Consider the following 272,149-nt stretch of genomic DNA (forward strand, 5'->3'; position numbering starts at 1 on the left):
GCTTGGTCAATCTCCCTGTTTCTATCCCTGCAGTTAATGAGAAAATGTGCTAAACTCAGTAAGATCTAAATACAAACCGTTCAACCAATTTTTTGTCCCAGGTTCGACATTGTTAGATATGGTTTACTCATAAAAAAGAAATACCTCTATACAAAAGAGCTCTGCTAGAGTTATCTAATCTGCTTGACCCGTTTTGTAAGTTTTGATAACAATGATGTATTATCATGTTTCAAGTATGGACAAATATCCTCCTTTAAACTTATATGCTTACTTAAGATAAGATGAAGGATGTTAAAGTAATTGTAACGTTGCTTGACACTCATTCAAATGCCAAACAACTTACATATATTCACTAGAAAAGGAGCTGTGGGAAGGACGTAGCATCCTACAAATGAGTAGTGTGTCAAATTACGTAAAAAACATTGTGATTGCACCAAACAGCTTTGGTGCCCTTTGTAATCATACCATAAATTTGCAAGAGGACCAGCAACGGTTTCAATCAAGCATGTTACTGTTATGTTTTTTTTTATAATAAACGATTTTCTCAATCCGTCGACCAGAATATTTATATCTATACTAGCCATGATGAAGTGTAGGGTGAATGTGGAGTCCTAAAATGTAAATCAAAGGATATGATACGGGAGAGGATTTAAAAACCTGTAAAATGATCGTTTTTTATTAACTTTGAAATGTGAACAGGTTCTACCGTTCTCGTAGAATTCTCGTAAAAAGGAAGTGGCATATGTATAGACTGAATGTTGAGCGGAAGGTAGGTCACTGTACAGAGGTCAATAATCACCTAAACGTACAGTAACATGTGAAATATATAATGAATGAGGTAAGTCCTGATAAGGGCTGTTGTAGCCAGCAAAGGTCGACGCCGTCGTCCAAGCAGTCTCTTCGGACTGTTTTGTAGGTCGACATCCCTCGGATTCTGTCAAGACATCTGCAACTGGTCCGCAGGTACAAGTTATCGAGTTAGTTCATTTTTTTGCCAACTGAAGTTCTTCAAAAATCTTTCCTGATGTCCTATGTCTCCCAACGACGTGCATTAGAGAGAAAGGACGCGGCAGCATCATGCAGCTCTGAGGTTGAGCATTCGTACTGATGTGTTAATCTATTGATCGATATATTAAGAAGTATGCCATTCACGTAACGAAAGGAAATTAATTTAGTGACTAAACGTTGCTGGTTAGCACAGTAAAGGGGTTTTATGGTATTTTTCTTTCTAGGGTAACATGGTGCAACAGAGGGACAGTATATATATTGTGATTTACATTTTTCTTCACGCTTAAGGAGTTCTAAAGGAACTAATATAGATAAAAGTCAGAAATTAAGCGTATCGGCTATGGCTAAAACTTCCTCCCTCTAATCGAACACATAACTGATAACAACATGTCTGAAGGGTCCCCCATTAAACAAAAGAATAGTGGGAAATATCTTTTTGAAAGGTACTTTATCGGATTTTTATAATTCGCAACTGCAGGAGTCAAGTGCGTAAAAAATGCCCCGTACTTAACTTCAGTGTTGTGATATTTCTTGGATCATTGATTTCAGTACATTAAGTAATTTAGTATAAAAGGAAACAGATTTAAACGACCAGAATATTAAGATACTGATAATAACAGATAATGTTTTGAATGAATCTTCCAACATTGAAAACGATTATTTTATAATTACAGCTTTAATTACATAAAAACTTAACATGGTTTGGAATTGCTTTTATTGTGGCAATCGACTTTTTTCAAGAAATATTATCTGTATGTTATGGAAGAAGGAGTATCGGATATGGTCTATGTTCTTGATATTCCTCGCTGTTTCGGAATACTGGCATTACTGTTAGAATTTTACAAAATAATACTGATTCAAGCATTGGCTGTTAAATTAGGATTAAGTTTTAATTTGGATATATGTATGTCGAGATAATGGCAACAACAAAAAACGTTTAATGGTTAATGGTTTAAAGCATTCCAGAATCAGTATTATTTTGTAAAATTCTAAGATTAATGCCAGTATTCCGAAACAGCGAGTAATATCAAGAACATAGACCATATCCGATACTCCTTCTTCCATTCTTGAATCAGCATTATTACTCCTCTGATTTATGTCTTGTTTGTTGTTTTATACTATTATGGTGACACTTTTGTGTCCCATCTTGTCGTTTTCTCGTTCCCCCTTGTGCCCCTAATTTTTTATTTTGTTTTTTTTATCCTTGCCCGTGGTCCTGTGTTGCTGGGTCGTGTGGAGGTTGGGTTTTCCTGTTATCGGTCGTCGTCTACGTTCTTCTGTTATCGGTCCTCGTTGCAGTTCTCTTGTTGTGAGTTCTTCTATTATCGGTCGTGATCTTCGTTCCACTGTCATCGGTTCTGGTCTCAGTTCTTTTGTTGTCAGATGTTCTGTTATCGGTCCTCGTTTCTGTTGTCCTGTTGTCAGTTCTTCTGTTATCGGTCCCTGTACTGTTCTGTTATCGGCTCTCGTCTTCGTTCTGCTCCGTTCTTCTGTCATCGGTTCTCGTCTCTTTTCTTCTGGTCCTGGTCTATTCTGTTATCGGTCCTCGTCTCTTTTTTCTGTTATTGGCTCTCGTCTCCGTTCTTCTGTCATCGGTTCCCGTCTCTTTTCTTCTGGTCCTGGTCTACTTTTACTTGTTGTCAATTCCTCTGTCATCGGTTCCCGTCACTTTTTTCTGTTATCAATCCTCGTCTCCGTTGTCTTGTTGTCAGTTCTGCTGTAATCGGTCCCTGTCATGATGTTCTTCTGTTATCGGTCTTTGTCTCTGTTCGTTTGTTGTCAGTTATTCTGTTATCGGTCCCTGTCTCCGTTCTTCTGTTATCGGTGCTTGTCTCTGTTCGTTTGTTGTCAGTTCTTCTGTTATCGGTCTTTGTCTCTGTTCGTTTGTTGTCAGTTATTCTGTTATCGATCCCTGTCTCCGTTCTTCTGTTATCGGTGCTTGTCTCTGTTCGTTTGTTGTCAGTTCTTCTGTTATCGGTCCCTGTCCTGTTCTGTTATCGGTCGCTTTCTCTGTTTGTTTGTTGTCAGTTCTACTGTTATCGGTCACTTTTTCTGTTCTTCTGTTATCGGTGCCCGTTTCTCAGTTCTTGTACCCGTTCTTCCTTCTGTTATCAGTCGTCGTCTTCGGTCTTGTACTTTTGGTACGTGTTTCCTGATCCGTTAAGGTCTTTTCTTGTATCTATCGTTGACGTCATTCTGTGTCGAAGTCCTGGTTTTGTCAGTCTTGTAGTCATTCATTCGTTCAGTGGAGTAGCGGGGGATCGAACTCACGACCCCTTGATTTGAAGGCAGACAAGTGTTACCACTGCACCAATAGCGCCCGCTCTGAATAATAACCATTTTTGAAAGTCCTTTATACATTTAATACTATTTCAATGGCTAACAAAGGGTGTATTACAATTATATTTTAACACCTCTACTATGTAGCCAACCCACGTGACTTTTATATATGGTCAAAGAAAATATTACTCGATTTATTACAAGTAATATTTTTATAGATAACTTTGCTGTTACTTTAAGATATCCTGGAAATTTATTGGAGGGTACCCGGAATTCTAATGTATATCAAATGATGTAATAATCTTCTTGTAGAATTTTCTCAAAACCGTGACTGAATTCTAAAATTTTCGAGAGCTGCCACGGTAAAGCAAGCACACGTAGCAATCTGCCCTGTTTTCAGACATTTTATGACTTGATGAAAATATGGCGTGGTTATTAGTGTTGTTGTTGTTTTTTTACTTTAACTTTAAATTTCAAATTAAATCGCCACTTATTTTTAAACAAGATGGTAAACATTTGTTGTTTTCTGTATTTTTGTTAAGAATGTGATAAAGTATACACTTCTAAGTTGAAGATGACTTTTTAATACTATCGATTATCCATCGTATACCTTTATGCAGTCATAATTGAATCAAAAAATGAATTATGCAGATATTATTTTCGGCAGAAAACTGAAATACAAACAAAACAACACACAAAAAACTTACATGCAACTTACATGTGTAATGTTCTGAAAACAGCTCTTTATTTATTTCAACATTTCAGCAGGTAAAAAAAGTAAAAAAGTAGGATTTGTAAAGTTAGATATTTTCTACCTAGTTTGCTCAACACTCAATCTCGTAGATATGTCGTAGATATTTGGGTTACAAAAGGAGTTTTTGATCCTGATAATGTTTTAAGTAGGATAAACATAATACAAGCTTATATTCTTAAAATTTTGTTCTGCCTTCATTCATTTTTAAAAAAAAATACGTGCAATTATGTAATTATTATGTTTTTAGTTAGTTTCTGGAGAAAAGGCTTCACAAAGGTGCTATCTTTTATTTTATAGATACATTTTATAATGTGACACATGTCGCCTTTAAAAAGATTTTGTGCTGATTTTGCGCATACTTAATCCCGCTTTTGCATGTTGGAACAGCAATATTTTATTTGTTTGTATACACAGCCTAATTGCTTATTTTGTATAGTCTTATTTTATTGACCTGTCAATTAAGAATACATTACAGCACTCATTGAAATATTAGATTTCACTTCAATTTCGTTAGTAAAGTTTACGAGAATTAATATGGAGTATATAGAGGATATTTGTTTGTTTGTGTGTAAGATGAAATTTTATTTCATCGAGTGGGCTTAAAACAGTATTCCCACGAGTGACGTAGACACGAGCGAGAATACTGTTTTTAAAGTTCACGAGATGAAATAAAATTACATCTGATACAATAAACAAACACATTTTCTTTTATTTTATGCTTAAAAATAAGTTAAAACGAAATTTCCTTGATATCAACTTTAATATTAAAATCTGTTTTTCCCACTATATTATGTACAATATATAAGTCGAATTTCTCATAAAATACAAGAAGTCTTGGGCTTTAAAATAAGTTCGACAATCAACGATAAATGGCGATGATATTATTCATTTTATTAAAAAATATAAATGAGCGCTTATTTAAATAATAAGAACAAACAATTTTAGAAGGAGAAAAAGTCCAACCAAATCCATCCATATTTCTGTTATTTAACTGCGAAAAATTAATATTAGACCTGGCTCTGTTTAAAATGGTAAAGGAGGGTGGCCATTTTTTAAAAAGTTGTGTTAATTTTACGGGAGGAAAAATAATTGTGGTTTTGATTACAGCTAAGTTGATGATTGTCCTGTTACAATACTCAATCATTTGGAGAATTTTTGCCCTATTTCATATACACAAGCCGTGTTTTTTAAAAAAGGAAAAACTTATCTTGAGTATTGTAAATAGACAAACAAAGTATGTTGAGACAGATGGTGTTAACATTTAAGAAGTGGCCAGGAAATTGGAAACTTAAAATTGTTGAAAGGCTGCCTTGCCAACGCTTGGTTGTTTACTTATTCTTCGGGCTGATGGCTGTCATTGCTTTTCAAGTTTTCATAAAGCATACGGCATTTATTGCTCGTTGGAAACTTAAATATGCCCAAATGTCATCAAGAGATGTTTTGCATGTGGAAGAAGTGTATTTTTCAGATTGTTAAAATGAAACAAAAAAATTAAGTGACGATATTTGCTGATTGGTAATTTGGATGAACAGAAGTAAGTTTTCTTCTTTTTATTACTTTTGACATTTAAGTTATATTTATCAATTTCAGCTTTGCTTTTCTCTAAACAGCCTGACATTGTCAGAATTGTCAGCAAAAATAAAATTGAGGTACCACATGGGGAAAATCTTAAGAAAGTAGTTTCGTCATTGAAAAGTGTGAAATTACATTTTGATAAATTTCACTGTGATATTATCAAATATAATTTTCACGGATAAATCAGTAATCCACTGAAAGGCATAAAATAAAAAACTAATGTTAGTGAAAATCATATCTGCTAAAAATGTAAATGGTATCGATACTTCGGCTGTAGCACAGCCGGTTAAGAGATTGACTGATGTGTGAGAGGTCTATGGTTCGATTCCTACTGTTGCCTTTTTGCGACGGACGCGCCCTCAGGCGCGTTCAGAGCTAAGTCATCTACACATGGGATTTCGTTGGCTACACTCGCGCAATGTGTCCTAAACCAATTAACAGCCCAAGAAATAGTTCATGAATTTGATCCTTCAAAACTCCCATACTTTGTCCTGGATATCTTAATGTCTTCCATATTTAGCCTTTTCAATTTCAAATTAAGTTATCCAAGTTAAAATATGAACGTATATTATTGATAAAAACGTTGTAGTCCCGTAGTATTATTGCGCAATATGCAAATTACTGCTGAAACGATTTACCGCTGTCGAAAAAGTAGGACAGCAAATTATACTACAATAAAGGTGTAACCTCTGAGTTCCAAGACATTGTTAGTAGGAAATAAAATTTTTCTACATTATACAAAACATTATTATTAACAAATCAAAAGTTTTCCTGACTCAAGGATAACTCGCGCATTAATAAAAGAAGAACTATTTTCGTGACTCATACCGCGGGTTTAGCTGAATATTCAGCAGTGATTAATATATTAGATACAGTACAATGGCTAGTATAAATATCTATTTTTTGAAAATGCATGTAAGACACTTTACCGCCATGTAGTCTTTCATGGTAAGGAAGTTATAATATCAGTTCTACTTCCGATTCTTGTGGTTTGTTTACATATTTTTACTAGGTCATGATATGAGTTAACCTTCGCTATTCTAAAAATAGATTCTGCTTCACCGGTTCTGATTTTTGGACAGGCGATTAGGAAGTACACATTATACATGTAATTAATAAACCAGCGGATTACATGCAATACTTTAAGAAATTCTATACAATTGTAAGAAGCAAACAAGTTGAAAATGGAATTTAGTGTGAAGTTGAAAAGGACAACTAAACACTGTAGTGCTTAAGTGACATTTAAATTAAAATAAAAACGATGTGCTCTGGCCTCTACATCTTTACCTTGTAAATAAAAAAATCTAAGAAATACACTATTAATTGCTGATGATTTTAACCAATTTTTTTTTAATGAGACATATCCAAGAGAAATAAAAATACAAATGACTTATATTTTATTGTCTGTATGCCCACTATGACAATTCTAAATAGCATTCTCAAATGTATAATGTATTATGTTTGAAGTTTATTTGCCTGGATTTATTCTAGAATATTTCGTTGATAGTTTTTTTTTTCTATTTACATATCATTTCTTAGAATAAATCGATAAGGACACTGATTTACAAGTTTGACCAGAGTTTTTTTAGGCATAAATTTCATTCTGTATTTAAGTGCTTGAAAGTAGAAAATCTGAATTATATCAATTTGGGACACAAAATATATTGCTCTACAAATCTCGAACTTGTATGGAACAAATTTTCTCTGTTATATATTTGTGTGTTTTGTTTTTGTTTTTGTTTTTTCTAAAAGAAGCCTTATGTCTCTCCGGTTGCATGTCCGTCGCATTCAGTGCTGCAGCACTTTGATTTTAAGACCTACTGTTTGTTTTTTTGTTGTTTGTTTTTTGTTGTTGTTTTTTTTGGTGGGGTGGGGGGAGTGCAGTATATATTTTAAAACACTTTTTGTCTCGGTTTGTGTTGTTTTTATGGCATTGAAATCACATTTCAAAATATTTTTTTTAATATTAATTTTAAACCATAAATACCACAATAAGGGCAAAAAATATGAAAACAAAATGAACAACTTAAAAAAATCATAGCTACAAATAATGTTGAAATTACGGAACATCTGAAGTGACATTTTCCACACTTTCTCACGGAACTGAATTCGTTTTTACGAGATAATAATTCCCAATTAGAAATATTATTTCGTTTTAACGAAATATAAAATCTAAATTACGAAATATTGATTCGTTATTACGAAATATTATTCCGTAATTACGAAATATTAATTTGTTATTACGAAATATTAATTTTTGGTAATATCTATAAAGACGGATTTAAAACTAAGTTTATTGTTAAATAAAAGTCAAGTAAACAAAATATAAATTTGATGTGATTTAAGTCATATACCTTAACGCGCTTGTAAAACAGTACTGTATATAACTGTTAATTGAGCCATTAGGCTTATAATCGTTACATTTGGTGGTCAATCTCATTAAAATCTGATCATTTGATTTTGACAAGAATAATTAATTGCATCATATTGTATCATAGTTTTAATGACCTATTTTAGTATTTTTAAGCGGCCATTTTGAATTGACATTTTGAAGGTCAAGGTCAATTTTATTTTCTTGGTATCCACCCTCGTCGTCTTCAGCATACCCATATTAGATTAAAACACTCAAGATATTACTTGTACTATAAAATGCCTCTAGCATTCATATTTTCCTAAAATCAGTCCTGTCTATATTTTATGCGAAAAACTTATTTTAGAGACATCCGGACCCTGTTGTCCTAAACACAACATTAGACGATGAAAAATTGACATTGATCAATTGTTTAATGTTCAGCAAGGCTTGCATGCTTATATATATTTCTGGGCATTCGATTCATTCGATACGTAATTGAGTTGAACTAAAGACGGTGCTACGGTTGCACCTTTGACAAAAAATTGTCCGGAAAATCCAAACTCACTTGACTAAGCCCCTAAGGCTGTGTTTTCTACATATAAAAAACATCCTGGAAAATTTGGCTACCTATAGATATGGCACTGGAAGTGTTGTTGTTGTTGTTATAATAATTTTACAGTTTAGAAGTTTGGGGAATCGAAATTTAGATATTGTTGATAAATCTGTATCAAAAGTATTAATTTTTTAAGGTAAACTTGTAAATTCAAAAGAAGGTAATGCATTTGAACTGTAGCCGGATATCACATGTTCAAGTAAATCTGGGTCTGTCAAATTTTTGGTTAGAACAGAGAACTATAGTGCTCTTTGTCAATTTTACTAGGATTAACAATCAGTTCATAAAAAACGGGTACATTACCGGTATGTCAAATGTCGGCATATGAAATAAAAACAAGAACACACATACTAAACAGTAAACATTTATTATATGAAACTTCCATGTCTCAAAATGATCAAGAAATGAAGTTAACATTAATTTGTATAAGGAAAACTCTAATATATAATTAGCAATGTTAACTTAATGGCATATCTTTTCATGGTCTGTTGTGTAAACAGATTAAGGTTCAAAATAACGGAAAAAAAATAAAATTATATCTTTGATCTTTAAATAATATAAAGCAGAAGATCTTTGGCAAAATAATAATAATAATAATAAAATAATTTAGAAATAATAGGGAAGATATTCTAAAATTTCAAACTCGAAAGCTTGGTGTAAAATGGCTGTTTTTCTTTGCTTTATTTCCTACAAGTTAACACGGTTATGTATAAATGTATCAGGTATGTACATATATCATCTATGTAAAGAAAACATACATACATTTTAATATGAACTGCATTTGTACACGTATACAACAAAATGAACGTAAACTACAAATGATCACGTGACCTTTTCTCTTAAATGACGAAGTGCGCCATGACTCTGGGTGTCTTACCAAAATACTGGCCTCTTAAGAAACAAACAAGACAGTTTAATACAATGAAGCCCTATTTCTACGCAAATATACATTTCTAAATGTAATGGGTACATTTGAGCCGCGTCATGACAAAACCAACATAATGCGTTTGCGACTAGCATGAATCCAGACCAGCCTGCGCATCCGCGCAGTCTGATCAGGATCCATCCTGTTCGCTATCAGTATAATATCTACTTGTTATAGAGTTTGTTAGCGAACAACATGGATCCTGATCATACTGCGCGGATGCGCAGGCTGGTCTGGATCCATGCTGGTCGCAAACGCATTATGTTGGTTTTGTCATAGCGCGGCTCATTTTAATTTTGTATGATGGTTCATTGTATAAATGGCAACAACGTGATACAAGATTTTTTTTGACGAACACGCAGAAGAAAGGCTTAGAGTTGGGAAAATAATAGCTGAAACGAATAAGTCTGTTCTAAAAATAGAGACAAGTCTGTTCTAAAAATAGAGACACTGTCCATGGTGGTTCTATAAGCCCATAAGATACAATACGGCTTAACAAAAGACAAACAACATATCAAATACTTGACATGATCTGCATGTATTCCTTACATGTCGCTTTCACTAAAGTGCACGGATTTAAACGTACACATAGTTTTAACATATAACAGGGGTAGGAAAAGGGGAAAATCCCTACAGTCTACGATGAAGTAAAAATGAAAATATGGAAAAAAATTTAAAAAGAAAAAGCTAACCAAAAAGTTATGACTCTTGTCGTTTGAACTATCTTTATTCAATCTTAGCTTTTTGAACAGTTACAAGTTACAAACATTACAAAAGGAAACAATTGCAGTGGACATTTTCTTAAACTGTCGCTTACTTTTACACAGATCATTGCAATGACATACGTGACAACGGAAATAAATGAGCCAAAATTTATTCTGAGCTTCGCGTTAAGTTTTAAGAAAAAAAAATGCACACTAATTTTCTCAAAGCCAGAGGAACACAAAATAATCATGAATATGAAAATTTACAAGTTCACGACACAGGTTTTTTTTTCTTGTGAGCATATTCAAGAAATATGAAATATTTAGTATTTCTGTTTGGATATTTACCCTAACACAGATTCATACATGTATGAACATGTTTTAGTGTGTAGTCTGTTCCAGATTTAGACAATATACAATGTACATTCCTTTTATAGATTCTTAAGGGATTGTCAATGTAAAACTACTGAATATTGGTAGTCCATGCTAAAATGTGTATTTATATGTATATAGAGCACAGAAGTGCATACCGACCTAGTGCCAAGGCAAAAACTGTTAAAACGTACATTGTTTTTGACCAAAAAAATGTAATGTTTACATTGTAATGACGTATATTACAATACTGACGGGGCTGCTAAATCAACACGTAAGGCTTAAAGCGTTTAAAAACTTTCATTTTTGCTGCAAATATAATGTCATAATTGCAGTAGGTTTCAAAAGTGCTGCTAAATTGACATGGAAGCTTTTTAGTTATTTTATTGTCTACTTTAAAGGAACTCCACTGAGGTCTAAGGACTAAAACCAAGTGAAGCACTGAAAAATGGCAAACTGTGCTAAACAAAACTCAGAATTTAATTGAAAATCGATATGCAGAGCGATTCTTAACCGATCAGAGTGAAAAGCGTTGCAATGCTTTTCATTTTGGGGATATTGTGCACAAGAAAATGATTATTCTGGAAAAACGAGGTAAAAGAATGACCCGAAAATCTGCTCACAAGTTTTTGGTCCAGACCTTCAATACGGTAATTGGTGCACAAATCTTTGGCATATTTCGAGTCCAACCATGTCACAAAACCTCAGTGAAGTCCCTTTAATAACTATTATTTGGTTAACGCAGAGCATTGCGATGAAAGAAAGTATAAGACTATCAGCCAAGGGTAAACAAAACAATCCCTATAGATCACGTGGATGTTTCTTGTATGAAATATTACAAATGATGAGTGTTGATGTATACATATATATTTTCTCACAAATATTTTTAAAAATATGGCAGTTTTAAAATGCGTAAAAAACGAACTTTGTATGACCGAGGTATCATGTTTCTTAAAAACTCTGACTAAAAATCAACATTTTCCTACGCAAAATTTCTTGCAAAAAAATCCGAAGAAAGACAAGAAAAATATATGACCATAGATCAGTAGATTTCACCGTTAACAAGTTATATTATTGAACGAATTAATTACTTTTATTGCTGAAACGTAGGTATTTTTATACAGGCTTTATTGGTCATATGGCTCACAGATAAGCACAGTTTGAGTTCCTTAGGTGAATCATTCTAAGAGACGTAGGTTCTATTCAGATCGAATTCCATCAACAACAAAAAAATCTGTACAACAAAAATAAAAAAGTACATTTTCATATCTGAAAATGGAAGAGATTGTTAAGATATCATAACTATATACACGTATAAAAACATAAATATTTCAAAGTTATAATTTACTGTGCATGAACTAAAAATATTCAAATTTCATTGAAACTATTTTACAATATGTTAACAGTATTTTACTTAGTATACTTCTCACAGTTACTATCTCTATGATATAAGAGTCAGTTCACAACACTATAAACAAATTTCTGTTAGCTTTTCATATCTCCGAGAAAGAGCTAGTGTCAAATCATTTCAAAAACTTAACCTTTTATTGTTTCTCGTTTCTTTGCACAGCAATTTTCCAGTCAAAGAGTCGCGCATTAATTTCAGCGTCCATTTTTCAGATTTGCTGTGCACACTGACACAAAGCTTCTCACCTCCTTTTTATATCAAAACCACTTTTTCAAACTCTCAGTTCATAGCTTTTTATGCATAATTAGTAAAGTGGTTATTGCCATTTGCAGTTTTCCGGAATAAACCGGATGACGTAGTTAGCGATTTTTTTAAAAATAGTACTAAATAAACACAAAGTTCAATAGTGGGCATCGAAATTATCGTTTATCACAATTGTGTTTTTTTACATCAACACCGTTTACAGCCGCACTTCCGGATAACCGGAAGCTCATAAATATAATTCGAATTATCTGGGCAATATAACCGTACTTTTCTGTTTTTAATTCTAATCGGACTACAGCAATCAGAATTACAAGTACCCTCGCACCTTCGATACTTCAACTTCCGCCTCGTGCGACAACTGGTCTTTGGATCAACATAAATATCCTTAAAAACTTTGCTTTGGCATGTAGATACTGTAAAAGAAAGGTACAAAGTTTTGTTGTAGTATTGAATAATTTACCAGACATTGAAAATATTCCTGGCTCAATTTACAAGAAACATTTCTTAATTGCTAACTTACAAGAACACAATTTTAATGAAAACATAAAACTAAAAACAAAAATACTTTGAAATTCAGTTTTGGATCGTGCACTTACAGGGAAGACAAAAGTAGGTCCTACAAAGAACATAAAGAGAAAAGTCAAAGGAAAATAATTATATGATTCCCTCGAGAGCAAAATGAAAGCATTTAAACACACAATAAGCAAAAAAGCAACATAAGGCCGCACATTCATATAGAAGGTTTTTGAATATTTTTCATGCAAAATCATTAAAAATGATAACTAAAATTACTAAAATTAAATGTGCAAAATTTTGTGACTCATAAAATCTCTATTTCAAGGTGTACAAACTAACAAAAAGGTATTTAAAATACATTGCAAATAATAGAAATATTATATAAGGTATTGTTTCCATATAATCCGTTCGACCTATAACCAATAAACAAGTATAGTACAAATACATGAATATGTGCTGTACTTAAAACCAAATATTTGTTCAACAAAGACATATACTGTAAAGAAAGTGTTGTTTTTTGTTTGTTTGTTTCTGATTTTTTATAGAAATCGAAGAAGAAGAAGCAGTGCAAGTGCGGCAGTTGAGAAAACCATTACTTCTATCCAGGAATGATAAACACGAGAATCAAGCGAGATAATAATCAATGGTTGGTAAGTGAAACTTAATTGAGTCGTTGCATTTAAAACTGAGATAATTTTGAATATGACCATAACTATGTCGATATTACTAAATTTGAAATTTACAAAAAATACTAAAATGATGCAACAAAATTACATTATGATTGAACATTGTATACCCGAAATTAAATTTTAACAAATTTTGTATTTATTTAATTTTATTTTAAGAGTATGCCACCACTTGGGTACAATGGACTACAAAGGCAGGTAATCCACGCAAAGAATCGAACAAGTAGTAGCTTTATGTGATATTTGTGAGTTATCATTCCTGTGTAAAAAAGTAAACAAAACAACAAAAGAACAAAACTTACTATAGCTACTATCAGACGGATATTCACCTAATTCACAGTGCTGACCTCCGTACCCCGCCCTACACCGGCAAGTGTAATCATCACCGCTCGGACTGCTTCTGCACTTGCCGCGATTTAAACATTTATGATTCCTGCATGGATCAGGGTTGCTGCAACCCGGTGTCATTTTGTGATTACGTTTCGTGACCATAAAGTCGAGGGGCTTTCCGTTGATAAGCACTTGTGAAAAACAACCTGAAAATGGACAATACAAATGTATATTTTACTATTTTATTATTTTATTTTATTACGTGTATTGTTGTCATTTATGATTCCTGTATGTACTGGCAACTGCAGTCCAAAGACAAATAAATAATCAGCTAAAATTCCGAGGCGTTTAGAGTAAAATCAAGTGTCAAATCAATGAAAATTAAATCAAATTCTTTAATGCAACAGTCAAAATAACAAGGTATTCTCGTTTTGAATACTAGTTATCAACAGAAAATCAAAAGACAAAGCCTTTTACTAATATTACTAAGTTTTCTTAACCATTTTGCTTTCAAAATTCAAACTAAGGCTTAAACTAACGGTATACCAAACCAAACAATATATAGAATATTGAAGTATAAAGAGGGTTAGGCAGACCTTTAAAACTGGAGCCATCACGAATGTGGAACTTTCTCTCGGCTCTGGTACTGATGTGTCTAGGAACTCCTCCAAGGAACATGTCATCTTCCACTTCTAGATACTTGTGTGCACCCTCATTAATTACTGTTCTTGGATAACCATTATCTACACGCATTGTAAAATTTCTCTGACTAATAAGGAGTTCAATGGTATGGAATTTTTCGTCGTCCACCTTTGTAAAACTAAACATATAGCTGAACTGCGAAGGAATATGTTCTTTTCCGACATAGAAACTGACAGCAACACGGCCTTTGTACAGCTCGATTGCCAAATGCTCTTCTACACCGGTGTACATCAATAAACCAGAACTGGAATTTGTTTTCATCACTATGGTGATGTTAGAAAATGCTTGGAAGTTGAATTTTGGTAGCTGGATGTAGGAGTCTACCGCCATAAAAGCGAGACTAGCAAGTTTCTCACATTTCTTGCCGACAAAGCCGGCTACACATTTGCAAGTGTAGTCAGAGGATTTATTCTCTTGGTAGCATACCCCGTTATTTTGACACTCGTGGTTTTCACATAGACCAGCCCCTGGTATTGGAAGGTCGAGATCCACAGGCGCTATCTCACAGAACCTTCCCGTGTAACCTCGTTTACAAAGACAGCTGTAACAGGCAATGATAAACAATACAACATTAAAATTGGTTACCTGTGATTTTTTTATTCATGACAAAAGAAGCCAGACTTAGCAAGAAGAAACCTTTTTAAATAAATGTAGTATGTGCTAATCGCATGAACTTAATGGAAGTTAACGGTTGAACATTTAACTTGAGTCAAAATCGCGAATATATCATTGTAGTTTTAAATAACATACGGACTGTGGCATAATTTGACACAAAAGATGTAAGTGGCTTTCCAATCAATTACTAAAAAGGCAAACAAAACACTAGCAATGTTTGCAAAAGTGATGGGTGAAAATCAAAAGCTAAAGGAAGCGTCATGGTGTATAAGACTGAAATATAAAGTTGGACTGGACGTGAAAATTACCTGTAAGAGTCCACTTCGTCCACACAAGTGGAGCCGTGTTGACAAATATGTTCCTCGCATTCATTTATATTGGTACTACAGTTTTTGTCCGAGTAGCCTGCCGGGCACTCGCATCTGTAAACAATAAATACATTAAGTCTCCTACTTTTAACCTCAGGACTTACAGGATGCATTTTAAGTGTAACAAATCAAACTTTATTATTACTGTAACTGGGCACAATAAACTTTCTAGATATAAAAAAAACGAATGTCCTCGAATGTCATGTTTTGTCTCGCATTTCATAACTTATCAAGTCACAAATCTTAATCGGCTGTGGAGAGTATTGTTATTTTGTAACGCTATGATACAGCGAATCATATATTATTCTGTTTTATTTTTAAATGTGTAAAGTTCATACCTGTAGTCAGTTGATAGGTCAACACATTTGCCTCTTTCACAGAAGTTGTATGGACCAGAGCAGAACTCTATTTTATCCGAACATTTCTCTCCTATACGAATAAAATATAAATATGTTATAAAAAGTTTGACATTTAGCTCACAATTAATTACTTTATTAACACACATAATGTTTATATTGTTCGATTGGGTTTTACGTCACACCGAAATAGTTATGGTTATATAGCGACTTTTAGCTTTGCTGGTGGAGTGCCCTTCCGTGCATAATTTCAGTCACGAACGGGCACCGGAGTTAAACTACCGACGTTCCGTAAGCTGACAGGATAGTTTTCTTCAACATACATTACCTCACACATTTGTCGTTCTATAGATATTTAATATTTATTTAATTAATTAAAATGTTTCTCTATTTTTTAACAAACCTGTAAAACCAGGAGCACATTGACACGTGTATGATTCAACTCCATCAACACAAGTAGCTCCGTTTTGACATGTATGAGATTTACAATCGTCAATGTTCACTTCGCATCGCTCCCCTTCGAAACCTCCCAAACAATCACACCTACATAATGGATATAAACAATAATGTTGATATGAAAGACGTCTTTGATAATGTACATCGAAATCAAATTGTTTCTGTTACAAATGATAATTTAGGTAAATTGTTTAAACAAGAGTTATCTTTTCTTGAATACATTTGCCATCGAAACGCAACTGTTCAATGTCGTGTTTTAATCTAAGATTTTAACATTTTGAATGCCAATCTTTCAAAGGTTTAATTGAATATTATATATTTACAGTATATTTATAAACTGTACATGTAAATGAGTGATACATTGAATAATAAAAATATATTTTACGAGTACATGGCTAGGACAAAGATTCAAAGATTATTTATATATTAATATTTGCACAAAAAAGTAGATTAATCATTTTCGTAGATTTAGATTATGTAAAAAAGACGTCCGCTAGGATTTTCCCAACACGTCATTTTTTTACAAAATTAATATTTATGTAGTTATTTTTCTTAGATTTAGTTGAAACGGTATTAAATTTAGTTCGAATTTGGAGGCAGCTGAAAGCTAATAGACAAACTCTCAAATACGTTCCTGGAACCAACCAGTAGTTAGCGATGTGTGTTAAGTTTTTTGCAAGGAATCAACGGCGTGGCCGCGTCGAGGTTTTCAACCCACGTGGCTTTACGTTATTATATTTCTAGTCCGACGCATAAACCACTCGGCCATGCCGTTACGAAGGTTTTTTCAGATTTAGGCAACATATAAAAATAACAGGATATTTCATCTGCTAAAAGCTTCAATAAATGAAAATTGCAAAACTAATCAAAAAAGGTTATAACTTTCATTTCTAAGCTTTTAAAAGTAAAATAAGTATGCAAAATTAATTCTAAGTATCAAGGCAAATGTAAAGACAAAATTTGAAAATAAAAAATATAATAACATTGACAATCTGATTGAAATCAGCTCCTAAATAACGCTACGCATTAGGATCTGATGGGCACCAATAGGAGGTCACCTTCTCGTGACATTTTAAACAGCCAATCACCGGCGAGCTTACACAATTTTGAAAGGGATGTGGTTTGTAATTTGAAACGCTGGAACACCAATAGTGAGTAGGTAATATTCCAATTTCTGGAACAAATATGGCTTTGTCCATATAGCACAACTATCTTGCCGAATTGAGTCTACCTTTTCCAGTTTATTTGTATCAAATTACTTCAAACAAATTTTTTTTTTCTAACAAAAATCAACAATCCATGGACAGCGATATTTTGATATTTTGTCTAATGCCTATCTGTAAAGGACGATTTGATTACATGTCTAAAAATAGCTTTCTCGGGAAATCCGGATTAAAATAAAGCGAAACAAATCCGGTGGCAATCAGATCTACATGCAAGAAAATAACTTAAGTAGATCTGAACTTTAGTCAGATTGTATAGTAACATTGATAACATTATTGCACATATATAACAATAAACTAGTTTTAATAAGTGACTCGTAAAACAGCATCAATATAACATAATCAAAGCCGGTAAACTGTTTGAACTTACCAAATCCTTAGTTGCAAGAACAACAAATCACATGGTCATACAATTTCAAATTTGAATCTTTTGTATAGAAATGATTTTTTTTTCCCCTTTTATTCAATGATAGCTTATTTCCATTTTACTTTTCTTTAAATTTTGACCAAACTGAAAATTTTGTTAGGTAATTTTAAAAATCCAGCCTTAAAGAAAGATATTTTCATTATTTCAATATTACTAATGGTTTGGATAAGAAAAAAAACACCTGCATCAGTGTAAAATTGTGTTTTATCTTTTGATATATTACAAATACAATGTCATCTGACTTTATCATCCGATTTTATTGCATTTATTCATTGCCTTTTCTAGATTCATTCTGTCGAAAAACGTCGGACAAAGATCAATCATCAGCAAACAGGAATATAAACAATAACTCTTTTTTTTCACATTTGTTTTAACATAAAAAAATTTAAAAAAAAACTCATATTACAACTTTATAAACTTACATGAAGCTTCCAAAGAGGTTTCTTCTATCTTTAATCTTGCAAACACCATTATTGTGACAAGGATTGCCAAAACATGCATTTATTTCCTCCTCACATCCTTTGCCATGGAAACCAGGGGTGCAGTCGCATTTAAAGTCTCTAAATCCGAGAGCTGTACATACACCGCCATGTTGACACGGGTTCTTGTAACATACGTTACATTTAGCCTGCACCTCGGGATCTGGCTCACCTGTAATTGACATTTGCTCGTTATGTATGTGCCTTTAAAATCAGTACTTTAAAACCTCGCCGGTAACTGAAAGCAGTGCTTTAAAACCTTTAGATTATTAGAAATTCTTCCGATAAAAAGCAATGGTTGAACAGGCATGTCATTTTTTCTTACTTTTTACACACAAGTTCTTTTTTGTGTGATTAGATATTTGATTGTAAAATATCGTTATTCAATACCAACATAAACGTATTTGTTACATACCACTTAAATGTATATACATGTAATTTAACTCCTTTTCTTCCATTATTTTTCTAAATCTTGTAAAAGTTTTCAATTCATTATATGTTTAGCAAGCATAATTCAAAATGCACTTAGTCTTCATTTCATGTAATATCAACACTTTATGTATGGACAACTTACTGTTGCATTCGAAGTAGCTCGATGGAGTTGTCAACATCAGTTTGTTCATCATACTTTTCGGACCGACGCATGCTGCAATACCCGACTCCACATACTTCTTCTTAACCCAGTCTGACAGCCACTTGAGGCCACAATCACAGTACAAGGGGTTACCACCTAGTGCTCTAAAATATTAGTATAAAAAAACACAATATCAATAACATCTGAAAATGCTAAAATATACTCTACTTGCTTTATTCCGCGAAAGCTATTTAAAAGGCTCGTTATGCAAGAAACGATTTTAATCTATATATCAACTTATCTGAATAACAGCTTTTAATGATAATTATGTCACTTTTCGTAGAGTTTCCAAAAAGTTATTATTGGCAAAAAGGTAGCGTGAATCTCATCTTATTTCTGGTTGCTAATTTTGGTTAACAAAAAATTCGTTTCTAAAGCACAAATGTCCACTAACGAATCTGTCATGAAATCTAAACGTTTTATTGTTAATAATACATTACAGTTATCAAACTTAAATTGGGTAATTAACAGTATAGTTTAGCAAGAATACGCATATTATTATGCTGGCCAAACTTGTTATGACAGTGTCATTAACCGAACTCAGTAAAAATATATGATATATGCGCATATCGTTATTAAAACTGTAAAGCGTCTATATGCGCATATCGTTATTAAAACTGTAAAGCGTCTATATGCGCATATCGTTATTAAAACTGTAAAGCGTCTATATGCGCATATTATAAAATGTAATTAAGACTGTTTCATGAGCTTGACTTCCTCACGATTAGAAAAAGAGAAACGTTAAAAGGCACTTAATGTCTCAGAAACATTTTTTTTCTTTCTTTAGAAAAGGCAGACATGAGTTTTAAAATGATAAAATTTTAAATAATGGTTGTAAACATGCTTGTCACCTAACGAAAAAAGTGCTTAATATATAATTAGTTGTCATATAAGTAAGAAAATATAAACAAAGTTGTTTTTTCACTTCCATACAAAGTACCAAACATAATTGATAAAAAGCAACGGAAGCAAAAGATTATTGTTTTGGAAACTATAACAGAACATCAAAAATAAAACGTTTTTGAGAAATAGAAATAGTGGGCCTTGAAAGTTTTACAACGATAATTGTAATTTATGGCACTATTTCAACATATACTTTGTTTAAATGAAAAAAAAAACGGATACAAAGTTAAGAGAGACCCATTTAACAATAGTGTAAGCAAGGATGCTGACTGTGACGTAACTGCTAAAAGAACAACATAAACACCATTGCTGGTGTAAAACAGTGCAATAAAAAAGATTCACAAGCATATAAACCATCTTAATTTTACTTTTTAATGTACTGACAAGGTGCATTAACAGTTTGAAAAACTTTTTATATATCATAAAATTCCATGAGGTCGGCAATGGTTCAAGTTAAGAGTGATTTGTTTAATCATATAAACAACGCTCAAGTGATATTTTATCCTTCATTTTTAAAAGTTTTAGCACATTAATCTTATCAATATCTGCATACGTGCTGAGTCTTAAAGTTCTAAAGTATACTTACAGATGTGTTAAGGAAGTTAAATCATCAAAAGTGCCGAATGGAATAGAAGACATGTTATTCCCATGTAGAGACCTGCAGACGAAGACAAAAGATGTAACCGCACAATGTTTATTTATTTTTTTTTAAAGAATATTTCTTTAAGTTTAAAACATTGACATATTCTTTATACTGGTATAAAAATGTTTACACAATTTCTTTGAATGATAGAACTCATAAATGAAACAATGGGAGCGGTGGTCAAGTGGTTAAGGTGTCTGCCTCTCAACCAAGGAATTATGGGTTCCAGCCCTAATCTGGTCACGCCCATGTTTCTTCATATGACACTACTGCTGTATGGTTCCAAGGAGCGGACTCAATAATGATTAATATAAGTTGCAAGTACTTGTTCACAACCGAGCTTAAATACATATATTTAAACAAATAAATGAAACACACTACGTTTGATAGAAAAGTTTTTCTCCAGTTGTTTTCACCAGAAATGATAACAAATCAAACCAAAGACTTGTTCAAATTTGAAATCCGAACTGTCCATTGTAAAATTTATGAACTTGAATATAAAAGTAGGCCAACAGTATAGAGGCTGGTCAGGCGGAAGTTTGGTAACATAGAAAATTAATCATTGGTGCTTGTACTTACAATATTCTGAGTTCATTTAAGCCACTAAATGAGGTATCTGCCACGCATTGAAGTTTGTTATAACTCATGATCCTGCAAAGAAATAATACGTGTAGTTGAAACTTTATTGCTAAATAATGATTATATTTTAGTTTACTGTCATTAAATAAATAATGTTAATAAACGTGTTCTTTCTAATAAAACTTGATTGCTAAATATATTCTTGAATAATGTTTAGCTACATTTGACATTTAGCCCCATCCTTGTATACAAATAATTTGCAGTGTTTGAATATTATTATTTTTTTTATTATTTCTTTTTATTTATTTATTTATTTATTTATTTATTTATTTATTTATCTATTTATTTATTTATTTATTTATTTATTTATGTTTTTATTTTCTCTTTTTTCTTCTTTTTTTTTGGGGGGGGGGGGAATGTTTCGTTTTGTTTTATTGTTAATCAAACTCCTGCAGGCTATACAACACCTTCACATTATAAAAATTGTGTCATAGTTTAAAAATACTTGTACTGACATACGCTAGACAATGACGATATTTTATTTCTACATGTATATATTAAAGTATTACTCTAGACTCTTTGTCTCTTAAACGATTCCTGCCCACATTAACTGACAAATTACTATATTTCAGACATAATTGATAGCATCAGCGTAAAGCTAGAAATTTACGTATGGCGTCGTGTTGTGCCCTCCTTGAATTCTTAGAGCAAAGATTAATGGGAAAGAAATTATCTCGTGACATAACAATTTACAATGAAAATTGTTCCCATTTTCCATGCTAACTAACTAGGGAAAGCAAAAAATGCCAAAAAATGATATTTTATGCACTGTAGTAATACATGTCACGTGAATAGGAACGCGATGTGTTACGTAAGAAACATATCTTACATAAGACATTGGTGTAAATGTCTCGTTTCATGAATAAAGTAAAAAGAAAAACGTTATCTTTTTCATCTACAATAGCTAAAACCAAAACAAACAACAAAAACAAGAGGGCCATGATGGCCCTGGATCGCTCACCTGACACAACCGCATTCAAGCAATGTCTTAAACAAGCATCATGACCAAGTTTGATGCGACTGAGTCAAACATGTGACCTCTAGTGTGTTATAAAGATTTTTCCATATTTGGGCAATGTGACCTAATTTTTGACTGGACACGACCCATATTCAAACTTGACCTAGAAATCATCAAAACAACCTTCCTGACCAATTTACCAGGAAATTTGGATCAAAACTGCAGCCACTAGAGTGTTAAAAAGATTTTTCCATTTTTTAGCTCCTGTGACCTAGTTTTTTGACCAGACATGACCAATCTAAGCACTTGACCCAGAAAACATCAAAACAAACATTCTTGACAAATTTCCTGAATATTTGAATAAAAACTGCAGCCACTAGAGTGTAAACAAGCTTTTCTATTTTTAACTCCTGTGACCTAGTTTTGACCTGAGATGGCCCATCTTCGAACTTGACCTAGAAATCATCAAAAACAACCTTCCTGACAAATTTCCAGAATATTTGAATCAATACTGCAGCCACTAGAGTGTTAACAAGCTTTTTCTATGTTTAGCTCCTGTGACCTAGTTTTTTTGACCGGAGATAACCCATCTTCGAACTTGACCTAGACATCATCAAAACAACCTTCCTGACAAATTTCAAGAATATTTGGATGAAAACTGCAGCCCCTAATGTGTTAACAAGCTTTTCTATTTTTAGCTCCTGTGACCTAGTTTTTGACGGAGATGACCCATCTTCGAACTTGACTTAGATATCATCAAAACAACCTTCTTGACAAATTTCCAGAACATTTAGATGAAAACTGCAGCCATTAGAGTGTTAACAAGCTTTTTCTATTTTTAGCTCCTGTGACCTAGTTTTTTGACCTGAGATGACCCATCTTCGAACTTGACCTAGAAATCATCAAAAACAAAACTTTTTCTGACAAATTTCCAGAATGTTTGGATGAAAACTGCAACCATTAGAGTGTTAACAAGCTTTTTCTATTTTTAGCTCCTGTGACCTATTTTTGACCAGACATGACCCATCTTCGAACTTGACCTAGAAATCATTAAAACAACCTTCCTGACAAATTTCCAGAATATTTTAATCAAAACTGCAGCCACTAGAGTGTTAACAAGCTTTTTCTATTTTTAGCTCCTGTGACCTAGTTTTTGACCGGTGATAACCCATCTTCGAACTTGACCTGAAAATCATCAAAACAACCTTCCTGACAAATTTCCAAAATATTTGGATGAAAACTGCAGCCACTAGAGTGTTAACAAGCTTTTTCTATTTTTAGCACCTGTGACCTAGTTTTTGACCGGACATGACCCATCTTCCAACTTGACCTAGATATCATCAAAACAACCTTCCTGACAAATTTCCAGAATATTTGGATGAGAACTGCAGCCACTAGAGTGTTAACAAGCTTTTTCTATTTTAAGCTCCTGTGACCTAGTTTTTGACCGGACATTACCCATCTTCAAACTTGACCTAGATATCATCAAAACAACCTTCCTGACAAATTTCAAGAATATTTGGATGAAAACTGCAGCCACTAGAGTGTTAACAAACTTTTTCTATTTTTAGCTCCTGTGACCTAGTTTTTGACCGGAGATGACCCATCTTCGAACTTGACCTAGATATTATCTAAGCAACCTTCCTGACAAATTTCCAGAATATTTGGATGAAAACTGCAGCCACTAGAGTGTTAACAAGCTTTTTCTATTTTTAGCTCGTGACCTGGTTTTTGACCAGAGATGACCCATCTTCGAACTTGACCTAGATATCATCAAAACAACCTTCCTGACAAATTTCCAGAATATTTGGATGAAAACTGCAGCCTATAGAGTGATAACAAGCTTTTTCTATTTTTAGCTCCTGTGACCTAGTTTTTGACCAGACATGACCCATCTTCGAACTTGACCTAGATAAAATCAAAAACAACCTTCCTGACAAATTTCCAAAATATTTGGATGAAAATTGCAGCCACTAGAGTGTTAACAAGCTTTTTCTATTTTTAGCTCCTGTGACCTAGTTTTTGACCAGACATGATCCATCTTCAAACTTGACCTAGATATCATCTAAACAACCTTCCTGACAAATTTCCAGAATATTTGGATAAAAACTGCAGCCTATAGAGTGTTAACAAGCTTTTTCTATTTTTAGCTCCTGTGACCTAGTTTTTGACCAGAGATGACCCATCTTTGAACTTGACCTAGAAACCATCAAAACAACTTTCCTGACAAATTTCCAGAATATTTGGTGATGAAAACTGCGGCCACTAGAGTGTTAACAAGCTTTTTCTATTTTTAGCTCCTGTGACCTAGTTTTTGACCGGAGATGACCCATCTTCGAACTTGACCTAGATATCATCAAAACAACCTTCCTGACAAATTTCCAAAATATTTGGATGAAAACTGCAGCCACTAGAGTGTTAACAAGCTTTTCTATTTTTAGCTCCTGTGACCTAGTTTTTTGACCGGAGATGACCCATCTTCGAACTTGACCTAGATATCATTAAAACAACCTTCCTGACCAAATTTCCAGAATATTTGTATGAAAACTGCAGCCTCTAGAGTGTTAACAAGCTTTTTCTATTTTTAGCTCCTGTGACCTAGTTTTTGACCCGAGATAACCCATCTTCGAACTCGATCTGTATTTCATTGAGACAAAACATTCTGACAAAGTTTGATGATGATCCAATCAAAACTGTGACTGCTAGACTGTTAACAAGCTTTTTCTATTTTTAGCTCGTGACCTAGTTTTTGACCGGAGATGACCCATCTTCAAACTTGACCTAGATATCATAAAAACAACCTTCCTGACAAATTTCCAGAATATTTGTATGAAAACTGCAGCCTCTAGAGTGTTAACAAGCTTTTTCTATTTTTAGCTCCTGTGACCTAGTTTTTGACCCGAGATAACCCATCTTCGAACTCGATCTGTATTTCATTGAGACAAACATTCTGACAAAGTTTGATGATGATCCAATCAAAACTGTGACTGCTAGACTGTTAACAAGCTTTTTCTATTTTTAGCTCGTGACCTAGTTTTTGACCGGAGATGACCCATCTTCAAACTTGACCTAGATATCATAAAAACAACCTTCCTGACAAATTTCCAGAATATTTGTATGAAAACTGCAGCCTCTAGAGTGTTAACAAGCTTTTTCTATTTTTAGCTCCTGTGACCTAGTTTTTGACCCGAGATAACCCATCTTCGAACTCGATATGTATTTCATTGAGACAAACATTCTGACAAAGTTTGATGATGATCCAATCAAAACTGTGACTGCTAGACTGTTAACAACCCAATTGTTGACGACGAACGACGCACAACGCACGACGCACGACGCACAACGCACGACGACGGACGCCGGACATAGCCCCATCACTATACCTCACCATGACCACTTCGTGGTCAGGTGAGCTAAAAAACAGAAACTAATCGAACACACACAATCAAAAGTTCTCTTTTTTTAGAAATTAAAGCATTTGAAATCTTTTATTCAATAGTTTGTTTTTTCATCTTTCAGAGATCATCATATTGCAATGTGGTATAAATGACAGCAGAGATGGCATAATTGGCACCAGAGTAACGAGCAAACAAACGCAAAAATACATGTGGGAAACCACTAAACACTGCAAATATTTAACTAACAAACCCCCGCTTAATTCTGCAGAAATGTGACAGGTACTTACAGCGTTGACAGATGCGTCAAATTAGCAAACAATTTCGGAGGCAGGCTCATAATTCGGTTGTTGCTCAGATCCCTGCAAAAATCATTGTCGAATATTACAACAAATAAGAACATTTGAGAAATGCATCAATTATAAAACAAGCCCAGCTGTCGGAATATTCATTCCATTTTGACAGGCCTGTTTATGCCGTTAATTAGTAAAAATCGCACAAAAATCATATATATTCAGTTTTTTATATAATTTTATAATGATATCAAAATCGTATGTCTTATTTCTACACCATGCCGATGTTTCGTTGTCGGATTCACGAGAATGATATTTTTATGTAATCTTTCACAATATTGTTTATCAGATAGTGCTGGAAATGTCATAAGTTTAATATAGTTTAAAGATATATTCTAAGATAATATTATTCAAAGTGGTAAGTGTAACTTTGACAAAATTTCAAATTATTTCTGAATTACAAATCATTGTGTATCAAGTATTTATTTGGTACGCAGTTGGTATAAAATAAACTTCTCTTACAGTCTTGTAAGACGTGTAAGTCTGCCTATTTCACTGACTATATCGTCTGAGGTGCTTTCTACTTCCTCTATACCATTGTCATCAAGGTATCTGAACAAAGAAATTGTACATGTATACAAAGCAACTACAAAAAGCGATTGCAACATTTTCAGACAATGCCAGAGTGAAAACACAGATTTCACCAGTATCTGAACAACGATCAAAAAGTATACATGTATGCAAAACAACTAGAAAAAGCGATTGCAACATTTTCAGACAAATGTGGTAGTGAAAACAAAATGCATTCATCATTATACAAGATATAAAAAATAATCATCAACAAGCTTCTAGTATTTGATGAGTAGAAATTATTTTTGAAATTCGTTGTTTTGTTTTGCTTTGTTTGTCTTTTTATTTATCTATTTTTACTTATTCATTTTTTTTAGGGGGGGGTGTATTTGTGTTTTCTTTGGCTTTATTTTCAAAATGAAGATAAACTTTTAAATATTAAATATTAATATCATACTTATAGTGAGTTTAAATGTAAATATTTAAACTCGAAATGTTCTAAAACTTACAGTTCAGTTGTGTCTAGTGGAATGCCTTTCGGTATTGTTTTCAGATCCTTTCTACTGCACCTTACAACTGTACCAGTACATGTACATTTGTCCGGACAATGTACCCGAGGATCACAGTTTCTCTGGATCAAGTCTGCAAAAAATGTGAACGTATTTCTTTACAAAGATAAATTAAAATATTTAAACTATATAAGCCCGATTCAAACATCTTAAAAGTAAACAAAAGCATTCCTAAAAAGTTTCACACTATGTACAATATAATTTTCTAATATTTTTTCAAAAGTTTTTAACATACGCGCGTACTTTATGCTCCCAAGACATTTCGTCGAAAAACATCTCATGGAATATGACAGTCAATCGAATCCGACATTTTATAGAATTGGAAAATTTGTAGAATGTCACAACTGATTTTATTTTATGTCAAATATCGTCGTAAATTTGTAAATTTTGTCGAAGAGTCTGTTTAAATAGACGCTAAATAGCTTAATCATTGCAATTTATATATACAAACAATCTTGGGTTCCGTTGAAAAAACGCAATATTCAGCATCATTGTTCAAATTTCAGTACACATTTTGAAAAACAATAATCATTTGGTACTTAAGATGTCGTATGCCTTAAAAAATGGATGTAACAGTTTTATTTTTACCCCCTGCAGGTTGATCGGAGCAGCATGGCGGGATTCCGACATTACACCCAATTTCGTTATTCTCTGAAACATAATAAAAACGTCAATTAATATCACAGGAAAGAAACAACAGCATACGGTACTAAATCAAACTGTTTCCATAAAACTGCAGACACAACCAATTTGCTCGACGGTAGCTAAGTACACTGCACTTTGCTTTGAGTAAAAAACACCAAACAATAATCTAATTTCACCAGAAGATTTTAAGTATCGAGTAAGAATAGTCGTAAAATATTTGGAATGAAAAATAATACATTGAAATTTTCTTTTCGTATATTTAAACAACGTATTTTTCAGTGACATAGTATTCGATTATTATTGTTCTATAAGTAAACAAGCAATTATCATAGTATTGCAAGCAATCCATAAGTCCCCTACCGGTAAGAGCCTAAGCAACATTTTGAAGGGCCATTGGCCATTCACTAAGGTTCCTAATTTGTTGAAAAAGTTCTTTAAAAGTGATCACCAGGAAACAGTTTTTATGTACAGACAGACAGACTGAAGGACACTCTAAAGTTATTTTTTTAAACATCCCTGTTATCAAAATATAACATCTTTTAAAATCCTATCATGATTGAGAAGTTGGAGTAAAAAAAATACCAATTTTCTCAAAAAAAAGTCTAAGTTTCAAAAGGGGCCATAATTCCTGGAAATCGTCTTGCTAGAGTATTTGAACACTCACAAATGTTGAGTGATAAATATGAAACATTTATATGAAGTTTGAAGTAGATACATTCAGAAAAAGAAGTTATTAAAAAAACAATGTTTTTTCATGAAAATTTTAAGTTCAAGGGAGGTAATTCCTGATAAATTTTTGTGCTAGAGTTGTAAACCTGGTCACATAATGATGTGGTTGATGACAAGCAACTTATATTTAAAGTTTGAAGAAAATACCTTAAGAAATAAAGAACTTATAGAGAAAAAACTTAAAAACTAGAATCAGAAATCTGTGAAATTTCAGTCTATTTGTTGCCATAGCAACCAGAATTTTCAACATAGGAAGATAAGAAAAGAGTGTGCATAATTTCCATACTGCCATCTACCCATATGTCAAGTTTTAATAAACATATTTTCAGTACTTTTTGTGTTATCACTGGATCCAGGTTATGTGTAAAAGTTTGCCATATTTTCAGTCTATTTGTTGCCATAGCAACCAGAATTTTCAACATAGGAAGAAAAGAAAAAAGACGTGCATAATCTCCATACTGCCATCTATCCATATATCAAGTTTCATAAAAATATTTTCAGTACTTTTTGCGTTATCGCGGGATCCAGGTTATGTGTAAAATTTGCCATATTTTCCGTCTATTTGTTGCCATAGCAACCAGAATTTTCAACATAGGAAGAAAAGAAAAAGACGTGCATAATCTCCATACTGCCATCTATCCATATATCAAGTTTCATTAAAATATTTTCAGTACTTTTTGCGTTATCACGGGATCCAGTTTTGTGGACGGACGGACTGACGGACGGACAGACGGACGGACGGACGGACGGACTGACGGACGGACAGACAGACAGACAGACGGACAGACGGACGGAGGGTAAACCTAAAGTCCCCTCCGGTAAACCGGTAGGGGACTAACAATATTTGAATCAAACTTGTTCTATAAATAAATATTTCAATCAAACTCACCTTCACATATCATTTCTTCCGTATCAACGTCCAGGAATGGCGTATCGCGCACTTTGCGCGGGAAATAGCACGTGAGGCTTCCAACAAGAACATCGTGTGTTGACAACCATTTTGAAAACCATTTAAGATGACAATTACACGAGAATGGGTTGGACATGAGATTCCTGCAAGGAAGTAAATTGGTCAAACGTATTTTACAATGATGTACACGTAAAATGAAATATTAAAATACAATTTTCATAGAAAGTAGATTCAGTTAATTACATGTCATTCATGTAACCCAATGATCGTTAGTAAAATTGTGTCTTCATATCAAACCCATTGTCACTGCTGTTTGCCAAAGTATGGACAAACAATATGTAGTTCAAGACTGTATAAATAACATGTGTTTCATAACAGTAAAAATAACCCAATATGTCATATTAACTAACTGGGCATTGGGAAAGAGAAAAAAAACACACACACACGTCTAAACATTTGGCTTCAGATCGTTGAACCATCAAGTAAATAATTATTGTATGTAGTTGTAATGATTCTGTTCTGTAGAATTCAATATGCTTTTCTCTGATTTGCGTTAAATAAAATCATTCTGTGCCGGCTGTTTTCGATATGATCGGTATCAAATTTTTTACAGTTTGTTTTAAATACAAGTCAATTCTTACAATGATGAAAGTTCCGTTGTTCTGTCAAATGCACCCTCTTGAATACAGCCTATCTGGTTTCCGAAAAGATCTCTGAAACAGATATATTAAAAATCAGGTGTGCACGAATATTATCTGATAAGGTCGTTTCATATCTCTTTCTTGTGTCTGTAGAACATATTCCATTCTAATTTACCAATCAAGTACACCATTTTTTTCTATTTTTAGAAAATTGCGCTTATCGGCTACAAAAACCGTGAGATATTGTTTATATTTATTCTATAATGATTAGATCTTATTATAGGAAATTTAAAAGAAACCGAAGATACGATATCGAGAGCAATTATGTAATTTCCTGCGTACGAATTTCACTTTATCATCTGCCATTAATAAAACGAAACTGTTTATTCCTGAAATATCGTCTGCAAATATTTTTTAACAAAAGATTTTATCTCCTTTTTTGAAAATATGTGGTATTTCATAGACTCACAAAATAACGCTAAACAGACATGTGCACTTCAATGCACCTATAACAAAATCATGACATTTTAAAATTGTATGTTAGAAGCTAAAATGAAATGAAAAACAGATATCATTTCATTTTTTTTTTTATATGCGAAACAACTAAGAGTTAAGATCTACTATATCAAGATGACGTGAAAAGATAATAAGTTACTTACAGTTTTCTTAGATTGACGGTATCTTTGAAAGTTGTATTACTTAAACACGTCAATCGGTTACTGGTCAATGAACTGGAAATGAAAGAAATGAAAGCTTTATGATTTCTTTTATCGTGCTTTTTTTTAAAAAGAAAATGAAGAAAACGTATGAACGATTCTTTTATCTATAGCCGAAGTTGATCGGAATAAATTCTGACAAATTGGTAAAAATTGCTAAAAATTATACAAAGTGATTAATAACGTTTTTATTTCAATGTTATTTTCTGAATTGAGTCTTTATTTGTGGAATTATGATTACTTATTAATTCTACAAGAAAATGGAAAATCAAAATTGAAATTCATAAGGCGTGTTTAGTGTATGACACGTTTTTTTTTGTACAAACGCAACCAGCATTTTTCTTTTTCTTTTTGTTCCATTTATGTAACCTAAAATAACATTATGTCTTACATGTGATGAACTCCTGTCAAACCCACCATCATTCTTCCTGATACCTTATCCAGTCTGTTATTGGCCAGATTTCTTTAAAGAATAAGTATGATACAATAAATAATTGTAATAAATCAGTCAATAATTATTATTGATTACATACACATAAAACAAATTGTTGATCACCAAAATAGTTGCAATGCGTTCAGAGTAATCAAATACGTATATGAATGACATGGCATTATTGCAATTTATTAATACTTTACATGGTATTTCATAATGTGATGATATTTTAACTTTATGCTAATAGTAATTATAGTCATTAGAAACTTATTGCACGATGACATATTTTTCAACATTATATCTTACAGGATCATTATGTCTCAGGAATGATGTCATTTTTATTTCTCAAAAACTGATTATTTTTCCTATATCGTAACAGAGTCCAAAATTATACGCAATAGCATCTATAGCTATGTTGTCAATTGGCTGAATTATAGTGCATTAGTATTTTGTATGGAAGTTGCATGTTTGGCGCACCTTTTTCAGTTGTAAAATATTTAACATGCTTTTAATCTATTATTTAAACATTATTAAACACATGTTTGGCATCTTCAAAGAACTTAAAACAATATATATTTCTTAGTTATAATGTGCCTTTAAAACAAAACAGGTATCAAATTTACTTTTTTTAATGAGTGGTTCCTGAAAATACAGTTTTACCCGAGACTTAAAAAATGATGTTACTTACAATTCAACAAGTTTTTCTAAAGTACCAAATGTGTTGTCTTCAATAATTTCCAGAAGATTATCGCTCAAATCTCTGAAATGGTATAAATGTGAATAAATAATTCCCTAACTAGAAAAAAAGAAATGTCAATGAAAGTATCTCTACATTGCAAAAATATTAAGGTTTATTCTGTTAAATCTATCTATCCTCTAGATTGAATTTCTGCATTCAAACAATCTAAGTTTATATAACTATTAAAAGTCATGTACTAAACTTGATTTGAAAACATAATTTTATACTTACAGAATTTGTAAATTTGGTAGTTCGCTAAAGTCCTCCTGGGATAATTTAGATATTTGATTATCTTTAAGGTTCCTGCAATTGAGAAATAGGTATATTTAAGATTTCAGAATACTTTATACATTTTTTTATCTTTTTTATAATAACTGTATTCTTGTTCAAATCAGAGGGTCATACTGAAAATAAAATAAGTATACGTGTTCTCTTTTTGTAAAAAGTTTGTAAACTAATTTAACCTTCTCTAAATAAAGATATTATTATAATGTTGTACAGACAGTTATTATAAGGAGGAAAACAGTCCTCGCTATATTTTTCTTTTGAATCTCAAAAAAGTGTCTTATATTATGTAATAATCATTTCACTTACAGTTGCGTGATGTATGACGGTAGGTTTGTGGGCACTGACGTCAGACGCCGCGATGAGCAGTCAACCATGGTACCGGAACAGTCACACTTCAGTGGACACGTGTTGTCAATGGTGCAGCTTCCGGCGTTCCTGGTTCGATATTCCTCCGTACCTGAATAATCATAATGACAATAATAATAATATTTCTAAATATAAATTTAATATACATGTATATTATGAATAATGAATTTAAGATATTTAAAACCAATGTTTCTTTACAAACTTTTTATATCATGATATACCAAAATCAAGGTATAATTGTATTAGATATAATGAACTTGCATGCTAGGGATAACAATTGACTCATGCAACATAATAAATTCCATAAAATAAGATGGCAATAATGTAAAGTGAATACTTTCTTCATACAAAGCATTGAATAATACAATAGTAGAATGATTTTATAAACAGTTAATTAAAGAAATATTATTATCAAGCCATTCTCGTTTATTTTAAATAAATTATTAAAATATTGATATGTTCATTCCAGGGATATACATATTTACAAGCTACAAAATAAAGTGTAAAATTTAGTAATTTATTGTATATAACTGTACAATAAAATTATATACAAACACATGCATGGAAAAAATTGTTCTCAATTTTGAATATCCAACTTTATATAACTCATTCAATACAATGTTTGGTAAGCAAATAGAACAAATATCTAACATTCGTCAAATAATAAAGAAAATATAAAATATGAACATTTAAGAAATAAATAAAAATGAAAATAAAATTATACAAAATACCCAAATTAGTTGTCACAACATCTAGCATGCATAAAATTAAAATCACCTTTACATTTGAACTTTGAAGATTTTGTGCCACTAATCTTTTTCCGCTCCATTCTCTTAGGTCGGACACAGCGGGCACCGCTGGTCTCGATGGGGTTTGTTTCCAGGTAGTCCGACAGCCAGGCTAGGTTACAGTCACAGATGAACGGGTTACGACCAAGATGCCTGAAATACACGTATACGAACAAGTTCAAAGCCCATTTCGCCCAAGATATGTTATTATTTTTAGTTTTTAATTTTTTTTTTATTTTTTCATCATGTTGAAGTGTCTAAAAAGTTACTCTTTGGCCAAAGATCTGAACCATCTTTAGCTTCTGTTGCCATCTGGCAATGGCTGTTACTATAGTATAGGGATTTAGTATTTTGTATGGAAGTCGAAAAACTACTCTAGTTTACATTTTGCTACTTTTATGATAAATAATTTCACTTTTTGGCGCTACTTTCTACAGGTGATAAACATTTAATATACTCTAAAATCATTATTCAAACGTTATTAAACTCATATACATATATGTCCTTCCTAAGGAGGGAAAATTTATTTGTTTCTAAGGCACAATATAACGTTACTTAAGAAATAATATATCCCAAACAGTGATTTTGTCGCTCAATAACATCACTGATTGGAGTTCGGATGCGAGGAATTATATCACGAGGGCGTAGCGGTAACAAAATGTTGTTTTTTCAACGAAAAGGTGATGCTTATCATGTAGCATTAAGTCTACAATACATGCTAAAAGAATCCTTGTTAAAACGTCAGGTAATTAAATATAAAAAAATGCTAACTCTCATCCTTAAGAGATAGGCACGATTACGATGATTATTAACTGTCTGTATTAACAAAAAATTTAAAAAAATAAATAAAAATTAAAAACCACGTTTCTTTACTTTAAGGCATGATACAAATGTGATCAAATAAAAGTTGAAGTGATACCGCTATATAATGATGAAAGAAAATTTGAATCAACTAAGAAAAACTTTTATGAAAAGTAGTGTAAGAGTTATTTCCCTTACTTTCATTTCTAGCAATTAGCTGAAGATTAAACTTACAGTGTCTGTAAATTAACCAGTGGGGAGAATGTATCGTTTGCCAGTGATTCTATTTTGTTGTCATATAAAGACCTGAAAAAGAAAAAGAAAATGTACATCATATAGATTAAAAAAGAATAAAGATTTGAACAAAAAAGAATGAATCTTACAATATGGTACTGAAAATAAAACAATAAAGAAACAATAAAGAAGAAAAGGGGCGTATAATAGGAATTCGAAAAAAAAAGATAATGATGATGATGATGTTGATGATGATAATTGTGATGATGATGATAATTGTGATGATGATGATAATTGTGATGATGATGATGATGATGATAATTATAATTATATCGATGATGATGATGATGCAGGCATATACACTTTAAATCAAAGACTGAGGAATCTTTAAAAAAAACAGCAACAAATATTTAAGTGATATTTTTGAACAGGACTGTAACCTAATTTTTTACAAATGCATCATCAATACCATTGTTTAACTACAAAGTAAGTGTTCTCCGCCCACTATTGTTTCTAATTGCTAGTACATACCACTCCACCAACCCTTATAGTATTGTTTACACACATTATTCATATCGTACAATTGTTCAAACCATTTCCTACTTTCGTATACCATGGTCAGATAAAAACGGAACTGTATTTTAATAAATTCCATTCAATTTGTCAATACTAAAATCTGATATATTTTTTTGTCAACTGCATAACCTTTTGAGACACAGCGACAATAATATCTGTAAATACTATTCTTTGATTGTTTATTTATTTTTTTTTCGTTTTGTTTATTTACTGACAAATTTTTTGGTTGCCCGTATTTGCAACGCCCCCGAAGAGGCGTGGTTATTTTTGGGGTAGTGATTAGATACAATAGTAATGTTGTCCTCTTCCATAATATGTAGTTTAGAAGACAGGTGCGCGTGACCTCGAGTTTGATACTGTTAATGGGGGAAGGGGTGTTTCAACCTACGACCCATGAATTACTAGTCCAGCGCGTTGCCACTACACCACGGACCTGATCCACATTGGTTGCTTATAATATCGAACATCTTATTAATTAATATTGATTTAATCGATAATTCAAAATTAAAAATTGGGCATGCCCCTTTAATAATTTAAGGAATGTCGTCCATTAAATGAAACCTATGAAGATTGGGTGTAATCACTGTAACTTTTAAAACATTGAGAAGATAATTTTTCAATTGACATGCTTCCTCGAACCTTTCTGCAAAAATCAAAATTATCACCGCTGTCTATTGAATGAAAAGTTTTTTACGATTACAAATATGTTGATATTTTCATTGGCATATCTTGGCAACATTCCTGCCTCTTATCAGGTTTTCTTTCTTCAGTATATTTACGATTGCTTTTATTATTGAGAAGGACTGAAAGGTCTTTAAGTTTATGATTTTATTTTATCACTTTAAAATTGAAAATATGTTTAAAAACACTCCGAGCTTTTGATTATTGCAGGTGTCTGGGTTCAGGTTCTATCGTTGGAAAGCAAAGAAATTTTCTTGGTATTTGGTAACATAATTCCCGATGTTCTCTGCAGATAGTAATTCTAGAAACGTTTCAAATTAAAACAAGCGCTATGAAAGAGAGGCCGCGGCGCTAGGAACATCTGGAAATTGTTTATTTAAAAACGCTGTGAAAAAACACCAAGAATATGTCAAATAATAAACATTGTAACATCACTCAACGGATTCTATGTGCAGGTTTTTCTACGAAAGTAAATAAAGATGTAAACAGTTATAGAAACCATTTACACTTTCTTACGTTCATGTGTATTTCTTGTCTAAACATACCGAGTTTTACAACGCGGAAATATGCGAAACAAAATCTAAATGTTAAAAAAATTAGAGTTTATGCTGATTGTTGAAATTTATTCAAATGTATCTCATTAATTCGGTAACTTATTTAGATCAGTACTCTTCATTTTCGCATGAAACGAGTTAATCAACCCAAAGATGTAATTCTCCTGAAACTGGTTAATAAATCCAAAGATGTAAATATAATATGGCACATTGAGAAAATAGCTAATCCATATCATGAAAGCCTTTTATATATAAATTATACATGTTGAAATTTCATAGTGGTGACCTGATATTTAAAGTGTCTACCTTCTAACTTAAAGAAACTTCACCAAGGTCCAAAAGCCTAACAAACATAAAATTTGAAGTTCGTACATAATTAAAATGGGGGTATTTAAACAAAAAGATATACAAAGACAACATGAAAAATAAACTTGGAAATAAACTAAAAATTGTGTTTTTCTTAGCTCGATTTGAGCAATGCTTTGCAATTTTTTTTGCCATTTTTTCACAATGAGAATAACTATTCTGGCAAAAACAGGGAGAGCGAATGATCTGAAATCCCAGAAGCGGACACGGCGAGAGGTTCTGATAGGGTCAAAACTTTCTACACAATCAAGCTAAAAGTCATATGTTAAAATTCAAATAACTTTTTATGTTATAAGAAAAGGTTTTACTTACAGCAAATTAAGGCTTGTCAAATCTTTGAATGTTTCTACAGGTACACACGAGATTCTGTTTCTATTTAATAATCTGGAGGAAAAAATACAACAAGAAATGAATAAAGTATGTAGTGTTATAGAAGGTTAGAATTAATATAGCAAAATGGCCATCTTCTGTAAAGCCCATCAAAACTATTGTTGTTGTTGTTGGGGAGGGGTATCAAAAAGTTATTTTTATCAATGTTCGTTCATCAGTGTTCACAAAGAAATTCATGGTAATAATTAATTGAAAATCATATTATTACACGCATATAACTCAAATCTAGTATATGAATACAATATTATTTTAGTATATGGTAACATACGTTACAGAGTTATTTACGTTACTTACAAAAGCTGCAGAGAAGATAAGCCGTCAAATACACCTAGTGGAAGTTCTGTTATCTTATTTCCATAGATAACCCTAAAACAACAACAAAAAACAACAACATTATTATCAAGAAAGAAACACAAAAAACATGTATATATCTATATCAGCGAAGTGTTGTTCGGCAAAGTTTAAGTACATCTTGCTATTGAAAACACAACTTGTTTTGTTGAAGAATTAACAGCAATTAATGACACAATGTATTTATAATTCGTTGGATTTTAAATGATAGGAAAAAGTACGGAAACGAGTCAGGGACATAAATTCATAAGTTTAGAGTATGAAATGACTCCATTGAGTCATATGGCAATATCAATCCCAATAATTATTCGCCCGGAAGAAAGATAAAATATTCTAGTTGGTGTATAAATGAGAGAACATAAACTAGATCTATACAAGTACTTACAACGTATTTAAAGATGAAAGGCCTGCAAATGCTTCAGAATCTATAACCACGATTTCATTATTACTTATATCACTGAAAAGAAAAATGAAAACACTCAAAACATTATGGCAGTAATTATAGGTAATTAATATGGATACAGGTAATTCAGAGGTAATTATATGTGGTAAAGTCGTAAATCTAGTATGTATATGTATATGCGTGTACTCGGAAATATAAAGATTATCTAAGAAATTGGTATTCATTTTGCTGTTCAGAAGCCTTAATTATAGCTATTCACAATATATCAATACATGTAACTGTTCTTTTAAATCATATAATTCTCAATTCAAAGTTTCCTTCATTATCAAATACGAATAAGTTTCTATTCAAAAGAAATCCCAATCGAGAACTATATTTGTATTATAGAGAATACACTCTCTTTAGTAAAATGTCTATAACTTTTTGTTATATCTAATCAATTAGAAATTACAGATATGCGCTTTTTATGTTCTTTTAATATAACAATGGCTTTAAATTTGAATTCGAGACTTTGGAAAGACAACTAAATTTACGTCTGAAACACTATAACTGGGCATTGTCCATTTCAAGATTTTGCTGATGAACGATTTTTTTCGTTCCGACAAGCATTTATCCACTTGGAAGATAAGAAATTTGCCCATGACAAAGTTGATTTGATTATTTGCGCATTGAATCAAGTTGATTCTATTAGGCGCGCCTCTTTTTGAGGATAAAGCTTTTCGAAATGACATTTTTGTGGCCAATTTGCCAGAATCTATTGAGTTAAGTAAGGCTTCATTTCCCAATATGTCAATTTAGAATTTCATTCTAACTGCTGCTCTTGTAGCGAAGAAATTGAGTACACAAGGGGAAAATGAGTCTGGAATTTTTATAAGTATCATCCATTTAAACAGACACCATTTAGTGAAAAATTCATGGTATAAAGAAGTTTATGTGCGTCAATAAACTGCAAAACAGAGAGTAAAGAAAATGACAGAGGATAATTTAGATTACCAATGCGCAGAGATGTGTCATAGGTCAAGGTCAATGGTCAAAGGTCAAAGGTCCTTTAAAGATGAAAAAAGTAAATGATAAAACACATTCACGCATAATATTATGTACCAAATATTAATTTATACTATTTTAAAAGTTGGTTTGCTTGTTGTTGTTTTTTCTGTTTTTACGCCGATTTTTTTCCACTTCTTTGGTTCGATCCACCTAAATGACTTTCCTGGATACCTAACCAGTAATAACCAATGAAAGTGGTTGGTAACCTAATCACAATCTGAGTTCAAAGTCACTAAGACATGTACTAAACAGAAATCATGTTTTCTAAAGAATGTGTCTGATATATGTAAACGGTATGTTCTCCATATTGTTGCAACCATGCCATTAATCGCTTTTATGGTCATAAGGTTCAATAAATACAATAAAATTCATGTTTAAATTGCATAACTGTGTTCATTACTTAGAATTATAAACGTTACTTTTTCCATATTTTATTGGATACTTTATTGACTTTATCAAAAGTTTTCACAGATACATCTTCTACACGTATCTGGATACTTAAACGAACGAGAATTAATTTATTATTTGCTTACATTCTTCTAAGCCTGTGCATGTTTTCAAAACTTCCGGCTCGTATTCTGGTTATCTTGTTTTGTTCTATCCGCCTGCAACAAAATATAGTTCAATTTCTTAATAGTTAATAATAATATATTTTATATTCAATACACTCTATTGTAGTGGTTTGATCACCGCACCTAGATTTTCATCAATATTAATTAAGGTGACATTATCATATTCTATAAGAATTTCAAATACGACGTCATGAATAAATAGTAGAACTTAAAAAATGGAAATTGAAACTTGAAGATAGCTGTAGGGAAACTAAACCACACGAAAAAAAAAATAGATTGCTTTATGCTAGAAATGTCGTAAAATTAAATACGACAGACCAAATTAAGATTTATCATAATAAGTTATAACACACCTTCTCTTTTTTATTTTGGGTGCAAAAATAATTGCGCATAAAAAGGCTACAAGCACACTCCCTGTATATATGAGAATATTTTGATGGATGAACTGTCATATTGCGATGATATCAGATAGAGCCGGCAACACCATTTTTCATCTAGAATTCACCGATTAATCAACACGGCTGATAAGGAAATAGATTATTATATTCTGCCTATTAGTCCCCCAACATGGTACATTCTGAGTGTATTTCCCACAGGAGTTTAAATGGCGGACTATCTAGCGATTGAAAATAATGTTCGTCTCAGGAATAGTGTCCCGCGGCAGAAAAACAGCATTGTTTTGCCATTTAATTATGTTTATTGTATACATGAGGACTTTAAATCGGAGAGCATCGGATTTTTCCCAGATTACTATATAAAAATGTTTTGTTTTCACATCTACAGATCTAACCTACTTTAGTTCTTACTAAAATGACTAGAACAATATCCAAAATACGGTTAATTAAATAAATAGATAAATAAATAAATAGCTCTTAATTTTATGTATGTATTTCCCTTTGTAAATAACCTGCATGCCTGCAACAATGTATGTATGGAAGAAGAAATGAATTAAAGAATCAATAAAATATTTTGCCAATTACAAATCAAAAGTGACATTTCCTGGTTTAGGTTAAATTAGATGTTTATTGCACGATTTTCTCGTATTTTCACCTGTTTACGTTGTTCGGTCACACAATTTCGGACACTTACAAGTGAAGAAAAGTACCATGTATCTATAAAACTATTATCGGTTATTGTAAGAACTTGACACGTGTATAACATTTCACGAGAAGATGTTGATGGATCAGGCTGCGATATGCCACATGTCAAACTATTCATTTACATGAACTATCTAATATATCAAAAAAATGCTTTGATGGGTTTAATGAACAATAGGACCAGCGCTCATTTTGTTTCAAAAACCACTTAGTGTACTGACCAGCCTTTTTATCTCAAATTATCTCTGATAGCGGTCATAAATCATCTTTTAATCGGTAGCCCGTATCATTTTTATGAAAAGGTCATTTTAGGATAATTCGTTTATCATTTATATTAAACATATTATGATTTATCCCAGGCCGTAAGCCGTCAAATGTTATCAGAATATATTAATTTTATACCCTATACAATGTGAACCGTGTGATTCTCATGAATGTATATTAGCACGCTGCACTGATAATTGTTGAGTAGTAACAGGGTGCAGCTGGTTCGGAGAAAAAAATAAACAAAGTTCGGATGTTCTGATTTTAAATCAACAACAGTTAAATTTATCACGGTAATTATGCAACAGCGTAACTCATTTAAAGACTTCCTTTGAAATCTTTGAGAACATGGCAACAAAAATTTGAAACAGTAATATCAATTTCAAAATTGTACGGTTAATTCGAATATATGGCTTACTCGATGAATGAAATTGAATAAACCTACAGATGAAGGAATAGCTATATAAATTCAGTAAAAACGAAGTTGTAAATTTTGAAATATTGAATATGTATGTACTTTTTACTAGTACTAAGTGTGTCTCTGAACTTACACTAGAGTCTCATACCATAATCGCGTGTGAATAAAAAAAATCACATAAAAGTTCTGACCATGCGTTCAGGTAATACATTCAAGAAAAGGGGCGTGGTGATAATATCGTATACTTATTTCATTTGATACATCCGGAAAAAACAACCAACATTTAGACTGTTTTAACACGCGCAAATCATTTTAATTGATTGTTATTGCAGAATTTAATTACAGCCTCCTTTACAGATGGCTAATGATTTTGAAGTTATTACGTCGGTGCAACTCTCTTTTACAATCTCTCTTTTACAATCTCTCTTTTACAAAAGGTGCAGTAATTGGCATGAAAAGCAAACAATATTATCTATTGTATTTCCGATTTATCAGTTGTTAGTGAACCAAATTGAGAAAGAAAAAAAAAAGATTTATATTCGTATATTTCTATCTACAACAACAATGTTCTTTAAATAAAATTAATTGCTAGGATATAATGCTCTTACAATTCCGTTGCATCTATAGGAAGAACTTCGGGTATTTCCGTCAAACCTCGGTCTCTGCAGTCGACAAACGAACCGGTGCACGTGCATTCCTCGGGGCAAATAGATTCTTCTTCACATTGAGATGATGCTGAATCTACGTCTGTGTAAAATGGAGAATATCACAAAATATAAATGAACTTGTCTATAAGTTAAGTTCTATCTTCTACTTAATTAAACAAGCTGAAATTTCTTCTAACAAAATTACGTAATGACTTTCAAGATGCGTTTTCAAGTTATTGAATTAAGAAGACATATTCTCTCATTATCTTTGCTTTAGAAAGAGACATTTTTAATTTCATAAAATAAAAATGCTTCTCTCAAAATTCAAAGAAGTAATTTCTGAAAAAAAGGCAATCGTGTTTTCCATTAGTGCGATGCAAGAAATTACTAAAATGCAAGCAAACTCAAAGTTCTTCATAAAGGCAAATAAAAACGAACCGTTGCATTTGAGATCTTGGTCTTGAATCCTGCTGAAAAGTTTTCCCCGGAAGTTTACTGGTGCGAAGCACGTGAAATGTTTAGCTAACCGTTTTCTAGGTCGCAGCCATCTTGAGAGCCAGGACAGATGACAATCACAATAAAATTTGTTCTCACGTAATCTCCTGAAAACGTCACAATAAAACGTCATAATTAAACACATAAATAAAGCAATTAATGTGATTTAATGCAAAAAATAAATAAAGTGCTTAAGCGTTTATCAACAAAGTACAACAAAACATAACCATGCAAAATTGACTGCATTTTGTAAGATTTTATCAGAATTATTTTCTTTTATTTACTTAGTTTTGTTTGTTTGTTTCATTTTACGCCTTTTTCCAACAGTATTTATTTACTAAGAAACAACATACGCGTTAATGACAAGGTAACATTTTATTCTTGAAACACTCAATAAGGAAAAGGTTAGATATATATATGGCCATGTGGAAAGAATAACATATGCATAAAGTTTTCTTTCAAGGACATTACGGATATAAAATCACTTTAAACTGTCAGTAGTATAAATAAGAACACACATTGAAAAAATTAGTGGCGTAATGCCTTATTTTCCCTGATATTATTTGGTTGTATGCGACCTTAACAAAAATGTGATTGCCGCTTCAAGCAATGATTGGCTGACCTGATAGTGGAACAAAATCGTTTTATTAATAATATTAACAATGTCATATCCCTAGATGATTATCTATAATTTATATCATAATATGTTTAATATGTGGATAGGAAATTCCTGCCTTAGTTCTTTTATTTATATATATTTATATATGCCAACTATTTATATTAATTCCATACGGGAAATACAATCCTGAATTCTATGGCTTTAATTAAGAATTTTCTATCTTGTAACATTTTCCGCGTTCTTTTTTCTTCACTAGATCAAAAGGAAAAGTCGCCGCATCATTTTAGTAAGTACTGGGTTAAGAATTATATACTAGGCCTGGGATTATATACTGGGTCATTATCCTGCTGATAAGCCATTTGTTATTAAACTATATACTTATATACGACAAATAATATTTATAGAGTATACAAATTTAATGCTGAAATTGGAGTGCAGTAAGGGCAATGACCTTAAAATTGGAACTGGTCTGTGCTGATGTATGTAAAATGGGACAGAACTAATAATAATAATAGTAATAATCGATGAAAAAAGAAGAAGAACAAATGAAACTACGCCCCTCCCCATCTAAAACAAAACATTTATTATTAATAAAACGAGCGATTGCTTGATTGTGATGAACAATTTCAAGTTCTCTAACTTTAAAACTCTTGATATTTATACTGCAAATTTATATAGCAAAATCAAAACAGGGCACTTACGTTTCATAGACTTTGGGTTGTAAGGGCTAGATATGATTAAATCACAAACACTAAAAATGCTCATTATCTTACTGTACTTACAAAACTTTTAAACGAGTCATTCCGGTAAATATATTTTCGGGTAATGTAGTGAGGTTGTTGTTGTTCAAAGTTCTGAAAAATAAAACAACAACAGATTGTAATAGGCATATAAAAGTTAACAATATTCAAGTTTTACATTTCAAATACCACTGTGTCATTTAATGCTAAATACCATACATCATATAAAAATATTTCATTTACACTAACATTTTATTTGTAAAACACTTAAGGTATGTTGCGATAATGAAATTTGTAATCAGTCAAATTTTATGTCATTCCGTTTTTAGTATAAAGTTTTTTTTTTCTGTATCTAAACTTTACAAGCAACAAAAACCCAACAACGGCAAAACATTACACAAACACGCCCACGTATTTAATTATATAATTATAATTATTGCAGATTCAGACTCCCAATGCCTCACAGCTCGTATTTTTCCGGCCAACTTCGGCACTCCGTATTTGGTATCCAATTAAAGAGCCAATCAGACGACATAGATTATTAAAGTTTTCTTAGTCACACAGACGCATTCGGAACTGCCTCGGCCATTATCTACAATATTGACCTCGGAAACAATACGGATTGAAAGTAGTTCTACCACGTGGTTTACAGATGTAAACAGAAACAGAGATAATGTAAAACGAATGTATATATTTGACATCTAATGTCTGTTCCGGTACTCATATGCTTGAAAATATGTCTGGCAACAATTTGTAATTTAAATATGCCCACTGATATTAAATTTTAAATAAATCCGACCAAATGTCAACAGGTTGGTTTTTTGTACTTTCGGTTTCTACAGCCATATTAGTAAATATATAAATAATGTATTGTTTGCTTTTGTACCTATGAATTCACTTATTTTAGGTGGACTTTTACTACATATATTGGAAATAAACGTGTCAACAACTCCTATCATTAAATTACTATTTGTTTACATGTTTAGTTTCTTAGCGTAGGTTAGACCGGAATACCGCATCCGTTCTGTGTATTCATACTATTGTGTTCGAGGTCCTTATCCGAAGACTGACGGAAAGGGCCGAGTAGTTGCGATTGACACAGACGCTCATCTGATCTTTATAAGACACGGAAAGTTCCGAAAATTACGGAAAGAGTCAAAAGTATACGGACTGTTCACGATATATAATCAAATGTTATCGATCATATTTTAAGATGAATATGCATGACATTAATCAAGGTATCTTTTTCAGTTTTTAAAGATAAAATAACACTTACAAGTAAATCATCTCGTGAAGTTCGGAGATTGTGCCCTCTGATATACAAGATATTTCATTATGATCCAGTTGCCTGCAATTTTCAAACACAACTTTGATATTATGTCTGTATATCAATTATGATAAAAGTTATACTTTAATTTCAATATATTTTCATGGTGTAAGAATACAAACTTATTGCATCGGTATACTCGAGGTTTGGACAGAATTGAAATCATTCGTAACTTATGACTTAAAATATAATGGTGGTCAAAAACGAAAGAGCATCATTCCTTGCACTTATTCATTAGGTGAAATTGTAGATAAGTTTGGGTGCCAAAGCATAAAAGAAGAAAGACATACCAAAAACAATGTGGATAAGCACAAACAGTGTATACGGGTGTGGTATGTACGTAAAATTGTGACATGCTTATATTAACAAGAATAGTGGTAATATCTCAAAATATCTAACATTTCATTTTCGTCAATTTCTATTCTTATTAAATCACTAAGAACTTAAACTTTGTTAGTTTAACATTACCACATACCAAAAAGCATTATTATTAACAATTATTTAGTAAAAAAGTACAATTACTTTTGATCAGATATAAATCAAATTTCTTCATACATTTAAAAATTTGATATTTAAACAAGAAATGGTGTCAAGCATTTCAATATAAAAATTCTTTCTTATTCAAACCTTAATATAAAAAAGAGTGGATTCTTCATTGATAAATACATTGAACCGTCATTATCTGACAAATAAAAGAAAATTTGACAATAACGAAGGATGATCATTTAATTGAATATTTTCGATTTTTTTTTTAAGAAAAAGTTCTTTGGGGTTTTTTTTGCGGTGTTTAAAGGGTAAGTCTTCTCTCAGGTCAGATATCACACATTTATAGAGGCGTGCTCTAGGAGGCTCATTAGTTAAAGATTAGATATACTATAACAATAGGAAAGAAGAAAGCAAAAACCTCCTTAACCACTTTAATGATTTTCAAATTTCAAGATTACTATCTACTTGACAAATGAATAATTTTTAGCCATTGAAAACTTTGAATGACTGTATTTAAGGGTGAATTTAAAGCAATGGGGTTCTGTTTATTGAGATATTCGAAATATGTATCAAAGTGTTTTTGAAAAAATTGAAATTATGTAAACCATTTTTTTCCCATACAGATTAACAGATTGTCCTATTTGATTTATAGGTGTGGCTTACAGACCACCGGCAAACCAGGGTTTTTTGGTATTTATATAGACACATTTGATAATTAATAAGTACGTGTACTCTATTCGAAATCGCATATAAGACAACCATTTATTTTGATGTGACTTAAAAGATATTTTGTTGTCAAGGAGACTTCACTCTAGCGTTTTGATAATATACCAGAAAACGTGTTACAATGTTAATGTAATGTCTCGCTTTTCTATTATATTGCATTTGTAATGCAAAGTCGAATCTGTTTTTCTTTTTTCTTTCTATATCGCCTACGTCCAGAGTGTGTTTTATCAGTATATGTCGTCAATTAGTCTGACCACGAAGCACCCGGACATACGTCTAACCATATCGCACTAAAACACCAGTACAACTGCACGAGTTTTTCATGACACGTGAACGTTTCTCTTGATACCATTCTCATTGAAAATCTAACTTGGACGTTATCATCTTCATGCATAGGTAAAAACATTTGACACTATTCCAAGTATTTAACAATTTAACTTCCATTCCGGTGACTCTTTTATTCTTTTCTTACATCTCTCCAAAGAGGCCATCTTATTTCCGTCATAAACACATTTTCTGAGTTAACCTCTTTTTAAGTACATCTTAAGTACTTAATTTAAATCGTCTGACTTTTGACCTTGCACATTTTGCTTATCTCCCCTTATCAGAATCAAGTTCCCAAACGTAATTTCGAAATTCTTTCAAGTTCGGCCTACCCTTTAAATGTTATGCTAAATTTTCGCCAAGACTTTCGGCTGGCAATCAAGATTGATCGTAAATTTAACAAGTTTTCCCTACTTTTAAGAGTTTTGCTTATTTCTTTCAATATTTTGTGATGCAATTTGCATCCCGTGCTTCAAAGTGTTCCACGTCTTCAAAGTGTTTCATTCATATGAACATTTGATATTATACATTTTAAACAAGACTTCCTTAATTTCTCGTCTACAGCGCCTATTCGAAAGCATGAAAATACAACTTGAATGTTCAAAAGATTTCCCTTTTAATGAATATATCCTTTAAGTATCAAAACAGGGCCTTCCGTTTTAAAATAATGTAATTAACTTCTATCAGAAACCGTATTAAAATAATACGGTTATTTACCTTGGTATATCAAACAAATCTTAATAATTTCGATACTACAAGATCGAGTATACATTAATATTAGTTTGAAGATCAAAACATTAAAGCAAATGCTCAGTCATCATTTTTTAAGCTAAATCTTAGATGGAACATGCGTCATTTCCGGTAAGACATTTTTTCTCTTCAAAAATTCCGCATGGGCAATCATAAAGTCTATCGCAATGTAAAAGCCTAGGTTTCTTTTACTTATTATAAATTAGTTCAAAGTATAGTAGTTGTCGTGCCTTATTCTAGCGTATATGTATAGTATATATGATATTGCTTTGATTCATTCTTTTCATAAGAATGACACGTCATTTCACATAACGCTATGAGTGTTGCCAAAGTAGAGCATATAAGCTTGAATTGAGACACAACCTCATACAAATGTCCAGATGCTATTTTTTTAAGGTAACAAAAATTGCTTTTTTAATAATTACTACATCATTTCTTACGTCATTCACTTAATCAAAAACCTTCTAAATGGACATGGAAAAACTATTAATAGCCCATTAACTATATATGACACGGTGTCAAGTCATTTAGAAACATGTCATCATGACGTTTATTTGTTGTCAAGCAAATATTGTACAAATTATTATTATAATATATATAATGTATATTACATATGCCTGAAAATGATGGCATATTTTACTCATATGCCTCGTCAATTATTTTGAGTGACGCCTCGTCTTGTACCAAAAATAGTGTTATTAAAATACATTTAAGTAAGACGTTTTGCTGACAAGTTGTGTCTTTAAACACCTGTTTGTGATGTAATAAATTATATTTATAATATGTGCTGAGTGATTTTAGTACACTTTTATAACAGAAAAGAATTTAAAATATAACAGGATTTATTTAAGAAACATATATACACAAATAATTATGTACATATTTTAAAACCAAAGCATTATACAATCAGTGTACGATTATATGTATATGTAAAATACATGTATATATTCATAAAGCTGTGCTTAACTGTCATTTACACTTTCACTCATTGACTTAATGTGAATACAATTTTCATGAACGTTAAACATTTGTACAGTTAAAATAACCTTCAAGGCCAATACCGGCGTCCACTTTAAATATATCTTTAACCACAATAATCATATATGTCAACGATTGTACATGAACAAGGTGAATGGCACTCGAAAATTGTATAATTTATCTATATATTATCAATATTGATACACCTAGGTGGACAATGGGCAATACCAATTTTTAAACATGGCTTTTTCATTCCGAGGTTAAGATATGAAACTTTCTTAAATATGATGTACATGTACAACTTTCCTGATATATATAATACACATGTATGTATAAGTAATCACTGAAAAGATACTTACAAATTCTTTAATACTTTTGAGCCTTTTAGCGTCCTTCGGCTAATTCTTTTGATCTTGTTAAAGCTCAAATCTCTGAAAATATAGATATAATTGATATTAAGAAAAATAGAGATGATGTGTCAAACTCGTGAACTAACATTTGAAGCGGTTTAATTGGTTATAATGTAGTTTTAACGAATATTGCGGCAAGATTAGAGAGTTTAGGGGGGATCATGGTAAAATCTTAATTGAAATCTACCTACTGTCATATTGATATGTCAATAATTGTGTTTATCTTTTAATGAATATGTGATGTTGAAATATATATTGAAAAGGAAAACTGAGTTTTATTATAGATTTATGTATAATTATTTATCTTTTTTATACGTGTTTGCTTACTCATGATTATTTTAAGATATATAAGGTATAAAGTTATCTATTTAAATGAATGTCTATCTTTGTATCTATATACTGTCATCGTTAAAATGCATTTCTCTTTTTGATGCTGTTTTCGTATACAAAGGTGTTTATTTGGACGCTTAAGTACAAAATGAGACGAACTTTCTATAAATGTAACAATAGTTACGCCAGATATTGACCGGTCAAAGCACGACTTTAAAATGACAAACCCTGCGAATTTCCCATTCATAGTAGTTGAAGGTAGGTCTAAATCTAAAATAAGAAACATTTTTGCAATCTTTTCGGAATTTTGATGATGAATTAAATTGTACGGTTTCCACATAAGTATATATTGTATCAAAGATTAGTTTAGGGATGAGTTTGTATCAACCAAGACCTCTGTATATTTTAGTCTTCCATGTGTAAAATGATTAAGAGTTAGAGGCTGTATAGTGATGTGAACGTAAAATGATCAACTATTTAATGACATGAAATTATCATTCAGAGGCCACTACAATGTCCGCTATAACAGTTGACGCTAATTAACTGTTTACGTCTATGCGACGGCGGTGACCCTGTGACCACCTGTAGTGGACTCTGGTGGACAAAAACTGGACAATATAAGCGAGCAATTTTACATTCTCGCGGCGGGAGTGATAAGTAGGTTCTCGACAAGTAAACATAAATCACCGTTCTATTGTTAAATGTCAGTAGATATTTGATAATGTACGAGGGTTCTCTCCCATTACGAAGCAGAAAACAAGGGTAACCTTGTCAATATGAACATTAACCTGTGGACATTTAGTCATTTACTGAATTGGGTAATCGAAATCCTGCTTAGGTCATGGAATCAAGGAAATTGCCTCAAATCTGCTGGGGATATTTTATTTTTTTATTTTAATTTTTTTTTCTTTTATAAGCATTATTATTTGTTTTGTTTTGTTTTGTTTTTTTCATCATACACTAAGTACAGTGTTGGCGTCATTGCATTTCCAGTAAATTCATTTAGAATAATCGAGTTTGAGGGGTGAATGTTGAAAAACGTAAATGATTTACACTTTTTTTTAAAACATCCATACTGCTGAAATAGTGGTGAAAGTTTTTTGGTTTTATTACAAGAACTGATAGTTGAATAGCAGTTAGATATACAATATGTGAAAGATACGCTTAACTGAAACACCGATGAGAATCGGTGTAAAGCAATTGGGAGGTCAATAAATCATAACTATGGTATTTTTGTAATGAGAAAAAAATGTATTGACAGGAATTCATATAAATCGTTATTAGCGAATCAGTTAACTATAACTTGTGTAAATTCCCGCACATCAATCAAACAAACAACAAGAGAACGTGATAGACCTTGCAACAGTTTAAAATAAGCATATGCAAATGATCGAATGGCGGAGAAACAAATATGAGAATATATAAAGGATTTTTTTCTTTTTTTGGCTTTACGGCGAACTAACACAGATTATGTCATATGATGATTTTGGCTAATCAGTTACAAACTTTACACAACACCAGGGGTCAAAGCGACCTCACCTACTGGAGCTAAGAAATGCATACATCCAATAATTCAGACCAATTTAGTCACCTTTTACAATCAAGCAGTGTTAAAATATGGCTGCCATTCTGATGCCTCAACTTGTAAAGGCACCCCCTCAGCCACAAGGGGCAGAAATATATAAAGTCAAAGCTAATACAGTATGAAAAAAAGGTAATATACATATGTAATATTAACATTCCTTCATACAAGTGGGTAAAGAATTAGTTTCCTCGTACACATAAAGTGTTATAACATTCTTGGAGTGTTATCTACGTACAAGATGTCGGTAATAATCCGCCACACTCTTATTCACCCAAATTACAACAAAAGGAAAGAATTATGAGTTATTACTCTATGTCAGATTGAATAAGACTCCTGTATCAAAAACAATAAAAAAAGAAAGATTAATGTCTGAAGATTCTCTCATTTTCTACTTGTACAAGTTTCAAGTTTTATTGATACACTCAACATATTTACATTTATTTTATGCTTTTCAGTGGATTACTGATTTATCCGTGAAAATTATATTTGATAATTTCACAGTGAAAATTATCAAAATATAATTTCACTTTTTTCAATGACGAAACTACTTTTTTAAGATTTTCCCCATGTGGTACCTCAATTTTATTTTTACCGACAATTCTGACAATGTCAGGCTGTTAAAAGAAATAGCAAAGCTGAAATATATAAATAACTTAAATGTCAAAAGTAACACAGAGAGAAAACTTACTTCTATTCCTTCAAATTCCAATCACCAAATTTTGTCTCTAAATTTTTTTTGTTTCGTTTTTACAGTCTGAAAAATACATTCCTTCCCCATGCAAAACGGGCTCTTGATGACATTTGGGCATATTAAAGTATCCTACGAGCAATAACTGCCGTATGCTTTATGAAAAATTGAAAAGCATTGACAGCCATCACTCGTAAAATAAGTTAAAACAACCCAGCGTTCCTTCAGCAAGCTTCCAATTTTTCCATTTTCCTAGCTCCTTTTCTGAATGTTTTCACTTCTGTCAACACTTATTTTTTGTCTGTTACAATCCTCAAATAAGTTTTCTTTCTTTTAAAAAGGTGTATGACTAACAAATCCAAATTATATCCTTCTGAATCTTACACAATTATTTTCCTCCCATGAAATACACAACTTTAAAAAATGGCTGCCGTTTACATTTTAGAAAGCCAGGTCTAATATAAATTCGCAGTAAGTAACAGAAATATGGATGGATGGTTGGAATTTTCTCCTGCAAGAATTGTTTGTTTTTATGATTAAAACAAGCGATCATTCATATTTTTTTAATAAAATGAATAAATATCACCGTCATTTAACCTTGATTGGCGGACTTATTTTTCAGCTCAATACTTCTTGTTTTAAATGAGAAATTCCGTCTAAATGGGGCTCTCAATGGGGGAAACAGATTTTAATATTAACGTTAAAATTATGGAAATTTCGTTTTAACTTGTTTTTAAGCATAAAATAAAAAGAAAATTTGTCTGTTTGTTGTGTAAGATGTAATTTTATTTCATCTCGTGAACTTTAAAAACAGTTTTCTCACTCGTGGCGTACACACAAACAAACAAATATCCTCTATATGATATGAGGTGTACAATAATATATAAACAAATTTACAAAATGTGTAACAGGTTGTGTATACAAATTAAGTGAACTACTGTAGGTTTAAAAGTATTTATAACAACAATATTTCATAACATACAATGTAACTAACTATGTCATTGTACGGCAAATTTTACGAAGCAACATAAAAGATGACTTAAAAAAAACACCCAAATTATTATGCAATTAAAATAATTAAAGTACTTTAAGTATTTAGTATTGATAATATGATCGGGTGTTTTGATTTGTTAAAATTACATATAATTAAAACTTTGTAACATGTAATAATTTTAATTTAATACATGAACATGTATATTCATTCTGGCCACTTTATACACTGTCAAAAAGTATGTGTTATTTTTAACAAAACTTGTATTTTCATTTAAATAATTATGTGTTGCGAATAAAATTTAATTATCATGAATATTTTTTCAAAATTATACAATGAAATTGTTTAATATAAACCAATGGTATACATTTCTACATATAAAAAATTCTTTAGAATATCGACTATTAAAGCCTCTCTGATGATGCAATGTCTATTTCGCTTAGTTCAGCCTAAAATTGCAATATGAAAAAAAATTGACTGAAATATTTTTATATATTTTTATACATATATTTATGTTTTTGACATACGCACACAAAAAAGACAATTATGTAAATCAGAGGTTTGATTTACGCCTGTCAGTAGGTTTAAAAAACCAACCCCCCGTCAGCGCGGGAAAATGAATGTCAAGCTGGCTTTGGTATCATAAAGTATGCAAAGAATGAATTTAAAGACGTATTTATTAACTGCAAAACTTCACATATCGTAGATTTTGTTAAAAAGATAACTCAGATAGTTGGAATTCTATCTTAAAATGTGAAAAATTATCCAAAAAGAATCTATTTGTGTGAAATGTAACCAATTACATGTCAAACTTATCAAGAAGCAATGTGAATTAAAATTGATTTAAAACAATGATACAATTATGCCTTTAATCTTTGTCTAATGCTGTCAAAAAATCACCGGAGCGCAAGGAAAACCCGTTCATTTTTCCAGTCGAATGTAGTCCCTATAAAAACATGGGTATTTGGGAACTAGTGTTTTATAAATGTTTCATTGTGGATGACGTACCAATTACATGTATCATTTGTGGAGCACAAAGCACGACAAATAATCTGTGTACCCAGCTAATCGGGCATGTGGCGATAATCTTAATTAAATTATTTTCTGCCTGAACACTCCACTAAATGCCAGAACACAAGACTTGCAAAAAAAAAAATCTTACAAAACGCTATCGTGCAGTAAAAAAATTTACTCCAATACTTTGTCTTCGTTGTTTCAACATTTTCTGTTTCTTAAATCAACACAAACATATTGTCCCTCTTTCAAATCTATCTTATCATATCTGTTTAATTAATCTTGAAGTTGTATTTTGGTGTGTCGTAGTAAAATAGGCAAATTTGGCACTCGATAGACCGACCATTTAATCTTTTAAAACTTTCAAATAATAAATAATCATAACAAATAGAATTCTCAATTTTCTCTCTTATTTCACGATCTACACGAGTTTCAAGATCCACACGGAACAGTACGGCGTAATTACTTAGGTGACGAAAGCATATTATCTTGTCTAAAATTTTCAAACCAACATTCCTATGCGCAATGTTTATCATTCAGGGAGAGTATGCCATCTGATAGGGAGAAATTATTCTTCTATGATGTAGACCTCCGGATAATCATTAGATAAAATGTCGATTGTCGGAAATAAAACACTCTTCATGACTTTAATAGTACTCGAATTTATTTCTTAAAGAAATCTCCATATACTCGTCAAGCATTCGTTAGAAAACTCATTGGACTTAGAAATTATATTACAGAATTAGTTAACGTCGTAGTTAAAACATAATATTTTCTATACAGTACTAATCTGGCCGAGATCTGAGAAAAGCTTGTTAAGCACGAGAAAATCGTGCAAGATCTGATTGGAATCAGGGAAACAGCTATCCTGCATGATACGATCTTAAAACCCTCTGGTGGCGAAGCTTTATTAGAGGGTGATTTATGTTCAATTTTGATCCGTCTATTGCTGATAAAAACAGTCAAGAAATATAAATATATATGTTAACTTTGATTTAAGTACCGAAATATTTCCATGTCATGGGCTGCTTTGATCTTATACTTAATATGTTACTGTCTGACACCAATTTCTAAGGAACTACGGGAAAATAGGAAGGTATTAAAGTTGAAAACAATATATAACGAAAACAAAAATATGTAGGTTATATTCATATATAAACTTGATTCTGATATGTGCATTTTAATTGAGAATTTTTTTTATATCTCATGCAATCTTGTAATATATTCTTCAATTAAACGTAGGGATTTTAGTTTAATTATGAACGGATTTGAACGTGCTTTATGACGTTGTTGTATATAAGTATTATATAAGCATGTTATAGCTATTGGGGCTTATCAGATCTCTTACCAGCTATGTCTAATTACTTTATATATAATTGAAGACAATAAAGCAAAAGCTTACGACCGAGTTGATCGTTCTTCATTTACTAGTGGTTTATATTTAATTAAAAAAGATGGGACTGAGCAAATCTGACTAATTAATACTAAAATTTTACATTAAAAATCAGTACAATTGTTAGATGGTTAATAAGTCATCATAAAATTTACACCACCACTTCCGTTAATAAATAAAATCTCGCAAGCTAGTATATTTGATTTTCTATATAACAAAAAGAGTTTATCTTAAGCCAGGTAAATGCACTTTGTCGGTGGTCGACGAGGGAAAAAAAGTTACTATGCAACAAACAATGTAATTATGAAATAACAAACGATAAAAATCCCATAAGACTTACAGTAATTATACAATATCTTAGATATTGGTTTGTATCCAGCAATTCCATTGACCAAACTAACAATTTTGGCATCTACGTTTACAACAGACATTATGCAGATATAATATTTGACGTTGTACAGGAATTGGCGTAATCTTGAAAAGCTGAGAAGTAAGTACTTTTGACAATAACATAAAATGGTGCCAGTTTATTCTTTGTTATAGTGTTAATCCTACAACTATTTGTTTCACTGTTACACCATGTTGTCTCTACTTATATTGTTTTAACGATATATCAAAATGGTATGTTATAAAGCTTATGCTAGTTAAATTCATGTGAAATACCGGTACCCATCATTAAATGGTTTTAGTTTAAGAGAAAAAGGTCCAAAGGAAAAGTACTTACAAACTTGCAGTTACATCTAAAATAATGTTACAAATCATTTGGTAGTGCATTGTATTGTTTAATATTATATTGTAATACATTGAATAGTATTGTATTGTTATTATAATATTTATTTGTTGAATTATATAAATACATGCTCAGGAAGATTTTTTGTTAGCATCTCACGATAATATATTTATTTCGCTGAAATGTGTTTTAATTAGTTATGAAAAAACGAGTTCAAAGGAAATCTTAGTGCCTAAACAAACCGTCATATTTCAATCCAAGTTCGTTCACCTAGTAATTCGTGTGTCATATTTCGATATTACATTTTTGATATGATAATTGGACTGAAAACTCGTTTGATAAAATGTTACGTAACCATTTGGTTATATCTTTAATGAAATCCAAATGCATCTCAAAATTGTAATTTGGTAGTTTGTATCATTTCAAGATAAATATATCGCATCCGCGTCTATAATATGTTAACCATCCCCTTCAAGGTAAATACAACATATTTTTAAACATATATTAATTACAGTTTTTGTATAGTCCAATTAATTATAAAGCTGGCTAGAAAGTGAACAAAGATTCTTTGCTGTCACAAAGGTGTTGAAGTGTTACGCGGGTCGTAAATTAAAACTTTTCTTTTTCTACTTGTCTACTTGTAAACATACTGTCAACTATCGTACACCCCTAGTCATTTATTTACTTCACCCAACTTAACAATAATAATAAACGATTCATTAAGGAACTTGCTGAACTATTTTACTGACCTGTTTAAGTTAATCTATCTAGAAAGGACATAACTTTAAACGTATAATTGCCCCTCTTCCGGTTGTATTTAATATGCTATAATTCAAAACAGCAAAGAGTTAAGCGTCCAACGCAAAGAAATAGTAAATGACAAAATCTTTCATAAAAAACTGTTTTATTGAATTAATCAGATAAAACAGTGTTTCAACGTTAATAATTATACCCCCTTTAACCGTGCGTAGTATTTAACATGTTATTAGGCACTAATAAACATAAAAACAGTTTAGCTTATAAAATGTCACTCTTTTGTATTTGTGAACGGCTTTTAAACCATTTTAATACACCATTTACCCACAAGAAGGGTTCATTTTGTTAGTTTTTAACCTCATTTAGTGCATCAAATTGTCTTTGCGGGCGTTTCGGGTGGATGCGTGCTCACGTAACACGTGTGCACGTATCATTCAATCTTTCATACCTTGTTATTAAGGCAAAACAACACCGATCATATCATACAGTTATCTTAAAGTTTGTTAGGAGTGTAGGAATAAAAGAAGTTATTTTGAAATGAAAATGAACTGTTTTTTCCACAACATTTTTTACAAGAAAAAAAACCCTTAATATCCGCAAAAAAATAACAAAATGACATAATAAAAGAATATCTTTTTCTCACCCGAGAGAATTGAACAGATCTGTGATGATAGAAAGTAATAGTAAGGGTCTTTAACATTCATTTTTAGATGTTATCTTCACCCGTAACATCTGATCCTGACATCTCAACCAAGTAGTTTGTCAATATATATAAATTTATATCCCCATCATAGATGTTTATAATAATTTTATTACTGACAAGTATTAACCAAGATTTTAAATACCCTTTAAAAGGTGTGCTATTGCAAATTTTATTAGATGTTGTGAACAGAAACACGATATTGTTACTATGTATGTAGATACATACAAAATATATAAATAAAAATGCTGCTGTAAAGGCAAGGAAGAAAATAGACATGGCATCATAAACCAGTATCTGGAAACTACCCTTTTTTACATGCTGATGTATTTGAATCAAATCGCATTTAGGATGTAACATACCAACAGAGTGTTGAAATATCAACATCCACATCATTCGTCCACTATATGTATTACTTTTTTGTTTTCGTTTTACGTGGATCCAACACAGAATAGGCCATGAGGCGACTTTCCAGCTTTACTGGTCGAGGAAGACCTTCTATGTTTAATAACAGTGATTAGCCTTTAATCAGGACAGTATCTTTACTGATGAAATCTATATTTCATTTCGAAACCTCTTCACTTTGAACTGACTATTTCCAATTCGAAGCTGGGCAAATTCAATATAGAAACTAAGCTTGTTAAGAGTAAACATCTTCTTCTTTGATAAACTGATATGGAGGTATCAAGAAAATTGCACCTAAGCAGCAGACATTCTTATCTAAGAGTAATTATCCTCCTGCTTCTGTACACCAAATACCATTGTATTACAAAATACAAGAACCGCATGTGACGGGCAAGTTTATTATTATCTTGTATAGATAGAAAAAAATCTCTGCATAAGCCACCGGTATAGAACCCAGCCAGTCGTTGTATGACCGGACTATACGATATTGGTTTGCATAAGCCAACAGTTGAAAAACGTGCCAGCCGGTGCTACCGTGTTGTATGACCGGACTATACGATATTGGTTTGCATAAGCCAACAGTTGAAATCTTGTATAGATAGAAAAAAATCTCTGCATAAGCCACCGGTATAGAACCCAGCCAGTCGGTGCTACCGTGTTGTATGGCCAGACAATATGACATTGGCTTGCATAAGCCAACAGCTGAGAAACCTGCCATCCGGTGCTACCGAGCTGTATGGCCAGACTATACGATATTGGTTTGCATAAGCCAACAGCTGAGAAACCTGCCAGTCGGTGCTACCGTGCCATCTTACGAGACATTATTCAGCAGCTAGTTGCACTATTCTTGTATTAATATATTTATGTCGCTTCAACAAACAATAAACAGTTTCAATATCAAACTCGGACAAGGTGATTTTAGAATACAGAATAGCATTTGAAAGAAACAATTGCCACGTGCATGCCGGTCGTTTCGAAGATATATCATATCTTATCAGTAAAATCCTGCATCTTAACATTAGAATCAGTGGCATACGAGAACAAAATCTCTCAGAGGTACACAATGTTCGAAAGCATTTATTTATGCACGCAAAGTTATCTGAAAGTATTTGTTTCCGCGAAACCAATAATTATCACGAAAAACAAAATTAACGTTACACCTTTTTCTCACCACTAATTCATCATTTTACAACCGTAATATGTCATAATCTTATATAGAATTCATTCATTTAAATACTGAAATTTGCCAGACTCAATAAAAAGTATAATATTTGTTGTACTCAATGGTTACTATTGAAAGAAATTTCTGAATTGACAAATAATTTAATAAATAGCTATGTAACATAGACTTTGTATCAAATGCACGAAATGCGTGTGACTAAATGAACTAATTAGCAATACTGAGCTGTCATTGTTTCATATATAGATGAAAATTACTGACAAGATTAATTAATTACATACCAATGTCAAACAAATACTTTATTTTTAATACGATATATGGTCTTATGACAAATAGCATTGTGCACAATGATGTAGCAAAAATAATTTGATATTATTAAATGTCATGTTATGAATAATTCAAACAGGAACGCATACCATATATTTTTAAGAAAAGAAGGTTTGTTTGTGGTAAATTAAAAATAAAGTAACGTAATAATAATAATATCATGAATATTTTTAATTATGACAAATAGCATAAATGTCTTAAGAGCAAAAACTTAACACTAACGCGAACAAATGCAACATTACCCGATATACATCTATAGAAAAAAATAAACCAATGAAAATCACACTACCATTGTCAGAAGGCAGCAACTTATTGTTTTGTGATGCTTTATAAAAGTAGAAAAATATAGCATTCTATATAACAGAGAATAGTTGAAAAATTTGGCATTCTATATAATTATATTACTGTGATACACATAATTATATTTAAGGATAAACAAGGCCTAGGAGTCACTTCGAAGTTTAGAACCAACAATATTGTTGTCAAGCATGGAAGATGTTGCTCTTCGAGAGTATCTTCCTTATTCAATCAAATTTGTACTGTACTCGAATAAAGTGTGACGGCAGTGTTCATTTAAAAACAATTGCAAGGCACTTTTCTCTGTAACAAATGTCTTATCTGATGCATTTCATGCCTAAAGGCAGAAAAGGTGTGTAGAAAAACTCTTAGAAACCCGCAGTGTTAATATGCTGATAACTACTTTTTCCACTTGACCATAAGTATCCAAATTTACATTTGGTTCATTTTAACGACATCGAATAATATTTTACGACTTTCAATTGCTTTGAAATACGGTAATAACCACGTGCTCATTCTCGTAAATATCTTGCTTAAAACCAGACAATAAAAATGCGGTTACATGTTAATCATGTTATATATTAACATTTTTAACATCATCTTAATCCCTAAAATTTCAGGATATAATATGAAGATTCTGATCTACTTCTTTATCGTAAGAATTTTCATAAAGAACACCATTGATATACATTTTGTATATGTTACATGTACTTACTAGAGTAAACATCTAACCGGATGTCGAAATTTATCAAATGGACTAAACGATTTTAAGGTCGTTTTTTACACGAGGTCAAATTTCTTTTAAACTTTGACCAGAATATAACCCAATGGTCCAAGATTTCAACTTGCGATAAAAATCTGAGCCATTCTCTGCCAAGACCAGATGCGGCTTTGTTAGCCAAACAAACATGACACCTTATATTGTCAACGTTCTTTGCTAACATCAAATCAGCATGGCTAAATAGTCGCTAAAATACGCTCGTCAACATCCTATTACGTCCAAATTACTATAATCCTTCTCCCTGTAAGTATCAATTATAATAAATTATTCCCAAATAATATGTCAGCATGTACTTCTTACATTCAATGCTCATGTCTTAGCATCTTATGCAAAAAGATCATTGCTTTATCACCATCTTCATTCAATAGTCTTCTTGGAATAAGAAGCTATTTATAGAAAAATTATTTTCACGTGATAAAAATAAATAAAACAACAAAAGTGTAATATGCGGAAACAATTTCAGTGTGCTGACATTGCAATTGTGAATAAACACATTCATTGTTTTGCATCACTTCTTGATAATATTCGCCAATCTTCACTTTAGACAAAAAACCTGCACTCCACTTCCCTCGTTTTATTAATTGAGTTTCCAGGTAAATTGTAACGAAACATAGCCAAATTATTGCAGCAACAAAGAGCTTACGTTTCCAACATTTTCACATTATGTTGTAAGAAACTTACTACTATATCGTCTTTCTGGAAAAAGCAATGGCGTCTGCTGCCAAGCCATAAATAACACATAAATACGAAAATTTGTGAAATCTTTCCATCCAAGTAATCATTACGACACAATTTGACTGATAAGCCTATTTCTCCCCTTTCATCAGAATTTGGAACATTTGTCAAGGTGAATAATGCTCACAATTTTATAGAGATAATAACTTCACGTCGGGTCGTGACATTTGCCAAACATCGTGAACAGAATGCATATTATAGCTTGTAAATACTTTTTGGCGTCGTAAAAATGATTTCAGGTCTAAGTGGCTTCCCTAATCAAAATTACACAAAGAAATGATCGGTTTTTTGGAACACAAACTTAAAGTGGGTAGAGAAGAAAAAAAGCACACTAACTTTGATACTATTTACATTAAGAAAATTACAATTGCAGGCACACGCTCCATGTGGTGTAAAATGTTTGTTGTTATTGGCAACAAAGTGTGTGTGAAATAAGCACCAAATTTTGTGGCAGATTTTGCCTACTGCCTGTGATGGTGAATGTTTAAATAATCAATGTTTGCACTAATTGGGTAACCGGCAAAGTCAAGTTCAACTGCTCAGATGAGGAAAGCCTTTACGAGCGAGATTCTATATGAATCATAAAATAGACCCGGGTGTTTATTTCTTCTTAACTACTCCTTTATTGCAAAAGTTGTTCTCTAGACTCAATTATATCTATGTCTAAGAACCCGTCAATGCATCAGCCTTCAGATATGTCAACTATTTTATAGACACTAGTGTGCTTGTTTTGGTTAACTATCACTTTGTAAATCTGTGACTGTTTCTATCTTTATATACTCGAATTACATATTCACCTCAACAGAGCCGTCAGTGATCGCAAATCCAGCACGGTTATCTCGTGCTCGATGGTTTTACATATCTCAATGAATAACATCACTTTAACATGTTGTAAGTATTTAACCAAACATTTCCGTTATATAATTGGTTTTCAATTTCATTTTTCTCCTCACCTGTTTATATGCTATAAGAAATTCTGCCGAGAAATCTTATCTTTAACTCAATGTGAAATATTAACAAGGACGAAATGCATAAAGTGTTGATTGTTACGATAAATAAATGATTTTCAAGCAAACACTCAACGATTCGAACCAATACGTTAGAATATATTTTTCAAATCGTTGATTTTACTTGTAAATATCTTGTGTTCTTTGAGATGTTCATCTTGATACAGACCCTTACATAGATAAGAACAGAGGCAGTAAAATCAGGTATTGTAAGGTTTGAACCAGTTTCTATTATACACCATTCATTAAAGCTGCATGCCAAACATTTGAAAAAAAATCAACTTTGACAAAAAGTTCTAAGATTGTAAGAAAGGTAAAATACCCACGATTCAAGTAATAATTTACATGTTAATAGCAATAAATGACTGATTTTGCAGTATTCTACTGCGGTACTAAAGCAGTAAGGGCTCTTTTTGGTTGTTTTTACCTTTATTTCGTATTTTCTGTGGATTTGAAAGGGCCGTTTGCAATGTGTAAATTACTTTCTGTGCTCATTGACAATATTTCATTATTTTATACATTTTCAAAATTTTCATGAAAAATAGCAGGAATCTGGAGGCATACTGCTTAAAGGTAGTAATATACTGGAATCGCTACCGTTCTGCATACTGGTGTACTTGATGCAGGTAAAATACACCAAAATTTTATGAATCAAGCAAACAAAAAAGTGTAAACAGATGTAGACAATCATACAAAACATCGTCATCCCCACTAGAACAATCAAACATTAACTTAACCCAATATTAGAGGCATTTATTCTCTTCATGTTTTTATGTCACATCTTTATACCAGTGGTTGCTTCACTTCTCATATACGTACGTATTGCAATAACAAGAGACGTTAAAGCAGAAACAGCATCAATTTTCCGGACCATCATTTTAGTACAAATGTACTGTTTGTTTGTTCTCCATATAGACTCGGAATAACAAAGTTTAGATGGTTTGTAATTTAATCTATTTATGTTAACATTAATAAAAAGTTAAGTTTGCATATGTTTTAAAACAATTCAGAACATTATGAGATTAAGATTGCCTTCACCCTGAATGTTAAAGACAATCATATACCTTCATCAGACAATACTTAACAATTATTTACCATTACCCTGACTACTATACACAATAATTTACCTTCACTAAACAATCATTTACCTTTATCTGACTGTCATAAACATTTTGATTAGCAGTACTATAAACCATTGTTACCCTTTTGATTGACCATATTAATCAATTTTAACATTGTACTTGAACACTCTACTACAATATCATGCACCATAGAACAAGAAATGTACGGGAAAAAGTTTACAGAGCAAAACACCAGACTTGAACAAAAACAGCCAACAGCAAGCGATTCCATAGATTGCAGTTTGTTAATGTTTGTTTGTTTATCTCTGACATACATGACTATATAAGATTGATACGGCGTCCTATTTGCAAATTAAAATCATTGATACATATCATTTTTGACAGTAAAATTGATTGAGTTTTCATTTTATATGCAACTTTATCATTTAATGGTAGCACAGGTGTTGTGCTGTTAGTAAATTTTGATTTTGAAATGTGGCTTACTTGATGAAATCCATATAGCATACCATAATAGATTTGTTTTGCATTTTACATTTTGACTGGAGACAAATGGTTGCTTTTTTTAATCTCGAATGACAACCTATTTCTTGTTTTTTAGTCATGTAAAACATCAGTTATAAAACAGACAAAAAATCCCGTTTTCATACTGATAGCATAGGATTAAGTTTTCTGTTTCATCAAAGATAGTTTCTTTATATCTAACCTGAGGTTTGTTTTGTCAAGGAGTACTTAACCATTTTTTCTCATTGAATCCCATTCCAAGCTTTTTCCCCATTAAGTATTAGAGACCCTTTAATTTATTTTGACATTTTATAAAGGTATTCAATTGAAGTAACATAACAAGCACTTCAGTATTCAATTTCCAAAAGTGTTATGAAAGAAAACATAAAAATGTAAATTTACCCAAGATTTTACAACAAAACCCAGCCTTATCTTAACGAAACATCATGGTTTGTAAAGTGTCACAAAATTCTAAATTTCTAACTTCATTCATAGGTAAGTTTACTATTTTCTGACATGTAAAACCACAATTTGACTTTCAAGATTCAAGATTCTCTGGGTGACTGCTTTCAGCAAGAGAATAAAATTATTCTTTTATTATGAAGGTCAAAAAGATAATGAAATAACCCACATAAATGAGCAAGATTATTGAAAATGATACAATATGGACTTAATAGCATGTAAACAGACACTATAGCAGTCAAATTTCAACATGCGGACAAGAATATAATGTTCAACCACTTCACACAAAAATATTATTTTTTTACTGTCCTATTGCAGAACATCAAACATATATGTAAGGATCTAATTCTTTTTTCTTTGATCCAATCTTATATGACCAACTTTAATTCTTGAAATGTTTTATATCTTATATATTCTTTTAAGCTAAAGGAATATGGTGACTTGTTTTGAATGACTACTTTTCGTGGACTTTAAATTCTTCATCAGTGTAACATGAAATACACCTGTACGTAAGGTATGTAAATTTATGTAGGTCTAGACGGTTTGTGTTAAGATAACCTTACTAAATCTTCCTTACAAAGAAATAATCAATGTGATGATTCATAATGTCATCAAATTGTCATTTTTAAAGTTATTAAACTATCAATAATTTTACCACTGTCTTGTTTCAAATAATAAATTATTTCAATTTTATTATTTTCATAGCTTGAATCAGAAGATTTAAGATTTAATATATCAGAGTACTGTATAATTATTGTTAGTGACAAACAAGTGAAAAGTGCTTTACTTAAAAAAGGTATCATTGCCTTCTCATATAGATGTTCAGGAAAGAAAAGACTCCTCATAAGCTATGAGAACAAAATAAATACTAAAATTCATAGACTCTGTTTTACTGTCCCCGACTAAAAATTCATAGACTCTGTTTTACTTTCCCCGATACAACTAGTGTTATCCTATTCAATAAGAATAAGGTTCACTGAGTCTGTTCTGTCTACGAGAGACAATGCAGTCTATCGTCTCTCCCTTCTCTAGCACCGGTATAAGCTGTGGTAAATATTAAAAATTGAAATATTGGAAATGATGATCCCGAAGGGCCGGAGACATATCACAGCTCGGAAGCAAACATATCTTATAAACGTTTACAAAAAAAGAAGAGTTTTAACATTTTAAATTGGAAAAAAAACAAAACTATGAAGACCTAGAACATACAAGTAGCGCTGATGATACAATTACTGACATTGGTAAAACTAGAGCAATAGTTATTTTTATACCACATTCCACTAGAGTCATCATAACCTTAGCTAGCTCTAGATGTTATCATACTGACAGTACTAATTGTTTGCTTAGGTTTTCAAAACTCTCATTTTCATGATAAATATTTAACGTCGTTGATCCTTTGATCGTAAAATTAATACTTGAAATTATGAGTGGATATATACAGCCAATATGAGATATCTAACTGATACGTTTACAATATTTTGAGTCCAGTGGGAACGACACAGATAGCAGTGTTTATTTATAGACAATTCTTTTCCATATATTCAAACTTTATTTAAATCATTAAGGAGTTCACGAGAAGTCGTCACTAATTTATGATACCGCTCACTTAATGAATTGGAAAAAGAATAGCTCCAAAACAAAGAGGTTGAGTTGCAAGTGAGAGATGAGATGGAATAGGGTATCAAATTGCCGTGACGTACAACAACAGACGCAACCAAACAGATCAAACCAAATCAGAGTCTTTCTTAAGACGTTCGTTCAATTATTCAGTTTATATTACAATTATCCATTCTATACTAATTCTAAATCTGTTCTGTCATTGCGCATGATATCTTCCGTTGAACTTGTTTAATACCTTGCATTCTTACTGTCTAATTTTCAGTGATATGAGTCTAAACCCTTGTGATGAATGTTTAAAGGACGTTATTTACCTATCAAGTGGAGGGGACTCTAAATCTTCTTTTGAACTTGAGGACAAACACTCGCATGTCTTACCTGCACGCATTTTGCAATGCATTTATACAATTAATTTCAATTACTCTCTTAAGTACAGCTTGAATATAAAGTTAACGGTTGTGGTAAGCAATCGTAATAAGGTTCACCGAGAAGTACATACCAAACTTACGAAACGGAATCCTAGATTTCTACCCATCAACCAATGAAATCAAAATAAATATAAACATTGGGGTTAACTCGGGTCAAAGGGTGTAATTCAAAATCAATTTGTTTTCGCTACTTCACTTTTGATGAAAGCCATAACGGAACAGCGCAGATTAGAGATATAGTAAATTTGAATTTTATCAAACTTTGAAAATGAATCATCTTCAATTCAATTCAATTCCCATGATACAGCGGAAAATTGGATAAACTCGCTATCAAATTGTGAAGCATTGAGGAGAAATCTTGATTTTGACGCTGATATTTCTGCTTTGTTGTGAACTATCGGCATAGTGAAAAATAGTATGTGTTGATAATGAATGGAAATGAATAGAAATGAATAATTCAAATGCACCTGAGCATGGGTTTAAGGACTTCTGAGGGCATAACCTAATGACTGTAGAAGAAAAGTATCTACATAAGTGTTTGATAAAATGCTTGTAATGAGGTATTCTCTAAATTGTCCAAATGTTTGAGCAGCAAAAGGTTTATTTCAACCTTATAACCCGTATTATTTTCATATCTTATACAAATATCAGTTAAGGAATTGACTTCAAATAGAAAATCTTTCAACGAAACAAATTCAATGACTGATACAACTAAAGACATAAACTTAAATATTACAATTGTAAACGAATAGAGTTCACCCAGAACTATAACCAACGAAACAGTAAAGATCACAAAACAAACAAAATGAATTTCATCAGTATGCAGAAAAGACAATGATATAAAATTGGGAGGCAACACTATCAAGAAAATAAATTGAAGGAAACTTAAGAAATTTTGTGGTGACGTCTATAATATTTATTGGGTCGCCTCTGTTTAGGAATTGTATCATGAAATTCAGGTGCATGAAATATTTTAGAGAGAAAGTAAAAAAACAGATAATGATATTAATATGTATGACAAGTAGGCACGTCAAAAATGAATAATGTTGGACGGGGGTCTCATGACAGGTCAACTGATTTACATACATGCCTTTGATCTTTACCGCCTTTTACCTACAGTTTGTCAAATCAAACAGCAAATCAAATCAGTGGCGGTACACTAAACACCTGGAAAGGTGAAAAAAGGAGCGAATGATGCATTCTCATACTTTCTGTCACAGTAAACACGTGTGTGCTTTAGTCACTTGTCTTGTGCCAAATTTTCTGCAGTTCTACTCGTATGTCATACATTTCTTACTGTTATAATTAATGGCAAATTTTGTATTTACTACGAAATTTAAAAAAGAAAACAACTTTACATAACTTATTTAACAGAACGTATCTTTTCGCAGCGGTATAGCAGTATATTTCCGGGCACATTACGAAAACCATCCTAACCATCCTAACCATCATCATCACCTTCATCATCATTATTATCATCATCATCATCATCATTATCATTATCATTAGCTATAGCAATACGGTCATAATAACACTAGAATGAACTATAATAACACTTACTTATCTATCATTAATAACAATACAGAACATATGTTTATATATATCGTAAGGTCATTTAAATTCTCCCTTTATTGGACATCTTTCTGGAATTAAATCAAATGTTGTGAAGTTCACACGCGTATCTGGTCAAGACTCGGATTAACAGCGCTTATTTATATCCCTTATATGACATTTGAACAGTCTGATATAATTTGATTAAAGTGGATTATGGTAAGTGAAGCAGCCACTTCAACGTTACTTGACTTTAATACTTAAAAACATTAATAAATGGTAAATGGCAATTTATTATAAAATCGTTCTGTTTTACAGGTTTTTCAGCCAATTCTTTATCCATTTCTTGTTTTTTCTATAATGTTATCAGTAAATTGCTCAACTAAATAACGATAAGAAGTGAAATTGAAAGGGTTTTTTATTGGATGAATTTGCTGATAAATCTTACATCTAAAAAACTTTTTAAAAAGAAAGTTTGCATACTGTAAATGATACAGTATACAGGTTAGAATTTCAAATTCGCTCTATTAAATATTTTAATGAACATAGTGAGAAAAAATAAAAATAGAATATGCTTGAACAGTTACGTAGCTTACTTGGTTTCACTTATACTTAGTGTGTAGGAATATCACATTAATTGACCTTTATTTTCAAATATGTATATACATACTATGAACACTCTGACAGCCTTCAAAGAGTGCGTTTTTTTGCACCACATACAAACTATGCAACTTCTATTCAAAAATATAATTAACCAAACATTAAGGTTCATTCAGTATCAAATTCGCTTCTTATGAATTTAGCCTTCCTCTGTTTGCAAACTCATTAAAATAGTTTAAAGTTACTTGATTTTACCAGATGCGCGATTTTTTTATCTTCACAGGCGTTGACATTTCAATGCAGATTGATATCCGTGATAACGACGCACTAAAGCCTTTAACAGGCAGGTAGGTTGTGATTATCATCTGCCATTCTATACCCGCACACATACACATAAAACTTTTTTTTATAAAAAAAACGTAACAAGTATGAAACTAAAATATCTATAATAAATTTGTCAAATTCTAATATATGTGGTTATCTGCAACCTTCCATGATGCTTTTCATTTTTCTTTTCCGCTACACATTCTTAGTTTCACGGGCTGCAAAACCTGTCATTTTTGGATTTCACGTTGCAGGTGATTTGACAAATTCAGGAGATATGTTGTCATAAAAAAGTAAATATTTTGCCATCTTACAAATTTTCATCCTGGCCTTTGCGATTCGTTTTTGATACTTGTTATATGTTTTCACACCGCGTCTATGATATTATCTGTTTAAGTTAACGTTAACTTAATTTTGCTCCGATTAAAGAAAAGAATTTGAGATAAATCTAATGAATAACAATGGATCAAACCCATGGTAAAAATGTTCTACCTTGAAACACCCCGTAACTCTCACTGAAATACATCAAGGAAGCAACGGAGGAATTAAGGTGGTTTATTTATCATCAGGCTATTAATTTTGATAGACGCCGCGGGGGAGTTCATTCTTTTGAACATTTATTACTCCATTTTAATTAGGTTTTCGTTTAAAAACCGTCATTTCAACCATGGATGCGACAGTAACAGCGTTTGTTTTCCCCTGAATATTTCTAAGTAATAGATTTTTTTCTTCAAAAAAAAAATCGCACAATAGTTTATAATCGTATTTGATAAAGCGTAATTTTAATGTTTCAGTGAAAATTGAAGTTGAAAAAAATGAAACATTAATATAATCTGTTTATGTTGATTTATCTCTTTCATTTAGACACATGCAAAAACTTAGCGGTCCTGAAATCAATTTTGTTAGCGTGTAAGTTAGGTTTTTTGTAACTTAGAATTGCTATGAAAGTGCAAATTCAAAACATTTCAACATTTCAAGACTTGAGATGACAGCGTGGAAAAATAGAAAACAAATCCATCGCTATTTTTGCTACGTTCTCTCCAGCTAATCAACCTAATTAGAAATGGCAAATTCGAGCCATTATACTCAGTTATGAAAGAAAACCTATAAAGAACATTGACTTTTATACGCTCGCTATCAAGCAATTTCACACATTCCTCGCTTCAATATTCCGACAATTACTTGTCCTGGTCGACAGTAATCACTCTTGGTGAGTGTACGAAGAAGTATGTGAAACAAAAAACATATGAAAGAATCTCTGCGCTGATTTTACTTTTTTTTTTTTTTTGGTCATAGTCTTTCTTTTTCTCTCCTGTCTCTGGTTATATTCATTGATTTTGTCATGTTTAGACCTTGAAGATCATAGAAAGGTTTCTTTAACATTAACTTTAACACTGTATTTTTTGAAGCAGGTACAGAGAAAAGATTATATTCTTGTAAAGCAAAGGAGTTTCTTACAAGCGCATTCGTCAACAATCAAATATTTATAGACAAATATCAGGAACCGAAGATGAGTTTGAACATTAAAACACTCACAAGTTGAATCTTTAAACAACGCGCAAGACAAAGAAAAGTACAAATAAAAGGATCAGATGACGACATTTTAAATGAATTTGTTCTCTTTTTCTCCATACTGTATAAATCAAAAATTATTCCATCTTTACATTACAATTCGTTTAAAGGAAGCGTTATTGCGTTTTAGATTTACTGTCGTGTCATGGCTTTTAACTTTGATTTGTGTAGCAAATGACAAATATACAAATGTAATCTTTATCTAATTTAGTTACTTTTTGCTCATTAAACAACTAATGTTAATGAAATTGGCGATGCTGTTTGCAAAAGTTCGTGTGTGTTCTTAATGAAAAGCGTTTCCTGATATACTCCGCTGCACAGTAACGACATTACATTGGTTGTTGACGGACAATCATTGCAGGGTAATGTGACATTTATAACTTCACAAAACCTTGGATAACCCGTACACACGCGGTAAACCACATGGATGTTTGGTTATGCTATTATACGTATGCTTAAAAAATAGAAGATTAAAGAAAATGGGTGATATGAATGTCAGAAGGAGATCAGCTTTTCAGACGGTTTCTTTTTTTTCCATAATTATTATAAAAACGATTCGGCAGACATATATTACTAACATTGACAACTACAATTTTGTTTTACTGTCGGAAATCCTTTAAGAATAAATTATGTTTTCTCAAAATCTTGAACACGTTTCATTAAGAAATGCATCAAATGAGCATCATAAGAAGCATTTGCGAATACAATGTGAACAGTTTCAAGATTGTATATATCAACTTGTCAAACCAAATTTAAACATGGAAAGTCTTTTACAATCCTATGCGTTTATTTACATGAATAGTGTAGTAGTTTTGATAAATCATGTAAACAAAGCAGTCAGTTATGAATGCAATTTGTGGTAATTCTATATATATATACACACGCATGTTTATCTGAACGACGTATGAACTTTGTGTGAGTTGATCAAGTTATGTATTTTCCTTGATGTTATTGTTATTGTACCTGCAAATTTGTTTCCAATTCATTATATGCAATATTCTGTATCATTTTTACCATTTGTGCTTCATCCTAAGAAACTGGTTATATTTCATTATGAACAAAGTTTGAAGTGGTATCTTACTAAATAAAACAGAAGCAAAATGGAATTACAAAACTGGAATCAAAAATTCTCCATCTATGTTGATATGTATTTGAAAGTATTTACAAACATGATAGCAATGTTAAGTGTTAACTTGCAATTATTCTAAATTCCTCTACCTGCATGCAAATGAGTTTTGTACAAAAAAACTCCAAAAGACAACAAACTTTTGCTATATCTGGTGTAATATTTAGTCTGTTGATAGTAGCAGATTCAGGTTGAGTTTGTGTGTTAATGTCAACACAAGCATGTGTCTACAGTGTGATGAGGAACACTAGCTCGTGCAACATCTGCTATGTGATGAGTGACATATTCACGCAGTAATTAACTTCTAAAAAGGCCTCAGTAGTCTTGAGGAATATCAGCCAACCAGAAACAGGGAAACATCCCCAAAGACCCTTGCGAATGGCATACTGTGAGCGTTGTTTTACATGTTTGTTTAATGGAATAAGACGTTCATTTTTCCATAGATTTCTAATCCGGTAAACATGACAGTTTTATGTTGCCAACCCGTTACTGATCATTGTAGGTATTAAATACGGTTATTGTCAAGGTAAAAAAGAAAAAGGACAACAAGAAAACAAACCAGTAACATTTTGCACATTGCTTTAAATGTCTATATATTACACAAAATATACTGCACAATTGTTAATCAATCATATACAAGCTCATTCAAACTTTTGCACTTATAAATCATCCATTTCCTTTTACCAATACTCCCAAGCGTTTTCTCAAATCAAAATCAACAAAATGAATTTCTGTAGGTAGTATGAAAAGAAAGTAACACTAGTAAAAGGAAGGGTAATGTCAAATGGTAACAGCGATATGTATGAGGTCGGTAAGCTGGTTGTTAACACGCCCAGGGTTACCATATATCATGAAAATCATACAATTAGCATACCTGTGGACTCGAACAATGTTCTCGTAATTATTATGTGAACACCTTCAATCCATAAATAAGAGTTATGTGTCAGTTTAAAAGCGTTTATTCAGGGTTCATACTGGGTTTATAGGTTCATACCCGATATATTATCGAAATGCGTTTTTAATAGCATGCCTTGAACTTAATCAATATTATATCACTGTCTCAAGGATGAATGAAATGTTGACAGATTATAAGAGGATATTTTTTCGTTTGCGTGAAATATGGAATATATTTTCACGAAACATGATAAAATGCCACATATTTTCACGAGCCGGTACGGCGAGTGAAAATATGTGACATTTTATCATGTTGAGTGAAAATATATACCATATTTCACGAAAAACGAAAAAATAACCTTTTTATTTAATTTCATTATCAAAGAAAATGGTAACGAATCCCCTTGCTTGCTACCAACTGCAATTGTACAGAGCGCAGTAATTTATGCGTAAGCACGCGCTGTTTGGCGCTACATTGTGACGTCATGTAAACAACTCTTTAAACGTCTGTACAGCGTTAATTACTGAATTAAAGATATTGGTGTTCGGATTAATTTTCTTAATTAGACCATTTTCTATCATGCTAGATAGTTTTCAAAACAAAATTCAAGAAAAAGTTGTTTTGTATTTATCAGATTTTTCAAACAAAACGGCGAAAGAAGTCCCTGAAAATAAATATGAGTTTTGACTCCGCCCATTTTCATATTTATATTTCATATTTATTTTTAAAAAATATGAAATATATTTGACTGATATAGCACCATATTTCATGGGTAAAATTAAATAATGTAATATATTTTTTATTAGATATCAATAATTTAGACAACTTAACACACAATAACCATATTTTAATGTACATACAATAAACATATTTTGATGTATGTGTAACTAGATGTAAACCAAATTTGAAATTATATGTTAAAAACATAATTTATAACTAAATTTAAGTAAGAATAACTTGTAAATTGAAGATCATCAAAGAAGAAATTATTTACGCAAACGTTTGCGTTTTGTTCAACGTGAACTAGTTCTGTTTATTTTGACTATACACAAGTGTGAACTAGGGCTAAATTTTTTATTGTTTCAGTGTTACAGATCGTAAAAGCAGTAGCAAATTGTCTACTTATGTTTATCAGTGAAGCCAAATGTGATAAGATTGCAGCTTTTGATGTTTTTGCAGAGATGCTGTAACCTTGACAGAGGTGAAAATACATGTCTGCACTGTTATTTCTGACATCCAAAATATTACGTAATTCATACACGACCTTCTGACAGAAAACGGACGATTGTTTTCATAATATTTGATTTCTAATCTACTATACATGACATCTCTATGTAAACAAACGCGTATGTTGCTCATCGTTAAACAGTTTCAGTGAAACAAATGCAAGCCATCAAAACAATATTGCTGCTTGCAAAAAATAAAGCAGATTAGATTATATAGCAATGGTAACCTATAGGAGGTATAATAACGTCATTCAATATGTTAGTTAAAGTAAAACAGGGACCCGATTTAACAATTTCTACAGTTTCATTATTTTTGTAAATCCGGGTTGATTCAGAGTAATTTAAAATTATATCAGATAAGCAAAACGCTTATTGTTTGAATTGTCGTATTAAATGGCGGGTTAAGTGAACAGTTTTACTAGCTCTTAAATACTTACAACAAATATTCGATTATAAAATGCAAGAATAAAACGATGAGAATGTACTTAATATTCGTATCATAAACAATGAATAACAGTTTAACAAACAATTGGCATACTCAGCCGTACCAAAATAAATGATTACAAAGAATATATCAGGAGCAAGGTGGTATATATAACGCATGTTTTGTAGCAACCACCAAGGGGGATACAATCTTAGCATTGGTATTTTACATAAAATACCAAGACAACCACAAAGATGCTCGAAACAAAACAAACCATGATACGAAACGCTATAATACTGATAACAGAGACAAATTAGAAACGCTGATGGACAATGCACATGGCAACAAACGCTGTAGATCAAATAGTTTTTAGGACATATAACAAGGTAGGGGGTGAACATAAATACGTATGCATTGTTATAAAATAGAATGAATATACCCCATGCCGTTTCCCTTTCTAACATTTCATTTCACTGTTACTTTTATTAAGGATACACAATGAAAACGAACACGTCACACTTTCCAAAACTGGAGAAAATCGAATTAACTCAAAACTTCAAAAGGTTTCATTAGACAATTTTGTTGATAGCGCAAAGACGAGCTAATCCGGAAGGATCTCGATGAGGATTTATGCTGTCATTTCTGACTGCTACGCGCACCTGGCCATGTTCATAACTTATTACTGTCGTCAATTTGATTTGGTACTAATCTCTTAATTTGTATTCTAGTGGGGGAACGATTCAATTGAACATTTTATACAGGACGCAAACATTTTCATTAAAAACAAAAATACATGAATTTTTGTAATGAATTTTGGACAAAAGGTTTCAATGCATATTATTATGGGGGTTTTAAATGAATTGTTAGCGCAGATGCTGAGACGTTTAATTACAGTTAACATTCACTAGATATGCAAGGAAGGCGTAAGAACAAAAATATGTTTAAGTTTAATAACAGTTTAATTAAATCGTTATTAGTTGCAAAAATTGGTAAAGTAGTTTTTTGTTGCCTACTGTATGCCCTGCAAATGTGGCTGGGTTATGTCGAGGGCTAAGTTCTATAATTGTCGCCTTGCCTTGCTGATCTGCGTTCTCATCTTTTGTTTATTTAGCAAATATTTCCTTGTTATACGTTCGTTAATAAGGAAAACAAGGGTGTGATTTTGTAGCAGAAGTTTTATTATTTAAGTTTATTTAGTGTGCTCCTTGTCATGAATGCAGTTTGATACTTCTTTCTAATTGTACGTAACAGTCTATTTATTGTTATCTATTCAGTTTAGAGCATTTCTGAATTTTCAATAAACTTCATTTTAAGCCTATATTTGGTCTTTTTTATATCAAATATTATCCAACACGGGAAGCTAAGATTGTTGGCTACAAAGAGAGCATTGTATGCACGTCACTATCATCACAACTCAATGAGATTTTGGGTAGGGTTTTATTGTTATTGAAAATAACGAGGTATCAATTAACCAAACGAATTTACAAATAAGAAGGACATCCGAGATAATGGAATCTTGTATAGACGGTATGTCGAAATTCGTAAATTATATACTATGACTTATTTGTAATAAGATGGTAATTATGGGTCGCTCTCAATTCAAAATATCTAACGGGCGGTTTTATTCTTCAGTTATTCAATAAAAGCTTTGAGCTTTTTATTTCTTATATATACACACTTTGAACTATTTCTTAATTAAATTTAAGGTGACATTTTTTGTGTACTTGATCTTTAATTATACAATATCCTTTCAGTTAAAGTAACGAAATGTAAAATAATTGGTTTTAGACACAAAAGATGTCTTTAGTATTTATAGACACTCTAAGAATTTCACATTGACTAAACTTTACGATGGCCTTAAATATTTGCATCACAAAAAACGAGACAAACTGTATCTTAGTTTCTTTAAAAAAGACTGAAAAAAGACTAATGATTAATCTATTTTCAAGTATCATTTTACTTATAAGAATGCAAAAATTAATCAAATCATCGCAATTGGTTGACGTTACACAATGCTCGTATCTAAGGATCAATAATCAAGGTCAGGTGCACACAAAAGCTGGTCTAAGTCCAAGAACAAAACTATATCTGATAAAATAGATGCTAAGATAAATTAGTTTTGTTTCTCGATGCGTGGCTTACGGTGTAGAGGCCTTCTACATAATTAATGACTATAAATCAAAAAGGTGAACAAATAACACCTGGGCGTCATAAACAATAATACACCGACATATTTCACACACAAGTCTGTATGTCTTCGTCGGAAGAGAACCAAAAAAAATGGTCAAATTCTCTTTTTCGAGTTACAGTAACATTTGTAATGATAATGATGGGCTGGTTATTTAATATCAAGGTCAGAGTATTGTGACACTAGAACACGGCTGGGCTTGAGATGAATTGGTGATATTTTTTTAAACAACATCTTCTTGCAACCTTTTTACAAACTCATTGATAGTTTTTGAAATACATGTATTTGAAATAAAAATCACGTGTCGTTATTACAATTTCGTTATACATTTATTCTTCTTGTCTTCTTTGGTCACTGATTACAATAAGTTAAGTTTTGATATCGAATGTTGCATTAGACGGTGCGAGGGAGGGGACATGGACTGTGCTGCATTTTCTCTGAAATTCTTTTAAAACATCCACTGAACATAGTATTTAATTTTTTCATTGCAATATTTTCATTGTTGTCAGTTTTTCAGAAATTTTAATGTTTAATGTCAAATAGCAAAATAAGATATACTAGGATTAACAAATACAAATATTTTGTTTTACATATATAGGAGTTTTATATTGATATAATTTGGTAAGTTTTTATTTAAGGAACAGAAATGTTCTTCGACAGCTAAATGACACCATGTACAGTATATAGCATACATGATGGGTGCCTCATGTTAAATCACTTTGCCAAAATGCAGTCTTTTCTTAAAAATATTTGAAACAGTACTATTCATATAACACAGTCCGAGTAAGAATTAATGTATAGCTGGACATTATGATGTTTTCAGCCACCAGTACAGCTGGAAAGTCGCCATATGACCTTAAAAGTGTCGGTGTGAGTTTAAATCAGGCCAAAAATATAGGCAAGATATAATTTAAGCTAAATATAGGAGAGACTATAATAAACTTCATAACGGAAACACACGCTGAGTTTGTGATTGACAATTTTAGTCGTCGTAAAATATAATAAGCAGAAGTAAAAATGACAATCATATCCAGTCTGTACGAAATAGATTTTATAAAAAAGTGCATTTTTCGTGACTTCAAAATATTTGAGTGAATGTATATGTAATCACTAGCGCCGCTGTGGGGAAATATAACAAATCGTGTTGCTGAATTGTTGTATATCAAACTGGCAAAACATGAATTACATATGTATGACTGCGTGCCAACTTCGCGTACGCTACAAACTTGCACTCACGTCTTATTCTGCATGTCTGTAGTTAAATATAATTGTTCTTTAATTTGTTTTCATTTAGGTCTTATATTCTTATCTAATTGTCATGCAATTACATTGTAAAAAACGCTTGATTTTCAGGTGGGATTTTTTTATTTTTTTGGTATTTATTGCATAATGAAGAGCTTGCTTCCGCCTCAAGGCAATGGTACACCTGAATGATATAAAAATGTTAAATTTATATCGCAAAACAGCTTCATTTTGGATTTTTTCTCTTTTACTTTTATATATAATTATAAAAATTCAGTAGCAGTAAAAAGCCACGCAAATCCACTGAAGTTAACGGGGTTTTTGTTTGTTTCGTTTGAAAAAGACTTTACTTTTTACTTACAGAATGGGTATAAATGAGGAGATTGGACATAACGAGCAAATAAAATAGATTGTGACTATTGTAGTGTTAGAAAATCGACTACTGCATTACTTATAATACATGGTATTCGCTCCCACTATTTAAGTGCAGTCATTTAAGCATGTAATTTGATTTTTATGACATGGCTCATGGTAAAGATTTTGTCGATGAAGATTTATCGGAATAAAATGCAACTCGGAAAATGAAATAAACAGACACAATTTTAGCGTTACTAAATAGACTGTGAAACCAGAAAATGGTTTAAAAGTTTAGTGTCGACCAAAACTTGTATACATTTTTTTGACTATTTTTGGATTCGTTTTAATAAAAGTTTAACCTATACGAATAGTCCCCGATGCATATGACTTGAAGTTTATTATATATATTTAACTTTAATACGTATTCTTTAAGACAACTCTTATGTGCAGGACATATAACACAATAAATCATACAAAATAACAACAATTTTGGTAGTCCAACAATTAATCACGATTATTTTTGTACCGTACAACATATATTTGAAATGAGTATATTTTCATCACAATTAAAACTGTATATTATATTTCAAGTTGCAAACAATTTATCTACATATTTGTATATAAAAGAAAATGCGGAATCCAGACCCTAATGCGGTGCAACAAAATGGATACAGAGTCGCTCGCACCTTTGTCTGATAAGACGAACCACAAACTTTGATGAAAACCAGTCTGACTTTTATTGCTGGGAATTATGGGTACTCAGTGCCAAGAAGTGCACTAAAACCCATGCACACCGTATGCAAATGTCCGGAGAAACATGTTCGACTAATTATTTGACATGGTCTCTGATAATGAAGATCGAAGTGGTAATGAGAGATGAAAAGAGGCGTAGCCACAGGAATTTCATCGAGCTATTAAACGCAAGGTGGTCTATGGCGCATCTGTTAGAACATATTCCGCTGCATGAATAAAAAAAAATCAAGTTCCCATTTGAATTTGATGGCCTCTCTATTGAAATTTGTGTATCTGATGAATGAATGGAAGATGATATGCTTTAACATAAAGAAAATGACTTGATTAGTTTGGTATCCGTGGTAAGAATCAAATCATAATCATTAATGAGATAATTATTACCAATTAATTTTCTTAATTAAATGTGTATTACGGAGATAAATGCGGTGATCAGAATTATCACAAGACTAAGACACAGCAAAATAGTATTTGTAGGGAATGTAAAATATAGATAAATTAGAGATGTTTTATAACACGTATAATCATTAAAGATTAGACAGGATTTAAGCGCTTTAAAATGAAAACCAATGCATCTTTTTATTTTAATAATCAAAACAAGTATTCAACCATCGCATGCTGAATGAAAATCGATTCGTTCACACAGTGTCTTATATTCAAAGAAAATTTAAGTCATCAATAAAAAAATTCTCGTTTTAACTCGATCGTATCTAAATACAAATTTGAGCTAATATTGAGTTCCAAATAAAGAACGGAAACACGCCGACGCTTTCCTTGGTACGTTCTTGCAGACTAAAGAACGGTGCGCCGGTACAACTTGTCATTGGTCCCGTTTTAAACCATTTTAATATTTTCAGATTTAACAGTTACTAATGCATTTTCTGTCAATATTGCATTAAACATATTTACTTTTTTATCTGAAAAGTTCTTTTTTATCAATAAGACATGTTTAAGAACTCATTCAGACTCCCACTCTATTCAAATAATGCGACAGGTTTTCATGGTGCTTTTAAAGAACCTAATGGAGAAAGCCGAAGTACTACAAATGTCAAAAAATGACGTAATCAAATCAAAATAAGATGCCTGAGTTCTACTTCTGTTGAAACCTGTGGTGATATTTTATCTTAAAAGAACTTCTGAACAAATGAGGAACTAGTCCATGATATTTAAGTGCAGATTCAGATGATGAAATGGTGTTCCATGGTCACGGAAATCTGTCAGTACATGTATAATAAAACTATCGACCCTGATTTTTTTCCAAGTTTCGTATTTAGTCCACTTTGTACAAAATGATGGTAAAAAATCGAAAAAGATTCAAGCAATACATTTTAGTTTGAACATGAATAATGATGATGATGATGATGATGATGATGATGATGATGATGATGATGATGATGATGATGATGAGAAGAAAGGAAGAAAAAGAATAATAAATAAATAAATAAATATATATAAATAAATAAATGAATAAATATATAAATAAATAAATAAATAAATAAATAAATAAAAAATAGAGAAAAAGTTGTACATGAAGACATTGATGTACATTGTAAATGAGCGATAATTTGATATAAAATTCTTCGCTTACTAAAATATAAAGAAGCTCTGGAAATGGTTTTATTTGTGACCTAATGGTCGCTTTTATGGGTTTTTATGATAATAAAAATTACGCCAAAGCATCTCTCAACTTAGATTTGAACAAATATTTGCTATAAATACACAGCGTGGTGTCTTTAATACTGAAATGTTTAAAGACCTGATACGACCTACTTAAACCAGATTGAATAATTGTGGGTTTTTGTGGGTTTTTTTTATCTGGGAGAAGACTTTAAATAGCATAAAGTGAACTTTTTAGAAACACCTTTTAATGTTCCTTTATGGTGTGAAATTGTTTTTGATGTATTAAGTCATTTAAATATCAACATTTTTAAATTATCTATTATTGCCAACTGCAATCACTGTTTAAATAACTGCAAAAGAAAGCAATCGGTCATTATGGGCCTTTAAAAACCGCACATTGGTATTTTCTTTATAAATATACGTAGTGTTTAAAGTAACAACTTATCTTTATGACACGTTAAAACATTTGTTCAAGATCTTAATAATATTGAATGGCTTTCTTGTATGAAGGGGTTGGAAATATGAGGGTTCATTTACCTGTTTAAAGAGCTTTGAATAATGTTAATAAAATATTTATTTTAAACAAGTGACCCCAGATATTTTCTTCTACGAATGCGAGTAAGAATTGATATAGTAAAATAAAATCACGTTAATATATAAACGATTTAAACAGTATAAAAATGTTTACAAAAAAATAAAATTATCGTGTTCTGAAACAATGCTAATGCATGTTATAAAATGTGGACTGGAACGGGGTGTCAATGGAAGAAATGTCAATTTGGAGTGTCAGTGGAAAATCTTTTAAATCCTCCCAATATTTTCGTCACATGTACGAAACATACACATTTTTCTTACAATGTAATGTGAAGAAAACTTCCCACAAACGTCTACCATCTATATCTTAATTACTAAATTAATTCCTCATTAACCTACGTGCCCTTATACCTTAATATGTAAACCTGAAATGTAACACCAGGTTCTTTAACCAAATAACGTGATGTACTTAATATGAGCCGTGTCACGACAAAACCAACATAATGGGTTTGCGACCAGCATGGATCCAATCCAGCCTGCGCATCCGCGCAGGCTGATCAGGATCCATGCTGTTCGCTTACCAACCCTTTTACAAGTCGAGAAACTGATAGCGAACAGCATGGATCCTGATCAAACTGCGCGGATGCGCAGGCTGGTCTGGATCCATGCTGGTCGCAAACGCATTACCTTGGTGTTGTCGTGACATGGCTCATATGGTCTCAAACATACGAACGTAGATCTGATGTTGTTTGTTTGTTTGTTTAACCCCATGTTAGGCATTCTGAACTCAAAGTTGTTCGAATCGTTTCTACGAGCGTATGGTGAATATCATGAAAAAGTGAATTTCTAATACTAGTATGTGAATATAGTATATCTTAGAACGAAATTCTGAGTATAGTTTATTTTACAACGAAATTCTCGTGGTTTCTATTTAAGTATACTATAAATAGTCTACTTACAATCGTTGCAGTTCTGGCATATTTGCAAACAGGAGATCTGGTACTTTTCTTAATTTGTTACGATCCAAACGTCTGGAAAAAAAAGAGTTAAAAATTATATAGCTGCATGGTCCACATTTAAACTAGCTGGAATGACATACTCTGGTCGGAATAGTTCGTAGCATTCTTATGTCGAAACTGCTTTAAGCCGAAAATGTGTTAAAGAAACAACATGTAAAAATTTGGTGGATTGGGCGTTCACCAACAGTGTCCTTTACACGAACAAGTGCCATGATTTAATTTTAATACAATATTCAACAGTATAAGATATAATAAAAGACACGAATATGCTGAAATAAGTGAAAAGATGAAAAAAAGAGATATAAATATAAACACAGGAAAGAATTTACACATCTCTTAGAATATGAGAAATAATACAGAATTAAGTTCGTGCACTTAAAAATGATGCACTATTCGAAGGATGGGGGTAGACCATAACTTCAATTTTACGGATTATTAAGTTGTTATGCCGAGTATCTTTTATTTACGGTTTCTAAGTTTATATCGTACGAAATAAAAAAACTCTTATTTCTTTTTCAAAGTACATGAAATTATTATTTATTAAGACAGAAATATTCATTTTTATTGCGTTTCATGATTTCTCAACTTTAAGAATGAATTAATTGTTATCATTCGAGAAGTATTTTTTTACAACATTGTTGAAAAAGCCAGACGAAACGCAAGTACATACAAGTGTAGACACTTGATAAACGTGTATATTTGACTCATCAATTAAAAGTTAGACAATTTTCCATTTCAAATATTTTATCTCGAAAACGTAGACTTCTTACATCCAGGTTTCACTGCAAATTACACGTTAAAGTGAAATTCAGTCGTGAATTGATTTCTCACGTGTTTTTGGTATGAATGAATACAAAAAGTAAGAGAGGAAGATTCCTAGATTAGAATTTAAATATTAATGACATTCTCTTGCAAAATACAGACAAACCTTGTCAAAAAGACCACCCTGAATGTAGTGTTTCACAAATTTCGTGTTTAAATGTTGAATTCTAGTTAAGCCGGTGCTAGGGAGCGTGGACGGTAATTTGTACTTGCCAGTACCGTCCATGAACAGGTTCAATCAAACCGAGCCTGCAACATTGTCAATTTTGTCGTGATGAACTTTCTTTAGGGGTTCTGTTTTCTTCTATTTCAATCATAACCCATAGAAACGTTTTTGTTCCAGACCATCATTGGGTTTCCCCTTAACCAATCATAATTCAAACATATTTGTACAGTCCATTTGTTAACTAAAATGAATGGTCTCTGCAGCGGGGATTGTCTGTTATAAAAAACAATTCTCTAACGTATTTGTTTAAACAATGATGTTCATGAAGATAATTCTAAAATATTTAACAAACTTTGCTCCAAACAATCTGACATCTTTGGATAATAGAACAAAAGCCTGTGCAATTTACTCTACATGGACTATTTATCGCAAATCTTCTCACGTATTTAAAACGAATTCAAAATATCGGAGACGATACTAATTTTACATATCTATTTTTCTATTCAGGGACTGTGAAAATGATTTATATTCACTTTTCTGTTTATTTATCTCTCTATCTATCTGCTATGTGAAGACTCATTCAGTCTTTGATGCATAATCAATTCCTGTCAGAAAGACCAGCGTTACAGACTTGTTAATGCATTACATTTAATCGTTTTTTAATACAAATATTTGAAATCATTTCATTGGGGGTGTTTTGATGCAAATACATACATCTATCGTAATTGACGATTTTCCAGAATACAAATGCACTATTTCATCATCTTTGTTTGTCAATCAACACTTTTTGCATCGCTCAATAAATATATTTTTTTAACAAACAGAAGCTGGGACAAAAAGAGAACATTTGTGGTTTGGTTAAAAAAAACGTTAAAAGTATGACACTTGAAAAATGAAACCAGTTCCATTAAGAACTGAGCTTGAAAAGCTCATATTCTATGATATTATTGCAGAATGCTGGCGCTAGGAGATTAGGGATTCTGTTGTGTAATTAATTCTGCAGACACTGGAGAAAACATAAAACAAGCAGAGTGCAATCATAGTGTGCCGGGAAAGAGATATCCAAGTTCGGCTTTTACCGTACGAGGCACTTAGAAGAAAAATTAATCATATTATACCGACGAGTAATTACAAATTATGAGTGAAATATGCAAAACCCCGTGAAATACGAGGTTAGATTACGCGGTCTAAGAAATTTTGGAACCGTTTGATGTGCAGACTATTAGCAAACAAAAAAGACACTATTGCGGCAGTAAGTTGGTCGGGATAGCTGCATTAAGCATTGGGAAACTGAAAATATTGTTTAAATGAGGTGTAAAAAACTGCGATTGTTTGTAGAATTCAAGGAATTTAGTACATGTACTTTATCTCCACATCTTTCTATGTTCATTCCTTCTAAATGCAGACTCACATTATTGTATCTATTGAAAGTCGTATTCCATGGACTACCTTTGTAACTGTCTGGTAGAACGTGTGTGAGTTGAGTACATGTTTGGTTACTTTTGAAACTATACTCTTAATGCTAGACACATAACAAAGGAGTAAACTTCGTGCTGTCTTTGAAATAAATTATTCAGATCATGTAGATCTACAGACAGTAAAAAAATCAGCAAATTAGATTTAGTAGCGTTTGACTGTACATCTCGTAGTTCTCAGTGACTGCGTGGACTTCTAAAAGTGGACGATAAAAATAATACGCCAGACTATTTTTGGCGCCAAAAGTTTCACGATTTACGTCTAAATAAGGCGATAACGATGGCCCATTATCGCCTGACTCCGCTGTGTCAATAAATAAAGATGGACACTAACGCATAATTTGCATAGGTGACAACAACAACAACCGAACAAAGGGCATGCTCGGTCGCAATGTTTATAAAGTTTTATTAGATGTCATTTAAATGTAGCGCCGTGTAAATATATGATAAATTGGATGTAAAACCACGTGTTAAAAATACTATTGTTGTTGTTATTGGTGATAAAGACGGTGATTTTATACAAATAACGGATCATGAGAATTACAACATTATTAACCTCGGAACATCTCGGCTATAGAAGACTGATAAAAAGGCCGAAAAGTTGCAATTGCACTGACCTATATCTTACTTTGATGAGTTACAGAATGAGTTGGTCAAAATTTATTTAAAAGAAAATAATTTGAGAATTTTACGTTGCTAGATCTATTGTAATTATTCCAATCATAGGCTCGTGGACAGTACGCAAAAGTTGTATTTGCAACTTTCCATTCAAGGTTATAAACTCTATAAACTTTATATCAAAAGAAAAAATATGTATAAATAAACAAAGTAAGAAAACATGACCTAATGTCCTAATACTACGAGTATTTTAAATAAATAAGAATCATTAAATAAACCTTTTTACAGTAAAAATATTCTCAAACGCTATGCTTTATAACTGTTTTTATTTTTCTAGTTTAGAACTGCCATGTGACGGTTTTATGACATTTTCTGTCCGCGTTCGCTCTACTAATTTTAAGATTTGGGGGTAATTTACTTATATTTATTCATAAAAATGAAGTTAAACCCACTTTAAGGCCCATAAATGGTATGCGTCAAATTTTTATTATGCCAATTTAGGTTAATATTTTAGAGATGAACTGCTGCGGACACTTTAGAGACGAGTAAAAAACCTGCTGGCCTGACTGGTCAGCTATAAAACAAAAAAAAACTAACCATTTATTAAAGACACATTATGCAAATTGAGTTTTATAATTTTTAATTATGAGTTTAGAAAATATTAGATGCTTATTACCTGATGGAAGTAGCGCTGAAAGTGAATTCATTTGTCTTAAAGTATCAAAATGTATATAAAGTAGTATTTTGACTTCCGTACAATTTACTAAATTTCCATAATTGTACTAATTTTCAGAAGGCAACAGAAGAAAAATATGGTTCTGGTAATTGGCCAATGAGTAAATTCTTGGAAACTATAACAGAACACCCAATATAAAAAGTTTTTGAGAAATAAGAATTCAACTATTTTGAGGCATTTAGGGCCTTAAGTTGTCATAATACATTTCTGATACATTTGACCAAAATATTGTCTTAATAGTCAAAACAACACATTGCCGATCATGATAATAATTCCGAAGTAAAGTTAAATCACTCGCGTACATTCATTTTAAACATAGTGACGTCCAATTTACTTAATCGGCCATCTTAAATAAAAAGTCAAGGTCACTTTAGGAAATCATTGTGCTTACATCATTGTAACCTTTGGAAAAATGGAATTTTTCTATTTCTAAATGGATTTGTAGGCAAGTATGAAAAAAATGGTATGAAATCCTTGGAAAAAAGTATCTAACTTCCTTTCCCGAGAAGTAGATAATTCAACAAAAACAGTTCATAACCAGGTAAGTTCAGAACAACCTACAGACAAAAAACAAGATGTAATTCCGGACGCTAATGATTCGGCTAATTGCTAAAAACAAAAGAGAAACAAAGAAGACAGAATGAAAACCAGCTACGCAAACACGTTGCGAAATTTGATTATTTTTACATTGTATGCCGTCGTAAGTCTTACAACAGTGTTGCATACGGATAATCCTTACTCTTGTGAAGGTGGAGTGAAAAAAACGTTCCCAAATTTCGCTCATATGTTGTGATTTGACGAGGAAAACACATGCGAATTCGACATATGAACACGACACGGTTGGCATACCGGCGATGTGAAATACCTGATAATTCTTGTCGAATGCACTGATTGGCGCAGGTAAAGTCGATAATCTTTTATAAAATGGAAGCTTTTGATAGCAAATCCTATCCTGATCCGGTTATAATGACTTTGGCAGATCTTCTCCAGCATCGGTTTAATGGGAGGGGAAAATCGGAGGAGATCTATGTGATATTAAATTTATTAGAGACATTACAACATAAATAAATAGATTCCAACTGTTCTGACAGTATCCGCGAGATATCCCTTCATAATTAAGATTTCGTAGCGTAAATGTAAGAAGAACTTAAACTTAAAACTGTATCTTATATTAAATGAAAACTGTTTCATCTTTCCATATGAATATTGCACATATATTTACAGATTATTAATTGCTACAGGTTATTTCAAGTGCAGCAATAGACATTTTACAGCTGATATGGATGGCATAGAGTTAATGTTGGTAATAAAAAACTGCGGGTTATAGATTAATACATCTGATTTTCTGTTAATGGGCGTTAATTAGAGATTTTCTACAGCATAATGTGCTTTTAGTCGTCATCTCTGAATGAAGAATAGGTCTTCGGGGGGATAAAATTAATTGTGAAGGCAAAAAAATGCATATCATTAATTGATACAAGAGGCATAGACGTCAAAGTGGCGTGCATCTGGAGAGGAATATACTGAATCCTAAGCACCCATCTCCTTGGGCATAAAAAATAAACACCCATAACAGAGTAGGAAAAGTAGATCGAAGACCCAACACAACAAAGTCGACAGTGTTTTGATATGAACTTACGATATTACATTTCATACATTAATTTAGAGAAGAAGAAAAAACATGATAAAGGGACGTGGATCTGAGACAACCGTAAAACATCGGTTCTTTCCGTATACTTCCGATAAGAGGCTATTAAGAAGCATAATAGCCGAGGAGATCAGATTGGGGTCCGAGATTTCTAAAAAGGACCCAAAGATGGTGAATGACTAGAAAATGTCCTGTGTAAAAGTCGTCCTTTCGTTTTCTTGAAGTTTGTCAAAGCTGGCAGTTTTAGTCATATAAACCACCTCCTTACTTCAATGGTGATCTGTATTTCATTTGGGACAAGTGTAGCACTATTCATCTTTTTTCTATTAGATCATGGAAACTTGCTTTATTGACACTCATCATGTAAAACTCATTTGAGAAACCCTCTGATAAAACTTCCGATCCTAATTGTTTGTAATAATGTGTTTGACAGACATGTTGATCTTATAGCACGGACAGAAAACCGCAAGATTTAGCTCACACTTGATATATGAACAAAATTGCATGTTTTATTCATTAATTAATACCGCATGGCTCTGTAATTCTTCTTTGTAAGTGGATGGGTAAGGAAATTCGTAGATTTGTAATAACTGAGTGACACAAACAAGCAGAGTTAAAGTGCATTTTTACGTCACAAATAATCCATAAATACAAACAGTAGTACTAGTTTTTATATATATATTTTATATCTATTATTATTATTATCATTATTATTATTATTATTATTATTATCATCATTATTATTATTAAAACAGGAAACATTAAACATAAAGAATGCATGTAGCACTCGAATATAGTTAAATGGTGGGCAATAGAGCTAAACATTTCAAAAGATGGTGAGTAAAAAAGACAGAGAATTGTTTAAAAGTTGTAGGGCTGCCTTAGTAATGTGCTAAAATTTGATGTTCGACATCTAAAAAATGATGTTGACTTGTTCCAATTGCGAATCGCTAATTTCAATTAACCGGGCTGTATTTAGCTCACAAAAAAATACGTAACATCTTTTAACATACTTCTACATGAAATAAATTGGAACTACTTTCTTAGCAATATGATGACGACGACGATAGTTAATAGGATGTATTCGTAAGTATATACGCAAGAATTTGTAAAATAGAAACGAGTGCTCTTTTCCGTGCTCTTGTAGTAACTTCTAAGGAGAAAATTTCTGTTCATAATTCATTTATTTGAATTGTTCATTAACAAAACACTTTGACGCCCTGTAAATTTGATAGTAAAAATCTGAAATGCTAATTATAAATAATTTACGGTAATTAGGTTCTTAGATCGTAATCAAATCTAACAGCCATGTATATATTATATTAAATCCATTGAGTCTCATTACATAGTGCTTTGTTGGTAAATTAGAGAAGTAGGAATATAAACAAAAAAGCATTTTCGTCTGCAAAGATAAAGTTCTGTGTTAAATAACTGAGTCATCTATCGATAATAAAGAAGCAAAACAGTAATATATTTCGCAAAGAACTTGGGCACACTTTAATATTATCTTCTTTACTTAATTAATGACCCTTACTGATTTTAATTAGCTCATCCGATTGTTTTTAACCATCTGGAAAAAGAATAAATTAAAAAAACAAGTTTATGACAAGACTCTGTTAGCGGAACTAGACAATAGGGTTTTAATTTGTTGTAATTTATAAGGTGGCAGAGATCAAAGAAATATAATGAATGAAGATTGATCAAATTAATTAAACAGATGGCTAATAATTACAAGTCATTGAGAATATAACTTATCTCTACGTATTAATGGATATTATATTCTTTGGGTCCGTTTTAAATCTTGTGACTCTGTATAGGAAAATCTAACCGAATTTTAATCAAGTTGCACGATTATCATTTTGAAAGGAATATATGTTCTTAGGGTCAGAACTAGCGTCTATAGAATTGATGCAATATTCTGGCACATCAGACAATATATGTAAGATCTGCATCAAACTTAATATGTATCGGTACCGGCCCATATCAAGTTACTTTGCGATAAGTTTGTTAGCCGAAATTCAATTATCCTGGATTTATTTTGAGGGTTATTTTTTTTTCTTCTCGAGAAGGGTGTGGTTAGGGATATCTTTGTAGCATGTTTTTAGCACGATTAAAAAATACAAAGCGAGAATGCATGCAGCACTATCAAGTAGCTTTTCACGTGCAGAGTGCGTGAAAAAGTTTAGCTCTGGTTCAATGAAAGCTTTGTTTTAGATTTTGACAAAATGCGTCAAATTTCGCGAGAATGATTCATATGAATCTTTGAATGAAACATTTTTATATTTTCAAACTTGTCGAAGTCAACAAAAACGGAGGCAATGTAAACAGCCCGTTATAGGGGACACAGAATATAAATTACAAAGACATTGTACGGAAATTGTCCAGATTACTGCATATTTGGTTGGGATTTTTCATTTACAGATCTGAGGGCATATACTAGTAAATGTTAAATTCCTGAAGTTCTTTCAAAGTATTTTTTAAAATCATTTTTACATAATTTCAAAGAACTTTTATCGTAGAGAAAAAAAACTAAACACAAGGAACATCGCAATGCGATGCAACCAGGTTTTCAGCAAAATATTTCACAGAAGCTTTGTCATGAAGGGGCATTTGTTTTTAATTGAATTTTTAGGAGGAATTATGGCTTTTTTAATATTCCTCAAACAAAAATGATTGAGAAATTTTATTTTGTCTATTCGCCTTTTTCCCCCAAATGTTTTAGAAAGGTAAACAGTACTTTATTTTTGCTTAATTTTTGAAGTTGCGCACTGTAGAAATTGTTCACTATATATACTGTATAAGGAAAAAATATACAAAGGGCCATAATTCGGTCAAATATTATCCAATCACAAAACCCCGACAATATGTGCCAGGCACTTGATAACAAAGCTTCTAAGAAAGTTTGGTCAAAATCCGTTGAGAAATGTAGGAGGTGTTGCGCACAGAAGAAATTGTTCACTATATATTCTGTATAAGGAAAAAATATACAAAGGGCCATAATTCGGTCAAATATTATCCAATCACAAAACCCCGACAATATGTGCCAGGCACTTCATAACAAAGCTTCTAAGAAAGTTTGGTCAAAATCCGTTGAGAAATGTAGGAGGAGTTGCGCACAGAAGAAATTGTTCACTATATATTCTATATAAGGAAAAAAAACCAAGGGCCATAATTAGGTCAAATATATACCAATTGCAAAACCCTGGCAATATGTGTCAGGGCACTTGATGACAAAGCTTCTGAGAAAGTTTGGTCAAAATCCGTTGAGAAATGTAGGAGGAGTTGCGCACAGAAGAAATTGTTCACTATATATTCTGTATAAGGAAAAAAAAACAAAGGGCCATAATTAGGTCAAATATACACCAATTGCAAAACCCTGGCGATATGTGTCAGGGCACTTGATGACAAAGCTTCTGTGAAAGTTTGGTCAAAATCCGTTGAGAAATGTAGGAGGAGTTGCGCACAGAAGGAATTGTTCACTATTCTATATAAGGAAAAAAAACAAAGGGCCATAATCAGGTCAAATATTATCTAATCGCAAAACCCCGACAATATGCGCCAGGGCACTTGATCACAAAGCTTCTGTGAAAGTTTGGTCAAAATCCGTTGATAAATGTAGGAGGAGTGGTGCACAGAAGAAATTGTTCACGACGGCCCGCCCGCCCATCCGCCCGCCCGCACGCCGACATACCTCAATTTAATAACCAGTTTTTTCCTTCGAAAAACCTGGTTAAAAATATTACTCAAAAATGTTTGTCTTAAATACATGTTTGTAGCTGACCTTTATCTTTTGTATCTTCATGTGAAATGAAATTCGTAATCTTCACAAGTTATGAAATTATATATCAGAATATTGTAAAAATATTCATAAAAACACGAAATCTCGCGAGAATATAAATTACGAGATGTCTTGCTCGATTAAATTCAATTTAGCATAAGACAATGATTGAATCTCGGATGGAACATCTTTACGATTCTCTTGTTTGATAGAATATCTTTCAGACATAATTGTTTAAAAAAACATTAACACAGAATGTTAAAGTAAAATAAGGAAATCAAAAATGAAAAAGTCCAGAAATTGCATTTAAATTAATACATTTAAAAATATTTGTTTACGTGACAGGACTGGATATATTCTTTCGAGATTTTTTTATACCATTTGATATTAGGTCTATACCAATAACGTGTGCAAAATTTCAGATCATTCACTCACTCCGTTTTTCCCGAATTATTTTTTTTTATTGAGCAAAATCAACTAAAAATGAAAATCGTTAAAATGCTTGTTACTTAAATTAAACTGTGAGTTACATTAAATATCGATTTCTAAATATAATTCGGGTATATTACCCTTTCATGACTTTGCCTTTTTTGATCTCCCCAGTTGATGTATGTTAGATTTTCAAATTTTAAATTTTAGGTTTTAAGAGGAGCTCCTTTAAACTTTTTTTAGCTACGCTTTCGAAATGTTATACTGTCTGGTACAGGACATTTTGATGTTTTATGAAAATAAAAATGACATACAAATCTGATTTCTATATCAGATGACATCATAGTATTGTAAAGTCAACAAAAAACGTCGAAGAGTTATTTTCATACAATTTTCATACAATACAATTTTCATACAATTTTCATACTTTCATACAAGCTTAAGACCAATCGAACACGTTGAATTAGTTTATCATAAAACAAAGTTCAATCGACTCTTACCACTTAAGAATATATGAGCCGTGTCACGACAAAACCAACATAATGGGTTTGCGACCAGCATGGATCCAGACCAGCCTGCGCATCCGCGCAGTCTGATCAGGATCCATGCTGTCGCTTTCAGATTCTCTACTTGTAATAGGGTTTGTAAGCGAATAGCATGGATCCTGATCAGACTGCGCGGATGCGCAGGCTGGTCTGGATCCATGATGGTCGCAAACCCATTATGTTGGTTTTGTCGTGACGCGGCTCATATCACTTAGTTATAAATATTTTTATCTAGCTCCAGTGGGGTGATAAATTAAACATCCTGTGATAGTCAATGTACTCTAGAAAGATCAATAAGCTATTTAAGAAAACAATAATGAAACTGTATGGGTATCAGAGATAGATACCAGTCAGGGCTAGTGTGTATTATAGTTTCCCATCCCTGTAAAAATAGTAAAGTAAATTCATGATAGATTCACATCTATTTAATGAGTTTGACAGTAAGGATTTCGGCGGATTTCGGTGCATTAAATTCTGACACATTGTCTTGAAACTTGAGAGAGTGGTTAGCACCTCTCAGGGTTAGTTTGAGGTCAAAGAAATATTTTGTCGAATATATACGACAATTTAGGCGATATGTAAAGATAGTGAATTCATTTTGACGTTTTTATTTCTATTTTATGGCGAATGCTTTACTTCCCATGCGCAAAGAAGGGCTGTTTAAAGCTTAACTATGTGATCGGAGGAGAATGTTATTGATAAATTCCGTTGATCCCGTTTAATACCGTGTATTATCAACGAGTCGTATCAGTTTAATAATGTAATCGCACCAAGTTTAAAAAATATTAAATTTGAAGTAAAAAGAGAACAAATATTTAAAGTTAGAGTATTTCAGAAACCCTTAGAAGTCATAAGGATGAGCGCATTTTCTCATAAACCATACTGAAAAAAACTTCCTGGATATTTCTGAAGAGGGTTTCAAGAATATGTAATTTAAAACTAAGATAGTTTAGTCTCTTGACTTAAATCATAATGACTTAAATCATAATGACTTAAATCATAATGACTTAAATCATAATGACTTAAATACGGTATTTGTTATTCTTAAACTTTCTATGTACAGATGCCATGGAAAATGATTTATTTGGAAGATGCAGTATTGAACTATAAGATAAATTTATAACTTTTAAGAAACATTTTTTTGCCAAACTCTACGCCATATGAACTCAAACAATATGAAAAAATAAAGTTTTTATGAAGTATACTTTTAACTTGAAAAATTAGATGTCGGCTGTCTTACGATTGCCCTTTTTAAGACTTGAATTTTACATAATTTAACCTTTACGGAATAAGTTAAGCCACATTTTGTCATTACAAAATGAAGTTTACTATTGACTTAAATAAAAAAAAAGAATAAAACAAAAGTAAAACAAAACCGTTTGTGAATTAAGCAGGTACGTAGCGTTACGGAATGTTGTTATTTAACTTAAGTACTTATTTCACATTTTTGCAGCATAAACTGTAAAAATCCTTAGTTTTAACAATGATTGATTGGCCGAAATTTATAAGCGTTTAGACGTAAAAGGTAATATATACGGTGCGTAAGAATGATAATTCGTCAAAAAACCACAACCGTACAGGACATGATGGTGAGCCAGTGTGAAGATTTTGTAGCCGCAAACACCTCTGCAAAGACGTTATTATAAAATAAAGAGGGGAAATTAGTCTTTAATGTCGGTGTTTAATACCGAAATATGCATAAATTAGCAATATTACATAAATTTTATTATTCAAAGATGGCGTTTATCTGCTTTTATTAAAATGTATTTTATCAACAAAAAAACAGCATGTACTTTGATGGGAACGCCTGCACTACGTTTTCCTTTTACAATAAAATGGTACGCATTTTATCATTTCATTTATTTTTCTTAAAATTATTCATCCTAAATACAATGACAATTGTAGATAATCCTTTAAGGAAATGACAAATGTGTGCTCAAGTAAGTCTGCACGTGTTAAAGACAGTCCCTCCTTTAATTCGAATGATCTTTGCTTTTATGCTAGTATACGGAAATACTCCGTCTCGGTTTTAAAATTGCCGTTTCGTTCCCCGAGTTTGCCATGTTTTTCCGATAAACAGTGTGTACCAAAATATGTAAATTTTCAAATTTAATAAGGCTTTAAGTTTTCAATTTTCGCTTAACCTTTAACAAAAAGTGGCGGTCCGATCAAATTGCTAATCTTTGTAAAATGCCACTAATTAGAGTGCGTTTTCTTGTCCTTTTAGCTACTGTACAAAAGAAGAGATCGTCGGACGTGATACTGCATAAAGATTTTCGCTTTGTTGATGACAAAATGTTGATAGACTGGTATTTTGATTTTTCACACGCATTTAAAAAGTGGGTACCATTCGTAAGTTTATTTTGGGTGAACCATTCAAATCAGTATTTTCGATACAAAGCAATTCCGATTTTGATTTCTAAATAAGACAAGAGTAATACGTACATGAGTAACATTGAAAAATGAAATACAAAATAGTTTTTGATACTTGAAAATTGAAATGAAATTATATAATTTATTAGATAAACTTATGCGAAAGATTCGGAACGAAAAACACTTCGCGTAAAGTCAATTATCTATACTTTGCTATAAAAGTCAATCTCAGTTCGTGTCATATAGTACCTTGGTTTATTAAAGGATATTTTTATTTCTATTTTATTACACTTATCAAAGAAATACAATAACACATGACCAGTCTGTAAATATTACAGGACCGGAGGGAAGATGCTAAATCTGATAAGAACGAACTACAATGGGTCGAAAGGTTTTAAGTACGATTATGTTTTCATAAATAGCCTTTAATGACATGATAAGAAATTTGATAAGCCTGCAACCTTGCCCAATAAAATCTTACTTTACGTATATAGATTCGATGATAAGATTGTAATTTTTCATAAAATAGTATGTATTTTTACTCCAGCGATAAGAACGGCAAGCCTCGTGTTTAAAAAGGCTAAGATTTTCTCACAGTTAGAAAAATCCCTGACAGATATCATGCCTAAGACGTGTTTAAGAAAGTATGAAATATTTAAGGCCTTAATTACACTTTAGCCTTACGTTGGATTTATACTAAATGTTGCGGGGGTATTGTGATTTAATGTTAAATAGCCCGTGCATAACTCGTCAACATGAGATTGAAATAAATCTTATGATTGTGAAAATTAGCAATTTATCTTTAATGTTACACTTTATTTTGATACATCAAAATTATACCGAAAATTAACTTTTGATGTTTCAGTGAATCCATTAAATATAAGAAATGTTTTCAATAGTATTCGGTAACTTTAATTTTAGATGAGATGTTAAATTTGAAAGATTAATGTGTTAATCTTAAGTGTTATTAGTTATTTAGTACTACCTTTAATGATATAGTCATAATCTATAATGATGCAAGATACGTATCGCCTATAGGTGACCTATTAAATGACCCGTGTCACGACAAAACCAACATAATGGGTTTGCGACCAGCATGGATCCAGACCAGCCTGCGCATCCGCGCAGTCTGATCAGGATCCATGCTGTTCGCTATCAGTTTCTCTACTTGTAATAGAGTTGGTAAGCGAACAGCATGGATCCTGATCAGACTGCGCGGATGCGCAGGCTGGTCTGGATCCATGCTGGTCGCAAAGCCATTATGTTGGTGTTGTCATGACACGGCTCAAATGTCTTATTTTCTTTGCAAGACTTCTTCATTTTTCAAATATAATTATACATATCAACACGTTATTTTTGTACATACGGGTAAACGTTTAAAAAGTTATCTTTCAAATTTCGTGCATGAATTAATGCCTTAATTTTTGTATCATTGCGAAATTTATTACAAGATGTATGCATCTTTAATTCCCTGTAAAAATTCGTACAAGTTTATTTATCTAAAATCATTGTCGACTGCTTTATTTTTGTATAAGTGCTCACTGACTATACTCCTGAACGTAACAAAACGCTTGGCTTTCATTTTCCAATATTAAAGGACTAGATTCGCTTATTCGCTATATTTGAGCATAAATATCATATTAATGATATCAAAGTTCAGTAGAAATATTTTTTTGGGTAATCTGCCTTTCTTTTCTTTTTTTGTCAGAATATATATTTTTACAAAGAAGATAAAAATGTTTCCCTCTACAAAAATCGTATTTTTCTTGAGATAGAAATATAGAAACTCGTCTCATAATACCCGGGGGAAATACGCATCCGAAAACTATCATATATTGACAGACGACTGTCATATTATTGATTTCTAACGTATCACAATATTGTTAATAAAATAAACAAAGATTTATCAAGCTTGATATGTATCTTTTACTGCTGTTTGTTATTTCCGCATGAAGATTTTTACACTTAAATGACCGACGGTAAAAACTGGTCACATGTGGGAACGCCAGGTTGTTTCCAATCACACATCTATATTATACCTAATATATTTGACACATTTTTTAGTTCGGTGATTTTGTGGATGTTTGGTCCTTTAAATAATAAATGAAAATGATTTCCCACTGAATATGAATATGTAATTAATCATAATCATAAACTTGATCATACACTCAAGACTGTTTTAAGAGACCAACTTTGGGAATCAAGAAAAAGGTCACATATGACAAGGGGCTTTCTTAAAACATGTATTATATGTTTGTTGCTTTGTCAATGTACAAACAAAAATTCTTCTGCTTCTTCTACGTTTCTTCTGCCAGATGTCAAACCAGAATTTTATACACGTATTTAACGCTTTGTTCCAGGCTTACCTTAAGCCCATCTGTTTTGCACTTTGGATTGGAATGTATTGTACGACAATAAAAGCGGTTACCTCTATCACAAATATACTTTGTTTCTTTTTTTCCACTTGTTATCTTTGCTTATGTTTAATGTAAGCAAAATTCTATCTTGAGTTACATGATTTCTGTTTACTATGTAAATATAGCTTTTACCTAAATACCGTATTTTCGTTCAGCCATTTAAGTATGTAAATATATACTAATGAACAAAACGGCATGCTCTCCATTTGTTCAACACACAAGCTTTAGAATAAAAAACGAAATAAAAGAGTTTTTTTTTCTTTTTTGTTTAAAATTGATGTTTGTAGGTTTACCTTCTTAAATTGTAAGCCTTCGAAAGTAATATAAAGGTGAAAGAGGTTTAACAATGGCATTTTCGATGTAGCAAACAGAACGCTGTAGAAGAATTGTATTTGAGTGTTTGCTCAAAGTTTTAACGTATACAAGACGTAATAAAAATGTGTAGAAGTAACGCTGTGATTTATCATAATAATTAATTAAAATGACGTTTTAAACCCTTTTAAAAAGACTTTAGAGAGTATCCATCATGCTGTCAGATGATAATTTTTTCGTATTTTTTTCTTCATTAGTTGTAGGCGTACCTTTGTGCATGTTTTTTTATATATTGTTTTTTTTAACATCTAGGTTAAACTATCTAGTTTGAAAGACAACAGACAGCAAACGGTGTCCTATGGTGATGACCTTATTCGGGATAATGCGACATTGAGATAATTCGCATATTTTGCTAAAACACAGGTCATTCACATTATTGGCATTTAAGAGCCAATGGACCTAAAGAGAAAAAAATAATGCCAAATGTCAACTAAACGCCCTAAAGGATTAAAACTAGAACGCCTCAACTTTTGATTCTACGATCCGAACAATCCCTTGGGAGGGACCCTGTCAACTGTTATAAATTTCTGTTTGGAAAGACTTAAAACAAAATGAGCTCATATCTAATGTACTTGGACACTGAATTATTTAATGGTACCCGTTAACGGGAAAATAATGACATAAGCGGCCAAACTTTGTATGTTTTCTATGTGTACATTGGTAATTTTGTATATATACTTTGAAACAACAAAGGAATTGAGATGACAGGTCGATGTTTTGTATATCAAATTAGTCAAGAAAGCTTTTTACGAGAAGGTTTTGTCGCCACAGTATCAAAGTGGGCATAAGTATATAAAGAACTTGACCGCCAGCTAAAGTGTGTACGATAACGATTCGGCGAAACACTTGAACATACAACATTATGATTGTATACATGTTATTTCATGTAACCGAGTACAGTACAAATGTAAGATGCCATGCCAATTGTATCTCTTAAAGTTGCATGCGTCCAGATTAGCCAAAACATTTTCAAGAAAGATGAGCCAAAACATTTTCAAGAAAATGAACTCTGAGGAAAATGACCGAGACTTTAAGAAAAATAAAAAATATTCAAGTAAAGATTTACATGTAATTTGCAATGAATAACTGATTTTGAAGAATTTATCATCATATCTCAACCGCGTGACTAACGCATTAATGGCTATTTTTGCATATTTTGACCTTTATTTGGTAATTTACGTGGACTGAAACTGCTGTTTGCAACGTGGATATTACTTTCTTTCTTCTCGTGACAAAACTTTACTTTTTAATACATTTTCAAATTTTCCTGAAAATAAGCAAAAATTCGGAGAGAGGAATGCTGCTTTTATAAGGACGCTGGCCGATTAGTTCCGGAGGTAATATAAAATTCAATGTCATTAGTATGAAATAAATGCCTAACTAAATCCATATCTTTTATCTAAATATTAAATATACATATACTTACAAACGTTTCATGTTGACAAGATCTTGAAATGCATTTTTCTCTATCGTTTCTATTTGATTTTTCATAAGATTTCTGAAACAAAAAATGTACATTTTAAATCAGCACAGTGAATACACATTTATTGGAATTTCCAGCTCAGACTTGATTAATTAAACCATACTGTATGCAATTTAAAATTTTAAACAAACATTATCTCTACCTATTTACAAAATTTCACATATCATGACCCTGGAGATTAGGGACTAGGGGTGGTGGGGGTGAAAGGACATTAGGAGATGCCCGGTTTTACTTGCATTTGATATACACCCTGTATAAAACTGTAAGCAATGAGTATATTGTTTATGGTATTTCTTAACTAGTGATATACGGCGACGTTGTCATTGGGGACCCAAACAACGATAGGAACATATAAATGTAAAATCTATCCAAACCGTTTAAGTAACGAATCCAAATAAAAACCATACAGTACTCTAATTCAAATACCGTATATAATGTATGTCTTACTATGAAAAAAAAGAAGCAATTTACGTAATGCAAAGAAAAAACTATACGTTATAATCGAATTACAGTATCATACTTTAGGTAATTCGTGCCTTCGTTTTATTTTAATTTACAGCTCTCTTTCATCTGTAATTATTTCTCGTCTAAACTGATTATAACATCTTTCTATATCGTCTGAAAATGCTCCTGTGCAATTTGATATGACTGTATTGGTATAAAGTTACTAAAAGTCTTTTTTTTTATTGTTGTCGAAAAAGTCATCATGTTCTAGCCGTGGATGCCGTAGGTAATACTGTTCGGAGCCTGGAGTCATGGTTGTCAGATACCATTGTCAAGTTTACTGTATTGAGTTAAATAGAATATCAAAGTGGAAACAGAAAGACACCATGCATTCACTTTACAATATATCAAAAATGCGTAATATATATATGTTTTGCTCTGTATTTTCACTAGGCTTTTTATTTCTTCTTTCTTCTGAATTTGGAAAGAACGCATTAAATGCAAAAACTCTTTCTGTTGAGACACATTTTCGAATTTGACGAGTCTTCAATATTGAAATTACAGTGACCGAATAAAAACCCCTGCCAATCCCTTAAAGTCCTAAAACAAAACGTTCAAACCATGTTATCTGTCCATCGGAGCAAGTGATTTTATTTTTATAATTTTCAAAACTTTGGGGTTTTACCGCACGCATTGATAGCACAAGTATCCAAACATGGCAAAAATTGTTACAAAAGGGTGTTTAAAATGTAATTTTCACAACCAGCGGTTTCATTTGTTTTAACAATTAGATGTTTAAAACATTTTAAGGTTAGTTAAACATAATTGAAGGCTTTGATGATAACTTTACATGGATACGGTCCCAGGAGTTGTTCGTTTCGAATTTCAACCGAAAACTTCTTTTTTATATATTTTTTTATATATATTTCAACTTCAAGGACAACCGTATGACTTTTTAAAAGTGCATTATTCATAAAGGAAGTAAGGCATCTTTAAATGACAGCACAATTCAGGAAGAACATTGAACCCTATTTGTTATGCATGTTTGTTTTTGGAACATGATGTTTTGTAATTATAACAGATAAAGGCATTATAAAAATGATTCTTTTTTTGTTTGTTTCAAAATCCATTTATCAGAAACGCGCGAACCAAACGACAAGTTACGTCTGCTAACACTATTCACATGACGTAACATGTCTAGCGTTTCCTTCTATCATATTAAGATCAGGTGCCACGATCTTTTATACCCCTTTCATATAACAAGCATTAAAAAAAAAACCTTTTTGCCGTGTAAATCTTCAACGAGATTTTTTGGCGGAAGGATAACTTTTCGTGAATAGAACGGTGAATCATTTTCATGCTATTTATTGAAAAACTGCTTACTGGCTTTATGCCGTCACATATTACGTCAGGAAATGTAATAAAATAAAAAGAAAATCTGGCATGCAGTGTAATTTGAATAGGTCTCCTTAGCAATGAATTTGTAATGATATAATAACCCTTTGTCAAGAAAATATGGCACAGCATCGATGCAAAAACACAAATAATATATAATACCTGGTTTATAATTGGGCTATTTTCTCTCTCTAAAATCATACAAATCTTTTATCAAATAAACGAAATCACACATTTTTTACTAGAACTAGATTTTTTTAACATTTTGGCATAAATAAACATTTGCTAGATTGCCTGGAATTAACACCGGATACGATACGTTTGAACATCTTGTTGTTGTTGTTTTTTTTTACAACTAACAGGTAGATGCACACAATTCCTACAGGTTGAAAAAAAAGAACAGTTTAAACATGTGGCGGTGTGTTATTATTGGCAATCAAACCGTTACTTAAAGATTCTGCAAAGAGATATTCATGACAATTTATACTTCATATGAGTCGCGCCATGACAAAACCAACATAATGGGTTTGCGACCAGCATTGATCCAGACCAGCCTGCGCATCCGCGCAGTCTGATCAGGATCCATGCTGTTCGCTATCAGTTTCTCTACTTGTTATAGATTATGTAAGCGAACAGCATGGATCCTGATCAGACTGCGCGGATGCGCAGGCTGGTCTGGATCCATGCTGGTCGCAAACGCACTATGTTGGTTTTGTCGTGACGCGGCTCATATTCTGATTTGTAGATACTACCAGTTGTTACGACTAAATTGTATGTCTGGAAATTTTATATGTTTTATATGTTGTACAAACTTGGTGTAAAGCAAACTATTTATTCTTAACAAAGCAGAATATTCCAGGACAAAAATTTCGCATTTTACAATAAGTTAAACAACGCCTCAATTCAATTAATATAGTTATACTGACGTCACAAAAGTTAAAGTAACCTGCTAACGTTAAACATGTAACTTTCTTCCGTGACCCAGTTTTTTATACGCTATAGAAACGTTACAAGTCTACTGTCAACTAATAACGCAGTTACCTAAATGATACTAAGGCCCTCACTAGAGTTAATTAAAATAAATATATATAGAATTTTAACCCTAACTAAGAACAGATTTTCTATAACACAACATTCTATTTGGAACTGGCAAGAAAATATACAATGCTGTATAAATAAGTATACTTACAAACTTCGCAATCTACGAAGATTTTTAAAATCTGTTTCTTTGATTTCTGTTATTTCATTACCCTGTAAATCCCTGAAAAGAAAATACAAATATATATATATATATTCATGTATGTTTTTAATAAAATCATCGGATAAATTAATATTCAGGAGCGCTGAAACAATGAACATTCAATATGTTAAGAAACGGTAAAACAATTCAAAGCGCGGGCGTTATTGACGTCACGTTATTTTTTAAGACGTAATACGGTATATTATAAAGGGAACTTTTATATATAAATGTCTAATTGATGATGTGTTTATTTATTTTGAGGAAAGTCTATCAAAATGTTCTCTAATATATTTTGTCTAGCGTGATTCAAAGTTTGATAAAGGCACGTTACGTTATGTTACGTATATAACCCGACGTTAACCGTAATAGTAAACCTGACGTCGATAATATACATATCTTTGCCGTGTATAGAAAAAAAGATATTTACATTACATTTTAATGTACATCAAAATATACAAAATGGATTCAGATAATTTGTATTTTATGGTAAAAAAGTAGAGCTACAAACCAAATTTGGGCACATTAAAATTAAAGGACTTAAACGAAATTACAAGATCTAAATTACCGCGCTCCATAAATTTATGGACATTAAATGTAATATACATGTAGGCCTACTAATGAAATACGAATAACTGAGCCTCTAATATATTCATCTCTTCGCCGCTCAATACTTTGAAGTTTTAGAGGGCTAGCCATTTTTGCATGCAAATTAATGCAAAAATGAAGGACAACAACAACAACTGAGAGGATATGATGTACGGCTATGCACCTTAACTATATTCCTTTGTCGGTCAGAAAATTATCACTCAACATATTATATGCATGTGACACCGCTGCCCCTAAGGCATAGAAAATTATTTCTTTGCCGAAAGTTATCATTAGAAGTATATAAAGACTGTATAAATTGACATAATAATTAGCTCGGATCCTTTTAACACCATATGTCAAAACTTGCTTTATTCATTTCGGCGACATATTTATATACTCAAAAAAGTCTAATTCATATTCTAACTTTAAAGAATTTGACACCTTTAATTTAAATTATATTGACATATTCGAGTAATTTAAGTCAGGAGTTCAAATATTGATACAATTCAGTCTTAAATATCTTTATGTCTTTCATATTGTGTATGTAAAAAATGAAAATAATGATAGTAATGCAGACGAGTTGTCGTGTTTGTTAACTGTGCTATACATTCTTTATCTAAAAATTACGAGATTAAAAACCTGTTCAAATTATTACTAATATTTATGACACGTTATGATGATAAATTTGACGTAAAGTTTGAACGTATTTTTCTCATTCATAATGGTTTTATGGATGAGAATTAAACAGGCCGAGACCTTATTTATCGGTTCCCTAAGCCGGGCATGTAAAAGGGCAAGGGTTGTCTATGGAACGGGACAACTGCCGTATCTATACACTACCCAGAAAATAACAACATATTCTGTTTTGGTTTAAACATATTTATTTAAGCACGATTGCGAAATGAGTTCTTGCATCTTATGTTTATCACTTTTATCACTTTCGAGTCCGCTTCCTGGAACCAACCAGTACTGGTTTCATATGAAGAAACATGGTCGTGACCCGAGTAGGGCTCGAACCTATGATCCCTGGGTTCCTGGTCTCAGACATGGGCAACCGAAATGAGACATACAAAAATGATTTAAAATTATAGCATTCTTTATCAGAAGAAAAAAAAACTTAAAGAAGAAATTTCCAAGTCATCACATGTTTGCATGTAGATTAAGAATATCAATTAATTTCTTTTTTTCATGTGTCATTAAATAATACGTGCCATCTAAATACCTAATACCTCACTCTAAAATGTAATTCTTTAATAATCCAGGTAAATAATAGATAAACTTCTAATTGCGGTTTGTCTAGACTTCATTTCACATACTCAATTTGAGCCGTGTCACGACAAAACCAACATAATGCGTTTGCGACTAGCATGTATCCAGACCAGCCTGCGCATCCACGCGGTCTGATCAGGATCCACGCTGTTCGCTATCAGTTTCTCTACTTGTTATAGAGTTTGTAAGTGAACAGCATGGATCCTGATCAGACTGCGCGGATCCATGCTGGTTGCAAACCCATTATGTTGGTTTTGTCGTGACACGGCTCAATTGCTGCAGTAGACTGCCACTGAAAAATTATCATGATTTTTTTCTCTCAAGTAAAATATAGGTCAAAATTACGTGCATTGTGAATATATATATTTTTCTTCAAATATTTCTTGAAATATATTTCTATAGTTTTAGCCGTCAATGTACAAAAAAATCGTCTGGTAAAATTTGACACTATAAGGTTAAAGATGTTAAATAGCTTTAAATTAGCATAATTTACGCGAATAAGAAGAAGTCAACGCCTTATAAAGTGTTGGTTTTGTTCGATTAAGGACCGCATATAAGTGTTTGATCCGCATTATAATAGACTTGTTGAGATCGCAACTGCATGCTAACAGATTGAAAAGTTTTGATTCGTGCCAGAAAATTATTTCAAACAATTTTGAAAATGTAAACAAAATGTCAAAACTTTGGAGTAGTTGCAATCAACATAGTTTCCTCTTTAATACATATAAGAATAGCAGAAACAAACTATGATGCAATAAAAACGCAATGTTAAATAGTCAAAATTATATCATTTGTTTTTCTTTATAAAAAAAGAGAGAGCTGGAAAGCAAAAACAGCAAGTAAAAAAGCAAGGAAAAAACACAAAACATTTGCATAAATGATGGACGATACTAACATTTAACAAAACATATTTTGTAAATGTTAAAGCTACTGTATTTCTCGAGGTTTTTGCAACGCTAACATTTCAAATGACGAAACGATGAAAATCTACTGGAACGCTGAATGTTACATTTAAAACAACCCGTTATTAAGAACACGTAAAGTAGGTGTTCCAAATTGAACGTCAAATTTTAAAGAGAGTTTTAAGCTAATTCTATGCATTAAGGAATTCGCCCGCTCCAGTGTGTTGTGAACTACACAAGGAAATAACTTGAGCACAGTGAACGTTTATCATGTAATTTGTCTAATTATGCTTAAACATGTATCTGATAAGATAGTAGGATGTCTGAATAATAAATATATCATTTAGAAACAGTCTCAAGTAAATTCTTGCTATATACATAATTACATATACATTACCAAAATAATTTGATTTTTCGACGAACGAACATTCTTTTACTTTTACTCTTAGAAAATACTATTATAAAGTTTTGTTATGGGGAAACGACTGTAAAATACATAGATCTATTTTACGACGAACGGACATTTTTATTTTACTTCTTACAAAACACTAGTGTAACTGTTATGGGAAACGATTGTTATATACATAACCAAATTATTTGTTTCACGTCGATCGGACATTTATTCATTTTACTGCATAACTTATGGGAAAACGACTGATAATGAAATTTAGACGCTATCAATATGATTTCATATTTTTGCTCCCACAGTAAATAATACGGGAACGGACTGTCAATATTACTTCATATTTTTGCTCCCATAGCAAATTAGGTGGGAATGGTATTGAACACAGGTCCTTCAGACCGCTTAACTTACTCTGTTGGGCAATGACACTTTTCTCACAAATAAAAACTTCACACCACGGGTTTAGGAGAAGTAGGGCCGGCCTTTTATACACTGTATTTAATATAACCACTTCTAAACAGTGGGTGTATAGAAAACCTTGATAATACAACAATACCCCTATCATTTCAGGGCTTAAACCTTCAAAGAGGTTTCGTCCGCAAATGTTTGTACACTAATCTAGCCCTATTCTGGCTTCTAAACTTGCGCAGACGGTGTCGCGTAATACTGTTTATCATTGCTGATAAGAGATAAAAGAGAAAGTTAAAATATTTATAACTAAGCTTTTTTGTTTGTAATAAACCTACATTACTCTACTTGTCCAATTTTGAACATTTTAAGTCTTTCACACACAAAAACGTTACTTTTTCGCCGAAAAGATTTTTTTTTCTTAAGACAAAAAATTCATGCTTTTTCGATTGATACAAATTGTCAAACACATTTCTAAATGTATCCAAACATCGTGAAATGTTGAATGATGTTGAAATTTTGAATGATGAGAAAATTTTGAATGATGTGTTTAAAACGTAATTTCAGTTGTAACTTAAATTGAACAAAAAGAGGGTAAACTTAAAAACACGTGTCTTATTAAGAGATTTCTAATATAATAATATTTTGAAATGACGTCTCTTTTATTTACTGTGATATATTTTTAAAAAATCCCCGATTCATGACGGTGCATTAAACAGATTGTGTGCAATAACATTTTCGAGCTTAAAAGTTTATGTCAAAGCAGTTAAAGCTATGTATACATTGAGACAGAAAATTAACAAATTAAAATTAAATATCTGTGATGATGCGGATATAATATCCTTTTAAGTTAATGACGTTTTCACCCGTATTATTTGACTTTAAAATATGCACATTAAGAACTATATAATCTAATCGAGATGATGTTTTTTATAAGAGAGAAAATAATAAATTATAAAAAAAACGCTTTATAAGTAACGTTATAGGATTATCTTAATACAACTAGTAACAAACATTTTAGTTATTTAATTTTAGTAGTCAAATAACCTGAAAGACATGGTTTTTGCCTCGTTAAAAAATATTTCAGGATTTTTACAAACTGAATTCCACACAAAATGAGAAACAAATATTTTTTTAAATCATATGAAATAAAAAATATTTTACGGTAGACCTTCTGTTGTATATTTTAGTCGTGACGAGTCACATAATTCATGTTTGGCGTCGATTTTTGACTGCGTTTATTTGCGCATCTCGAGTAATAACAAATTGTAAATCATTGACTGTTTTGTAACTTAGATTGTAATAAAGGAGATTATTTGCACAAATGAATGTTACAAATGATTTACGTTTCTTGCATGTTCACTATAAATTGCCTATATTACAGCGATGTAGTTAGCGAACTGGCGGCGAACGTTTGGAGAACACACGTTTTTTAGTGAGCACTGCACAATAAAAGCGAGCTGACGTAATAAAATTGCAATAATGTATAAACATTATACTCTTATACACGGCTTAATAATTACCCATGTATATAAGAAGTAACTTTCATATACATATTTTCGCATGTTTTGATTTTCTTTGTGCAGGTCAGAAGTGTCCGTATAATTTTTTTTATAGCAAAATGATTGCCAAAGAAAGAAACTTCTAATACAATGTAAGTATATTACTTAGAACCATTTACATTCTTTTAAACGAGCTGATTTTGTGTATACTTACATTTTTTTGACTGATGATGGTATTTGTGATGGAACACTTTTAAGCTTCTTAAACGAACAATCCATCCGACTACGGGTGCACGTGCATTCCACAGGGCACGCGACACCATTGGTCACGTTAATAAAACACACAATAATAAATCCAAAGTAAATCCAAGATGGTTTGGGGGCCAGAGTGCCCATTGTGAACTGATTTTTTTTAAATTATAAAAGAAATAATAATCACGAAATTATTCCTTCTGAATTCACATTTGTTCTTTTTTTTTCTTTTGTTACCTTTCAACAATAATTTTCTCCAAAAAACAAAATTTGTAATAATTTTTTTTAATATACTCTCTATTATTTTCACATATTTTTTCTATCCGAAAAAAAATCACATTTTTAATAGACACTATATTTATTTAAATCCATTCTTTGTTTAATTAAACAATTAAAAGTATTAACGAAATAGGTTTTCAAAATCAAAGGGTTAAAACTTCTTATAATATTCAGAAATACAACTTCATTCAAACAAACGGCTTCAGTGTGTATCTTTAATCCGTCCTCAAAAAGTATCTTTTTTTAAAGCACAGTTGTAAAATCCCCATATACTACGCTAGGTCTGTCCGATACACTGGTTTACGTTCAACTAACAAATCAAATTCGCCGCGTTAGGAACAGTCTACCTATAGAAGGAGGGGTGTAACACAGTATAGTCGCGGACGAGTTCTCTCCCTTGAAATTTAAGATTTTTAACGGAAAGACCAGTCACAGATTCAATCCCCGATACAACTAATGACAATACCATTGATGAGACATATAAAACCAACTTGGAAAGTTGAAAAAAGACCAGTTAATTTGGAGTATTTAAGCAGCAGTAAAGAGCCCCCCCCCCCACCAAAAAAATAATAATAATAAATAAATGATAATAATAAAAATAATTTAAAATAAAATATTAAATAAATAAATCATTTAAAAAAAAAACAAAGAAAAAACTTGAAATAAGGATAGTTTGCAATTCGTATTTATCGACATAAAATATGAGACCGGATTAAATTAATTTCATTTTAGAACAAAAACGTAAATTACTTAGAAACAGGAAAACGAACCAGCAAAAATTATTAAAATAAAAATATGGTGTTAATAACTGAATTAAGATTTTTTTCCCCATCTTCCTGCGTCGACATAGAGATTTATCTCTTATCAATTTATTTTTTATAGGCAAATTGGTATTAAATATTGGATAACAATTTTGTCTTCTTTAATTAAGTAGAAGATTAAATAATGTCACAGAGCTAAATTTAAAACAGTGAAATGTCTTGTAAATGAGACAAACTAAAATAAAATAGACAAGATTAGATAAGATGTCTTAGATACATGAATGAATGAATGAATGAATGAATGAATGAATGAATGAATGAATGAATTGAAATAAATAAATAAATAAATAAATAAATAAATAAATAAATAAATAAATAAATAAATAAAATTGAAATAAATTAAATTGAAAGTAAATGAAATAAAATAAAATATAAAATAAAATAAAATAAAATAAAATAAAATAAAATAAAATAAAATAAAATAAAATAAAATAAAATAAAATAAATAAAAATAAATTAAAATAAAATAAAATAAAATAAAATAAATAATTCACGGATTTATGTGACATTGTATAAATCCGTGAAAGAAATAAATAAATATTTGTGATTATTTTGTCAAATGGATTTTCAGCATTTATACGATGTGGTGTTTCAATAGAATACTCTTATTAATTTAGCTTCGTTCCAAAATATTTATATACAATGAATATCGTACCCCATATTATAGCATCTTTTACATAGAAATCTATACTAAATACATATCATACTCCATCTGGCCTCGTGTTAATTTTTGAGAGTTCAAAAATCAATATTAATCTTTTTTGTACTTAAAGAAACAAAGTTCTGTCAAAATGTCCAAAGAATGGTGTTGTGAAATAAGAAGCCATTATACATTGTTTAGAACAGTGGACTCGAACACAGCCGCAAACCTTTATCAGACCGGCAAGCGCATCGTCTAGGTTACATTAATAGGCGTAACTCTAGTTCTTTTTTTAAATAAAGCATACAAGTATTGTCTCCCTTTATCAGCAATCTTAATAAATATTCAAATTATGATCAGATACAGATTATATCATTAGAATATTATTATTTGTTATTAAGTAAATTGTACTATTGTTTGGTAATATTGCTGAGCACTGGCATAGGTTTGAATATTTAAAGAATATAGTACATGTAATTCTTTTTTTTCATATGTAATTAAATGTTTGTATTACTTCCCTTTAATTCTGAACGATTTATGTGTGGCAGTTTTTTTATTCTATTTTATGCACAATACTTTTGAGTAAAACAAACTTGACCGTGGGATTTAAGTTCACGACGATAACGGAAACACTAAATTTTATCCACTTTCACCATCATAGTTTTGCCAACCGGTCAAGAAAACCCAGACCGTCTGTCAGACTCACATTTTCGGCTCGGATACATACAATTTAAACAGTGCATAATTCAGACGCTTGTTTCGGTATCTTCTTGTTTTGGTAGCTCAACTGAGTCTGATTCAGAAATGAATTAAACTTGCGTATACTGTAGGTTCAATCGACTCCAACGAGAACAGTTTTACGTACGTCTGGACTGAAGGTAGCACAGACCGTCTAACGGACTGTTGTTTTCAGCCAAATTACACGAACTTATGAGCGTTATAAAGAATCCCTGTATCGTCTTGTTTTCTTCACAGAGTCAGTTATCCGAGCCGGAGCCATGAATGAATTATACATGCGTGTACTGCGGTTTTCTGTGACCATTAAACGGAGTTATTAGAAAAAAATATGCGAGAATGTACGAGTCGTAATACCGCAAATACATGCCATATATCTTACATTTTCAGACTGTTAACGTGTACTCGATGTAAGGACTAGCCTCCTCTCTAAGCACGTGCATGGCACTTTGGTGCGAGTCCTATCTTTGTGAGATAGTAAAGAAATCAAGGAGGGTTATCTTTCGAGAGTGCAAGGCTGCGAACATTGTCAGCAGTGAGTGTGTTCATGTCATACGGGACCAGACTGCTACCACTAGTTGTCTCGTTGGAAAGGGACGAGCGTTTAGTTTAAGTCGGTAAATAGCAGTTTTGTGTGGCCTTCAAACAAATTTCATAGTGAAGAAAACAAGAAGAGTTAATTTTCGAGATCTACCGCCGTAACAGAGCAAGTACAGGGTCCTTCCTCTTGATCACTTATTACATACTATATTTGAAAAATTATGCCCTTTTCAGACTTCTGAATTTCAATTGAACGATCTAACTATTATCAGACAAAATGCAAGTTTAGCTTCTCTCCGACCATACACATAAAAATACAATGTGTAATTCCAGTTTTTCACTGAAAAGATATGTTCACAAGATTTCTCCGTTGTCAGGAGAAAATACGCATCGCACAAGGGTCTAACCAGGGACCCCTGGATGCTCGCCCTATTGAGCTTAACAAGACACATTTAAACACATACACAAGTATTTGTGGTTAGAAAATCCCAGAGTACCACCACACAAACACCCACGCACACCCAAATACACACGCACGCAACACACAAACACAAAACAACATTTTAAAATCATTTCAAAGACATTTATTTGAGTTTTTCAAACATTGTCAAATCGATATCACACCAATTATGATAATAAATAGTGCATACATGTGATAAACAACAATATTCAATAAAAATGAGCCGCATCACAACAAAACCAACATAGTGCGTTTGCGACCTGCATGGATCCAGACCAGCCTGCGCATCTGCGCAGTCTGATCAGGATCCATGCTGTTCGCTTACCAACTCTATTACAAGAAGAGAAACTGAAAGCGAACAGCATGGATCCTGATCAGACTGCGCGGCTGCGCAGGCTGGTCTGGATCCATGCTGGTCGCAAACACACTATGTTGGTTTTGTCGTGACGCGGCTCATTTAATGAACTTTCACAAAATTTAAAAACATTACACCATATCCACATGATATATAAGAACACATTAACAACCTTTGATGCTTTTTTTAATACTCTTAAATACATGTGTAATGTATACATATATTACTTTTAACAGTATAATTAACAGAGTTATTCTAATTAACTTATTTTCATCATAAAAAAATCAGTAAGTATTGAACAAAAACTATAAAATATAGATCAAAAAGATTGACATATAAAACAAATAGGCAACTATTTGTTGAATAGTATTTCAAGCAATTTAACATTATATAGCTTGGGACTTTATGCATGAAATTATATATATATATATTGAAATCTTTATATTGACTGACAGCAGGAGAAAACAATCCTGAACGCCTCTACCCAACAAAATTTTGCATGGGTTGTGAAAGGGAAACATAAATATTTTTCATTTTTTGCCTCAACTATTCATATTAATATTCAACATTTCAAGAGTAAATAACTTTTCAACATAAGCATGTCATTTTTTAAATGACGTTAAGGATTCTTTTCTCATACCGGAGGTCAATTATATTATCTTTAGAAAATCAGAGAAGTCAATTTCAAGGTGTTAAGAAATATAATATAGCTATAACAGGACTTCCATTATCTGTACAGCCTAGAAAAATCCAGAGTTCAGAATATGGTACTCTTTTCACGACCTTTTTGTTATTGACTTTACCTCCACATATTTTGACTACATTAACACTTGGGCAAGTTTTGAAATAATATGTATTTCCAGAATTGTCATTTCCACGGACAGTCCACTTTCATATGTAATGCAGGTTTTCAGATTTACGACGCTGACGCCTTGGTGAATACAACAGCTCTCTATATTCTTTGAATAGTAGAGCTAAAAATTAAATTAAACATAAAACAGAATATCATAAGATATACATGTGCTCTCCTATCTAAATGAGTTTACAGTAACTAATACTCTAAACAAGCATGAAAACAAACATGTATACAACACGTAACTACATGTATATCAAAATGAAATAAATTTTCAAAAAAATATTATAATAACTGATCCTTATATTTGTTAAGAGACAATAAACAGCTCATCAACAAAATTTTAGATAAAAAAGTTTGAAGATAACACGTTGATTAAACATATTTCTTTTTTTTTCTGTTTTACGAATTTTAAAACAAGTTGCCACGCGCAGTGCAGCATTGGACAATTGATTTGTATCAATTAACTGTTCAATTCTTTTCTAACAAATTGCATTCACAACATTTCAACTACTAGTATATAGATAATTTCGTTCCATAAATATTTCAAGAAATTGACTGGTCAATATATGTTCACAATCTGATGAATGGTAAAATGTGTAAACATAAAATCATTGAATATGAAATATAATCATAGATTCTATACATCAATACAATTTTATAATTCATACAACTTTCTAAAAATTTACGTAAAGCAAAAGCACTGACTACATGGGAGATTATTTCTCTCTTTCCAATGAGGGAGGAATAATCATTCTAGGCAAGTAAAAGCTTTCTATCTGACTAGAGCTTTAAATAAGCAGACACGTTTTTTGATTGACCCTGTTTGAAGATATCAATATATTTTTTTTTTAATTTGGAGGATTTTAAGTAACACCAAAATCATGGAAATGGAAAAACCTCTAAGACTTTTTTCAGTTGAATTTTACGCCACATCAACACAGTATAAGTTATATGGCAACTTTCTAACTTTCCTGGTGGAGGAAGACCTCAGGTGCCCTTTCATGCAGTATTTCAGGCACTAATGGGCACCTACATCCACAGTTCAGCGAAATCAGTACCCATAGGTTTCGACAATAGTAAATGACATCAATGTTCCAAAATTTAAGATAATTATTATCATCATTACCCAAGCAATTTTTCATCTAAGTAATTTATTCTGCTCTTTTAGTTACTTGCTAGTTCAGGATAGCACTTAACTGCAGGAGCACCAAATGTGATCAGCCCTAGCAAAATTCACAAGAGTCAAATTTAAATCCCAGATCAATATATCATTAATTTTGTGTATTATATGATTATCTCCTTATATATTTAGTGATGAAATAAGAATATGGAATGTCACATTGACTCACACTTGTATGTAATATAATTAGTTTACACAAATTTATTTAAGTTCGATTGTGTTGGAAGCTTTAAGCTTATTGAAACACTCTCAAATCCATTCCTGGAACCAAACAGTACTAAGCAATGACTTAAAAGTTTCTTGCTCAAGGAAACAACAGCTTGCCCCTGACTGGGTTTGAACCCAGGCGGTCAGCAATCCTTAGATTACTAGTCTGGTGCATTGACCATCCGGCCACACCATCATTATTTGTAATAGCATTCTAAGCCATGTAAATTCAAGCAGTCCCAAAATGTAAACAGGTTTAAAATAAAGAGACATTCAAACAAAATATGAGCCGTGTCATGACAAAACCAACGTAATGCGTTTGCGACCAGCATGGATCCAGACCAGCATGCCCATCCGCGCAGTCTGATCAGGATCCATGCTGTTCGCTGTCAGTTTCTCTACCTGTAATAGGGTTTGATGCGAAGGCTGGTCTGGATCCATGCTGGTCGCAAACCCACTATGTTGGTTTTGTCGTAATGCGGACTCATATAAAGAGCTGTCAGTTTTACAAGTGCTCAACTATTTTCTGTGCTGGATTGTAAAACAAAACAAAAGCCTGCATAATGTAAGTTAACAAAAATGGAAATACAGAAAACAGTTCTTAGAGTTGGATATTGATCAAAGAATTTCATAACTTCACAAGGGCCAGTATTGTTTCATTCAAAATCCATGCCAGAGTTATGGGTCTTGGATGGTGACCTTCAACTATAACGCAAAGTTTCAAGTGAACACCTATAGAGGTTTTGAAAACTGCAAAATTTAAACCATGAATTTTAATAAAGGGCCATAACTCTGTCAAAATTCATGCTAGAGTTAAGGGCCTTGTGATGATCTTGAATAAGAGTGTGAAGTTACACGCTAAATACTTTCAGTGGTTGATGAGATATGATGTTGTACAAGAATTTGCATGTAAAACTTGAACCAAGGTGTAATGCCGACACTGTCACCAATGCCTTGGTAAGTAGCATAGCTCCATTATTGTTGTGAATAGTTGAGTTAAAAACTGCTTGTTTTTGTCATATTATAATATTTTTGGACCCATTTAATTAAACAATAGTCCATTAACAAAGTGATAAAATAAACACATTTAATAGAAACAGATTTCTAAAAAGAGGGAAACTGAATCAAATCTCTAACCCTTTCTGGCGAGATATTCATACTTTAATAAATAGGGTACCACAAGCTAATATCAGTGAAATTTTATTTGTTCATAAATTTGGATTTCATTTGTTAGCATACACTTTTATGTACAAGTAATTGTCAAAGCAAAAGTATAGACATCTTATATGTGATTTATAAGTTGAGATACCATTAATAGCTGATGCATGCCTCCAGATGAGCCCAAATATTTAAAGAAAATCAAATTTGAGAAAAATATAGATTTTAAAAAAAAGTAAAAAGATTTAAAATTCAAATAAATAATTTAAATGTTATAGGCGATGAAAGATTGATTTTGCAGTATTTATCACCATATTTCTACTGCATGACTAACACAGTAAGAACTATGTTTGCATATTTTGACCTCTTTGTGTTATAATTTATATATATTTGCTTAGTGTAAATTACTTTCTTTGTTCACTTCAAAATATTTTATTTTTAAAGGCATTTTCAAAATATTCACGAAAATTCACATTAATCTAGAGGCATGTTGCTTTGAATATGATAAAAAAGAAAAGCATCATGGCTTTAACACCTATACTTCAATGCCTCACAACATGGCATTTTATGAAAAAGAGAACAACAAAAAAGAAACAATAATCAACAACAAAAAAGTTCTACACATGGCCGTTTTATATAAAAATAAATAACACAAATATAAAAGAACGGAAGCCTGTACAAAATTAAAGCAATAGACAAATTAGTATTAAAATTTCACTTTGCATGTAAACATAAAAGAGAATAACTTATTTGTAAGTTTTACTTCCTTCAAATGCAAGAAACAGGTTTTTTTGGTTTTTTTTAGTAAATTAACTTAAGTAGATTATACAGCACAGAAAAAAAGGCAAACAATTTAAACAATTTCAAAATAAAATCCTTATTAAGTAACAACGTAATAAAAATAGTTATGGTAAATGTCAATACATTTTTTCAGGCATGTAACATGGGTAATATTTGTGCTAATAGCTGTCCTGACTCCATTTATATCAATGACATGTATATGACATTACACAGAGTCTAATTTTAATGTAAATTCAACATAAAGCATGTAAAAGACTGGCCTTAAAAAAGCAAACAAATTGGTCCCGCTTCAAATCATAACACTAATATAACAAAACATTCTAAAATTAATATAGTTTGAAAAAGAAACAATTTCGCAGCCGAGAAAAACTGTTTGCTATCCCAGAAAAAACAACAGATGACTGACAGATGCCCCCCATGTTCTGTACATCTACTTACAGACAGCGTGACCTGACATTGGGACTGATGGACAAATGCATATCTATATGTGCCTACCCAATTCAGGATTCATCTTTACAACTTAATTTATCTAACTGCATTTTCTTACACAACACCCATCAGCTGAATACGACACACCGGTTACACAGCTTTTTCTTTTGTTTTCTTATTTGATATAGATTTTCCATTCAAGTGATATATAATTCATGTTTTTTAATCAATAACTCTCACAACAATAACTGCAGTGCACAAATTTTTTGGACAACCCTCATACATGCGGGGCATTAAAAGGTATCCTTTACTGTGTTGCATTATTCTTGCCTAATATAATTTTCCATTTCAAGTCATTGTGCACCTGCAAAATGCTCCAAATCTGACTGTCCTTTTTTTTTTTGCAAACATCCGGTCGACTTAAAGATAAAATATGTTTTTATTCTAAGAAATCGTTGACTGTGGGTCAAAGGAATCTAAGAATATCAAACAATAATGTAGCGCATCAAAAATTGACTTTAGTACCTGATTTAATTTTAAAAATATTTTGGAGTATTTTGCAGGTGTGTGATGACGTAGTATCCTAACATTAATTTAATTTGTAACATTTCCTAATTGTAACTTACATAAATTAAAAACTAAACATTTAGCAGTATAACTTATAAAACTGGGTATAAACGAGTTACTATGACAGAATGATCACCAATATGTGGTCCAAAAAATTGTTATTAAAACACAGTACAATTCAGAAGCCAAAAATATAACTAAATTTTGTTAAGATAAACTAAATAAAATTGTCAGCGCAACAAAAATAATTACATATTATTGACTAGATGAGCTGGTATCGTCAAATCAAATTTAAAACTACTACAGGTCAAAGGTGATGATATTATTTTACAATAATGTATAAAATTAAAAGTAAAATGAACAGAATTCCTACTACATCATATACAATAGCATATTCATCATCTCAGTTAAAAGATTTTATCATCCCTGTTTCCATGATATCTAACCTAAAGAAATCTAACTTAACACCTTAAAGGCCTTTTGTATGCCTTCTCAATGCATTTTCATTTACATATGTAAAAGAAATAATTTCTTAAGACAAATTGAAAGTCATTTGAGTTTAACTTGAAATCACCCTAATTACATGACCCTGGGGTCAAAACTGGCTCCTCCCTTAGTCCTATATTGAGGTCACTTTGTTTACATAATTTTACTTTTTTGGCAATCACATCTAATGCTGGTCTTCAATTAACTTATTTGAATGTAAGACTTTTTTGGGTTTTTTTGTTGTTGTTTGTTGTTGTTTTTTGGATAACTCCTTCTTGACGTTATCTTGATGAAGGGTTGACTTTGGATCTGGGTTTTCCCTGCATCAATAGCTGAAGTCGTCGATTTTCCTGAGATAACCTGGCAATTTCTTGCCCCAAGGTGTCCAGACTCTCCTGTTGATATATACAAAACAACAAAATGTATCACAGCGATAAAATGAAATACCAGTTTCTACAATACAACAGACAATGTTTATTACAAATGTATATTGAAACTTTTTTAATTTGCTCATGCTTTAAAGGCCCATTATGCCTCAGAATTTTTTTTTAATTTTCATTTCTCAATTAACCTGACCCATCTTTTTAATGGGTTGCTTTTTGGCAGTAAATACTGTTGTAGTGAATAAGTATTTTGTATGGACATTTTTTTTTACATTTTGCTATTTTATGACAAATTGTTTCAAATTATTGCTACTTTTTTCAGGTAACAAGCATCTAATACTATCTGAAACCATTATTTAAACATTTTCAAATTCATGTTTGCCCTTTCTGAAGAAGTAAAAATGTATTTGTTTCTGAGGCATATTGTGCCTTTAAAAGGAAACAAAAATAATGGTAACATTGATATAAATGCTCTTTGGTGTCTATTTCATATACATGTAACTGAAAACATGACCTATGGAAAAGAAGGAAAAGCTATTTTTAGCATCTTAACTTTGACATTGCCATTCATTTAATCTGAAACAATACCAAATAATGATCCCACCCATAACAAGAGAATGTGAAATTAATGCAGGAATTCTGTAAAAAGTAATTCCAATTCGTGCAAATCGGAAAATGCACAAGGGACCATATATTTTACTGTCAATCAAACTGAAAGAAATGAATTAATGCATAAAGCTATTCAAACATTATACTTTTCCTGGAAAGTCTTTGCTTTTCAAGACCATTCATGAGAATGATGACCTACTTTTATTCATTTCATCATGATGAAGAACTCCATTTTAGCAAAAAGGAAAACAACAAGTCATAAATAAGAGCTGTTCGAGTGCTCAACTTTTCTCAGTGTTTGATTGTGAAACAAGAGTCTGGAAAACTTTTTCCATGTTGAAAAGGGACCATAATTCTGTCAAAATCTATGTTAAAAGTTATGAGAAACAGACAGTGACCTCCTATTATACTCTCAAATAAGTGTGTAAAGTTTCAAAACAATTTCCTTTAGTGGTTTTGGAGATACAGTAAAAACTCTGAAAACCGGACCCTCTGAAAACCGGAATCCTCTGAAAACCGGACCATTTTAAAAGTCCCGTAAATTCTCCTTATATGTTCATTGAAAAAAAATCCTCTGAATACCGGAACCTCTGAATTCCGAAAACCGGACGATTTTCTATGGTTTCTAATGCTAAACATGCATAAAAAATCCTCTGAAAACCGGACAGCAATTTTAAGTGTCAACTTTCTGTGTATTTTAATGTAGATTAAAACATAATCTCAACTGGTGACATGTTCAATTACCAATTAATGATCAACTTCTTTTTATCTATGCAGGTGTGAAAACACTTGTCAGTGTGTGTTAATTTCTTATTGGCAATTAAATTGAAGCTCTTCCATCATAATTGTGTCTTTCCCTGTATAGGCATGGTTTTTCAAAATGTTGTAAATTTGTTGTGTGATTTTTTTTTAATATAAAATGTCTAGCAGAATTGAGAAACTTTTGTTAAATGATTCCTGTTTTGCTTAAAATTTTGACCTTGAAGTTATCCTTGTTTGGATATTAATTAGACTCTATATATGCAAAATATTAATACTAAATTCCATTAATTACATATTTCAAAAGCCAATTAAAAAGATATCTTTCAGACAATATGTTGTTTTAATTTCTGATTTTCTGAACTATATACATTGAACATGGATTTGCATAATAAAATTACTTAAGACATTTATTGCAAAAAGAAATTAAAATATGACTAAGAAAAAAGTGTTGAAAAGTAAATACAAAATGATTGAACAAAGTCATTGTTCAAACACATCATAATAATCAATAATGTATAAAACCTCTGAAAACCGGAATCCTCTAAAAACCGGACTTTTGGTCAAGTCCGGACAGGGTCCGGTTTTCAGAGTTTTTACTGTACCAACTTCTAAAGCATAATCTTAAGTGTTATGCCAATATCTGGCCGAGAAATTCTTTGGATAAAATTCTGAAATAATTTTCCTTTCACTGATCTCCGTCTATTTCATATTTTCAATGCATAAAAAATCTGCCAACTAACCTTGAGTGTCATATTTTTCAGAATAAAATTTTTCTTCAGATAAAATTCTGAAATAATTTTCCTTTCACATATCTTCGTCTTTTTTAATTTTCAATTCAGAAAATATCTGCCTACTAACCTTGAGTGTCATATTTTTCAGAAGTGTATCTTCAAGAACTGCCTGCAGCTTTCTGCTCATCTCCAGTGAAAGGTCAAGGGTCATTGTCCCGTCTGTTGAGTGTGAACCGTACACGGAGCCCATAATGCTATGCTTCCTTGAAAACTCAGCCTGAAAATATAAAAATACTAGTATATTCCTATGCTGTAAAAAAAAAGAAACAGACTGGGTTATTTATAATGCCGATAACATGACATTGTTTTTTACCTTTGCTATACATGTATTAATTTATTTTGTATATGCTTGTCATAATAGATCTATGTAAAATGGGAATGATGAAAATAAATGTTAAGTAATGACTGAAAATTTTAATGTGTAACAAATGATGTATGAAAAACTATGTGAAGATCTATGTTTAAGTATTAGCATTAAAACAAAACAATCCATAATTATTATTTAAATTTTGTCACGATAAAAACCGTTACCACCATGCTGTCTTGTACAGTAAAAAGCATGCTACAAACACCTTCAAAGACTACAGATATTTTTTGTAAAGACTCATCATCGGATTGTCCCACAGACAAACCATTAACATTGATCATTTTTGATTACATGTTACATATTAATCCACCATGAGTTTCTGACGATAGGGAAGTTTATAAGACAAAATTGTTTGTTTTGTTTTTTGGGTTTTACGTCACATCGACACAGTATAGGTCATATCGCGACGTTCCAGCTTTACTGGTGGAGGAAGACCTCAGGTGCCCTTCCGTGCATTATTTCAGGCACGACCGGGCACCTGAGTAGAACCACTGATGTTCCGTAAGCTAGCTGGATAGCTTCCTCACATGAAAGAATCCAAAGTCTCAGTAGGGATTCGAACTCACAGCGGTGAGGGGCAAGTGGTTTGAAGTCAAACCACTTGCCCAAAAGTAGCATTCAATTCTCATCTTAATTTTAAGTTTATAATGAAATTACCATTTTGTATAAAATAAAAAAAATCACATGAATTCAGATTATCATTTCTTCAGGCCATTTCTTAATATACGATATAACCTAAAATTCGGCATATACAAGTACATGTACACTGCTTAAATATTTCCAGAACTAATAGGACTGAACCAGCAATGGGGTTTTACCACCACAATTCAAAACTAGCAGCAAAATCAAACTAGCAATAATTTTGTATAGCAAAAAAGTGAAATAAGCAGGAAATCTAAAATTAGCAGCAAGATCAAGACTTCAGCCTGCCAAAAACTATTGGTGAATTTCCAAAACAGGGGGCTAAATAAAAGAACAAGTTTAAACAGCAGTGTCCTAATTGGCATCAATATCAAAACTACCAACTATATTTAACACAGGTTATTGTAGAAATTGTTAGCAAGCCAGTGAAATCAAAATTAAAGACCATTTATTGACAAGAATATCCTACCAACTGACTAAAAGGTGAGGGTTAACTCAGAGCTAAGTGTGAATTTAAGCTAGCAGCAAATGAAGAACAGCTAGCAACTACAAGTAGAAAATAATATCAGAAGCAGCAAGTTTTATACTTATTGAAACTATGACATGGGTATAAAACCACTAAGTCCTTAATGAAATGCAACACAGTAAAGGATACATTTTTTTAAGATTTGAAGTTAAAATACTTATATAGTATCTGCTGTGGTCAATTTAAAACTTCAATTTACCAGGGTCCAATATTATTCAAAGCTGCTTAACCCATTACTTCATATACACGCCTTTTAACGCCTTTTTCACCCCCCCCCCCTTTTTGTTGTCTCAAATGATGAAAAAATGCCTTATTTAGGCCCCCAACACATGTTTTTGTTTGAGAAATGTTGTTAAAAAAAGTGACCTCTTTTTCGGCGCGGCCCCCCAACCAAAAGATACATCAGGGGGTTGCCAGAAGGGGGATGTGCCCCCTTCTGTTTGGGGGGTTTGAAGGGGGGCGGAGTCCCCCTCATCGCCAAGAAAAATTTTGGACTTGTGAGAGGCTGTAAACGACCCCAGATTGATCATAAGGTAACGTGTAACCAACGCTGAAAAGCATTTGACTCTATCTCAATCCATTGAGAAAGTGCAGCACTTTGAAATCAATTTTGATGGAAAAAATCAATGCAAAATAGTGATTTTTGGCAATTTTGAGATGTCCCCTCGTTGCCATGGTAACAGAAAATTTAAGCCTGAGCATGTTGTTGCAAGTGCAATGGTCCAGTCAACATTTGTGCCAAGTTTGATTAGTGTTGAAGCAGTTTTTATAGTATTATAGCAATTTGAACTTGTAACGGGAGACTTTTCAATGAAAACAGCCATTTTTCACAAAATGCTCATGAAGTAATGGGTTAATTGTGTAAATTGAGCATGCCCACATAAGTACCAATGTCACTTAATTTACAATATAAAAATTAAGATATACCCTTATCCATTCTCTCATGCAAGTAAAATGAACAAATGAAATCATGTGTAAGCAAAACTGCACAAGAGATAGAAAATCGTTTTACAAAAAATATTGCTGACACATGTAGGATGTAATAAATTTGTTTTTACTGAAGAAGTCCAGGAAATGATATTATCAGGAACCTTTGTTTGCCTACAGTACAGAGCACATTTGCCTGCTCAATTTTGATATTGAAATCCCTGAAAATATAAAATAAACCTTTCCAAAATCAAAGCCAGATATTTAGTGCAATTTAAAAGAAAAGTCTTCCTGATGGCCAGTAACATAGCCAAAAAGTAGAGCTTATGAAAGGCCCATGTTTTTCATGAATCACCCCAATATCTTCCATGAAAACTTGGCAAAAACTTCTTACAACCAACTGTAAGGAGTTCCATTATGATTCTAAATAAAATACTGTGAATTAAGTTAATTTCCTTGGCTGGAAATTTCATGGTTTTCTTCATGGTTTTTCACAAAGGAAATTTTCATGGGTTCTTAAATTTGTGAATTTTATATTTGAGCAAAAAAGAAATATACATATGTGATGTTATGCAAAATAATATTACAGCAGGCAGTATTAAATGTTTGTGGATTTTAAATTTTTGTCCATTGACTTATCACCAAAGTAGACTAAAAATTAAATTTTGTTGTAAATTAAATTCATGGACTTATCAATTAAAACCATGAAATTCAGTGCCCCATGAAAAATAATGATTTTGCAGTAAGAAGCTTCAACATATAAACAGGAAAACAGTTGGAAAATGTACAGTGACTATATAATTATATAAACAATATAAAACATATAGGGGATATATAGAGATGAGTGTGAGGTTACTATACCTGTGCAAGATGTCCTAATGAAGGCTGCAGTATATAAAGTTACATTGAAGCGGAAAAATAACACACTGATTCCACTGTTAATCAGGGTTTTACTCGATATCATACCCTTAAAATTTCATTTTGAAAATACTAGATATTAAAGGGACTCCACTGAGGTTTTTAACATGACAGGGCTGGAAATAATTTTTCAAGATTAATGTTTCATTTGATAAAGGTATAGACCAATTATTTGTGTGCAAACTTTCAGATCATTCGCTCACTCTGTTTTTCCGGAATAATTATTTCAATTGTGGAAAATGACCAAAAATTGGAAAGCATTGCAAATGCTTTTCACTCAAATCAGACCAAGAATAGCATAAAAATACAATTTTCAATTTATTTATGAGTATATTTCTTAATCATCCTTTGCATATTTGTCTGTTTTAGTGCGCAAGCTGATTTATGTTAGAAATTAAGTATTTACATAATTGATAAATAGTAAGCTCAGGAAATTTTGGAAGTCATCTGTAACATATGTTTTACAGTGTATTTTTCACCACCTTTTTTTTGAGGAATGAGCCTGCCTAGTTTAATTTTTTTTCCCTGTGAAATCTGGCTTAAGATAGGGAAAATGTCTGCATAAATGCAAGATTGTCAATTTCAATAAATTATTGTTAACAATTTAGACAATGGGAGTGGGTCCATTTACTGGACTTGTTTGAAGGAAAACTACTATGTATTTTTTTATTTCATAAGCAGCTTTCACATCTACAGAAAATATTTAAATACTTCATTAGAGTCAAAATTAAATACTGCTGGATTTCATTTAAAATTCAAAGCCCGTCTTATAAGAGATTTGTCATACAGGTGAATAAATATAAAGATATTTACACAAACTTTCCTAATAATGATATAAATTTGATGTTACCTTTAACATTAAAATAAAAATCTATTTGGTAAAATCATGATACAAAGTTATGAGGCTTTATAAAAACAACTTTAGTCTTACTATTTAATGATTCTTCAAGAAATAGTATTTACATGCATACATAAAAATATCTCTTAGTATTACTCCTTATTTTTGTTTTAACGATGTTTATGAAATAATAAACCCTGTTTAACAGTGGACCATGCAAAAGTGAACACTGGAAAATGTTAATTATGTGAATCAAAGAAAATAAAAATCAATTTCAGAGCAAGCTTTTTTATACAAAGTCTCGACTACACAGAAATAACACCGAAAATAATCCTATGTAGTTAACCTTAACACAAAAACTACCCTAAGTATTGAACCTCTAAGTACATCTTAACTTGCTTATCCTTTGCTACCAATATAGAGTCAAGCTAGCTTGCACAACCATGCAGCCTGACCAGATTCTATAGTATACTATTTGTGCATTTTCAAATACAGTAAAGGGTATAAAGCTATATCTAATAAAATATTTTCATAAAATTTAACTTAAAAACAGAAAAATGAATTTGTTTCTAAAATGATATGGTCAATTCTCATAAGACTTGTAACATAGAATGTTTCGGTTATTAACACACATGAAAAATGTGCGTAAATAGAATAAAATACAAACAAAATATTAAGCTGCTATTTCAGGTATGTTTTTTACTACATATTCAGTAATGATTTAATGAAGAATTATCCGCTCAAAGTAAATATACCAACATACATGTTTTTCTTTATAAATGGATTTTGGAATATTCAAATGTTAAATATTATCAACTGCAGGCAGCAGAGATATAGCTTTATGATACTGCACATTTGTAACATCGATTTTCATTTGATAATCGTGACGTTTATATAGTTTTATATACACGGCTGCAGTAGATTTATGAAGAAATCTCGATTTATTCCTCTAAAAATGATACTTGCTGTATTATAAATTCATTATAAATATTTCTGAGAGGTTATATGGCTGTATATAAATGGTTGTTTGTATTATAACCCTCATCTAGCAGCTTGGCTTATATTTACAAAGAACAGTTTATATAGGGCCATATAACCTGTCAAAAATCTTTATAACTACCGGTAATATTATACACTTCACCAGACTGTTCTTAATTCAAAGCAGGGCAAATTCATAACACAAATTCAACAGATTACGAGTTGCATTGCTAGCAATGCAATGACTTGTCAAGTGTATCAGTATCAAGCCAGGCAAGCATGTACAAACAGTTTGACCAGGCTCTATACTTTTGGCTGCTTAGTTTTTTTAGTCTGACATTGACATCCCTTGAACTCATAATGGACCATTCTGAATTAAAGATATGGTCAAATCTATTACATTTATCAGGTAAAATTGGTCCGAATAATTATTATCGATACATCGATAAGTCATGGTTATTGCTCTCACAATACAGTATCCTGAAACAATAAATGGAGATACATTTTTTTATTGTCCAATTGAACTGCTTGAACAGTACTATAGTATCAGAGACTTGTAGATTGATACTTTTCCATTTATTCAGGACATATCTGAAGCCATAAGACTGATGAAATAATAGTAAAATAATCATTCTGAAATTTACAGTTTCTTCCCGAAAAGATCTAACCACTACAGTGGTATAACAGAATAAACATAACTAGAACAGAACTATAATAAAGTATAAAAGGTAAGGTCTTGTTTAATATAGTGCCACACCTGCTGAAAGGGCCAGCCATTTCTGACTAATGAGACACCTTTTGCTTGCATGCCATGTTACTCCCAACTCCTACCACTATGCCAGGCGCCAGAAGGATAGAAATCGGTAAGCATTCATTTTAACTACTTCGCGGCTCAAACAGCGGCAATTTTGGAACGAGTCCCAGGAGAAACATTTATCTTTCAATTAACGCTCCCTGTGGGGCTCGAATCTTCGACCTTCCGATCTAAAGGTGGACGCCTTAACCACTAGGCCAACGGTACTGGTATAATCAGTGATTAATTACTATTGCTCATCTATAAAACCCATTCCTCTATGAACTTGTTTATTACGTCTTGAATTTGGAACTATCTTTTGTTTAGTCAAAAACATTTTAAAACAAGAACAGTCCGAACCACAACATGCTCAACTTTGCTCAGTGTTTGACAGTAGAAAAAGGCATAAATTTGTTAAACATTCCCTGAGAGTTATGAGACCTGTGCCAATCATGTTAGATAGTTTATAAACTAGAACTATCACTAAATGTTATTAATACCCCCACAAGACTGCTTCGGAAATGAGGATGTTACTAGTAACAGAATACCTTGTAAAAGAATTGAAATATAGAGTTATGGTTGTGGGCAATTAAAGATAGTTGTGGTTCTTGTATGTTGCATTTCCTTTCAATGTGGTTGGCCATTGATGAAGTTTAATTGAATTACTCTGTAATAAGTCCAGAAAGACAAAGTAAAGGAACAAAGGGCAATAACTCTATAAATACTCTGGATAGAGTTATAGTTCTTGTGAACTGCACTTCCTCTTATTGTGCTTGACCATTGTATGAAGTTGTTTTGAATTCCAACCAGTATGTTTTAAGTTATGCTCCTGACAAGGAAAAGTATCAAAGGGCAGTAACTCTGTATTTTGTCAAAAATGGAGTTATGGCTCTTGTGCACTGCACTTCCTTTTAATGTCCATGACAACTGTATGAAGTTGTATTGAATTCCAAACAGTAGTTTTCAAGTTATGCTCTGGACAAGGAAATGTAACAAAGGGCAATAACTCTGTAATTAGTCAAGATGGAGTTATGGTTCTTGTGCACTGCACTTCCCCTTATTGTGTTTGACAATTGTATGAAGTTGTTTTGAATTCCAACCAGTTGTTTTCAAGTTATGCCCCGGACAAGGAAAAGTAACAAAGGGCAATAACTCTGTAATTAGTCAAGATAGAGTTATGGTTCTTGTGCACTGCACTTCCTCTCAATGTGCTTGACCATTGTATGTAGTTATATTGAATTCCAACCATTAGTCTTCAAGTTATGCTCCGGACAAGGAAAATGCAACGGACGTCTGGACCGACCGACCGACCGACCACCGGGTAACTCCTATATACCCCCCCAAACTTCGTTCTTGGGGGTATAATAACATTTCTGAAACATGTAGTGCAGTTAAACATCATTAAACTGTTCTATCTTAAAGACCCCATTTTTTTTTTCGCTTAAAATGTTTCTGTTATCATATTCTAACAACATGCCAAGTTTAAAGAAATTCTATTGAACAGTTTTAGTTTTGCCTATATGTTTATCTGAAAACTCCCGAAAACGCCCTTAAGAATGTAAAATAACAAATGATATCGATATTGACATTTTGTTAATGTATTAGATTTTGATGGTTGTTTATTAAAAGATTATTGAGGTGCATATTTTGATCAAACAAGTCATTCAAGCTTTAGTTCCCTAGCTGCTTATATCAAGCCTGCCCATCCAACCCATTTATTTCAAAAGTCTAAATTCAAAGTATATTCAAAGAAATACTTTGATTACACTGACGAGTTGACGTAACACAATTTCTATTACAGAGGTTGAATGAAAAAACATATTGTTATAACAAAGCTACAATAAAATTTGAGCCGCGCCATGACAAAACCAATGTAATGCGTTTGAGACCAGCGTGGATCCAGACCAGCCTGCGCATCCGCACAGTCTGATCAGGATCCATGCTGCTCGCTATCAGTTTCTCTACTTGTAATAGAGTTGGTAAGCGAAAAGCATGAATCCTGACCAGACTGCGCAGATGCGCAGGCTGATCTGGATCCATGCTGGTGGCAAACGCACTAAGTTGGTTTTGTCGTAGCGCGGCTCAAATTGTTATTGACTTTAATATGATGAGGAAGGGTAAAATGAGGCAAAGCTGATAACATGGCCAAATAGAAGCTGAATGTTATAGAAGTGTCAGAATTAGTAACATCGCGTAATTTTAATCTTATCAGATATATCGTCAAAAGACTGATGAAGATGTTACGAAGATTGGAACCATGATTGTGAGGCTCACTACACGGCCTACATAAGATATGGGTGATGTTTAAAGCTGATACATGCAAGCCTCTAGCTGACCAAGATCAGCAGTAATCATACCTTTGCACGATCTCTATAATCACTTGTCATGGTGCCCGTCTCTTCCTTCAGGATGTAACTCTGTATAATTCTATAAATAGAGAAAAAACATAGAATGTTATCACCCTCAATTATGATAACAAAATGCTTCCGAAAGGCGTATGCTAGAGTTACATACAGACATCTATCACATATTTATCCGTGCCGCTTTTTTTGACTCTGTAAAAATGGTATGTTATGGCCATGCACATATTTTGAAGTAATTTCACGTGCACTATACTAGATTAGAGTTAAAGTGCATTAAAGTTAGCTCCACAGTGTGCGGGTCACTGTCAATGTGCGCATCAATGATAAAGTGATTGTTTCTAATGGAAATGGTTCATTTTTTGAGTATGTGATAAATAGAATATAATATTTGTGTAGGTTCATTACTAAATTTATTGAATTCGCCAGGGACTTGCATAATATAATTGGGTTCAACTCGTTCAATAAATTCTGTATTGAACCTACACTCATTCAATATGCCCTATATCCCCTATATAGTAGAATGAAAGCTGTATGATAGAATTTAAATTTTGTATGAATTTAAAATCCATTTAAAGTGGAAAATAAAAAAATAAATAAAAGACTGGAGGTCACGGACTAAACCTTTCATACTACGTCTGTACATGCTTCCAATATGTTCCAGCACATTTACCATCAAGAATCCTAAATTAAATATATTTACATTCAATTTCTACATATTGACAATCTGATTTTAAAAAATTTGTAAAATGTTTACGATGTTGTCTTACTTGTTTTTCTTCTGTATCTCATCCACAAGTTGACTGATATGATCTTCCATAAATTCAATTTTCTCATTTTTCCTGGCCAGTGCTCTCTGTAACTTCACAATTCTCTCTATCAGTGTCTGTTTGTCTACCTCCACCTGCTCTGTGATCACTGGATACTCCTTTACAAACCAAAAAAACTAGTTGTAGTAATTAAATCTGAATATAATTTAAAGTCAGAGATGTATTTAAATATGGCTTTATTAATTACCCTGAAGACACTCTCTTGTAGGAAAAATTTGCAGAAAATTCATCCACCAAGAATTTACAGACAATTTGTAGACAGTTCTCTCACTAAAAATGTGCAGACAGTTAATCTTTTGAACATTTTTAGACAGTTCCCAATGCAGAAAAGGTATGACATTTTATCCCTTGAGTTAAGATATTATTTAGCCGGTTATTTTTTGTAGAGTACATATTTCAAACAAAAAAACAAAAAACCACAGCCAATTCTGTAAACAAAGGCCATCTAAAGATGAGACCAAACATGACCTTTATAGACAAGTGTTTAATCTTTATTTAGAGGTAACACTATTTAATTTAATCAATGAAGGGGTGTCGAGGAGTGGCCAGTATTTACAGTGTGATCTTTATTTAGAGGTGGTCTTTTATACAGGTTTGAGTGTAATGAATATAGTGACGTTCCTGTTTTACTGGCATAGAAAGACCTGGGGCATAAAGTAATGGGACAAGCAATGCAGATTAGCACCAGGTTATGTTTTCGTCAAGTCAAATGTACTGCGACCATTTTATCATGTTAATTATTGTGAAAGAGTTTATTAGTCTGTAGTTAACAGTGCAATTATCAGAAATTTCATTAATTTTTAAGTGGCCTCAGATTCTAATAGCCTTTTTGTACATGTATTTAAATGGTTATAACCTGGTGTTATGTAAAATGTTCAAAATAATTTATTTATAATAACAGCATTTACAATATATATGATATAGATGATTTAAACACTAGGCTTATCAAGAAATTGGCTGTTAATTGGATGCCAACATTTGACCACTGATCTAGTCAATAGTTGCTTTTCCTGTTATGTTTTGTGTAGGGGAGGCCTATGGTGAGCATCATTTCAGGCACAAGCAAGCACCCATTTAGAACCACCAACCTCCTTAATCTACTAGATAGCTCCTTGCATGACTGAATCCTTTATGGCTGAGTGGTTAAGATTACTGAATTAGGATTACTTGCCCCTCACCACTGTGTGTTTGAGTTCTACCAGACCCTCCAGTTAGATACTTGGTAAACATTACTAAACAAGGTATATTCAAAAGGTATGCATCATCATATTTATCAAAACTAGTAAATTCATAAGAAAACAAAAGGCATAATAGAAACACTGGAATGTAGAAAGTTGATGTAACGAAAAAACTTACTTGCTCAGGACTGGGATTTCTATGAATGGAATTTTGTTGCCCGGCCACATGAGGCTGTACTACTTGTGTAGTTGTCTGTTCGGCTATGCTCACAGTATTTAGGGAACCATTGGAGCTAGTCCTAGACCCCATACTTATAGTGTCCTTATCACCATTTGTACTCGCCTCATAGTTTTCTAATTTTCTCCTCACCTGCTGAAGTTGCCTCGTTAAATCCTACATAAGATTAACATTATAAATCTATTAACTTCTGCCACAACATACGGTAAAAGCACTGTCAATACAAGATTTCAAAGAAAAAAGAAAAAAAAAGAAAAGAAAGCAACAACATTTAATTTCCTACCTGATCAATTTTTCACGTGATAATTAGAAGACTTAAAACATAAAACATTATTCATTAATAAGAGCTGTCAGCACGACAGTGTGCTTGATTATTCTCAGTGTTTGGATAATGTAGAATATTGCAATTTTATATCAGCATTCAGCTTTTTTTCATTTCTTTTATTGGTGTCTAAATCAACATCACTATGCATGATACACCTGTGATGAAAGTAGACTCAAACTTCTGCCTATAAAGAGTAACTCAGTCTCTGGCAGCCCACTAGAAAGCATATAGTAGCAATAACTACTTACACATACATATGTCAGTAAAACCATTTTATCAATGATTATGTTTGAAATAACATAAGAGTTTTCTGAAAGTTGTCCCGTTTATCACTTGCTTAACCCTTACCCTGCAGAAACCGGCAGTGATTTAGTCTTTGCCACCAGAAAAGAGCCGGGCAACACTACTCTGACTAGGCTATCTTTACTGTTGGTAGTTAAACTTTTTTTATTTTGAGATTTTAAAATCCCTAAATTTTCAAATGGACTATTCCAAATTCAAAGCAGGGCAAAACCATTAAGCAAGAAAATATATTCAAGGTTATTAAACCTGTAATCTGTCCTTTACATTTACAAGTTCATTTTCTTACTTAATCAGCATACCTTGATATTGTTAGCATGTTTTCGTTTCAATGTTTTAATCTCATCTTTTTCATCATCCAGTTTTCTGCTCAGATCTTCAACTGAAGGGATTAAAAGTAAATCATGTATAAATAATTTACCTTTTCTGAAACATAATCAATAATTGTCATAATTTGTCACCTTATTGCAGTAATGGGTTAACTACTATTAAATTCCAATGAAAGTTAACCCTTTATTGCACTAAGATGATAATATGTATATCTCTATGTAATTACTTTAACAGTTGAACTTCTGAAAGAAAAGAAGGGATGTAGCGCAAAAGACACCTGCCTACTCAACAAATACAATGTGGATTCTAACCTATGGGTTTGAGCCCAACTGGGGTCCTAAACATGTTACCGCCCCTATCTCATGTAACATCAGCACTAGTTAGCCCACGGAACAGGCTCAAGACTAGAAGAAAGAGATTCCAAGCTTTCATCACAAAAAAAAATTAAACAAACCTAACAGAAATATTCACATACAAGTAAAGTTTGACAAAAGTTTATACCTGCTTTACATTTGCCAGCTAATTTTGTGTTCATACTTTGCGACTCCTCTTGTCGTAGACGTTTTTCTTTTTCCAGAGAGTCAGACTGAAAATAAAACATTGATAAATGATATTATAATGTTGATAATAATTGATAAATCAGAACTATATGATACGTTTGATAAGTTAATTATTCAAATTGCAAAAGGTCACATGGCCCGTGAAGATATATAATACAACATATATACATGTATATGTAACCTAATGCAAATTTGAATGTATAGAAAAACTGTACTGCTCTGTTACAAGCGTTTAAACTTACAAGATGTTAAAATGGGCCAAGTGTGCTGGTCACTCTGACAAGACTTCGATCAGACACCACTCTGTTGCTGTGTTTTTTATCTTAATTTTTTTAAATAGACAATGGCAGTTTTAAGAGCAGGGCCAATGGCATAATACAAAGTCAGCAACTTAAGTGATTACTTATTGCAAGTATAGACATCCTAGCTGATGAGGTGTGTTCATTAAAGAATCAAGAACTATTAAGGTCATTTTCATGATTCCTCAAATGACACCAGTGCTGGTTAGTTCCAGGAATCGGATTCCAGGGTGGTTTAAATAAGCTTCATGCCTTAAAATAACTGAGCTAAAACAGATTAACTGCGCATGACCTACCAGATCTTTGAGTTTTGTTTCATTATCTTGATTTTCCATCTTAGCAGCCTGCAGTTCGCCTGTAAGATTGAGTACCTGTAAAATGCACATAGAAAATATATGATAAAACAGATGTTTCAAATATAAAAAGATTGCCAATTTGATAAAATAAGCCAATCCCAAATGCTCAGCCTCATTAAAGTGAAAATTTACATTAAAATAACACAATTCATGATGACTAATTGGGCAATCATTCATTGTTGACATTTCAATTTTATCATCTGACCTCTGTAGGTGACCTTGACCTTGGCTGAAAGGACCTGAATTTTACAAACATCACTAATGCCTCATAGTGTTCACTATTTGTGCCAGGTAATATAACAATCCAACAATGTATGTAGAAATTTCACCTTGAAACAAGTGTTTCCTCTGGCCTCTAAATGTGACCTTGACCCTTGATCTACTTCATAATGCAACACTATGTCTCATGATGGTGAATATTTATGTCAAGTTATGCTAAGATCCCTCAATACATGTAGAACATATACTCTGGACAAAAATCTTTAAATTAAATATATCCTGGTGACCTTGACCTTACATATACTGACTTGCATTATCCTTGCAATACTCAGTTTCATGATCATGATCATTTGTAATATAATCCCAAATACTAGGCAAATAAAGCAAAATTTTCCCTACACAAAATGACCCCAAAATGAAGTTTTTAAACACTTTTAACTCAAATTGGGCTAAGAATCACACAAAATCAATTTTCAATTTGATTCTGAGAACATTTCTTTATTACATTTTGCACATTTTGCCATTCAAAGTGTCCCATTTAATTTCCAAAAGCATTTCAAATAAAATGTTTAAGGCCCTTAGGATTATTGTAGCTACTATAATGTTGCAGTTTCAGACTGTTGACTGCAGTATTAATTTCTTGTGTTCACATACATTTTTTAATTTCATATAATTATAATCTTATTATCTTAAATGTCTGTAAAGTGTAGAATTATTTTACTGTTCACTTACTTTATCACTTGATGTAGTATTTTCAGACTGGAGTTCAGCATTTTTCCTGCTAAGTTTAGCATTTAGTTCCAGTTTATCAGTTTCTCGTCTCCGACAAGCTTCCATCTCTGACACCAGCTCTTTGTTGGTCATCTTTAACTCAGCAATTTCTGTATCCAGGTTCTTAATCATCTCCTGAGCACTGTAGCAAATAAGTAAATATGTCATAACAATACTAAAAACAAGAGCTGTCCGTCGACTTTTTTATTGCTTGCCAATAAAAAAAGTTTTTGCAGTAAAAGGCAATACAAGAATCTCTGTATTTTTAAAGTGAACAATGGCCATGAGCATTAAGATATTTAGTGAAGAATTATTTTATTATGACATAATTTATGGTAAAGTGAACAAGTGGATAGGAATGAATTTTTTTAGATTTTTTAAGTTTTTTAGTGCTTGCCTATAATACAAAACATTGACAGTTAAGGGCCATAATTCAAATAAAATCTTTGACAGAATTACCTTCTCCTGGACATGTTTGGGAATCATGATTGTAAACAAGTATTCCAACTTTCAAATTAATATCTCAAACAGTTCAGTCAAAAAGTGGACTGGTACTAAAAACTTAACCAAGATTCTAAGTCGATAAAAGGCCTTAATTTTTAAAACAAATCCTTGACAGAGTTACCTTCTCTTGCGTACAGATGGGGGTAATGATGTGAAATAGCATTAAAAGTTTCAAAGCAATATCTCAAAGGGTTAAGGCAATAAGTGGATTTTACCCATATTCAATGTATTTTCTAAGTCAAAAAGGGGCATAATTCTGTCAAAAACCTTGACAGAGTTATGTCCTCTTGTCTGTTGATGAAGGTCGTGATGGTAAACAAGTATGGTCAGTTTCAAAGCAATACCTCCAATGGTTTTGAAATAAAGTGAGGTGGTACAAAAAACTTAACCAAGCTCAATACACTTTCTAAGTCAAAAAAGGGCCATAATTCTGTCAAAAACCTTGACAGAGTTATGTACTCTTGTCTGTAGATGGAGGTTATGATGGTGAACAAGTATGGTAAGTTTCAAAGCCATACTTGTAATACTTCTGAAATAAAGTGGGGTGGTACGAAAAACTTAACCAAGGTGTGACGCCAACGCCGACGCCGACGCCGGGGCGAGTAGGATAGCTCCCCTTTTCATAGAAAAGTCAAGCTAATAAGTACCTATTGTACATGTATGATTACCTGACAGAGCACAAAAATAATGACCCAGTGTTTCAATGTTACACCAGTAAAGATGACGGAATGTTTCATTTTTGTTGAACACATATTATAAATTATTTAATCTGACATTGCTCTTTTATGACCGATAATATCAAATTTTTTTGTTCAATGTCAACCTTTAGTGACAAGTTTTCAGTTAGAAGTCTGAATCCATTTAATTTTATGTCCATTACATTCCTTTCAAAATTTCTACCACACCATTTTTTAAGAATTTGCGCATTGTAAAATATATCACTTAATAATCTGCATTTCAGATCTGACCAAAATGTCTCTAAAAGACCATGTTTACTTTATAAATCAACACATGTAATTATATCCCTTAACATAAGCTGTCCATTAATAGTGCGCTTGTCTATTCTTAGTGCTTAACAGTAAGAAAGGTGGCATAACTGTGCAAAAATATAACTCCTAGTTATGAAACATGTTTGTTTGTTTTTTGGGTTTTACGTCACACTGACACAGTTTAGTTCATTTGGCGACGTTCAAACTTTACTTGTGAGGAAGACCTCAGGTGCCCTTCCGTGCATTTTTTCAGGCACAAACGAGCACCTGAGTAGACCACCAACATTCTGTCAGCTAGCTTGATAGCTTCCTCGCATGAAAGAATCCAAAGTCCCTGTAGGGATTCGAACCCACAGTGTTGAGGGCCAAGTGGTTTGACGTCAACGACCTTAACCACTAGGCCACAGACACCCCTATATATGGCACATGTGCACATCATGTTATAGTTAGATAATCATATAGAACAACTATGTGAAGTTTCAACCCATTAACTCAGTAGTTTTTGGGATAATTGTACCTACTTAAACGCAAAAACTTAACCCAAGTTTAACAAATGAGTGCATTCTTTGAAAAGCCAAGGTAAAAACCATTCTTCAAAAAAGTTGAGGTGTAAAAATATACCCCCCCCCCCCAAAAAAAGAAATAAATAAAAGGAGATTTATTTACCTTATGAAATCAGTTTTAAACTGAACCAGAGACTCAACCCTCTCTCGCAGCTCTTGGACTTCTTTCTTCTGGCGCTGTATTATGTCTTCATATTTTGTTTTAGTGAGATTTAGTTGCTCTTTTTCTGCCTCTATATTGGAGAGTTTATCAGAAAGAGCAGAGAACTTTGACTGAGATTCACGTAAGTCATTTTTTACCTGTTCAAGTTCACGTTGAGTTTTAACATGTGCCTGAAAGAGTCAATATTATCTTTTGTTTGCACATTAAAACAAGAGGGCCATGATGGCCCTGAGGTCGCTCACCTGTATATAGGCCCCCCCCCCAACCCCCCGAATGTTGCAGGGCCAATTTAACCCAAGGGCTTTTATTTGCACAAACTTGGTAGACACCCATAAGAAGATGTTTCATGCTAAACATCTAAGCTCTAGCTCATTGGGCTTTTAAAAAGAAGATTTTTTTAAAGTTTTTACTATACACATATAGTTAAAAACAATGACACCCCTGGGGCCGGGCCAGTTTTGACCCCAGGGCTTTTATTTGAACAAACTTTGTAGACACTTACTAGAAGATGTTTCATGCTTAATATCTAAACTCTAGCTATTTGGGTTTTTTCAAAGAAGATTTTTTAAGTTTTTGCTATACACATATAAGGAAATTCAATGACCCCCGGGTGGTGCCAATTTTGACCCCAGGGCTTTTATTTGAACAAACTTGGTAGACACCTATTAGAACATGTTTCATGCTAAATATCTTAGCCATACCTCTTCGAGTTCTTTAAAAGAAGATTTTTTAAGTTTTTACTATATGCATATAGGGAAAATCAATGACCCCCCGGGGCGGGGCCAATTTTGACCCAAGGGCTTTTATTTGAACAAACTTGGTAGACACTTATTAGAACATGTTTCATGCTAAATATCTTAGCTCTAACTCTTTTGGTTCTTTAAAAGAGACCCCAGGCTTTTATTTGAACAAACTTGGTAGACACCTATTAGAACATGTTTGATGCTAAATATCTTAGCCATAGCTCTTCGAGTTCTTTAAAAAACGATTTTTTAAGTTTTTACTATATGCATATAGGGAAAATCAATGACCCCCCTGGGCGGGGCCAATTCTGACCCCAGGGCTTTTATTTGAACAAACTTGGTAGACACCTATTAGAACATGTTTGATGCTCAATATCTTAGCCATAGCTCTTTGAGTTTTTTAAAAGAAAATTTTTAAGATTTTTCTATACACATATAAGTAAAATCAATGACCCCTCCCCAACTGGGAAAATTTTAACCCCAGGACTTTTATTTGAACAAAGTTGGTAGACACCCATTAGAACATGTTTCATGCTAAATATCTAAGCTCCAGCTCTTTGGGTTCTTTAAAAGAAGATTTTTTAAGTTTTTACTATATGCATATAGGGAAAATCAATGACCCCCCGGGGCTGGGCCAATTTTGACCCCAGGGCTTTTATTTGAACAAACTTGGTAGACACTCACTAGAAGATGTTTCATGCCAAATATCTAAGCTCTAGCTCTTATGGTTTTTTAAAAGAAGATATTTAAAGTTTTTTTCTTTCGGTTGCCATGGCAACCAGAGTTCTACATGGAATTAAATTCTTTGAACAATTTTTAAAGGTGACCACCAAAGGAACGTTCCTGTGAAGTTTGGATGAAATTGGCTTAGTGGTTTATGAGGAGATGTCATTTAAAGTAAAAGTTTACGGACGGACGATGGACGGACGGACAACGGACGGACACCGGACGGACGGACGCCGGACAAAAAGCGATCACAAAAGCTCACCCTGTCACTTTGTGGCAGGTGAGCAAAAAATACATGCATATACTAAAAACAGAAACAAATAATAAAACAAGGAAAAAAAGCATATGATATTACAGCTGAATAAAAAAAGTCTACAGAAAGGGCAAAGGTGTGTTATAACATTTTAATAATGGATTTATAGCATGTAAGATGCTGATTGTCTTAAGAAATTAGCGCTGAATGTGGCACAATTTGTTATAAAGGTGACAAAATGGAAACAAAGCCATATTTTGAATTCAACACAAATTCTTTAATCACTATAACCAAAAAAACAGAAAGAAAAGAAAAGAAAAAATAGGATTAATGGGCCTTTAATATAAAATGTTATACATTTGTATATAATTTTATATAAATCATGAAACTTTAGGTCATTTAAACAGGTCAACACAGCTACCTAACCATGAACTTGTTTAGTCATGGACTAATTGAATACTTACAAGTTCAAAATTATTCTTTTGTACTTCTCTCTCTAGAAGTTCAGATTCTTTCAACTTGAGTTCTTTGTCCAAACTGTTAGATTTGACCTCCTCTGATTCCTGTAATAAAATAGCTGTAACAATTGATTTTTATAATGAAAGAGTTCTAACATTTGAGTTCTATAATGAAAGAGTTCTAACATTTGATTCCTATATATTAAAATAGTTCTTACATTTGATACCTACATTTGTATACTAAAAGAGTTCTAACATTTAATTCCTATAATAAAATAGTTCTAACATTTGATTCCTATAATAAAACAGTTTTATCATTTGATTCCTATATAATAATAGTTCTAACATTTGATTTCTATAATGAAAGAGTTCTAACATTTGATTCCTATATTAAAATAGTTCTAACATTTGATTCCTGTAATAAAGCAGTTCTAACATTTGATTCCTATAATAAAATAGTTCTAACATTTGATTCCTTTACTAAAATATTTCTAACATTTGATTCCCATACTAAAATAGTTCTAACATTTGATTCCAATAATAAATAGGTCTAACATCCAATTTCTATAATAAAGTAGATCTAACATTTGATTCCTATAATAAAACAGTTCTAACATTTGATTTCTATACTGAAATAGTTCTAATATTTGATTCCTATAATAAATAAAGTCTAACATTTGATTCCTGTAATAAATTAGGTCTAACATTCGATTCCTATAATGAAACAATTCTAACATTTGATTCCTATACTAAAATAGTTCTAACATTTGATTCGTCTAAAATCCAAGATCTATAATAAAGTAGTTATAACATTTGATTCCTATAATAAAACAGTTCTAACATTTGATTTCTATACTGACATAGTTCTAACATTTGATTCCCTAAATAAAACAGATCTAACATCCGATTCCTATATTAAAATAGTTCCAACATTTAATTCCTAAAATAAAATAGTTCTATCAATTGATATCATATCTAATTTTAATTTACTTCTGAACAATTGTTACAATCAAAACACTGAAATCAGTGGGTAACCATGGCAACTATGACAGCTTTCATGTGCAAGTAATACAGCAACCTAGCTAACATATGCAAGATATGGTTGCCATTAACTACATGAAATTACCCTGAATATATTACGGGTATATTACATATTATTTTACAACCAAAATATCTCCCTTACAATAATTTTATAATAATATATTTCCAATGACCACCATTACATACCTGGTAAGTTTTAATAATGGCCTGACAATCATGCCTGATCTGTTGTGTCTCCTCCTTCGCCTCCTTCAGTTTAGCCATCATCTTTTCTAACTGTACCTTCGTTTCCTGAAATACCACAACAATAAATTCTATTGTGTGATCTTTTTGTCCTCAATAAAACAATTTCAAAAAATATTCTATTCAACAAACACTGGGCAGCAGATATCTGTGATAAAGATACATGTTGTTTTACCCTTATACCATAAAATGAATAAATCAGGAAAAATTTCAGCAAACATTTATATATTGAGTTTCTGCCCATATTTGTTTTAGAAAAATCATACTGAATCATTTATTTAGAAACAAGATATGAGAGGATCTTATTTGCAACAAGAGCTGTCAGTAGGACAGCAACGCTCGACTATTCTTAGTGCTTGATAGTAAAAAAAATGCTTGATACAGTTACCTCCTCCTGTTTACAGGTTTGGGTCATGATGGTGAACAAGTGTGCAAAGTTTCAAAGCCATATGTCAATGGACTTTGAAAATATTTGAACTATTACAAAAACTTTAACGTAAATTCTAAGTCGAAAAAGGGGCATAATTCTGTCAAAATGCTTGATAGAGTTACCTCCTCCTCTTTACAGGTTGGGGTCATGAAGTTGAACAAGTGTGCAAAGTTTCAAAGCCATATGTCAATGGACTTTGAAAATATTTGAACTATTACAAAAACTTTAACATAAATTCTAAGTGAAAAAAGGGGCATAATTCTGTCAAAATGCTTGATAGAGTTTCCTCCTCTTGTCTACAGGTTGGGGTCATGATGGTGAACAAGTGTGCAAAGTTACAAAGCCATATGTCAATGGACTTTAAAAATATTTGAACTTTTACAAAAAACTTTAACGTAAATTCTAAGTCGAAAAAGGGGCATAATTCTGTCAAAATGCTTCATAGAGTTACCTCCTCCTGTCTACAGGTTGGGGTCATGATGTTGAACAAGTGTGCAAAGTTTCAAAGCCATATGTCTATGGACTTTGAAAATATTTGAACTATTACAAAAACTTTAACATAAGTGGTTACGCCGACGCCGACGCGGACGCCGACGCTCGGGTGACTGCAATAGCTCTACTTATTCTTATCGAATAGTCGAGCTAAAAAGTACATTCCAAATAACGATGTATTTTTCAACCCTAAATCAATGACTTGTCTGACTTTAGAGATAATTATGAATTTGTCAAATGTGTTTCTGTAACAGATAATTTATTTGGTAAACTGAAAATATCCGAAAATCCAAATCTGCTGAACAGCAACCAGAGTAAGTGATACTAAGACCTTACGCGAAACATATAAAAATACGGACATTGTCCGTTTGTTTGTTTGGGTTTTACGTCACACCAACACAGTATAGGTCATATGGCGACATTCTAGCTTTATTTGTGGAAGAAGACCTAAGGTGCCCTTCTGTGCATTACTTCAGGCACAAGCGGGCACCTGAGTAGAACCACCAATGTCCATTAGCTTCCTCACAAACTTTGTCCGACTGTCTTACTAACATAAATGATCCTCTAAGCACGCGAGTTTTACCTTGTGACCGTCAAGCTCAGCCTTCAGTTTATTTTGAGCCCATTTAATTCTCACATCAGATGATGAAACCATCTCTCTGTGTTTGTCAAGCTCTCTCTGTAGGTTAGACATTTCAGCATTCTAAAAGTATAAACATTGGTAGACCATATTAATAGCAGGCAAGTAACATGTGACAAAAATTTAGAGCATATGTTATAAGGCATAGTTTTATTACCTAATTAACCAAAAGCTTAATTGTGGAATATGGTGGAACAAGGAGAAAATCAGAATAATTTTTACTTCAAAATCAATGCTTAAAAAAAGATTAAATTCAATATGACACAATTGCATGTACATAATCATCATCTATAGTAAAATATAAATATAATTTACATAATGATAACATTGTAATAAATGCATCAAACTCATTCGTTCCCCTCACCTTAGCTTCTACTTCAACAGCCAGTTTAGATCTCTGTTCTTTCACAGATCTCATCCGTATTAAAAATGCATCTCTCTCTTTCTCCATTTCCTAAAATGTAACAAAATTAATACCAGTTTCCTGGGTAACAAAGAAGTTCATGCAAATTCTTAAACACTGTTTTTTAATGCCCCTGGTAATGTGTATAAATATACATTTAATAATGTCTTTTATCACATACCCATGCCGATTTTGCGACTCCGTAAAAACGGTATTGCACTGCCGTGCACTTGACATGACGTCATTTGTGTTTCACAAACATAGTGTAAAGACGCGCTCAATGTTAGCGTTACACTATAGGCGCGTCATTGAAAAATGGTTCTTTTTCACTTTCAACACTCTTTATTTTGGATATATGATTGATAGAATATTATATTCGTGCAATTTCAATACTGAATTTATTGAACTTGTTGAATAAAATAATATTATGCTCGCCAGAGGCTTGCATAATATAACTATATTCAACTTGTTCAATAAATTCCGTATTGAATTTACACTCCTTCAATATCCTCTATTTGTTCATTTATAGTTCCAAAGATGTTGAACATTTTTGCCCAGTTATATAACAATCCCTCTACATATATAGAAGTTTTACTACAGACAAGTGTATTTACTCTGAGGTTTAAGTGCCACCTTGACGACCATCTTCATGTGTGCATCACTTTGTCTCATGATGGAAAAACATTCATTTGTGTCAAGCAATATTAAAGTCAGATATGCTGCATACAAAACTAAATGCTGCCTAAACATTTCATCATTTATGGTGACCTTGACATGCATACATACAGAACAAAACTAAATGCTGCCTAAACATTTCATCATTTATGGTGACCTTGACATGCATACATACAGAACAAAACTAAATGCTGCCTAAACATTTCATCATTTATGGTGACCTTGACATGCATACATACAGAGCAAAACTAAATGCTGCCTAAACATTCCATCATTTATGGTGACCTTGACATGCATACATACAGAACAAAACTAAATGCTGCCTAAACATTTCATCATTTATGGTGACCTTGACATGCATACATACAGAACAAAACTAAATGCTGCCTAAACATTCCATCATTTATGGTGACCTTGACATGCATACATACAGAACAAAACTAAATGCTGCCTAAACATTTCATCATTTATGGTGACCTTGACATGCATACATACAGAACAAAACTAAATGCTGCCTAAACATTCCATCATTTATGGTGACCTTGACATGCATACATACAGAACAAAACTAAATGCTGCCTGGACACCATTAGCTTGTCGGGGGTAATCCCAATTAAATCAATTGAAAAAAAAAGAAACAAGAGCTGTCCGTAAGACAGCGCGCTCGACTTTTTTATTGCTTGCCAATAAAAAAAGTTTTTGCAGTAAAAGGCAATACAAGAACCAAGATTCTAAGTCGATAAAAGGCCTTAATTTTTAAAACAAATCCTTGACAGAGTTACCTTCTCTTGCGTACAGATGGGGGTAATGATGTGAAATAGCATTAAAAGTTTCAAAGCAATATCTCAAAGGGTTAAGGCAATAAGTGGATTTTACCCATATTCAATGTATTTTCTAAGTCAAAAAGGGGCATAATTCTGTCAAAAACCTTGACAGAGTTATGTCCTTCTTGTCTGTTGATGAAGGTCGTGATGGTAAACAAGTATGGTCAGTTTCAAAGCAATACCTCCAATGGTTTTGAAATAAAGTGAGGTGGTACAAAAAACTTAACCAAGCTCAATACACTTTCTAAGTCAAAAAAGGGCCATAATTCTGTCAAAAACCTTGACAGAGTTATGTACTCTTGTCTGTAGATGGAGGTTATGATGGTGAACAAGTATGGTAAGTTTCAAAGCCATACTTGTAATACTTCTGAAATAAAGTGGGGTGGTACGAAAAACTTAACCAAGGTGTGACGCCAACGCCGACGCCGACGCCGGGGCGAGTAGGATAGCTCCCCTTTTCAATTGAAAAAAAAAGAAAAAAGTAGCAAATCACTTAAATTTAAATAAATGAGAACAATATACAAGGATCTAAAGATTTGATTTTTTTCATAAGCACAGTTCATATTATTGTGGCATATCATATTATTACCTTGAGTTTATTTTCAGCTCTCTCAGCCTGTTTTTGGAACTCAAGATTTTTGTGTTCAGCTTGAGCAAATTTAACAACCATTGTATCTTTCTCCCTAGTTGCTTCTTCACTCTGTTTTGTCACCTACAATAATGAAATAACAAAAAAAAATATTGTAGGATTATAATCAATGTCTTACTATATTAAATCATACATCTGTGTTATTTTTCGCACTCTGTAAAAACAGTATAGCATGGCAGTGCACATAATATACAACAAGAACTGTCACAGGAGAAAGAAAAGCTCGACTAATAAAATACTGGACGCAGTAAGGAAGACAAAACTATGAAAGAAAAATCAATTATGTATAATAATATAATCCTAAATTCAAAGAGAGATGAATCTGTAAATATTGATCCAAGAGTTATGACCATTATCACATAAAATGTAATTGATGATAAGAAAGTTTTTTTTTGAAGTTTGAGGCAAATACCTTTAAAACTAAAAAAAGTTATAGTAAAAAATAACATTTTTCTAGTAAAAAATCTAAGTTTATGGGGAGATAATTCTTGCAATATTGGTGCTAGTGTTATGAACCTTGTCACATAAGATGTGGATGATGATAAGGTACATATATTTGAAGTATGAAATTGATCCCTGACGAAAAAAAAAGTAACAGTAATAAATAATATTTTTTAAGGAAAATTCTAACTTCAAGGGGAGATAAATCTGAAAATATTGGTGCTAGAGTTATGAACCTTGTCACATAAGATGTGGTTGATTACAAGGAATATATATTTGAAGTTTAAGCTGATAGCTTAAGAAATGACAAAGTTATAGTGAAAAATATTTTACTGCACCAAAACTTTAATCTGAAATCTGGATGCGGACGCTGACGCCGGGGCGAGTAGGACAGCTCTCCATATACTTCGTATAGTCGAGCTAAAAACGTCTACTAATGTTTGTGTCACTTTTATTTGTTGTAGCAAGGTGAAACTGATATGTTGTTTCTGCAAATTTAAAGGGTATATGATAAATACAATATCAACTATATGCAGATTACATATTAATACATTTTGTCCAATATACAAAATGTACTTTAATATTTTTTGCTATGGAACACTTGTTCCTTTCAAACAAAATCAACTGGTTAAAACTAGCTTTTACACAAAAACTGAAACAGGACCATTTTCCTGTGAAAAATCACAAAATCTTGAAAATATGTTCCAAGATATTATGTTTGTTTTCTCCAAATTTTCAATATCAGCTATGTGCAGATTACATATTACATCAATTGAACTTGGTGAATAAAGCTGTGTGCATAGAGGCTGACTTCATACAGTTTTATTTATCTTTTTCAAAAATTTCAGTAGGAGATCAACACTAGTGTAATATCCTCTACGTTTGTATATGCACAAGTTTCTTACATTGTATATTATAACATTGTCCACAATATATGTGCTGTTTTTTTTGTACTATAAATGGAACAGTTACACAGGTAATACTCCAAACAAAATCAGCATAAAAAAAACAGGATTTTTTCTGTGAAAAATTATAAGAAGCATAAAATCTTGACAAAATGCTCCAGGATACTTGGTGACATTATTAGTTTCATGAAAATTTTATTGAAAGATGTTGAAAAATGTACAAGGAAATGTGCACCTAAAAAGGAAACAGTGTATATACATGAACATTTTATTCTTACTTTATCTATTCGTAGCCTCATTTCATGTTGTAACGTGGCTATAGCTCGTTTTGCTGCACTGTCATGGGACGACAGCTTGTCTTTTAATCCTCGAATCTCATTGGTCTGCTGGGCTATAGTGTACTCTAACTATAAAAATGTAAATATATAGTTCTATAAATAATCAGGTAAATCTCAATATGATCCTGTAACTTTTCAATTATATATTCAAGATAAATTTAATGAAAGAAACTCAAACTAAAGATGACTCATGCCTCCAACAACCACTTAGCAATTCGTGAAATATTAGTGATCTGAAGCCAAAATTATACCTCACAGATCTGTAATTTTAAAATCTGTCATCTCCATGTGTATTAAAAATATTCATAATTTATTGTCTTGTCAAAGAGCAATCATCCAAAGGCCTTCCCAATGGAAATTTTCATCAAAACCATGCAGTTTTCCCAGAAAGATAAACCTGAACCAGCTTTTTTACATCCCAAATTAGCATTTCACAAAATCAATAGGTTAACTAAAGGCCTTATCCCAATTACGTGGGAAAAAAACATGACTTTCATTCTTTTTAGAAATGTATGCTTTGATACTTATAATAAACACTTATAACTATGGTGTTTCCCTGTTTCTTAGCTATAATGGTGTTGGAAGACCAAAGACTGGAGATGTGCTGCGAGTCAGAACAAGAGTGTACAATTTTTACATCAATATCTAAACTGACATTCAGTTGTATATACAGTACATGAACATACCTCTTTTAGCTGTGGTATATACAAATCATCTGAATTGTGCGATTTAAGACGTTCAAGTTCTTTTGTACTGGAATCTCTCTCAGATGTCAATGTTTCACACCTAGATTTATGATCTGACACATCTTCTTTTAACCTGCATAATGTAACATTATGATGATTTTGTTGTATAATAACTACATGTATTAACATAATTACAAATGCATATACATATTCTAAATTAAGAAAGAACATACACATGTACATGTACCTCCTGTCTTACAACTGTGCATTGTCATAACAAGTATTCCAAGTTTCATATTGATATCTTTCATAGGCATATTGATAATAAGTTAACCAATTGTAATACATATTCTAAATCAAGAAAGAGCATAACTCCAAAAATATTGCTAAAGATCAGGAAAATACCTCCTGTCTTTTAACTGTATTCCAAGTTTCATATTGATATCTTACATAGGCATATTGATAAAAATTCTTAGTTAAAAAGGGCACAACTGCATCTTGCAAATTTCGTGTTGATAACGTTTTTAAAAATATTTATATAATAGGCTACATTAAAGTTTTTGCACGACAACGGTCATGCAGTGATCATAATAGCTCAAATTTTTCTTCAAAACAGACAAACTTTAAATTGTACAAATTATATTAATAAATCATTTTTCTTGTTGTTGAAAATAACAAATATTTCGAGTATCTATCATATTTACCTGCTTATCTCACATTCACGGTCAAGCAACATCTGTTTAGCTTGATGAAGTTGCTTTTTTAAATCCTTCAACCCGGGAATGTTTGCATTACCTCCCTTTTCATGATGACTACCTTTGAAAGAACACTGTAAATTGTTTTTTAAGCATTGATCACAAGAATCTGGATTGTCTCCCTGTACAGTTTGTTCATCTTGAGATATTGCACATTTGTCTAAGTTACTACTCACACTCGTTTCAACTGAGTTACTCTTTAAAGTTGCATCTAATTCTGATAAAAGTTCATCCTCTGAATCAACTTCCACATCTTGTCTTTGACTTGGTTTCGATTCTACAGATTTTAACTGACTAGGAGCATCACTATGCTGTGCTCTGTTTTTCGGGATGGCACCTGTTTCTTTGGTAATCAAGTTTTTTGCTTCAAAGGCATTACCACTCTTATTTGCAGCAAATTCAGCTCTTTGAGTTCTTTCATCTTCTGGTTTGTTTTTATCACAGCTGTTTGAATTTGCATCTAAATCTTTATTCTCTACAGCATTTCTATCTAGATGCTTTGAATCATGTTTTTTATTTTCAGTTTCATTTCTTCTAACATTTGATGAGTTAACATCTTTACAAGTAGCTTGATTATCAAGTTGTCCATTAGATGCCCCAATAACATTAACACCCATCTGTACCTGTTGCAAGTATTTAGTTTCACTCTGATCACATTCCGGTTGATATGACTCTGGCTTTTCTGCAGACACAACACTAATTTCATCCTCTGGGACATTTTTCTCTTCACATAACACATTATCAGGCAATGTATCAGCAACCTGATCAGCTGCATTGTTTGTTTCATTAATACCTTCTGCACCATTAACTTCACCAGGATGAACATTCGGAATGTCATTTAAATCACCTCCTTCAGCACTATCTGCATGCGCTTCATGCTCAGCTTCTCTATCAGATTCAGTTGGTTCATTAACTGTTTCAAGAACAATGTGTGACCTACTTTCTTCAAGTTCACTCTCTGGGGCCAGAGAGATATCTTGCCCTGATGCTGAGGCACCATCTGCTTCACAGACATCTAAAGGATTTCTTGAAATACCATCATCTTCTACTTCTTCCTGGGATCCAGCTGCATGTTGTTGAGAAGCATATTCATCTAATTGACAGCAAGATTCAGTACGATGAGAAGTGACAGTCTCTTCTTCTAAACTTGCACCTACAGCACCCTCAGCTTCCCCATCATTTTGATCACTTACCACATTATCTCCCTCCCTTTGTAAAGAAACATTTGAATCTGCACCAGCACAAGCTAAAGGAAAGTATTGTTCATCTTCTGCAGCATATTCATTGAAATCATGTCCATCTTCTACACTGTCACCTTCAAAATTCTGGTTTTCTTCAAGATTTCCATTCAATAACTCTTCATTTCTGCGTTGATTTTGATCTCCTTCTGTCAGGGAACAGTTTTGGAAATTTGATTCACACTCTTGTCCCTCCGCTTCTACTTGGTTATCAGCCAGAGCAAACCCCTCAGGGTTATCAGAACATGCTATCACCTCATTTTCATTTATCTCTCTTTCCACCTCATTACCATTTGAAGCACTAGCAGCAATATTTACATTATTGATGCTACTTTCTAACTGAGAATTCTCAGGATAGCAATTTTGGTTGGAGTTTGCAATACTTTCAGATTCAGCATTTAGATCACCGCCACTGGCTTCAGCCACACTGTCTGATTCAGGATCTGGATTTTCCAAAATGTTCTCTTCATCCTGCTCTGCATCAGACATTTCTCCAACACTGAAAAAAGTTAATTTTGTTTGATTTGAATAAGTTTTAAAAGACAAAGTTATGGTAATATCATAGTTGATTAAAAATGTTTCAGATATTTTCCCTGACAATGATTTTTCACATATAATAATATAAAATGTTCAAGAACTAGTCTTAATAATATGACCTATACATAACATAGTTTATGATTACTCTTCATTAATCTAATATTTTATATTTTCCATAAAAAAGTCTTGTTAATATAAAATGTAAAATGTGCAATGATGAATATAAAATTTTAATTTAAATAACTAAATGCTAATTATTTGGACTAGTTCAGAAGCCTATAAAAGGGCTTTTCCCTATGTAAGTTTTCTTTAAAATCATCGGGCGAGTTTTCAGAGGAACACCTCAGTGCTTTATTTCATGCAGGTGTGGGCACCTGAGTGGAACCACCTATGTCCCATTTATACTAATACCGCAAATCCTAATACCGGTATAAGCTTGCTAAATAGCTTCCTCACATGAAAGAATCTGGTGGGATTTGAATGTACAGCGCTGCAGGACAAGTGGTTTGAAAACTTATCCCTTTTGATAACCAAATAAAAATTCCAAAAAAAATGCTTACAAGTGCAGTTATGGATAATCAGAAATTTTGATTGGCCAGATAGTTAAAAACTTGGGTTACCCTTTCAACCCCGATTTTATTTTAGTCAAGTGAAATAAAAATGATAGATTAAGAAAGAACAACGTTATAAAAAGGAGATACCGCGAGAAATCACTAAAATAAATTAAAAAAACAAAACATAGAAAATTATGTCACGAAAATGCATTACAATATCGTTTTTCTATTGATGGAGATAGAATTATATAATATGGTCGTAGTTTAATTGTTTAAAAAGCATTATTGTTGTCGATATGTGATTTACAGACCTGAAGACAATGTCCGTAAGTCAAAATCACAAATTATATTTTATTTTGACAGCCGATGCCAACATGACAAAATGGCGTCATAATTTGACAGGTCACATGATCAATATTTTCGGTGGTTATTTCACGACTTCTAAACTTGGTTGCGCTTCACTGTATCTTTATTGATCCGGGCAAAAAACTTATATATTTTACTTATAACAAGATTATGAAATCTACATGCAGTAGGGCATGGGCTTAATTAAAAGTGTGTCCGCACTCAATGTTCTCCTCCTCAGTAAGATCTATCCACCTTTCAAGTTGATAACCCAAACACTCTTTGACTTATCATCTGTAGTAGATCGATCATCTGGACAAACAAAATTAGTTATGGTCTGGTTATATATGAAAAAATAACGGTAAGTAAACACAAATAATTTGAAAAATAAAGTGTCCGACATCTCTAACAAATTTACATTCAGCCGGGAAGCTTGGGAGATTTTGTATTATTTCATTATCTCTCTTGAACTCACTTCAAATCAAACTGAGTCTGCATATTTTTATGTACATGTAGGTTCATGTAGTTTCCAGACCGGATCATCATCAAGTATGCTAAGCTGAGCTTCTTTGGTAGTTTTAGAGTGTTTTTTTCCTTCTTGTTATTATTCTTCAACTTCTTTGTGAAAGTTTATTTTGAATGTTGATATGTATTTCCATTATATTAATTTCTATATACACAAATTTCAGTTTTTACATCTTTATTGATTATATATACACATAAAAATTACTTTATAAAAATTATTGAACGTTGACCTGTTCATATACTGTATTGCTAATCTGAGTTTTCTGATCATTTTAACGTCACTGTGTTTGATAACACTAATCTTTGCATTAAACTTATTTTGACAGATCCACAGCTTATTCAATATTGTCTTAACTGAGTTCAATGATGAAGCTTCTATGACCTAGCTTAGTTTTAACTTGTTCCAAGAATCCACAGCTCTATGTTTTTTCTGGTGTTTTACTTGTCATTTGTATGAACATTTTATAGTTGTGACCTCTGGTAATGGTTTCTTCTCTAATTCACATTATTTCCTTGTCTTTTTTTTATCAATTTTGTTAATTATTTTAAAAGTTTCAATCATATATGCTCTATATTTTTTTTGTATTCTAGGGTTGGAATGCCTAAGTGAAACATTATTTCGCTATATACTTTGCCAGATATAATTCACTTAATACTCTATTAGCTCTTCTTTGGACATTTTCAATGGATAGTGCATCTTTTTAAAATGTATATGTGCCCACATTACGGAGCTGTACCCAAGATAAGGATTTACAAGAGAGTTATAAAGTTGCAGAAACATTTCTTTATTCATATAAGTAAATTTTTTGACTGAGTCCTAGGTTTCTGTTTGCCATATTTACTTTACTACTTATAAGTTATATGCCATTTTGCAATCAAAGATCACGTCCAGGTCTTTTTTCTTCTTCATTTAATTGTTGAATTTTGCAGGGATTGTTGCTTAAGTCTTTAATAAAGAAATCGCATGGTATATTTTGTCAAATATGCATATAGCCCTCCAAGAAGACCTAGATAGACTCCAGGAATGGGAACGCAAGTGGATGATGTCTTTCAATCCCAGCAAATGTGAAGTCATACACATCACCAAGAAAAGAAGCCCCATCATTTATGCTTACAAGGTCCACCAATCAACTCTTCAATCTGTCAAAAGTGGAAAGTACCTTGGTGTCAACATCGCAAATAATTTTCATGGAACATACATACAGAATCTACCATCATAAAGGCCAACAACTCTCTATCATTCCTCAGAAGAAACATCACAAGCTGCCCACAAGACATCAAGGCCCAGCCTACAAGACCCTTGTTAGACCAATCCTGGAGTACGCAGGCACAGTCTGGGACCCACACACAGCCACCAACATCAACCAGCTTGAAGCTGTCCAAAGGCGAGCTGCCCGATTTGTAAAAGGCGATTACAAAACTACCAGCAGCACCACTGCAATGATGACAGACCTAGGCTGGCCAACTCTACAGCATCGCCGCTCCAATGCCAAGCTAGTGATGGTCTACAGGATCACGCACAACCTCATAGCCATCCCAGCTGCACAGTACTTCCACCCCCTGACACTTGGTGGCCATTGCTAAGGACACAGATTCCATGTCCCATTCTGCAGAACAGACACCATATGTAGTTCTCCTTTGTACCTTCGGCCATCCGCCTGTGGAACCACCTTCCAGAGCACCTAGCCACAGCAGTCAACCTTGAGGCCTTCAAGGGAGGACTAGTCATGGGGCCCTAATATGCCGGAGTCGATTTTTTTAAATCTGCACTTATTCGCCGCACAACACTTTGTGCATACACCCTGTACGTCAATGCTCCAGAGTGGGTTATGTACAGTATTGGAAGAAGAAGAAGAAGTTTTACATTTCTTTTTGTTGAAGATCATCATTTGTCATTTCCTTGCTTAACAAAAAATGATGAAAAACCTTGGAATCACCCAAAATCTAGTTTTTCCATGTTACCATGTGGTCTTTTACCTAATTTGGGTGAAAAATTGTTGTTTTGTAACATTTATAATTTTTTTAGTTAATCACACTCTTCGAATATATTATCCTGAAGGTGACATGAGTAAGAGAAAAGGCCCTAGTACACTACCCCGAGGGACACAACAGTACTTGTAACTGTTTGTCACCCTGAAAACGTTCCGTTTATCTTTACTCTTTGTTGTCTGTTTTCCAAAAATATTTTGATCCCTACATAAATTTTGCCTCTTATACCTAAGCTCCAGACCTTATATTTAGTAGTCATCTGGGAGGGACCTTATCGAATGCAGGATTAAAATCAGTATTTAGTATTTACACACTTTCCGTTTAAAAATATTTTCCGTTGATACTGCTTACTTTTCGTAAAAAAAAATAGAGTTTGGATTACCTTGGCACATTTCCATAAACACATGGCACGACCCTGCAATAGAAAATTAAAATGCTGTAGACGCATTATTTAGTGGAATAAATGCACAACTCGCTTTTGCAACGATAAGACAACAAAGTTACAAGGTTTGTTGCTGCTTCAATTATGAACAGCGATCAAAACAACGCCTGTTCTCTTATATGGAACTGGCATTCAACATACAGTTGACATTCTAAATTTAAATGGCGGGAATATTTTGGCAAATTTTGTCAAATTATCTCATAAATAATTGGAGGGGTCAAAATGTCAATGTAAACTTAGTTGTAAAGATTTAACCGAATTTGTTCCTATTTCAGAATTGACAATTACTGCACTGATTTTATATTTGGAAACAGAAAGTAGAAATCTAGCATAAATTGATAATTTCATTGCAATCCGGTCAACTCGTCCTCTGGTCAACTCGTCCTCTGGTCAACTCGTTACCTTTTTGGTCAACTCGTCCCCTACTTTTGGTCAACTCGTCTCAAAGAGTCAACTTGTCCCTAATATGGTCAACTCTAGTCCTAATTATAAGACCTATACGTAACCTATTTCTTATTTATCATATTAATCTGATATTTTACATTTTTCATTTTCCATGTTACGTTAGGTCTTAACAGATCTTTGCAAAATCGTGTAGCAAAAAAATTGACATTAGACATCGATTTAGATCTAATGAATTTAAACAATTAAAACAGCCTGTATTTACATTAATTTTGACCTATTTATAAACAAAACTAAAAAATAAATACCTTTTAACAAAATAATTTAACTGTCACATCCGAAAAGTCATGATTAAATCCTCTCATTTAATTAAATTCCTTATACAGCCGATATACAAATGGCCGCCATTAAGTGCGCGAAATCTGATTGGCTAATACAAATGCAAGCGTTTAAATGGGTCCAGAAGTTTCTAACAGAATATTTTTTTAACGAAATAATTGCCCATGCACCGTCAGTGTGTTCGAATATATTTTTCCGTTCAAAAAATTGGAATCAATCTGTAAAACGCTTTACTTAACCAGTATGGCCGATGAGCGAAATAGACTGATATTTCTATTTTATTTTTAATTGATAAGTACATTGTTTGAAAGTTTTTGTTAATGATAGACCATGCAATTGAAAGAACAGAAGATAAGCTTTTAAATAAAGCTTGAAAGGCAAGCCAATAGACATTTTTTTAATTTTTCAAAATGCTACGCGTTTATGAGCAATAACTATTTGACGTCAGGCTTGACCAACATAAAACTATAACAAGCCTGTAACGTCTAATCTATTGGACTAGGTCAACTCGTCCCCTACTTTCGATCTATTCGTCACTATTATGTTGTAAATCAATGTCTGTAAATAGTTCTTTTATGTAAAATTAATAATGAATTTGATTGATATCGAAATATAAATAAAATAACGTCTTTTTTACGTTAAATTACTTGAAATCACAGGTCCCTCGCCGCTGTAGGTTCGATCCTCACTCGGGTCGAAATTTTTCATGAGAGGAAGCCATCCAGCTGGCTTACGGTAGGTCGGTGGTTCTACCCAGGTGCCCGCTCGTGCCTGAAATAATGCCCGGAGGGGCATCTGGGGTCTTCCTCCACCAATAAAGCTTGAAAAAATTGACGAAAAAATTTCGGCGGAACGCTTTTGGATGGCCCGACCTGAGTGTACAGTTGCCCACATGGCCTTCCGGCGGCGACCTTAAATAAACGCATTAAAAAAATAAGATTTATTCTTAAAATCACATTTGCGTTGTACGTGCATATTTCTTAGAATTCCATATTGTTGGATTATAGACTGCATGAGAAAGGTGTATGTGACAATTTTAATCGTTTGTGTTGCTGATTGTGGCTCTTTTTTGAAATATATGAAAAACAAATAATAATAAAATGTAGGGGAAGAGTTGGGGACGAGTTGACCAGGGGACGAGTTGTCCAAGGGACGAGTTGACTAAAAAGGTGACGAGATGACCAGAGGACGAGTTGACCAGAGGACGAGTTGACTCTGAATCATTTCATTGCCATCAGTTTTTTTCATTTATGTAGAAAAATCTACACATTTTTAACTTCAGAAGTAAGTGCTGTGTTTAGTCTAGACTGAGCCATGGATAGTCAGACTATTCTCCCCTTACCAGTCCCTCTAATGAGGGTTCACTGACTGTTCTCTCCCTATTTTTTGTGGAGAACTGTCTGAACACGTGTAGCATAAGGTCAACAGCGCAGGCTGGTGAAAATGCCTGATCAGGCTTATGACATAAAAATCATATTTCTAGAAAAATAATAAATATATTTCTTTTAAACTTTGTTTATTGAGCATAATATATGACATAAACAGGCTGGTGAAAATGCCCCATGGGGCTTATGACATAAAAATCATATTTCTAGAAAAATAGTAAAGATATTTCTTTTAAACTTTGTTTGTTTATTGAGCATAATATATGACATAAACAGAAAGAAGAATATTTGGCTACTGTCACTTTTGTGAGAATTATTTCCCCCTTTTCATGTTTTTGTAACACATTTTTTTTGAAGTCCTATACAAAGTGTAAAACAAAATAGGTTTAATAACTTCTTTATGCTCTAATTCATTGCACCAACACCTGCCAGCATACATTTCAATCAGTTTTCAGAGAAAACTTCAAAGTGTAATGTTCAATGTCAAAGAATTTTCAAAATATAAATGGGAGAAACAGAATATTTAATCCAAATACAGGGCTCACACTGGCTCAAATAAAATAATAGCCAATAATTTCAGCTTAAAAAAATAATAGCCAAAAGTTCAACGGACTATTCACGGATTAGCGATTAACAACATAAGCAGTTGATTAAATAAACATTACATTTATATCTTTCAGTTTTATAAGGATTCTCAAATAAACTGATACATTTGTGTATATTGATAACTACCTTTTTTTAAATAGAACCACAACTTTAATTGTTAATATAGAACAGAATAAAAACGTTATAATTAGTATACAGCGTTTTTTTCTCTACTTTGGGAATGGTGCCGGTACCAGACTGATTGGGAAAAAATGCGTTATTTTGACTAAAATTGGGAATTGTTTTAATGCATTTTTTCAAAGACATCATGAATATAGATATAGCTAACAGCTTCTACTGTCTAGATAGAACTATTGAGTGGTGATTTATATGAATATGTTGGAATTAAATGATTTGAGAAAAATCACTTTGCCTTGTGGGCATTTTGAACAGTCATTTTGGGAATTTAACATTGGAAATTGGGAATTTTAATGTCTATTTTCTATTGGGAATGGTACCGTTTTAGGGTAGTAGTTATATAAAGAAAAAAAAACACTGGTATAATTACTGTATAACAATAATATTGAAGATTCATTATAACTTTACATAATGCTGTTATCAGACAACTTTTTTTGTTTGTTCTAATCAAATTTTGTCAGCTATAACCACTGTCAATTTCCACATTTCACACAGAACTGGAGTAGATCTAGGTCATATTAGCCTATAGAAATAACACAAGTTTGCAAACTCATTCACAGAATGCAGCCTTTTTTCTGAATAATTTACTGAAAAATATTATCATCACCAATGTAATACAAATTTTCTGCCATAGTAGTAAAGATTTTTAAACAGAACATAGCTTATTACACCTTCAAATAAATATCAAAATTATCGGTGTCGCGAAAATATGTGACAATCGGATTTTTCCTGTTTTCTAAAGAAATATTCACAATTTTGGTTGTTGTGCAAATAGTTGTTTGGAATTTAATACTTTTTAAATATTTTACCATTGTTTTCCACTGGCGATTTAGTCAAGTAGCTTAAAACAAAAAAAAATAAAAATTTGCAATTACTGGAATCACGGTAAATTTTGGGTAAGTCAATATCCAGTTTATCAATTTTAAAACGATTTTTGTGGCTAATTGACGGATATTTGATGTCTATAATAAATGCTGGACAATATCTTTAAAGTACTTATACAATTATACATCTCGCATGTATTTTATCACCTCGGGCAATATAGTTAGCAGCACGTGACCGGTAAAAAGTTGACACTCAATTAAATGCACCCCGCTAGTGTTAATTGGGTCTACTGCATTCATTATCGATTTTTACACCTTATATAAACACTGTTGGAAGTAAAAAATAATCGCCAGATTTTGTAGCCAAAATGCAAAAATAATCGCCAATCTTATAAAATAATCGCAAATGGCGACCGACAGCGTGAGCCCTGAAATATATAGAACTAAGGTATTGTTGGACACATTTCTATTAAGAATTTTACATTTGTATATGTAACATATTTTTTAAGGACTTGGAAAATTATGTGTTATATAAACATGAAAAATGCAATATGTTAATCAGGGTAATTTTTTCCCTGAAACTTGCTTGGATATAAAATAACTACTGTAGTTTTGTTTATGCGTATACCATTGTTTTTGCATACTATATGCTTACTTTGGCTAATGACATCTAATTTCTTTGCAGAACAGATCAAAATGGATGCTTGGGATCCAAAGACAGAAGACTTTGAAGACAAAATTTTCAACTCCTACACAAAAGGCCCTGGAAGGAATCTGAGTGTTAAAAAGAATTATGTGAAGTAACTGCATTATTTTTAAACATTTATCTTTATCATTTTGTATGTTATTGATTGCTCTTATACAGACTTGTTTGTGGATTTTACCTATTCTAGTTTTTTTTAAGGAAATTTGGGCTAACCATTTCATTCTGGTGTTACATATATTTGTGTAGAACTGGAAGGTTTAAAGTTTTGCATGTAATATTACATGTGTATCACATTTTGTAAGTCATTGTTCAAGCCCCTTGATTTTAGCAATGATTTCTACCGAGACCAAATAAAGTTTAGTCGCATATCTTGAATATGGGGAAACTTTAGGCCTGATGAAAAAGTACCCATACAGACTTATTAGTATGCCTGAATCAGTTCATTTGTGACATTAAGTAGGAATTCTTGGATGGAAGCTTTATGTGGTGTTACTTACCCTGCTAGTTTGTGTAAGGTTGATGCTTTCTAATCTACCTAGATGCCAGACCTCCGTGGTCGAGGGGTTAGAGTCGATGACTTCTAATCCAGTTACCTCTCTGGCGTGGGTTCGATCCCCGGGAGATGCTTTGGTAGTTTAGCGCGGAGGAAGGTAGTCTAGTACTGGTTTAACTCTTCAGGAACTATGGTTAGGAAACTATCCGCCTAAATGACTGAAATACTGTTTGGAAAAGGCGTAGAATAAAACAAACAAACAAAGATGCCAGACATATTTTGTCAACGGCACAAACACCTCTATGTTTATTATGTAGATTGAAGATAAGTCGCTGTATCTTAAGCTGTTTGTCTGTGTGACTTTCACACTATATGTTGGATAGTGGGATTTAAAAAATCTGTAAATTATATTTCAGGGGTAGTGAAAGACATGTTCAGCTGTATGTTACAGGCATTCCACAAGAACTTACAGAGGTATACATTGTAATATATATGTCTTTAATGATGTCATTCTCTTTTCTTGATTTATGTTTGTATCAGGATTATTATATGCCAGAAAAAGAAATTTCAGTGTATAATGTTATACATCTGGTTGTCTGTCTTCCAGTAGTTTCCGTGTCCGCTCTGTATCTTTTGAACATTTGTGTGTATATTGCCCCACAATTGGGATGCTCTTGTTTTTTCCTTTGCATTTCCCATATTTAGAGGTAATTCTCTGTTCCTGAATTTTAAGCATGGTGATACCAGAAATTATTCACATTTTAATTGTCCTGGTTTTTACAGGAGGGATTGGAGAGTCTATTTGGACGAGCTGGCAGTGTTGTTCGTGTTAAGAAGATGATGTCTAAAAGAGAAAATTCCGGGGACACATTTGGGTAAATGTCAATTCAATTCAGTTCAGTATATTTATTGCATAAATCAGGTCATACATATTTATAGCAAGCAATGTATCGAGACAATTAAATACATGTATATATGGATGCATTGTGATCTAATAACTTCATTCTGTAATAAAGAATTGTGAATGGTATGTCCATGGCTGAATGGCTAAGGTCATATGACTTGCCACTGTTATGAATTCAAATTCTGACTGGGACTGTGGTTTCTTTTAAGTGAGGAAGCTATCCTGCAATCTTAAGAATGTCCTTTGTTCTACTCTGGTGCCCTTTTGTGCCTGAAATAATGCACAGAAGGGCACCTGAGGTTTTCCTCCACCAGTAAAGCTGCAACAAAAATATAAAAGGGAACTTGTAAGATTGTAAAGCATTTTGTGTATAAATTAATACTGATGTAATATACTGTTCAGATTTGTAACAATGGGAAGCCTGAGTGATGCTGAACGAGCTATAGCACAGTACGATGGGTTTAAGATTAACAAATTTTCATTACGTGTGACTGTCTCAATGTCTAAAGAGGAATTAGAAAAGAAGAAACAAGAAAAGCAGGTAAAAACCTTTTTCTCTGCCTGTCTTTAACCTATTAAATGTGAGTGATCCTTGGCTCCATTAATTTAATTGATCCTGGGCCTAATAAATTTTAGTGGTGTTTGGCCAAATAAATTTAAATGATCTTTGGCCCAAAAAAAAATTGAGTGATCCTTGGCCCAATAAATTTGAGTGATGTATGGCCCAATAAATTTGAGTGATGTATGGCCCATTTATGTTAAAATGATCTTTGACCAATATTTCATTTATAAGTGTGCTTTAAATTTTCCTGTGGTGTTTTTTCCCCAGGATCTTGGCCTGATGACAGCTAGAGGATTTGACGAGGGATCAAGTGACTCGGATACTGTCCCCATGGTGAGGATGAATTAAAAAAAACAACAGATTTTCCTTAAAAGATTTTCCAGCACATTGATAAAGGAGCTCCACTGAGGTCTAAAAGTCAGAAAACAATACAGTTTGAAAAACTAGCAATACACATGTAGATCAAGTGAAGCACTTAAATAGAAAAATCTACAAAAGATAATAAAGAATTGTAATAAGAATTACAATGAAAATGGATTTTTGTGTGATTCTTAGCATAATTCTGAAGCCATTTCACACAATCAAAATTATTAAGGAAAAAACAGGGGTGAGGGAATGATACGAAAATTGGCACACATGTTATTGCTCCAGACTTACATCAAGTAGTACACAAATTTCAGATTGGTATTTCCAGTCTGTTGTGTCTGTAACCCACAGTGGAGTCCCTTTAAAACTTCTTTTTACAATTTTAGAGCATATCATATGAAAATAAATATCTGATTATCAGAATAAAAAGAAAGATACTATATTGAATGATAGCAGCATTAAATAATGAGTTTTCTATGATTTTATTGCAGTCATCAAACAACAAGCCAAATGTGATAAATGGTGTAGGGTATGTATTATACAGTTTTCTTTTAATCCAAATTAATAACAATATAAAGGAATAGGAGTTTTCATCTGCCAATTCTCTTTTTAAAGCTCAATGTTTTATAAGAATGGCTTCCTCTTAGTGAATGGGTTAAAAGCAAATAGTTCATTTAACAGCATTAAATACCAATGTTCAAATCCCACAAGAGAAGTACTTTCTTGAGAGGAAGCTATGCAGAGATTTAAAAGAATATACAGTAGAACTTCGGTAAGTCGAAGTTGAAGGGACTTGGGTAAAAACTTCGACACACGGGACTTCGACTCATGAATCGCCTCTCAATTCCATGACAAAATTTCGACCCGTGACTAGTGCTAATCATAAGATCTATAACGAAACCTTTTTCATGTTTATCAATCATTAATCAGATATTTTACATTTAACTATGATAAATATAGCATGTTAGATAACGTTTTTTCACGGCTTATTATTTTGACTACCCGTTGACGTATACAATATAGTTACAAAAGGCGTAACAGTAAGAAAGGGCGATAACTAAACCGGCTTTATAGTAAATATTTCGCGTGTTATTCTCACGCAACACCGGGTCATGGATGTTTTCAAAATGAAAGTAGTTCTTACTGTTTACTTTCAAATACCACTAACGGCAATTAAAATAGTAACGATTAAAGCATTTTATCACACATTTTTATCGCAAACAAAGGCTGCTTTTGAACACGGATGTGTGTAGTTGACACCTGTCACACAAGTTGATTGGAAATCGTCTTCGCAGCCAGTATAAGGTGTGAAAAATGTCTCGAGATCGAAGGTGTCAAAATAATCGAAAGACTTCGACTTATTTGTGGTAAAATTGCACTAGATTTACTTTATACGGACCACGAAAAAAACTTCGACACATCGAAAAATTCGACACATAAAATCTCGACTCATAGATAGGTTTTTATAAGGAATATATAGGGGGAAAATCGGGACTTTCATTTTTCTTCGACACATCGAGAAAATCGACTAATCGAAGTTCGACTCATAGAAGTTCTACTGTATATGACTTTGTAGTATAATTTGTACAGATATTGACTTGTGTAGGAATTTCAGTGTTGGCACCCGAAACTTCCTTCAAAAATGCAAAATCGCCTTTACAGAGTTGATTTGACTTAATGCAACCAGGACAGTGTCTATTCTAGGAGGGGCGATGGAGGGATTCACCCAAATTTTTGAGAATTTACCTCTATTTTTCAGAGTAAGGGGGAAAATTTTACATACAGAAAGAAGGAAAAAGATAACGAATTAAATAAATTCTCACTTTTCGATAAAAATCCTACACAATATGATAAACACTAGTTTAATGTCCTGCACTATCTACAGTTATGTTCACAGCTTAGGAAAACAATTTTCAAATGACACTGTCAGTTTTTGCTTAAGGATTCTGGAAAAGTTTCCAGATTTATGTTTTAGCTTGAGAACTAGACTAATAGTGATTTGAAGATCAAATAAAATTAAACCAAAAGGTGTATTAACTCACACTTGCTTCTGGTGGATTCTTTCATCTTCTTGGTTGAGTAAGGACTTAAACTATGCCAGTTTAAAACTATGCCAGTTTGAAAAAGGGAAAAAAGATTTAATTGAATACTTTTTTTTTGTTTCCAGAAATGCAGGGGCTGCCTCAAGTGCCATTGGAGCTGGGAGGGGGAAGAAACTTAGAGAAATTACACAGGGTAAATTCATTGAATTATTATTCATATTACATAAGAATTATATGCATTTGAATTAAAAAAAATAAATGTTGGCTTGCAATTTTTGCAGATAGGTTAGACTGTAAATAAGGAAATTGGGGGTGTTACATTAAAGTGGAAGTGGTATTTCAAATAATACATGTATACATGATTTGTGTGATATATTGATTATTTATAGTCCCAACCAGACACCCATATGAATGTCTCGGCTCATATTCAGAAGTTTCTCCACTTTCAGACTAAATAAGTAGTTCTTCTGTAACAGGATTTTGCTGACATCAGAAAGAGAGATCAGTCATGTATTTATCATGAATTTTTGGATTATTTACAAAGATAGATTTTACGACCTAAATATATGAGCTGAGTTGTACTTTTTTGATTGTATTCAAACACGTAACAGAACTTAAACTATTTACAGAGCTGTTTAATCACAATATAACAGTGCCGTTGTGTCGCAAATTTCCATTGCAAAGTCCATATGTTAGTAATATAGGTAATGGATATTGTGTTGTGGATTTGAAACAGTACTGAAAACTAGCTATACGCCAACAAGTTACTTAGTTTTCTTATATTAGAACTATCATCGATATAAACAATATTGATGTATCATTAATATTTTTCTGTTGATCAACAGATACACAGTTAAAAAAATTGATAATTTTGACTTATTAATAATATGTCTAGATATTGGGAAAATTCATCTAAAACATATACAGAAGCAGGTATTATCTCATGCTACATAGTGGAAATATTTCACAGCAATGGTGACAAATATATGGTCTGGATAAAAATCATGCAATGGCTTTTATAAGCAAGACACTGAACAGAACATGTTTTTTACTGAAATCATTTTAACAGGAATAAAAGTGAATGACAGACAAGTAATTTTAGGTAATTATCAATATATCGGTGTATCGTTGATATTTGTCATCCGATATTGATATATTGTTGATATGCCTTACCTTGAATCAATGACAGCTCTATATAATATGATAGATTATTAGAGACTGAGATTATTGAGGACCAAAGAAATTGAAGAAAATGCTAGTTTTTAGGACTAGATGTATTTTCATGATTTTATTTTCTTTTGTGTACCCTTCGGTGTAAAACTTTACATATTGATAGAACTAGTTCTGCTTAAGTACAAATGGGCAAATGTTTTTAGTTACCTGTGTGATTTTAAAGGCTGTATGAAATCCAATGTTTTTATCCTGGAATGAATACATTGTAATCATTCTTACTAGATATTGTATGCTATGTTAAATGCATGATTTAGTTTTGTCTTTAAAATTTCTAGTTATTCTGTGATGTAAACTTGAACTTTCAAGTTGTCTAAACTTTGCAGTTCTTGCCTGATTCAATGGGCACATTTTCCATACAATTTTCAAATATTGATAAAAACAATAGAACTTTTGAACATTGGGATAAATTTCAGTGTTGTTACCACTTTAATTGCAATATACAGGATCTTTAACCATTTGAAATTTCTTCAAAGAGATTATGCCACCTGTGAAGAGCCAGACTATATTTAAATAAACTGTTATTGTGTGTGATATTGAATTCCCTTAAACTTTAAATAGGCTGTTCCAAATTAAAAGTAGGGCAAATCCATTACACAAATTCAGCATGTTGAGGTTAAATACATGTAATTATAATATGACTGTTTACATTATTCACTTTTAGTAAGCCCAATAGGAAATGCAAAACAGCCATCAGAGGGTCTGCCACAGGCCGGTAGCTATCCTTCAAGACTCAACAATCTTACAGTGCAAGTAGACAAGGCCGGGGGTCACACTGTGTCTCGAACTGATGCAATCTTAGATTCAATGAACATGCATACCCCCGTGGGTAGAGGAAAATCTCTTGGCCGAGGAAAAGTGAAAGACTTTGAATATGAAAGGTAATAATAGCTCTGGGGAGCTTTTGTGTTCACTAATTTAAAGCGGCCTTAATTTAAAGCAGCCTTCAGCTTTTATTAAGGTTAAATGTGTTATTTTTAGATAAATTGTTTTATATATTTGTGAAATCAAAAGGATTGAGGTGGAAAATGAAATTTGCCGATGATAAGGTACATAAACAATAAGGAAACCCCTGGAAGCCTCTATGGGTCTGCTGTCTATACTTAAAATAGTAAAGCAGACAATTCATTTCCTTATCTTCTATTTTTAGAAACAAACGCGTTTTGAATAGCTTTTGGGACACTGTTTTGAAGAAGGTTTCACAGTGATAGAATGCACTTTTTCATGATAAATTACTGAAATATTTAGTTTAAAACAACACAGAATTGTTGTTCCTCTGTCAATGATTACATAAAATTTTGGCTTATAATTGATTAAATTGCCATTACATGGTAATCGAAATCTACTGTAATTACTTGGAAAAAATGTTTTGTATTGCAATCAAGAATAACTTCATTACTGATTACTTGAATATCACTAAGTAGGATTACACCATCTTTGACTGAAATACTTAAATATTAAGTAATGTAACAGTTCCAGTTCAGATCCAAATATAATGAAATGTTTGAAATAGTTGATGTTTTATAAGATCTTTACACAATGACTGACACTACTCTGTTCACTGGGAATCACCGAAAATTTAAACGTCTTTCAGAGAAGACTATTTTCAACCTACAAGAGGGAGAGGGGGACGTGGGAGGGGTAATCGCTCTAGAGGTCAAAGGGGTCGTGGCGGTTACTATAGAGACTATTATGATAATTATGATGGAGGATATGGCGGGTACCAGCAACCGTATATGGGACGAGGAATGGGTTTCCCAGGGTATCCAATGCCTGTTTACGGTGAGTAAGGAAATAGGAAATATTAGATTGAAATGCTAAAAATGATAAGAAATTGCATTGAAAAAAAAATCGTTAGGAAAAAATATCAGATTGAATCATTTTAGATTTACTTGAATGATTGTTACATGATTTTGTAATTGTATTTGCCTCTGAAATTTTATTGGATATTTCTTTTTTAAAGAAATGTTGAATTTTCAGAAACATGTAAACTTTTGGAATATATTTCTCAGAAAGTTAGAGTGAAGTGGTAATGGTTTGTTTTGAGATGACCCATGTTTACTGACTTTTACAGTTGCAGATCCTTACATGGGGATGATGAACTCTTCACATTTACTCCAGCCTGCCTATAATCAGATGATGAATTCTACATTGATGAACGCCAGTATGCAACAAGCAGCCCTGCCACAACAAACCCCGTTGCCACAACAAACGCCCCTGCCAAAACAAGGTAAAATTTTTCAAGGAAATAAATGCTTTAAATCAAATTGTAGACAAGAAATGTACTAGATTTTCTCCAAAGATTGATATAGAATCACAGTGCTTTTTAAGAGCCAATTAAGGACGGCCAAAATACAGCTTTATTTCCCTCTCCGTTATTTATATATTCTTCACCTATTTCTGAAAAAAAAAAATTCCCTCCAGAGGAAATTTTTATCATGATGATGAGTGAGACAGAGAAAGGGACATTGTACTTCAAGAAGTTAATGGTATTGCATCACGATAAACAGAAAATGAAATCTGTTAATCCCCGCGCCTCTTCCCCCCAACGCCCACCCCCCACCCCCCTTCTGCAATGCAAAATCCCCCCCTTACAGTGGCTCTGCCACCATTCCTGTAAAAGTGAAAAATAAGCAATGTTTATATTACATCAATTTTAATGGATGTATATTAAGAAGTAATATTGTAGAATTGAAACATAAGGCAGTAATGTACATATATAACTATTTATAGTTTCACTAAATTTGTATATGTTGTACTCTAAAGGAGGAGGGGAGTCAAAGATATTAAGACAAGAATGCTCGGTTTGTGGAAAGCTTGGTGGATCACGCTGTAGTAAATGTAAGATACCATACTGTAGTGCTGCGTGCCAAGAAAAAGACTGGGTCGAACATCGTAATGTGTGTCTCACCATAAGCAAGTAAGTCTCACAAATTACATATTAAAAATTCTTAAATTTGAAACAGTCCATTCCAAGTTAGCGATTTCCATATCAAAATTTTGGTTATTTTCATCTGCTGAAATATATTGAAGTTTTCAAAGGTACTTGCAGGCAATTTTTTCAAGCTTAAATTGAAATATGTTAAGAAATAATGAAAAAATGTATAATTTCTTTTGTAGAGAAAAAGAAGCAAGTGAAGCATTTTCAGAGTTTGATGTCACTGTAGGAGATGAATTAATACCGGTTTGTCATTTTTTGTTAAATTTTTCAAAAATTTGTCAAATTTTAGTTATCTTTTTATTCTTGTATATAATTTTCTGTTTATAAAATATTTTGCTCTGAAATTCAGGACTTGGTGGTGAGCTTACATGACTTCTAGGCAGTGACTATATCACTTAGTACTTACTGCTGTGGGTTTGAATCCCATCAGAGTCTATGGAGTCTTTTATGTGAGTAAGTTATCCAGCCAGCTTACAGAAGGTTGACGGTTCTACTATGATGCTTGCTTGCTGCATGAAGGGGCATTTTAGGTCTTCCTTCACCAGTTAAGCTAGAAGGTTGCCATATGACTTACAATGTCATTGTGTCAGACTTAAAATCCAACAAAACAAACCAACAAATGTACTGTGAAATGGTGTAAAATTATAATATGATTTAAAGATATTCACAAGAAGTTGATTCAGGATTATTTTTAGAACTGTCTGCTGTGCACTCAAGTGAATTTCTTACCCTGGAAATGAGGGTAACTGACACTGGTAGTAAGAAAATGTTTTGTTTAAAGCAGCTCTGTATTATATTCAAATATAAGATCTTGTGCAATGGCTGCATAAATCTAAACAGCTTATTTTGCATCACAGAAAACTACATAGAGTTGGAACACGTCTAGTTTAGCAGACCCCAGAAAATAAATAATACTTGCACACTTGCATATTAGGGGCACCTGCCCCCACCATCTTGCATTTTAAGATTCTTATTTTCAAAGCTACAATAATATGCAGAATAAAATTTAGAAACATAATAAAAGTATAGTAACAAAAACGCATGGACATTGGGGTCCTCTAAATTAGATTCTATCTATGTTTTTGTTTTAGCAAACATACAGTATAGATTTCTTTGCAGCAAGTGAAAAAACTGATGGAGAAAGCTACAGGGGACATTATTGAGGTTACCAAAAAATCTGACCATAATCAAAGAGCACAGTCTGAATCTGAAAGGTCAAAAGGTCAAGGTAGAAGAGAGGAGAGGCGGGGTCAACAAAGCGACGATGACAGAAGCTCTGATAGAAGAAGAAATGATACAAGCAATAACAAAAATGAAGAAAGGAAGGGTGAAAGGTCAAGGGATGATGATGGTAGCAGGAGGCGGGCGAGATCAGGTGATAAGAAATCGGGACGAAACAACAAGGATGACAGAGGTAATATCATTGTGTTAATTGTAACAGAATTGCAGCCACCATTTATCCCTGCGTGATAGTAAGAGATGATTAAATTGGTTTGAATCTCTGGGGTTTGTGCATCTCTTAGCTCCAGCAGGTGAGGTGGTTTTGACCCCTGGTGTTGGTTTAAGTTTGTAACATCCGAGGAGGTTAGCTATAATAATCTTACCTCTTTATGGGCCATATGATCTAAATTGTGTTGACGCGTCGTAAAATCAAACAAAACAAACATACTTCCCTCTAGGTTGAGAGGAAGGTACAAGATAGGAAGTTTCCATAGAGCCTTAATTGAAAAGTACGCAATTCATTTGCCTGGGGATTCCCTAAAGATTACTAAACAGATAGATGCTCTCTTCTTTAATTATGTTCATAAAACCCTTACTTTTATGAAAGAAAATAAATGAAGATCAGATAAATTGATTTTTATTCCCACCTGAAAGCAACATACAATATAAAAATACTGCCTGTGAAAAGATCCGCTTAGCTTATGAGTCTTAATGGACATTTGTTTGGCAGCTGATTCAAGAATCGTGTGGATGAGTGGTTGGTAAATTGCACAAAAATTGGTAATTATTACTAGTTAAATTATCAAGTGAAGCTGTTGAGGTGAACTGAACACCGAGATATGATCGAAAAGGTGTTAAAATTGATGGTATTGGCAGAAGCTGGGCTAAAACATTGGAAGAAATGTTAATAAAATCAGAAATGTTAATAAATGGTTTTATTTTCTTCATTTCAGCATGTTTTAATTGTGGAGAAACAACTCATATGAGAAGTGACTGCCCAAAGCCAAATTTCTGCAGTAAGTCATTTTAAAATAGATATTGTATACTAAAGCTACATTTACATGTTGTTATTAATTAGGCAGATTTATTTTGCTATCTATTGGTGAAAGAAAAGTTACATTGTCCCCCTTGTGGCTGAGGAATTGCCTTTAAGGGTTGTGACATTAGAATTGCAGCCACCGTTTATCCCTGTGTAATCATAAGAGACAACTTAATAGGTTCGAATTACTGGGGTCTATGCATCTCTTAGCTCCAGCAGGTGAGGTGCTAGTGACCCCTAGTGTTGCTTCAAGTTTGTAATACCTGAGGTTAGCCAAAATCATATGTTTCGGGCGACATATGACCTGAATTATCTTGGTGCGCCGGAAAAACCAAACAAAACCAAGAAAAATAGTGATGTTGTAAAGTATGATTTTATTCTGATGTGAAATATTTTAGTTAGTACTTATGATTCCTGAATTAGTTTTATTTGTATTTGTTTGCATTTATTACATGCCACTGAGGCCCAAAAGAGCCTGAAATCATACGATTTCAAATTCTTGCATTGATCAAGTGTGGCACATAAAACTGGAAAGTATGCAAAAGATTATGAAGAAATATACGTGAAGTTAAATTGTTTTTATGCTCACTATCAACTGTTTTTATGCTAACTATATCTATGCACTACCTCATTTTCTGACTGCATGCCTGATATTAATATATAAATTATTTTTGTTAATAGAAAAGAATAAGAAAACAGGTAAAGCTGTTATACCTGACCCTGCTTTGAACTTGCTCTTTAAAGGCCACTTTATACCCCAGAAATGCTTTTATTTTTATTTCTGCAAAAGCTTACTTTGCTTACATTTTTATTTCTGTAAAAGCTTACTTTTTTGTTGTCAGGACAGGTGTTGTTAGGTGCCAGATGTTTATTCGCTGGCCAATTCCCTGAAATATCTTAAATCTTGACTATGTTTCTTTTTGGCAATTAGTACTTTAATATTGATTATTTTAGTATTTTGTATTGAAGTCAAAATACTACTTTGTTAACATTTTGCTACATTTATAACAAACAATTTTACATTCAGCGTTACTTTCTGTAGATGATTAGCATGTAACATGCATTAAAACAATTATTTAAATGATATAAAACTTTGCCTTTTTTCTTAAAGAAGAATTTTTATACCCTCACACAATGAAGTTGTAAGGGGGTTATACTGGAATCAGCTTGGCCGTCTCCCTCGTCGTTTTTTTTTTGTCCACCCAATAACTTAAGATTCCTTTGACACAGTCTTCATATTTGGCATGGAGGTTAGTCATGATTAGTAGATGATCCCTATTAATTTTGAAGTCACCAGGTCAAAGGTCTTAAGTTATAGGGCGGACAAGCTTTTTGAAGTCAAGGCCCCTGTTACCTTGACCTTTGACCTGGTGACCTCAAAGTCAATAGGGGTCATCTACTAATCATGACTAACCTCCATGCCAAATATGAAGACTGTGGGTCAAAGGAATCTTAAGTTATTGGGCGGACAAGCTTTTTTAAGTCAAGGCCCCTGTGACCTTGACCTTTGACCTGGTGACCTCAAAGTCAGTAGGGGTCATCTACTTATCATGACTAGCCTCCATGCCAAATATGAAGACTGTGGGTCAAAGGAATCTTAATTTATTGGGCGGACAAGCTTTTTGAAGTGAAGGCCCCTGTGACCTTGACCTTTGACCTGGTGACCTCAAAATCAATAGGGGTCATCTACTAATCATGACTTACCTCCATGCCAAATATGAAGACTGTGGGTCAAAGGAATCTTAAGTTATTGGGCGGACAAGCTTTTTGAAGTCAAGGCCCCTGTGACCTTGACCTTTGACCTGGTGACCTCAAAGTCAGTAGGGGTCATCTACTTATCATGACTAGCCTCCATGCCAAATATGAAGACTGTGGGTCAAAGGAATCTTAAGTTATTGGGCGGACAAGCTTTTTTAAGTCAAGGCCCCTGTGACCTCGACCTTTGACCTGGTGACTTCAAAATCAATAAAGGTCATCTACTAATCATGACTAACCTCCATGCCAAATATGAAGACTGTAGGTCAAAGGAATCTTAAGTTATTGGGCGGACAAGAAAAAACCGACGGACGGACGGACAAGCTGATTCCAGTATACCCCCCTTACAACTTTGTTGTGCGGGGGTATAAAAAGCTTATCCGCTGAATGGCTTAAGAATACTTTGGTCAACAGTCTTCATATTTGCTATTGAGGTTGTTTGACCAGTAGAAGACCCCTATTGATTTTTAGGTGACTGTGTCATAGGTAAAGGTCAAAGGGATTTTTACTATAATAAGCTTGTCTGCTCAAATGCTTAAGAATCCGCAGTGTATTGATTTTCACATTTGAAGCATGTAGAATACATAACTTGGCAATGCACTGGCTTAGAAACCTCAGATTTGGCAGGGAGGTTGTCCTTGAGCTCTAAATGGCCACTGTTGATTCTGACAGTGGTATACGGGGGTATTCAAGCCACCACAGTGGCAGTTCTAGTTGTTTCTGAAGCATAATGTGCCTTTAAATTCCATATTTTGCATTTGTTTTCCCTTTATTCCTATGAAACCTTGTTTATGCATGCACCTTACCAATCTTTGACTTGCACAGCATTTACCTTAACTTTGGCACACACAGTGTCACTATTTGTGCAATGTTGGCTCATTCTTTGTTTGATAATGATCCTCAAGTATTACTGGCATTAATGTAAGCAAGTAGTAACAATTACCTGAATAAAATAGATAATTATTGATTAAACTTAAAAAAATTTGCTAAAAGTTTTACATGCAACATCAGTCATTAAAAAAAACTGAAATACTCACTATAAACTTAGTACATGTCTTCCGAATCATAATTTGAGGTCACTCACAGTTCTAGATACTTAACTCGTGCACATGTAATTTGACTAATGTCTGATGATATTTAATTTTTTTTAGCTAAGAAAATTCGTGATTAAAGTTTTAGATGAAATATTTATCTTAACTACTGAAAATACTCACTAGAAACTTAATATTGAAAATCACTATCCAAGGGGCATAACTTTAGGATGCAATTTTGATTTATGAACTTAAAAAATTCTTCCGACAATTTCCAAGACTCATAACTTCATATTGCTTCTCCATTGAAATGTTAATTTTGTTAATGTTCGTACATTATCCAGATTCTTGTACTAACGAGTTCTAAAAAAAAGTTATGTGTTTTCCTACTTGCAACTTTTATTAAGAATACTTAAATTAATTTTATGTTATTATTTCAGATAACTGTTTCATTTCTTTGATTCATTGATTAAATTATGGAAAAAAAAAAGTTACCTTAAGGCATGGTGAAATATATTAGGATAGGGGCTATTGGAATTTGATAAAATCATTAAAAACTATCTAGACTTCTTGTAAGGGGTATAAAGAAAATATTTTTATTGATGATTGCAGGTTTTTAATTTTTCTAAGGAATAAACTTGCAAGTGGCAAGTTTAGTACCTGTTAATTTTATATAAGGAGAGATTTATGTAATTTTTGCCTAACATAAGGACATAGATTATGGTATATATTTTAGATGCAGAATGTTTTAATTGCCACCAAAAAGGGCACATATCTAAGGATTGTCCTGCTAAACAAGGTAAATTATTGGAATTGTGTTTATTTGAGTCTGCCAACATCATTTGAAAATAGTGTTTTTGTCACACTTAACTACTAACTACCTGACTGCCTACATCACTGAAATTAACTACTATTAAACTAACTACTTTTGGGGCGTCCATTGCGGAATGGTTAAGGTCATTTACTTCAAACCACTTAACCCTTGTCACTGTAGATTCGAATCCCACCAGGGACTTCACATTATTTCATGTGAGGAAGCTATCCACATAGCTTACAGGATGTTGGTGGTTCTACTCCGGTGCACCCTCATGTCTGAAATAATGCTTGAAGGTCATCCTCCACCAGAATACCTGGAAAGAAGCCTTAATATGACATCTTACTTTGTTAGTGTCATGTAATACCCAACGAAACACAAATTCAAAACAAAAAGAAACAAATACTGACATACTTGTGTGTGTGTGTGTCGGCGGGGGGGGGTAATGGGGAGTGACATTAATACATGTATTGTATGTATATGTAACCCAAAAATCTTTTGGCATCCACATCTTAAGTGTATGAAAGTAACCACAACCCACAACATGTGCAGCATTGGCATTGGTTAACATTTTCAGTTAACCTTATAGGTTAAATTATCCTTCATGGTCATTTACTTCAATACTAACAACACTATTCCCTGTTCACTAACCAGCAATTAGAAAAGTGGAGCATGCTACTTTTTGGATAGCCCTTGTATTAAGGGAGGTTACTTTTTGTGGGATGGAAAGTCTATGCTTGATATGCTTGTATATAGTTGATAATGTTTTTATCATGAATATATTTTGTTGAACAGAGAACCAGTCCAGGAATATGTCCAATAATAGAGTTGACAATAAAAAACCGTCGCCAGGTCGAGCTGGTCAAACAAAATTAGATGACGAAGAATGGGGTGATGAACCAGTGGTTTCGAAGCCAGTGTCCTCCGGTCAGAAACAGTCACCGAAGCCTGTGGCGGAATCTACCCCAAAGGTGTCGAAAATAGCCACAAAGAAGAAATCCATACCGTCTCCACCTCCGAAAAAATCTCTGAAAACTGCCAGCATGCCCTTAGATCAGGACATAATGGTATGACTATAAATATGATATTAAGTGCTAGTAATAGTGTCACTGAGTCTGCTGAATTTGTGTAATGGATTTGCCTTGCTTTGAATTTGGAATAGTCCATTTCAATTTAAAGGTATTCCTCTTGAATTTAAAGGTATTACTATAACAAAATATAAAATTCATGTACCAACGGTTGATTATAGAGCCTGGTGGGGGACAATACTGTTGGCAAAGGCTTATCACTTTGGATTCTAGCAGTGTAAGGAGTTGCCAGTTTTTTGCTTAGAGGCCAGTATAAAGGCAGTTCTGGTTATAATGGGACCCTATGAGAGTTAGTTAAAATGCAAAGTTAGTTTTATGTTTTACTTTTGTGTACAGACAAGTATCAGTTTAACACTAATGTTTCTGTATGTTAAGTAACTGAAATGTATTTGTTGTTTGTTTCAGGTTGTTATTACAGCAATAGAAGATCCTGGTCACTTTTACCTACAGATGGCCGTTGATGAGACCCAGCAATTTCAGGATTTGATGGCCATTATGCACCAGGTATGCCCTTTGTCCTAAATTACTTTTTCTGTGAACTTGATTTATGAGGACGAATTCTATCATTTTAAATTGCTTCATTTGGTTTAAATAAGGATTTATAGATTTATTTTATGATGTTATGTATAAATGATATTATGATACTGCAGGTTTGTAACTTTGCTTTTCATTGGTTTATCGTTATATTTATATAAACAATATACACAGCTGATGTCATTTTCTAAATTAGTTCTATGTTTTGCTTATTTAAATGAACTTTGCAGTATTACAAATTTGTTTAATAAGATTCCTGGCATTATATATATGGCCGTATTTTAATCAATATAACTTGTTTTCAATATAATCCCTGCATAATGACTCTGTTTATAAATGCAAACAGCTGGTTATGTAGGGCCATATAAACAACTTCTGATACAGTGACTGTCCAGTGAATATTAAATAACAAACAAATATTATGATTTATATAAATACAGGGGGTGTCCATGACCGAGTGGTTAAGGTCGTTGACTTCAAACCACTTGCCCCTTACCGCTGTGGGTTCAAATCCCAACAGGGACTTCGGATTAATTCGTGCAAGGAAGCTAACCAGCTTGCTTACGGAATGTCGGTGGTTCTACTCAGGTGGCCGTTTGTGCCTGAAAAAATACACATAGGGGCACCTGAGGTCTTCCTTCACCAGTAAAGCTGGAACATCGCCAAATGACTTATACTGTGTCGGTGTTACGTAAAACCCAAGTAAAAAAAAGATATATACAAAATATATATATATGCAGTCATTGCAAGTCAATAATATGTAATATAAGGAAATGTGGTGTTTGGATGAAGGACCAGACTGTATTTTAGGACATGGGTATGACACCTACCAGAGATTCCACAACCCACACTGGTGCTTTTATCAGTGAAAGCACCTAGATGGTAGTCGTACGGCATGACTTGAATTGTTTTCACGTTCCAAAAATAGCCTAGGGTTGACATAAATGGGAAATGAATATTTTGACACTAATGGGAAAACAATATAATAAAGAAAGTGTAATTAAAGCGCTATGTAAATATTATTGCAGACATTTGAAAACAGTCCAGCAGATGTAAATTCAGTATTACAAGGTGAGATCTATGGAGCTAGGTTTAGTTTGGATGGGTCTTGGAATCGGGCACAAGTAGTGAATGTATCGGGGGACAGGATCGTCGTTCAATTCCTCGATTTTGGCAACAAAGACACTGTAAAATTTGATGACCTGAGACAACTCACGAACGAAATGATGATACTTCCTGCACAGGTTTGTGATTCTGTTGAAACCATTAAATTTTAGTGACTGTGTTTCAGTCTTATCATGGTTTGCAAGAAAGATTTTTCGCTGGAATATATTCATTATTGGTATGGTCAAATATCATAAAGAAGTCTTGGGATTTGCAAGTTAAAAATGTATATGTATGTAATAAGTTCATATATTCATTGATACAGTGTAACCCCTGTAGAGTAACATCCTGTGGGAGACAAGTTCTCTTTGGTTGCTGTCGAGAGGTGTTACTGTACTGTATATAGATTTGCTGTGATGTTTTACTTTAGAAAAAATAACACACTGTTGTTAAATAGAGGTGATTGCTGTATAGAGGGCCACTATGCAGAGGTTGGTCTGTATATACAGTCAGGACTTTTAGATTATGGTTCTGTGCTTTGTGGAAACATAATTTACATAGAAAGTCACATTAAATGTAGCTTCTAAATTAACATATTTTTGATTTTCAGGGAGTGTTGTGTGCACTAGAAGGTGTTGCACCAAAAGTAGGCAAAAGTTGGGATATTCCTGACCTCGGTAAATACATTACGCCAGATAACCCATATCACGCAGAGTGTAAAAAAGTTAACGATACACATGCAGGAAAAGTCCATGAGATAATGTTAAAGACTATGAACGGAGAGAATGTTGCTGACAAACTGATATCAGCTAATCTAGTGACATCTGGTGCAGCTCGTCAGCAAATACCTGCATCAAATAATGAAAGGTAAGAGGTGTAACGACCTAGTGGTTAAGGTGTGTACTTCCCAATCTGCCGTTAGGGGTCTGAACCCTACTTTGATCGCAGCCATGTTTCCTTTTATGATACCAGTACTAGTTAATTCCAGGAAGTGGATTTAAAATTGGTCCAAATAAACTGCAAGCTTTCTTTCTTCTCAGTCTAAGTCAAATGCTTGTCTAGACTTGTGTCTGTGGCTGGGTGGTTAAGGTTGTTATCTTCAAACCAATTGCCCCTCACAGTGGTGGGTTTGAAATCGGAGGACTTTGGATCGTTTCATGTGAGGAGGCTATCCAGCTAGTTTACAGAACATTGGTGGTTCTACTCAGGTGATTATTTATGCCTGATATAATGCTTAGAAGAGCACAGGAGGTTTCCCCTCATTCAGTAAAGCTGGAAAAAAAAACGCCATAAGACCTTTACTGTGTCTGTGTTGGTGTGACGTAAAATCTAACCAAAGAAAAAGAAAAATAGTAATTCTTTAATTGGTAAATGAACATGGATTGTTACATAGAAATTAAGCTACTAGTTTTAAGATGTATTTTCTGTGGTGTGCTGTGGTGAAATCTTCACTGGATTAATTTATGATGATGAAAATAAATGTTTGTCTGGCCATATTACTCATATATCAAGATGTATGTGGAGTTGTGTAAGATGCTTTGTCTGAACTAAAATAGCCGCAATCATACTAACATCTTAAATGGATTGTACAAGTCCCAGCACAGATGACTTGACACATAAAACTCTAGGCAATATAACCCCTCAGAATTACACATTTGTGCAATATTCGTTATCTACCAGTGTCAGCTTAGATATATGATGATTCTTTAAACAGTAAGGACTTTTTTTTGTCATTTAGCTAAGTTTTACTTGTGAAGTTTTTGCTTACAATATAGATTGTTGTACGTGAAGGATCTGCCCAAGTATGTGGAAAGGTTGAGAGTAAATGTAGAGTACCCATTGATGATAGCTGATGCGAAAACACCCACAGACTTCAGTATACAGATCCTAGATGAGGAAAATACACACCAATTTACAGCATTTAACATAAAGTTTAATGAGGAATGTCAAAAAATGTCAGAGACAGAGTATAGGTAGGTACTTTTTACAATGAGTTTTCATGTAGTTTTTTAGCTCGACTTTTCTATGAAAAGGGGAGCTATCCTACTCGCCCCGGCGTCGGCGTTGGCGTCACACCTTGGTTAAGTTTTTCGTACCACCCCACTTTATTTCAGAAGTATTACAAGTATGGCTTTGAAACTTACCATACTTGTTCACCATCATAACCTCCATCTACAGACAAGAGTACATAACTCTGTCAAGGTTTTTGACAGAATTATGGCCCTTTTTTGACTTAGAAAGTGTATTGAGCTTGGTTAAGTTTTTTGTACCACCTCACTTTATTTCAAAACCATTGGAGGTATTGCTTTGAAACTGACCATACTTGTTTACCATCACGACCTTCATCAACAGACAAGAGGACATAACTCTGTCAAGGTTTTTGACAGAATTATGCCCCTTTTTGACTTAGAAAATACATTGAAATATGGGTAAAATCCACTTATTGCCTTAACCCTTTGAGATATTGCTTTGAAACTTTTAATGCTATTTCACATCATTACCCCCATCTGTACGCAAGAGAAGGTAACTCTGTCAAGGATTTGTTTTAAAAATTAAGGCCTTTTATCGACTTAGAATCTTGGTTAAGTTTTTAGTACCAGTCCACTTTTTGACTGAACTGTTTGAGATATTAATTTGAAAGTTGGAATACTTGTTTACAATCATGATTCCCAAACATGTCCAGGAGAAGGTAATTCTGTCAAAGATTTTATTTGAATTAAAGCTTGATAAAATTTATCTATTACTTGTATTATAAGGTAACTATAATACTTTCACATACAAAGTCAAATCTATATATTATGCTGATTGTACAAAAATATACTGCTTCCTTGGCATAGATTTCTTGAAAAATTATGTTATTATGTCATTTACCAAGGTGTTCTGAGTGACGTAAAAATACCTTATTCTCTCAAAGTGGGTTTAATACTATTAAATTTATTTAAGGCTCAACTCAGTTTTTTTTTCTTTCTTACCAGCCCTCTTTTGACTTAAACATTTCAAACTTTGCTGCAGTGTTCAAGGGTATCACACAATTCAGTAAAATAATTCTTCACTAAATATCTTAATGCTCATGGCCATTGTTCACTTTAAAAATACAGAGATTCTTGTATTGCCTTTTACTGCAAAAACTTTTTTTATTGGCAAGCAATAAAAAAGTCGAGCGCGCTGTCTTACGGACAGCTCTTGTTTTTACCACTTTGTATGATCCAGTAGGTTTTTCCACCTATATAATTAATACCAGAAAGTAGCACTGTCCCAAATCAAAAATGGCTATTTTCCCAATTTCTGATTTAAGATTTCCCCTCCATAAAAATCTAAAAAGTTGAACATACATTACACTGTTATAAAAAAACATTGTTCTAACCAACTTTCTAGTTATCAATCACGGCCAACTGGTTTCAATCATTCTTCAGTAACCAACATTATTAGAAAGTTTGGTATCATCGTGTTTGTCGCTGGTTTTAGACTTTGTGTAAAATTCCCAAAATTTGTATCAAACAATGCATTTTTTTGCCCAAAATGTCAGGTACTGGCATCATTCCCAAAGGGGGGGGGGGGGGGAACACTGTAGACGTGTCTGAAAGTCCTCTAGAAATATATAGCCCTCTATAAAGTCTTCTTTTTCACTTTATATGAGGATTAGTCCCTAAAAAATAAAACCTTAAATGCAGGCACTAGTTTCTTTACAATTGAAACTTCATTTATGATATGATTATGATATAGGGATCAGATATCATTTAAAAGGAATAGTTTGATAGTAAATCAAGATGATAAATAAATTACTTTTTGTAAACCGCCTCCGTGGTTGAGGGGTTAAAGTTGATGTTACCTCTCTGGCGTGGGTTCGATCTCCGGGAGATGCTTTGGTAGTTTAGGGCGGAGGAAGGTAGTCTAGTACTGGTGTAATTCTCCAGAAAGGATGGTTAGGAAACTACCCGCCTATATGACTGAAATACTGTTGGGAAAAGGAGTAAAATGAAACAAAACAAACAAAGTAAACAAAAGGGAAGTAATGACCAAGGGGTTAAAATGCCAGTTATATATTAAGTATATGATTATTTGTTTTTTAATTGCCAACATTTTCTGTAAATTTCAGGCCAAAGGCTGTAGGAGAATTAGTAGCAGCTCAGTTTAGTCAAGAGATAGGATGGTATAGAGCTGAAGTGTTAGAGCTAGTGTCTAATGGAGCTAAAGTGGTATATATCGACTACCTGAACTCTGAGACTGTCACATTTAATATGATGCGGAAAGCCCCGACAATGTGTGCGGCTTTCCCCATTCAGGGCATCCCCAGCTGCATGTTTGACGTCCCGGAACCTGAAGACGGGAAATGGCCGAAGGAGATTTTTGCCTTGTATGAACATTTGTCCCAGAGTGCGTTGAGAGGAACTGTGAAAGAAATCAAGAACGACACTTTAACTATGGAACTAAAAGAGCTATCTGGAGAACTTGTGAATGAAAAGATTAAAAGTATTTTAAAGAGGGCTACAAATAAGCCTAAGGTGGCTGCCACAAATAACATTAAACCAGGTGAGCTACCACTTGATGGAAGTAAAGTGTTAGCAGTTGTTACCAATGTGTCAGCCATTGACAGTGTATATGTTCAAGAGATAGACGCCAATTTGGAGAAAAAACGAAATGAAATGATGTTAGAATTGAATCAGTCATTGAGTGCTGAGAGTAGAGAACCTTATGAACCGGAGGAAAATGAATATGTGGCAGCTGTTTATGTTATAGATGGTACGACATTATGGTATAGGGCTTTAGTTAAAGTCAAGGTCTCGGAAACCAACTTCATGGTTCTATTTGTTGACTATGGTAATGAGGAATGTGTTTCATCTAAAGCTATTGCCCCATTAGAACCTAGACTCATGGCATTGCCGGCGATGGCCATCCGTTGTCAGCTTGCCGGAAGTGAAGATATTATTGATGAACAAACTTTGACAAATCTCAAAAGCTTGACTGATAACAGGATGTATGTTAAAGCGGTGGACTTTGTGAAAGGTTTATACAAGGTTGAAATGATTCTCGAAGATGGGACAAATGTGAATGAGGCATTTGAATTTACAACAAGAAAAGGGGCCACACCAAGCAAACAGGCCACATCAAGTAAACAAGTCACACCAAGTAAAGAGACCTCACCGATGATGACCAAACCTAAACCCAAAGTGGCTGAAACGAGTAAGATTAATATTGCCGAAACTGCATTATCCGTTGATGGAACAAAATTCCTTGGAAAGGTGGTTTTGATAGATAACATGGCAAGTTTTTACATTCATCCAGTTGATGAAGAAATTGATGCAAAATTAATGGAATGTTTGAAAGCAATGCAGCTTCACTATAGGGATAATGAGCACGTATATACCGGGAAGGTTGGCGAATTTGTGGCGGCTTTATTCGATGATGGGTCAGGTGCAGTTTGGTATCGCGCTAAAATTCTCGATGAAGTTGTCAATGCCGTAATGGTCTCTATTGTGGATTATGGGAATGTAGGGTCTGTGGCGAGGGAATGTATTCGTCAGTTAAAACAGGAATTTTCTGAACTGCCGGCAGTCGCAATAAGATGCAACTTGAATGGAAGCACAGGGAAAGAAACGAAAGAAACTGTCCAAGATTTCCAAGCAGTGCAGACAACAAATGTTAATGTGAAAGCTATTCAGAAAAAAGGAGACACTTATATAGTGGATTTGTATCTTCTTGATGCTTTAGAGACATCTGTTGCAGAACTTCTTAATATAAAGGAAGAACAACCTTCCAAGATTCCAGAGGCAGAGCTTAGTCAAGTTGCAAATAAAGCATCACTGTCACCCGTATCAAATATGCATACAAAATTACCAGTTTCCTCGGGAGGTGGAAGTTCATCACCACTTTCAGACTCAATGTTACCTCTTGGAGTAGATGTGCACGCAGTTACTTACGTGATAGAAAGTTTAAGGTCTTTCTATGTCCAAAAAGCTGACGATGAGACACAGAAAGATTTAGCTACGATGATGGTAGAACTTGCCGAAACCTGTCAGACAAATACTCGTGAGCACAGGGCATCTGCGGGAGAGATTGTTGCCGCCTTGTTTGAGGATGGTGGGGATGCTAATTGGTACCGAGGCCAAGTGATAGAACTAGTAGATAGTAAACAGTGCCGAGTGATGTTTGTCGATTATGGAAATACAGAAAATGTCCTCTTCTCTGACATCAGAAGACTAGATTCAAGGTATATTTCTACTGTTTTCAGGTATTTCTAGAGCTGTCATTGATTCAATGCAAAGCATATCAACGATATATCGATATCAAGTAACTAAAATCAACGATACACCGATACATCGATAATATCCTATACTCACTTGTCTGTCATTCATTTTCATACCCTTTTCAGTGATTTCAGTCAAAAACATGTTCTGTACAGTGTCTTGTCCACCGCATGAATTTTTCTAGAAAATATTTTTTGTCACCATTGCTATGAAATAATTCCACTATATAACAAAAGCATCACATTTGATATAAATGATTGTTTCTGCATATATTTTGGGTGAATTGTATAATTTCTAGACATTTAATTTATTAGTCAAAAGTATCGATTTTTTAAAATGTGTATCGATTATTGATCGACAAAAAAATATCAACGATACATCGATATTGTCGATATCGATGACAGCTCTAGGTATTTCCTGTCCTGAAAGGTTACAAACAGAAAATTCTATTATCCTTCTTTTGGAACTGAAATTGATTAGTCTGTTGTACCAGAATAGATTCAGGCTGGCATGCACATCCATGCAGTCTGACCAGGCTCTACACTGTTGGCTGGCCATTTTCATCTTGATATCCTAAAACTGATAGTGGACAGTTCCAAAAATGATAGCTGAATAAGTCTTTTAAAGAAATTCAGTATGTTAATTTTGTAATATTCATAAATGTTCTTTTTAAGTAATTTTCATGAACATATAAAGTTCTGTTGGTCTTTTGTTTCACACATTAAAGTACAATGATTATAGTAAAAGCTAATACCTTTAACATGTATGGCTTATATGGTTTATTAGTTTAATAGACTTGCCTTGCCTTGAATTTGGATATAACCTTATACCGTATAAGTACTTATTTCTGCGGGCTTAATATTCTGCGATTTTTGTTAAAATAAGGGGTTTTAAATTTCTGCGTATCTTATTTCTGCGGTGTTTTCATTCTCGCATTGATGTTTTTATATGCCCGAAAGAATTTCGGACATATTATGTTATACCCCCTGGCGTCCGTCCGTCTGTCTGTCCGTCCGTCCGTCTGTTAGCAATTTGGTTTCCGGAGCATAACTTAAGTTCCATTTGGCCCACAATATTCAAACTTCATAGGATGATTGTCCATATTGGGTAGAAGACCCCTATTGATTTTGGGGTCATAAGGTCAAAGGTCAAGGTCACTATGACCTTAAAACTGAAAACGTTAGCAATTTGGTTTCCGGAGCATAACTTAAGTTCCATTTGGCCCACAATATTCAAACTTCATAGGATGATTGTCCATATTGGGTAGAAGACCCCTATTAATTTTGGGGTCATGAGGTCAAAGGTCAAGGTCACTATGACCTTAAAACTGAAAACAGTTTCCGGAGCATAACTTAAGTTCCATTTGGCCCACAGTGTTCAAACTTCATAGGATGATTGTCCATATTTGGTAGAAGACCCCTATTGATTTTGGGGTCACAAGGTCAAGGTCACTTTGACCTTAAAACTGAAAACAGTTTCCGGAGCATAACTTAAGTTCCATTTGTCCTACAGTGTTCAAACTTCATAGGATGATTGTCCATATTTGGTAGAAGACCTCTTTAGATTTTTGGGTCAAAGGTCAAGGTCACTATGACCTTAAAACTGAAAACAGTTTCCGGAGCATAACTTAAGTTCCATTTGGCACACAGTGTTCAAACTTCATAGGATGATTGACGATATTGGGTAGAAGATCCCTATTGATTTTGGGGTCACAAGGTCAAAAGTCAAGGTCACTATTACCTTAGAACTGAAAACAGTTTCCGGAGCATAACTTAAGTTCTATTTGGCCCACAGTGTTCAAACTTCATAGGATGATTGTCCATATTGGGTAGAAGACCCCTATTGATTTTGGGGTCACAAGGTCAAAGGTCAAGGTCACTATTACTTAGAAATTGAAAACAGTTTCTTGAGCATAACTTTAGTTCCATTTAGCCCACAATATTCAAACTTCATAGGATGATTGTCCATATTGGGTAGAAGACCCCTATTGATTTTGGGGTCACAAGGTCAGGGTCACTATTACCTTAAAACTGAAAACAGTTTTCGGAATATAACTTAAGTATCATTTGGCCTACTGTGTTTAAACTTCATAGTATGATTGTCCATATTGGGTAAAAGACCCCTAATGATTTTGGGGTCAAAGGTCAAGGTCACTTTTACCTTAGAATTGAAAACAGTTTCTGGGACATAACTTAAAGTTCCATTTGGACCACAATATTGAAACTTCAAAGGAGGATTGTTATTTGAAGGAGGTAATACTTTATTTTAGTCCCATGTCTTACAAATGCTTCATCTTTACTAAAGAAAAAAAACACTTTCGGGCATATAATGCTCCGCCTAGCGGTGCTCTTGTTTATTTCTGCGGTTTAATTTAGGTATTTTTAAAAAATTAACCGATACAAACAGACAACATTTTAAGATGTGTTGATGTAACATGTACATTACTTCCGGTAAACATGCAGGAGACTTCTAATGTATTATTATTGTTTTTGTTATACTGCATGTGTATAAATATGAAGTGTGAAAAATAAAAAATGGTAAAATCGCATGTAGACACAATTTATTGTACAAATACAACAGGGTATGTTTATTGCAAGCGTCAAACTATAATAGTTTTATTTTACAAAAAATGAACAAGCTTAGGGTGAGCGAAAATCATACAAACATATATTTATTTAAACAAAAAGAACAAGTAAAGTAATTTTTTTTTAATAGGACACATAAAGATACATAAAGAAAACTTCACATCTACAAAACCGATAACTGTTCATGGCAATGTAATTATACAATTCCGGTAGTTGACATATTCTGACATAAACATAGTGAAAGGATTAATTTTCTGCGGTTTTTAAATCTGCGGTGTCCATAAGAACCGCAGAAATAGGAGAAATAAAGTTCCCGCAGAAAAAAGTACTTAAACGGTAAGAAATAATCCTTTTGTACATAAAAATTAATGGAATGGTGACACTACTAGTGTCTGGTTGCACTACGTTCCAACCTGTGAAAAAGGCCATCCAAAAGGGAGAATGAATATGAGCTTTCTAGACAAGTAGTCTTTATTTGGGGTCACTGTTCTGTTAAAAAACAATGAAGGTTTATGATAAGGTGGTCTTTAACTTCGGTTTGACTGTATGTTAGTGTCATAGGAATGTCATGATCACTTTAAACAATAATGGGGTTAATTAAATCTTATTAAAACCAATATTATGCATACTGTTTCCTTTGATAATATTTTTCCTACCCTTTTTTTACCCATTTGCACCATAAAGTATGGCATATGTTTACGTTACAGGTTCTTGCAGCTTCCAAAGATGGCAATACATTGTGCGCTGGCAGGGGTAACGAGTGAAACTGAGGGCATGATGCAGAAATTCAGGACTATTTCCAATGTTCCAATGACCTTGCGGGCAAGATCGGAACAGAATGGAGTGTTTGAAGTTGAAGTTATAACTTCAGACAATGTTAACATGAACAGAGAACTGGGTTTGATGGTCAATGCAAGAGCTTCCCTGTCACCAAGCACAGAAATTGTGGACCATCTACCCAAGGCAATCTCGCCAGGAGTAGATAGACTTCCGAAAAAAGTGTCGTCACCTCCGAAGGGTGAAAGGAAAGCAGTGTTTACTCAGACGTTAGCAAAGAGTCGTCCAACTGAGAAAGATTTTATAGCAGTTATTACGTCAGTTGTACGACCGAATCTGTTCCATTGTCAAGTCTATCTAGAAGGAGAACAATCTCGTAAGTTTTTAATAGCTGTGATTTAGACATTATTTTATGTTTTTATGAAAATTATTCTTGGCAGCAAAAAAAACAACAACAACAAAACGTCTGCTTCTGTGCATTTTAGGGCCTTAATCTTTGCATTGTTAAAATTGTTAGATTGAAAAAACATTTGGTTCCTTTTGAAACCTCCTTTCAGATTCTTTTGAATTGTGCAACATAGTTTGGGGGGGGGGGGGAGCATATTTGCCATTATGAATTGGTCTGATAATCTGACCCGTGGTGATCAAAGTTGGTGGTTCTACTATTTAGCACAGCTGCTGAAAATGTATCACAATATTATACTGTCATTAAAACAATACAATCTCTAAATGTTTCAAGTCTTTCTAAGCTAATATCCATTATAATAAAGTTCTGTTTTATATATATGTTTATTCTGTTATACCATTTGTGGTGACCTGATCTTGACTCTGAAAATGAGAATTCATACAGACTTTTATCTGGCTGCATTTATGTATCGTGAGAGCAATTATCATGATTTATCATCATCTTGAATGTACTATTTTTTGTCTACCAAAAATAATGCACAAATTGGCATCTGTAGTCTTCCTCTACCAGTTGGAAAGTGGTCATATGACTTGAACAGTTAGGGTTTGATTTAAGACCTAACCATCTTTTTGATTGATTTATTTGCCAGTATGATCGATCATTCTATTTTGATATCTAACAATTTGAAAATTGATAATCAAGATATTTTTGCCTGTTACCAGTGCTCCAAGATCTGCAGTATCTCAGTGAGACGATGCAACTGGAATGTGAAGCTGAATGTGACAATATAAACTCCCTGAAATTTGAAGTAGGAGAACTTTGCTGTGCCAAATATCCAGGTACATAGACTTCATTATGTCTTTAGATATCATACTTATTTGACAGGAATGTCCAGTGCTACAATGTAAATTTGATTATGTGATTAATTAAAAAATAAATATATTACCCATTTTTACTAAGATAAAATGATGAAAGTAATGATAACCATCCTGTACAATGAATATATTTACAATTTTGTTTTCATTTTAAAAGGCTTATAAATAAAATTACACTTAACCTTGATTGTTGATAAGGTGCTTAAGCCTGAAAAGAACATTAAAAACAAATAAAAAGTAAGATAAATTTAAAATTCACTTTTGATTTTCAGTTGATAATAACTGGTACCGAGCTTCAGTGTTAGAGATATTCCCAGACAACACTGTTAAAGTAGAGTATGTAGACTTTGGGAACCAGACCGAGGTATCAACATCTCATCTCAGACCAGTCACCGAGGACTACACCAGACTACCCTTGTTGGCATTCAAGTGCACCTTACATGGTAAGATAGAGGCATTAGAGTTGCTTTATGAAACTTCCAACAAGGTGAGATAGGAATCATGGGGGCATCAGCCATTAGTGGTAGAATGGTTAAGGTCGTTAATTTCAAACCACTTGCCCCTCTCCGCTGTGGGTTTGCATCCCGCAACAGATTCTTTTATGTGAGGAAACTATCCAGCTAGCTTACGGAAAATTGGTGGTTCTACTCAGATGGCTATTCTTGCCTGAAATAATGAATGGAAGGACATCTCCGGTGGCTGGCTCCCTTGTTTTATGGATTTAATTACTTTAAAAAAAGGAGAGGGACTGAATGATATTATCAGGCAATCCAACCAAGCAGATTCCTATTTGTCTAGAGTTTTTTTGTCTCAAAATATATTGCTGAATTTTGATAATTGAAAGTAAAAATAAATTCAATTATTTAAATTTCGAGTCTATTAGAATCTACTGCTTTTACTATGTGCCTGAAATATTAATATGAAATATCGATAATATTGATGTGAAATGTTAATTCATATTAATGTATTGATGTATAGGTGTAAGACCCGCAGGAAGCAATTGGACAAAACAGGTGGCTGAAGAGATGAGAAAATTCCAGGACAAACAACTTGTTGCCAAGGTGATCAGTGTAAACAAGGATGAATATGAATTAGACTTGACAGATAAAGACACAAATGTGAACATGGCAGATTATCTTATTGCTACTGGTATGGCCACAGAAGAAAATAATGAAAATGAAGGTACTGTATTATGTTTGTTTTTGTTGGTTTAATGAATGGGTTAGCAGTGGGGGAGGGGGGGGGGGGGGGGTGAATGAAATAGTGGTTCACATATCTGATCTAAAGTATATTGGTATATGTCTGAAATTAAATGCCTGAATTATATTGTGTCTGAAGTTATCAGTCAATGTCAGAAATTATATGTTCATGTCGGAAATTAATTTTCTGAAGTTAAAAGTATAAAGTTAAAATGTACATGATTAAAGTTATATGTCTGAAGTTATAAGTATATGTCTGAAGTTGATTATCTGAAGTTATAATTATATGTCTGAAGTTATTGGTACATGTCTGAAGCTACAAGTCTGAAGTTATACTTGAACAATACACAGTTTGAGTTTGAACATAGTGACTTGAATCTTTCGTGTCAGAAGTTTTATAAAACATGATGATTGTTTTTGATATATTATAGGTATAAGTGAGATGGAGAGATTGAGACGGGAGAAGGAACTGTTGCAGCGTCAGCTGGAGGACATGCATGCCAAGATGGCCGCTATACAGAAAGCCGAGAAATAAACTTGCCTTACATCATTCTGAAAAACTTCTATGATGAATTCATAGTGTATTCATATAATTGTGCTTGAAAATTTGATAAAAAAAAAAAATTATTTTGGGGTTAAATTTGATAAGCACTTGCACAATATGGTTTCTGTGGTCAGTGATCTGATGAGAAAAGATTCTAGTTAACAAAATTATGGTATACCTTTGAAAATGGTGAAAACTTTTGTAAAAGATGCCCATATGTTGTTTAATACTTTGGTTTTGTTGTTGTTCTATACAGTTCATGCATTGAATATCCTTCCAAAAATTGAATAGCTTTGTTAAAAATATTTATTTTTTTGTAAATGATTATGTTTTATGTTGCATAGAACTTAAGTTTTATAATCTCAAATGATTGTTATTAGCCCTGCCTAATTAAAATGGAAGAAATAGTTTTGACATTGTCCGTCTGGATCCACAAATTGGTAACTGTTTGAATTGTTTATAAAAATTTTTGCATGTTATCAGCCACTATAAGGGAATATGTCTTTGAATGATTTTTCCACTTTGCTCGGTATTTTCAGAGTTATGTCCAATGATTTGAAGAAAATTGAAAAATAATGTCTCGCAGAGCAATGGAGAAACTATTTGGACTTTTTATTAGGATAAAATAGGTACATGTGCCAAACTTAGGATAAAATTTTCTGGAAACTTTTAATCTCATTTGTATTCAACAGTTATTACCCCTATTCAGTCTATTCATTCTTAAAAATAAATGAAGGAATTCTTAAAACTAAAGATATGAATGTATCAAGATTGATTTCAGGCATTTATGAAATATTTTTTCAAGGTTTATTTGAGCCGCATCACGACAAAACCAACATAGTGAGTTTGCGACCAGCATGGATCCAGACCAGCCTGCGCATCCGCGCAGTCTGATCAGCATCCATGCTGTTCGCTTACCAACCCTATCACAAGTAGAGAAACTGATATCGAACAGCATGGATCCTGATCAGACTGCGTGGATGCGCAGGCTGGTCTGGATCCATGCTAGTTGAAACCCATTATGTTGGTTTTGTCGTGACGCGGCATATTTGGCTTTTGAGGCAAGGAGGTTATCAATTTATTGAAAAACATTTTGTAATTTTCAGTAATTCTTTTTATGTTTTGTCAAATTATTTATAATTGCTTGTTTATTTTACTTGGAAAATGAATATGATTTCTTGTAAAAATTAAGTTTTGAATGAAATGAGCTTTGATTTTTAGCTTGACTATTCGATGAATAGGGAGAGCTCTTGTATTAACACAGTTGTTGCCATCACCGTCACACTCTGATTAAGTTTGAATACAAGTTGATAGAAGGGAATGGGTTGAAACTTTAAAGTGATTATCTAACATGAGCACTGGTTCCAAAACTCTGAATTACCTTTACACAGAGTTAGGTCCCTTTTCTTACTGTCAAGCTCTAAGAATTGTCGAGCATGCTGTCTTACTGACAGCTCTTGTTCAAAAATAAGAATAACTTGAAATTTTAAAATGAAGTTGTAATACACATCTTGTAAAGTTGCTTTTTATCTGGCATTGAAAATAACTTACTATTTGAAATATTTTGTATATCAAATGTTCTATACATATGATAGTATATACTTTCTTTTGAACATTTTTTCCCCCTCCTTTTCGAAGAAAGAAGGGGGATATAGAAATAGGCTCCGTTTGTCAGTCTGTTCGTCTGTCTGTTACACTTTTGTGTACGGTCCATAACCTTGTCATTTATCAAAGGGATTTGAAATAACTTTGCACAAATGTTTGTTATAGTAAGATGATGTGTCATGAGCAACATTGTCTATTTGAGGGTATATGTCATTCCGGTCCATTCTTATCTTTAAATATTCTGTTTAGGCATAATAAGCCTGTGTTACGCAACTGTTAGATGCCTTGGGACTAAAAGTCCTGATCTGTAACTCAGTCTGTTGAAATAGCACAATTTTATGCTTCATATAATACTTCCCTAAGGCGGGGGACGTTGGTAACTCTGTTACAAATTCTTCTATGATTTTGATCTCCACTCTGAAAATTGTGGGGCTGCTTTACTTTACCAGGCAAGTGCTAAGTTTGAAACTTAATAGCAGATCCTAAATCTCATCAAGTACTGATGATACTCACTTGTAACACCATATATTTCTGTGGATCACAAGCCAAAAACCCATACCTCTTTTCAACACACCTGAATATGAAAAAAATAGAGCTACATAAATTTAATCTGATAAGCTGGGAGCTTTATAAAAATAAAAAACCAACAAAAAGTCAATAAACATTGGCAGGTATCTATATTAGTATAAAATATACACATGAAATACTTTGCGATGTTCTTTTCTATCTTACTGTTTAAGAACAGAAAAAGATAAGACATAGCATTATGTACAAATCATTTGATTGGATGTCCGTAAAGGGGGAGGGGCGGGGCAGCATCATGCAAGTGGTTTCAAGTTAACAGTAAATATGTTGACAATAATAAAAAACAATGATTAATTATATAAAAATTGTATTTAGTACTGAACATGTAACTGTACTTTGTATGTAACTGTACATTGTACATTTTTTTTATGTCTTTTTTTTTTTCATATGAACAGTTAGGCCTAGCTGTAATGTGTACGAACATCTATTATTTTCTAATTTGCTGCTGTCCTAGGAAGGGTGTAAATAGTGTACATTCTTGTTATCTTTGACACTTCGGTGCCTCGTTGATTTCTGTTTTTGTCTTACTTAATACAAGTGAAGAGATACTGTGTATTTCTTGCCAATTTCTTTTTATGATTTATCAAAGTTGGTGTGTCAAGTTGGACGCATAAAAGTTTGCTGAGCCAGTGTTTGGTTGGCGTATTACTAGTCGAACAAATTTCCATCATCTAACAAAGTTAGTGTTAAATGTTGGAGCCAAAAAGACTAAACTTTGTTGTTTTGAAAGTTTTTTTCCCCATATTTTTGTTCTTGTTGCTGTGTAGACAGCTTTTGAGCTTCAGGGAGAAGCGTTCTTTGTAAAAGTTGATCTGTATTTTTTTTTTATTTCTCCAAATTACCTTACAGTATAAGGTCATGTACAGATATGTTTGTAGTGATTTTGCTGGGTTTTTTTTTTAGTTGTATTCTTTCATTTACTTACTTGATAGTAAATTGTACATTTTAATGGGGAGTGCTTTTCTTTACTCCCAACATACACATATTTGTTAGAAACCATCTTTTGTTAAATTGATTTGTTGTGCAACTGATTGTTTTGAGTAAACAATAATAAAGATACCTTAATAAAAGGAAGATTATATACTAAAGGGAAGATGGCCCCATATTTTAGTTTAGTGGCAGTCATAGCCAATATTATGCTTTGATCACCAATAATCAAAGATTTTGATAAAAAAAAAAGAAGTAACTAATTTCTTCTGTTAGTGTGGAACATGAGTTGACTACACTTGTCATTTTATATAACGCTTTGCTATGAACTATATGTTTGTGTCAAATAGAAGAAATATTCCAATGCTAGCTAGCATTCACATTTGTTGTATTCATCAAGAACAAATCTCTCGTGCTAAGTCTGTAACCCTTGTTGTGTTACTAGAATGATTGTTAAGCTAACAGTCCAATGAATTCTCTAACCATGATGAGTCATGGTTTTGCTATACATACTAACAAAAAACATCAAAATATTTCTACTAGATAAGAATTAAAACATACAGTATAAGAATTAACGGCACACATACTTTATCACATGTTGCAGACAACACTTAACCAGTGACACCAGACAATGCACTGGTACTTATACAATGAGTGTTTTTACTTTATAATGTTCATCATTAAAATCAGAAAAGTTTTAAAAGCAACTAGATGAAATAAGCAACAAATATAACTTATATAAGATTACTGAAGTAACCACAATTTTATTCCCATATGTCAAAGGTCACAGTGGAAATTATTGTGCAAGGCTGTATGGATATATATCTTCACATTTGGAAGAACTTCTTTTTAACACATGATTCAAATTATGTAGTGAGCATTTTCACACACTGAAGAGTGTAGTGTTTATTTCTAATACTGAAGCTCACATTTTGGCATAAAGGTTTAAACACATTTTGGCATTAAGGTCAAACTGGTTAACTTTTGATTCACAACTGAACTCCAAAAAAATGGGGTTTAAGATTACTCACTAAAAAGAAGACTGTAACTTGATGTTTAGATATTTATATTAAGGAGTATCTTGCATTAATATCCTTAGAGCTATAGCTGTGCATAGAATTTGTCAAATAGAAGAAAATTTCCACAAACTATATGATGAATTGGGATGATTTGATTTGTTGTAGATCATGCTTGAAAAATTCAAAGTTCTGTCACTAGTTGAATGGTGAAAGGTCATTTGAGCCGCGTCACGACAAAACCAACATAATGGGTTTGCGACCAGCATGGATCCAGACCAGCCTGCGCAATCGTGCAGTCTGATCAGGATCCATGCTGTTCGCTATCAGTTTCTCTACTTGTTATAGAGTTTGTAAGCAAACAGCATGGATCCTGATCAGACTGCGTGGATGCACAGGCTGGTCTGGATCCATGCTGGTCGCAAACGCATTATGTTGGTTTTGTCGTGACGCGGCTCATTTCTCTTTGACCTAATTCTTCAATCATCACTGAGGCAGAATGGTTTGCAGTAATTCATACATGTGAAATGCAAAGCAGCTTTAATGCTTTTAATCTACTGAAATATACCCTCGTAAACTCCACTAATCACAAAATGTATTCAGTTTATGCATCGATATAATAAGCTAAAGATATAAGAAAAGTAAAATAATTTGAGCACATTTAAGCTTACCTTGGGCACAATGTGTGGCTATGGTAAGCATTTTTGGATTGTTGGTTGTCCGTAATTTATACGTATTTTTGTTATTGAGCTTCCATACAAGTCACTAGACATAGATCAATTATATAGACGTGTATATCAACCTAAACATAATATAGCAAAAACTTACTATTGAATGATCATTCACGATATTGTATAAATACCCTCAAGACTGTGGATTCAATTCTTTGGGTTTTTTCATGTGAGGAAGCTATCCAGCTAGCTTATGGAATGTCACTTGTTCTACTCAAGTATCTGTTTGTTAGTGAACTAATCCACACAAGGGCACCTGAGGTCTTCCTCCACCAGTAAACCTGGAAAGTCGCCATATGACCTGAACTGTGTCGGTGCGACGTAAAACCGAACCAAAATAAAAGTATTAATAGATTTAGATTAATAGATTTAGAAATACCTCAGGCCTCAGCTGTCTTCATAAAAGTTAATGGAAATTCTTTTTTTATGGAACACTTGTCTGAAATTCGAACCTTTAAACTTGGAATTTGATTGTCAAATGGAATGGTTTAAAAAAAAAAAAAAGAAGATTTTATAATTTTGGCCTGACACAGATATTGATGTTAATTGAAATAAGAGAAGACCATAAAGCCAGAACTCATGTGAGCAAATATTAGCCACCCTGGCTTTCTTATACATGTATACATATATTAAGATTTATAGTATGAACATATTCTACACTTAAACTTGTGTTAAAAGATCACCTCTCAATAAAGATCTTGCCACACATTCCCAACTCTTCCTATTATATAGATTAGAACAGTAATTTCCAAATAAAGATCACTTCTCTATAAAGGTCATGTTTGGTTGCTCATTTGGAAGGCCTTTGTATACAGGTTTGACTATATTTAGCTTTTTCTGTGTAAAAGAAAAACAACACAATATTTCAAGTTGAAATAAACGATTATATTTGTTCTATTTGTGTTACTTGTCTTATCTATAGCTTCTTATTTCCAAAAAATTGCTAACTTTCAAAGAAGGGGAGAGAAGTATGGTTTGCTCATGTTAGTGAGTATTACACTTCTTTCCCAGTATTCGTCATTTGTTAATATTCACTGTTACTGTTACAGCTTGAATGTAATTACATGTAGTATAAGACAGGCTGGCCTACTGTAAGCTGGCATTCTCGTTAAAGGTCTGTCTTATTAATTACATAGAAAATTAAATTGAAAACTAAAATACTTCCTTAACCACAAACCACACCAATGTCACGGATGAGGAAGTTAAACAATATTTTTTTGCAATATTTCTGGAAATATTCAGATATTAAGTGTCTACTAAATAACCTTAGAAAAAATCCTGCAAATGTCTTATTATCATGACTATGCATACCCATGATTGTGCACCCAGCCACAATTGCTCTCTCCGCAGCAATCATTATTGCCTGCCACGATTGTGCCCTGGGTCATGATTGTGCTCTTAGTAACGATTGTGCTCTCAGTCATGATTGTGCACCCAGCCACAATTGCTCTCACGCCAGCCAGGATTGTGCCCTCTGTCACGATTGTGCTCCCAGGCATAATTGTGCTCTCAGTTATGATTGTGCTCTCAGTCACGATTGCGCTCTCAGTTTGAGTCATGATTGTGCTTTCAGTGATGATTTTGCTCCCAGTGATGATTTTGCTCCCAGTCATGACTGTGCTTCTGGTCATGATTGTGCTCCCAGTAACAATTGTGCTCTCAGTCATGATTGTGCTCTTATTCACATTAGTGCTCTCAGTTATGATTCTACTCTCAGCCATGATTGTGTTCCCAGTTATGATTGTGCTCTCAGTCATGATTGTGCTCTTGGTATTGACTTTGCTCCCAGTCATGATTGTGCTCTCAGTCATGAATGTGCCCTCAGTCACGAAAGTGCTCCCAGTTATGATTGTGCTCTCAGGCATGATTGAGCTCTCAGGCATGATTGTGCTCTCAGTCATGATTGTGCTCTCAATCATGATTGTGCTCCCAGTCATGATTGAGCTCTCAGTCATGAATGTGCTCTCAGACATGATTGTGCTCTCAGTCATGATTGTGCTCTCAGACATGATTGTGCTCTCAGTCCTGATTGTGATCTAAGTCATGATTGTGCTCCCAGTTTGAGTTATGATTGTGCTCTCAGTCATGATTGTGCTCTCAGTCATGATTGTGCTCCCAATCATGATTGTGCTCCCAATCATGATTGTGCTTTCAGGCATGATTGTGCTCTCAGGCATGCTTGAGCTCTCAGTCATGATTGAGCTCTCAGTCCTGATTGTGCTCCCAGTCCTGATTGTGCTCTCAGTCATGATTGTGCTCCCAGTTTGAGTTATGATTGTGCTCTCAGTCATGATTGTGCTCTTAGTCATGATAGTGCTCTCAGTCATGATTTTGCTCCCAGTTATGATTGTGCTCTTAGTCATGATTGTGCTCTCAGTCGTGATTGTGCTCTCAGTCATGATTGTACCGCCTCCGTGGTCGAGGGGTTAGAGTCGATGACTTCTAAACCAGTAACCTCTCTGGCGTGGGTTCGATCCCCGGGAGATGCTTTGGTAGTTTAGCACGGAGGAAGGTAGTCTAGTACTGGTGTAACACTCCAGGAACGATGGTTAGGAAACTACCCGCCTGTATAACTGAAATACTGTTGGTAAAAGGCGTAAAATGAAACAAACAAACAGTCCTGATTGTGCTCTCAGCCATGATTGTGCTCTCAGGCATGATTGTGCTCTCGGGCATGATTGTGCTCTCAGTCATGATTGTGCTCTTGGTCATGATTGTGCTCTCAGCAGCCATGATTGTGCTCTCAGCCAGGATTGTCTTATGTTTCAAGGCAATAGCATAAGCAAAATAAACCGTTATTACCCATAGAAAGTCGGCTGAAAAAATGCACAAAAAAGAAAAAACTATTTTACATACAGCCTTAATTTTCATTTTACTAGAATCGATTCCTGTTTAACCTTTAATCTATTATTATCCCCTGCCGATGGAATCGGGAGGGGGATATAGTTTTGGCGTTATCCGTCCGTCCGAATTTCGTTTCCGGAGTAGTTCTCTGCAACTACTGGCTGGAATTCAACGAAACTTTATGGAAATCATCAATATCAAGAGGAGATGCGCATCTGACCGTCCGTCCGTGCGTCGGTCCGGATTTCGTTTCCGGAGTAGTTCTCTGCAACTACTGACTGGAATTCAACGAAACTTTATGGGAATCATCAATATCAAGAGGAGATGCGCATATCGTCGGCTTGTTCCGGTCAGACACTTTAACTCAGAGTTATGGCCCTTGATTAGTTATGCAGTATCCATATAGAAAAATATTTGTTTCCTCGCTACTTCTCTGCTACTACTGGCTGGAATTCAATGAAACTTTATGGGATACTAAGAGGAGATATGCATATAGTCGCCTTGTTCCAGTCAGATACTTATAACTCAGATTTATGGCCCTTGATTAGTTATGTAGTATGCATACATCTCATTGGCATTTCCAGATTTTACTATTTAACACAAAGTTATGGCCCTGTTATTGCCCTGAATATTTATCAAGTTCAAAGAATATTACTGTTTATGCCATGATTAATATATAAATAAAGCCTTATGTCTTCAGTTGTTTTGTTAATAATAAACAGTACTCGGCGGGGGATATAAATTCAACGAATTTGCTTGTTTGACAAAAAATACTTCCCAGATCTGTTAGTCCTGAAAGTAAAAAAAACCTTCGTCACCAGTATAGAGCCAGGACGACAGTCTGCCTATCGTGCATACTGACTACTCTATACGGTTGGTAGCTCTATTTTTGTGCCCCCACTTTAGGGAGGGGGAGGGGCATTTAGATTTACCCTTGTCCGTCCGTTCTTTTGTGTCGCAAGTTACTCAAAAAGTATTTGACCTAGAGTCACGAAACTTAACGGGAATGTTGATCAGCATGTGCAACTGAGTATTTTCGTGCGGATTTATTCAGTATTAATAGAGTTATTGCCCTTGACTTAGTTAAAATTTGCAATTTTCAACTTGTGTCGCACGTAACTCAAAACGGATTTGACCTAGAGTCATGAAACCTTACAAGAATGTTGATCAGCATGTGTAGTTGTGCACCTGAGTATTTTCGTGTGGAATTATTCAGTATGATTACAGTTATTGCCCTTGACTTAGTAAAAATTTGCAATTTTCGACTTGTGTCGCATGTAACTCAAATAAGGATTTGACATAGAGTCATGAAGCTTTACAGGAATGTTGATCAGCATGTGTAGTTGTGCACTTAGGTATTTCGACTGGATTAATTGAGTAGTTTTAGAGTTATTGCCATTGACTTAGTAAAAAATTGCAATTTTTCAACTTGTGTCACATGTAACTCAAAAAATGATTTGACAGAGTCATAAAACTTTACAGGAATGTTGATCAGCATATGTAGTTGTGCACCTTGGCATTTCGTTGGATTTATCAGTATTTTTAGAGTTATTGCCCTTGACTTAGTAAAAACCGTTTCATTATGTTGTGTTATTTGTTCCTTGAGTGCTTGAGTTAGTATCAACCAACTTTACAAGAATAATGATCAACATCACTAAATTACAGGAATAATGATCAACATCACTGTGAAGCTATGCACCTGTTAGAGTTATTGCCTTTGACTTACAGTAGTATAAATTTGCAATTTTCAACTTGTTCATGCATAGCTCAAAAAATATTTATTTTGTAGGCCTGAAAGTTTATAAGAATGTTGGTCAGCATGTGTACTTATGCACCTTGGGGTTTGCTTGTGAATTTATTCAGTATTTTGTAAAGTTCTTGCCCTTTACTTAGTAAAAGATTTTTAGTTGTGGCACATGTAGTCCAAAAAATAATTGACCTTGAGGCATGTGGGGGCACCCGTGTCTTATGGACACATTTCTAGTTATAGTCTATATAACTTTGAATTGTTTTAAATTCAATTTCGAAACCGACTTTCTCATATAGGCTTTTTTGGTAAGCAAGCACTCCGTGTTTTCCATTATAATAACGACGGAGTTTAAATACATGTACATTGAAATGAAAAAAATATTTAAACTTTTACTTATCCGAGGTACTCTCCTGTTATTGTTAAATATAGTATGATTAAAAATTCTATTTATTCTTAGTACACAAGTACTGGGTATAGAGTTTTATATATAAACATTTTGACCTTTTATTTAGGAAATTGAGTATTGATTTTGTTATACTTTATATAAGACTGATTAGGTTATCAATAAATAAGATGATGCTGCGGAGAATGGCTTGATATTTACAAACTGTTTTGTTAAAAGCTGGTGCATATCTTCAACATTTTGTTAAATAAGTACTGTTATTGTACTTAGTTCATTAAATAAAACGGAGTTTTACTGTTTCATATTTTCTTTTTTTTTAATTCCACACCAATGATTAAGTACAGTCACACTTTTTTTGAAGTTGATATTTGAAAATAGAACGGGTTGTTCAGAATTTTATTAACCAGGTTTTCAATTTTGATTGGCGGGTGGTCGGCCGGACGAGCGTCAAACACCCGGATTCCAGTCGATAACTTGTTAGTTTAGTGATACTGAAATCAAACTTCAAATTATGTAAACGGCCAGCTTATCGCAAGGGATTGCTTTTGGGCTCCCTAGTGTCATTGTTAACTAAAATAGAAAAATGGTTTCGGTTGGAAAATTGTCATGTTTTGGAAATTAAATGATGACCATTATTTAAAAAAAAACATATTTGTCTCCGAGTTGTGAAAACTATTGTCTCCGTAAGATCCATTTGTTACAGATTCCATAGTTTTCTCGAAATTTCAGGTTCCATCCCATTGATTATATGCCGTTTAATTAAATAAAGATATCGTTAAACTATATATAGTTCTTTTCCTGGCACGGGTATGGTAACTTTCTGGTATGAAAAAAAAAGTACAATATGCTTCCAGAAAAATATCGACAAAGGTAAACCTGCGAAAACTCATATTTGACAGCCGACTTTGCAGTATTTCAATGATATTTCCTCTGAAATGCGTTGCAGGCCAATATGGCGGACTATTCTAGACGCCACCGATGGTATGCAAATACACGTTTATCCCAAATACATTGTCAGTTTTGTCCATGGAAGACATGGCAATGTGTTTTGTAATTGGTTTTGGTTTTCTAGTCTGAATCGAGAGTACGGCACATGATAGGGGTTTCTACATGGCGAATTGGCCAACCCTATGGATACCCCCACCCACACCCAATAATACTTAAAGACATTAATGTTAAGAGTTTGCAGTTCATTGCAGACTTTTTTACTAGTATGATACCAAACATAGAAATATTTACAAATTGAAAGCTCGATGGTATATAACTGCACTGACACCTGTAGAATCTCGACAAGAATTAAAACTTTAATGGCTTTGTAAGGCGGTGTCATGTAAATTCGCTATGTTCCGGGATGTCTTAACTGTAAAAGCTGTGATTTTGTTATTAAAGAGTTTATAATTATTTCGGAGAATATTTAGCAAATACTAAACTGCATTGCGTCAAATTTTTATTCTTCATTAAAAGTAAGTTTTTATTTTCTACAGAAAGTCTACGTATTTTCTGATCACCCCTGGTACTCTTTGTAGAAAAATGGAGCAATGTTAAACCTCGGACTATGTATCGAATTTAATAACAACATATATTTAGTTGCATTTTATTTCTACTAGAAACTTCATAAAAAGCAACATTAAACGAAATAATATCGGAATATTTCCATTTTCATTTTATAAAAAACCAATGAGTACATAAATTGAGAAGCACTTCAGATGTAAGGCTATTTAACATGTGAATCAATGTGGTATCAAGTAAGTTCACAAAGATCAATACTGAAGATGAAAAAAACAAGATGGAATTTTCGCAAAAAAATAATAAATAAGAAACACAATAAATCGGAACACCACTCTTATTCGAAAATTGACGGAAATGGCCGAAAACTTGCGATGAGTAAACTATTTTATAAAAAAAGTAGCCTTCGCCTAATTCTAATACACGGGCTTTCGGGATGAGCACAATCAGATCAAATCGACGATTATTCCTAACGAAGATCGACGGAAAAGACTGAAACGTTGCGATTGTGAATTGCAACATTCTGCTTTTGGTTAATATGTGTGCCATCTTAACTTTCACCTCATCCTGTTCTGAAATGTATATAACATCAATCACGTGTTTATATAACATCAATTACGTGTATATAATACCAATCACGTGTATAAACCACCAATCACGTGTATATAATATCGATCATGTGTATATAACATCAATTATGCGTATTTTACAGCAAACACATACATATGACCGCAATCACGTGCATATATAACATCAATCACTTGTTTATAAAACAGAAAACACGTGTATATAACAGAAAACGCGTGTATATAACATCGATAACATGTATATAACAGCAATTACGCGTATTTTACAGCAATCACATTTATATTACAGCAATCACGTTTATATAATAGCAATTATGTTTGTATCTAACTTCAATCACGTGTAAATTACAGCAATCACTTGTTTATTAAACAGCAATCACGTGTACATAACAACAATCGCGTGTATATAACAGCAATCACGTGTTTATAACAGCAATTACTTGTATACTACTTGACAAGAGCAGCTTTCTACATTTTTTATAGTTTCTTCAAGAAAGTTTTAGCGTCCGCCGTCCTATCATATATTAATTCGACGCTTTTACGTGCACATACTTGTAATTGCTTAATATTTACTTACTTGAATTCACATGTATCATATCATTGATTTTTACACTTGTCACTGTAACAAATAAATTTCTTATCTTATCTTATCTTATCTTATCTTATCTTATATTATCTTATCTTATTCATTTCTCGCCAAGTCACGAGAGTACAGGTATGTTGAATGAGGTTTTGATGTGGTCGTGGTGTTGGTAGTTTTCACTAAGGAAAAGACACTTCTGTACATACTAAAGCAGATCGAGGTACAGCGTGAATGACCGTAGAAAAGATTTCATGATCAATCACAATAAAAGTGACATCCACCGTCCGGGAATCGACTCCAGGCCGCCCGATTCACAGTCCAACACTCTACCTGTTGAGCTAACCGGACAGCTTTGAGGTTTTGATAACGCTGATGAAATTTTATATTGGGTCCCTGAGTTTAAATAAATTCAAAATGCTCAATTCTAATTGGTTTGTGATAATGCAGTACGTACGGAAATGTCTTGAAAAAGAAATATGGTTGGTTGAGTCGTAAGATGAATGAAATTCGTTCTCAATATCAAATATTCCCTAACATTGTAAACAGTTTTCAAACTTAATAACAATAATAATTGTGAATATTTAAAGATCTATTAAACACTAGGTCCTCGCTAGCATCAATCATGAAAATGGTTTTTAAAATCATTTTGTTTTTGTCTGTCAACACTCCTTTTAAATAAACCGAAAAGTCCTGGTCCCCCACGACAGTATGAAAGTAGTTCCATAATACTACACTGGTTGTAACAGCACTCGCAAACTATTCCGCGTTCATAGAAACTGGATCTTTTTACTAGAAATGAATTGGCGTTCTTTCGCGGAATAAAAACTTCCCGCAGTTGATCGCCATCTTCTGAAATTGATAAAAAAGTAAAACTTTCTGTAAATTAATCTCTTTGCGTATGAACATTACAAAATATATGAAACATTTGAAGATGTATTTAAAAGTAAAATATTATGAAGTAAACAAAAGGAAGCAATGTACACATTAAAAACGGCACTCACAACCCACGTAAATTATCAAAATGATGCCAAAAATAGCCTTTACTGCGTTAGTAACGCAGTAAAAATATGGTTATAAATACATGCACTAAAAATCAATCATTAATCGCACATAACATGTAAATATGTAAATTATTACCTAAATCTTTTTTCTTTCTTTTTTTTTACTTTCATAAAATATTTTCTTAGTACATTTTTCTCGGGTTTGATTTTTTGAAATATTTTGGCTCATCTGGAGGCATGCAGCTTTATCAATTTACTGTATTTGAAAAAATACAATGGAAAGTTTTATTTATTTATTTATTTATTTATTTATTTATTTATATATTATTTATTTATTTATTTATTTATTTATTTATTTATTTATTTAGTTATTTATTTATTATCTTGTAACCTGACTTATTGTTTTAAATTGCAGTTATGCTTTTTAAACAGCATTGGATATTTATCATATAAAGAGCGATTGGTAGAGACGCAGGTTTGACTCGATTGTAATGGCATGAAGGTATTTTGCAAAACCTGGCCTATCTACCGAGATAATTTTCAATACACAATGTGCATTTCTTTGTATGTTCACGCGCTGAACACGTGCCTGACTCTCATTCTGTGAGATTATCATCAAGATTTTAGATACATTGTCGGAGATATCAGATTAACTTAGTTGGGTTAGCTCTCATATTCAATCGCTTCTTTTCCAGTTTTTGATTATTATCTTTCATACCACCGAAAATTTTTCTTGCCATTAGCATCTCGGTTTAATGAATGAACATTGGTGTTTATTGATACTTCTAGAAGTGCCATAGTTATGTATTTCAATCGTAACCAAGCAGGCCACACGTTTCATGTAAATCACGTGATTTAAAGCAAATAGTCAAATCGGTCACAAGTCAGATCGGCCCCAAGTCGAACCGGCCCAAAATTAGTCAAATCAGCCTCAAAATTAGTCAAATCGGCCTCAAAACAGTTTTATAAAGTCAAATCGACCCCAAAAATAGTCAAGATTAAAATTAATTACAGAGATTTATCAGAACAAATATTTACCTTTGTTTAAATCTCGTTTTTTTCTAGCGTCATTGAAACTTGGAAATTCGTTATATCCACCAATGCAAAGAAGGCCTAAAGTTTCGTCAATTCGGCTCCCACAAATACCGTGCGGGTGAGGCCCGAATCGCTTTGTGAAAGGCGTACATACTTTATTCCAATTGGCTGAAACGACGCTGGTCATATAATATAAGATGCATGTCGCAAGCATGTGCCACGAGTCGAAAATCATCGTGCGTCACCTGGTAATAAAAACAGATTAAATCACGTGTAAAATCAGAAACTTTCATTTACATATAATTATTTTATGAATTTTCAGTAGGCAAAAAAAATATATGCCTTTAAAACAACAACAAAAACAACATTAATTTAATGATCCAGAAATTTAATTTAACACTGATTTTTAGATAAATTTCAATTAAGTTTAACGCACACACCTTTGTCACAGTTACATTTTACATATTCCTGTATCGTTTAATTCGAACGGTGCTGCACAGCGCTGGCAGCAAATTTTAGAAAGAAGGAACGCGGTGGATTTATTTTGTTTTTCATTTAAAGGTTAATCAACCCAGGTTCCTTGGACATGTTAAAATATTGACCTTTAACCTCTTCTCGAAAGATGGATGCATTTTGCACGCTGCATTATGCCGGAGTTAATGACTGACAGACATATCTCCCGGACAACTGTTATTTCTAATAATAACCTGTTAACTTGATATTCATGGCTATTTCTTCTTACACATTTAGAACTACTGGGCAATACATTTGTAAATATAGCAGATATTTTCATTACTTAATGGTGTTTATTTAATAATACTGCACGTTTGTAACGTCGATCTTTTAATCATAATTTTGGCATTTGTATACTTATATACTAAGACTTTTTTCTTTATTTCCTCGTTCTCATTCAAAGAGAACATTTAGCATTATTATCAATTAGTTATTAAAAACTTTTGACATGTTATATGGCCATATATAAACACAGCTGTTTGCTACAAAAACCTTAAATCCTGTCAAAATATGTGTAACTTATTAGATAAGTCACTTTTATTCTCAATGTAGAACAGTATAAAATGTAAAGAGAACAAAACGATTTTTCTCTACCGAGTTTGATAAAAAAAACACCTCTTTTTCAGAAAATATCAACAACAAAAACATGTAAAAGTGATTTGTAGTTTTTATTTCTATAAAATTATTGCATGGAACAGTCTTTCCTTGTATTTCTTAGAAGCATGAAAGGTGGGAACATCTCATGATAAAAATACCTGGTTATATAATTTGTACACGAATACTATAATTTAAGAAACAGTATTTTAAGTTAAATGAGTACTCTATAAAGAAGTTTCGAGTATTAAGTTCCCGAAATAAATCAGCTATTCGATTAATACATGAGCCGCGTCACGACAAAACCAACATAATGCATCCGTGCAGTCTGATCAGGATCCATGCTGTTCGCTTACAAACCCTATTACAAGTAGAGAAACTGATAGCGAACAGCATGGATCCTGATCAGACTGCGCGGATGCGCAGGCTGGTCTGGATCCATGCTGGTCGCAAACGCATTACGTTGGTTTTGTCGTGACGCGGCTCAATTATATAGTTTGACCAGTAGCTTTCAGCTTCTGGTGGTATTATTTAATGACATGTTTAAAATTTAGGAAATTATTTTGTTAAAGGCAAATTAGAAATAAATATTTTTACTTCTTTTAAAAAGGACAAACATGAATAATTATTCTATAACGTTTAAATAATGGGTTAAGAGTGAAGAAAGTAGCGATAAATGTGAAATAATTTGTTATTAAAGCAGCAAAATGTCAACAAACTAGTGTTTTGACTTCCAAACAAAATACTAGTACTTAATCACTTTAACTGCACTAACTGCTAAAAAGCACCTGACGACAATGATGCCTCGGGCATTTATTTGGCCAATGAGTAACTCTTGAAAACTATGAAAGTATACGAAAAAATAAAAAAGCATTTGAGGAATAAAAATAAAAGCATTTCTGAAGCATAATGGGCCTTTAATGAAGCTGGAAAGTATTTGCGTCTATAGCGTGGGCACCGTTATATAACAAAATGTCAAAGCGCTGTAGTCAATTTATATATACGATCATTCCATGACGTCTTAATTAAGTATTTTTTAAAGGAAATCAATGGTTTGTAAGTTTAAAAGTCAGTACTTTATTTATCTAAACTGGGAAAAGTTTGTGCAAACACGACATGAAAAAAATTCATGCGCATGTAAAATATATACTGTAGGGTATTGAATACATATGAATTATTAATAATTTACGCCAGTTTTGGAATACATTATAAGATTATAAAAATGTAAAAGTACCATTCGTTGCTATGAAAGGGTAGATTTAAACATTGTAATTCAAATATATATTTTCTATAAAAAAAATTCAATTTAATTTTTTAACTAATAAATCGACATGTATTTCAGTGTATAAGATTTTTTTAAATAATATTTTGTTTTAAAAGACCTACGCAGAAGTGACTAAAACAAATATGAGTTTCCTTAATTTCTTTTTCTTTCTTTTCTCTTTCCTTTTAATTTCATTTTTTTTCTTCTTTTTAAGTTGATAAAATGATCCACGCATGAACTAATTTAACAAAGACAAAATCATTAAACATTTATGAATTATTTGGCTAACTGAAAAAAATGATTAAGTAATTCTTAAAATAAATAGTCACTCTAAAAAATTTAGATTTAGAAAGGAAATATTTTCATTTGCAGCTCTGTAAACTTACCGTTTGTAAATTCCTAGTCCTCAAATGGAATGTAATATTTTATCACAGAAAAAATATGAAATATATATTTTTTTTGAAAGCTAACTGAACCTCTTTTCGATTCTATTTATCCTCTGGAATAAACTGATATCGTAAAGTTGTGTGTATATGGTGTAACGATCTTAGATAATTAAATGACCACAAATTGTTCATTTTCTATAACGACGGTTCAAGAAATAAAAGTCCAAAGAATTGCGTGCATAGCCTTTACGCTGACTAGCGTAGTCTGTGATTTCACTTTGCGGTAAATGACTTTTCTGTGATTAAGAATATTGCCGGTATTTATCACAAACTTTGTAAAGGTGGAGAGATAATCTATACCCCAGAGAATCTGACAGCTGCATTTTCAACATTAATGAAATTGTGTTATAAAACTAGATTTTATTTTCTGAACTATTTATACTATCCGTCTCAATTAGGCCTTGTTCACGCGCGTATAATATCTGATAAGCAGGCAAGTCGGTATCGTAAACTAATAGCATGGAACTAGGTTTCGACATCTCTGGTATTATCAAAAAGATATTATCAAAGAGTTTTTTGTTGTACATATTGAGGGCTTAAAAACTGGCTTATAATGATTTGAATATAAGAATAAAACAAAACAAAATTATTTTCCTTAAAATAACGAAATATACACTTTCTCCCAAAAACCGATACAAACCCGGAACTGCCATTCCATACAATTTCAAAATTGTTAGAACATTAAAGGGACTTGTTTGTTTTCTTTTCCAGATAAAATAAAGACTTTATTATTTTCTCTTTTTATAGCAAATTTTTTAACAGTAATAATAATGATCATAATTATAATATAAGTGATAAGATGTTCACACCTTCGGGCACATGAAACGCTCGGCTTTATTTCATCAGGTGTTATTCTCACGCACAATAATTTTAACCTGATAACAAAATAAAGCCATATTTATTTCTAACAAGAGTTCTATATACAACCTACATTTTTTTGTTTTCAATGTTTAATTCATAGTTAAGTTCATATAGTTTTCAGTTATTTTGGACCGGAAGCTCCGTTTAACATAATTGGTTTTCATTAGAAAGTTATCAGGTCGGTGAAGTTTTGACAAAGTATGCATGTATATGTATGCATTTCGATATAGTTACAAGACCTGCACAGAGATGGCATTCATTTTACACTCAGACACAATTGAACTTCAGTGACTGATTCTGTTACAAATTTTATATGATGCCAATGGTTGCTATTTATTAGTGTTTGATAAACACACACTGCTGAGATAAGAACAAAACATTAATTGACTTGATATTGTATGAGTAAAAATTATTGTACATAAAATTATAGAATCTACAAATATAGTGAGAAAATCAGATCATGTTCATACAGAAGAAAAGTCATGCTTTATACCACATGCAGTATGTACGTGTAAGTCCAAAGATTATGTATTAACATGTTAAAATATGCAATATTGTATGATATAGACCGCTCGCTCACCAATGAACACAAGAGAAATATAACTGATACTAAAGTAGTTTGGTTCTGATTAAGCTATTGCAATGTGCACAGCAGTGTTAAAAGTATCTGCATGCCACAATATAACAACAAAACTGAATTCATTGGATATCACTAGCAATCCAATAAAATTATGAACATTTCTCGTGCATTTTTAAAGTGCTTCCTACAGAAATAGTACGTATTATCTAACTATACAAATCATGAAATAAAAGAAAAGAAACTTACTAAACAGAAAGCTTGACAGTTAGAACTTGCACATGGTGGTCCTCTGTTCTTTTTTTTCTCTCTCACTAAATTACTACAAGTTCAAGCTCTAACCACTGCGGCCTGACCCGCTGGTCGTGAACGCCCACGGACCAGCAGGTCGCAACCCCGCCGCTTTTACAACTTCTTAAAAATCCTTCCAGGTTTTCTTTTTTTCTTCAATTTTCAACACACAAAATGTCCGTGTTGCAAAGTCTCTCTGCACTATACATGGAATGTTAAACATAGAGTGCACATGTATGTAAGCGTCGTGGCATAACACGATTATTATCAGCTGACCCTCCGGGCAACAGATAACACCGAAAGTTATCCGCATGAATTAACGTGTTGATGTAACTGATTTGTGTACATTATATAGACATGCATGTCTTATAGCAAACGATTAATATCATTATTAATTATCATGATTATTATTATTATTATCATTATTATTATTATTATTATCATTATTATTAATGTTATTTTTATTATTATTATCATTATTATTATTACATGTATTATTATTATTATTATTATTATTATAATTATTATTATTATTATTATCATCATTATTATTATTATTGTTATTATTATTAATATTACTATTATTATTATTATTATTATCATTATGTCATTATCATTATTATTATTATTACCATTTGGAAAGAGTGTGTTCGATACAGGTTTTCATCAAAATCAAATAAGGTTTCACCACGGACATACATAAAAGATATATACATTAAACATACATTGATAATATAATGTTACTTGTATTAAGGTAACAAATTTTGATCTGTAATCTATACCTACTTCTTAAATGCTTAGTGCACAATATAACCATGATTCCATGCACATTATAACCATGATTTCATGCACAATATAACCATTATTCCGTGCACAATATAACCATGATTCTTTGCACAATATAACCACGATTTCGTGCACAATATAACCATGATTCTATGCACAATATAACCACGATTCCGCGCATAATATAATCATGATTCCATGCATAATATAACCATGATTCCGTGCACAATATAACCATAATTCCGTGCACAATATAACCATGATCCTGTGCATAATATAACCCCCGATTCCGTGCACAATATAACCATGATTCCATGCACAATATACCATGATTCCGTGCACAATATAACCATGATTCCGTGCACAATATAACCATGATTCCGTGCATAATATAACCATGATTCCGTGCCCAATGTAACCATGATTTCGACAACAACAACAATGATAATTCAAATTTAAAATACCATAAAGCAGTTCTTGCACTAACATCAATCGCATGTTTTCGACCCTTTCCGCCAGACTTTCGATTGTTCCGATTGGCACTAACTTCGGAATCCAATCGTAACAAATCGGCAATCTCCGTCAAGTTTGAATTCTTGAAATCGGCCGAGGTGATCCGATAGCATCGGAATCGTGGTTAAATTATACGAACTAGTTACCTTCCCTTGCGATAAATGCTCTCCCCCATCCCACCCACTCCTTTGAGAGTACTCTTAGATCTAGTAATATCAGATTATTTTCTGGTTTGTTTTCTTCTAATAAGAATTTGAAAAGCTTTAGTTTTCGTATTCCAGCATTGATCTGGTAATAATGTGATTATTTAAAAAAATTATTATACATGTTCATGACCCTTTGATTGTAAAATATTCTATTCTACTCTGTTCTGTTCTGTTCTGTTCTATTATATATTTTATTCTGTTATGCTCTACGCTCCTCTGCTCAGCTCAACTCAGCTCTGCTCCGATATTCTATTCTATTCTGTTCTATTCGTACACATGATTTTAATCACGTGAACGTGGCATTAAAAGTCGGGATAATCAGCAATGCAGTATTGAAGTGTTCATTTGTCTGGTCTTATGTAGAATATAATAAATATAAAATAGAACATTGTAATCAAACAATATAAAATGTGATATTTAGATTATGTACTGAATAATTAATGAAGTACTTATTGAAAATAAAAGGTTGATAAATGCTGATTAAATGATAATATTTCACATAATATATACTATTCTAGATATAGTGTAAGTGGACATGAGTCTCATCAAAATTCTATGCCATTTTTCTTTTCTTTCTTTCCTCTTTTCATTTTTTTCTAGATATTATTGAACAACAACCACAACAACATTATAATCATCATCATCATCAACAACAACATCAACAACAACAACAACATCCTCATCATCATCAACAACAACAACAACAACAACAATATCATCATCATTATCATCATCATCATCATCATCATCATCATTACCCCCACCAACCACAACAACAACAACATCATCATCATCATATCATCATCATCAACAACAACAACAACAAGAGCAGCAGCAGCAGCAGCAACAACAACAACCATAACCTGAATGACGACAGCAACCACAAAAGCAACGAAAATAGAATTACAAGTAAAAATAAACATTTTAAGACCAATTTTATGAACTTTATTTAATCAACGATCTTAAAGCCTTTGACACGAAGTTCTAGTTAAGGCGCGTCATTGATTTAAATGATTCTTGGCAAGCAGTCATGATCCGGTTAAATTTCTTCAAAAACCACTGATTAATAATGACCGTAATTTTGTCTTTAAAGTATTTTATTAAAACGGAATTTCCCAGTACACCGATCATTCATTTCAGCTTTTTACAAGAAAATGTTCACCGACTTTTCCAAACCGGAAAGTATTTTCATCTGTGCGGAAAATACATGCTTCTGTAGCACGGAACTATTTCGTGGCGCGGATTAATTAATTTAACCTTGAGGAACGCTGTGATAAGAAAACCACAATAATCCGGCTGTAGAATACATAATTGCATAATTATATTCCATGAGTGTAGCAAAGAATATCATGTAATAAAACGAAGTACAATATAATATTTTTTTCTTCGTATTAATTTTGTATACATTTTTTTTCTTTTTTTTCCCTTGATTTTTTTCTATCTTTTCTAACTTACATTTTGGGGTATTCATGGGCGAATGATACTATCAAAATAAATACATTTTTCATTGAATTACTAGATTTAGTACTTGTCGACTTCTGTACCAGTTAAAAAGTACCCAGCGACTTATCAGTAGGAGTACATAATTCTTTTCATTCATAAATCTGAGACGAAAAAAGGATATTTGGTACAATTCTAGTACACTCATCCATCTATCAAATATTATATGTGCAATTGAAAAAAATAACTAACCCCTTTCATATTGTATATTTGCAGTTTATAATACACTGCCGCAACTATCTACTTTACAGAGGTATTAAGTTCCTACTCAGAAATGACAAAAGCAGACAGCTGAACATTATAGAATATATATAATTCTGAAAGAATTACCCATTATTAAGAATAATCCATCCCTACGTGATAGTAAAATAGCTACTTCCATGGTACATGACCTTCTGTAATGGGCGTTACCTTGGGTCAAAACACAGTACGTATATGATAAAGGATGCTAGTTTTATTTTGGTTTGGGAGCTAATCAACTTTGTTTCTTTTATTCCGGACAGGAAAATCGACCGATCAATCGATCGAAGGCTGAATTTGTATCATTTTGTATTATATAACATAACTGAAATTTATTCTACATTTTAATATGATTGAAAGCTCTATTAGAATAAGCGTGAAATGAACTGTTTATACTGGATTTCCTAGAAACAGCTTTTGTTGCATGTCCAAAATATACACAAACTAAACAAGGATCATGTTTGTTTATTTGTTCGTTTTTTATTTATTTATTCATTCGTTCGTTCGTTGGTTCGTTCCTTTATTCATTCTTTCATTTATTAATTTATTTATCTATCTATATTGGTACACAGACCCAATCATTGAAAGGTTAATTAAGAATCAAAATAAATATCCTCTGGGTTCAGTAACTTAACTAATGTTCTTTTTTTGTACATTTGTATTATGTATAAAATATATGGCTTTAAATTAATAATTCTATTAAGTAGAGATAAGGTATAGAAACTGTCTCGTCTTCAAATTGACAAAACCTTTAACTCAGTGTGGCAATACCACGTGACATTGACGTCATTTTCGGCATCATTTCCAAGACAAATGTTGCTCGATTGGGAAAAGAAAATAGCCGTAAATATTTTATTTCTGTACTAATTTCTTTGGGATATGCACCAGTCTACGGGGAAAAATATAAGCTTTCCATAGAATATTGAATCTTCGTCAGTTTATAAGCCGTTTTATCAAACACTTTGCATAACCTTGGAAGTTGCTTGTATTAGAGCGGGCATCAGTTGCAAGCTATTTCGTTTTCTGGCGTTATCTGGTCTACGCCATGATTAAAACGTCAGGTTTACATCAACCGGGAGTACGGAAGGCAAAACTCTACCTAAATATGTTCATATTTTTATTATGAATGACATAAATCTTACATTTTTCTTCAATTGTCAATTCTGGCACCAGTTCCAAGTCGAAAAAAAGGACTACAGTTTAAAGCAGATTTTAGAATCCGTTGCAAATGCGAAGCAACATGCCTACCGTTCTCTTTCTTTAATTAATTATGTTAACCATGAAAAACATTTTATTTACTATACGATTTACATAAACACAAATGAATATTTAAATGATTTTTACTCGCTGCGCTATAAGTGATTTTAAAAGTCGTAAAATTGTTGTCTGTATTTGTAAAGAAATTGATTTGCTCTTTAATCATTGTTCTTTCACGGTAATGATTATGAAAAATCTATTTGTGTCATGTAGCAATACTAAACGTGGAATAGAAAACAGAAACCCTAAATATCGCCCAAAACGGCAAAATTGAAAATGTTTCAGGCTCGGATTGACTTAGCTAGCCTGTCCATTGAACGTGCACATTCAGGATCACTTCGATTTGTATGCTGTGAAAAGGGTTACGCCTCAACGCGGCAATTTTAAAGTCAAAGGTTATTCTTTTGTAAAGAGCTATTTATACGTATAACCACATATATATATATATAAAGAACCTGTAGCAATGTTTTAGTATGATAGATTCAGCTTTTTAACACAGTGGCACTCGTTGATAAAAAATATTTTTACATCCTGTTTTCATACCCACGGTAACCGTTTTCGTGAACTGGATATAACTTCGTTAACTTAAGAACACTATTAAACACTATCTATTTTATAATTGCATTTATATTTATTTCTGTTGATAAACTGCATATCTGACAAATTTAGTTATTATTATTATATTACAAATCTAATTATATCAGTCAACTCAGCTTTATCAGAGAGCTCACCAATATAAATTGTAAAGAGAGGAAGGGAACGGAATATTTATGGTTTGAAAACATTTAAATCGAGTAGAACTTTTTAACAATAATGTCTCTTTCAACTGAATAAAAACGATAGGGCTATTTGGGACTATTTCTTATCGATGTGGTCATTGGCTGTAAATGCATGGATTATTGCACGCGGCATGACCTGCAGATGTCCTCAACAGGATTTTTGTAGCATTTTAAGATTTAAAAAAGGACCACACATTAAAATCTAAAACATGATAAACATGACGCATATACGTAATAAGTGAATTATCTGATATGTAAATAAAGAAGTAAGTGATTTGACAGTTGAAGGATAAAAATTGAATATACTCTTCAAATGTAATCGTAATTTTACTAAGCTTATGTTAGCTATCAATTATTCAATGGACGCATCAGTGGCATATGATCCCCAGTCATAGATCTTGCCGATGTTGCTATTACAGATGTTAATGTAAATATTTATATAATTATTGATAATCATTGTTATTTCCGTCTTTTTCAAGAAATTTGACTGTGATCGATGGCTGTTGGTTTGTAAAATCATTTATCTGTTTACTATTTTCTACTTTGTTTACTCCACATGGCGTCCATTCTCGTTCTTATTCATGGCTATTTTGGGTCTTTTTGATAAATAGAGAATCATAAGTAATGCAACTAAGTAACAATACTATCAGATTTACACGGCAAAGTTCCAAGTTCAAATTGTGATTTCTTTTATTAAACTATAGAAATTTATTATACAACAATTCCAGAAAAAATATGTACCTTTTAAAAGTCTCTCTTTTGAGGACAGAAGAACCTATTCGTCACATTCACGAGTGTCAGTGTTTGTCAGTTACTCTTTACAAAAATAAACGAAACTAAAATATTATTTTCCGCAGGACTAAATCTACGTGATTTGACGTGCACTATTGCGATACAAGTAAGTGTTATTGCTTTAAGGAACAATCAGTTTTTTCACAATCTCTTTGTTAAAGATCAACAATGAAAAACTAAATTGTAGAAAGAGAACGGTAGGCATGTTGCTTCGCATTTGCAACGGATTCTAAAATCTGCTTTAAACTGTAGTCCTTTTTTTCGACTTGGAACTGGTGCCAGAATTGACAATTGAAGAAAAATGTAAGATTTATGTCATTCATAATAAAAATATGAACATATTTAGGTAGAGTTTTGCCTTCCGTACTCCCGGTTGATGTAAACCTGACGTTTTAATCATGGCGTAGACCAGATAACGCCAGAAAACGAAATAGCTTGCAACTGAAGCCCGCTCTAATACAAGCAACTTCCAAGGTTATGCAAAGTGTTTGATAAAACGGCTTATAAACTGACGAAGATCCAATATTCTATGGAAAGCTTATGTTTTTCCCCGTAGACTGGTGCATATCCCAAAGAAATTAGTACAGAAATAAAATATTTACGGCTATTTTCTTTTCCGAATCGAGCAACATTTGTCTTGGAAATGATGCCGAAAATGACGTCAATGTCACGTGGTATTGCTACACTGTAACTACTGGACCCGAAAATGATTAGCCTTTTGTCTCCAGTATAGAACCATTGTCTGTTAGTAGCTCAGTTTATATATTCTGTTATTGAAATCCCTTTAACTTGGAATGGATTGTTCAAAACTCAAAGCTGGACGAATCCATTATATATTTTTCAGGAGGTTAAGGGTTAAGTGTCATTCCAGGGACTTATTCAAGATCATTTATTAATGTAGGATGCTTTGTTTTCCTTGTTATTCACTGTGGCCTACCGGTGTGATGTTTAGCCGCTTCTTAAAACTGTTCCGGATGTTGCTGAGACGTCAGGGATCTATGACACGATTAGAAAAAACAAAACAAAAACAACAACATCCCTTATAACAGTCATATATCAACCACCAAGTTTTCGGGAAGGAAATAAATAGAAAAAAAAACAACAGACATAGACCACAAATCCGGTTGTATCTGCACGCTGATTCTGAATAATGGGTTTTGTTTATTATTATTTTGTTGTTGTTTAATGATACTGTGATGTGATGCCTTTAATATATTCACATAATCGTCGCTTGCACTCATAAAATTCATCCATAAAGTTCATCAACTTGATGATTCCTGTTAAATGCATTGTGTACCAGTAAAAAGCAACCTACCAAATTTCTTCATTTCTCAAAACAATCTACTTGAAAAATAGATTTCCATTGATAACTGTTTGAAAATCATGAAATTCATTGTAAGACAAGTGCACAAGTTTTTGTAATTTAGCTCATAAACTTATAAATAAACAACATCCGTTCATTCAGAAATGCACTTAATATTACTCTTATATATTTCATCTTACAAGAAACTCACAGAGACACAAATGAAAATGATACCCGTTAAAGGAACTCCACTGAGGGTTTTTTGACATGATTGGACTGGAAATAAATTTTCGATATTTTTTCTAATGTCCTATTTAACGTTTTTCTAGATTTATGTGCTGAATTTCATATCATTTGCTGACTCTGTTTTTCGAGAATAACTTTTATAATGGTGAAAAAAAAAGACTTTGATGGCAATTATATCGCATTTAGGTAACAAACACCAAATATGCTCAAATTTTTTATAATTATTACAATATTTAAATGTAATAAAATTAATGTTTTTCCTTTCTAAAGAAGCAAAAATTATTTGTTTCTGAGGCATAATGTGCCTTCAACAAACCTTTTTTCGATGCTGAAACATTACTTTACACAAGAAATCCGATGTAATTGACTAACCGCAAGATTCTCTAATAAAGCCATTTTGTGCAGATTGTAATGAAGCTAGCTAAATTCAATATTTCGACCTTGATTATTAAGGTCTTTTAAAGATCAAGGTAATTATCATTTGAACTATTCAATTCAGCATGTCAGCTTTATTCGGGTATAAATAAATCTTCAAATAAGTTACAAAATTACAACAATGTAAGAGAAATTCAATAAATTGACATTGACGGTCAGTGGCATTTAAAGTTCAAGATCATATTAAATAATTCGAATGTCTTTCGGGTCACAAGTACTTTTTGTCCAAGTATGAATCAAATCCGTAAGAAAATAAGAAAATTTACAAAGCTATGGCCAATTTAAAAAAAGATTGACTAGGAATGTCAAGGTCAAATAATGACCCAGACCATATTTAAACAATTTGACATGTCTTTCGAAAGCCAAGAAAAATATAGCCTATTTAAGAAGAAAAAAATAACAATAATTTTACCTTGAATGTCAAAGTCAAATAATGGTCAATTTCAAATTCAGTTTAAACCACTTGAAGATCTTTTCCAAAGGTTCTTTGTCTAAATATGGGGACAATGCATTGAAAAAAAATGAAGCAAATAAAAAAGTATTAACGATATATAGTTGACTGACTGCAACGACATTGTCAAAGAATAGAATTTTATTTTCTGTGAAAAGGTCAAGCAAAAATAAAGTAGAAAATCATTACAGATATACTTGTTTGTAACGGCGATAAGAGATACCTTCTACAGATACGGGGGCAAAGCTACATTTATGAATTTTCTCTATGTTCACAATGTCAAAAAATAAAAGAAACAAACACACCATATTGAAAGAAATTGAGTATTCTTGCTTCTTTTACAATGAAAAATGCATGCTTCACAAACTTTGGTAGGATTCATTCTCAATGTCAAATTATATTCTGGTATCAGATTTGTTGGCTAAATTTCACCCGCCGGGAATGGTGGCAAAGTTAAATTTCCACCTTGATGAATTGGTACACGTGCGGTCATTGATTTATATTTGAAACCACTAACCCTTTAATTACACTAACATCGACTTGATTATACGAACTTTGTTAATTATCTAAGTAAGTTGATTTATATCACATATAAAACAACATGGGTTTTCAAATTGCTTTTTTACACATTAAAAAATCTCCTGACTTTCAGAAAATGTGTGAACAATGGATGTGTTAAATATGTCTAAAATATTTATTTGTAGACCTTAATTGTTATTTGTTCTTCTTATTTGAACTTACCTTTTCAATAATTCGTGCATAAGGCGGACAACATTAAAAGTTTAATGAACTATGGATTTACACTTCGCAAGTCTGTCCTGTCTTGATTAAAGTCTCAATTATCCACAATCGCAACTACTCGGCCCTTTCCGTCAGTCTTCGGGTAATTATTATAGATAATAACCGAGTCAGTTCCGAATGAATTATCCATAGGCAGACGCAGACGTGGGTCAACAATCTATTACATATATTGAGAAATTAGTAATAAAAAACCAAGTTCTAATAATAACAACCACTTGCAGACATATTTGTGGTTGTAATAAAGTGTAAGCACATTTAGTTTGATAAGTAATGAAAGTTCTAACATGAAGTACGCTATATTCTCAGCCTCTGAATCGTCAAACGTCTGTTGGTTGAGATCTAACTCTATCTCAAGTAGATGCTTGAAAAAACAATTGCCGAAATATGTCAATAGGAATGGGATGATATACCACCTAAGAAAAAAATACTGAAACTTGTGCACCCGTAAGTTGTTAGAAGAATTACTAACTCTGACAATTTAGAATACTCATAATTTATTAATAAAATGCAGACATATAAATTCTGTACAGATTAGTCATATACTATTATGTGAGAACTGATTATCATTTGTCTCGAGTGCTTTGTCTGACGCTGCCAATGATTGAATAAGCTTTTTAGTACTTTCTTTGTAAACCGACGGTAAGAAGTACTAGTCTGTGTTGAATGTGGGTCCATCCGTCCATTGTTGTCGAGTACGGACCCCGGACATGTCACCACCCTCAGAGTAAATTTTAAAGTACAAAGTGGTATGCAACAATCCGACGTAAGCCGAACACGACTTTAAATAAAAATGAACGATAACTCTGGTTGAAATGTTATTTTAGTTATCCGGACTTTGTTCGCATTTACGATAATGACGATAATGCTGTCCGGACTTTGTTCGCGTATACGAATTTGCTTACTATAGCATTTCTGTAAGTCTGCTAATTAAAACGTATCGATCTAGGTTGGTGGCCAAAGCAAATACTACTTCTTTGTAACTAATAAAGGACAATATTTACATGTTATTATAGAAGTTATATTTTCAAAGTGCTGGTAGTTCACCAAGGGCATAGTGAATAATGTCTATTATTTCTTCAAATTTACCCAAATTGAATGACCTGCATTGAATTTGAATAATTATTTAAAGAAAATTTAATTTTTATTATAAACTTGAGCAGCCACCATTGTTGCACTGACCTAACTGACCTGATGACGTGTCTTCACGACTGACAAAAGCTTCATAAAGTGTACGTAATACTTTCAAGAAAATTTGGTATACCAAAATATACATGTACGACTTTGTCGCGAAAATAAAGTATTTTAAACGAATTATTATATTGCTCACATTTTAAAAACAATACATGCAGTTCACGGTGTGTATATAATGTTTAAGATGTATAGCTTTGCATTTGTAGATGATATACATGTACATGTAATTAAGATAGCAGAAAATGGTTCGTGAAAAGGTATGTTATGTCCCAGGTTCATGTAAATGTAACCGAACGTCGGTGGTTCTAAATAATGCACGGAGGGCTTCCTCTACCAGTGAGGCATATGATATGTACAGAGTTGCTGCGACGTAAAACCCAACCTAAAAAATTGTTAAATGTCAAAAAATAGAACAGAACTACAAAAAATAACGAAAGAGGAATTGGTTTAGATGAAGCACGTATAAGTTATAAATGAACATTTATTTATGTATCTTACTTACAATATGTGGATGACGTCAAACATGAAAATAAAATCTGAAATTAAAGCTTCACCCTTTTAGTTAAGCAAAAATAAAATAAATAAATAGACAGGAAGGAAGAAATAAATAAAGAAAGAAAAAAGAAAGAAAGAATCAAACGCAAGAAAACATATATTATTAATTTAAAAAATGTTTATATTCACAATCCAGTGATACTGTGAATTTATTGTTGTTGTTGATTTTGTTTGTCTTTTTTGAACGATTTTTATACTACATGTACATCTATTCCATTAAGATTAAAAGGCGTGTGTCATCTAATCAAAATAATTCCTTAAATTTTTATCAACATTGACATGAATATGGAGACGTGCTGCTTTAAAACAAATGAGGTTAATTTTTTTTAAACGTCGTTACTCGAAATCACGCAGTTAATTCATTGACGTTATATTTGACGTCACAGAGGCTGTTCAACTCTTCCATGAGAATGTAATATATGAAAAAATGATACATTAATCGCACCGAGAAATGGACCACAATATCGCTGAATCATCAAGCATTTAAGAAAATAGCCATACATAGATGCAATTTCAGAATGTTTGCGTAAGAACAATAAAGGCCTATATTGCGCAGAACTATTTTATTTCGAGTGTATCTTTATTGAGACTTAATTGTATTGTCAATTCAGAGGCAATTAATCCAAAGCTAGACACATTTATTTCTAAATTATATAATTACTCTTCGTCTAAATTACTATTGACTCAGTTCTATTGAACTTTGTACAACAAAATTAAAATAGAATTCCCGATACTTTAAATGCCAGTTAATTGTGAGAAAACGGCATTTGTTTCGAGGGTGCTTATCAATCAACTTTTCGAGATGAGATCGTTGAGACACTAGTATTGATGAAAAATACAATAAAAACAACGTATTATCATCCTACGTATAAAAACGGGCCGACTTTGAAATTGAATTTATATGCTAAATAAAGCACACATTTTAAATTAGTCGTGCACCACGTCGTCAAATTATGACAGCACCACCAAAAACAAACATATAGTGGTTTCCATTAGCTTATAATACAGGGCTGTGTTTTATATAGAAAGTTCTTAGTCTGAAATCAGTCGTAAGACCTGAAATTAAATTTTTTTCGTTTTAAAGAAAGTGTTCTCACTTATGACCTCTATGTTAATATCAAAATAGCAATACTGATAGGCATTTACACAAAGGGTCTGTCATTGTTTTCTATTCATAGTCTACAGTAATTGAAGATAAAAATATTTATTGAAATAGTCTTAAGTTAGTCCTACAGTTGGTTTAATGTCATTATACTTATGCTATCACTTAGGACTTTTTGTGATGGTACTGAAAGAACTTCGTTCGATAAGGAAACGTGAAATATGTACAGAAAACTTATATAGGACTTCAGATTTTAAAGTTTGATCGCAATTTAAGTTTAAGTATCGTCTGATGGAACTCTTGCTGTCTCTAGTTTTGTCATCAAGGAAAACTGCATATACGCAGAAAATTCCGCCATCTAAAAGCAACAACAACAACAACAACAACAAAAAAAAACAACAACAAAAAAACGCACACACATAAATCGTATCAAATCGACTCATATACATGTTATTGTAAACAACTTTCGGCTCGGTCAAAAGTTTCACTTTATTTTTCTGTAAAATGGTAGTCGTGAACAGGCTTCCTACTTATTTTCTTTCTGCAAACATTTCTTCTAATCGCTGTAACAGATACCAGGGTAACGGAAATGTGGATATATTTGAAAAACAAAAATATTATGGAATTATTCTACAGGTTGTTTATTTGTAAATACATTCTTTGATGGTTTTAAATCGAACCGAAATCATTGAAATCTGAAAATAATGTACAAATAGCTGGTAATTTGTCTTTTCTATTAGCAATGCTCCACCTAGCAAGTACAAATATGGCACTGGTACGTCGTTGGTGTGTGTGTGTGTGGGGGGGGGGGGCAACAATTTATAATAAGCCTTATTTTTATAATATATAATATTTCTATCAAACGAGTGACGAAAAACAGATTTTATTTCAAAATTGCTTGTAATTGAAATTCCCAAGTTATCAATATTGGTACCTCTGCTTGTGGTAAGAAGAAATTTAAACTTCCATGTCTGTTACAAAATTCTGGTTATTGTAATTAAGAGAGTAAACTGTGTACTGAGTAACCTATTAATGCCTGGTAAAAGATTCAAGATTTTGAATGCCATGATCTTATTAATTATTTTTATCAGATATATCGCATTTTTTACATATTCATAAATGAAATATTAAGAAATATTGATAAAATAAAATTCGTATATTCATTTTCCGTATTTCACTGTAGAAAATTATTTTCGTATATTCATTTTCCGTATTTTCACTGTTGTCTTGCCGGACTAGTTTCTTCTAAATTCAGCCAATAAACACAATTTAAGGGGAAGTCTTTCAAATTGTAATGTCAGAAAAAGGAGAAAAATGTAAAAAAAAACAACATAAAATTAAAAAAAGAAGTTGTTTTTTTCTATAAATACAGGGTTTATTTTTTATCTTGTGATAAGAAAATTATCATATTTCATTCGTGGCCACCGCCACTCATGAACTATTTTTTCAATGAAAATAAATCCTGTATTTATAAAACAAACTTGAATATCCTCTATGTATTTACGGAAGTTATATTACTTATCGTCAGAAAAAAAGAAAGAAGAATTAAAAAATTTTGATCCTGAATCCTGAATAAATCTGTTCTGTGAGTATTTTGAAATAAATTCGTGTAACATCATAACATCTATATTATTACGAACTTGTGATATATAGTTTTAAGTACGATAAATGTTAGAATACGATAGAACGATATTACGATAGAACGTAGAACTGTCAATATTTGCTCTGGAGAAAGCTACGAGTATTTTGTCAATAGAAGTATCAAAGAAATGCCTTTAGCAAAGGCCCAATCATCTTGCCGTAGAAATGCATGGGTGCTAATTCAATGGGTTCTAGTATATTGGCTTTGAAATAATAATAATAATAATAATAATAATAATAATTATAATAATAATAATAATAATGATAATAATGATGTTATTCTGAAGTCTCAATAATTTTTAAAAATTTATATTATTACGAACTTGTGATATATAGTTTTTAGTACGATAAATGTTAGGATACGATTGAATGATATTACGATAGAACGTAGGACTGTCAATATTTGCCCTGGGCAAAGCTACGAGAATTTTGTCAGCAGAAATATCAAAGAAATGCCTTTAGCAAAGGCCCAATCATCTTGCCGTAGAAATGCATGGGTTCTAATTTAAAAGTATATTGGCTTTGAAATAATAACAGACATTGTTTTACCAACAGCAATATTCGAAGTAATATGCCCTCATGATATGTGAGCATTTGATGTTATTCTGAAGCCTCAATAATATTTAAAAAAAATTGATTGCAGCTTTGTATTTGAGAATGATTTGTGCCTTGCGATTCACTTTAGTAATTAAATAAAATAAATAAATAAATAAATAAATTTGGAAACAATACCAGAGTATGAAAGTTCAGCAACGTCTATATAAAAAAAAGTGATGATAACTACTTAAATACCACTTGAATTGTGTAGATTAGCTCTCAGTTCTCAAATTACTACCTACTGCTAAGTAAATTTTATGTTCACCCTTCTTTCACGTGATATTACGTCATATGGTATTAGTAAAACACTTGATATTAGTGGGTTCTTTCCCATTTTCAAGTGCAGTGTAACTACTAACCTGTACAAATCCAATATGCCAGGTTCCAGCGTGTCCTTTAATAATGTTTAAATAATGTTTGACTGTTCTTTACAACTTCCGCGTTTGTGTTATATAAACGTCATTTCAACAATTGATTCTACCTAAACTACCAGAAAAGTCCAGAAATGGTTTGTGGGTAACTTAATTCAATAATGAAAATTGTCAAACAGTTTTTATAAGATGCTTCAGAGATGGTTTTATTTTCATTTCTAATCTTTCTTTATATTGAGTGCACTGTTATTTTTTTCCCAAAAGCTAACTGGTTGGCAAATTACCGGAAACACATTTTCTTCAGTTGATTTCTGGGAATTAGTACAATAATTGTGATTTAGTATTTTGTATGGGAAAATATTGCTAACGAATGAAGTTTCACATTCAGCGCTACGTTCTTCAATTTGCTAAATCCATTATTTAAACAATATAATACTAATCTTTGACCTTTCTAAAAAAAAAGGGAAAATTTATTCGTTTCTGAGGCATAATGTGCCTTTTAATAAGTAAATATGTTTGTTTGTTTTTCATGCTTTAAGATATAATTTAATCTATATCACTGTCGATTTTCTTGTTACTGAGTTACTGAGCTAGTCACGTCATTTGCCGAATGCTTCTGTTCGTCAACGGACTTCACTAAGGTTTTTTTTACATGACTGGACAGGAAATTATTTTTTCGAGTTTAATGTACCATTTGATGTTGGTCTGTGTGCAAAATTTCAATTATTATTCTAAGCGTGCAAAATTGGGCAACATTGAAAAGCATTGAATGCAACGGTTTTCACTCAGTTGGCAAATAATAGCACAAACATAGGCCTGTCATTTTCCATTTATATCGGTTATCTTTTGCATATCTTTCTATTTTAAGTGCCCCAGCTGATCTTAGTAAGAACATCAAATTATCTGTTTTTCAGGTGTTTGGACCTCAGTGGAGTTCCTTTAAAACATTCTTAAAACAGTAGTAGTGTTGTTTTTCTTTCCTCAACAGAAACAGACGCTGGCTAATAATCTATTACAGATATTTAGAGATTAGTAATAACAAACCAAGTTCTATATACCCAACCACTTGCAGACATATTTGTGGTTGTAATGAAGATTGAATGAATCTTTAGATATAATTGTTTAATGAAAAACCACAAAGATAAAGTAGTATATGTTTTATAAGCTTTGAAGCACTGCTTATGAAGCATCAAGCGTCGATTGATTATGATCGAATATTATGTAACTCCGTTTCAAGTAGAAGCTTAATTTAAAAAAAATGCGGAAAAGTGATGATATCATAATAAACGAAAAAGAGCAAGTAGCTGATATTCCCGGCAGGTGTTTGCGGAAATTTTAAGTGAAATTATTAGTAATAATAACAGTCAGAAGCATCATCATTTTAGTTAAGATTAGTCGCAAATGAGTGGACAATGTTGAGAGTTGTAGCTGAAAATAATATCCCACAAAAAACATAAAAGATCTATTACGTTCTTTGTGATCCAATCCAATGTTACTCATTCTTACTCAGATACTTTTCGTTTTTATTTATCATTGAGATGACTATAGAAAATCTAAAATAGAAACTTCCCAATACCGCAAATACTAGTTAAACATGTGAAAATGCTAATGGATCGAGGACTCCAATCCCCTATACTCGAAATCTGAACAATATCATAAAGAAATATATACTTAAAATTAATTGTAAATCGATTGTTAGTGCAATATTTAGCCTAATTTGAGTGAAAAACGTTGCGACGTTAACGCTTTTCATTTTCGGGTCATTTTGCACAGTAAAAAAATTTTTTTAGGAAAAACAGGATGAAAGAATGATCTGAAAAATTGCACATAAGTTACTAATTCTGACCTTCCATCTGATGGTACAGTACACAAATCGCGGAAAAATATTTCCATCCAGTCTCATCATGTCAAAAAAAAACACAACAAAACAACAAGACATTTAAGAGGCATATAATAGAAAATGTTAATAGTATACACATTGCAAACAGATTGACATTCATTACTGAATAATATACATGTATTGAAGTCAAGTATTTACAATCTGCTACCAATGCATTTCTCTTTTTTTCTGAATGAGTGTCTTTATGCGGGCAATTTCTTTACATTGTAATATCTATCCAAATCTTTTTGAAAACGTCGCAATTTCGTTTATATTTTTAAAAGTTTTTATGTTGGATAAAAAAAGCTTTATACATGCAAATCGACGAGCACCTCTTAACAGTAGACTAAGTGCAACAAAATGGCATGTCGATGTGATGCTACTAGAACATTATTAGATTGTGGGCGTCTTTTTATTACTGCACACAGTTTCTTCATTCTTAATTAAAAGGCTCAAATGTGTGGCATACATACAAGTGTTTGCCGGTTCCAGTAACTTTCCATTGTAGCTCTCACTTCTTTTACTGTTCTTTTATTCGTTATGCTTGCATGAAAATATGTGTCACTATTTTTGCAAGCATATCGGGGAAAAAAACTGAATTGGAATGATATGTCCTATTGGAATCGAAAAATATTTGCCTGTATCTACTTCTAATAGTGAAAGATATAGCGAAAAATTATCAAATATCATTAGCGTTGACCAAATCTGACCATAACAAATATCACGCGATCATTCACTCGGATGTATCAGTTCAAAAATGCAGCTGATTACTTTTAACGTTTCTGTCCATTCTTCCTATACCATATTCTATAAGAAGCTTCGTGAAAAGCACAGGCTTAAAATTTCGGCGTTTGTAAATAGATAATCACGATTTTTTTTTATAAAACCACGTTTTATGTTTACACTACATTCCAAGTCTGAAAATGCAAGTTAACAAAATGTTTCTTTTATATACCCTAACATTAAAATATTTTCGAGTGCAAAAAAATTCAAGAAAATGTTCGAGAAAGACAAACTTTGCGCAATAGATAGGCGTCAAATAATTGTTATAAATGCTTTTGATTTAAACTTACCTTTTTAATTTTTTTATTTAAACTTACTTTTTTTACATTTTAACCTTATTTTTTACATTACATGTATTGTTAACATAAAATATATGGTTTTATAATGTTGTATGTTGTTGTTGTTTTGTATATTTTTTTTTTCATTCTGATTATCTATGTCACTCGGTAAAAGCTTGTGGTATAAAGCATTGACCCAAACATATGATTAACTAATTATCCTGGAAACAGAACACATAAATTATAGTGAAACATGTTTCAAAGTCTGACCATCTTGAAGAGTTGATTCCCCGTCATGGCATTTTACAAACTCTCGGCAGAAATCGGGAAGTTAATAAGGAGTTAATTTCACCTTTGTTTATCCAGTACTTATCCTGGCTTCTGACCGCGCCTATGGCGAAGGCTAAAAAGGATAATTATGTTTGTTTGACCGAACGACCTAAAATTAAACTTGACCCAGTGCCTATATTTAGATAGGTAGTTGTAAGTAATTAGTGTTATTACCCGGTTACTAAATTGAAACATTATGTATTAAAATTATATAGGATGATGTTTCAGTTTTTAAAATAGTACGATTTCTGGAATGTTTCTAGTTATTTTGGCCACACGGACCTATTTGTTTATGAAGCAAATCCGTTTCCTGCCAAAAAAAAAATAATTTTCGTTCAATAAAAACTTCTCGGCATTTTCCGCAATCGCATCTTCTTCGGCCATTTCCGTCAAACTTCGGATAATTTATTGATAATAGTCGGGATGTTCCGATTACAATTTCCGTCAAGTTTCGGTAAGTTCGTTATGAAGGAAATTTGAATACGTACAACACGAATAATATTTTGAACCAGATGTACTTTAATAAAACAAATGTATCACAATAGTATTTAATCGATGAAATACATCTTTTTTTGGATTATGTGTTTCATTAATAATGTAATAAATCAACCGCTCACAAATTAATCAAATTAATAATTTAATTCATCAATTTACTGCGAAAACTGTTTTTTTTATCAGTGAAAAGGTAATTGTAATCTATTTTTGTTTCAATGAATTAAAACACATTATAGGAGAGACGAAAATATTTTCCGAGTCGTGAAAATGTTTAAAACTGTTTTTTTTTCTCCACAGAAACATTGTTTCGCAAAGCCATTAATTATTTTGTTTGGAATATCAACAGAAATAGCATTTGAGCCGCGTCACGACAAAACCAAAATAATGGGTTTACGACCAACCTGCGCATCCGCCCAGTCTGATCAGGATCCATGCTGTTCGCTTACTAACTCTATAACAAGTAGAGAAACTGATGCGCGGATGCGCAGGCTGGTCTGGATCCATGCTGGTCGCAAACCCATTATGTTGGTTTTGTCATGGCACGGCTCATCTGTACATGTACGAGTTTTCAGACCTAAATTCGCACTGCCAGGCTAACATGGTAAAGGGCTCAGCAAGGGTAACACATTTTCAATCCTTTTTAGATGAAAATCAAACAGACAGACCCCACCCCCTCCACAAAAAAAACACAAAACAATAAAAAAAAAAAAAAAAAAAACAACAAAAACAAACAAACACAAAATAAACATGGTATATTTTCCCCACTAGTGAAGCTCATCGCGCTAAATATTTTCAGAGAATAAGACTGGAACAATAGTTATCAACTAATATAGATATAGAAAAATATAGATACTTTAACGTGTGTATGTTTTAAATAATGCACAGTTTAAATAATGTACACTATGTAAAATTGCATGTCTGATAATACCAAAGCTTTGATTTGTTTCATGCAATATTTAAACTATTCAAATTCAAATTAAGCAATAATATAGGTGCACTTTTAAAAAATAGTAAAAGATCTAGACTTTGGTTATGCTGCTAAGCGTCTTTCAAAAAATTCTACACTGTTCTTTTTTCAGCTGTTATTGAGTATTGAAATATTGGAGGGGAAACATTTGGTATCTCCATTACAGATAACGGTAATAGGCCGACTGGATATTATTGAAAAACAAAAATATTATAGAATGATCTTACAAGTTGTTTATTCGTAACTACATTCTTTGTTAAAATGTAAAGGAAAAAATCAGTCAGTCCCGAAAATATTTAGACCTAAACCGCGGATTTGAAGCTACATTTTTGTACTTAAGATAGGTCAAATCCTTTTTAACGCATTTTCCAATAAATGTAAAACTGTAAAAGGAAGAAAAAAGTTTTTACATTTACAATGAAGGGCTAGATATTTCTATATTTCTTTGCTCGGAGCTTTAGCAATGACTTTTCTAACGGTAATGCCTACTCCATTGACAGTAAAAAAAACGTTCGTAACCGTTTTTGTAAACATATACATGTATATGTATGTAACATGCCAAAGCATTTAATGGAAACCAGACTTTCCTTAAAAAAGCTGAGCATATAAGAATGAGTGAAAATTATTAAAATTGGTACTTCTGTGTGTGCTTAATAAAAAAATTCAACTTCGCTGTCGGAAAATGCCAGTTTTTTTTCTTGTCAGACGAGAAAAAGTTTACCGAGTGCACTGTCCAATCACGAATCTTATTTATGATATGCAATATTCTGAAAGGTGTAACCTGGTGTTCTCAAAGGTGTAACCCTATTGGAATTTCAGAAGAAAAAATGAACTGAGATCGGTCACGCGATAATATTCTGAGGAAAAAAATCATTAATATAATAATGTAATGTTCTCACCGACAAAAACATGTAACATAATTTTCTTTGATCATAGGAAAGGTAAAAGTTTACGCGCACTGAAATGCTGCGTTCGTATTTTATATGCATTTGTTTGTATGTTTGTTTTTGTTTCCCATTCAAGGTGCATGTCATAAGTGACCCCTGGGTGAGCCATTTTTGATCGAAGGAGAGCATGATTTATATAAACATTGTAGAGGTCAACACGACAATGCTACATGCGAAATATCTAAGCACTAGGAAATGTGGATTCATACATGAAAGTGTATTTTTCTATCAATATATCAATGTCTATGTAAAATGAGTGGCTCCAAGAGTAGGACCGGGCATGATTTAAATTACTTTAAAGATTAAAAGATTATGCTAAAAACTAAGTACCTAAGCCCCAGACAAACAAGAAATGCTACATGCCGTATGCCTTATATAAAAACTCTGTGCATTATAGTTACACTAAAAGTGTTTTCCTTTAAGTTTCTATATAAATAAACTGTATCGCAGGTCAGGATAAATTTAACCACAGAGACTGATTGATCCAAATATTTAAGCATGATAATTTCAAATAAGACTTAAAAGTGTTCTTCGACAAGAGTCTTTCATAAATTTAGTGACCCCCGGGGCGGGGAAAAGGACATGTTTTACGTAATTTTTGCAAACGATAAAAAGATAGTGCATGCCAAACGCGCGAGAATACTGAATTTGCACAATTTTGGAACAACACAACAAAAACAGTCTTCCACTTTATTTCAGTTTACCACCTGCTAACAAAACTACGTTTTAGGGAGAATTACGTCATGAAATAAAACTTTTGTTTTCTTTTTTTAATGAGCCCCCACCATTTCTTTTCGGTACAAATTGGCTTCTCTGATGTCATGAGCTAGCTAACTCGAGCAATTACATGACGTGCGTTCCAGCATCATTGAGATGGTAATGAGTTGTTTCTCATATAATACAAAACACGTTTACAGACTGAAATTTACGATGCGTCCCAAATACGAAGAATGCAATTGTGTTCTCTGTTACTTTATTACAAGACCGGAGGTTGCATGTAGGAGAACCTGAGGTCTTCCTCCACCCGTTAGGCCCTTACATTTTGCAAGTCGACTACACTATAGTGAAGAAATGAAATATGTTAAGTTTAAAGATTGTCCTTTTGATGATAATGTATTAAGAATTAATAGGGGGGGGGGGGGGGGCTGGGCGGTTGGATTTAACTGAGTTGTTTTAACATGACCGCGACTCGTCATTTTTTTTTTCGAGATTGTGTACCATTGACCAATCGCATCTTCATTTTTCCGTCTAACCGGATAAGAAGCCAAATGGGGCTAGACCGTTGTCCAGAACGTTTTACATTTAAAGAGCTATATATATATATATATATATATATATGAATTACACAAAATATCGACTTTACACAACTTTGCGTTTTTATTAAAGCTTTTCGACCTTCTTAAATTATCTAAGAAATACAATCAAAACTTAGTTCCCTAATCACATTGCGAACAATTTCAGTTAAAAGGTCAAATTATGCATTTTTTTAAATGTTCCCTTGGCTTTTGAAAAACATAATGTAAATTCCATTTATGGAGCAAACAAATTGTGTCTTACTTTTATTGAGGCTATTCTTATACAAGATTTCATGTTATTAGACGAAAAAATGTACTCAAAGCATGAAGTCCGTAATAATGCCACTTCATGTTTCTAAAACCGTTTTGTGTACACACTTCTTTCAAATGGTTGATTATCCAATCGGATTAAAATCAGCTGCTAATTAACGATACATGCAAAAATAACTGGTTGATTATCTAGCCTTTCTTACGCAGGAGTCGTCTTTTTGAAATGGTCATAGCAATAGAATCAGATACGGGAAAGAATTGTTCCAAAAAATACCAGCGATCAGAATTGGACCAGCTCAGAAAAATTTGACATACACTGAATTGCAAAGCGATAACGATCCAGAAAAAGCATGTGACTGTCAAGATAATGTAATTATAACAATGTTTCCTTTTTAGAAAAAGTAATAACAAGGAAAATAAGCTGATAAGACGTTTATTAACATCACCTTAACAATTTAGCTAGTTAACTTGTGACAATTATTACCATTTTTTGTGTGTGATAAAAGTAAATTTAAACTTAATTAGATAACAACAATTGTTTTATTAGTGATCTAATTATACAGCATGTATTGACAAATACTTACATACTTATATAGCAAAATACTGTCAGCAGAAACAAGTTGACACAACATATAATACACAACATAAAACTGTGTAATGATATGTGCATGAATTTCATGTAATACAAAATTCATTTTTTTTTATCTTTGTTTGTGTATATGTCAGCTTTATAGCGACTCTGTGTCAACGATAGATCAAATGATACATTTTTAATGTCTTTTATCAATATTTTAAACACTTTTGGAAAATTGGCCCATTGTAACCCAATCCAGTTTAAGAATGACTTTAAAGAAGGTATAAAATAAAAAGTAAATTACTTAGTTTGTATCACTCTTTGAAAGCGTACAGTTCCTACATGGACAAGTAAGACTGTAACTTTTAAATGTGGTGGGGGAAAACACGTATGTCTCACAGAAGCGGAATAATTTACTAGGGAACATCTTATTCTGTTTTTTCATTTCATTTAGGAGCAAAAATTACACTTTTTGTTAATATTTTCTTCAGATATGGTCATTAAATGAGAACAGCAGCAATGTACGTTTTTTTTTTTTTTTTTAAATATGGTACATTTCGCAAGAAATAGCTTGACATCTTTTAATTATCGCCATTGTAGTGGTAATTAAACCAAACATTTAGTATTTTTAAGGAAATTAAACAAAAAATTAATTAATTTAAAAGTAATGAAACCAAAATAACCCATATTTTCGGAGCTATTAAAACGAATTTTCATTCTCTACAAAAAATATCACAGAAAACATTCCGGCAAGTTTCAGCAATGTAATTCTTTAATTTTGATCAATAAATTTGACTACAGGACTTTCATTCAGTTACAGAAAGACCTTTTATTAAACATGTTTCAAATTATCCACCAATTTTAAAAACTTGATTTACCCCAAATTAAATATTGAAATGTCAATCAACGGGCTTAACTCTTACACTGCTGTCGGTAACACATTCTACCCATGGCAACAAGTTAAGACCAAGATTAATTCAAACATTTAATAATACTGTTGAAAATTGAAAGTTGAATTATAAGCAAATAACAGCTATCTTTCATTTTATGAAGCCGACAAGCTGGAATAGGAACTTTAGTCATCATTATTCTGGCACTATCAAATTTTTTATGATCAACGACCATTTTGGTACGGATATAAATCTTTTCTTTAACCCACAGACATGCTGGCAGCAACTTATCTACCAATGGGACCAGTTCAGACCCAATATCAGCCAACATCTGTGCCATTTTATCACGGTCTGTCCTGTTTGCTATTCAGTCAATACATATTTCGAAAAATATCCCTAAAATGATGAATGGTTTATTCAATATTGCTAGGACAAGTCCATTTAAGATAATTATATAGTGGTAGAATTTGAGATGAGATATTTGAGACCTATGTTTTTACTACATGACAAGATGTTAATAACAAATACACATACAGTGACTTAACATTACAATATTCATATAAACATTATATAGACAATTTTGTGTGCTAAAAACTGGTCACAAATTTAATAATAAAGAACACAAATCAAATCATTATTAATATAAAAGGCCCATTTGGTTCTCACTCAGGCTTTTTATTATTTTCTTAGATTAGTTTGGTTAGGTTTAGGTATATGTCTATCAATACAATGCACAAACAGCAGAAACATTCCTCCATCTTTATGAACTAAAGTCTATAATCTGTAATTATTCAAACACAAAATAATCTTTTTTCTAAAAATCGTAATATCATCATCAAAATAAAGAAAGTAAATATGTAAAATATGACCACCATTCTTTCTAGTATACGTAGTAAACCGTTCTGGTATAAGGAAAAAACAATAATCACAATTCATTTGCTTATGTTTTAAGTACTGGATCCCATGCCTGTTCAACTTTTAATTTACTCATTTTCCCTCTAAAAAAAGGCTACGATTTATTACTCTAAGGGAGTTAACTCTTGTATAAAATAATATTTAATGCAACAGCAGTTCTTTCCCATGTCATCAAATCTGGTAACAATTATCAATGTCAAGGACATATGGCTAATTAAGAAAAGGGGTTCAAACAAAAAAAAATCCCTCAGAGAACTTAGACTCCATAACCAGCCGTCAGTTGAGTTTTATAATAAAATCTAGGTATATATATATATACTTATGCATACACTTGTCTACAATTGTACATGTATACAATTTTGTTCATTATAACAGAGGCCAAAAATATAAGCAAAAAATTCAATATTAATAAAAATACTCCATACAGTCAACACTCCATTGTATTTCGAACTTTAAAAATATCAAAAGATTTCAAAGCAGTAACAATAATAAACAACAATGCAATACTTTGTTGAAAGACAATTTCTCACTCAATAATTAATAGTTTAAGGGTTTAAATACTAAAATAATGGGTTGGCAAAAAACCTGCAATAATTATCAAAATACTATAATTGTACAGGCTAGATTATACCACCTTGTCACACTGCACAGCTTTGAAAAAAGAAACTGAAATTATTGCGGCTTACAATCAAAGATTGGTTATAATAACACTGAGCTTTTGACAATTTTTTTCTTAAATTTTTATCCTTTCCTCCAACTGCATCCAAAATCATTTCAAAGCTAAAAATACGAAAGTGTTTTCATGATTGTGGCTTAATTCTGTATCAAAATATTATTTCAATTTTTGATATTGCATTTACTATTTGCTTGAATAAACAACAAGCTTATGTAAACAAACATGTTTGAAATATACCAAGCTTCAAAACTGACAAAAAACCTAATAACAGACAATAACAAGTTTATAAAAAAATTCTTTTTTTTTAACAAACACCTGGGACATGATATATAGACACAGGCAACTACCAACTAGATAATCTTTCTCATGTTGGTGTTGAAAGTCAATAGCCAGATAAAAATAGTGTTTGCATTCTATATAAATGCTATTATCATAAATCCAGTGGCGAGGGTAAACAAACCAATAAAAAAACCAAATCAATAAATTACATGCATTCACTTTTTTTGGAAAAATTGACTAAGAATTTATAGAAAATAAATTTCTAATTACCTCCCTTTATTCACATGAAATGTAAAATTGGGTAATATCTTTATAATAATCTTATTAACTTACAAATTTAACATCTTTAATTTTTAGCACTATTTTTTTAAAATAAACCCTGAAAAAAAATTTTTACAGAATCTTTTAAAACCATTTAAATGCAAAAACCTATTAAAAACTTATACACATAATACTTCCCTATTATTACTGTTTACCATTGACAAAAAAAAAAACCCTTTCACAATGTTCAACATGACAAAATGGCAGTCTCCTGATTGGATGAAAATATAACACAGCGCAAAGCTCAAGTTTCTTGTCCCATTATATCATGTCCCAGCTTTAACTAATAATATTATATAAAGGGTATAAAGCTATGTTTGGCCGACTGTAATCAATTCTTAAGATATCTAATGTTTCCATCTTGATAAAAATTATACCAAAATATTTTAACTGAAACAATGATGCTTAAATGTAAATTTCAATTATAAATCAACTGGTTGCACATGCATTGAATCATTACTAAACCTACTAAAAAAAAGCAGTTGATCATTTTGTTACAAAATATTTTATTCTAATTCCTTATACAATTCACATGTGTGTTAAAGGAACTCAACTGAGGTCCCAAAGCTTAAAACAAAATTTGAATTTCTTACATAGATCCCCTGGGGTTCTTAAAATAGAAAGATATGCAAAAGATAATTAAGAAATATACTCAGATGAAATGAAAACTCATATCATTGCACTATTCTTAACCCATTTTAAGTGAAAAGTGTTGCATACAAGTTATTGGTCTAGATCTACATCAAATGGAGTAATAATCTCAAAGGATTATTTCAAGACTCTTAATGTCAAAAAAACCTCAGTGGAGTCCCTTTAAATAACCGACACATTTAGTATACTAGTATTTGTTTTAATTTCTATTCTTGATATGATATATAAGCAAAAGAATATTAAATACTACTGGAATGTATGATTTTTAAAAAACCAACAAAACTTCTACAGTACTAGTATATCTAGCCTGACATAGCTTTAACCCTTTCAAGTACATATGATTATAAAACAATAATTAAAACTCTATTATTTCATGACAATATCAGTCAGTCTGTACATAAATTAACATTCAGTTTTTCGCCGTTTACTTCGGCTGTATCTTCTTGGGCTGAAAGATTCCTTGTAGATTGTACTGGAAAAAAAAAGAAAGAAAAATACTTTTAATATTCTTTTTGGTAATTAAAATTCTTTTCAGTACTTAAAATTCTATATATTAAAGTGTATATATAAAACTACATACAAATAATTTGTGACATAAAGCTTTTGGCAAATTTAGCAAAGAAAGCGTAAGCGAATAAGCGCAAAAAGTAATAAAAAAGATTTTTGTGCTCGATTTGTCTCGGAAATTATAAAAAATATCTACAAGCAATCTTTCAAGCAAAAAAGGGGAAATAACAATACAGTATACATGTACATTTACCCTCTGTGTTAAGTGCAAAAAGGTAAAGCTTGTGAAGAGAATTATAATAAGATACATTTTGTATAACATTGCACGATAAAATGTCAGAAAAAAGTCTGAACAATCCCTGTTCTTTTCTTTCTACATGTATATACATTATATAATAAAACTTATTATTATTTCAGTGTATAAAGTGAACAATGTTTTTCATTAATACTGAGGTATATTTTCAAAGATTCAAAAATAAATATTCGCCCAAATCCTAAATTATACAAGTTTTATAAAAAGGATGTTAAAATAAAAATTGGCAATTTTTACATCTATTTTCAGAATGCATGTTTCGTTGACAAAATAAGAAAACTGATGTCAAATGTTTTTATACATTGCTCTCCACACTCCAACTATGTTAACAGATACCAAAATATAATTAGCTCCGTGATTCCGCAACAATGTGTTATGATTAGATACACACAATCAGAAGTAAAATTCATTCAAGGGAAGTATCCACTGCAAACTTTTCAAAGGTACAACTGTGTTACTCCCCTTTGATAATGTCCGCATCATTTAACAAAATTAGCTTTTAACATAATAAAAAAAATACTGCTAATTTAAGCTTTGTCTAAAAAATGCTGAAATGCAGTGACATGGTCACCTATATTGTACAGTACAATATAAATTATAAAGAAATTCCTTGCACTGTTTTGTATTTACTATTATCACTTATATTTTTTTATAAAATAACAAAAAAGGGGAAAAATACTTCATTTAGCCAAAATACTTCAATCTCCAAATAACAATTCAAAAGCCAACAAAAAACATATATTCCCCCATTAAGCCAAAATACTTCAATCTCCAAATAAAAAATCAAGTCAACAAAAAATATGTATTCCCCTAAGCTCAGCAGTTGGTCCATAATTTAAAATTCTGATTAATTCATAATATGTATTAAGTCAGATACATGTATATCAATAAAATATATTCTTAATATTCAGTAAAGATTACCAGGAGAATATGGATTATATCTCTCCCTGACATCAGTGAGATATTTTTTGATATTTTTTTAACTTTCTCTCAAGCATGTTGTGTAACAGCTCGTTTCACTCACTGTATAATAGTCTGACAACGCTATAAAAAAAATGCACACATTTTCATTTATGCTATTTGAAAAGTATGATATACCGTATACGAGTATAGTGGGTAATATAAATGATATTTAACCGATTGAAATTATTATAATTTATAAATATGAATTATATCATAAAAGAATTAGTAGTGTTTGGCCGAGACAAAAAATGTTTCCATTAATTACGGCTAGCGTATAATACACTGTTCCACTTCCATCAAAGAAACCAAATGTGCAGTACTTTCTTTTATGCTAATTTTGGCAACTTTGAAACTCTTATTTGATTTAGTAATATTTCATATCTAGTGATTTACTTGTATTTAAGCTTAGATGACTTTAAGTCATTCTGTTGGCTTAGCAAACAATATCGCCAAGTTGGTGCACTTAGGAGTCAAAATATTTTGATGCGCCAAAGCTACAGAAAGATGAAAAAAGTATTCGTTAATATGGGAGATAACGTCATAACGTTATTACCGAGAGATTACTTTCCCTTGCACCAAAATGATTTTCAATGACCTTGGTTGCTTATTGTGTAGTCTATTTATAGATAAATTATTGGAAAAACATGCTGACGTAAAATTATGCTAGAAAAACGTCACTGAATGTTTACTTCTGCACTTATTTTGAAATGGGTAGAAAAGGTTCAGAATTGACCATTGATGTAAAAAATATTGCTGTTTGTATGTATAATGATGGAATTTCAATAGCGGAAATTTCGAGAACTTTACAGAAACCTCACAGTACCATTTCATCTATTTTAAAAAAATTCAAATCATCAGGATCAGTGGAAAATTTACAAAGATCAGGCCGACCTCGATTAGTGACAGACAGAGATTATCGCCATCTTGAAAGGACTGTGAAGTGCAATCGTCGGGCTTCATTAGCAGACATAACAAGTAAATTTAATGAGGGGAGATCAAAGCCAGTTTGTAAAAGAACTGTTCAAAATCATTTACATAAACATGGATTTTCTAAAAGAGTGAGTAAGAAAAGAGTTATTGTGTCAAAGGTGAATAGAACAAAGCGCCTTTCGTGGTGTAGAGAGAAAAGAAGGTCTAAAGTAGTAGGTGAATGGGATCATGTGATATTTTCTGATGAAAGTCAAGTTGTAATACTGGCAGTGACAATAGAGTTTTAATATGGAGGAAGCGTGACAAAGGGTATAGACCTGGGCTGCGTTTCATGGAGAGTCTTAAGTTAATCCTAAATCCTAGGGCTTATGACCAACTTTAGGAGAAAAAGTTTTTGCACTTAAGACCGTTTCAAGTAACTGTCCTATCTTTTGTCTTAAACCTAAGACTTACGACCAATTCGCTCTCCTGAAAAAAGTTACAAAATACAATGGCATGCGCATAATCCCGTATTGGATATACTATGTAATTGATTATAGCAAGTATAAAAAGTAATGTATTTCCCTCTTATCATGTTGAGTGAAATTATATACCATATTTCACGAAAAACGATAATATAACTGTTTTATTTAATTTCATATTAAAAAATGTTTACGAACCCCCTTGCTTGCTACGCAACTGCAATTGTACATCGCGCAGTAATATTATTATTTATAGATGCGTCTTGTTTTGCACGCGATATTTGGGGCTAAATTGTGACGTCATGTAAACAACTCTTTAACCGTCTTTACAGCGTTAATGACTGAATTAAAGATATTGGTGTTCGGATTAATTTTCTTAGTTAGACCATTATCTATCATTCTAAATAGTTTTCAAAACAAAATTCAACAAAAAGTTGTTTGATTTTGGAGTGGTTTTGACTTAGGACAATCTTAAGATACCTTTAAAACACTCCTAGACTTAGGACTGTTTTTGGTCATAAATATAGGAGTCCTAAGTTAGGACCTTTTTTCAGACTTTCTTTGAAACGCAAAATTGTCACAATTTTTGACTTAAGACAAACTTAAGACTTAGGACTCTCCATGAAACGCAGCCCTGATTTATTGACTCCGAAATCTTCCAGTACCAAGAAGGTGATCAGAGTAATGATATGGGGGTTTGTCACTTGGCATGGTGTTGGTACTCTAGCGAAAGTCAGTGGTAATATTAATGCTCAAAAATACGAGGAAATTTTAGAAGAAAATCTTTGGCCAGTTATTGCTCGTCATTTTTGCTGATAACTCTTACACTTTTCAGGACGACAACGCACCTGTTCATCGTGCACGCAGTGTCAATCTTTATAAGACCAGAAACGGTATAAAATCTATGTTTTGGCCAGCACAATCACCCGATTTAAACATAATTGAAAATATCTGGTTATATATTAAACGGAAACTTTCAAATAGTACAGTTATAAGAAACAGTGAGCAGATATTATTTGACGAAATTTTTCGGATCTGGCAAGAGATTACACCCGCCTATGTTCAGAGCCTGTACAAGTCTATACCACGGAGAATTATGCAGGTTATAAGGTTCAAAGGGCATTTAACAAAGTATTAAGGTTAGTAAACCGAGTTTAAAAGTTAGTTTACTCGTTCAGTTAATGTTAAAATCAAGTTTGAAGTTATGTATGTAAAGGACAGAAAATCCAATATGGCCGCCAAATCACGAATACTTTTTTCATCTTTCTGTAGATTCTGTGATATTTCTGTTTTGGGTCAGAATCTCGCTTCTAGAGGGGAGATATTGCCCATAGACAAAATAGCACAATATCTCAATATGTAGCACAATTAGTTGAACAAGTGGGCTTAGGAACAGTTACATGTATTTACAGCTTAGCTAGTGGAAGAAGACTTCAGATGCATCAATATGCATTATTTTATGCACAAACTGGCACCCCAGTAAGAACCATTGACCATGCAGTTCCTCATACTGATACGGCCAAGATGCAAGTAACGTCATTGCTAAATGGATTTAAAACATTTGCAACCTCATAGCTAAATGGCTTAAATATTAAGTAACAAGTTATAAAGAGTGATGGGCTTGCCTGTAAAAAAATTATCTTTTATAATGTTTACATGTGTGAATTTAAGTCTTTGGTTTTTTATATGCGAGAGTCTAAGTCTTTGGTTTTTTACATGTGTGAGTCTAAGTCTTTGGTTTTTTACTTGTGTGAGTCTAAGACTTTGTTTTTTTACATGTGTGAGTCTAAGTCTTTGGTTTTTTACATGTGTGAGTCTGAGTCTTTGGTTTATGCAATACTGAGAGACAGGAAAGATAATAAATCAGTTTTGATTTTGGCATCTTTATATGAAAGCACATTGAAAGCTTAATGCAAAAAAGTCATATTCTCTCATTAGACAAAGATATGTGACTGATTTACACTAAGTTCTAATAATAAATGTATTTAGTAAAATATCTTTGGCATAAATTGTAAAACACTAAAATAATACCCATGTAAGCAATAATTTATAAATAAAATACATTATTTATTTTATACTGTCATGTATATTTCTACAAATGTAAATATTAACATAATTATATACTTCTTAACAACAACAGTAACAAACAGGCAACTGACATCTACAATAATTATATTACATGCAAAAAATGCAAAAAAAAACACCAATATATATATATAAAAAACAATGAGATTTATGTTTGTTTAACGAGGTACTAGTGTTTTTATCTCTAAAATAGCATCCAATATAAACAGCACCATCCTATATGTATAAACTACTGTAGGCCAACAATATACAACAACAGTACTTTAAATGGTACAATTATATAAGACCCATTTTACTGCAATTTATACAACATACAAAGATCCATTTAACTTCATTTATACAAGGTACAAGCCGAAAAAAAATCTGTAATTAACTTTTTCAAGATGAGGGAAAAAAAATCCTTATGAATTGCAACACTATAAAAAAACTTCTTAGCAAAAGTTACGACCAATAATGAAGTTTTCTTTTTTTCACACAAACAGCCAATCTTTATTTTTCTACCCTTGCAAAATCATTATTATTTGTGGGACACTAATTCTTGTCGTGGGTTTTGTGGATAAGTCCATCCACAAATTTAAGATCCAACAAATTTCTATTTCATTTGCTGTAAGATGATTTTTGCATTACACCATTTGCACTTTACTTTTTTACAAAAATATAGACAATCCAAGATTTAAAACCCACGAAAATGTCCTGTATGACAAAACCACGACCTTTCTTGTCCACGAATTTAAGTGAATTCACAGTATTCATTTAGTAAAATATTAACAATATAAGAAATATATTTGGAAGGATTGGTAATGATTGATCAAAACATTTCTGGATTAAAGTACATGTACTAACTTGACTACATTTGATTCACAAGCTAGTACCTACTTTGGAGGTATACATGTATAACCATTTGAGGCATATAACCATTGAGGCATATAACCATTTTAGTCATAATATCTTAAGTTAGCAATATACAACAGTATGTGGAGACAATTAATCTAAGACAACATTTAACCATACTGAAAAATCACATCTAGCTGAAAAAATATTCTCACAATAATTCACATTTCTCGGCTCCAAGCTTACAAAATAAAAATCCACAACACGGAGCAAATTATATATATAAATGTATAATAAATATTCAGCCCCGAAATAATAACATCACATGATATGGCAGTATAGTATAAAAACATTGACAAAGCTTTGCTAAACGCAAGTCTCTGTGGCAGCATAAGCAAAAACACGTGTCTCAGGAGTAAAACTAACACGTACGTTTCTCACACGACGCACAATTGTCCCAATATCGCTCATACAAACTGGTGTGGTTTTCGGGGAATTCGACCTGTCCGATTCTGGTTCATCGTCGTCAATCATGCGTCTCGGTGAACTTGAAGGAGAAGAGTTCCTAGACATCTTTGCCGATGAGCTCAGAAGTCTTCTTGGCGACATCGAAACTGAGCTGGACGTTCTCTCCATTTTCTCTACAGATCTGCGTGGTGACTTCAACAAGGATTCGCGGGTACTTATGATAGTGATCGACTCATTGGGGAGTCCGTCATCGACATACTCGATTATGTCTGACATAGGTGACGGTGTGGTTTTCTCTATATACTTACTGTTTGTCCGGGAGAAGCAAAACAGAAAGCAAACATTTAAATTTCAAGTTATCTTGATACTTTCTAAAATACACAAAACTGACAATTATCAAACATTAAAACACATATTGTTAAAATAATTATGTACATGTATATTCATATGTCAACCCCTAAAATTTCATGTTTGAAGAAGTTTATAAAATTGTTAATTATAACGCATATCAGACTTCTTCATCTTTCCAAATGTAATCGATTGCCGAGCATGAAATGAAAACAGTGGCTCAAGACCAATATTTAGTTTCGAGTGAATTTATTTCTTACCAAGACAACATAAAACACATTATGACTAATACAAACATTCTGTCATAGTTCATGGATATATTTTTTTGTTTCAATAATAGTGGAAATGTACATGTACATGAAAACAGATTGTCGATAGGTGCCTATATCTGTAAAATGTAACTAGTAACAACTTACCTGCTAAAATAAGACACGAGGAATTGGATACCATTATAATATCCTTATTATTCATTGTTTGCTTATCAACCAGTAAAATTCATATAAATGATTTCATAAGTTAATTTGATCATTTTCCCTATGTACAACAGTTCAGTACATACATTGTATTTACTGGTATTTTCGCTTAAGTATTATTGAAGTTTGAACTTTATCTAAACCATTTTCCAGCCAGCTGCCTGGATCAAAACAATATGGTTACAATGTAAGCAAACATGGTTGGAATCACAGTATCTTTTACTTATATAACATAAAAGTTACTCAAAATGAAAGTTTCTCTTCAATTTAAACATAATAAATAAACAAAATAGACAAAGTCTGATGTTCATAACATTTTATTTTACATTAAGGTTTTAGAACATTTATTAAATAGTGATAATACTAAGTTATTAATACTAAATGACAGTTATTTCATACCACCGAGAGATTAATCAAAGTCTTGATTAAATATAGTATATAGAGTATATAAACTTTAATAAAATTTGTACGCTTGGTTGATTATGCATAAAAATGAGTCAAGCAGACGTCTGGACAATAATGATTTGGCACATATTTTGATTCTTAATGCAAGTTTGAAACCAGAGTACCTACAAGTATATATGACAATCTGCAGTGCCACAGAAATGCCAGATTTTTTCAACAATTTACAGCAGTAACCTTAAAGAAATTCGAATCTGAAATGTAACTGACATTGACCAAATCTGAAATGTTACCGATTTCTGTAAATTGACTTAAAAGAAACAAATCTAATGGCTTAATTAATATAAATATACATGTATTCCAGTTTTTCTGATGTTTACATACATACAGCATAGCATAAATTCTATATGAAAGTATTTTAGAGATTAATATCAAAATCTTAGAATCTAACAAAAGAAAATTAATAATCTAATAAATAGTGTTGTCAAACCTGAGCCAATACATGTTCAAATATGATAATAAAAAACAAAACAAACAAGAGGGCCAAGATGACCCTAGATCACTCACCTGACCCATCAAACTCATTTCGAGCAATTACTTAGGCAATCATCCTGACCAAGTTTGATGACAATTGAGTCAAAAATGTGACCACTAGTGTTAACAAGGTTTTTCCATATTTGGGCAGTGTGACCTAGTTTTTGACCCCAGGTGACAAATATTTGAACTTGACCTAGAAATCATCAAAAAAAACTTCCTGACCAATTTCCAGGATATTTGGAAAACAACAGTTGCCACTAGAGAGTTTACAAGATTTTTCTATTTTTAACTACTTTGACCTAGTTTTTCACCAGGGATGACCCATGTTCGAACTCATCCCAGCAATTAAGTTAGACAAGCATCCTAGCTTAGTTTGATGACAATTGAGTCAAAAATATGACCACTAGAGTGTTAACAAGGTTTTTGGGCGATGTGATTTTTGACCCCAGGTGACCAATATTCAAAGATTACCTAGAAATCATCAAAACAAACTTTCAGACCAATTTCCAGGATATTTGGATGAAAACAGTAGCCACTAAAGAGTTCACAAGATTTTTCTATTTTTAGCTGCTGTAACCTAGTTTTTCATCCGAGACAACCCATGTTTGAACTCATCCAAGCAATTACCTAGACAAGTATCCTGACAATTTGATGTCAAATGATCGAGTCAAAAATGTGAGCACTTAACAAAGTTTTCTATATATGGGCAGTCTGACCTAGATTTTGACCTCAGGTGACCAATATTCGAACTTGACCTAGAAATCATCAAAACAAACTTTCAGATCAATTTTCAGGATATTTGGATCAAAACAGTAGCCACTAAGTGTTAACAAGATTTTTCTATTTTTAGCTCCTGTGACCTAGTTTTCATCTGAGATGACCCATGTTTAAACTCATCCCAGCCTTTACCTAGATAAGCATCCTAACACAGTTTGATGATGAGTTAGCCAAAAATGTGACCACTAGAGTGTAAATGAACAAATAAGGATGGATGACAGACAACAGACGATGGACATTCAAAAATCATAAAAGCTCAGATGAGGGACATTTGATGATAAAAGCTCACCCTGAGCTTAAAAAGACCTGTACCTGTGATCACAGGCACGAATATCGGACCTGGGATGAAAATATATGACCAGATTGATAATAAAACCTGTGTTCATCTTAAAAGTGTCAAAAACCAAAAAAAAAAATTGTAAAAAATGACCCCCTTTAAAATATACTATAAGTTAAGAGAAGGCCGGAAACTCCAGATTCGAGCCTACGAGCAAGGGATTCATTTCCCGAGCCGTTGTGAAAACAATTGGCCGGACAATTAAAAACGACTTATATCACTATTTCACGTTTGTATTAAGCTTCCAAATGAGACCGACCCCAAGTCTCTAGCCCTTCCCGTTCATGAAATATCTATCAGGAAACGAGCGAATTCGTGCTAAAAATCGTTGGTAGACAGAATGGGGGACATTAGTGAATAACCTCCCCTGAGTACTCCCTATAAATAGGTAGGTCCTAAGCAATTGGATTACTCGGACTTTATCGCCTATTTCTTTGTAGCAAACTGAATTAATTAGGGCTAATTATTATCATTTGTAATATTCAGATTAAATATTGCGATAAGATGTAGAATCTGTTGACATAAATGAAACATTTTTTCTTATTGTTTACATATTTGTTGATGCATGTGGAAATAATTTATTAAAACATATCAACCTGTCTTACATAAAACTCAACGATAAAAGCAAAGGATTCCAAATATTTGGACCTACTTACATTTTGGTTAACCTCGGTTTTTATCAAGGGAAGATAATCCACTATTGTCCCTCATTGCGGCACAACGATTCGGTACGTAAACATAGACTAATACATGTTTGTCAGCTGAGTACGGGTCAAAATCACTTGAATTTACTAAATAATATTACTAAATACATTAAGTTGGACCACTCACAACCGTCAGGAGCATCTGATACACACGAGATTCGAGTTTCAAACATTTACACGGTCTTTCAATCGCTTTCTACGCCATTATGCATCCTTGTGTGAAACGTTGCGGTTTCGTTGCTATTGGCCAATCAGAAGACTCGTTACAAAATATCGAACAGCTGATTGACAATGGCGTTGAAAGGAATCTAAATACCGTGGAAAGGTTTTAAATTCGAATTTTACGTGTATCAGATGCTACTGACGGGTGTGAGTGGTCCAACTTATTTAGTAATATTATTTAGAAAATTCAAGTGATTTTGACCCGTACTCATCTGACAAACATGTATTAGTCTATGTTTACGTACCGAATCGTTGTGCCGCAATTCTGTCTACCAACGATTTTTAGCACGAATTCGCTCGTTTCCTGATAGATATTTCATGAACGGGAAGGGCTAGAGACTTGGGGTCGGTCTCATTTGGAAGCTTAATACAAACGTGAAATAGTGATCAAAGTCTTTTTTAATTGTCTGGTCAATTGTTTTCACAACGGCTCGGGAAATGAATCCCTTGCTCGTAGGCTCGAATCTGGAGTTTCCGGCCTTCTCTTAACTTATAGTATATTTTAAAGGGGGTCATTTTTTACAATTTTTTTTTTTGGTTTTAGACACTTTTAAGATGAACACAGGTTTTATTATCAATCTGGTCATATATTTTCATCCCAGGTCCGATACTCGTGCCTGTGCCTGTGATTATAAAAAACAAAAAATAAAAACAAGGTTAATATAACGTTTTGTTGAGAAATGAAAACATAAGTTTAGTATTAAATGTTTTTGTTTTGTTTTTTATTGTGGTCTGCATTTGTTTGTGGTCTCAAGTTTAACTGTATCAAAAAAATATGTGTCAAAACTAAATGTGGATATATACAAAAGAAAATAAAAACAAACTCAGATTGTGCTACGGCACATGTCATTACATATGAAATTCTGAAAAAAGCAAACATCTATATAATTATGATATTATGCAAACATCAAAACAACAAAGGAATTTAAAAAAAAACATCAGTACATGTATAAACAAAAAAACAACAACAAATACTGTGAAATAATTTGATTCAAAACTTGTCTAGGTATTCAAAATTTTCTAAGCAAACAAGAATCTTAGTGACACAGACGGAAGATCCCCTAAATATAATTTTAACAAAGTACAGATATGACCTTGCCAAAAGAGAAAAAAAACATATCAAAAATCTATTTTTAGCCTCATTGACCTTGAACATGACCTATGTGACCTGAAACCCACATAAGGTTTGTATGTGGTCCGTGACAAATCCCAAACACATAAAAAATCTTTGACCTCAAAAGTATGAGGAATTTTTGTTAACTTTGTCAGTTTTTATGATCATATCTCTGTAGTTAATCCACGTAACAGTCTTCCTGGATAACTAACCAGTAATTGTCAATTTCTTCGCAAGTGACCAACTACTAATTCCACATGATTCTGAGCGGAAAATGACTATTAGACAGAAATTTCCGCTCACTCAAGGATTGAACCTGCTACCCTATGACAACTGGTTTGATTCTTGGGAAGGTCATGCATTACTGGGCTGGTGTCATAGCAGTTAAATGTAAGTTAGTGTCACAGAATGACAGAATGTTAAACAGGCACTGTGATATGCTGTAATAAAAAAACATTTCACAGAGCCATAAAAAAACAATAAAATCCTCTCTTCACAATACTACATACTATTCCATAATAAAAGAACTCTCTAATATAGAGAAAATTACAAAAAAAGAAGAAAAAAGACTTTTAATGTATCAAGGCAATGTAAAAAACTTAAAAAGTATAATTTTCCAAAAAAAATAACAATACAACAGAATGACAAAGAGTAAAATCATTTCACAGTGTTACTACAAAATTACAACAGTGATCAAAGGGTCTTGAGAACACATTTCATTTAGAACAGTTAGTGCTGGCAATCAGAATCATATCATATGTTTTTGATTGTTGTTTTTTTTCAAAATATTTTGAGGCCTTTAGACTTTAGCACTTACATTACATACTACATGTAAGTGGTAAAGTTAGCAACATGGAAATATTGATGAATTTCAGGAATTGACGAAAATCTCTAAAATTTCCACTTAATAAATACCAATCAACATGTTTTCTTAGCGTTCTTGAAAGTCATGACATTAAATACTGGTTGCCAAAAATTGTTTTAAAAACAACAGAAATGATTTAAATAAATTGATTACGACACTACACAAACATATTACAGTAACTACAGAGAAGATTATTAAATTTTGAAAAAATTTAAGACTTTATTTAAAACAAAGGTTATTTGAACAATATGTGTCATTCAAGTACTTTTGTATCACTCAAAAACAGATATTTCCTTACAAGCAAGACTAGCGGTTGTGCAAATGCACTAAATTTCTAAAACTAAATTCTAAATGTCTAGAAAATTTCTAAACAAAACTTGATTCTTCCCTCCAAGGAAACATTAAGAATTATATCATTTTGTTTTTATTGTGGAATTATAAAAAGAAAAACAATAATGTGTGTGACTCAAAATGCCATAGATTCAAATTACACAAACTGATTGTCAGAAAAAAATGTTGATCATGTAGCAAGTGTGAGAACGAATTCCATTCTTTCATTTATAAGTCATATTACAAATCTGAAAAGATTCATACCTCTAATATTGATAGTAATTGTGTATAAGAATTAATCTTCCCATTTCAAAACATCAACTAATACAACAGGAGAAAACTCTTCAATTAAAGAGCTTTTCTTTGCAAACAGCAAAATCCATCTTTTTTTTTTTTTGAAAGTCACGTAGTTTTACAGTTTTGACAGGAACCCAAGCTGAGGAACTTGTCTTTACATTCGAAAAAAAAAAATAAAGAAAAAAATTACTTTAATGATAATTCATATAAAACTATGACTGATTGATACAACAAAAAAATAATCTAATTATTTTCTTTAAACAAGAGCTGTCGGTAGGACAGCATGCTCGACTATTCTAAGTGCTTGATAGTATGACCCTCCAATTATGACCCTAAGTGCATGTGTAAAATTTCAAGTAAATATCTTTGAAGACCTTTAACCTTTAACCAAAATTTCTAAGTTTCAAAAGGCAAATAATTCTGCAAATATTGCAGGCAGAGTTATGCAATTTTGCAAACTGATTGTTACTATAAAAAAGTATTTTAAATTTCAATTGAATATCTCAAGCAATAATTGAGATATTTGACTTTACAAAAAAACTTTACCAAAATTTCTAAATTCCAAAGGGGCATAATTCTGCCAATATTGTAGGCAGAGTTATCCAACTTGTCAATCTGATGTACATTGTTACTATGAATAAGTATTGTAAGTTTCAATTGAATATCTCAAGCAATAATTGAGATATTTGACTTTACAAAAAACTTTAACCAAAATTTCTAAGTTAACAAGAGCTGTCACAGGAGACAGCGAAGCTCGACTAATAAAATACTGGACGCAGTAAGGAGGACAAAACTTTGAAAGAAAAATCAATTATGTATAATTATGTATCAAGTTATAGTAAAAAAATAACATTTGTTAATATAAACTCCAAGATCAAGGGGAATAATTCTAGAAATAGTCATGCTAGAGTTATGGACCTTTTCACACAACATTTGTGTAATGATAAGAAATATATATTTGAAGTTTTAAGTAGATACCTTAAAAAGTAAAGAAGTTATTATATTTCTTAAAGAAAATCCTAAGTTCAAAGAGAGATAAATGTGTAAATATTGCTTCAAGAGTAATGAACATTGTCACATAAAATGAAATTGATGATAAGGAATAAGTATTTGAAGTTTGAGGTAGATACCTTTAAAAATAAAAAAGTTATAATAAAAAATAACATTTTTCTAGTAAAAAAATCTAAGTTTATGGGGAGATAATTCTTGCAATATTGGTGCTAGAGTTATGAACCTTGTCACATAAGAAGTGGATGATGATAACGTAAATATTTTTGAAGTATGAAGTTGATCCCTTTAGAAATAAATAAGTGACAGTAAAAAATAATATTTTTTATGGAAAATTCTAAGTTCAAAGGGAGATAAATCTGAAAATATTGGTGCTAGAGTTATGAACCTTGTCACATAAGATGGGGATGATGATAACGTAAATATATTTGAAGTATGAGGTTGATCCCTTAAGAAATAAAGAAGAAACAGTAAGAAATAGTATATTTTTAAGGAAAATTCTAAGTTCAAGGGGAGATAAATCTGAAAATATTGGTGCTAGAGTTATGAACCTTGTCACATAAGATGGGGATGATGATAAGGTACATATGTTTGAAGTATGAGGTTGATCCCTTAAGAAATAAAGAAGTAACAGTAAAAATTAGTATTTTTTAAGGAAAATTCTAAGTTCAAGGGGAGATAAATCTGAAAATATTGGTGCTAGAGTTATGAACCTTGTCACATAAGATGTGGTTGATGATAAGAAACATATATTTGAAGTTTGAAGTTGATACCTTAAGAAATGACAAAGTTATAGTGAAAAATATTTTACTGCACCAAAACTTTAATCAAAAATCTGGACGCAGACGCGGACGCCGGGGCAAGTAGGACAGCTCTCCATATACTTCGTATAGTCGAGCTAAAAAGGGGCATAATTCTGTCAATATTGTAGGCAGAGTTATCCAACTTGTCAATCTGATGTTCCTTGTTACTATAAATAAGTATTGTAAGTTTCAATTGAATATCTCAAGTAATAATTGAGATATTTGACTTTACAAAAAAACTTTAACCAAAGCAGACGCTGACGCGGACGCCGAGGCGACTACAATAGCTCTCATATTCTTCAAATAGTCGAGCTAAAAAGAACTTGTAAACATATTTGCCATTTAAAGTAAATATCTAAGTGGTTGACAGTCTAGTGCCAACATTATGGTCTTAATTGCCCTAAGAGAGATCTTACATTTACATATCATCACTTACACTACATCATCTTGCAATGTCTTAAAATATTTGCGTTTCTTATGGGAAAAAGTTTAAGTTCAGAGCAGCTTACATGAAGATATAACATCATCTTAGACCTTTATCGTTTCAGATTGTAACAGAAAACCAATATATATCTTTTAATTGACCCTCACTTAATTTCCATGTAAGCTATAAAATTTCCATAAAGATAGAAATGTGATATATATAATAGCCATAAAAGTAATATTAATTCAGATAATATATAAGAATAAAGTAAGTATATTTCTTAAGGTTTAGGCAGACCTATCATCATGAGACTGAGAATTGATTATAGAATAAGGTATACGGCATAAATAGTTTTATGTCCCATTTACATGATATATAATGTATAGAGTCATTATGCATGGATATAGAAACGAGAAAATAGCAAGTTATACTATAATCAAAGTGCTGAAAGCACTGAAGGATGGTGATTTTGTACTCGGCAAGATTACTTATTAAAATCATGCATATTAATACTTTTAATTTTCACTTGAGGAACCGTTTCTCCTTAGAGAAAAAGACAGGTCTGCTTCAAGTCATTCACATTCTTGCTCAGACACTCCCATATCACGCTATGTTACTGTATTTATGAATGAATTGCTGCGGGCACTTTCTTTTTAGGCTAGGCAAAAGATTTGTGGGCATGAGAAAGAACTTTCAATAGGCTAGCTGGATAGCTTTCTCACATAAAAGAATTTGAAGATGCTTGCACTGCTCAAACCTAAAGTTTGCCACTTTTTTAACTTTAAAGAATATGATTTTACATTTCCTAAACATTGATTAATTATAAGACTGATTTTTATAATTAATACCGACAGTAATAAACCCAATATTCAAAATATAACATAGTTAATTAACATAAATAAAATATGAGAAGTACTACAAACCATCTACCGTAAATCATAAAAGACTTTAGAATACTGTAGTTGGTGGTCTCTTGCTTAGAAAGACAACTGAATTTTTATGAGACTTAAACATTTCCCTACTGGAAATTGAATGCTATTGGCCCGTGCCACCAGTATAGAGCCAGGCCACCTGCACATATGTGAAGTCTGACTCAGTTCTGTACTGGTGGCTGACAAACTTTAAATTTTCATTTTTGTAATCCCTAAAATTAATTACCAATAGTTAAAAAAAATGCTGGACATGTCCATTTAAGAAAATCAGGTACTTGTAGATCAATGATTGAAGTAAAAAGAGCATAACAAATTTGTTGAGATCTTCATGGCAATATACGTCAAAGCTTTCAATGCATCAGTTATCTTGAAAAATAGAAGGCTTTCTCAGAAATTAAGAAATTACTTAACAGCATCAAAATAAAAAAAAGAAAATTAAAATAAACAAGCAAAGTAAAAAACAATGAGAAAATAATCAATAGAAGTAGAATAAAGTAAGATCCTTTTTTGTACTCAAATGCAGAAATTTTTCAAATTTTCAATTCATAATCTGGTTTAATAGATAAATAGCACATTTACAACAGATAGATGTCGCATGACCACAAGCATTTGCATGCACCAATGAGAAAACAGTTTACAACGAACCAATCAGAAAACAGCTTACTTATCACATTTCATGCCATACAGTTCATGTTCTCGTATATAGTCTATAACAGAATCTTGTAACAAATACTTCACACTTTCATCTCTTCTTAAAGCACGCCTGAAAAAAGTATCACAATATATAACCTTTTTTTAATCTATTTTGGTTTTATATCGCATCAACACAGTATAGGTCATATGGCAAACTTTCCAGCTGTACTGGCAGAGGAAGACTTGGGTGTCTCTCTGTGTGTTATTTCAGGCACAAATGGGCACCTGAGTAGAACCACCAACGTTCATTAAGCTAGCAGGATAACTTTCTCACATGAAAGAATTTGAAGACTTGGACAATCCAGTGACCACAATTGCTTGAAAAAGATGTTCAAAATAGCTCTATTTATAGATTCTTCTCAATAAGGTGAATAACTTTGTGAATGTTCAGTAACAACTATGATAATAAAATGTTAAAGATCACGTGATTTAAGTAAAAAGTTCAAAATTATCTTTCATATGGTATAGGGGCATAACTCAGGCTGTATTAAAGTTTCAATGGTAACGACCCAGCAGTCATAATAACATGTTTTTATCTTCGTTACAGGCAAGCTAAAACTGCTGCAACAACCCCACCATAAGTTTTCAGACACATTAATACCATATTATTTATTAAAACAAGAGTTTTTTTCATGGTATAAAGCTATGAAATATATTTTATACAATTAAATTCATCCATTTTTACATTATATTGGTTCCATTATATTATGGTTGATTCTCAAAAGTTGTAACGTACAAGGTGAAAATTACACTTAAACAGAATAAAATATTCTGGAACAAAATATCATACTACTATTTTAAGTAGGGTTTCATCCATTTAGCAATGATTTCTTGGATGTCCCATTTGCTTTAATGATAATTTACTACTATATTTATTTCATACCAGCATTTTGAAAGTTTTTTTGTTTTTTTTTAATTCAAGCAATAATTTTCTGGCAGCATATATACAGCTTTGTGCACTGTAAAAGTTTTCATACCAAAATTTGTGAAAATATCATTTGCATTTATTGAAAAAATCATCTGCCCTACCTTATTTTTGTAGAACTGATTTCATTTTGTATCCATTCTGTTACTATAGTAATATTATCCTGCAATAAAAAAACATCATTTATTCTTTATTTAACTATAATTTCTCTTTTTTCTTTGACAGTTTATTATAAAACTGTATAACAATGCCCTCATTCAACTGTGACTGTCTTTAAAACACATCAGATTTATTAAGTATATAGTATATAAGTAAAAGGGCCAACTTCTCTATGATTGATATTGAATCATTACTATTTGAGCTGTGTCATGATAAAACCAACATAATGGGTTTGCGACCAGCATGGATCCAGACCAGCCTGCGCATCCGCTTGTAATAGAGTTGATAAGCGAACAGCATGGATCCTGATCAGACTGCGTGGATGCGCAGACTGGTCTGGATCCATGCTGGTCGCAAACCTACTATGTTGGTTTTGTCATGACACGGCTCATTTGTGTAGGTAGATAGATGATTGTGCTGTACAGCAACTCACTTCTGTGGTTGATGCCTAAAATTAGAACAGACTCTGATTCTGAAGAAAGAAAATAGTGTGTAAAAATACTCCTTCATACATATATCTACGCATGTATAATAACTTATTTCTGCAGGAATTTTTTTATCTGCTATTTCTGTGGCAGACAATGAGACGGCAGATTAGAAAAAGAATATAATCAAAACAAGTCATGCTCGGAGGTGAATGTATACCTGGTTCCGTGTCAAAACATCAGACTCGTATATAAACTTTCGTGGGTCTGATCCATTCCTTGTTATACACACTAGGCCGTATTTCTTCACAATTTCTTCAATCTGTAAATATATCAAAGCGCTTTATGTTCTAATACCAAGGCAAAACCATAGTTTTATACTTTTAAGTTACAGCCTCTTAAATTCTTCATGAAATTTCCAAATGCATAAAACTTAAAATTTTGCAGGGGCCGCAAAATTGTTTTTCCGTGTTGCTCAGGTTGTCCCACAGCCTGTAGGAGCAAGTGGAATTTTTCAATAACTAACTACTTAAATAGAGAATATCATATGGAAAAGTTAAGATATGATTCATACAAAAATGGACAAGTAAGTCAAAAAAAAAATTTGCTCGTCCCGGTTTGGGGAAGACATCTTGACTTATAAAATTCACATTGGTCTTTGGCACCAATTAAAAATAACAACACTTTTTTCTAGAAAATAACTAGCCTCTTATGTTGCGTGTAGACCCAAGACATGGCTCCACACACACATATTTCAGATATAAATCGAGCACCTAAACAATCATTAACATGCATATTTTCAACAAATTTACTTAAGGGAAATAAATTAACAAATCACAAACTCTCACAGGTTGTGATTAAACTGTTAAAAAACAAATTTTAGAAAACACATAATAAATAGAATTTTTTTTATGTATGGAAATGTTTTTCACTCTCAAATCAATACAGCAATTTTCTGTTTTGTTAAAACTGTTTTGGAAACATGAATCCTACAGACTACCCCAATATAAAGCCACAATGCATCAGCCAACGCAGCATCCTTCAATATTGCATTTTCACCGTATCTGTTACACAATGAATGAAATACTTAATTGCTTTTTTTTCAGAGTCAGTGAAATGGAATAACTTCCCACACTTATGAAAACATAAAATTTATAGCTTAATGGAAAATATTTTCATAATGATAACAGGGAAGGTGTTATAACAGTAGCTCTTCAGATTTCACCATATTTAAAGTGTATAAATTAAAAACTATATTTGTTTAAATAATCTAAATACAGTAAAATCATATTGTTTCCGTAATCTTATAGTCATTACTTGACAGATTTATTACAAAGAATGTCTATGTAATTTAATATACAGGAAGGAAATAGGTTTAAAGATGATTTCACACATGCCCCACTCACTTTCGGCGAGTGAAAAGGCAAGTTTTAAGCATTTAATCATTCTAGTTCCTTGTCCGGTATATACCGGAATACAGCATTAAGTGTGGTGCTCCAACACTTTCTTTTAGTTCCACTCTTGTTTTATTCAGAAAGTTTACGTGTACAATTATCATGTAATTTTGCTATGCAAACTTGGACAATATCTTAAATTGACTATTACCATAGTGATGTTTTATGCTCAGAGATAATACTTTTATAAGTATAATACTTTTATTAGTTACAATACCAATTCGACAGATTTTTCTATGTGTGAACAAAAACATATTAAAGGAACTCCACTGTGTCAAAAAAAACGTAAAAACATAAAATTTCAATTGGACATAAATAGAACTTAAACAGGAAGATTATGTAAAAGATAATTAAGAAATATTATGACTCAAAAATAAATTGAAGACTTGAGTAAAAAGGGATGCCCTTTTCCATTTTTGGTCATTTTTTACAATTTAAATAATTATTCTGGAAAAACCAAGTGAGCAAATAATTTAGAATTTGCAAAGTTATTGGTCTAGACTTACATCAAACAGAACTTTTATTTTGAAAAATTATTTCCAGTCTTGTTATGTCATAAAACCTCAGTGAAGTCCCTTTAAAGATGAGCAAAGAAATTTTTGATAAAATCAAACCTGGGAAAAATGTTCTAAAATTTTAGGAAAATTATAAAGATTCAAAATTCTAGTAATTATTTACATTTTATGTGCGATAAATGACCAATTTTTCAGTATTTATAACTATATTTCTACTGCATTACTAACGCAGTATGGGCTATTTTTGCATATTTTGACCTCTTTTATTGTAATTTACATGGGTTGTAAGTGCCATTGATAATGTGTAAATTGCATTCTTTTGATACCTTCACAATAACATAATATTAAATGCATTTTCAATTTTTCATGACAATTAGCATGAATCTGGAGGCATGCTGCTTCAAGGTGAAAAGTCAACCTTCACCACATCAACTTTCTAACCTCAAATCTGTTTTACTATCTGACAAATAAAGATCTTCCATTATTAAAACACCTACTGAATTTTATGAAGATTTCAATTGAATAGCTCAAAGATTAAACAGTAAGTGGGTGTTTGAAACGTTTTATTACCATTTGTAACAACCGAACATTTTGAAAATTAAATATCTTGATTTGATGCAAATGTCACATAAACAAGGAAATCATGATATACAAGATGATTGCTGATCAATTTTACAGAGAAGATAAAGCTTTCCATGTATATCAAAATAATAATTAATATACGTTGTAACAAGATTTCTCCAGGGAAACATGTTTTAGTTGATACGAAATTATTTCATTTTGATTGTGTTAGAAGCTATAAGCTTATTGAACACTCTTGAATCCATTCCGGGAACCAGCCAGTACTGGGCAATGAGTGTAAAGTTTCTTGCTCACACAAACAACTGCTTGCCCCTGACGGGGATTGAACCCACGCAACCAGCAATCCTTAGATTACTAGCAGGGCTCATCCGGGAGGGCGATTCAGGCGAAAACTTCGCCGTGTATATTTCCATTTCGCTCTCCCAACTGATCAAAGAGAAGTCAACCTCGCCGATAAAATCTTAATTCCCAAAGAGTAATTACTTGGCGATGTAAAGAACAGAGATTGTATCCGCCCATATGACGACTGCTAATTATCATTATCCAATCAGAGCGTCGCTTCATACTACCCTTCTACCTGTATGCAAAGCGATAGACCGCCTACTCTAAACAGTAAATAATGAGAGCATTGGTCCGAAACGGGTATAATTGTGTGACATTTTTGCGAGTTTATTATGGGATTTGGCAATAATAATAGATTGTTTTTTCCCGATCATCTAAGCACGTGCAAATCTTCCATAATTGATATACACGCGGTGTTTAACCAGAGTAAAGGCGATGTGCAATGGCTATCACAAAACTGTTAGTCAATTAAAAATAATAAATTTCATTAATGATCAGCGACCGGATTAAAAACTTAATCATAGTTTAGTCTAGTCTGATGTATTATCCACTCAGCCATGCTGCTATGTTTCAACATGACCATGGATGCCCATGAAGGATTTATAACATTAATGACTTGACCTTATATCTGAAATAATGGCAACATAATGAACTTTGAATCAGAAAGTCTTATACATATTTAACCTTCTTTCTTTATAAAACAACATTGCAGTTGTGAAAAACTGCAAACAAATATTAAACACAGGTGAATCGCTATAATGCCATCACTTTGCAGATACTGTGGAGGCAAAAAAAAGGAAGCAAATCTGGCACAAGAGTTTTAAAATCAGACCCTTATACACAAATTAAAATATTATGAGCCTAATTATATTAGTTATAATACATACATCCTCGTCTTTCCATAGACCAGGGACTGCGAAAGACTCTAGAAGGTCACCACCACATAACAACTTTAGTTGTACATTTTCATTCTCACTCTCATCCTTGTTGTTTGTATGGCCAGGGGAGTTCACTCTGTCTATATATTCTGAAATATATTAATGTTTCAGTGATTTTAACTACCAATTTGGTGCCAAAATTTTGCCCTATTTCTTATCTGAACACAATTTTGGCCATTCCTCATCTGAACAAGTATAAATCTTTCCGCAATTCCTGAACAATTCCACCCCACCCCCAGATTTTATCAAATATAAAGATGTTTTGGAGTGTTTTTAACTGAGGAAAGCAGAATGTGCAGGGTTCTGGTGTTCTGTTTTTTCTTTTTTCTTTTCATTGAATTGATTTGTAAAGATTATTCTTAAACTTGGCAAATTTAGATTCCTCTCCCCCTCCCCCCTCCTACAATGGTTTACAACAACAAATTTCCCCCCTGCCTGCATGGCACACCATCTTTCCCAAATATGTGAAAAAAAGTCACTGTGTTCATCATATACAGTGTGACTGCAATAAATTTTCAGACAAAATGGCAGAGCATAAATTGTAATGAAAACAAATCAGTAATTCACAAACTCTATAAATCAGCAAGGATTCTATAAATCATCAAGGATTCTATAAATCAGCAAGGATTCTATAAATCAGCAAGGATTTTGAAATGCTATTTTTAGAACATTACAATACAGTCACATGACATATCATGTATCATGTGAATTCATTTGTCTACCAGGTCTTCACAAAAAATATCAATAGTGCAAATAAATCATGAAAACAATAAGGAAATAATTAATAAGGAAGGTACAAGAAATTGCCAGGAAATAACATGAAATGGGTATAATGACAATGACAGATATTGAAATGGTATCAAATATCTTAAATATGACTTAAGCTCTAGAAAAAACTGAAAATCTAAAGCAGTTTTCTTTATTTATCACAAAAAAAGGTCAAACCTTCATTTCTTTTGTCTTTTTTTCTCTTTTTTGAAGGTGTAAATTTGACAGAAGTGTTAGTTTGGTTGTCCAGAATTTGTTTATGATGGGAAAGAACTTTAGCTGTTTCTGTCCAGGTTGGTTGCTCACACTCCCAGGTGTCCATTCTGTAATAAAGCAAAACATCCGTAGTTTAAAGAGCTATAACTCTGCTGCAAAAATTATTGTCTGAATTTTAAAAAACAATGCTTCCAAAATTCTTGTATGAAAAAAATATGGTGGTGTATTGCCTTTAAAAACAAGAGCGATCAGTAATCACATGTGTCGCCTCATGATGGCCAATTTCATGTTGGGACAAATTTTGTGACAGACGGACAGACAGACGGACAGTGCACAACTAGACTTTGTACTGATCATTCCTGTAAAGTTTGGATAAAATTGCACCAGTAGTTTATGAGGAGTAGTTCGGACAAGCTTTTGCGTATCTGGCAACACACAGAAAAAAACTCCTTTTTATCAAAGGGCCATAACTCGGCAAAAAATCATTCAACCGGAAAACCCGTGCAATATGCGCAAGGACTTGAGCTACAGATCAATCCTGTAAAGTTTCATTGAAATTGCATAAGTGGTATAAGAGAAGTAGTCTGGACAAACTTTAAAAATAAAAATTATTAAAGGGCCATAACTCAAACAAAAATCATTGAACTGGAAAATGCTGACAATATGCACAACTAGACTTGGTACTGATCATTCCTGTAAAGTTTGGATGAAATTGCACCAGTAGTTTATGAGGAGTAGTCTGGACAAGCTTTTGTGTATCTGGCAACACACAGAAAAAGAAACCTTTTTATCAAAGGGCCATAACTCGGCCAAAAATCATTCAACCGGAAAACCCGTGCAATATGCGCAAGGACTTGAGCTACAGATCATTCCTGTAAAGTTTCATTGAAATTGCATGAGTGGTATAAGAGAAGTAGTCCGGACAAACTTTAAAATTAAAAATTATTAAAGGGCCATAACTCTGACAAAAATCATTGAACCGGAAAATCCTGACAATATGCACAACTAGACTTGGTACTGATCATTCCTGTAAAGTTTGGATGAAATTGCACCAGTAATTTATGAGGAGTAGTCCGGACAAGTTTTGTGACGGACGGACGGACGGACAGACGGACGGACAGACAGACAGACAGACGGACAGACAGACGACGGAGAAGTGATCCCTATATGTCGCCACTACTCCGTAGAGGCGACACAAAAATGGAGCATGCATGAAATCCATTTTGAGTAAGAGACTACATTTGAAGGAGGGGGATCTCTATGAAATTGCCTGCAAAAGAGACAGAACTCCAAAAAAGGATAAATAAATAACTCTGGTACTATACTCTCAATTACTATAGCCAGACTGCAAGTTTTCTGCTTTACTAATACTGCAGTGATTTTCAACAATGATAGAAATAAAATCAAAATCTCTGTCCAATAATTGGCATCGTCTTTATCAGAATACAGGATTCAGATATAGAATTCAGATACCACATACAGATATCTCTCGTACATTAAGCAGTGGTCATCTTTACTGACGGCTTCATCTCGCAATAAATCTATTCTCATAATTAGCTTCAACATTATATCAGCACACCATTAGGCAAATTGCTTGCTGTGAAATTCAAGCTCCATTAACTGCGGCCTCGGCTAGAGCCAGCATTAATTTCCAGGAATTTTTTTTTCTTGCTAATGAAAACTTCCCGTTGTAGCTGTTTATTAATCACATCTGATTAATGAACCATTCTGGAATAGCGATGTATTTTGTTATTATTTAGATTGCAAGTATTTCTAGCAAAATGACCTTTTAGAAAATAGGTGTTGTAATGCAAATAGGTGGCTGTTTCAAATACAATATCGGGAGCAGACGTACCATATTTAGCATTTCTAATGGAAACATTTTATGGCCTAGCGTATGTTTGCATAATTCATTTCAGCTGAAGAAACTGATGGTCTTTTATACATGGATATATACTCATTATGAAGATTTTATTTACGTCTTTCATTCTATGTTTTATGTGTCTATTTTAGCAATACAATTACCTTTAGTAAAATATCACACCTCTGATAATGGAGGATATATATTTTTTTTGTTTCCATTATTGTATAACTGTGCATAATTATGAAAATGTTAAATGTAATGAAAGTTCTAATCAAATCAGTTTTTAAAATTTGCCTGTGTTAGATATTACCGTAAGTTGCTCCTATAGTAATATTGATACTGTTTTGGGCCAGATAACCCAATGAGCATTATTTTTGGCAGAATCAAACATCCAGTTGGCGTGCTATCTACAGAAATGATATCTCAAAACCAGACATCAAAACAAAGCTTAACTTGGAAGTTTCTGTTGAGATTCAAACCAACTGTAATGAGAAGCCCGTGATTCAAAATTGGTCAGATTAACCAGTCTCTAAAACTGCTTACCAAAAGATAAAAACAAAAGATATCTTTAATGGAAATCTTCAATATTCTCCTCATGAAAGATTATCAGACTTAACAATCCTCACAGATGAAAGATTATCAGACTTAACAATCCTCACAGATGAAAGATTAACAGACTTAACAATCCTCACAGATGAAAGATTATCAGACTTAACAATCCTCACAGATGAAAGATTAACAGACTTAACAATCCTCACAGATGAAAGATTATCAGACTTAACAATCCTCACAGATGAAAGATTATCAGACTTAACAATCCTCACAGATGAAAGATTATCAGACTTAACAATCCTCACAGATGAAAGATTAACAGACTTAACAATCCTCACAGATGAAAGATTATCAGACTTAACAATCCTCACAGATAAAAGATTAATAGACTTAACAATCCTCACAGATGAAAGATTATCAGACTTAACAATCCTCACAGATGAAAGATTATCAGACTTAACAATCCTCACAGATGAAAGATTAACAGACTTAACAATCCTCTCAGAGTTTTTTTTTTGACTGAGCTTTATTACAACCCCCACCTACATTATTATCATACCTTATCCACTTGGATGACTTTATAGCTTGTTTAACCATGGCACATCTGTGTTTGGCTGGTGCCAAATCCTGAAAAATAAAATTTAAAATCACAATAAGTTGGTGCCAAATATCTAAGAAAAAAACCCAATAAATTTAAAATCACAATAGTGGCTATAAGGCTGGGAAGGACAGGGAAGTGGCGACAATATGCTCCACCATTTTTTTTTCATCATATTGTCACATGCAGATCTTTGATCACAGATATTCCTTACATTTTACAATAAAAACATTCTGTTATAACAATCTATTCATTTGAAGCTCCTCTTCCTTGGCATTTATTGCAGAAAAATAATACAATAACATTTCTGGCAATTATAAAGGAATTCTAATTCTGGATTAAGTACATTGTGTACTAGACACTTAAGACGTTGACCTCAAGTAAGTAGAAAATTCTGATTCAGGGGTGATAACTCAAAAACAAGAACTGTGACCCAAATTATTTTTCCGCTTAAAATGTTTCTGTTAACATGCCAAGTTTAAAGAAATTCTATAGAACAGTTTTAATTTTGCCTATATGTCTATATGAAAACTCCCAAAACATCCTTAAATAGAGTAAGAATGGTAGTTTTTATGTGACAACCGTCTTGCTATCTTACAGTGACAACTGTCTTGCTATCTTACAGTGACAACTGTCTTGCTATCTTACAGTGACAACTGTCTTGCTATCTTACAGTGACAACTGTCTTGCTATCTTACAGTGACAACTGTCTTGCTATCTTACAGTGACAACTGTCTTGCTATCTTACAGTGACAACCAACTTGCTATCTTACAGTGACAATTATCTTGCTTTCGTACAATGACAACTCTCTTGCTATCTTACAGTGACAACTGTCTTGCTATCTTACAGTGACAACTGTCTTGCTATCGTTACAGTGACAACTGTCTTGCTACTGTATAAGTGTTTTTTCTGCGGGCTCCAAATTCTGCGGTTTTCCAAATTTTGGCATGTTTTTATTTCTGCGGACTTTATTTCTGCGGCACATTCTTTGGACAAAACGTGATTTAATATCTGCGACTTTCCTTATCTAAGTAACATTTCTCTAGTTTATTTTCATGTTCACATTCGCATTTGTTTATCGTCGTCACCAAAAAACTGTACAGTAATTACAAACAATTATATTGTTTGCTTGCAAACAAATATAATGTGCAACAAAAGAAAGGTATGCATCTTTTGATCAGCGTGAAATGACGTGTGAAAAATATACCCCGGTAGTATCTTTAATTTAATACCGTAAATCAGATGACAATTAAAGTATTCGACGATTATTTAGCAGTATAAGGGTTGAAATGGTTTGAATGATTTAGTGATAAACAAACCTTTAGCGTATCGGCAAACACTATAAATTACATGCTGTTTAAATATTTTTATTCTTAAGTTAAAATAATTAACAATAAGTACATCCTTACAAACAAACACAGAATACATACTTAGCAGACAACAGTTTTATTCAACTTGAAAACCCGCTAACCGTTATAATCCGTTAGTCGTAATTACTTTTAAAGTTTAGATGAAACAGGTCATAATGCAGTGCACAAATAGTACCAGGTTAAAAAACAAAAACATGGAAAAATATTCTGCGGTTTTTATTTCTGCGGTGCTGAAACTGACCGCAGAAAACGCAGAAATAAAGTCACCGCAGAAAAAACCACTTATACGGTATCTTACAGTGACAACTGACTTGCTATCTTACAGTGACAACTGTCTTGCTATCTTACAGTGACAACCGTTTTGCTATCTTACAGTGACAACTGTCTTGCTATCTTACAGTGACAACTGTCGTGCTATTTTACAGTGACAACTGTCTTGCTATCTTACAGTGACAACTGACTTGCTATCTTACAGTGACAACTGTCTTGCTATCTTACAGTGACAACTGTCTTGCTATCTTACAGTGACAACTGTCTTGCTATCTTACAGTGACAACTGTCTTGCTATCTTACAGTGACAACTGTCTTGCTATCTTACAGTGACAACTGTCTTGCTATCTTACAGTGACAACTGTCTTGCTATCTTACAGTGACAACTGTCTTGCTATCTTACAGTGACAACCAACTTGCTATCTTACAGTGACAACCAACTTGCTATCTTACAGTGACAACCAACTTGCTATCTTACAGTGACAACTCTCTTGCTATCTTACAGTGACAACTGTCGTGCTATTTTACAGTGACAACTGTCTTGCTATCTTACAGTGACAACTGTTTGCTATCTTACAGTGACAACTGTCTTGCTATCCTTACAGGTGACAACTGTCTTGCTATCGTTACAGTGACAACTGTCTTGCTATCTTACAGTGACAACAGTTTGCTATCTTACAGTGACAACACTCTTGCTATCTTACAGTGACAACTGTCTTGCTATCTTACAGTAACAACCATATTGCTATCTTACAGTGACAACTATCTTGCTATCTTACAGTGACAACTGTCTTGCTATCTTACAGTCATAACTTGATTATTATGACAATCATTGAATAAGCATTATTCTGTATTTATCTCGGCAATGGCAGGTTTTGGTGTGACAGTTCTCCTGTATCTTCCTTTATTTACTTCAAACAAACTAACCGGAGGATAAATAATCTTGACAATATTGATCCATAACTTTCTCTGTGTTTATCAATTAACTGCTAATCTATCCCGATTGCTTGCATGTCTATAAATGTATCCCAGATTTAATATTGGGTCCCATCAGCAGATGAACAATTTCCATATACATAGCAATCTGTCATCTGCCGTGGCGCATGTTTATATTGTCAATGCAGGTTATATAAAAGACAATATAATGCTAGTCAGACAGGAATATAATAAATCTACCCTCAAAGAACAAATTGCAGGAAAGAAACTAACAATACCTTAGCATTTGAATAGGCAGTGTGGGGACAGAAAAAAGTTGGTGGTGGTGTTGGTAGTTTTCACTCTGGATCACGGCTAAGTAAGCTTCATTGAATTTACCAGAGCATAGTTGAATAAGTTCAGCCATCATTCCTTGGCAGGCTGTCAAGCAATTTACCAGTACTAGTCGCCTTTACTTTTGGAATGAACTGAAACTTCTGTACATACCAGAGCAGAGGTACAATGTGAATGACCTTAGAATCGTAGATCAATCGCAACAATAAAAGGTTAATACTTAGCCCTTTTATAACTCTTTCCCCAAGTTCTAACAGCATGGTGGTAGGGAGGTGGGGAGATGGGGGCGAGAGAAATGAAGGGGGCAACAGTTAACAGCGCAGCTACAATAAGAGCTCGACTTTTTTTACTAAACAGACAAGCTAAAATTGAATGTATATGATGATGCAACAATTGTTACTGAAACAAAGCTATCTAAAACTAAGCTGTAACCATTTTTGACTTCATTAGATAAAACAGAAGTTCAGTGATCAAAACAAAGGCTCGAGCTAACTGTCAAGAAGAAAAGAGACAAAAAAGATTTCAGATAATTATTCCAGTTTAACTACTGTAACTAATTGGCAGAACTTGTTTTTATTGATGGCGAACATAATAAAACTATTCATATTTGAGATATGAACTGAATTATGTAAAAGGTTTTCCTTTACGGTCTTATCTTAATGCCTAACCTAACAGATAATAAAAACTAAAGTCAATACATTTGTGTTGTAAAAAATGTTACAAAAAGGAAAAACTTCACTCGTGAAACATTAGAATGCAATCTTTAAAATTCTAATCCCACATTTGAGTAGCGTTTATTACAAACACGACGAAGGGTAAAGTTAAAATGTGGCTCAGAAATATATAGATTATTACAGACTCAACAATAACATAAGAGCTGCGTCACGACAAACCTTCATAGTGTGTTTGCGACCAGCATGGATCCAGACCAGCCTGTGCATCCGCGCAGTCTGATCAGGATCCATTCTATTCGCTTACCAACTCTATTACAAGTAGAGAAACTGATAGCCAACAGCATGGATCCTGATCAGACTGCGCAGATGCGCAGGCTGGTCTGGATCCATGCTGGTCGCAAACCCACTATGTTGGTTTTGTCGTGACGCAGCTCATTTCTAAAACAGAGATGAGTAAAATGGTACTTCCACGACCTGGCATTATGGTAACTATATATCTGTTAAATGTTGCAGTTTGGATCATTAAAATCCGTCCCAAGGGAACACAACATCCCGGCATATTACATCATATTTATAATTTCAGATGCTTTACCTCAATAAAACAATTTTTCCTGAAAAATTAATGTTATTTTATCCGTAACTATTTTCTTACAGTAGTGTATGAATTTACGCCGCAACATAACCAAAGAATGATGTCATCCTAGGCATGCAGTTTCATTTTTAAATACGCCAAAATTATGTCATTTTAACAAAGTCCATTCATAAAATATGCTTAAATGAGGCCATTGTATAGCATATTGTCATGCCAGATGAAATTTCCGGCATGGGTAAAATTAACCGAAACATCAGTCTGATAAGCAAGAATACAGATATCCTCTCAGCATTATGATCATACTATTAATACAGTTGTTACTATATATAGTAACACAATTGCCTATGATTTCAACTTATTATGAGTGTCACGTGACCGATTATCAGTTTGCGGCCCGGAGCCAATAACTGATAATCATAATCGGCCCGCTGAACATGAGTACATGCACAAAAGCGCTTTATTTTTACAAACACAGCTTTATTGAAATTTAAAGAAAGAAAAAATACTAGCTACAATTTTATTCCGTGAAAATAAATTGTGTTTCTAGATTTTGTTGAATACACATAAGGGAAACAACACTGTAGAAGTTACTGTACAGTATAGTTCAGATGAAATCTACACAGATGGGAATTTCAACGAAAGAAATATCAGAGTAAATTTCGATCGATCAAGTGTATTTAAGACATTAATACATATCAAAAATGGGCCAAAATGTGATAATCGGCCCTGAAATGAATAATGCCCTCGGGACTATTATTCATTTTGCGGGCTAATTATCACTTTCCAGCCCAACTGTACTCTGCTGTGTATTAATTATTTAATATCATATAATTAGCCACATAGTGTGAAGCCATGGAGGTATACTACCAGATTAGAGCTGGGACTGCCTTTACACTAATTTTTTGGAAGACAAATTATAAAGGAATCACCTGAAAACTAATTTATTTCAAAATTTTTACCTTTTGATAGCAAAAAAAAGAATATTTGAAATGAAATTTATTTCAGAGTTTTAGCAATCATGAAGATTCTTTACCAAACACATTTTTGTCCAGTAAAACTTCTGTGCTCATACAAAAATCAATGTACCTTTATCAGCATATTGGTAAACAAAAGCATTGGAAGTTGTTTGTCATTCTTTGAGTTAAGATTATGAGGCATGATTTTCACACATTATGATTGTTATAATTATGCATATTTATGTCAGAATCACATATCTTCATGACATCAGAGTTTGATTACCACATTATCATATTTGACAAGGTCCTAATGGATCTAGTATGTTTTCCAGTTACAGTTGAGACTGTCATATGTGATAAAATTAATGAAAATCAAACAGGACATTGTTTACCCTGTATAAACAAAACTTCTTTCATTCAACAGGCACTATTCCATTTAACTAGATGTGACAATAATCAAACGAATGCGTCAATGGACCAATAAAAAATCAATCTTATCTTGTAATATAAATGATAAAATTACAATAATTATGGTACGATAATTACATTAATGTAAATGATAACTACCCTGAAGACAATCACTCTGTTCTGTCAGAGAAATTGATTTATATATTTTGACGGGACGTTGAGATAGCAGATAGATTAGCTTTTATAAGGTTTTACAGATAGCAAACAGTTTATTAATCTGATAGGGTTATATTGATTTTTAGATTTATAAGTCTAATAATCTGAGGAGTCTGGGTAGATTTTAATGTTTGTATCATAGTTTGGGGACCTTTCTGTTGAAAATGTGTCAGAGTTAAATCCTATACATATGTATGCACAGTGCATTAACTGATGTGCTAGTATTAGTAACACACACTCCAGAGCATGCCCAATGATTGGCTCATTTTTGCTGGGGTTTACTTATTGTGATGGCAGAGAAAGACAAGTGATAGAAATATCATATTCAGATGGTTACTTTTTTTCTGGGGTTTCATATTAGGACAACAGGGAACATACTTTATGTTTGACTATGATACAAAAGAGAAAGAACATCAAAACACTCAGCAATCTGATTTAATACTCCCTGTCCAAAATGTAACAATTAATTTTCTTCACTAGAAGTCATAATAAGTAAACTCCAAAAAAATCTAGCCAATCAAAAAGCATGCTCTATGTTTATCCCCTACAGACAGTGCGGCAACTGCAGTGAGGGTAACTTAAATATCACACCGTGCATGTATGGGTATACGATTTAACTCTTGACATATTTTCAATATAAAGGTCTCCAAACTATGATACAATTAATAAATATACTATAAGTAATCAGGATCATGTGCCTCATAAAAATACATTTGCGTAAGTTTAGAGAAATAATAATTCATCTGTTTGACATTTTCTGTAAGCAACTTTTACTGAAGAGGAAATAAAAACCTATTTACAGACATGTTTTTAACATTGTTTATGTCAAGTATTGATCTGTCTGTATTGCACAACAATTGCATCATTTACTACGCCTCTACATATTACATTTTCTGTACAACATGTAAAACAGCAAAATGGAAAATTATCAAGAACATTATTATTACAATGGACTTTTTCATGCTCTGATTTTCACCAGTGTTTCTTCTAAAATATCTTAAACTTTAAAGGGACTCCACTTTTGCATATCTTTCTGTTTTTAGTGCCCTAGCTTATCTTTATAACAAATTCAAATTTTATATTTTTAGGCCTTTAGACCTCAGTGGAGTTGCTTTAATTCATATTTAATAATGCAGAATGCCTATATAACTACATGTATAAATCTAAAACGTCTCAACAACATGGGAGAAGTTTACCATCAATATACAAACACTGTATAAAGGCTACTCCATGACTGGTAAAATTTGGGTCAGGCCAGAAAAATTGTCTAAGTAATTAGCACAACTGGCCTGTGAAAAATTACCAATTAATCACATTAGTTAATGAAAATGAAATAAGGATCTAATCCAAAGCTTTACCTTTTAATCTAAATGGGTGGACTCATATGTGAAGAAGGCGTGAAACAAGGCTTTACTGGTGGAGGAAGATCTCAGTTGCCACTCTTCATTGCCCTTAACGGGCACCTGAGTAGAATCAACAGCATTTGGTAAGCTTGCTGGATAGCTTTCTCAGATAAAAGAATCCAAAGATGCTTGTGTGGCTTAAAAGGCAAGTAGTTTGAAGTCAAAAAATTTAACCACTCGGCCACAGATGCTCCTTCAATCAACTAGTTTCTTTAATCACTTACATGCTAGAAATGTAAGTGACTAGCCTTTGCCAGAAAAATAAAACCAGGGCTGTGACTACACAGTCAGTACACATTCATGCACTCTAACCTAAGCTAGGCTTTATATTGTTTGTACAAAATGTAGCTAATTCTTTATATCTTAAAAGAAAATCCCTTTAAGGCTTCTTATTGTTAGTAGCTGATTCTTTGAATTTTAATATCGAAATCCTCTAAACCTTGAATGGACTGTTCCTAAATCAAAGTTAGGCAAATCCATTACATAGGCAAAGCGTTAAAACAAAAGGTAAAACCTTTCTAAATTTCAGGTGGGAAAGATATAATCCCAGACTCTTACAAAGCTGCCAATAATTTTACTTTATAAAAGTTACTACTTCTGTCAGTTAGCAAGAAACTTCCTATTATCATCAAAAAACAAATAACTTCTATCAATTTTACAATATGATACTTAACTTCCTAGAATTTATTTTGAAGCATTTCCTTTTAAAAGAATAAAGTAATTACTTTACCAAGCAAATCAATTTTCTAATTTTCTCACAAATTACAATATTTAGTGTTTATATTTTCTGGGAATGCTATCAAGTAAACTGTACAATTTATAAACAAGATGCAAGAATGCTATAAGATTTTCTAAAGAAGAGATCAAAGGTTCCTTAAAGATATTAAATGAGTTATTACCCACTTTATAATTTAGCAGAGAATACATGCTTGTATCTAGATCTATTACTCAGACAGTGAATTGTACAGAGCCAAAAAGACTTCCTGAACTTTATAAAATAGGTAAAAGTGGATTGGTCTACAATGGGTACACTTTCAATAAGTACTTCAAATATTGATGAAAATATTGGAAATATTTGAGCCGCGTCACGACAATACCAACATAATGGGTTTGGGACCAGCATGGATCCAGACCAGCCTGCGCATCCGCCTAGTCTGATCAGGATCCATGCTGTTCGCTATCAGTTTCTCTACTTGTTATAGAGTTTGTAAGCGAACAGTATGGATCCTGATCAGACATTATTACATACTTTCCATTATGGACCAATGTTCTTTAAAGTTTATCCGGCTGGAACCGGAAGATGAGCAAAATATTTCAAGAAAATCAATATTGAGAAAAATGTACTAAAATTATAAGAAAGGTAAAAACATTCAAGATCCATAAGATCCAAGTTATATTTTTCATGTTATGTGCGGTTATGACTGATTTTGCAGTATTTTATCACCATATTTCTACTGCGTTACTACATTGTAACACAGTAATGGCTGTTTTTGCATATGTTGACCACTTTTTGGTAATTTTCTTGGATTGTTAGTGCCAATTGCAATATGTAAATTACTATTTTTGTTAACCTCACAATATTTTACCTTCAAAAACATTTCTAAAATTTTCATGAAAATTAACATGAATCTGGCGGCGTGCTGCTTTAAGTTTTAACCAGCTGGAACCGGAGTGGTAAGCCTTTGCCAACAGAGTTCTGAGAGCCAGACCAGCCTGGACATTCATACAGTCTGACCAGGCTGTATACCGATGGTAGCTTAAATTTTGTGTTCTAATATTAAAACCCCTTAAACTTGGAATGGAATGTTCCAAATTCAAAGCAGGGCAAATCCATTACACAAATTTAGCAGGTTAAGGAATACACATCAAGTACTGCACTTAGAGAATGTGTAGTAAAATATCAATGGAGCTGACAGTTAAAGACAGGTGTTTCAATGTAATATTTTTGTCTGTAACAAATTGGTTTTTCATGTATGGGATACTGTATGAAATACTTATAGCCTCTTAGTACAGGTGAATAAATCATTTATGCAGTCATCGAATTTAGCACTGGCCTGTTGGCCCATGGCCAGTGAAAATTAGTTTGGGCCTGTGTAAATTTTAAGAAAATTTAGTTAAATAAATAGTAGAATAAATTCAAAACTGGAATTCGAGCCAGTTAATTTAAAATCTTAAATTCAATGACTGTTTATGGTAGGTGAGTTATATAAAATGATGAATGATTTATTCACCTGTGAATTATATAAAATAAACAAGAGCACCGCTAGGCGGAGCATTATATGCCCGAAAGTGATTTTTTTTTTTATTAAAGATGAAGCATTTGTAAGACATGGGAGTAAAATAAAGTATTACCTCCTTCAAATAACAATCCTCCTTTGAAGTTTCAATATTGTGGTCCAAATGGAACTTTAAGTTATGCCCCAGAAACTGTTTTCAGTTCTAAGGTAAAAGTGACCTTTGACCTTGTGACCCCAAAATCATTAGGGGTCTTCTACCCAAAATGGACAATCATACTATGAAGTTTAAACACAGTAGGCCAAATGATACTTAAGCTATATTCCGAAAACTGTTTTCAGTTTTAAGGTAATAGTGACCTTGACCTTGTGACCCCAAAATCAATAGGGGTCTTCTACCCAATATGGACAATCATCCAATGAAGTTTGAATATTGTGGGCTAAATGGAACTTAAGTTATGCTCAAGAAACTGTTTTCAATTTCTAAGTAATAGTGACCTTGACCTTTGACCTTGTGACCCCAAAATCAATAGGGGTCTTTTACCCAATATGGACAATCATCCTATGAAGTTTGAACACTGTGGGCCAAATGGAACTTGAGTTATGCTCCGGAAACTGTTTTCAGTTTTAAGGTCATAGTGACCTTGACCTTTGACCTTGTGACCCCAAAATCAATAAGGGTCTTCTACCCATTATGGACAATCATCCTATGAAGCTTGAACACTGTAGGCCAAATGGAACTTAAGTTATGCTCCGGAAACTGTTTTCAGTTTTAAGGTCATAGTGACCTTGACCTTTGACCTAATGACCCCAAAATCAATAGGGGTCTTCTACCCAATATGGACAATCATCCTATGAAGTTTGAACACTGTGGGCCAAATGGAACTAGTTATGCTCCGGAAACTGTTTTCAGTTTTAAGGTCATAGTGACCTTGACCTTTGACCTTGTGACCCCAAAATCAATAGGGGTCTTATACCCATTATGGACAATCATCCTATGAAGTTTGAACACTGTAGGCCAAATGGAACTTAAGTTATGCTCCGGAAACTGTTTTCAGTTTTAAGGTCATAGTGACCTTGACCTTTGACCTTATGACTCCAAAATCAATAGGGGTCTTCTACCCAATATGGACAATCATCCTATGAAGTTTGAATATTGTGGGCCAAATGGAACTTAAGTTATGCTCCGGAAACCAAATTGCTAACGGACGGACGGACAGACGGACGGACGCCAGGGGGTAAATAACATAAAATGTCCGAAATTCTTTCGGGCATATAAAAAATGTTAGCCAAAGATATTGTGACAAACGAAAATGATAAAAAAAACATAGTATCTCACTTACTGTATAACATGTTACATGTCAGGCAATACCTTGGCATTCCCACATCTACTACTGAGATGTAATATGCTAATTAGTGGGCGGGATTATATGACAGTCCACCATGCTCGTAAAATCTTACTTGCCATGACTTAATTGTTATTAATTTTGGAAATAAATTTTTAAAACTTGTAATTTGCTCATTTGCATTTTGGCAAAATTGAAAAAAGTTTAAACATTATACCAGTATCTTATGCCTGATTTTAATGTGTATATTTATGATCATATAACCTGCCATTTTTTATCAGAAGCAAGTAAAAACAGTTAAATTTTTCTCAGATTTTTTTTTTTTTTTTGACTGCTAATTTTTTTTTTTAAATTGGAAGAAAAGAGGCTATTTTTGATTTGGAATGGAGCCTTATTTCGGTGCCTAGTCATTGGAGAAATTGCGCTGTAAAATCCAGAGATTTCATTTTCTTAAGTTAAAGGCACATTTTGCCTCAGAAACTTATATTTCTTTCTTTAGGAAGGGCAAACATAATTTTTTAAAATAATGGTTTTAAAGCATATTACATGCTTATCTACGAAGGAAAGTAGTCTGAATGTTAAATTTTTTGTCATAAAAGTAACAAATTAGAATCTTGACTTCCATACAGAATACTTAATCACTATAACTGTTCTAATTGCCGGAAAGCAACAGAAGCAAAAAATGGTTCAGGCTCAAATGACTGATGAATGTTTTTCTGGAAACAATAACAGGGCACCAAAAATAAAAATCTTTTGAGAAATAAAAATTGAAAGATTTTTGAAGTATAATGGGCCTTTAAAATGTAGGTTTTACTCTTTATGATATGATATTTCTCATGAAACAAACAAGTTTTTCTGTCAATCATAAACAACAAATAAAGATACACATTGAATTCTTATATGTACAACTTGTTACACAAAAACCTATGGTGTAAAGAACACTATTATCCAGAAATGTAGTAATAATTGATATTTTCATGAAGGGGTCCCCGACATTTACATGTAATACTCCTGTGAATATGATACATTTTGCTTCCAAAATCAACATGTATTTAATAAATACCTTTTTGTCGTATCCATCACTGACAGGGGACATAATTCCTGCTATAACATTGTATTTACCACCTCTTTGTAGCTGATCACGACCTAGTTCTGAAATGCATAATGTAAGTATACATGATTTAAATCTCTTTTTTGGAGTTGAGTTTTACATGGCACCAGCTTAGTAAAGGTCATTTGGTGTGTTTCCAGCTTCACTAGTGGAGGAAGACCTCAGGTGTCCCCCTGTGCATTATTTCACGCACAAACAAGCACACAAGTAAGAACCACCTAGAAAGATTTTAGGTGATGTTCCGAACACAGTAAGTCGTTCAAGTGCTCACAGAATACTAGGTTATGATCTAAAATTGACACCATACATATATACGCTTTTAGTTATGCAACACCTTAAAGATAATGACAGTCAGTCGACTTCGATTTGTAAGTTGTGATTTGCTTTGGTTTAGTGACAAATCTCATTTCTATTGGAATGCTGCTTTGAATAATAAAAACGATCGCCATTGGGGAAGTGAAAAACCATTCTATCACCTGGTCTATCACCTGAAAAAATCGCTGCATAGTGATAAAGTCATGGTTTGGGCAGCATTAAGCAAGGAATGAATCATAGGGCCATTCTTCTTCAAAGACAAAGACAGACAAGCAGAAATGATGAACAGTGAATGTTACATGTATCTCCTGTAATGTAACTTTCATATAAATACTGATTAAACAAATATGTATTAAAAAAAACATGGAGAAATTTGCACTGTGATTTTGAGCGCAAGCTTTGAATTGTCTAAAATCATGTTAGAATTTATATTTGAATAAACAGTCTATGATACTTTTAAAGATGATCCATTTCTGCATAAATTTCACGTTTTATTTAAGAAAATAGAAGCCAGATTCTGACCCAGAACAAAATATCTCAGAATCTAGCCTTTGCTTTGGCACCTCAACATATTTTGACTTGTCAAAGCATTATCATAAATTATATTTGACAAATATTAGAAAAAAACGTAGTAAAAATTATTGTTAAGATAAAATTCAATTGTTCTAAGATAATCATAAAAACAATTAGAGATATTTCCATAAAAAAATTCTACTTTCACTTTCAGATTTTTTTTTCAATTTATTTGTTCAATTATCGATCCAGATTAAAAGTTATCTTACCAAACATTCGCAAATGCATATTTGTTGGTGGATTAAATGATCCGCATGCCAGCAACACAACCTTTTGAGGCGTTGTCATGTTTATTCTTAAACAATTCATTAAATGCAACCGTAATTCCCGTGATTTCCAAGCAAATGTTTTCAACTTCCCATTTAGACGGTGTACATAAGAACTTCAAATGCGTGATTATAGATTTCCAATGGGTGACTGAATGCTATAGTATTTCGCTGATTCGGCAGATCCAACAAATTTTATAGTATAAGCGTCTGCATAAACTTTCAATTAGAAAAACGTAAAGCTGTATGACAACATTTGCATATTGTAATTTAAGTTGATAATCATAGATTCTATATATATTATACATATGCTGTAAAAACAGATGAATGCTCGGGCTTCAACTCATGGCTGTCCCTGTTTTTTTCATTCCAGAAATTATCAAAACTTTTCATTTGTAGTAATGACATTATGATATTTGATAATATTGTAATAATTGATGTAGAATATTGAAAGGCTTTCCACCAAATATGTAAAATGTAACAGCAGGCCTATTATAAGCGGTCAGTTAAATTTACTTTTTTACGAAATGTGGTGGAAGCTTGGATCTTTTTTTGGATCTCTTTGGAACTTTCCAGAAATGGTGTCATATCAGGAAAATGCAAAATACATAGCGTTCGCTTACTATAAAAAAAGACAGTATGATGATATAATTCAAGCAACTTTTTATACAGACAGCTACAGTACAACCCGTGTACCCGAGTGTCGATGACGAGCATATAAATAAAAAATGTTAATCAAACCCCTGAAACAATTCTTGTTAAAATTCTTGTGACATCATGTAAAAGCCATAAAAAACATTGGCAACCAAAATTTTAATATAAATACGAAGACTGTTCCTTTAACTGTACAAGAAAACTCGACTGCCCATCGTTGAATAAGAGCTTTATCAAAGCCGATTAATTGACTATACTGTAAGAATTGTCAGATCAAGCCAGTAAAGTGCTAAAAATTTGTAGTTTTGTAAACCACCTTTACATGCCATACAAGAATCAAAGCACAGAAATCGCTGCATTTGCAAAACAGGAGTTGTCTAATGTTTGAAAATTATTGCGCCTGTCATTTGGCAATCTTTACGCAGTGATATTCCCTTAATTTTTCGGCGCAAGTGTTCTTATAAAGGGAAGTAACCGCTTCGAGGAGTTCGGACTACTTGCGGATTTGCAAATAAGCATAACAGGGTCTGAAATTTCGCTACCATTATTTGTTTGATCTGACGACCCAAACAAATAAAAAACAAAGTAGATTTCGTTTTAACATATACAACCGGGATGTCAGTTTTCATCATGTTTACTGCATGCGTAAATATTATGCTTCAAAATAAATCCTACAAAAGTATCCTGCGGATTCCAATAACTTTGCTCAAATTTGCATAAGAAGGGGCATAACTCTTTCAATAATAAGTCGATTGCAGCAAATCAAACTTAACATAATTATGTTTTGATAACATACTTACATGTACATGTCAACATGTACATGTCAAATATAAACACAGTCATGGAGACCATTGAAAAGGCATATTGTGAAAAAATACAGAAAAATTGCTTTAAAAGGGGCATAACTCTGTCAATAAAAAGTTGATTGCTGCGAAAATCGAACTTAACCTGTGTTTTGATATCTATAGAGGATATTTGTTTGTTTCAGTGTAAGATCGAAAAATATTTCACCGAGTGAACACCAGATGCAATATTTTCCACGAGTGGCGTAGCCACGAGTGAAAATATAATAGCTGGGGTTCACGAGTGAAATATTATTTGATCTTACATGTAAAACAAACAAATTTTCTGTTTATTTCATGATTTTTTAACGATTTTTACACCATTTTACTGATTTTTGCCGCGTAACGTCATGCTCTTATCTTCATGACGTCACCAAATAATGACGTCACAATGTTTAAGCAAAATATAATTCCATGATTATTTTTAGATTTTAGATGTTTTTCAGCACAACGTTCGTAAATATTTACGAACTACAACTATCACGTACATTTTTTATTATGATTGACTACATTTCCGCTGAAAAAAAACATTCATTAATGATAAATATTTTATTTTTACGCCAAATATAGTTCGGCTACTGTGAAATTATATTTTGTAATCATTACTGTGAAATTATCAGAATATAATTAACCGTTATAATTCAGTAATCTACTGCAAAACATGTAATAAATATCATTAATTACTTACATACTAAGTATTTACACTATCACTTAAATGTTTCAAAAGTAATCCCGAGGAAACCAATTTACAGACAGACGGACGGATATAATCGTTTGCTTCTGTAACAAAAATACCAGAATCATCTTTGGCTCCTGTAACAGAAACAAACTTAAAACTGCATGCTTCCAGACGAGCCAAAATATTTTAAGAGAAATCAAACTTGAAAACAATGTACTAAGATTTTAAGAAAAGTAAAAGATTCAAATTATATTATAGACGTTATTTGCAATTCATGACTGATTTTTCAATATTTATCACCATATTTCTTATGCAAGACCAACGCAGTAAGAACTATATTTGCTTTTTTGGACCTCTTTTTGGTTATTTACTTCCAATGTGTAAAATACATTCTTTGTTCACTTAATAATTTTTTACCCCCTTGTGGCTGGGAGTGGTTGCGTCATTAGAATTGCAGCAACCGTTCAACCCTACGTGATCGTAAGAGGCGACTAAACGGATTCGATTTTTTTAGTCTAAACATCTTTTAGCTCCAGCATGTGAGGTGTATTTGAACCCTGGTGTTGCTTTAAGCTTGTAACAC

The 272,149-nt window shown here is 32.6% G+C and overlaps 5 protein-coding genes and 1 long non-coding RNA gene across 15 annotated transcripts; 3 read left to right on the forward strand and 3 right to left on the reverse strand.

Moving 5' to 3' along the window:
* Positions 1-8,934: 8,934 nt before the first annotated feature.
* Positions 8,935-106,823, reverse strand: LOC132740822 (protein slit-like). 3 transcript variants are annotated; one of them, XM_060728830.1, is made up of 36 exons: positions 106,194-106,823; positions 100,857-100,928; positions 97,772-97,843; positions 80,907-80,978; positions 48,479-48,550; positions 44,805-44,876; positions 43,571-43,642; positions 42,113-42,276; positions 41,636-41,774; positions 39,210-39,281; positions 37,612-37,683; positions 37,170-37,241; positions 36,798-36,869; positions 34,309-34,380; positions 33,269-33,426; positions 32,426-32,576; positions 32,063-32,134; positions 31,781-31,852; positions 31,051-31,122; positions 30,603-30,674; positions 29,944-30,015; positions 29,282-29,445; positions 27,607-27,669; positions 26,959-27,091; positions 26,402-26,491; positions 25,877-25,948; positions 21,174-21,245; positions 20,538-20,609; positions 18,989-19,152; positions 18,358-18,586; positions 16,233-16,372; positions 15,812-15,902; positions 15,414-15,527; positions 14,385-15,031; positions 13,761-13,994; positions 8,935-12,669 (listed from the first exon to the last, which is right to left on the reverse strand). In XM_060728830.1, the coding sequence occupies exons 1-36, from the start codon at positions 106,373-106,375 to the stop codon at positions 12,443-12,445; spliced, it is 4,458 nt and encodes a 1,485-aa protein (XP_060584813.1). In that variant the 5' UTR covers positions 106,376-106,823; the 3' UTR covers positions 8,935-12,442. The 3 variants fall into 3 exon arrangements, with proteins under 3 accessions (XP_060584813.1, XP_060584814.1, XP_060584812.1); XM_060728831.1 differs by having other exon boundaries at positions 13,788-13,994; positions 33,263-33,426; XM_060728829.1 differs by having other exon boundaries at positions 33,263-33,426.
* A 7,294-nt stretch (positions 106,824-114,117) lies between these two features.
* On the reverse strand, positions 114,118-147,723 carry LOC132740823 (coiled-coil domain-containing protein 186-like). Of its 2 annotated transcripts, XM_060728832.1 has the most exons (20): positions 147,607-147,723; positions 144,916-146,703; positions 144,212-144,344; positions 143,466-143,594; positions 141,782-141,904; positions 139,655-139,744; positions 139,234-139,353; positions 137,672-137,776; positions 136,451-136,549; positions 134,205-134,434; positions 132,007-132,187; positions 130,996-131,070; positions 130,342-130,426; positions 129,813-129,892; positions 128,826-129,041; positions 127,410-127,567; positions 126,637-126,706; positions 121,614-121,637; positions 118,358-118,507; positions 114,118-116,140 (listed from the first exon to the last, which is right to left on the reverse strand). In XM_060728832.1, exons 2-20 carry the CDS (start codon positions 146,691-146,693, stop codon positions 116,027-116,029), a joined length of 3,960 nt encoding a protein of 1,319 aa, XP_060584815.1. In that variant the 5' UTR covers positions 146,694-146,703; positions 147,607-147,723; the 3' UTR covers positions 114,118-116,026. The 2 variants fall into 2 exon arrangements, with proteins under 2 accessions (XP_060584815.1, XP_060584816.1); XM_060728833.1 differs by lacking the exon at positions 121,614-121,637.
* A 2,802-nt stretch (positions 147,724-150,525) lies between these two features.
* LOC132740824 (tudor domain-containing 6-like) lies at positions 150,526-190,548 on the forward strand. 5 transcript variants are annotated; one of them, XM_060728834.1, is made up of 28 exons: positions 150,526-150,661; positions 155,015-155,129; positions 155,945-156,002; positions 156,312-156,403; positions 156,835-156,973; positions 157,262-157,327; positions 157,852-157,889; positions 159,528-159,595; positions 161,297-161,513; positions 162,227-162,414; positions 162,707-162,862; positions 163,399-163,552; positions 163,753-163,816; positions 164,693-164,987; positions 165,748-165,810; positions 166,515-166,532; positions 169,356-169,418; positions 170,229-170,500; positions 170,927-171,025; positions 172,084-172,299; positions 172,770-173,026; positions 173,935-174,132; positions 176,256-178,367; positions 181,697-182,142; positions 182,895-183,011; positions 183,320-183,490; positions 184,026-184,229; positions 184,678-190,548. In XM_060728834.1, exons 2-28 carry the CDS (start codon positions 155,026-155,028, stop codon positions 184,779-184,781), a joined length of 5,979 nt encoding a protein of 1,992 aa, XP_060584817.1. In that variant the 5' UTR covers positions 150,526-150,661; positions 155,015-155,025; the 3' UTR covers positions 184,782-190,548. The 5 variants fall into 5 exon arrangements, with proteins under 5 accessions (XP_060584817.1, XP_060584819.1, XP_060584818.1 ...); XM_060728836.1 differs by having other exon boundaries at positions 150,532-150,661; positions 162,713-162,862; XM_060728835.1 differs by having other exon boundaries at positions 150,532-150,661; positions 155,020-155,129.
* LOC132740825 (uncharacterized) lies at positions 179,345-180,693 on the forward strand. Its single transcript, XR_009627213.1, has 2 exons — positions 179,345-180,272; positions 180,548-180,693. It is a non-coding gene; the product is annotated as an uncharacterized LOC132740825 (long non-coding RNA).
* A 419-nt stretch (positions 190,549-190,967) lies between the features above and the next one.
* LOC132740828 (uncharacterized) lies at positions 190,968-192,462 on the forward strand. The gene is made up of 3 exons (XM_060728844.1): positions 190,968-191,515; positions 191,882-192,079; positions 192,309-192,462. Exons 1-3 carry the CDS (start codon positions 190,968-190,970, stop codon positions 192,460-192,462), a joined length of 900 nt encoding a protein of 299 aa, XP_060584827.1.
* Positions 192,463-230,493: 38,031 nt separating this feature from the next.
* On the reverse strand, positions 230,494-269,551 carry LOC132740826 (nicotinamide/nicotinic acid mononucleotide adenylyltransferase 1-like). Of its 3 annotated transcripts, XM_060728840.1 has the most exons (10): positions 269,335-269,551; positions 268,190-268,278; positions 256,349-256,416; positions 253,335-253,480; positions 252,339-252,478; positions 248,779-248,880; positions 248,079-248,137; positions 247,021-247,119; positions 236,748-237,090; positions 230,494-230,697 (listed from the first exon to the last, which is right to left on the reverse strand). In XM_060728840.1, the coding sequence occupies exons 1-10, from the start codon at positions 269,432-269,434 to the stop codon at positions 230,650-230,652; spliced, it is 1,194 nt and encodes a 397-aa protein (XP_060584823.1). In that variant the 5' UTR covers positions 269,435-269,551; the 3' UTR covers positions 230,494-230,649. The 3 variants fall into 3 exon arrangements, with proteins under 3 accessions (XP_060584823.1, XP_060584824.1, XP_060584825.1); XM_060728841.1 differs by lacking the exon at positions 236,748-237,090 and having other exon boundaries at positions 230,498-230,697; XM_060728842.1 differs by lacking the exons at positions 230,494-230,697; positions 236,748-237,090 and adding an exon at positions 241,291-243,341.
* Positions 269,552-272,149: the final 2,598 nt, after the last annotated feature.

This window comes from Ruditapes philippinarum, unplaced genomic scaffold, assembly GCF_026571515.1.
Source record: "Ruditapes philippinarum isolate M1 unplaced genomic scaffold, ASM2657151v2 ctg230_1_1_1_1, whole genome shotgun sequence".
Taxonomy (NCBI): Eukaryota; Metazoa; Mollusca; class Bivalvia; order Venerida; family Veneridae; genus Ruditapes; species Ruditapes philippinarum.

Bases quoted from the DNA above. Each gene is read 5' to 3' on its own strand.
- LOC132740824 (XM_060728834.1), top strand. From the start codon at position 155,026: ATGGATGCTTGGGATCCAAAGACAGAAGACTTTGAAGACAAAATTTTC. The intron at 162,415-162,706 runs GTGAGTAAGGAA...TGACTTTTACAG, and splicing joins GTATCCAATGCCTGTTTACG to TTGCAGATCCTTACATGGGG. The intron at 173,027-173,934 runs GTAAGAGGTGTA...CTTACAATATAG, and splicing joins CCTGCATCAAATAATGAAAG to ATTGTTGTACGTGAAGGATC.
- LOC132740822 (XM_060728829.1), bottom strand. From the start codon at position 106,375: ATGGGCACTCTGGCCCCCAAACCATCTTGGATTTACTTTGGATTTATT. The intron at 80,979-97,771 runs GTAAGTATATGT...TTTTTTTTCCAG, and splicing joins CTTGTCAACATGAAACGTTT to ACGTTTGGATCGTAACAAAT. The intron at 16,373-18,357 runs GTAAGTTTATAA...TCCATTATGTAG, and splicing joins AACCTCTTTGGAAGCTTCAT to GTGTGATTGTTTGGGAGGTT.
- LOC132740826 (XM_060728840.1), bottom strand. From the start codon at position 269,434: ATGAATTGTTTAAGAATAAACATGACAACGCCTCAAAAGGTTGTGTTG. The intron at 256,417-268,189 runs GTATTTATTAAA...TTTATTTTTCAG, and splicing joins GTGATGGATACGACAAAAAG to GATTTGGCACCAGCCAAACA. The intron at 247,120-248,078 runs GTAGGGCAGATG...TACTTTTTTCAG, and splicing joins ATCAGTTCTACAAAAATAAG to GCGTGCTTTAAGAAGAGATG.
- LOC132740828 (XM_060728844.1), top strand. From the start codon at position 190,968: ATGATTGTGCACCCAGCCACAATTGCTCTCTCCGCAGCAATCATTATT. The intron at 191,516-191,881 runs GCATGATTGAGC...TTGTGCTCCCAG, and splicing joins AGTTATGATTGTGCTCTCAG to TCCTGATTGTGCTCTCAGTC. The intron at 192,080-192,308 runs GTTAGAGTCGAT...TTGTGCTCTCAG, and splicing joins ACCGCCTCCGTGGTCGAGGG to GCATGATTGTGCTCTCGGGC.
- LOC132740823 (XM_060728832.1), bottom strand. From the start codon at position 146,693: ATGTCTGATGCAGAGCAGGATGAAGAGAACATTTTGGAAAATCCAGAT. The intron at 144,345-144,915 runs GTAAATATGATA...TACATTATGCAG, and splicing joins CGTGAATGTGAGATAAGCAG to GTTAAAAGAAGATGTGTCAG. The intron at 137,777-139,233 runs GTAAAACTCGCG...GTGGTATTTCAG, and splicing joins CTGAGCTTGACGGTCACAAG to GAAACGAAGGTACAGTTAGA.